Consider the following 288,358-nt stretch of genomic DNA (forward strand, 5'->3'; position numbering starts at 1 on the left):
TGATAAATAGTGACAATTCAAGAGCAATCGCCAACAGCAGATCAACAACAAAACGCTTTGCAAAAGACAGAAATAGAGAGAGAGACAGTACGACCTGAGATCGATAAGCTCGGTCGGCCGAGTTCAGTCGCCTCGTTCAAGGACAAGGCCAACTGAACGCGCTTGATCGAGGCGCACTGGCACGAACGCGAGCTCATTCCACATCGAACCGCGTTGTCCTGTTCTATCCCTGCGTGTTCGCTCTATCGTCTAACCCGCGGGGTTCAAACTTGAGTTCGGTGACAGTTCACCCCTTCGAGAGGGAGGCTAATATCAGAAGTGCATGTTCCAGACAGACTGTGGGACGGCGAGGGGTGCAGCGCACGCGCTCCCACCAATTTTACTTCAAACTGCATTTTCAGTTTCACTTTCATTCATCCCCGCGATCTTCAACCACACGCACACGTGATATGCCACACTGGCACTAGCATACGTTGGTGACTTGATATCTTCGTCGCATCGGACTGTTGTATTTACCTCTGTGACTTTGTGTCGGTGCTCCAGTTTTGAGTTATGTTTATGTCTGGACCTCGTCTCATTTTCACTTTCTGTGAACTGACGGCTGTCAAATAGATTTTTGTGTTTATCCTGTTATAAAATGCAAACTGCTGCTATTGTGTACAAAACTGACATTAAAGAGTTCAGGATTTCGCCGGGTGCTATTGTTTCGTCTACTTCTTCCCCAGGATCTTCTGCGATGAGGCCTCCACCGCCCCCACCTCCCCCAAAAATGAAAATATCTATTGACAACAAACTGGAGGAACCCTCTTCCTCTATTCCTGACCTAGGTAAGTTTCCTTACCACTCAATCAAACGTTCATTCATCAAAACCAATTTTAAAAGAAAAGTCTGTTTCCTACTCTCGTTGATTTTCAACAAAGTTCAAAATTTTGGCGATCACCTTGGAGGCGTTTCAAACCCGTTTTGACTTCCTTATCTGCGCCATTGACATTCTATACGACCTACCCGAAATGACGAATTTTTCTAGTGCAACCGGTTGGCTTGTCTATACCGAACAGAATATAACCCAATTCGGTTTTTTATAGGACCCACAGATTATTTTACCAGACTCGAAACTTCGATAACAAGGTCATTATCATGGAGAGTGCTGGTAGATATGGATACCAACTCGTTCTTTATGGAATATTATTGCTAATCGTTGACCCATTCGGGATTGGTGGATATCAGGGATGGAATATTTGATTCCTTATGACAAAGATCGATTTATCATAATTCGGAAGAGAATTCAACAAATTTATTTGCGATTCATTCCATTCCACTACCGGAAAGTTGATCGTCTCGATACTGCATAATATATTGCAGATTCCAATATTGTTTGGAGGTCAAACAACTAAAGCACGTTCAATTTTTATACCTTGCCCTTTTATCAACGGTTGATTACCGATAAACTATAACTGAACTTGCACCATTGAAATCGACTCCATAAGTAATAAATATGTAATGAACTTCAAGTTCAGGTATGGATATGGATCCCGTTGTATTGTTTCATGTCTGCAGTTGTTTTGATAGTAATCTCAAAGTTAACATTCATTCAAACCACAGTGTTCCAAGCCTCCGAAATATTATAATATAGTTCTATGTTTCATCGAAATATTTATGCTAGGTTTAACCACTTTTCATGATACTGCGAAGAACAGCTAGAGATAAAAAACCCCAAAACTGGAGATGCGAATACCGTTTCAGATTATGATCTGATGATAAATACATCACATATGTAATCGTTATGAAATAAAGAATAAAAGATTCAGAATCGGTAGCATAAAAATAGCGAAAAATTGAGAATTATTTGTGAATGTTGTTTCTCTAGACGTCTGTCGACCTGCAATTCAAAGAGAAACTGGTGTTCGATGTTTTAATACAACAAAATCTGAATGTTTTATTTTCTAATTTGTATCACTTCTATCATGAAGTCTCGCATGAAGTATTATTCATGTTTGTTTTTTTCACATAACCTTCGTTTTTACATTGAGTATTATAGAAAAATCGAAACAGCAATTTCATCACAGAAGGGCTATGGGCCTGTTCCGATATTGCTGGTTTTACTGGCCAGCAATCGAATAACAATAGAACTCGAACGACTGGGCCAATAGGCATCGTCTCTGAAATACTGACAGTACTGTTCAGGAATATCGGAACAGGCGGCTTATCCTGAGATGCATGATAACATTTATTTACAATTTGAGCTCCTAAGAATCTAGACTATAATATACAATATAGTCAACAGACAATGGGGTGAATCTTTCGAAATGAAAAATATTCGATTCATCATTATGAGTTTCACAGAAAACAATGGTATCCTTGTTTTTGTTTTATATACAGGCTGTAAATGAATGGTTGTGGAAAAATTAAGGGGGTGATTCCTTGTCATAAAATGTGGGGCTTTCATATAAGAGCAGCCCCTTCCTAGATAATTTATGCCCATACGACTCACGGTACTTATCTGTTCACGAATTATTTTTTTCTCGAAAACCCTTTCTTTTATCGAGAAATGATTAAAGACGCAATGTGTCCAAAATGAATGAAGCTATGAAAAATTGATTTTTCAACGGTATAATTTGAATAAGAAAAAAAGTTTCTCGCAAAACAAATTTTAGGGGTTGCTTTTTCTATCCCTCGCACCTCCAAATAATTTTTTCTCTTTCGCTCCAAAAGAAAGTTAGCTTAATTTCATCACAGTCAGTTTTCTTGTTTCTAATAAAAAAAAATGAAAATTGTTTTCAGTTGCCATGTTAATGGTGCTTTATCTAAGCTGATGCTGCTTAAAAGCATTATATGAAAATTCCACACTATTTTCTTGACAAAAAATCACCTCTTGAATTTTTCACAACTATTAATTTATTCCTTGTATGTTATTTTGATTGTGTGAAGATGGAATTTTAGATTTCAGACCCCTATCTCACCCAGAATGTTTTTGACACTTCGAAGATGCTCAGCCAGCTTCATTATATTTACTCTCAAGCATTCACGTATTTACTTGGGATCGAAACCTTGCTCGGCGAAACGAGCCTGACTGTTTGATTCCGCATCTTATCTTTAAATTGATAACATGAGGCCGCTGACGGAGTTTATATTCCTGACCCTGACAATTATTTTTATCCAGGCAAGGCCACGACGAAAGCTGGTCAATGTGGGGCCCGCTTGTAACGGAGTCAAATTTGGTACGAGACTAATTGGAGATACTTTAAATAGATGTTTGGTACCCAACGAGGAAGAACTCCCAGTTTTGTCTACGATAGGCTTCTTATACACCTTGAATATAGATTCAGAAAAGAACTAGGTGCTGAAGGATTTCTTTCGAATACGGTACTTGAAGGAACTCATTGATAAAAACGTAAAGTTAGACAGATATTTTGAGGTCAATGACATATTCTCGGACATACTCCTCAGGAGTGTTCGATGTTCTTCCTGTATCCGAAAACATGTATTTTCTGTAGGCTACTAATTAATTAATTACCTGAAACAAATATCACAAAAAAACGTCAACATGTGATTTATATTGTGTGCTTCCATCTTTCATCAATAATAATTTTGATGAAGAGCAGTACTATTTTCAACATCCCCATCAATAACTACATACATATATCATCCCTCGTAGAAGATTCGTGAAAACTCCCCAATTATACATGAAAATTATAGTCTATTAAAATAAAACTGACTTGTCGAGCATTATTCTACAAAATATAAAAATTAAATGGTGTCGGTTACTGTTACTCACACTGTAGGTATAATACACGTAAAAAAATTTACGCACATTATGGAAATCTCAAATTTATTCTACAACTGAAGGTGTTCTCAATGATAATTATTTTTATCAGAATTATGCATGCATATGTTATCCACTTTCAACGGTTTTCTTCAATACAGATGTTTTTTCCCAGCAGGAATAAAAAAAGATGATATTATCAGATTTTGAATGTATTGGCTCCATTCTAAAATCAGTTGTTCTGTATCAATTCTAGTGATCAATAGTTTTTCTTTCATTTGATTTTCTACACTCGATCGCTATGCAACGCGAAACACGCAATTTGACCCAAGAGGAATGTGCCCAAGCGGTAGTTTTGCGAGAAGAAGGGTGGCATACACAAGAATTGCAGAAAGGTTTGGAGTTTCCCATACAAGTGTTTCCAGAATGTTGCAGCGAATCTGGGAGACAGGTATGAATGTCCGAAGACCAGGACAGGGTAGACCACGGGTACCAACTGCCATTCAAGAACGTTACTTGAAAGTTTCTTCGTTGGGACAACGGTTTGCAACCGCTCGCCTCCTTCAAATTCAGCTTGAGCAAACTCATGAGGTGCAAATTAGCACTCAGACAATAAGAAATCGCCTCAGAGAATATGATTTAAGGCCTCGTGTCGCGGCAAGAGGCCCAGCTTTTACCCTAGCCCATCGAAGGGCGCGTTTGGATTTTGCGAGAGAGCATATCCATTAAGAAGAGGCCGATTGGGAAAGAGTTCTCTTCACAGATGAGTCTAGATTCTGCATCTACCATTGTGATCGACGTTCCCTTGTATACAGACGTCCACATGAAAGATATGCACAGTGCAATTTCCTGAATACTACTGGTTTCGGGGGAGGATCGATTATGGTATGGGGTGGAATATCTTTGACTGCTCGCACAGACCTAGTGGTCGTTGATAATGGAGCTATGAATGCTGATAAGTATATAAGGAACATTCTTGAAGAGCATGTAGTGCCATTTGCCCCATACATTGGTGAAAATTTCATTTTTATGGACGATAATGCCAGACCCCATCGTGCGCGCATCGTTCGGGAGTACCTTGAAGAGGTTGAAGTCTCTCGAATGGAATGGCCAGCAAGAAGTCCAGATCTCAATCCGATTGAGCAGGTTTGGGACAACCTCAATAGAAGGCTGAGAAGTTCAGAAAATCATCCAGCTACTCTTAATGACTTAGGAATCCAACTCGGAGAAATCTGGGAAGGATTAGATCAGAGCATTTTAAGAACACTTATTTTGAGTATGAACCGTCGTTGCCGAGCTGTAATTAACGCAAGGGGTGAAAATACAAAGTATTAAATCACTTATCAGCATTTCAGTATTTTGAAAATTGTTAATTTCTCTTCTTTCACATAAGATTCGGTGAAATCTTGAATTTTTCTTCCATTTAATGTGTCTTGTTTCGTTCAGAACCTTCCCGAGAGAACATAAAAAATAAGTTATAAAGTCAATGTAGAGTTAACTTTCATTAAAATTGAGATTTTCAGAATGTGCGTTAATTTTAATGTATTTTGAAACTATGGTTGTCTTGCTGGGACTGAGAAACGAATCCAAAAGAGCAAATATTTCTGAAACAAAATATTTAAAGCCAACCTACGCCCTTATAGTAAAACAAAAAAGAGAAAAAAGGTTGACGAGAGAAGTTCTCCGTGACCTTCGACGTAGTATACAGAGGAGGTGTCCTTAACCTTCATCCCTTCGATTGAAAAAACAATTTATTCACGTCACACCATTATTCATCGAAGGTACCACTATTATCGCCTTTCATTCGGAATACAAAGAGGTGAACATCCATTATATCTTCGAAAGAAGTGTTCCACTCCGGGAATAATAATCGCCGAAAACCGATAGCGTTTCCTGTTCTCTCCAGTTCTTAGCTGGGGAACAGGCCAAAATAAGCGACTTCTCCGTATGTATTTGGATGCGAATCACACACGTACAAGAAATATTTTTCGGTTCAGCGACCGGTTATTGGACGATTCGTAAACGAAATACGTCCACACGGAGGTATAGGATTGCAAAAAAAAACACGAGTTTTTGTACGGACAAATTCTGGGAACCTCTGGATGATTTACGTGCAACGAATGAAGAAATTCGGATGCAATTCATTGGAAAACAAGACCCAAAGATACTAGATGATCGAAATGATTTTACGATTCCCAAACTTTATGAATATGTTTAAATTTTAAATGATGCGTGAGGACATATTTATGTGAATGGAAGATATTGGACAGCATTATCTCTTCTGGTCTTCGTTCTGCTTTATTTTTTCTCATAATAGGAACTAAATTCTGTTTACCCCTAAAATTTACATAGTTCATGTACATTCTGTAGTTTTTTAGTTTATTTTCGCATGGTTCGGTTTCGAGGGCCACTCAGTTTTGAAAATATTCGCTCTTTTAGTTCTGAATTGAGATAATGAGACTTTTTGAGCAAGCTTATACAGGGTGTCCGCGCCAAGGAGCAGCGGTCGATTACTCTAATTCTATTAACTTTACAAAAAAAGTTTGAAATAAAACTTTTCTCTTTTTGAGTGGAGCATCTCCTAAAATTATTCAGAAATATACAAAGTGTTTCGTTTCTTCTGCACAGCTATCAACTTTGTTATTTTAAATGGGACACCCTATATATTTTTACATTTTTGAATTCCATGTTCAATTTGAATATAAGTTTGATAACACAACTACGTCTGAATTCTCAACAGTTTTCGAGAAATTTGAGATTTTATAAATATTTTGACAGTTTGAGGTACTTACATAAAGGACCATAGCTCCGTCCCTATTCTATGTAATTGATTCAAATTTGGACTGTGCCTATTCAATAAATGATATATTTAAAATTTTCTTTGTAAATAACCATATTATATACAGGGTCCACGAAAACGTAGATCCATTATCAAAACAGAAATTCAGCAAAATCTGTTTTTTTTGAATGGCAACCCATATTTTTTTACTGTTTGTTTATTTAAAACAACTAAAAGCTAACAAAAGTGTTTAAATAATGAACAGAAAAAATAATGGGTTGCCATTTAAAAAAATGAAGATTTTGATGAATTTTTGTTTTGATAATGGATCTACGTTTTTGGGGACCCTGTATTTACAATGGTTATTTACAAAGAAAATTTTTAGTGTATCAATTATTGACTAAACACAGTCCAAATTTGAATCAATTACATAGAATAGGGACGGAGCTATAGTCCTTTATGTAAGTACCTGTCAAAATATTTATAAAAACTCAAATTTCTCGAAAACCGTTGAGAATTCAGACATAGTTGTATTATCAAATTTATATTCAAATTCAACAAGGTATTCAAAAACGTAAAAATTTATAGGGTGTTCCATTTAAAATATCGAAGTTGATAGCTGTGCAGAAGAAACGAAACACTTTGTATAGTTCTGAATAATGAGATGCTCTACTCAAAAAGAGGAAAGTTTTGCTTCAAACTCTTTTTTGTAAAGTTCATAGCATTAGAGTAATCGACTGCTGCCCCGTGGCGTGGACACCTTGTATGATTTTCGTTCAGGTCTGATCGTATTATGCACCTGATCTTATGATGAGTTATATTTTTTTTTCTGGAAAACTCACTTATCCTGAACGAAATTATTAAATATACAAAGAATGTGGAATTATGGCGAAATTCATTTCTCTTGGCTTGTTACATTCAGCGCACACATTATAGCAGAAATTAAAAATTGAGAACTAAGACCTAATATTTGGAATTAGTCTCTAGTTAAGAGTTTATAATAAGGAGTGGAGTTATGAGAGCACTTCTTAATGGTAGGTAATAATGGTTAGCGTAACTAAGATCTAAGGCCCAACTAGGAAAAAACCAATTCAATTGGCAGAGGGTTCTCGGTTCTTAGGTCTTAGTTCTCCCTGAATCTTTTAAGGTCACTCCAATGAGAATAATTGATTTCTGATATTATAAAGGAGTTCTTTCCCCTTCGAATTTTTTTCTTTTCAATTTTTTTCGTTGTCACTACTTACAAGACAATTCAACTGCCTTGCCAATAGTTATGCCTTCAGAAAAAATGATTTTGCTTAATACATTAGGGGAAGAAATTTATTTATTATATTGAAATCAAAGAATGTAAAGTATTGTAGGAAATAAATCTTCAAAAAAATTAGCTGAATTCGAACAAAACTTTTAGTGTCGATAAATCGGCCAAAAATTTGGTCGATCCCTCCAAAACTTGTCCGAGAATTCTCGTCGAGCTTCCGGAACCTTGACGATTGCCATTGAACTGGTTTCTAGCCCATAAATTCGCCAAACTATGATACTATAATATTAATAGCTCGATCAATATGCTCAACCTTCGTATCGCGTTCGCGAATATCATCGTTACAGCAGTTTCCGCAACTAAACAGTCGTTCGTAATTTTGTGTAAACAATTCTGAATAGCGTTCACCTTCCCCCAGGGACCCCCGCGTACGGTTTCAATGAAAATCGCTCTTCTGGACCGCCCCGAGGCAAGGTCCCGAATTCTAGATAAGATTCGTCATTTCCTCCTGAATTGAACGCGGACGAAATTTATAACTTTCCGCAGTTTAAAGGCATTTCCTCAGGAACCGCTTGAAAGATAATTCGGAATTTATAATGATGCGATTTCGAGATTGGGGGAAGGCTGTGTAATCAAGTCAAGTAGATGTCTCGAAAAATCTCATCAGTCTAATGGTGTTGAGCTCGATGCATCTGCAAAATGACAGGCCCTGCCCCAATGGTTCGAACTGCATGCAAGTGAGGCAACAGCCTTAATAGCAGGTCATTTCCCTTTCCAGCAACGCCTTCACACGCGACAAGAGAGAAGAGAAGAGAGTCAGGAGTTGAGCTGAATGCTGCTTGTTGTTAGCGCATGAAAATTGGTCGACAATCTCGGAAAGATGTTCTTGTTTGGATTCACGCAAAACTCTTGACGATTCCTTGATCCACCTTCAATTTTCGATCATTTAGTTTATTCTCTCATTGCAATATTGCCTTGTCATGGGAATATTCCTTGAGTTTCAAATTTATACATGGATTTTTAAGCACTGTTTTTATCAGAAGAATTCTGTGAGTTCGCTTTCAAATTCAGACGAGTGATTGTCCAGCAACACTAGAAACACTGTAAAACTCTTGTAAAAGTCAGGTAACAACGATTCAAAACTTAGCTTCAGTTAGATGATGCCCAAAAACGAGGAGTTCCATGGATTAATGTAGTGTGAAAAAAGGAATTCATTAATTTGGTACCATCATGTGGCAGAGAGTTGCAAAGTCTCGATGCTTTAGGTATAAAAGTGCGGTCGTATCGAGCCGTTCTAGATGTCTGAAGTTCGACTGTGAAGGGTGAGATTCCGCTGTTTCGCGAGTTATTTTGACTGGTTTCTGAAGTCGCGGCATAATAGGGGTCATCTCCGAAGAAGTATCTAAATAGTTGAAGATTGTCCGCAGCGAATATATCGACGAACGAATGTTTTTTGTTCATCATAGCAAGAATAAAATGTTTTTTTTTGTGTAGCAGGGGAAAAATCTGCAAGTCAGACGAACCACCCTCTCCTGAGGGGGAACAAGTGTGGGGATTCTCACTCTCCTGAGCTCGAGACCCACTAAAAATCCTTAACTGCTTCTTGAATATTAGTTTCGGGCATTTGCCTATAAAACGTTCATCTCTTAGTCGGTTTTCTTCTCGCACACTATCGTGCTGGGATGTATGTGTTTATCCTCTATTGGATATCACTTTATTGGATATTTAATAAGTTTCTGTTTTTATTTTAATCTCTTTCTAATTGATCTCTTGGTCTCCTTCGGTGAATTCGCATTCGCCTTTTGTCTTCCTCAGGGTCGTAGTCCACTAGTCTCCTGAGTTCTTAATTCGGATGGTTTTTCGCTGTTTCGAATAATTTCTCTGCTTTTCTGTTCATGAATATTGTTATGGTTTCCCATTTTAGGTCCCTATAAATCTGTCTATTCCTGACAAACCAAGGTGCATCTATTGCACATCGTAGCAGCTTGTTTTCAGTGGCCTGAATTCTTTTGATATGGCTCTTTGCCGCGAAACCCCAGGCAACTGATAAGAATAAAACTGTGATCAGTACGGTTATTACAGAGTCATGAAAAGCTTAGTTTTGACCTATTGCAAGGAAAAACTCCTTAAAATCCTCGTATTGCCCCATATGAACGATCAAACCCACACATATCGTTGAAACAGTCTCCAGGGTGGTATGCAGAAATGGTGGTACTATTTTAAAGTTCCGAGTCCCCTCTAACGTAGATTTCTTTACGTAGAGAAGTGTGCTACCCCTACTAGCACGTGTCACCTAGTCAGGGAGCACCTTGGATGGTCGCACCTTGCTCTAAATAGTCTTTAGCTAGGGGTGAGGGTGACTAGCAGCTGTCTTACAGTTGCGCTACTGTTACGAAATATGACGGATGATGTTTACCTGGCCGAAATATTGGGATGATGTAAGAGCTAAACGGGTGGGATAAACAACATGTGTGCAAATGGAAGATTTATACATAATTAGAGGGTGCCGACTGCATATCAGGGAATACTATATGATGCGTGGTACTAACCATCATAGGGAAAGAGATTTCCCCATTAATTCATATTTGAACTCATTGAGTTTTTAATTCTTTATATCGTGCAATGGAGCAAATTCAAGATGCTATATTACAAATGATCACCTCTAATTTAGGGGTAGATATTTCCTGAAGAGTGAAGATATACAAGGCCCGGATATACAGGAGAATTCAAAACGATGAAAATATCAGTACCGTGCGATTTAAGGTAAAAACAGTGCAGAAGAATTGAGACTGTACTGGGAGTGATTGTGTCGACGAAGTTCTATTATTGTTATCGTAGTTTTGCCCAATTTTAAAGTCTGATAAAATTGCTTGGACAACTTGGATCGTGAAGATGACTGTGACGATTGAAATTCTATCTGGGAGGACTCTGCATCTTCTGAAACTCTTTAGGGTTTTCACTCCCAGTCTTTAAAACAAAATTGGCAATTTAATATCAATTGAGAAACTACAATTCAGAATATTTTTTAAGAATCATTTTACCATTTCCATTTTTCGTTCATTGTCAAGCAACAATTTGCTCCTGACAAATTAGTGCAAGAATTTACACAGGAGCAAATCAATTATTACGATTTTTTTATTGATTTTATTTTAGAGACTGGGAGTGAAAACCCTAAAAAGTTACAGAAGAACACTGTAGTAACTTTGAAAGAAATTCGTTTTAGGGTTTTTTTATTCAATCAATGATTTTTCTAATAGTGTCATTTCGACTAGCTCTAAATTCCGGTGCAAAAAAACCCTTTTAAAGAGACTTCGTATGGAAATTGAAAGTGGAGGTGGTTGGGCAAAAATTTGAACCAATAATGAACCCTAAACCCTCTCGTGATAAACAATTCCAAGTCGAAATGTTATGTCAACAATACCCCGAAATCCAGATGATGGGTTTGAGCCCAAAAGAAGATCGAATTAAAGCAATTGAAGGGGGTTATTATTTTTGGAGAAATGCGAAGTAAATCCACAAACGGATTCACCCTACTTTGCTTGTAAATCATGGCAGATTAGAGAAGACATTCGCAAAAGGATAAATAAGGGTTCAACCACCGTGAACAAAGATCAAAACAATAGCCTCACAATATTTGAGACCTGACGGATCGTTATTTTTGGGGGAAGTGTGTTGGAATTAACGACGATATACCCTCTTCCGCGCGGATCTCGGCAATTGTCTCCCATAGCCGACCCAGCGATGGCAATTAAGCCATTTATGAAGGAGCATCAAATTTCATCATGCCCAATACGGACGCGGCCAACAGTTTCGCCATTCGGGAATAATTCGGACGCCCAATTAAAGATAATCCTTCGCCGAAATGTTTTCTCCCTACTGCCGGCCGGGACCGGGGCGAGCAGTGCGCCATCGAGGGGATGATATCACCCTCCGCAACGTGTGCGTTATATTTCATCGGGAAGTTATCTGAGTCACCCCGAGACTTTCATTTCTTCCCTGTGGACCCGCTGGCTGCTGCGCGAGATTGCTTGTATTTATTCTTATATACATACAGGGTGAGTCTTTGACTCGAACTAATATTTTAGCTGTAGATTCTTGAGGTCGAAAGAAACACTTTTTTCCTTTACCATTTTTTCCGATTCGGCGCTGATAAAAAGATATAGCCGTTTTAAGTTTTCATAATGTGCTGTGCCACCCCTTGAAAAACAAAAGATGAAAAGTACCCTCAGAATAACTAGCTAGATCTGTGACCCTACACATCTGTGGATATTTCAAACAGAGTTGTATTCAGCCAAAGGACCAAATTTTTCAAAGGGGAATTCTCCTCAATTTGGGTTATCACAGCATATGCAAGTTTAAACTGAATAATTATGAGTTTCATTCATGAACTTTTCAAATTCACCGCGGAAACTATTCAAAATCATTCTTCAAATATGTGGTTTTAAAATTTAAATCGCTTCGTTTCTAGTTTACGATTTGGCAACAGCGCCTATTAGAAAATATAAAGAACAATGGCTTGTTTATAAAATAACAGCTGTTGATTTACAGCCATCATAAGGCGCGTACTTACTGGCGAGCTTCAACTGCAACCGGCCATAAAAATCCCATAAAATTTTATAGACAGCCATCTTTCTCTATCTCATCAAGATAATGTATTTGTTGTCCTTTATTATAAACGCATATTTCAGTCTATGTTGCCGACGTGTGCAATAGAAACGAAACGCTTTAAATTTCAAATACGCGTTTTTATTTTTAATTTTTAAGTACTTAAAATAATTTGTTTTGGGAAACGTTTCAAATGGTTATTTCAAAATGTGACGTTTCAAAGATATTTCATAAAAAATACACCATTTTCGTCAGAAGGAGTATGACCTATTTCACTCTTTAATTATTGAACATCAAATTACTCGAAAACAGCGCATTATACGAAAAAGTATGAGAAATACTTTTATTTTTCAAAACGTTCAAATATTCATTAGATAGCATACAACTCAGTTTCAAGAGTTGGGTTCTTAGAATTTTAGTTATTTTATGGTACGTAATGGTCATAATGAGAAAACTGGAAGATGTGGGTGATATCTTGTGTTCAAAAAAGATTCATAAAATAAATGAAAAACTATATGTATTTCTAAATCAATTTCATCACATGAAACCGTTTGTGAGATGAAAATAAAAATTACATATTTTTATGGTTTTTAACAGTCTGTATCTTTTGAACCGAAAAGATTCGGAAAAAATGGTAGGTAAAAAAAGTATTTCTGTTAACCTCAAGAATTTACTGTTGAAATATTTGTATGAGTCGAACACTCACTCTGTATAATTGGTATATTTCTTCTTGCAAATACTATGACGTCGAAGAATTTTTCTTTTTCACTTCGTTTTTATTGATTTCTGGGTCTTCTTTTTTCTTTCTCCATCAGTGGCGTAGCTTGCCTTAGAGGGGCCTTGTATCAAAATCTGTTGAGGGGCCCTAAGGAAGGGTGAAGTAAAAATAAAAGAAGCAAAAATGTTCGATTAGTATCGAAATGATTATATGTACTTATAATTAAAAGTTCTAACTTATACTTAGTGCTGGGAGCGGAATAATACACAAACAAATAACATACAAACAATATAAAATAATATACAAACAAATAATATACAAACAACATAAAATGATAAACAAACAAATAATAAACAAAAAATACCAAAAATTAAAGATACGCTTTTCTAGCATTTATTTAAGCAAATCTATTTATCAAATCAGCCATAGCTAATGACGATTTCAGTTTTTTAAGTTGTTCCCCCTCTATTGACAATAACGACATGTCTGACAGCCGTTCCTGTCCCATAGAAGTCCTCAGATAATTTTTTATGAGTTTTAATTTTGAAAAACTCCTTTCAGCGATTGCAGTTGTAACCGGAACGGTCTAAAATAAAAGGCATGCAGTAATATCGTCAGGAAAACTGGATGCAAAGCTATTGAATTTTGTCAGGACTAATTCTAAAAGTTCTTTGATGGCACGAATTTTCTGAATTTCAGATTTTAAGTATACGTATCTATCCTTATTATCGATTCGGTGTAATGAACCGGATTTTGAAATGAATAACTTAGCAGTTATTCTCAAAAATGCTATTGTATGGATAACATTTTTAGGAATTTTTTGTTTACAGACATTCGGGGGCCCCAAAAACCTGGGGGCCCCGTATTACTGATACCGCTGATACCGCGGTAGCTACGCCCCTGTTCTCCATCTGTCTTTTTCATTTTCTCCGAGATTCGGATGTTCGCTGTTTCGAATAGCTTTTCTGCTGTGGTTTCCTACAAATCAAGATGAATATGTATGTTCCTGACAAACTAGGGCGTATATATTTGAATTGATTCAAATTAAAAGAATCATCAGAATCGGTTGAGTCGTGGGTGGGTATTCACACCAGAGAGAGTATCACGTAGTGTTGGGTCATTCAGTATGAAACAGAGAAGATGGTGTTTTATGCCTTCGAATATATTTGATTTCATAACTCATATATGTATTTCATTCACTATAGTTACATGCTTGATGACCAATAGATCGTATCTCATTATCGTTCGAAGGGGCCGATAAGAAATTGAATAAATGGATTTATCTTGGCTGATTTCGGATGATATGGTAATCGCTGATGGCGAAAACTATACAAACATTCAGTCATGAGTCTCCACTATCAGGTGGCGCCTTGTAGACGCAAAAAAACGCACTATCAGACGTACAGAGTGCATTCCTGGATTCCAGGACGAATGAGGGCGTCCAAGCTTTACTGGTTGCGTAATTTGTTTGGTAACGTTCTGGTTTTCAGCACAAAAATGCACGTGCAACAATTTACAGTCTCCTTCTGTCCCTTTGCAATTTACCTTCTAATGGTGGTATTCTGCTTTTCATCTGTAAGCTACGATTCTGTAGCGTACGATCGATCTGTAAGTGGCCGACTTACAGATTCGTAAATATTGCTATTCTGGAATTGTTCCTGTAACTATCTCAGTTACAGTGTTACTTTTGAACTACTTATCGATAAATATAACCTGCAATCGTAAGTTTTGATCATAGAACCCATATGTTTTAAGTCTATGATTTCAATTCGAATATTTGAATGTTATTGTTGAGTACCAGTTGTTTCGTCTCTTTGTTAATCAAAAATAGGTAAGAAAAAATGTCTAGTCCATGGTAAGTTTATTCGTGATTAATCATTATGTGATACTTATTTCTATTTCAACATTTCAGCGTTGATATTTCAATAGGCACTAAAAGAAAACGCACCAAAAACACTAGTCGTGAGCAGATGGAAATTTATCTACAAGCGATGGAGAACGATTATGTTATGCGAAGCAATACAATTAATCCCACCTTGGGACCAACTTATTTGCAGAATAAATGGGATCAGCTGGCTCTAGAGCTGAATTCTGCAGGTGATGGTCCAATTTTGACTGTAGATGAATGGAAAAAGGTAATTTTTTCTTAAATGAAGTGGAGAGAATAACAATTTGGATTATATTTCAGAGATTCACTGATTGGAAATATTCACTGAAAGCAAAAAAAAGAAAAATAGAATCCCACCGGACAAAAACTGGTGGTGGTCCAATGATGAAAACCATATTGTCTGAAATAGAGGAGAGAGCTTTAGATGTTTGGGGTCGGGTAACAGTTGAAGGTGCTGATGTTACGAGGTACGAGGGTATAAATGTAAATAATGATCAAGTGCAGCCAATTTTAATTGAAGTATTAAATGAGGAAACAGTAACATTAGATGAGCAGGAAAAAGAGAAGGTGGAAGAGAGGAAAAAAAATACTGTGATTAAAAAAACCAAAGAGAAACCACTATCGTTATTAGCTGAAAAATTAGTAACCGTGACTGATGAAAACACGAAAAACCAAAAAGATCTAGTCGAAGCTATACAGAACTTTTCTAAAGAATATTGTGATCTGCAGAGAAAAAAACTGGAATTCAAGATAAAATCATTTCAGTATTTACATCCCGATTTTAAAATGTAAAAATTAATTTAAACCTTTTTTTACCTTTATTTATAAATTTTGTGATATCTATTAGATGAATATTTAGAAGAGATTATTATTTTTGTTATAACTTATGACTGAGGTTAAGTGATAAATAAAGTACAAATGATTTATTCAAATTGGTTGTATTTATATTTTACATATTCCTTATGTAATGGTTTCTGGCTTCGATCCCCCTCTGGTGTATGCTAACATCAACATTGCCACCACCAACAAGATCTGAAACTAAAGGACTATTAAAATTAATATCCTCCCCTCAGTTTTTGATGCATACCATCATTCTCATCTCTCATTTCAATATCCTCATCTATCATATTGGCTGCTTTACAAATGTTGTGTAAAACGCAACATGAGTATATAATTTTTGCAGCCTGAGTTGGATGATACATTACAGTTCTTAATCTGGAAATGCATCTAAATCTTCCTTTTAAAATTCCGTTTGTTCTCTCAATAGTGTTCCGTAGGGAACTCAACTTTCTATTGAAAATTTCCTCCTGACTGTTTCTTGGAATAGCAATCGGAGTAAAGAGCCATGGCTCAAGAGGGTAGCCACTATCACCTTAAAAAAATTCAAAAATAGGTATCACCTATTGCTCTACAATATATAATATGATATTGGACCTACCAATTAAAAGCATATTTGTATGACCTGCTTCATGCTGTAGCTGTAAGTGGTTCCTTATTGAGCTCATTTGCCAAACAGCAGAATCATGGACAGAGCCAGGAAAACGGGCATTAACGGCTAATATTCTGCAATCAACATCTGAAATCTGAAAAATCTGTTATGAATACAGTAATTACAGGAATGGTGTAGCATAATTAAAAAATGTTAGAAAAGTTACCAGCATAACATTGATGGAATGTTTTCCTTTCCGGTTAATATAAACGTATGGGGGGTGATTAATGTCATTTTCAGGAGGTGCAAGAATTTCCACATGAGTTCCATCTACTGCTCCTAAAACACCTATGAACCCATATTTTAAGAAGAATCTACAAAGAGACAGATAACATTATTATAATGCTAGTTTGCCAATATAAAATATTTGTGAATTACTATAGAGTGTGAAACTGTTTTCTTACCCCTGTTTGACCAGTCTAATTGACTCCTCGGTAGTAGGAAACTGAACCCAAGAGGGTAATAAATACTCAGCAATTGTAGAACAAATTTCATTTACCGCTCTACTTACTGAAGGTTGACTTGCTGATAACCAGGTATTGGAACCTACAGAATTCTGGAAAGACCCTGTGGCCAAAAAGTTGAGAGTAATCAACACCTAAAATGTATAAACCTCAGATCAATTCCATTCAAACAATTACTTGAAAAGGCTGAAGTACTTTTTTGGGTAATGCAATAGCATTTGCATTTTTTGTGGGTAAAAATTGCTGTAAAGCATTTATTAAGTTTATGGTGCACTGCTTCTTCAGTCTAAACATTTTTATAAACTGAGCATCCGGCATTTCGAAAGGATTCATTTGATCACGCAACCTTCTCCTTTCAATTCTCATAAAGTTCCTATTAAAAACAACAATGATTTTCAGATCATATATATTATTGTCGAATAATACTCACCTGTTATGGTTTTCTTCTAATAACAACCCAATAAACAAAGCGATATTATTATTATCATTCATTATGAATCTATTTCAAAAAGTTGTTCACCAGAAAATAAACAAACCATTCGACATAACCTCACAATATATCATTCGATAGGCTTCCGACCACCTCTCGAGTCCTCGTAAATATTTACGGTTTCTGTAAGCTACAGATCACCGAAAGAAAGTCCAGAATCGCATTCTTCCTGTAAGCTCGTAAAAAGTTACAGATTGGCTTACAGATGAAAGCAGAATACCACCATAAAGTTGATGAAGTTATGGTATTTAGTCGCCTTGGGGGGAGTCTGGGAGACTTGCTCAGGTAGGAGACTTGAACCACCTCAAATATTTCAATTCAAATTTAGCGCTACTGGTATCCTGAATAGCTTGCCACATACTCGTAACAAGGCAGAATTAGTGGCGACACTATTTTGGCTCCCATCAGAACAGTTCGGGAGTGAGAATGTTGAACGTGATTTTGTTGTTAGGAAGTAAGAAATTGAATAATTTTTGTTTGTTACACTGACTGAGAAGTTTGATAGGTGCGTGGTGTTATTCAGTTTTATTGCTTTGATTGACTAATATTGTTTTACAAACGATGAGCCTTTTTAATAATAGTTGTAAAAGTTTCAACAAAACATATGTTGAAAAGACTAAAAGGGAGGCTTGACCCATGCTATGGTCGGGAGACATAATCAATGGTCCAAATTTCCCCCACTGAGCTTAGATAATAGTTTGCTTCAAAAAAAGAAAATTGAATGATAGGAATAAATATAAAAAATTTACAAAGGTTAAAAAGTTAAAAACATCTCGAAAATAAGAGAGAGAAACTCTGAAATAAAAAATATGAACTTCATACGCTGTTCATACGCTGATACATCTGATGATGAAAACCTTGACATAGACAATCGTTGGTCATTGGAAATTGTTTTCTTTCATTGTTTTTCCTGATAAACAAACTTATGGTCAAGTATCTCTCGCCCCCTGTTCAACTCTCCCATGGGTTAGAGAGACATGAGCCAATTTGCGGTTCCTAAAAAAAGGATTGAGGTACTCAAAATGTTCATCTCACCATCACTCTACTATTATCTATCGTTACCTAGTTGGGCATGATATCTTCACGCAAAAAAATGACTTGCTACCATTTACAGATACAACTTAAGTGCCTTCAGAGTGAAGTGGGGTTCTACTCTCCCGGTCTTCCCATACAAAAAAACGCGCGAAAATTGTCGAGAAGTTTGTGAGGTTTCCGAGGATGTTTCAAAATTTTCTTTATTATAGTTTTGACATTCACCCCCATGACCAAATTGTTTTTATTACCTACAGAATCGATCGAAAGAGTTCAAGTTATCAGTTATATTGATGAACTGTTATCCAGTAATAGTCCTCATAGAATCATTGAGAAGAGAATCGATTTCATATTCTTGGGCACTGTTGGACCAAACAGAACAACAGTATTCAGCAGCAGAAGAAGCAGGGTGATGGCATCATCACCCTGCGAAGAACCAGCTAAATTCTGAACTGTATTATTCCTTGATTTCAATTTTAAGAGAGGTCTACACCGTTTTAGTGGTCAGTTCAAAAAGAGACAATGAATATCTTACGTCAGAAACCACTAATATGGGGTTTGCATTTATAATTCAATTCAATCAGTTCCTCATCTCGGAAAGTCAGAAATTTTTTTATTCGTCAAACGGAAAAAAAGTTTTTTTATCGAAGAACAAATATTCCTTCGTGTTATTCACTTTCCGAGGTGCAATTGTCTTTTCTATGAATTTCCACATGAACAAATTTGTCGAAAAGTCTCGCCATTGGCTACAATCCGTATCCTGGTGAAGTTGAAAAAAGAAGTTCGTTAAGTGCAGCCATCTTTTCGACGAAAGTGGAAACTATTGTAATTTTCGTTACTTCTACCTATCGTTCAATTTTTCTGGCAACAACACCCCACATTCTGATAGTCTTTCCCCCTTTACGCCTTATACGGATGGCGCGGTATAAACTCCTTTTAAAAGTAACTCTCAATATTGTTTTTTTGATCTTGATTATTCAAACGAAAACAGGATACTACCCTTCTATTTGGGACTATTTCATTTGGGCCAACATGCTTGTGAAAATTACCGAAACCAGTTCCGAAACAACCCTTATTAATCGAATCGTAGATGACCCTTTCCTTCGAGTCTCGATACCGATATTTCTCGGGACAAATTCCTCTCATTGTCTCCACCGTTCCTAACCTTCGAACGAAGTCTTCGCCTTGAGAGAGTCGCGCCCTTCCCTTCTTCTGGTCCACGGCCCATCATCGCGGTGTCTGCGACGCGGTTATATTTAAACGAGCCATTATAAAAAAAGAATGCCTTCCCAGAAAAAGCCGACCTTGGTTTCACTTTCTGTCTACGCGTGTGTGAATGTGAAACGATCGTTGGCCCTATATAGCAAGCCAGCGCGCTAGACTCGATAAGGAAACCGGACCGGGTTGATATTGGGGTGTTCTTCGGCTTGTTTTTTCAGCCGCGGCTCGCCGTAGACCTACGACTTCCTGGCTTTTAACGACCATGGCTGACCTAGTTCTTCTATCCGGTTGGTGTGGGTCAGGGCGAGCAGAGGGTGTGAGGGCTGCATTGAATTGTAATCTTGTGTACTGTGACACAAAAGAATCTCGTGGTTTCTTGAGGTTTACCACCTATCTACGCGTTTGAGTTAGTCCATATCGTTGTACAGGGTAACCTATTTTGTGAATTTTGCGTGATATCTATAAAGATAAAGGATTGCGGTTTTCTGTCAACTTCACGAGGAAGTTGAAACTAGTTCTGACAGACCTTTTGTAGTATAATCCAGTGACGTAGCCATTTTCTTCCTAACATTTCTTGTACAGGGTGGGCATAATTGGTGACACCTGATCTACAACTTTTTCAACTCAATGAGATAGAGGAAAATGCATGGCACATTATGGCAATCTTTTTTCGAGAAAATAATAATGCCATCAACTGCATTCCTCTATCTTCTTTTGTTTTCGAGTTATAGGTCAAAATTTAAATTTCAACTTTGGTTATTATCTCCGTTTCTGTCCGAGCTAGGATGTTGAAATGAAAACATTATACAGACACTTTTTTGGTAGCAATCCAGAGGTGTACTTTGATTTTTTCCAACAGGTATTTTTGCTGAGCTATAACATAAAGATGTGTTTTTTCTTACGAAAACAGTAGTTTAAAATGACTTAGCAAGACTGAGGGCGATGGATGATATTTTTCTGAAAAGGTGAAAAAAATGGCGAAGTCATTTTAAACTACTGTTTTCATAAGAATGTTATAGCTCAACAAATAAACCTGTAGGAAAAAAACATAGTACGCCAATTGATTGCTATAAAAAAAGTGTCTCTATAATGTTTTCATTTCAACATCCTTGCACAAAGAAAAACGGAGATAATGATCAAAGTCGAAATCGCTCAAATTTAAATATTGGCCTATAACTCAAAAAAAAAGAAGATATAGAGCAATGCACTTGATGGCATTATTAGTTTCTCGATAAAAGACACATTCATTTTCCTCTATCTCGTTGGGTTAAAAAGTTGTAGTATCACCAATTTTGCCCACCCTATACTTATTTAGGCGTGAAGCAAACGCCCTGTTTTTTAATGGAACACGCTGTATGTTGTTTTTTATATTCATAAAAGCATAAGCATGAAGAAGTGAGATTTCCAAAAATATACAGGCTGAGTCTTTGACACGTACAAATATTCTAACAGTAGATTCTTGAGGTCAAAATAAATTTGTTTTCTTTACCATTTTTTCCGAATCGGCTCGGTAAACTGTTGAAAGACCATAAAAAATGTTATGTTATGAATTTTTGAATATAGTTCTTCATTTCTTTCGTGAATCTTTTTCGAACGAAGATTATACGTCTTCCAGTTTTCTTATTATGACCATAACTTACCATAAAAATACCAAAAATTCAAAGAATCCTCTTGAAACTAAGTTGGACGTTATCCAATGAATATTTGAACGTTTTCTAAAATAAAAGTATTGTTCATATTTCCTCAAATTAATAATGCACCATTTTCGAGTAATTTGATGTTTAAAAATTAAAGAGTATCTGTGAAATTTGAAAAATTGGGTATCTTGGCTGAATACGCCTCTGTGTAAAAGATCCACAGATGTGTAGTGTCACAAATTTAGCTAGTTATTCTGAATGTTATTTTTTTTCCAAGGGATGGCACAGCTTATTATGAAAACTTAAAATGGCTCGATCTTTTTATCAGGGCCGAATCGAAAAAAATTAAATGGGAAAAAATCGTTTATTTTGACCGCAAGAATCAAGTGTTGAAATATTTGTACAAGTCAAAGACTCACTCTGTATAAGTGTACTTTTCTATTTTTAAAAACAAACTCAGAATTTAAGATTTTATAAAATTTTCCATGATACCTTTTTAGATATAATTAAGAAGCTTTTTGCGCATTTTTATTTTTATTCTATAACCCCCGGTTTCACAAAACTTTGATTGCGCGATTAACGATTTGACAGTCACTCGATTTCCAAACGGAAATCACTGAAACCTTTTCATTTTTGAATATATTGAAGGAGTAGCAATAGAGAATTATATTGAATGGATGTATATGGATCATAATTTGATGCTAGAATGATATTCTGAATGCTCATTGACTGAATTATCGATTGAAAAAAAATTGACCGTAAATTAAGGGTTGATTCCCCGATCAAGCTTTGTGAAACCTGGGGTAAAACAAACAATTAACACTATTTTACGCTAATATTTGAAAGTCTGCAGATTTACATTGAATGCATTGACCTTGCATCGTCTTATTTGATGTAAACCATGTTGTTACAACCTATGATGAAGATTGAAACCGAATCCCTCAAACCACAATTTATTATATAGGTATTATTTTATAGTTTCACCAAAAGCACCTTATATCAATTCGAAATAAATAAGTATGAAAATATGATCGTAAGCCTAATCAAATTGACAGTATCTTTGTATCGAAATCACTAAAAAAAAACTATCACACTAGTCAAACTCATTTTCAAATTAACTTGCAAGAAAGTTATCTCCACAAAGAGCTTAACCATATCTACTCATTATGCCAATTTCCAAGCTCTAGCTGAAAATCTACTGACCAGAATTGCTATTATTTTGGTGTATGACAAATAATTGTTACTGGAAGGATAAAGGATCGAATCAAATATTGTGTTCGTGATGTGTTTCAAAATTCTCCACCCAGTTTGTTCACATGTTTGAGATTCATTTTGGGACCATTACGTACCCTCATCAAACACAATCATTTCTTAGGCAGCGTCGAAAACTGCGTCATAACGCACGCGAATGCCCCTCCTTAGTTTACCCAGTGCGACCCTACGTAAATCAAGTCCGAACGTCGTTACCGACCTTCATGTGCGACGTGGATAAGGGACAAAGAGGTAAACAAACAACGTCAACGAACTTGTGAGCCTATAATAAACGATAATCATGGAATACGCGACAAGAGTTCATGCCCTCCTCCATTAACAAGATCCCGAACAACGCTCACCTACTATATTTGTACACGAGTACTACAACGCTCTCGTTTTCATTTGGCCCACACCGTTAGCCTCTCTCTGTTAGGCTCCTTCCTTCCTCGCCAGTGTATGCCGTGTGATGGTGGCGTCGTAATTTTGTTTAATTTATGTCGCGACTAACATCTGGGTCGACCGTAAATCGTCAACGGAACAAGCGGACTTTTGTTGGGAGAGGATAAGATTCTTTGCTTCCGAGAGTGTTCGAATGGAACTTTGGATATTCTGCGTGTTGGAGAGGAAGATTGAGTTGATTGAATCACTTATGGGGAACTCTCAACTTGACGAAATTATAAGTCCAAATCAGAGTACTGAAGCTGTACTACGATCCTCTAGCCATTTGTTATTACGGTTCTTATACCACTGGCTTTGTGAAAGAGACAAACCAACAGAAATCACAAAAATTTTGAAAGCTAGCGTGTTCAAGCTTCACATAATGCTTTCAATTCTTACTGTAGAAATGGAAGTTTTATGGGACCATTGCATAAAAGAGTACAATGAATGTTGTTTGGAATTTGACCAAGAAGCTTTTTTCTCAATGCCGCCAAGATAGATAGATAGAGATGAGCCTATGAAAGGGAAAGTAACTAGGAAAGCTATATATTGCTACCCTTCAAAGAAAGCTTGGTGACCAGTGCTCTCTTTGGGAAACTATTTAATGAACATTTAAACAGAAGGGGATTAACTGGTTGCTCCTTTTCCCGTTACTGCAGGATCACAGATGAAACTGCTCAACACATTTCGTTGAGGATGACACACTTAATAACATCAAGATCTTTCGATCAACTTCATGTTGAAGAACAATGATCTCCGCCCAAGAAACATATGAAGGTTGCTTTGGGGTACTTTGACAAGGAGCGAGAATATTGGCCAGGGAATTGTTTAGGATGGATGTCAGGCAAAAGAAAGCCATTCATCGTATGAGAAACATTTTGTGCGTTGCAGAAATCTATAAATTGAGAAGGAAGCTGAACAGATAGAGTCATTCGGGGTAACTGAGCGCAGTGGGTAAGTGTGCGCAGTGCATATATCTCGACTATGCAATGTATGAAAGAGGGGTTCATTTGGGTGAAGCAAGGGCGCAGAATCCCCAAATTAGTTTTTCATAGGAGTGCACCGTGCGACGTTTCGTTAACTTTTTATTTGCAATCAATCAAATTCACTAGTTTTCTTGTTAATTTTCAGCATCTCTGCAAATGCTGCCAGGTCCAAGTTCCGAGTCCGACAGTGTTAAACAATGTTTTATTCGATCATGGGCATATTAACCAAAATATATAATAAAAAATTTTAGGTTCTCTTAGCTGCTCAACTCTATAAGAACGTCAATTCAAATTTTGGCTTACTGGGGAAAGTGTGCGCGGGTAAGTGTGCGCATAGATTCATTATATGGGCATTAGTTCAGTGAAGAATAAATTATGACATTGTTGATTTTCTTGGTTAAGACTCGGCATAAATTGGAGAATTAACTGAATCGATTATGAAAAAAATCAAGGATAGGATATCATGAAGATTGGAAAATGTAATAAAATATAAGTACCTATGTATTACCTATTCAGTGTATCTTTGACTTGTACAAATATTTCAATACCTACAAGTACATTCTTGAGGTCAAAAGAAACATTTTTTTTACCATTTTTTTCAAATCTGCTCAGTTCAAAAGATACAGGCTGTTGGAAAACTATAAAAATTATTGTTATTTTTATTTTTATCTCATAACGCTTTTATCTAATGAAATGAATTTCAGAATATAGTTTTTCATTAATTTGATGAATCTTTTTCGAATGCAAGATATCACGCACGTCTTCCAGTTTTCTCATTATGATCATAACACACCATAAAAATACCAAAAAAAAAACAAAGAACCCATCTCTTGAAAGTAAGTTGAACGCAATATAATAAATATTTGAATGCTCGTTTGAATGTTTTATGAAATAAAAGTATTCTTCATATTTTCTCGTACAATGCGCCGTTTTCGAGTAAAATGATGTTCAAAAATAAAAAATATCTGTAAAATTCGAAAAATTGGGTACATTGACCGAATGCAACTGTTTTCAAAAGATCCACAGATGTGTAGTATCACAGATTCAGCTAGTTATTCTGAAGGTTATTTCGTTTTTCCAGGGATGGCACACTGAAAACTTAAAATGGCTATATCTTTTTATCAGGTCCGAATCGGAAAAAATGGTATAGGAAAAAAATGTTTCGTTTGACCTCAAGAATCTATACTGTTAAAGTATTTATCTGAGTCTAAGACTCACCCCGTATATCAACTGAGAAGGAGCAAAACTAGAAAAATACACGAAATTAAGTACTTTGTGCTATTGAAAAAGGGCTAGTCGGCTATATCCGTAAATTTAAGATAGGGAAGACTGTATTTGTCGGGAATACAGTCAATTAACTGGTGAACTATTTGTGCTTTTCAGCTTAAGCCCTGGAAAAATCCATTTTTTCTTCTATGGGACCAGAGGCTGATGTTTTGTTACGGATTTTCAAGAATAAGAGAGAAAATAGACCAACAACATACTCCAACATTAGCTATCACGATACTATTGGAAGAATCTAGTGAAGATCAAATTGTTGGGGATGTTATATTGGTGTATGCCTCTTTTCTCAGATTTTTGGAAATCTGACCTAAAAATGAGTTAATTCACTGTATTCACAATTTTTCGTACTGTTTGGTATTCAGTTTATAGATTAATTGAATAATCTGATGTTTGTTGATGTGAGATACATCATGGATGACTATATTTTCCAAAATGACGATCGACTGTAGAACAACAGTCGATTGAAAACGTTGATCCTCGCGTCCAGTCGTCAACACCAACGCCCGGTGCATTCGCCATTTTGCAACTACAACCATTCAAATCGTAGTATAATGTAACATCTGATATTATTCGAGAATGAGACGAATGAGTAAGGCACACATCACTATACATTCCAAGCCAATCTCCACTTCGTTTCCCCACTAATTCCTCCGCTTTTTGACAAACGAATCTCCGACAAATTTCGACCGCATCCGAGACCTAGAAAACGCCCCATAGGCACTGGGAACGTTCACCTTGGCCCGAGCCCGTGGCCCGGACTGGATTCCGGAGGACCGGGTTACGGAAATTCAAGGTCCCTTATCGCGAAATCGATGTTACGAAACGACGAATCGTGGTTGTGAACTCGGGAAACTCGCGAAAATGCGAGAGGTTTACCCCAATTCCGTCCCGGATCAACGCAACGCGTGGGTGTTAGAGGCCCATTTAGTCGGTCAGGAAATGGAGTTGGGTTTCAAGATGGATTTAAGGCAAGACATAGGAAGTTTATACGTGCAGGAATGTTTGCAGGACGGTTTTTATTGATGTTGGTTCTTTCCCGAATAAATCTTAGATTCGAGTCTGTTTGGTTATTTGGTTATCTCATTATTCACGTGGAAGGCAATAAAAGTTTTCTCTCTCATGATTTTTTTTCTTTTTTTTTCCTTAGTTATTTTTGTGTGAAGTTTCAGTGCTTATTTTTGGTAGAGACAGTTGTTTTGCTACGTTTGGTTTGTCATTCAATGTTTCCTTCCACTGCATTTGTTCTCCATTGTGTTCTTTTCTTTTTCCCTTGTTTTTGAGCCACATAGGTTATACCTCGGTTCTTGTAAATTATTCAAATAAAAAATAAATGAATAAGAATGTGGTAAAACCATTTCCCATAACTTTGTCTGACTAACTAGTAGCTTCTAGCTCGCTACTATTGTTACTAGTAAGCTCCTGGCTTACTATTGTAGATTGTAAATTTTAAGGGGGGCTATATTGCACTGTGATATTAAGATCTAAATTTTTCGATTTTCATGTTCTGTCGACATCCATTCTAAGAAAAGTTATCGCGCAGTTTGGTTAGACTTTTAGACGTAAACCTCTATGATACCTCTACTAAATTATTGTTACTTGCTATTGTATCGCAATATTTTCTTCGTTCATTAGTCCGGTTGAGTCTAACCAGATAGTAATATACCGGGTGTCCCAGAGCTTTTAGGCCAGCAAATATCTCAGTTACCTGCGGAAAAAAAAAATTGAAAAAAATACTTGTCGTAGGAGACCATACGCTCTTTCATGCAGCATAGCAAAATCCACCCCCTGACAAACAACCCCCGAGAAACCACCCCTAACTTTTGTTTTTCAAATGGCACCCCCATGTTTGTTGTGCTTCAACTTACAGTTTTTTTCATTTCTCATTCAATGATGTATCATGGTAGCTAGAATGGCATGCAGAATTATGGAAAATAAAAATACAAATGAAATACGAATTTATACGCTCAGCTGTATTGTTACTGCAACATTATACTAAAGAAAATGTTCAAAAGAAAGCACAAAAAGTTCTAACATTTTATTGACTCTTTTTTTTCAACATCCACTTTTTCTTGTCTCTACAATGTGGACTAATTCGATCAGTCCAATTAACAGTACCCACTAACTAATTCAATTTTATCGAGTGACTATCTTTACAACTACATATTATGATATATCATTGATTGAGAATTAAAAAGAGCTGTCAGTTGAAGCCAAACAAACATGGGGGTGCCATTTGAAAAACAAAAGTTAGGGGTTGTTTCTCAGGGGTTGTTTGTCAGGGGGTGGATTTTGCTATGCTGCATGAAAGAGCGTATGGTCTCCTACGACAAGTATTTTTTTCAATTTTTTTTTTCCGCAGGTAACTGAGATATCTGCTGGCCTAAAAGCTCTGGGACACCCGGTATATCCTAAATTTTTAGATTTTTTTTATTTATAACATTTTTTATATTTTAGGTATATTTGAATTTACAGCTTTGAGTATTGAACTCATGAGTCTCTGACTCATACAAATATTTAAGCAGGGAATTCTGGAGGTAAAAGAAACGCCATTTTTTATACTATTTCTTCCGATTCGGCCCTGATAAAAAGATATAGCCATTTTAATTTTTCATAATGAGATGTACCATTCCTGGGAAAACAAAATTACCTTCAGAATAACTAAGTCTGTGACGCTACACATCTGTGGATCTTTTGAACAGAGTTGTATTCAGCCAAAGTATCGAATTTCTCAAATTTCATAGATACTTTTTGTACATCAAGTTACTCGAAAACGACGCGTTATATGAAAAAATATGAAGAATACTTTTATTTTACAAAATGTTCGAATAATCATTAGACAGCGTGCAACTTAGTTTCAAGAGTTGGATTCTTAGAATTTTTGGTATTTTTACGGTTCGTTATGATCATAATGAGAAAACTAGAAGACGTAGGTGATATCTTGTGTTCGAAATAGATAAAATGAAATAAATGAAAAACTGTATTTCGAAATTAATTTCAGTCGGTAAAACCGTTTGTGAGATGGAACCAAAAATAATTTTTTTATAATTTTTCAACAGCCTGTATTTTTTTAAACGAGCCGATTTGGAAAATATTTCAAAGAAAAAAGTGTTTCTTTTGAGCTCACGAATCTACTGTTAAAATAAATATACAAGTCAGACTCACCTTGCACACTCAATCAGGATTGAGTAAGAAACAGAAATTCCCATTTCTCCGCCTCGTTATTTTAATTCCGATTTGGTTTGAACTTTATTGGTCTTAGCTGAATTAACAATAACCGCAAAAAATTCACAACTTTACAAATGTGTCGATTTCCTAACTCTACTCTATTCATTGATTCTTTATCTAATTAGTTGCCTCTGCTTAGGTCAACTTAGTATTGTTAACTTTTCAGATTTTTTTGCCTGGAACAAGAATATTTCGGATTCTGCGTAATCGTTCATAAGATTGATCTTTCCTTTGGCATGGTGGCTCTAAATTCAATTGGCGTTTTCGGCAGATTTCACAATATACTGCGGATTATGTCAGATAATAAATAACCTATTTATAACCTACTATGTCAGTTCTCAATCCCACTTGGGTATGTTCATCGGTCAAGATTTCGATCCAATTAAGATTTCTCCATTTTTTCTGGACATAATCTTGATATTCCCACAGTTAGGAACGAACTTAACGTAAAAACACGTCGTTAAGTCATCGTCTACCCTTTCGTACTCCCAAAAAACTCACCCAATCGATCGGAAACCCCCCAAATATCCTGCTTCCATTTTCCCACACGTCAGATAAGACCCTAAAAAACCTCCACCTCCGAGAAATAAGAAATTCCCCGACAGAAAACTCGGGTACCCGTTCACGGCGCTGCTATAACCCTCAACCCGGCCTCAAGTAAAAAAAATGTGACGATAAAAAAAGTGGTCGTTTGTGACGGAGCGAACAAAGGACCATGGTTGGTCCTGGCGTGAGTGTGTGCTCGGCCATCAAGGTCCGTCCTCAGACGGACAAGGTCGGTTCTCCGCGGTCGGTAGATCTCCGGGGATCGTTTTTATCCGGTTTCCAGGGTAGTGGTTGATGATGGACTGTGCGTAGCTTTTAGCTTTCACTTTCGTTTTACGTCGCTCGGCTTTCGTAGCGCTAGATATGGCGTTCATCCATTCGAATTTGATTACTTCGATGCCTGGGGGTACGCAGCTTATTAGATAATCTTGGCTCGTCCTCACTTTTTCACGTCGTGTCTGGCGTTCGCCCTAATTGGGGGCTCGACTAGTTTATTGGGATAGTTTGGATACCGGCAGCTGCGCTAGACGATGTAGGTGTTCGTTTTCGAAGGTTACCTAGTTCCAGTGTGTAGGTCAATAATGTTGTCTAGGATCATTATCGGTTTCACTTTCTTTCACGTTAGATACCTATAAGTCCTCAAGGTATACATTAGGTGGAACACTTCTGTGGTCAAACAATTCCGGAAGTCACTAAATATGTATTATTCAGCGAACTGTAAATTGTATCGCTCTCAAAGTAAACACCTTTCGAAATTATACACTCACGCCAAAGCCAAGAGAAAATGTATACTCCATTCACTTTTATTTTGGCACTCGGTTGGCCATGTAATTTTGACACATTTCACTCTGTATAGTACGAAAATGTGGGGTTATGAAGCTTGTCAAAATATTTTTGGGTTTTAAATCAACGCTATGTTGCCCGTTCTACGTGAAAGTTTCTGTTATTACGTATTTCATCACAATGTCGAATCTCTTCGGAAAATATGTAACGAACATAATTGAAATTTATACAAACTGATTGAAGGCATACCAAATCCAGTTATTTGCATGGAAAATACAAGAGATCAGTATGATATCATAATATGCACTAGCTTGAGGAGAGTTAATGTTCGTTATCTTCTTTGGGTAAAGTTTGAATACGTTGTTGATTTCAAGAATATCAACCCGAAGATGAAATGCATATGTTACAGTGGTTGGGAATGGGTATTTTCCGAAGGAATTAACAAATAATTACAAGAATGTTAAATTCTTCAAAAATCATCTTGGAAGTAAATGGAATTGATGGAAGTTCCAAGTCAAGATGAACTTCACCTTTGAACAAAAATTTCACATGAATAAACAATTAACAGGACAACTGGCTCGTATTTGTGGCTCTTCATCTCAATACTTTGATATAATAATAATAATTAGGTATTTATTGGTACCTTAAGACATTTACAATGTATAGGACAAGTCAAATGAAAAATAGAAAAATCAATTTTCGGGAACTTATTCTACGATGACATTAATCGAAAATCCTGTAGTAAACTTTTCGCATTAATTCACTCAAACATAAAATTCTCAAATGCCACCACTTTTTTGGGTCTCCCAATAGAAGTAAATTCTTCGTCATCCTCTTCATTCACAATCTTCCTGATTGTTGAAACATTCAGCTGAAATATAAGTCGTTTAGATTCAGATGAAACATTATACAAATTCTCTTACATTGAATATGTTCGCTACCGTCTGACGTATTGTGGATTTTAGAATATCAGGTTATAACTATTTGAATGAGCGGACATGAATTCTAAATAGCACTTCCTGAAACCCTGTCTCTTTTTTCACTTTCGGCAATTTCGTAATAAAAATTGATATAAGTTGTGGCAACAGCGTTATGACATTAACGACATTTCATGAGTGCCAACCTTACTCCGTTCTAGTTACGAAAACTTGAGAAAATTATTTCATGGCCAACCGACTGCTAAAATGAATTTGAATGGAGTATAGATATGGTTGTTCTGAACCAGGAACCTGTATCCATAATGATGATAGCTTTTTTTTGTTTGCTAAGATAAGTTTTTCTGATATTTCTCTAACTTTTTCTGAATAACACCACGTTTAATATTTCTCGTTCATTCACTTTCGTTTCTACTACGATATTTATCTTTAGCAGACATTGTATAGCTTCATTTCCTGTTAATTCTACCTCAACATCCATAATCTCTTGGCTGGAACTTATTCCATCTGAATTTTAACAGAATAGTGGTCACTTTGAGTGTTCAAAATTGAGAAATGTACAAAAGAAAAGCATATATAAGAGACGATGCTAGGGATTATGGAATTCAAATATATCTGTTTGTCTCTTGTTTCTTCTTTCAACACTTACTATGTATTTTGAAGTGATGAAATTGAAAACTCTACGAAAAGGAATAAAAATAATTCATTTCAAAAGAACGAACTTTTATTCTATTTTTTGACGTAGCATATACGATCAAAATTTTCAATTCAATTTCTGTACAACCTCTATGAAGAAATCGAATATGCAGTAGCAGTTCCTGCCTTGGATGTGCAGAGGAACTTCCATACTAGCTTTATGGTTGTATACTCTTTCCAGAAGTACTTTGGGCAGGAATTTTGAGTGCTTTTCGACTTATTTTGTCCAAATTTTGTTCTCCTGTTCCTGATATATGAACCAGCATTTTCAATGTCGATTTGAAATATTAATTCAATTTCCTGTTAAGCCTCAGCAAATATTACTACTATCAGTAATTGAAATGAATTTTGCCTGAAAACAGTTTCATAACCAAATATTTCCATGTGGACAGGAAAATTTCATCAATGGTATCTGGATACATCATTTCACTAGTACAGCTCTTAAGTTAGCAAAACTCCTGACATGATGATGCAATCTTCAATAATGTGTGAAAAAAAATATTCAAAATAGGGATACAAACAGAGAAAAATATGAAAGTGTGAAAGTGAAAAGCATAATTTTCTTTCTTTCGTGTAAAGATAGCCGCATTTGTAAATTCTATTAAAAAGATAACACCCAGCTCAGCAAAATGTGAACTCCAAGCTGCACAACGATACATCCAGGCAAAATTTCCCATTAGTTTTCTCCCGCAGTAAGAACGGTAGCAAAACGAAGGTGCTTTCTACGAACAACGTCCCCATCATCCACATCGGCCATCCCCTAATTCCTACAACTTTTATTGCATCTTTTCCGCCCCTAAAATTCCTGAATGCCTCATCCGAAGGTCCCGAAGGCTCCTAGGGGAGAACTATGAGTCAACCGTCAAACTTTGTGGGGGAGTCTCGCTACCGGGAAAAGCATTTTCTCCATACGCAACGTCCTGCTTGATCTGACGGGATAAATATCGCCGCCGCGACGGTTTGATTAAGCCCTACCACCCTCTTGAATAGGGAAAAATTCAAGGTTTCTGCAACATAAGTTTCCGTTCGTCTTCGGGCTCTCCAGGGGGGATGAATCACTATAGGGGCTGACTCAGAGGATTCCGACGAAGTTGGATTCAATCGTTATGAAGGGGTCTTTCGGCGTTTGATTGTCGAATAAACTGCGGTTATTTCAAAACGTTGAATCATCAAACTTTCTGTAATTTCACTGGTAATTAGATGAGTTCTGAGGGGTGGAAGGATTTATGACGAGGATTATGATTCGAAAAGGTCATGTTGTTTCAAGAGGATATTATTGAGAAAATGGGCGATTAAATACAAAATAAAATATCAAAAAATAACATAAGAATCGAATTGTGTATACAATAAACCAAAATAAAATAAAAAAACCCATCGAAAAAGACTGCTTTGACAATGCTTTGAATAAAAAATTCCAATATTCTTACAAATTGATTTCTGTTAGTTCCTAGGGCTAAATATCAAACAGTTTCGTTTTTTCATTGTAATCATGAAAACCGTAGATGTTGTCATAAGTAGCAACATGGCACCTAATTCCACCATCTTTAATGTATCTCAAGGTTGAATAAACTATACCAGATACATACTTAGATGATGCTTGAAACATGATATCTAGTTGGCCTAGACCAGTTCCGTGCACTAAAATAATACATATTGTGTTACCATAGCAATGAACAATAACTCATTAGAAGTGTCAGTGTGAAGTTTGAGGTCAAAAAAGTAAACCAGAGTTACGCTATAAATTAAAAGAAAGAAGATGTCCACTGAAATTGTGAAAATCGAAAAATTGGAGTATCGAGCCATCATCAATCTATGCTTAAAAGCGTTAAGAGGTAAGCAGATTTACGAAGATATGCTTAATACCCTTGGTGATCAATGTCCTTCGTATGCGACCGTGAAAAATTTGACTGCAAGCTTCAAAAGAGGTAAATTTTCCATTGAAGATGATGACCGATCGGGAAGGCCAGTTTCTGTGTCAGTCCTCGAAAACATCGATGCAGTTCATGACATGATTTTATCAGACCGTCGAATTGGACTAAAATGGATATCTGAAGCACTGAATATTTCATACGAACGCGTTCATCATATAGTTCATGTCAATTTGGATTATGAGAAAAATTGCTGCAAAATGGATCCCCAAATGTTTGAATGTTGACCAAAAGCGTGCAAGGGTAGAAGCATCGCGTTCGATCTGTGCTCGATTTGAAAACGATGTAGACTTCTTAAACGGAATTGTTACTATGGATGAGACTTGAGTACATTTCTAAGATCCAGAAACAGAGCAACAATGGCTGGAATGGCGACACTCTGGTTCTCCAAGACTTAAGAAGTTTCGTGTCCAAAAATCTGCTGGAAAAGTTCTTGCTTCAGTTTTTCGGGATTGCTATGGAGTAATCATGATTGATTTTTTGGATAAGGGTAGAACAATAACCGGAGATTACGATGTGACATTACTGAGCACTCTACGAACAAAAATCAAAGAGAAAAAACGCGGAAAGCTATACAAAGGTGTTTTGTTTTTGCAGGACAACGGCTCTGCACACAAATCTCATGTTGCCATGCAAAAAGTTCGTGATTTAGGCTTTGAATTACTAGAACACCAGATTTGGCTCCATCCCACTATCCCACTAACACTTTCCTCAACTGAAAAAAAGTTTAAAAGGTCGTAAATTTTCTTCCAACGAGGAGGTAATAAAAGCTGTGGAGGTCTGGCTTGCAGAGCAAGAGGAAATATTTTTTTTGAAAGGTGTAGAGACGTTGCAGGTTCGCTGTAATAAATGTGTCAAATTAAGGGAAGAATCTGTTGAGTAATAAAATATTTCGACATTGAAATTTTGTTTGGTGCTATAGAAGGCTAAGAATTTTTCAATATATCCTCGTATCTGCTTATACTTTTTCTATCTTCGTGTGTGTGTGAAGATGAAACTAATGGATAGTAACTCTACTCAATTCTCTACTCTCATTCCTCAGAAAGATAAAAGAATGGTTGGAATTTGAATCCAAATTGCTTTGTAGGCCGGAGGTTTAGGTATTGTGTTTCTTTTGCAAACTTCTTGCCTATAATTGTCTCATCTACTTATTTTCCAAGAGCCCATAGCGAACTTATCAGTCAGTAGTTATGTCGGAATTTCCCCTTTTTCCGGCTTTGCTGGACACAATGACATTGGCATGGTGCATCGAAGGTAAAATCCTGTCTGAAGCCACCCCTTCTTGTCCCATCTACGATAGGCTGTCTTCAAGAATCATTATAACGAGAGCAAGTGCGATCGAACAGCAGACAGACAGACGTATGTGGGCTAGGGGGGGCGAAACGAGCCGTCCATTGTTTCACTCACGCGTTTTGTTCATCCGTCCAACAAAAGCGACCGACATTCGGGAGTTCGACATTCACTCACCCCCTTTCAGGGTACGACGGAACGAGAGTGGAATGCTGCAGCAGGATGCGGGGGAAGAAGGGCCCCCGTTCGAGGTCAGGGACCTGCACGGATAATCGCTCGGGCCGGCTCGACGGACACGCGACGTTGCCAAATTTCGCATTTGTTCTGAATCAAGAATTCGTTTTCAATTCGAGTGATATTTCGACTCGGAATGCAACAAAAACGAGACTTTTCAATGAGTTTCCCGGATATTGCCAGCAATTGAAAAAAAAAAACTTTCAGGGGGAACTGCAGGGTGAGTCTTTGACTCGTACAAATATTTTAACTGTACAATCTTGAGGTCGAAAGATACACTTGTTTTCTATACCATTTTTTCCGATTCGGTCCTGATAAAAATATTGCCATTCTAAGCTTTCATAATGAGCTAAACCACCCCTGGAAAAACAAAATTACCTTCAGAATAAGTTGCTAAATCTGTGACACTACACATCAGTATAGATCCTCAAATCTCTTCAAAGTACCCAATTTTTCAAATTTCACAGATAATTTTTCATTTTTGACATCAAATTACTCGAAAACGGGGCATTATACGAGAAAATATGAAGAATACTTTTATTTCACAAAACGGTCAAATGTTCATAAGTGGGAGTTCCCACCAAAGTAGCGTAGCACAGACATGGCACATACATGACAAAGGCGATGCATAATTTACAGATTTGAACTGAGAACAACATACACTGCGCAAAAAAATTAGCGCACATTATGGAAATCTCAAATTTATTCTACAATTGAAGGTGTTCTCAATGATAATTATTTTTATCAGAATTATGCATGCATATGTTATCCACTTTCAACGGTTTTCTTCAATACAGATGTTTTATCCCAGCAGGAATAAAAAAATATGATATTGTCAGATTTTGAATGTATTGGCTCCATTCTAAAATCAGTTGTTCTCGATCAATTCTAGTGATCAATAATTTTTCTTTCGTTTGATTTTCTACACTCGATCGCTATGCAACGCGAAACACGCAATTTGACCCAAGAGGAATGTGCCCAAGCGGCAGTTTTGCGAGAAGAAGGGTGGACATACACAAGAATTGCAGAAAGGTTTGGAGTTTTCATACAAGTGTGTCCAGAATGTTGCAGCGATTCAGGGCGACAGGTATGAATGTCCGAAGACCAGGACAGGGTAGACCACGGGTAACAACTGCCATTCAAGAACGTTACTTGAGAGTTTCTTCGTTGAGAAGCGGTTTGCTCGCCTCCTTCAAATTCAGCTTGAGCAAACTCATGAGGTGCAAATTAGCACTCAGACAATAAGAAATCGCCTCAGAGAATATGATTTAAGGCCTCGTGTCGCGGCAAGAGGCCCAGCTCTTACTCCAGCCCTTCGAAGGGCGCTTTTGGATTTTGCGAGAGAGCATATCCATTGGGAAGAGGCCGATTGGAAAAGAGTTCTTTTCACAGATGAGTCTAGATTCTGCTTGTACCATTGTGATCGACGTTCCCTTGTATACAGACGTCCACATGAAAGATATGCTCAGTGCAATTTCTTGAATACTACTGGTTTCGGGGCAGGATCGATTATGGTATGGGGTGGAATATCTTGGACTGCTCGCACAGAGCTAGTGGTCGTTGATAATGGAGCTATGAATGCTGATAAGTATATAAGGAACATTCTTGAAGAGCATGTAGTGCCATTTGCCCCATACATTGGTGAAAATTTCATTTTTATGGACGATAATGCCAGACCCCATCGTGCGCGCATCGTTCAGGAGTACCTTGAAGAGGATGAAGTCTCTCGAATGGAATGGCCAGCAAGAAGTCCAGATCTCAATCCGATTGAGCAGGTTTGGGACAACCTCAATAGAAGGCTGAGAAGTTCAGAAAATCAGCCAGCTACTCTTAATGACTTAGGAATCCAACTCGGAGAAATCTGGGAAGGATTAGATCAGAACATTTTAAGTTCACTCATTTCGAGTATGAACCGTCGTTGCCGAGCTGTAATTAACGCAAGGGATGGAAATACCAATATCAAATCACTTATCAGCATTTCAGTATTTTGAAAATTGTTCATTTCTCTTATTTCACATAAGATTCGGTGAAATCCTGAAATTTTCTTCCATTCAATGTGTCTTGTTTCGTTCAAAACCTTCCCGAGAGAACATAAAAAATAAGTTATAAAGTCAATGTAGAGTTAACTTTCATTAAAAATGAGATTTTCAGAATGTGCGTTAATTTTTTTGCGCAGTGTATTTCACGCAACTGACACTTCACTCAGATGTGCGATATCTGAAAATTAAGCATCGTCTTTGTCATGTATGTGCCATGACAGTGTTACGCTACTTTGGTGGGCGCTCACACTTAGATAGCGTCCAACTCAGGGTGAGCGCCCACCAAAGTAGCGTAACACTGACATGGCACATACATGACAAATGCGATGCCAAATAATAACTGAAACTTCACTCAAATGTGCGCTATCTCAAAATTATGAATCGCCTTTGTCATGTATGTGTCATGTCAGTGCTTACGCTACTTTGGTGACCTCAAGAATCTACTGTTAAAATATTTGTACGAGCCAAAGACACATCCTGTACATTAGAAACAAGTGACTTACAATGTACAGTTTTTGTGTCTTAGAAAAAAGAACCTGCTCTTTAGCTTCAATGTTGAATAGAAAATATTCAAAGGAAAGTGCTGTTCCAACTTGACTGGCTTAGTAATGACCAAAGACTATCGACGTTTCGTACAAGTTGTCACTCGATGTATAAAAAATGGTGCGGAATTTTCTTCACACCCGACAACGCCGCATCCCACATAGTACTATCAACCATCCCCTACGCCCCCGCCTCAGCCCTAGCGGCTTACGACCGTCTCTCACCGATTAACCCCGATGGCAGTGAACTCTCCTTCTCTGGTCCAAATAAAGTCACCTATTTGAAAACAACATCAATTCACTTTCGGGCTCATTTACCCAGCACCCGTCTGGACTCGTTGGCTTGCAACGTCCCTTTCTCAAATTGTTCTTGAAGTTAGGGGTGGCGACGAAAACGATGTTCTGGGGCGGACATTGAGACGTCGAGTGTTGGTATTATTTTTTAATTCGGCTTCCGCTGGGGGTGATTCTTCTTGTTTATGGAGGGGAAGAGGTTAATTAGGGGGGTTGCCCCTGTTTATCTTCAATGAATCCATTTGAATTTTAATTGAAAATTGTTTCGACTTTCCTAAAGCTATTATAAAAAAGTGAGTGATTGGTTTTACTTTATTTTTGATAAGGGGAGAAATTCTTCAAGAAGGAGCCCTTATATTTGGACATGAAATAAATTATTGGTTATTAGGTGAATGCAACTAAACAAAGTTAATAAAGTTTCGATTGAATATTTCGATGTAGAATATACGATGAGTGTTTGACCAGTATAAATATTGTAATAGTAGATTCGTGAGGTCAAAAGAAACACTTTTTTGCTATACAATTTTTTCCGATTCGGCCCTTATAAAAAGATGTATCATAATGAGCTGTGCCACCCCTTGAAAAACAAAATTACCTTCCGAATAACTATAGCTAAATCTGTGACACTACCCATCTGGTGATCTTTTGCAGAGTTATACAGGGTGTTCCTAAATTGAACGTACAAACGAAAAGGGGAGATTCCTTGAGTGAGTTTAAGAAAAAAAAGTCCCATAAACATGGGGTCGCAAACGTTTCGTTTTCGAGATACAGAGTGTTGGAGTTTGAATTTTTTTCAAGTTTTTTTTCTCATAGTATCTACACTTCACAAAATATTCAACTGAAATTTGTAATGGATATTACATTTTAGAGTTCTCACCACGTGACATGGCAATTTCGATAGAAGATCTACAGGGTGATATTCCTATCATAGTTACGAGAATTTCGAGAGAATCGTTCAAAATTTTTTTTCACGAAATCGTTGGTGGATACGACAAAACTACAAGAGACCGAAAAGTTTAGTATAAGAACAAAGCTTCTTTTTACATTTTTTCAAATTTACAGTTGCTCGCCAAAAAAAAGTTCTGCAGAAGAACAGGTGGCAGTGTTCCAGAAAAAATATCACCCTGTAGATCTTCTATCGAAATTGCCATGTCACGTGGTGAGAACTCGAAAACGTAATATCTATGCCAAATTTCAGTTGAATATCTTGTGAAGTGTAGATACTATGAGAAAAAAAACTTGAAAATAATTCAAACTTCAACACTCTATATCTCGAAAACGAAACGTTTGCGATCCCATGTTTATGGGACTTTTTTTCTTAAACTCACTTAAGGAATCTCCCCTTTTCGTTTATACGTTCAATTTAGGAACACCCTGTATACAGCTATTCAGAAATTTTTCAAATTTCAAACATACTTTTTAATTTTTGAACATAAAATTACTCGAAAATGGCGCATTGTACGTGAAATATGAGCAGTACTTTTATTTCACAAAACGTTCAAACATTCATTAGATAGCGTCAAATTTAGTTTCAAGAGTTGGGTTCTTTCAATTTTTGGTATTTTTATGATATACGTAATGGTCATAATTAGAAAACTGAAAGACATGGGTAATAATAATAATTCTTATAATTCCACTCTCTGACCGGGAGATTCCTTTGGAACAGGTCCGGTCTTCCAAGTGATGATTCAATCGTTCTTCAGGTGTTCGAGGAACGCTACAGGACCCTAATGTTGGGGAATCATCTCCCGTAGATGTACGGTTATTAAACATTGAAAAATAATTAAAAAAATCAGGAGCAAATTAGAAAACTTCTGACAGCTATCTTGACATGGGTGATATCTTGTGTTCGAAAAAGAGTCATCGAATGAATGAAAAACTACATTCCGAAATTTATTTCATTCGATAAATGCGTTTGTGAGATAGAACTGAAAATAACATTTTTTATGGTTTTTAAACAGCCTGTAGCTTCTAATCCAAGCCGATTCGTAAAAAACGGTAATGGAAAAAAGTGTTTCTTTCGACCTCAAGAATATTCTGTTGAAATATTTCTACCAGTCAGACTCACCTTGTATAATGAAATATCGCATATATCTCAATGAGAATATAACACCTGAACTGTGTTTCCAAAATAGATACTCAATATCCATCTTTTCTTCATTGGTAAAACAATGGTTGCATCCGAGATTTCTATAGAAATTGTAGAATTGTTTTCATTCTGATCAGAAGTTCCAAGAGGAACATGTCACATGGAGGTATATAATTATCTGTATATTAATAGCTATCACATTATTTTTTTTCCGAAATTCTTTGAAGAAGTCAAATTTGTTTGCAATAGATTTATTTTCCTCAATTTCAGAACAGGGAATGAGATACTTACATTCCTAGCTTTTTGCACTAATTGCGGTTTCATATCGACACTTTGTTTGAAAATTAAAAAATTATTGATTTTGAATAAAAAATTTTTTCATATCTCATTTATTGGACTCTTATTGATTTTATATTGGCTGAAATGCTATATAATTTTGGAATATCTCCTAGTGTTCCTTCCTCTATCAAACCTAAATTCAGCTCTGAAGAAGCACCCCTTTGGAAATTTTTTTGCTTCAGCACGAACATTTCACGAAATATAAAAATTAGAATAGAATAGAATATCTTTATTCACCAATAATAATTGTTAACAAAACAATGAAGATGGGAAACTTCATACAGGAAAAAAATAAACAAAAACAGAGAAGATCAACATCCAATGTTATACTCTCCAGGAATTCACTAACAGTGTATGGCTCTAGTCGTAACAATAGGCTGTAGACCTCTTTTCGAAAACATTTGTAGTTATCAATTTGACATATTTTGGATGGTAGTTTGTTATATAGTTTTAGGCACATATATGTACAATTTCTTTCTGTCAGGGACAACGTATGTAGAGGGTACAGAAAAAAAAATAAACTAAATTGTTCTGACCCAATATAATTCTCATAAGAAAATGTCAAAATTATTATTGTATTACTTTCAAACGTAATCCACTATCTTCTTTCTTCATTGAATTAGAGGAAACGTAAACTATTTCTAGTCCTCCTGAGGAGTAATGCCTTAACGACCCCAGAGGCAAGTAAGGGTAGAGAATTATTTATAGCATGTTTTGTAATATGCCGGAATCGATCGAAAACTGCATAGGCGGCAAGTGAATCATCCCCCTTGTAACGTTCCTGGCCAACCATTCAGCTTTGGCTATGTTAGAAACACGTTGATTTCAGCCCCTTGTAGTTTGTAGTAGATTGGTAACTCGTGAAAGCAGCCAAAAAGGTTTACTTGCTGTTTTTTCACATGTATCCAATTTTCGTTGGAGAATCACGTATTTGAATCTTTCTCAGAAATATCCTGGAAATGGATATTATTATGAAAATATGTCCCTACTTTGAGCTTACATTGAGTTATGGGAATTTGAATACATTATCGATGGTGAATTTCTGCTTTGAAACTTTTTCTGCCGGGGTAAATTTCCTGATGAAAAGTGTAGTCCACTGAAACGCCTATGTTGATACAAATTCGTGGAAATTTCCTCTCAAAAAAAACACCCAATACCGGTGGAGAATTTGTTGCGTTATCAGGTGCGATAAAGCCGAATAGAGACGGTCTGAATCGGGGAGATTTCCCGACCCCCTTCCCGAATATCTGTTGATTTACACCACCCCCCCCGTTCCACCCCGACGCGTTCCCCTACCCCCGCCGAAATATGCCGGCGCTCATCCCCTTTCGTCCCGTTTTTCCGAATTCGAACAACCCAAACATGAATCGATTGCACGCGACGGCGTTGCATCCTCTCTCCTTTCTTCCCGCCGCGCCCCGACGCGTCGGGCGGGATGCAGGGGAAGCCATCGGTCGTCATGACAACACCCCAACAGGAGCGGCGGCGGCGGCAGCGTCGGAATCCAGACGAAAATGCACCGGCGGCGGCCGACGACCGCTGCCTGCGCGTGGTACCGCGCCCCGACGGGGGGCATCGCCCCAGACGGGTACTGCCGCGCGGGGTTGAACCAACCCCGGTGGCCGAGCGGGGCGAAAACACGACGTGTGTTAGCGACCGTCGCGTCGTATTTATGACACGGCCGACGCGGGTCTGCGAAACGGGAACGGTTAAGGCCAATCCGCACTACTTATTGTTAGAGTCACGATGACATAGCAAGGAGAAAGAGGTCTAAGTTGTAAACCCAATAATGTTGTGACTTTTCTACCACTGACGACGCCAAATTAACGTACTCAAGCTTGTCAGATTTTGATAACGAATAATCCACGTGTCTTTGAAAGGTCCTAAGGTGCCTTTACTCCATTCACATTTATTAAAGTGCATGGCACGGTTGGCCATAGAAATTTGATTCATTCCAGACTGTATAGTACAAAAATGTGGGGTTTTGGCGCTTCTCAAAACATTTTTGAGTTTTAAATCAGCGCTGTGTTGTCCGTTTAACGTAAAGGTCTCAGTAATTACGTATTTTACACACTGTCAAATCGTCAAATCATAATTTAGATTATACGAACTGAAGGCATTCCCAATCTAGTTATTTGCATGGAAAGTACAAGAGATCAGTTTTCAAATATATTTATTTTTGCTTTGGAGGGGAATTGAATTATTAACACATAATATTCAGTTACATGAGGAGAGTTAATGTTGGTGTTCTTCATTGGCTGAAGGTTGAATACGTTAAATCAGTTGTAGAATCAAAAAAAAATCGACCCAAAGATGAAATGCGTCTGAAGCAGTGGTAGGGAATAGGTATCTCTCAAAAGATTTACTGGTTAATTACGAGAATGATGAATTCTTCAACAAAAATAATCTTGCATCAAGTTAGTTAATTCTAAGACAAGAGCAAATTTCACATAAATTAACAATTGGCAGGACAAATGGATTGTATTTATGGCTGTGTTCATGTAATAATAATATATTTATTTATCATCTAAGACATTTATAATGTCAAATGAAAAATAGAAAAATTATATATGTACTTATTCTACGATGGCATTCATCAAATATCCTGTAGAAACGTTTTGCGTTCGCTCACCCTAAAATGAAAGCCTCAAATACCACCACCGCTTTGGACCTCCCAATAGAAGGAAACTGTTTGTTATCCCCTTCATTCATTATATAATTCGTTCAGATTCAGATGAAACATAATGTAAATTTACTTACATCATTGAGTGTTAATACATTTAGTTTAATACTCAATGCTCACATTGAATAATGTACGATACTGTCTGATATATTAGAGATTTTAGAATATCTGGCTTACTATTTGAATGAGCGGAGCTGAACTCTAAATAGCTCCTGATACTCTGTCTAGCCTGTTTTTCAATCACTTTCGTCATTTTTGTGATATTAGTTGTGGCAACGGCGTTATGACATTAACGACATTTCATGAATGCCAACCTTACGGCCGGTTTCATAATCAAACCTAAAGTCGCTTTAATTTTAAAGCTTCTTTTAACTCTACTAAAAATGACAGTAAAGGAAGCTTTTAGACTAAAAGTGACTTTAAATTTGATTATGAAACTGGACGTTACTTCTTTCCAGTTACAAAACTTAAGAAAATTATTTTATGGCCAACCGAGTGCTTTTATGAAAGTGAATGGAGTATACTGTAAGAGTGTCATTCGCGATTGTATATGCGCTTTAGGATACAGATAAAGATGATCGCCTCGCCTTCATTTCCCCCCCTCTCTCTCTCTCTCTTTCTCTCACAAATAGACGAACTTTTATGATAAACAGTTTTCATAATGACTGGAAACATGAAGGAAGATATCTTCAAAAACCTGATTATTGTGGCCTTTTACGACCTTTTTATTGCTTCGGCTTGTGAAGGCAGTCAGATTATATTTTAACGTTATTCTTGAACGATTTAAAATCTCATCAATTTCTTATTCTTCTTCCAAACCCTAGGTGATTATCAGGGTAGATCAAATCAAATACCTGGGTATATTTTTCACCCTCATCTTGATTTAATCGTTGTTTCTCACAGCAAGACCTCGTGTTAATGAGTAAAGGAACTAAAACCTCAACTACAGTCGTTCATCCACAATTTACTGCTTTTACGCTTGCCATGTCAGTAACAGTCTTCTCGTAGATTCTCGTAGTGACTTTCATCCATTCATTGTCATTTTCTCCAATCACTAAATAATTTGGATTATCCAAACAACCCCATATAGTGTATTTCATTTGTTCCTTGCTTTTTTTGACGAAATATCCTCAAAAATGGAGTGCATTTCAGGAAGAAGGTCAAGGAGAAGTTATCTCAATATTTTGACCCCTATGTAGGATCAATATTTTGACCTCCATGTAGGATCACCCTGAAGATATTTCGACAAGCCAATTTGGAAATTTGAGTGCATAACAGAACAGCCTTTTTTCATTCATTTACTACCATTCCTTCTGATTAGTGTATTGTTCAATTGTTACGCAAATTCTGCCTCTTATGAGGAAAAGAACAACTTGTTTAGAAATTTTTTTGCTAGAAATAATTATTCAACTGTTCTAATTATTCCTATTTTTTTTCAGGTAAGCATCAGAGAATAAGTTAAACTTTCAGTTCGAACAACAGGTGAGCTTTATTTTTACGATAAAAACAATCTTCCGTGTAATTCGGATAAAGCAAATTTATACAGGTGGGCCATTCCTCCCAAAATCTATAAATTAATAAAAGGTTGCCAGTTTTTTCAATTCGACTCGAACAAATTACAAAGCATTGTTTGTTTTCTCGAATGGTTCATGCATAATGAAGAATATATTTTTCTATGGCATCGAAAACTATAATCCCCCTTCTTATATGAAAAATGTGTTCTGAAAATCATGTTATTCAGTTTTCAGCTTGACATTGAAGACATTTTAATACATCAGATACATTTTTCGGTGTGTCAACATGGCATTTCGCGTGATCAGATTCGTCGAATTGGCCTGCCATTAAGCTTCACGTGGAATAACGAACGTTTTTCCCCCTGAAGATTCTTCCAATCTTAATCCTTCAGGCCTTCTTACGGTTCTATTTTCGGGGTCTCAAAGTACACAGCCCCCCACGCAATTGTGTCACGAGCGCGGCCGAAGAGAGGGTGGGGGAGATACCCAGGGAGACGTGTGCGATCTCCTGGGCGAGGGAGGGAATAATTTCGATGCTTTCCCTTTGAAATCGCCACCGTTCCTCGAAGGGTATTTTCCACTCGTCGAAGGGGTGTTTTCCACTCGTCTAAGGTGGATATTCAACTGGGGGAAGTGGGCTGCGGTCTTTAAATGATGTTATTAAACTCTGCCACGTCTGGTCCGGATAGGTTTTAGGGGGCATGAAACTTTAGAAGATGTGGCTCTACGTACAGGAACACGATTGGTGGGATTTGACTGCAAGCAAGGGATATGCTGCCTTGAATCTGCTTGAATAAGTTTTCTTATGTAATACACAGGGTGTTCCTAAATTGAACGTACAAACGAAAAGGGGAGATTCCTTAAGTGAGTTTAAAAAAAAAAAAGTCCCATAAACATGGGGTCGCAAACGTTTCGTTTTCGAGATACAGAGTGTTGAAGTTTGAATTTTTTTCAAGTTTTTTTCTCATAGTATCTACACTTCACAAGATATTCAACTGAAATTTGGCATAGATATTACATTTTAGAGTTCTCACCACGTGACATGGCAATTTCGATAGAAGATCTACAGGGTGATATTTTTCCTGGAACACTGACACCTGCAGAACTTTTTTTTTTGGTGAGCAACTGTTAATTTGAAAAAATGTAAAAAGAAGCTTTGTTCTTATACTAAACTTTTCGGTCTCTTGTAGTTTTGTCGTACCTACCAACGAAGAAAAAAAATTCAAACTTCAACACTCTGTATCTCGAAAACGAAACGTTTGCGACCCCATGTTTATGGGACTTTTTTTCTTGAACTCACTTAAGGAATCTCCCCTTTTCGTTTGTAGGTTCAATTTAGGAACACCCTGTATAAGTTCATTTACTCCTGCATATTCGTGATATTGTTTTTATTCTAGTTCATCATCAATGAAGTCAGCTCATTCGTATATGCAAAATTGTATTATAGGATGAAAATAATCTAAAAATTATTGACTGAAAGTTGTTATGCCTCCAATATTTTGATGAAGTTACCATAATATTGCGAAATCATTTTGCAAACACTATGGGATTTCACATGTTATGAAACTCCTGTATACCAATTCATTGATTGAAATTCAGGGTATAAGCCTCCTGGAAAAAATCAAATATAAGGGTGTGCTAATTTTGTCTAGTGCATCTGTGACAAAATTTACTTGCATTCATTTCGAGACACCTGTTTAAACTAAATATATAACTTTATTATTACCGGAAAGAGTTTCATAAATATATACCGGGTCTTTGACTCGTTCAAATATTTCAACAGTAGATTCTTGAGGTCAAAAGAAACACTTTTTTCTGTTACCATTTTTTCCGATTCGGCCCTGATAAAAAGATAAAGCCATTTTAATTTTTGATTGAGCTGTGCCACCCCTGGAAAAATAAAATAACTTTCAGAATAACTACCTCAATCTGTGATACTACACATCTGTGGATCTTTACAACAGTGTTGTATTCAGCCAAAGCGCCCAATTTTTCGAATTTTACAGATACTTTTTAATTTTTGAACATCAACTCACTTGAAAACGGCGCAATATACGAGAAAATATGAGGAATACTTTTATTTTACAAATCGTTCAAATATGCATTGGATAGCGTCCAACTTAGTTTCAAGAGTTGGGTTCTTTGAATTTTTGGTATTTTTATGGTATGTAATGGTCATAATGAGAAAACTGGAAGTCGTGGATGATATCTTGTGTTCGAAAAAGATGCATCAAATAAATAAAAAAATATATTCCGAAATCCATTTCATAAGATGAAACCGTTTGTGAGATAGAACATTTTTTATGGTTTTTCAACAGCCTGTAATTTTTTAACCGAGACTATTCGGAAGAATGGTACAGTAAAAAGTGTTTCTTTTGGCCTCAAGAATCTACTGTTGAAATATTTGTAGGACTCAAAGACTCAAACTTTATATGTATGTCGATAAAATGAAATGATATTCATTATCGCAGTCTACAAGTAGGCAACAATTATTGTAGAAGAATTTGGTAGATTTCAGTTGAATTCTGCAGAATCCTCAGCCGTTAGAAAATGTGTAGTTTTTGACTACTTCATATGACATAATGCATATTATCTATATGTCATATGACCTGTAAAAATAGTAGCACTAATGGCCATATGCACCGTTTCATTAAACGAGATTAATTCCTTAAACATCTTTTTTTTCATAGAGATCCTCTGCTTGAACGTCGTTTAGAGCTTAAACTTCGTTTAATCAAACGGTACATACGGCCATAAACCAGCGATTTTCGACGAAATTCATCCAGAGAAATAAATGATAACATTCATGCAGAATCTCTAGTACCCTCGAAAAAATTACTTTTAATTTCCTAAATACTATTTGCCTTCAGGAATAGGTGGTGATTTTCTTTAATCGAATCAAAAATATTCAATTACTACCCATTTAATCTAAAATTATGTGATATAAATGAAGTATATTCTTTCCCTGAACTGAACGCAAGAAATAGTTACTGCTGATAATGATTTATTCACAATGGGGTCGAATACAATATTGATAATCAATATCCTGATAAATAACATATTTGCGGTTAAAAATTCCTAGAACACGGTGACGCTTACAACAATTTATTGTGGAAGCTTTAATAATAAATTGAACTTGACTCGAGTATTCCCGGCTCCTTCACCAATTTGCAACCAACGCACGTTTGGCGTTGCAAAATGGCGAATGAGCCGGTATACATTGTTTCCCTTTTTATCGCATCTGAGCGACACCCGGTAACCGGATACGGATCGAAACCAATCTATCGTCGATCGTAGTCATCAGGGCCCGGAACATATTTCAAACGTTCCGGAATAGACGCGCGCTAACAGCCACCGGCGGCGACCTATCGCCCTTTCCGAGGGTAACCGAAATGGGAAAGCGGAAAATCGGAGATGAGGTCGCGTCCCTGAACTATATCGGGCCCACGTAGTCGGCTGATTGCTCGCGCCCGAACAGCCAACAACGTTGAGATGAGAAATTCGCCCGGGAAGTCGTCATGACAACACTAGCCACGTGTCAAGCAAATCAAAGGCATGAGGCACGGGGATTTCAGTTGGACCGATGGAAGAAGTGTGTTTCTTGACTGCTTGACTAACGATGGTATGGAGCGATATGCGAAGAACGTCGAGAAATAGGGGAACGAACCTGAAAAATAGAAAAATTGGTATTTTTCAACAGACACGTGTATTTCTTCGTCTATCATCGAAAATCGTCAGAATTTTTAATGATTTGGGCCAGAAACCTCGAGAATCGAAACAGGGTGTTAACCCACTCATAGAAAAATTGAAATTTGCTCTGTCATTGCTACACAATTAAATTTTTTTGTCAACTAGTGAAATTTCGAAAGTATCACCATCAGGGAAACATTATATTGGTAAATCTTTGAGAGTGAAATCATAATACCTACTTTCATATCCGTTCTCCTCAAGATATTGAACCACAAATTCAAGTATGTATTTATTTTTAGATCTCCTCAATTAATGCTTAGAAGATTCTTTTCTTAATCAATTCTCAAAGGTATTTAAATTCTGAAGTTTTCATTATTGTTGGCATAACATATATCTGAATTTCTCATAATTTTTATTCATATTCGTAGATCATTTGGTTTTTATCAATGAAATTGAGATTTATTGATTTCCTCGGATCGCAATGGTCAAATGTTTTTGTGAAAATTCCATGCTCGACCTCGAAGAAAGTTATTTCCTTTCCTACAAAAATGAAATGAGGTGAATGCATTGATAAGTTCCGGATTCAAATCGTAGTACGCTTGCTGTCCGTTAGGTGGAACGTGAACCCTGTAGCATACACCTCCTGGCGGTTGAATGTCGAACTACAGTGCAAGCTCGGGTCGCCTACGTTGCCAAACCCACCGTAAAATTTCGAGATCTAAGGAATTGATGTGTACACAACATACGATCAGATGAAATTTTCTGCTTCTTTCGTTAAAAGAAGTTTGATCTCTCTCCCCAGCACATAATTCTTTAACATCTCGTTTAGTTTGCAGCTGATGCTGTCAAGGACCTACTATTGGTATTATTTAATACGTATCAAACAATCTATACACTAGGTATGTTTGATTTAGTGAAATATGTTCTGTAATTCACAATCTTATTAGGTAGCATGTGTACATATGTACTTTGAATGCGCGGTTTTGACATCAAAACTTTTTTCGGTACTTTGAATGACGTGAACATATCGAAAACAGAAAACAACATTCTATGGATATCATTCCAAAGAGATCAACTAATTATCTAGCAAGTAGTGAATCTCCATCATCAATAATTTAACGCTCACAGCATTCAGTTGCTTCCAAGGCATAGAAATATCCTTAATGATTTTCAAGAGAAGGAAGACGAAAACGAAAGCTATGAGCTTATGAGTGTTCCTTTCATGAAAATGGCAGTTTTGGAGTTGACCATTGCCATTGACCTTAGAAAAGATCAGAAATAAACATATCGAGAATCAATCATACAAACTCTTCACATTCCTCATTTGTGTAACACAAAAAATTAAATTATCTTATTGTGGTTGCCAATCCATAATTAAACTTTTGACTAAATTCCACGATTTTTCACAATAATGAAGGTTAAAGTATCTCCACCCCCCTGAAAATGCTATTGCGATAGCTAAACATGTTTAATATGCATGAAATCTCGTTTTAGTGAAAATGTAATCAGTTTGGTCCTTTGAGAATCTGGAACAAAGAGCTCTTCTACATTTGACGAAAAATAACCAAATAATTTATAAAGGAATGGTTCATTGGGCATTCCGGAGAAGTTTAATTCAAGGCACCTGTTGTTTTTGGTCCAGGACTTTTTCGCGTAGCATCCGGCAACGTCGCATCGCTTCATTTCGGGGGAAGTCCTGGATCGAATCGATGCAACGCGCGCGTTCTTGGCCTTGGTTTCGTTGCTCTTGGCCCGCTTGCCTCGTGTGCGATAACGGTTCCCAAATTATTTTTTTCCTCGGTTCGTTTGTTCTTCCTCCCCCACATTTCACTCGGGAGAAAGAGCGTGGGCTCTTCTTAAACGTGGAGAAATCCATAGATTTAATTCTTCGCTTTTCGGATGGGGGCGAAGGGGTCTATTATATGGGTTCGAGGAGATGCATCACTTTGATGTAAAGGCATGAATTATTGTGTTCAATCTGGGGTTATTCCTTTGATGTTGCTCGATTGAAGATTTTTTTTTTAATTTATGAGGATCGCTTCAACGTTCTTTGTTTTATGTTCTTTTCGTGATAGCTTCTTGTGATACGAAGAGGAAGATTTATTGCTGCGTTTAGTGGGTTTATTTCATTTATCATTGGCACAAACAACAAAAATTTTCATGCTCTATAGGAATTATTTCCATTTCTGAATCCCATTTCAGATGGTTTTCATTATCATTGTTAGAAATTTGGACCTGTAGGTAAACAAAAAACTGAGTAATTTGATATTCACTGAAATTAATTATCATTTAAATAAAGCGATTGAGGAAGTTATGTTAGTCGAAATCATGTTATTCAGTTTCAGTCTGATTACGGATTTTCATCAAATATCAAGTTCAATATTGGAATTACCTGTTATATGAAATTTAATACATTTACGCCTGGCTTCACAAAGGCTGATGGGAGAATTAAGCACTTGATTGACGGATCTATATCCATTTACTGTCAAATGATAATGCAGCTATGACCATTCGAAATATGTATCATTAATTTTTGATGGTTGCAGATCATTTATTGATTCTAAATGTCAATTTTCCGATTAATTTGCGAATATTAGACTGTGTAGGTTCAATAGGATTCGCATGGGTGAATTTTTGTTATTTTTATCAATCAAGCTCTTATTATAGTCTTATTATAGCGATTTCAACCTATTCGAAAAGTTTCGGATAATACTCATTTTTCTAGTAAGCTCATATATCCACTTTTTTGGTAGATATACCTCTTGGGTAGATGCAATCTATCACAAGTGAAGGGTTGTGAGTTCTGTATAATGATCTCCCTAGTTGGGCTAGCTTTTGCATTTTCAAGGGTATTCCTCAAACTTTTCTGACTTTGGCATGCCAGACTATTGGGCCATAAGTGATCGCACAATGATGACGTACATCCATCGCAACATCTAGATATCTTCAAGCCATCAAAGCCTTTATTGCTTTACTAGCAGCTATTCAATATTAACTTTTAAAATCCAAGAACAATGAAACGGGTGTGAAGAAATGGCAACAAGAGACAGATCCTAGAACCTGTTCCTCGTTCCAGATCTCAGTGTAAGCTGAGGAAAAATGTCAATGGAGTACCATACATATTTTCGTATTATACAGGATGGGCTTTTTAAAACGAAACAGACGAGACAACCACCTTAATTGTTGAAGAAAGTAATTACCAATAATAATTATTTCGTTGTCTTATGTTGACAATTAACGGTTACAATCGTAACCACAGAATGAATTAGTCAAATAATTCATGATTTCACATAGCATGGTTAGCTGAATTACTGGTACTGTACGAAATTCAGAATTGAATATCTCGAAAACGAATACAATCAATGAGAAAAAAATCAATACGCTGAATTCGGGATAAAAAGGCCTTTTAAATGAGGTATCACTCACCCTATCTTTCCTATTTAAAATTTAGGGGTTGTTGTTCTAACACTAAGGGTTGAAGCGATATAGTTGTGAATTTGACCTCAAAAGTTGTCCCCCTCGAAACAAAAATCGACGTGTCCGAGCATTTCTTCCAAATAAATTTATTCCGCCCGTTATCTCGTCTATTTCGTTTTAAAAAACCCAGCCTGTACATGAAAACAGAAATAAAAGCCTCAGGAACAACTCTCTGTCTGCACGTATGAGTGTGATGATAATGAATTTTTGTGAAAATAAGCTGTAATTATTATATTGGAGGACATCGATTGAGCGTACACCAAATTTTTGTAGAAAGACCAATTCCAGGGACTTTTTTTGAAGGATCGATAATCAACCTAACCCTCAGGTTGTTGTTACTATCCTATCGATATGAAAGTGATCTGACCCATGGCGAATTTGCTGTGAACCAATGGGAGGTTCATAAAGATTGATCGGGGAATCAACGCTTGATTGACGAATAGACGTCAATTTGTTTTCAATCAATAATTCAGTCATGATCATTCAGAATATCATTCTCGCATCAAATTGGGATGTTCATACGTCCATTCAATCAATCTCAATTGCTTCTTCCCAAATATATTCAGAAATTAAATGGTCTCAGTGATTTCGTTTCAGAAATCGAATGACTGTCAAATCGTTGATCGGGCAATCAAAATTTTATGAAGTCCGCTGTTAGTCTTGTGGCTTTTTATAAAAATCACAGCAACCAATCAGTAACTACCTTAATCACACAAATACTACTGATAGGGGCACCTTTCCTCTGCTTATAAGCCTTTAAAAAAAATAACACCGTATAGACTGTAGATAATTGGAGTAATTGGTGTTGCAACGAGCCAGCGTCGTCGTTGAAAATTGGCTAATTTGGCGAGGAGCGTGGAGAAAACGAAAGCACAAACGCTGTCGCTCTTCGATACGTAAAACTCATATTTATAAATAATGAAACCGCGGCCGGTGTCGACGACCTCGCTGTGTGATCTCGAAAAATTCTCGTTTTCTAGTCCTAATTATACATTTTATTTTTCACTGTCACTTTCGACGTTTCGAACCGAGATAGGAGACGCTCGTGCGTTCTCGTCATCTGGCGTTCGGCAAATTCCGACCGATCAGATCTTTGTTTGCGCCTGAATTCCGGGTCGGAATGTTGCGTCGTGCTAGATTTGACGCGGGGTTCAAGAAACCCGAACCAGGTCTCCGGTGTGAGGTAACGCTCGCGCGCGCCGCGACCGCGTTCTCCCATGGACGCGCGCTCAGCGCCTTCTATGGCATAACCTCGAAGAAATCGAAAACTGAAATCCTTGAGGATACGACATACCCGGAGTTCAGGCTGCATAATGTGGCCTGATGGCTTGTTGGACGGTTTTGAAACCGATCTGAAAAGCGCATAGAGGAACGCCCGTTTCGATGCCCCGTCGTTCTGATGCAACTGACATATTTGTATGAGATAATGCAGTGGTCACAGTATAAGGCTTCATCTCTGAGATTGTGGAGGATTTCGATTCATTATAAGTCATGGCAGGCACCCAAAAACGTTTTTTCTTGAAGGGGGTGCATTGTGCGCGCGCTCATCTGTGACATTTATTATCACAGAACTGTAAAGAGTCGTTATATTGTCAGATTTCTATCATACCCTATTTCATATCACGACAGAGGGATGAATAAGACTCAGTGAACGACATTTTATCAGAAAGTTGATACGGATTCATAAAAATCACTGTAAATCACAAAAACACGAACCTTATCAACACTTGTTTGCCTTGCAGCGGTCCTGTCAAAGTCAGCTGATCCGAAATGTCCTAATCCTAGCAACTAAGGCGTTATTTCTCGCCTAAACGTCTTTAAGTTCTGATTTTTGGGCCGATAAATAGATTGCGTTTGACTCATTGATGAAGGATACGTGGTCAAGATCAATTCTTTCCCTCTTTTCAGTCGTGAACAGCCTAGTCCAACTTTCGAATGAAAATCTGATGGCATTTAATGTTGACTCTCTTGGGGTTGGTTATATTACATGCTAATTGGAGTTTTCAAAGTAGTTTTGGGGTCCAAAACCGTCGATCATTCAAACTGAGAGGGCCATTGAAAACGAAACAGCTGCTGTCAAGTTCGGCAGAACCGAATTATAGAAAAATAACGCTCGGACATGTTGATTTTTGATTCCAAGGGGAGAACTTCTGAGATCAAACCGTATCGCTTCAACCCTTAGGCCCAAATGTAGAGTTAAAGTTTAAGCTGAGTTTAAGTTCAAGCCCAGCTCAACTTTGACAATTCTGTACAATTTTGACAGGTTTAACTAGGCTTAACTAGCTTTAATGTTGCAACCTCAAAACTGGGGTTTGCCATATCTTATTTGGAAGGCATTTCTATTTTGAGTTCAACCCATTCAATTTTTTTACCTTCACTCCATTCGTTTTTGGGATATTCAAATTTAAATTTTGTACAGAATTGTTCATTTCGATAAACTGGCCTTGTGAATCAATTAAACGCTTATTTATTTTATGGTTTCGACTATAATCGATTACTGCCATAGACCAGACATCAAAATATTACTGTTTGTTTTTTTCATGAATAATTTAGGTGATAATAGTTTATAAATTGGCAGAAAGAATTTGAATAATTTCTTTATTTTCAAAAATAACCAGTCCGGGAACCGCACAGCAGATTTATCATAGAAATTGCATCATAAATGAGGGAAAATTCGATTGATTCTTTACACGGCATGGAAAACCGACGTTGCTAAAAATTCAAATGTGGATATTTCGAATACAAATGAATTGAATGAAACAAAATTATGAATACTGAACTCAGAATAATAAGTCCTTTAAAATGAGGTATCACTTACCCCATCTTCCCTATCAGAAATATAGGGGTTGGGGTTGTACAACTAAGGGTTGAAGCGATACGATTTGAATTTGATCTTGGAAGTTGTCTCCCTGGACTCAAAAATTGACGTGTCCGAGCGTTTTCATAAAATTCGGTTCTGCCGACCTATACAGAGCCGATCTTTCGCTTTCAATGGCCGAATCTGTATATTTCATTCAACAGTGAATGAAAATTAAACTCTCGAGATTTGCTCCCTCGTTAAATATTCTCGCGTGATTCAATTGCTATCTGGAATACGTATAAAATGAATAACTTACTATTATTTACATTCTCAAAGAGTTCATTGGTTCAGGAAAACCGAAAGAAACTCATTGAAATTTTATGAAGATTTTGAATCTTTACAAGATGAAGTATCAAGATCATCGTAACTGAGTGCGCGAAACACCAATCGATGGGATGTATTTTTTTCCTATCTTGAAATCATCTAATAATTCCACCCTCTGTTCATGCAGTCAAATGCATAGGTTCAGACCCTTCACGCACTCTCAGATAAGGCCCATCGCCGACGTCCTTGAGTGGCAATTAATAACAGGCGATAAAGGAAAGCGCGATCGTCAAAGAGTTGCCAACTAGATTCGATAGCGAGCGGGTTAATGAACTCAGATATTCAACCTCAAAAATTGAGGTCGTACAATATTTTCGTCATGAAAGGCCAGCAGCACCAGTAGCCGACTTATTGCGGGTTCCACGCGTTCGTATACCTAGTGGCACAAAGAAACTTCCTAGCTAACGATAATACATATAATCATTGAACACTATATCCTTCAAAAATTTCCATAGGTGATGGAGAAAAATGGTTTCTTACAATAATCGGTCAAATTCGAAGGAAATTTTTTTGTCATCTATCAAAAAACAACTGTGCTTGTCCCACTTTTATTAATAATTACCTTCATCTTCATTATGAAAAATGTGGTATGAATTTGAAAGTTTGGGGAATCATTCTGAGTGTTAAACATTTGTTTTTCCAGAAAGAATTGGGTGGATACAAATTAATTGCAACCAACCGTATATAGAAGTCCCTCTAAGAACCAAAGTTTACCTCTTTTTGGCATATTTCCTGATTCTGCATGGGCAGAATTTTCAGATTGACATACTGTTTTACCTTTGGTTTTCATCTAAGATTCTTGATTTCATCATAATGAAATTAGTGATAATATAGCCACAGTTTCGCTAACGAAATCGAATTTCATTCATGCTCTCGAACTGAAATATCGCAATTCTACTATTCATGAGAGTAGGCAAAGCGGGACATACGTTTGTTGGTAGTAATCTATTATGACACTTATCGCGTACAATGACCTCACTACTGTTTCTCTACTGAAATTTGTTCTAGAATATTCCTTCGTACTAGAGAAAGAATACGAAGTCAATATTTTGGTCAAATGCACCTTTCATATATTCATATGGAATCCAAGAGACAAGAATGGAACCTTGAGGATACTCCTCGCTAATTATCAATTCGAGTAATTTGTCCGTGGTAGTTTTCATCTAAAGTAACAAAGGAATCGGTCAAGCATTTTTAATACAAACGAATTAACACAACAATAAACGAAAGTGTTTGCTGCAAAATATTTTGCCAATTAGCCGAGCGGGAAACGATCGGGATGATGAAAGTGGATTATGTAGATCGCAAAATAATAATGGCAATTACATCAGTAACTAATTGGCTACATGCATTAGGTTTTGTGAGAAAACGTTGAGGTTGTTAGAAAATATGTTAATCGTTCTCTTCCTCGAGCTAGATTCGTTGAAACCCCTTTGGTTCAACGAAATGATTTAAAATTTTCATCATTTCATTTTCGAGATAAAGGTTCACACAAAAAATTAGTCACAATTATAATTATCCTTCAAAAAATAAGAAAAATGGAAGCTTAGACATGTATGCTGTATTTACATGAATATATGATTGAAAAAATATAAGTTGAAAAGTGTTGAAGTTTCATATTAAAAAAATAAAAAATAACTTAGCAAAAACAATAATAGAGAAGAATAATAAAAATATATTCAAGAAATTTTAACGAACTGAATTGGGGAACGAAATAGATTCTTTTGAATTCTCACGATTTCTGATTCTCAATCTGTTTGAATCCAGAAAACATTTCATTTGAAGACCACCAGTAAAGCATATACTATAGGTGTTCGAAATTAGTCTTATCCATTCGGAAACCACATAATGATGAACAAAACTGCATTCTGCAATTTTAAATATTCTCAACACCAGAGATATCCGGGAAATTTCATAAACACTCTTTATTTCTTCATTTGAAGTGAGTAAAATGACGACCCCAAATCCAATAATAAATTTACCATCATCATCAATCAAGAGATCATTGCCAAGAGAAGGACTGGGATGTTTGAACTCTTTGTTAACTATGGATACTTTTCAACTTACGCTTCGTTGTAAATTATGATTTTTGAACTTGCATCAATGAATGAATAGGATTTCCTTTGTTTTGATTCGCAGAATCTTACAAATTTATTTCGAAATAAATGGAAAATGGAACCTTATTCGTATGAATGCCGTAGGATTTATTGGTAATTAAGAGTTACCTGAGGAGAACGATAATAAACCATACAGATATATCCTTATATTCGACGTCGAATATGAAGAAAACGCTGTAAAACGAAAGGATTTGGAAAACATAGACCGCCTCCATTGCTCATTGACACACATACATGACTGTAGGGATTTATTGCCCAATTCGAGCGAAACTTTCAAAAGCATTCAATGCACATTACCCATCAACTCAATTAGTTACCCTTTCGTCACAAACAATCCATGCATCTCGTTGATATTTTACGACAGTCGTGGAATTCTTCATTATCTTTCTCAATGTTAAAACGTCGATTGCACAAGCTCGACGCTATCAAAGCTCTCCCGTATTTTATGGGAAAGTATTCCTTACGAAATGTATCAGGAACACGGCATCTATTAATAGGGTCTTGAGTACGTTTTCGGCTTTATGAACCGACACAAACACGTGTCGTAGTATTTCTGAGTCAGTTGGTAATTGACCGAATTAACAATCTGTGGCGTCAAATGGGAAGTTACCAAAGGATCGTTCTGAGAAACCTAATCTATAAAAAAAGGGACATGATGTGAATATTTTAGCCTGATACACCTACACTTTTCTCAAAACGACATATGTAAGATTTTTTATTATCATCATCAATTCTTGGTTGTATTAAGTTGATTCTTTTTTTTGTACCAACGTTTGATCTGGACCATCGATCAGATTTTACAGACTTTTCAAGTTCATTCCTCCCTATACGCGATGTGCCATTATTTCTACCAATGGTTCTCCGACCCATAAATTAGTTGTTTATCTCTTAGTTTCAATCGATGTTGCTCAAGCGATCGTTGTGAAACGCATGGTGCACGTTTTATTCGAATGTAGATGACGTTACGACCTGATTGTAATCCATTATGTTCCCATTGACGATGGTTAACGGTATTCCTTACTTACTTCCTGAAATTTTCACAGGTTGAACCGATTATATTCTAATATCTCTTGCCGCACGTCAATGTCCTAGCTCGTGAATGACAGATGATGATATTATGATGATGTAGACACAAGGGCGGTTCCAGGGATAGGGCCATAAGGATCATGGCTCTCTTCTTTGAGAACTTTTCCCCTCTTCAAATACGAATGAGTTTCAAAGCAGTTTGGTAAACAAACAAAGATTATTTATAGAGTAGAAAGATAGAAAACGCCCACATATCTCTAGTACTAAAAACCGACTACATTTTCGCCAGTGAAAACACGCTTGACAATGAGATGGCGCTGAAAACGTACTGTCAATACAGAAAAACAATTCTCTGTTTTTTAATTGAGGGGCGCGAAATTCGAATTCTATTCCTTGTATTAAATTTCAATATCGACTTTGTATCGATCAGAAAACAAACATCCTGAGCGACAAAACAAAAGTATGGTTTCGTTTTGTGATCAGGACGTTAGTTTTCATCTAAACATTGTTTGTAATTAATTGATATCAATGGAAAACCCTGTTGGATATGTTATATTTTTATTTGCAATCTGTAAAAAATTTACAAAAATTGAAATTATGGTCAATAAATGAAGCTTTGACTAGGATACTGAAGTATATGGTGATCTGCTACACGTCGAAGGTTTTATTTCTGTGCAATAGGTTGTTTTGAATTAATAAACTTAGTTGAATTCGTAGAAAATACATATATCAGAAATTGATATGAACCAGTATTCAATATACCATCATAGCATACACATTCCAGATACTTACATATGTAGGTATTATTTTTATGGAATTTTCACAACCACACTTTAAAAAAAACTTTACAGAGATATACAAGACTTATATGTCAGTATAGTTTCTTGGTGCTTTTTTTTATGATTTCCTTATGATATGGTCTCTTTATGAAAAAATATACAAAGTGATTAATAAAAAACACTCACAGCAGGTTCCATGAAACTTTTGATTTTCCAAACATTAATTTGACAGTCACTCGATTCCCAAATCGAAATCAATAAAACTTTTGCATTTCTGAATATATTGAGAATCATTGAATGGACGTAAACAGGTCATTATTTCCCCTAAATGGGGCCCTTCATGCAAGGGATGCTTCCTGCATACAACAATTTTCTTCTCTTCATAAACTTTTTAGGGTTTTCACTGCCAATCTCTGAAACAAAATCAATTAAAAATGAAATCAACGATTTGCTCCTGCGTAAATTCTTGCACTAATTTATCAGGAGCAAATTAACTAGAAAAAATTGTTGCCTGACAATGAACTCAAAATAAATAACGTTGAAATTATAATTCTTTGTAACGCAGGAGCAAATCGTTGATTTCATTTTTAATTGATTTTGTTTCAGAGATTGGGAGTGAAAACCCTAAAATGTTTATGAAGAGATGCAAAATCCTCCCAAAATAAATTTCAATCGATATCTGAAACAATTTTCTTGAATGAAAACTTTTGACTTGCAGTAAAATGTCACTGCACATGTTGTCTGTTTGCTGAATTCATTGTCTTCAAGCCCTGAGAATTTTATCCAATTCGGAGCCCTGAAAATTAGAATCAATGATTCACATGTTACGAGTTTTTAAACTTGCGCTTCCATTTTCCTTAGTTGAGTGAAAAACTTAATCTCGGAAAATCCATTTTATTATTTGATCCACAGTTCTTCGACATTCAATAATTTTCGTAGAATATTTTGGAAAGAAATAAGACGAAAAAATTCAATGATCAGCAACTAGAACGAGCTAGATAAACAAAAAGCGGTACGAGAATCAAGACATTCAAAACCTCTTTGATCAAAATGGACATCTGAAATCTCACAGCATTTCATTTTTTTCTGCAAATGGCACTCAAATTAATATTTTAACCAGTCCTAGCGTCTTGAAAACACGCTTGACACACAGATGGCGCTCACATCGTTTTAGTCGCCTCATTTCCCATCTTGCTACTCTATAATCTTTCGTAAACAAATTTTCAAAATCGTACCTAGAATTGTTTACGCTTTTACCTTTGGAAAACTTCACGACCGAATTCGGATAAAGCGAACGATACGTTTATTATAGATATACTCATACATATTTGCAGTCCTAGTTTCAGGTTATTCGCATTATAAATTTTTAGCTTGTATACGTTCCACATTCTGGTAAATTTCCATTATCTTTATCACCGCGTTATCGCGACAGGAAACGTCCCAGAAAGGATTTTTCTGGAGAGCACTCGCTGCTTATCCCAGTTTGGGATAGAGAAGATATTCATCACAAAAGGAACGTTTATGATGAATAGCTTTTATGGGATTCCTATCCCAACACAAAGGTTCACTTTTAAAGGACAACTCTTATCCTAGGATGGGAATTGAATCATGAAGTCTAATTCGTCATTTGGAAGAACAAATTCGCAGTATCTCATATGATTCAAGAATTCATGAAGAGTTTCGATTCAAAAGGAAATATTTGGATACCAAATATTCGAGTTCTCGACGTTTTTTTTTCTCTTAACGTGGACTGAATATCATATTCAGTTTCGCTTCTTTGAGATAGTTTCCAAAGTTTGGCAACATTCCTCAGTAGACGGACAAAGAAAATTTCTTAAGTTTCTATCTCTCACGCTTCTCGAACAATTGCGCTTTCATCGACACACTAATTCTGTTTCTCTAGAGGTCAACGCCCCTCGGCCTATAAGTCAATCATTCGGTGAATCTCTTCGGCGGCGTTTCTGTTACCTATGCAGATAGTGAGAGTGTTCTTCGGAGAAAGGGGCACAGCACTTTCCCTTTCTTCACTTTCGATACCCACTCGTAAACCTGCCCGGTCTCATTGTATTCACTTTTACTGGAAACGACTACCATCCATGCATCAACCTCAATTGTTGTTGACTTTCACGTCATCATCGTCTTCATAATTCGATTAGATTGAATGCCAGCGATGCGGCGTTTTGTTAACAGGAGGAAAGTGATAATTCTTCAGATTTGTAATGTAGGTCTAGGTGTCTATTGTGTTTCGATTATATAAAAGCCGGTTCTTGAAAAGGGAACGTTGTCTTGACGTTTTGATGGCAGAATAAAAATAACGAGAGAATGCTTTCATTATTTTACGATGTCTTCATTACGTCAAAGATTTTGTAGATGTAGATTTTGTAGATGTAGATTTTGTAGATGTGTTTCATACGCTGTCTATAAAACATCAGGATTTAAATCATTTGATCTCTTTTTTTATGACATAGCAAAACTCTTTCAGCTTGTTGCTCTCCTCAGTCTGTAAAAAAAATCTCATTCTTTCTCCTTTTGCACTAGGGGATTCTGCCTACAATTTACGATCAACATTGTCATTTCCACTTTTTACTATCACCTGAAGCCCTGAAGCGCAGCATTTTATGTCGAAAGAAGTTACCCATTCATAATTACCGTTACTTGCTTATGATTTATAGGGTTCAGTTTACCATGTTATTCAGGACATTGTTCTTCTTTTTCAACTCTTCCAAAAACAACATTACTGGGGGTCCCATAAAACTTTTCTATTTCGTTGGTTGTTTATGCCTTTTATCGATTTATTGCTCTCTTATCGCTCTGAATGTTTGTTCACGGTGCACATCGTGAACATACATCCTCCAAAATCTTTCGAAAGAAGAACAAACCGGTCTCATTATAATACACGTGGGAGTCTGTCATAATTGCAGTTGGTCACACGTTTTCTAGTGGAGTAACTGTATGAAAATCTAACACGGTACGAGGAACTTTTCTTGCTGTGCCATAAATGTACCAATGTAAATATTTTGTTACATCGATTTCGTAAGTACTTAATTGGCTCCTTTATCAGCGTTCATTTACTTTTGTTGATCAACTCTGTTATATCACAGAGTTTCCAAGCAGAAAATACTAGGATGTGAAATAAGACGGGGGCGTTTTTTAGAATTTTTGTACGGCTCATGAGCTGCTGATGAATGAGGGGAATAATTATTCAATCTTTTTCTCCAATCGATAACATAGGTGACTAGAAAATTTCTTGTTTCAATTTGTAGTTTACAGGATTACGATAAAGTATGGAACAAAGTAAAGATATTTAAAACGTAAAAGATTGCTTTATTCTGGCTGTTTCTGGTACTTCCAGACTAGATAGGTGAAAACCTTGAAAGGAGTCATGGGCTCCATTTTCGTGAAAAGTCCATCGATGGAAACTGTTTCAAGATATCTTCATTTGTCTTGAAGATATAACCAAATTTCCATATTTTGTCGATTTCGAAAATGTGCCATAACTTCTTGATTTTCGAATCTGAAAACGATATTTCTAGAGGCATTTCTTCATTGGGAATACGACACTATATTCATTTTTTTTTATCCCCTGTACTAAGGGTGGAAATAAAATACAATGTATCTTTTTTTGATCCCATGCTATTGAGAAAAATAGCTTTTCAAAAATATATATGTCGATTTATTTTTTCTATACCATACTTTTTATTACTGCTGTAATTTCTGTTGGGCCTGTATCATCGAAATTGCAGAATAAAGGACTGAAAATTCGATTGATTTACACGGCATGCTTGATGGAAAATACAACTTTGTTTGAAATTTAATGTGAATATTTCGAACACGAATGGATAGAAAAAAATATATACTGAACTCAGAAAAAAAAGGAAGGCCTTTCATATGAGATATCACTCATTTCATCTTCGCTATTAAAAATATAGGGGTTAGAATTGTAACACTAAGGCTTGGTCGCTCAGTTCAGGAGTAATCCAAGATTGATGTTGATCCTAGATTAATTTTGACAGTTTCGTTCAGTTCTGTCATGTTGAACTAGGATTAACGCTTAATAATAGACTGAACAACTGGGCCTAAGGGTTGAAGCGGTACGATTTTGAATTTGAACTTAGAAGTTTCCACCATGCAATCATGGGTTTTCATATAATTCGATTCTGCGGACCTACAGAGTCACTGCTTAGTTTTCAAAGGACAACACTGTATTGAAAAGGACGTTGTCTTCCATACAATATGTTATGTGGAAGTGATTTTTCAACGGGAAATTCATTTCAGATTATTGCCTTAAAAATTTCGGCATGGATTTGACAGCGGTCTTCATGAATTCCCCTATTTCAACCTAAAACTTAAACTTTATTCGAAAAATTCGAGATCAAGTTTGCTGAAAACTTTTTGTGCCAGAAATAATCCGAAACTTTCGGTCATTCTGGTAATTTCTAAACTTTTTCAGATGTTCCAAAAAAGGAAAAAGGTTCTTCATATGTTCGTACTTTCTAATGGTTTTATTGGAAGACGCCAAATACCCCTAACCTCAGAATAAGAACCCTTACGCAAGCTGAAATGATCCGAAATCTTTTCGTCTCAACTCTCAACATTACGTGATTTTTTTTTTCACGAAACCTTGAAAGAAATAAGGTCGACTTCTTTCGAGAACCAACAAAGTACGATCCGTTTTAGCATCCCGAGCCTTGCGGGTTCGTTGACACCGCTCTTGTTGAACTGAGTTAGTGGGTCAACACACGGCTCTTTACCAAAGCGAAATCACTCTCGCTGTCCGTTGCCTCAGTTGCAGCAAGTCGACGACGACAATCGCTGAACGCCGTACGTTTACGACTACGCGAATATCGCACGTTTTGCGCACTGTTCACCACCACCCCCCCACCAAACAACCCCCGCGGTTCATCAACCCCGAGAGCCGAGTGAGTTCGGAATTCGACCCTTAAATGTTCAGTTGAGTTTCCGCAATTCGCGAAAATGACGGTCAAAGACTACAAAGAGATCGCATGTATTTCTGGCAAACTGGACGACGAACAGGATTTAGGACTCGTCGATGGGGAACTTCATCTTCAGTCCAAGGGCGACAGCGAAAATCTTCTCGGAAAGGTCCTGGCAGGTAAATTTTCAAGTTTTTCTACCTACGTAGTACGTTGTTACCAAAAATAACAGCGTCTTTGACATTTTGGCTCGGGGAATGGATTGTGTTTCATCCCTGACCTGTCTTAACCTCATTCTGTGGCTATTTTTCTTAAAGATCGACAGGTCTAATTGGAGGTGATCCGTTCCCGATTGCATTAGAAATAGATCCAAAGCCTTGAGTTCACAATAAATTTCGCTGAGTCAATGAACAACTTAATAGATTTGTCATCTCTGATCTTCACTTGAACTTTGGAAGAACAAATCATTATTTCATGATCCCTCCTAAAAATTAAAGACGATTTTAAGATATTCGATAATATTTTTCTTCATTATTTTCCCCATTGCAAGTTTTGAATTCCATTTCCCTTATTGTAAAAGAGCGCTAGCTAGCCTCCGCTCGAGGAGCCGACGCTCGTTTTCACTTTTCGGTCCCCGCTAGCAAAATAAGCAACAATCTAGGCCAATCATGCTGCCGCGCGAGGCTAGTACGTTGCCCCTCGTCCTTCCTTGCAATTTCCATCTCGCTCTCAGCCTCGATCTGTCTCACTCTCGTTCACTCACTTTTAAATTCACAAACAGCGCGAGGTTCGCAGATTCATGTCACTATCGATAGTCTCGCCCCGGGTAGCTGCGAACGAGCAAAGGATCGCCTATAGGTCCGCCTTTTGCCGTTGCGAACCTCGAGGTCGTTGCCGCCCCGTGCCGAGACTAGTTCGTTCACCTTACTTCGCTGTCCGTTCGAATCTGGGGCAAGATGAAATAAGTAGAGGTTGAATGCGAAAACAGCACATGTGCTCGGGCGTTTGGCCAATAGCGGAGCCGCGTTGCCCCACCATTTAACCTCGAACGGTGGAGTTCAACGCACTGACCGCTAAATAGGTTACCTGACAGAATTCGCGAACGATTTGCCACATAACTCGTCGTGGTATGGGCTAATGCCTGGTATACAGGGTGTTTTCAGCAGGTAGTTTGCCTAACGGACGCATACTCTTGGAGCTCGGTTATTTATCGAACCGGAAATGAATAGCTCGGTCGATAGCGTTACTTTTTACTGTAAGAGCTGATTTAGATAGCCTTCTTCGAATTGGCTTAACCAGAAAGGGGAGAAATTTGGGTCCTCAGACCCCTAATACCTCATCACCATTAGTGCCGTCGGGTTTGATCTGTATTGAATATGCTTCATTCTTGTTTTAGGGTGTGCAATTATGTACTTCGTCTGAGATTTGGGGTGTGAAAAATTGGGCGGCTACACCACAAAAATATCAATGGGAGCGCCCACCAAAGTAGCGTAGCAATGACATGGCACATACATGACAAAGGCGATTCGTAATTTTCAGATATCGCACATCTAAGTGAAGTGTCAGTTATTATTATGCATCGCTTTGGTCATGTATGTGCCATGTCAGAGTTTCCCTACTTTGGTGGGCGCTCTCCCTTACGAAAAGCTTTGAAAATACGTCAGTGCTTTCTACTTTTTCGGGCTCGCTACCTTGGAAACGATTAGGCTTAAAGCCTAACTTTTTTGCTCCAACGCTCTCTGGTTTTTGGGAATGTGATATTCAGCTGCAAATTTGCATCTTGCCAGAAGTAAGGGTTGTTTTGAGAAGTAACCAGTAGAAACACTAGTAATTGGAATAGTAGGCCGATGAGCTTAGTATAGAATGAGTATCTGATATTATGAGCATAAGAAAAAGGTAACCAATCTGTGTAGCCAGCTATGATCCAATTGTTTTGGGAAAGTCAATGCCTACTCTTCAATAAAGCTCCAAAGAGGCATAACGCGTGTTCGGAGACATAATCATATGCTAATTTCTCATTTATGTTCGCCTCAGAGCACAAAATCAGCAGGAAATCAATCTATATAAAGCACTTTCTAGCGGCGTTTTCTCCACACAGCTTCTGGACTTGAAATCTCCATTTCCAAATCTTCAATTCCTCATTCATCTGAATATACCATCTAAGATGAACCCATGACCGTCGTTGGGCTATGCAATGTTTCCTACGCTAATGCGCTCACGTCTCAGAAGGTGAAAGTAACGAAATGATAGCAATTTTACTTTTGCAAAACGGGTTTTCACTTTCGCGATATCGTCACATGTATAAATCTCACTCAATTTCGTGATATAATACTTTCCTTTACGGTGTTCGTTATGTTAATATGACGAGATAATAACTGTTTGTTTGCCCAGGCCCGAAGGTACAGTATGCTCTGAAGGATTCCTGACAGGTTAATTACAAGATGCCCTGGCCTTCGAATTTGACCCGTGAAGGGTTATGTTATACAGCCTGTCCTGTCATCCTAATAATTTATTCAAGGGTAGCATTCACTTACCGTCTGTTCCGATATTCCTGAACAGTACTGTCAGTATTTCAGAGACGATGCCTATTGGCCCAGTCGTTCGAGTTCTATTGTTATTCAATTGCTGGCCAGTAAAACCAGCAATATCGGAACAGGCCCTTAAACTCAAATGAACGGTTAAAATTGAGATGGCTTTATAAATTGCTGCCTCAGTTGACAAAATCTCGGTTGAAAGGCTCATTTCGCAGGTTGTCATCTAATACCGCCGTAATCCTCCTAACGAGGAGCCTAAGCACTATACAAATTCGAGATTTAACCTATTCGCGCGTCAAAACCAGGTCATAGAGCTCCCCGAAAGAGGCTAGTGCGTTGATCCTGCATGGGGTCGCCGAAGCTAGCCGCGCTCGGGGTACACGCGAATGCTCGCCACTTCGCTACAGATCGCAATCGAGGCCAACGGCGCCCCGAACGAGGCTAGGGCATTGCCTTCGCTATTTTGAGGTCGCCAATCTCACAATATATATTCGCTAATGTTCATTTCACTTTATCATGGCCATTTCGGCGATTGTAAATGGCTCGTTCGGCTTACCGTAGAATTAGATAATGCAAGTGTTTCTTTGAGTTTTATCGTATGGAATAATTATTATATTTGTTATTCACTTAAGATAGCTATGGGTGATTTTGTTTTTGAGTTATGCATTCGTGATGTAAGATAAGGATATTTTTGGAGCGTGGCTTATGGCTGGATATGAGTCAGGTCTTCGGATTGGATGAGATAGATGTTTCATTATTTCCGATAATTCCTTTGGAATCGAGCAAGCAATAAGAAACAGGGTGTCCAACTAATACACTTATACTTTGTAACCCATCGCACAATGATCAGTACTTCTTTACAAGCGTCAGCTCCTGCAAAGCCTAAAGGCCCTAAAGCGCCCTAAATTTTCCACAAATTTTTTCAGAATTTGAGGGAATTTTTTTTCTGTATGAGCGTGTGTTTGTTGTCAGCGCTCCGCAGGTTGCAAAAATCGTGATGCAGCCACATCCTACGTAAAAAAATTGGACATTTTTCTATACGATTTCTTTATTTCAGAAGATGCTCAAATAAATAGGTGGATTTGTTTTATTCAGATTACTACACGGTTCGCCTGTTAGTTAGTATTTGGTTGTTTGTTCATATCAAGAAACGAAAAAGATTTTTGGTATTAATAAGAGTTTTAATGAACTCATGAAACACCTTACTTCTAGTGCTTGTAAATTCTCTGAATTGAAGTAACTGTATTTAGTCTACCGAATTATTGAAATAATGTATTGGTCAATGATTCATTGAAGAAGAATTTACGCGATTAATTCACCTAATTTAACGAATTTAATTTACAGTCTTTTCTCTGTTGCTTTTCTACCTTTTTCTTTCAATGTTATCCTTCATTGATTACGTATGAAAATTCATGTTTCTTAACTTGAGAATGAATGCTTTCATTTATCCTCTTGTTTAAATGCTCTCTCTATCTCTAAGAAGCCAATTTTCAGGAGTTATTAATTTTCATCATTGTGGCCTTCTTCATAGTAATGAAAGAAATATAACCTGTAGTAACCTAACCTAACCTAACCTAACCTATAGTAGCAATCAGGTCTCATTAAAATTCACACTATAATTAGTCCAGTCATATTCTACGAACTGGTATATTTTTATGAACATATATTGACAGAGCCAAAAATGAAAAACGAGCACTTTCAAGTGTAAGATTTCACTTCTCAATCTTTGCGAACAACTCTGGTGTACGCCTATGAGTATATTTTAAGTCGATAGCGAAAGTGATTTGTTCGTTCACTGAGACTGAGACGGGAAAAATGGCCAATGACCGACTGTACTCAATCGTTCACTTTCTTCTCTACACTCATTCGAGAATAGGTACTTTCACTCTTTCGCAGTCGGTCCACTCGATGACGAGGATTCATTGAACCCGTGGCTATTCTACCTTGAAAAATTTAGGTTAATTTCCTTCAGATGCGTCAAACTATTCCGTAATCGGTTTTGCGATGACGTGTTTTACGGTCCCATCGATTTGAAATACATACTGCAAAACCGGCTTAAAAATGTTCTACAAGCGCCCAGCTATTATTGTGGTACTCTTTCAACTATATAATTATCATCTCTGTCGTTTTGGATCATTAGTTTAGTTTGAGCCAGTTCACAGCGAGAGAAAATGAATAAAACTATGTAACTGGTATAAATCAAGCAAGTTTCACAGTATTTTGGAACTTGGATAAATCAATAGCTACCAAAAATTTTTTTATCTGCTTCGATACAATCGATATCCCGGATTTCTCGAAAGGCGCTTGAACCCTAACTCTGTTTGTTCAGTTGATCAAATTATGTAAAACATGTTCGATTGTACTGGCTTATCTTCAAGATCAAGACCAATCAACAATCAGACTATGAGTCAAGGGTTCCATATTCATTATGAAGTTCAATAACCCATTTTGTCCATACTCATCATTGTTTCACTTTGAACTTAGTGTTGTCGTATGATCGATTTTTGGGCGAATAATAACTGATGTTTTATCTCATTTGGAGTTCACAAACTCATTCACAAAAGGAATAATTTGGCAGATAAGGTGGAGGATGAAATTTATTGCTACTGACTTTTTTCATGATACACAAAAAAATTCTTCCTGCTTCCCAGAGTTAGTTCAATGTATTACAATCACAATCCCTATCGCCCACAAACTCTGTAGTATCTTTGAGTTGATTGCCAAGGATTCATTCATGCAAGTTGATTCATTATTTTCGAACAAAGAGTAGGTATATGACGGCCAAAGTGCTGCCCAATCCAGTATAACCTTCATCCATTGTCGTCGTTTTGACGTGCTCCAGTTATCCTTATAAAAGCCCTTTCAAGTCACTTTTTAGGCTTTGATTTAAATACCTCATTCTCTACCAATATAGTGAGATTCATTTCTAGAGGAACGTGTTTATGTATACTGGATACACTCCGATGTTCTAAACACTGGATCCTACTCTTCTCTTCCTTAGAAAATACATCTTTGATGGAAGATGCAATATGAAATTCTGAGATCAAATCTGCCCAGACGGTACAGAGCAAATCCCACTGTAAATCAACCTCTTTCCTTTCGTGCAGAATGAAATGCATTCCGCATCCGAACCAGGTTAAAGCTCCGCGCTTTGCATTTTACTACATGCATGTAGTTAGGTTAGGTCGCGTACGGTAATGGAGAGTACATCGCCCTTCCGGCGTAGAGGGCGCTGACTGCTGAACGGCCTTTCGAAAGAGCGCCTCGACGCCCGATTGCAAGTTCCACAGTTAATGAGCCGTTCCAATTAGGAAGGATGTGGGGGCCTTCTTCACGAGCACAAGTCATCGCACTCTGGAGTTCATTCGATATGTTAGGCGTCCTTCTGGAACAGTTGTGTGATCCGTTTTATGGGGACTACCTCAAGAGATGAGGCTAGTAAGTAGGGAACGAAAATAGCTTATTTATTGAGCACAACTCAAGAATGTTTTGGGGATCATCGAGAGATATTTCAACGAGCAAATTATTTTCGAAAAACATTCTTCAAATCTTTTCACCAGTAATGCATTCTTCAAGAATATGTTGATGGTCTATCAATATGTTGTTCAAACAAACTTACATCTGCTTATATCATGTGGAGATGTTTATTTCAGGACTTTCAACTCGACTAGTTTTCTATTTCCTCACCTGCTTTAGTTTTTTTCGCTATGGCATGAGAAAATTTACAGCTAGGTTAACTTTTGATGTATGTTTAATGAATGATATTATGTGTTCTCATGTTGGCCAAATTGTTTCATGCGTCAAGCAAATTATAAGAGAATTTCTATCTGTGGGACAGAAAAAAAAACATTACCAGAAGCTCAAGTACACAGCTAGGTGGATTAAGGATTCAGGACAAATCAATCGCAAGCAACTCCAATTGCTGTATGTCATTCCTTTAAGTTTTGGAAGGAAACACAAGCCACTTTCCAAAATTCATAGAACCACTTGCTCAAAGCAGCCATGTGACATGGAATTGCTACAAGATTCCCTTCCATTTCTCAAATGATTCAGAAAGAGAGAGTGTATACAGGGACCTTTCTAAATCACAGAGGACTCCAAAACAAAATACGGTTATATGGTCTAGGCAAGTGTGACTCCAAAGTCCATCAACCTATGTGCCAGGCATTTTCTAGAAAAGGATAGCATTGGAATTAACATTGAATCAAATCGATCGAACAGTCATCTCCTTCATTAGGCAGCAGACTGCAACTCATCTGGATACAAGAACACTCTGGCATCAGAGGCAGCAGATGATCTGGCCAGCAAAGACGCTAGTGTAGCTGATTGGTCCAGAACCAGTCATTGGTATTCCAACTCCAATTACAGATTGATGTAACCCAGAGTCTTTGAGTATTGGGTTGTGCTTCTCCCAAGAACTATTCAGACTGTCCACCAAATACACCAAATTCAGTCTAGATCCTACACAAACTTGGTATTGTCGATCAATTCTGATGAAGACCCCTAGGGGTTGATGACAAGACTACTGATCACATCCTTTGAGATTGCCCCATGGCAGGGTTTAAACTTGGTGAATTTGGTACTTCAGAGGAGCTCAGAAAGTACAGACTGTCACTTGTGGTGTTTGTAATCCATAAGTATCCAACAAATATAACCAGTTCAGATACTGGTATCTTTTCATCCCTTTTGGTTCAAGCAAATTTACGACTATCATTCAGATAGATATGTCGGCTTTGAGACACACATGTTGTGAATAATTCGAGGAAATAGGTCTATCGAAATTTCAACTTACAAGGTCTTTTAAGGAATCAAGTCTTGACTGTTTTAGATGTGAGGTGTTACTTGCTTTTAGCTAGAATATTGTTACCATATTTGTGAACTTCATTGTTTTGTTTGTGATTTACTGATATGTATATGTTTATTTTATGGTTGTAATTATTGTTCGATTTGTTTTTCAAATGGGTTGTACCGTTCAATGTACTGAGCAATGCTCATATTAATAAATAAAAAAATTAATAAATAAATCATCGCCATCTTCGGATCTTCTTGCCTATAACGATGAAAATTAGGTGAGAAAAGCTTTACTTTTTGTTTAGTTTATATGCAAGCCTTCGCTTCGAAGTTCCACAAATTTGACCCTATTCTGTACCGACCCCAAAGATGTCCTGGCGCTAATGTCCCCAATGCCTGACAGCGTTCAAGTCTGAGTGAATTGCTGGCACACTTACTGTAACGACAAAGTTGAGACGTGCCGCAACCTATTTCGCCATCCCCGTCAGAAGATAATTCCGGAGACGCTACAGAAATAGGGAAATAAAGGATGTAGGGGGATGCGCGCCCGCCACCCCGGGGTCATTCACACCGCCCCCGCGAGGTCAGACTATCTGGGTCGTTCCATTTCGGTTACGTCGACCTCTGCCGCCATACTACGGGTGTTATGGAACTTTTCGGATTTTTGTGTCACCGAAACGACGGACATGTTCGGTTATGCAAGACCAGAGACGTGCACATGCATTTCTCGCCGGAGGTTGGCAGGTCTAGAAAGGCGGCTGAATGATTGGAGAACCTGCGTGGGCCCGTGATTGATAAATGCTAATCGATACGGCAGGTATTTTTCCCAATTCAAGGTTTTTGTACTGGTCGTTTGTCTTGTGGTGCAATTGGCTAGACAACGGGGTATAGAAGACAATGGAACGGCTTTTTGGTCAGTGGCATCAATATAGGAACACTACTCTTAGCTATCCGTCAAACCGTCTGACAGTAAAAAGACGAATTTCAACGATTGCTTGATATTTGTATTCACATTGCATTAAAGAGTATTGAACCCCTAGTATTTAATAATGTACTCATACCATAAATGAAATGATGTCGGTGGCGTATTCGCCATTTTGCAATCTTTGGATATTGATTTATGAACTACTGTTTGTGTAAGCCTTATTTCAATATACGCAGGGTGTATTCGAAGGAGAGGCTTTTTTTTCAACAGAAGGTAGAACTGGTCGAAATCAAGCGTTTCACCAAAAATCAACTATACAAAATGACAAAGTCAAAAAAAAAATTGAAAATGATTACTGAAATAGATTCTAATGCGACCCTAGACCGTTTGTTGGCTGAATTATCGCAAAGCAGTGGAAAAAAACTTATCTCCTGATTCAACCATGTGGTTTCGTTTAGGATATTGGCTCGTTCGATATTTATGTGGTAATGAAAATGGAAACTTAGGATTGCCGAATTGTTGCCATTATTTTTTAGTAACTTACACGATTTTATGAAATGGCTCATTTCGATACCAACTGATAGAAGAGCGACTGACACAAGTGTGAAAAAAGAATATTACTTCAAAATCTCAGCAAAAAATTCGTCTAAATTATTCACGAATTTTTTCACAATGGGCATCACAATCTCCTTGTTCCAACATTCCAACAATCGTCGTAAAAATGAGATGAAGTGGGGAAACTTTTCAACATAACTAACATAAGCGCTTTCAAGAAACTGCCTCGATTTTCTACATTTTTTTTCACCCTAAATTGCACGATACAATAATTATGATTCTCTCAAAAGTAACCTGATGCATCTAATCCGATGAACTTGGTACTGAACCATTCATTGTCCAGCCATATGTTTATGTTTGGTTTCGTTATTGCGATGCTGGAGTCACCTTCCACAGTCTCATACTTAAATTCAATGGAATTTTGTCGAACTTCTAGAGGTTGTATCTCAGCTATCCTGTATATTGGATATAGAAAAATTTTGGGTAAACTACTCATTTTGATGAGTTCTACCTTCTGTCGAAAAAAAGCCTCACATTTGAAAACACCCTGTATACAGGGTGAGTCTTTGAGTCGTACGAATATTTTAACAGTAGATTCTTGAGGTCAATAGAAACACTTTTTTCTTTTACCACATTTTCCGAATCGGCTTGGTTCAAAAGATACAGGCTGTTGAAAAACCATAAAAAGATATTATTTTTAGTTCTATCTCAGAAACGGTTCTATCGAATGAAATGAATTTCGGAATATAGTTTTTCATTTATTTGATTAATCTTTATTGAATACAAGTTATCAACCACGTCTTTCAGTTTTCTCATTATGACCATTACTTACCATAAAAATACCAAAAATTCAAAGAACCCAACTCTTGTAACTAAATTATACGCTATCTTATGAATGTTTTAACGTTTTGTAAATAATTTCAAAAATTAAAAAATATCTGTGAAATTTGATAATTTGGGTACTTTGGCTTAATACAATTATGTTTAAAAGATCCATAGATGTGTAGTGTCACATATTTAGCTAGTTATTCTGAAGGTAATTTTGTTGTTCCTGGGGTGGCACAGCTCATTATGAATACTGGAGTGGCTCTGATTTTTTATCAGGGCTGAATCTACTTTTAAAATATTTGTACGAGTCAAGACTCGCCCTGTACTGTGTAATGATTAGAATCCAAAATTGAATGAAGTCGTCCTCGTAAAATTTCACCTTCATAATCTACGGAAATGAGCATAAACTCAAGAAAACCAATAATTATTGGGTGATTTGTTTTCTTATTATAGGGACTCCTATAGAAATGTGCTCATTTGTTTTTTTTTTTTCAGGTAAGCATCTCAATGAAATCAACACTTTCGATTGGAATGTAGGGGTGAGTGTATTTTCTTCATGGTCGAATAGACATATAAAAATTGGTCATATTTTAAGAGTATTTCGATCTCATGATTTCATATTTTGAATTATTCAGAATATCATTGCAGAGGTTAATGGACGTTATCACTTTCGCTGCAACTTCGCGAAACGTGAATCGTTAAAGTTAGAAATCGTCGTTTTGTGTCACTACTACCCATAATATCCGCTTAACGACTTCCTGGGCCCATAACCGATATGTCCTGATCGGAATTCCAACTAGGTCCCCTTTGGGCGACGTTGCCCCACTTTCGTGCACATCGCTAATTTCCCAACGCTCGACGATGGCTCATACAGAGCGCTCGGGCGTACGCGCAAAAAATAATTCCGCAACTTATCGCGAGTGAAAGCGATCACGCGAATTTCGTTGTTACGAGCGACGTGCGTTGGCCAATTTGTTTACGAGATGGCCGAGTAGGGGATCGCAATCGAAAAAAGGCCCGCGACGTCACCGTTTTGTGGGATCTTGCGGAATTTATTTATTTCTAGCAGTCTTGACCGCGATCTGGGTCGTAGACCTGCGGATCTGGGACATACTCTCGATCGGCGGACTCGTTACATCATGCTTCGTGGAAGTACACAAAGAAGTGTTTGTCCAAGAGAGTTACGTGTACGTCTATTGCGGATTTTATGGGTACGGCTACTGCTTTATTCGGATTTGGGAAGCAGGATGCTCTCGAGGATTATTTTCAGGAATTTCGATTATTTGTGGAAATATTGCGATTTGTACTAGGTTGAAACAGGTGTAGCTTGAAGTACTCGAAGACTGTCCTGTGGATAGTTCTACAAAAGAGGCTATTACTTTATAGTTGGGTAACCCAAGAGGGAAATTCGGGATTTACTCGAGCTTGTCAGATTAATATAAGGTACCCTGTAGAGTACCTCTACGAAAAATTAGATTAGATTAGGAATTTTCTAAGACAACCTGTCAGAATAGTAAAAAAAGCGACACGATCACATACTCGATCGTGTCAGATCGATGTATGTGATTAATTACAAGTTGAAAAGTATATATTCTCTTGATTTGACAATTTAGGCTTGACGAAAATGAGTGGGAGGGCATCAAACTTGCAAACAAAAACGTCACGAGTAAATTCTCGCGCGGTGGATTTTTTTCCTATTTTGAAGCTAAAGATTCAGGAAAAATATAATCAAATAGTTTCAGCATGCCGAAACAATAAAAATTGGCCATAAAGATCACAAAAATCATTTTTTTTAAATTATATCCTCTCCTGAGCTTCAAATTGTTTTCCCGTTCATTATGAAAGTTATAGAGTATAACATTTTCTACAAATTTCGTCCGAAGCAATTTTTTCTACGTTCGAACGTTTTTGAGATATATGGCGATGAACGTACATTAGACTGGGTTTCTACATTGACCTTGGCCTTTCGCATGTGAGGCTAAGCTCCTCAGCCTTATCGCCCTATAACTCGAAAACGGTTAAGAGTATGTAAAATTGCTGCAGACAAAAGTTGTACAGAATTTTATCGTCTACAACTATCCTAATGAATACAGAAACGGTTAGAGGTACAGGTAGGGGAAATATTTTAAAAAATTCCTTGTTATCATCTTCAAACTGTCAGGGGGAAACCCCCCTGATTAGTGCAGTCAACACGTCTGCAACTCCGAGATTAACTACCTGTCACGTCCGAATTGTCAGTCTGTTGAAGTTGAAAAGTAGCTTCCTTTGGGTCCAATCAACATAGCCTCTAAAAATCTGACACGTTCGAAAAAACCTTTTTTTTGCATTTTCAACTCGTACTGCCAGCCACACCACGCAAACTGTCAGATTAACATGAATTTGTCAACAGAGACACATAGAGCATATACAGTATCTTAATCTAACACGCTCGAATATGTACACCTGACGATTTTTTTTAATCTTTGAAAACCATCTAATCTTCAAAATCAACTAGATCTTCACGACGCTCGAGTAAATCCCGACTCAGCATCGTGGGCTCCCCAACTAAGTATTAAGAATGTTTATTTCTTAAAAAAAAAATCAACCAGAGCGCAAGTCCAAATCAGATTGGCCTTTTTAATGCCATCACTTAAATACCTAGCGCAGGCAAATTTCAAGAGATGAAAAAATCCTTGCTCTCAAATTACTACAGGAATTGATGATTGATTTGGATTGGTTCAGCAAGCTTTTGTATATGAAATTTTTCGTTTTATTCAGAACAAAAAGCCCGATTTAGCATCGTCTTTTTTTTCCAGAAGTGGGCTTCCAACTTGGATCGCCTCAGGAGGCGAGGCATTTTTTTTTTCAGATGAAATTTCAAAACGACCCGAGAGAAGAAGAATTTTGTTGGCAATTTTTGTTCATTAAAAAATCTGACTAATTTTTCTTCCAATATACTGCACGCCAAATATTCAGAATTGAAAAAAGGACAAATTTGAAAAACTACTAAGTGAAAGGTTGCCTCTGATCTAGCATTCAAATCCATAAAGATCGATTCAGCGTTCGAGAAACTTCCCGATATTCATCCAAGGCATCCCTATTTTTTCGCTCATTAGCCTTTTTCGCAATCGCCTAATCACCTGACCCTTATGGCCGCTAATCTGCCCGAGTTATCTAAATCAGTTCTTGTCGGGCGGTTCGTTGACCGGCAGCGCTCACGAAAGTGGGGCGTCATATCGGAGCCGTGGTCCTTGAGAGACCATATCGGTCAACTGGATTCAATTCGCAAAAATGCTCGAATAAAATTGCCCCAACTCATTATTATCTAAGATTGGTCTCGTTCGTATGCCAGTATCGTGCTGCACTTATCGATTCCGACCTATTTTTCTCAATTAGAGGCACCGCGAAAAATTGGATTGTTCCTACAATCGTTTAAAGTTGATTGATTCGGCCCGAATTAATTTCATTGAGAAATTGGCAAAATAGAGAGGATTCTGGATAATTTGAAGTATAACCTGATGATTTTTCTGAAGTGTAACTTTTTCAGGCTCATTATACCTATTGATATGTAGATAGTAATTCACATGAAAATTATTCAAAATATCACACCGGCGCATACGCCATTTTGCAACCATCGTATAAATGTGCTCATAGTTTTGTAATGGAACGAAATATTGTTTATTTGTTTGCTCAAAAATGAGTTTATTCCAGAACCAAGTGAATGAACAGTCCATTTAAAGAATTCTCCAACGCTGGCTACTACTTTTTCTCACCTGTCAGGCTATTTTCGAATTCTATATGAAAAAAATCCAAGTTGGTTGACTTATTTGGTCGAATAAGAGCTTTCCTCAAGGTTTTGTTGATGAAACTGATAGGGCAAGGGATATTTCATTAAAATTGTCCATAGGTTAAACGTCTCTCATTATTTTAAACAAAAAACTCAATCTTTCTCAACCCTGAGCGTTTTTGGTATGCAATTAGTCGGGATTATACTTCTGAGGTGTCATAACCGACGATTTCAAGTAGCCTTCTCAACGAATTACTTTTCTAATTATGCACTTAATACCTGCAATAACCTTTCTACCTAACGTGGATGTTAATGCGAGAATAATATACAAGCGTATCGATCCATTGTTACACCCACGGAAAAGTAGTGAGATAAAGAGGACATGGCCATTGGTTGCAACTAGTCATCCTATTCTGGTACTCAGATTCTAAGTTGATTTCGTCAGTACCACAAGGATAGGAATACATTCACAAAGGTTTTTCCGAAAACGATACCACAAATTTTTATTCCTGAACATCTATACTGTCTATAAACAAATGCGAAGGACTTGGGGAGATGACTCCTAGATGGAAATAAGCAGGAGTAGTTCCTTTTCGATTTGACCTCCCTTCCAAGATACATCCTTTGGAAGGCGATGACGAGTTGACAGTTTTTGATTTTTTTCACGGGTTCTGAAAAACACTGAGTCATAAAACTATACATTATATGAAGCACTAAGTAGATGTTACTCTTACAATTTTTTTAGATTTCATAACCTTATTATTAGGGGTTGAAAATAACAACCCCTTATGATTTTTCTTCAAATTGTTTTCGTGGGATAGATTTTCGAAAAATAAAATACTCTCATGGTTTCCCATTCAATTCTGGAGAAAAAAGAGACTATGGAACACTTATAGGATGAAACAGTGATCAGAACTGCTTATAAGATTTTATTTATTTCGAGAAAAGTATCGACTGTATCGAAATTTTGCAAGAGACTATTTTTTTCCAGAATTGAATGGGAAACCAAAGTAGAATTTTATTTTTCGAAAATCTATTCCACGAGAACAATTTTCGAAGAAAAATCATAAGGGGTTGTTATTTTCAACCGTAATAATAGTTATGAGATCTAAAAAAATTGTTTGAGTAACATCTACTTAGTGCTTTATAGTATGTATAGTTTTATGACTCAGTGTTTTTTAGAACCCGTAAAAAAAATTAAAAAATGTCAACTGGTCATCGCCTTCCAAAGGCTGTATCTTGTAAGGGAAGTCGATTTCGAAAAAAATTGATAGGAACTACCCCTGGTAATTTTCATCGAGGAATCGTCTCCCTAAGTCCTTAGCATTGTTGTCTGTATGAAATTTCTCAATTATTTTCGATATGAATCACCCCTAGCATCTCATAAGATGCAAATTTTTAGGTCAAAATCTCATTTTCTGAAACCTTTTGGAGTATTTTATAAAAAAGGTTCTCTTGGTCCAATGCTCTAAATCCAATCGCATCTTTAAACATAATTTTTTTGTTTTGGTGCCCAGTTGCAGAAAGTTATTCATGAAGAACGCAATTTGAACTCTCCGAGCATATTTGCCACAAACACATTGAATTTATTCCGATGTAGAGACTTGAACTGTTTATGAGCATCTACTGCACACATTCTAATTAATTGTACCGAATGTAGATCTCAATACTGCGAAACCATTCAATACTCGAATCACAGGATCCAGTATGGGTAAATTTTCGAATGTTTTGATGAATCGCTTCCTCATTTCTTCAGTAGGGTTCATCCGATTCCTAGAAGCCTCCGTCACGAAGCAGTCAATTAATGCCGTAAATAACCCTTCCCAGACACAGCACCGTCATCGTCACAGCTGCGGAACGCTTACATTAGCCCTGTTACACATTGTTCTGTTTCAGACAGTATTTATAATTACTGCCGGATCTATATGCGTCATAACGCCAGACTCGCACATGTTCAAGAAGATGCAAACACACTTATCACATTGTCGAAATACAGTTCGACACACTAGAACTTATGGAACGTTCGTCAATTGACGTCATTGCATCGGGGATCTCACGTTTCAGACACGGGAAACTTCGGGGGTATGGCACATTTATCCGGAGCCTCTATTAGGTAGGAAAAAATTGGCCATGTGCTCGAGGAGGTGCCACCAAAAACAGTCCTGCTACCTACAATAATTGTCCGTTGGTTGTTTTTCGCTCGGCATGCTGAAGATATTGATTTTCTTCTTGTCTTCGAACTTCGAAATTATCGTAGAATATGTTGTATAGCAATGCACGATTAGTTATGATTTTCAATATCATCTTGGTTTATGTTTAAGAAGGGTCTACACCGTTTCAATGGTCAGTTCAAAGAGAGAAAATGAATAACTTACGTCAGAAACCACTAATTTATATGGGGTTTTCATTATAATTCTTTTCAATCAGTTCGTCATCTCGGAAAGTCAGAAATTTTTTTAATCGTCAAACGGAAAAAAAAAATTTTAAATTTTTCATTGAAGAATTAATATTCATTCATTTTTTCAACTTTCCTAGGTGAAATTGTCTCTTCTATGAATTTCCACATGAAGAAATTCCTCGAAAAGTCTCGCCATTGGCTACAATTCGTATCCTGGTGAAACTGAAAAAGTGCTGCCATCTTTTCGACGAACGTGTTCTGGCAACACATCACCTTAGATCCTGTTGCCTTCTTTGGGAATCGATACAGTGTAGAGGTTCAACGATCATGAAAAAGTCGTCAAGATCTAGGATTCTCATCATTGATTACCCAAGTAATGTTCTTGAGGTTCATCTGAATATGTTATAAATCTTCAACATAAAGACTGAAAGGAAAATAGAGTTGTAGCTTGGTGATCACTACATAGCAAAAATTCATGTTTGAGAGTATCTCAAGGAGTCACTAGCACGTTGCATCGACCACTAGCACTTAAGAGTAAACTATATTTCTTAAATCTGGGAGGACTGTATTTATAGTTTATTCTACTGGAACTGTGGATTTTCGGTCTCTAGGAGAGGGTTTGCGTCCCCAACAATGCGCCTATGATACTGTCGCGTCACTGAAACTTCCAGGGAGAATTTGTTGTTACATGGCTTTGTCTGAAAACATTGTAAGGACGATCGATACTTTCAGTGTTTCAATAGTTATGTCGCCGATTGCTATACTCCCACGGAAGTGTTCTGAAAGGTTTACAACAACTCTCATGTTTTTATTTCTGAAGATTTGCAGTTTCGCTTTAATCGTGGCCAGTTTCACTGAAATCCTTTATCTACCTCAAACCTCATAACGAACCGTTATTCTTTAAGGAGCGTTTAGGGAAAAACCTAGTAAATAAAAAGAGCTACCCCCGGTCGGAAGGTGGACAGAGGGAGGGCCGGAAGCCCGAGCCAGTTTGAAGGTCGGATCTGCCCGTAAAGGTGAGAATCTATCTAAAAGGAGCACCAACCGAAGTAGCGTAGCACTGACATTGCACATACATGACAAAGGCCATTCATAATTTTCAGATATCGCACATCTGAGTGAAGTTTCAGATATTATTTTACATCGCCTTTGTCAAGTATGTGCCATGTCAGTGTTACGCTACTTTTTGGCTCTCTCTAAAAGGTGAATCTACCTACAAGGTGGATATACTGGCAATACTAGTCGCTTATTTAGTAAGTAGAAGACATAAGAGGACAAAATTAGCTGATTTAGAGAGATCTACAGAACTGCCCGGGTTTTAAGTTGGAATATCTTCTTCTGTGTAATAAAAACAGCACTACTACATGGCGAATTACCCCAATCGATTGCCAATTCCGAGCATCTCATATGGAAAGAAGCATATCCGAAAAAGCCTAATGAATAAACATTCGAATTGAGTATGCCACGATAAACTAATCGAATACGCCGTGATTTAGATAAGCGGCGCTTTCATGGCACAGTTAAAGTTCAAGTGTAGGTCAATAACCCACCCCAAAATCAGATAATCCCTTCGAAAGTACCATAAATATTCCCGAGCGAGATAAGGTGATAATGCTTTCCGCTATTCGCGTCGCGCTTAAACGAAACGAAAACCCCGCGAGTGCGTCCAGTGTCAATCACCCTTGCCGGGCGTCGGGTTCACCCCCCTGTTCCTTGTGTACTTCCTCGATGTTCCGAGTCACGTGACGCGTTAAAAAGAGCGGATTTGTTTGTCGGATATTTCAACAGGTGCGACGCCTGCGCGTTACAGCGACGCCCACGTTCGCTTTACCCTCCAAAGCTGCCTCCGACCTTCTGGTTTCCAGTGTCGAGGTTGGCTCTTTCGTGGAAAGTTGCGTTTCCCGCCGTACACAGCAGATCAACCCTTCGATTCGAATCTTCTTACTGTTCTTCGTCACTTGCTGGCCATTCGATTTCCCTTATTTCCATCTCTTCCGAACCCGGGGTAGTGCCTGGTCTGACATGAGCATTATCGCATCCCCCTGTTACACATGAAGACCGAAATGACACCCCTTCCGACTGTTATTGTTCGCGTCCACTCGCCCGAAAATGAGGAATTGACACCAGGTAAGCATCGCTAGACATTCGACGATGGCAAAATCACATCAAATCATCCCCATGAAATCTCCATCTTTCGCGAACACGTTGCTTCCCACCGACCCTGACATTGGCTGCGCCCGCGTTCTCAACGCGTGGCGTCATCTTTCGGGCGCCAGTAGTACGAGCTGCTTAGACGCCGGATCCGAAGATGGCGCTGCTTGCCCGACAACGGGTTTAACAACTTCCTCGGCATGAATGAGATATGTTGTACGTTTCCAATTCCTATTCATCGGTTTTATAATGAACGTTTAAAATTTCAACTAGGCGGTTCGCGTATGAATTATTTATCGGGATCATTGACGAGGTCTGCTCATTTGTGATTTAAAACTACGTTCCGAATTTTATGTTCGCTGGCGGTGATAGCGAAAAGCAAAAGTGTTTTGGTTTGTTGTCGTAGTGCACATCTCAGTTGTTTAATGGTAACGAGGTTCATTTTTATGCGACCTATATATTCGCAAGAAAAATTTAAGAATGGAGAAACGACGAATAAGTTGATATGTTTCAGAATTCAGTATTATTTCTCAGGAGAAAATAAAGAAAAAGGATAAATGCCTATCAACAAAAACTTAAACAAAACTAGCTTTTACTTTAAAATAAAATAAGATATATATATATGTATCTTTTTCATTGTACACTACAGAAAGTGCGGAAAAAAGTCCTTATTTCTGAAAACATAGGCTTCCTTCTTACAATGAATATCAGAAATAAATCTTTTGATATTAAATAATATAGAATGAGTTTCAGCAGAGAGCTTATGGTCGCAAGGTACCAAACAATTTAGCGTATGATGAAGGGCATATTTTCCATTGAAATACAATTTCAGTTTCTGTCCCTATATTGAAATTATATTTGAAACAAAAAAGAGGTGAAAATGGGAAAGAAGATATAAATCAATGAAACAGCTTTTATATAAATTTATCTGTAAACTTGATGATAAAAGGAATAGGTAATTCAATACATCTATAACTTGATATATCTTTTGCTAATTTTGGTTAATAATCACATTCCACTTTGGAAATCCCTTCAATATTGAAATTAACAATATTCGAAATCTTGCAAATGAGAAAAAGGTGAAGAAATAAAAAAAAACTTCTGACACTTTATTGACATAATATTGGATGATGTGAAACCTAAAACGCAATATTTGTTAGATAGCTACGAAAAATAATAAAAAGTCACTTAAACTAACGGAATTTTGTGACAGAAATGTATGAAATTTTCATACTGCGTCGGATGTGACATTCAACCTGTAAATTCCTCATGAATAACATCTAGCCCCATATCAGGACTATTACCAGATAATGACCACAACAGGTCCGGCACATATCGCATAAAATGGCACGTAGAAAAAAATTTGCGGTATACCGTTACCCAAGGGGGCATAGGGCATCCGCTCTAAGACGGTTCATAGTTGAACCGATTGTTACGTTCTCCATTTTCTGACCTCATTCGCGTTCACGAACCTCCCGTGACCCCTTTTGCATGAACTTCCACAACAAAACAGTACATGTCATCTTTTCATACCCGTCGACAAGGAGAGGCACAACCGTAGACCGAGACGGCTATAGCTAGAGTTCAATAACTCAGGTTGATACACTCTGTGCGGAGAGTGCAACGGCAAATTGTGTCGTCCTTTGTTTTACATGCCCCCATTTAACTCTTTCTCACTCTCTTCCTCTCTAGCTGCGTCTGTTTGTTTACGCGTTTTTCCGCTGCTCGTCTAGAAGAAATCCTGTAAGTCTGTGTAAAATTTTCTACCCCTTCCTTATCCATAATGAAAAATCCATACTGAAAAATTGACGGTTACTCGATTGATGACCTTTAATTTTCAATATTTTCTTGAGGATTACTGAAGAGGCAAGAAAAGCAAAGAAACACTTTCAATTCGGCTTACATATTTTCTATTTTTTTTATCACAATGCCGATATAAACACATTAAATATGTAGAAACGTCTGCCGAAGTTGAAAATGATCCTCCTAGTTCTCACTATGTATTTTCAAAATATATTTTATGCAACTTCAAATTCGGATTTTTCAAAACCGCGTAAAATTACCTCAAAAATCAACAACTACCTACTTATTAAAACGAATTAATTATTCGTTTTTTGTTTGAATGTTACTTGCATTGTTGAAATCTACATTTTCACTGGCAATATACAGGGTGAGTCTCTGACTCGTACAAATATTTAGCAGTAGATTCTTGAGGTCAAAAGAAACACTTTTTTCCCATACCATTTTTTCCGAATCTGCCCAGATAAAAAGATATAGCCATTTTGAGTTTTCATAATGGGCTGTGCCACCCCTGGAAAAACAAAATTACCTTCCGAATAACTAGCTAAATCTGTTACACTTCCCATCTGTGGATCTTTTAAACAGAGTCGTATTCAGCCAAAATACCCAATTTCAAAAATTCCACAGATATTTTTCATTTTTGAACATTACGTTCAACCTTCAAATATTCACTAGACAGCGTCGAACTCAGTTTCAAGAAGTGGGTATCTTGTGTTCGAATAAGATTAATCAAATAAATGAAAAACTATATTCCGAAATTCATTTCATTCGATAAAACCGTTTTTTATAGTTTTTCAACAGCCTGTATCTTTCAAACCGTTGCGATTTGGAAAAAATGGTAAGTGCTTCTTTTGACCTCAAGAATCTACTGTTAAAATATTTGTACGAGGCAAAGACTCACCCTGTATTCTATAGGTACATTCTAAACCATTCAATAAGGATGTTCATACTGTATTCAGTACATTGATATCAATGCTACAGGACTCTTATATGAGGGAATCATCTCCCATAGATAAAGCAGTTATGATTCATTACAAAATAGAAAAAAAAAACGGGAAAGAAATAAACAACTTCTCACACTTTATTGACTAATGTCAAACCCCTCAATATAGTTGAGTTTTGAATGTAGGCACCAAAGTGAGAAAAATTCATATTTTTTGTAGGTATGTACCTACATTTCCATCAATATATCACTGATTTATTCGTAATGTAGAGACTGTTTCTCCCAAATCCTTGTCATCAACTCTTCTGGTATCAATTTTGATGCAGCATTCTTTGCTAACTTAGGAATTTCGGATGAAAGTACCATTTTCAAGCTATCAATCACATGAACAAAAATTTTAAAATAAACTGTTATATCCATGTCAACAAGACGTGACATCAGATGTCTATTACAGTCCTGCTTAGTTGTATTTGAATATAAGCGACATTATCATAATTTCGAGCATCGGTATTGAAGATGTGATGCAGGCATGATTGAAAATAGCTGATATACACGTGTATAAGTGCCTTTGAAGCACTTGCATCGTGAAGAGCGTTTGAAGGCTCCCATTTCTATGGTTTTTTGGGTAGTCAAGCGGCGATGAGTGAGTTCAGTACCTAGATGGGAGACCTCTCTGGTTATGAATCATGACAGAGGCTGTCCTTTCGTCCAATTAATCATCCTCAGACCGTGTTCATAAAGCACCACGCAATCCTGGTATCCACTCGCAATACGAGTTTCGAAATCTTCCACAGTAATTCATTCTTTTCATCTTCAGGGACCCGGATCAGACGCAGAACGCACCCGCTACGAGCCGTGTGTACAACGAGCCATCTGTAAAGATCAAAAGGATCGTCTTCGTGTTACGTATCCGAGAATTGAATAAACAAACACCGAGAGATTTATCCGGGCGTGAAATGTATGCTCTGCCCCCGATAAAATTTGTTTATTCTCCGTGGCCCCATTTATGTCGTTGACCTCTCGGCAGCGAGCGATTTCGTCAGCTCCTTTATTCCCGATACGAGGGCATTTTTCGAGTAGATCGCCGCGTGCTCAGCATCCCGGTCACGCACCACGCGCGTCCTTAAGTAAGTTTCGAAACTGTCTATTGCTCCTAACGGTTTCACTTTCACCGTCTTCGGAGGAATTTCGTTCGGATGGACCACCAGAAGGGGCCCATCATCATCTATTTTCACGTCGTTATCTTCACGCCCGTGATCGATCGCTGGGTCTGGACGAATCGGGTGGAAAAGGATGATTTTATACGTGGTATCTCATACAGCTCAGCTGAAAATCTGGTTGTACATTCGAAAAATTGGATATTGATTTACATTACAATATTTATAGTCCACCCTCTTTTATAATAAAAGCAGTCGTTTGGTTTTGATAATTCGAAACATTTCACACTGTGTAGTACGAAAATATGAGGTTATAACAATTGTCGAAAATTTTTGGGTTTTGAATCAACGCTGTATGGTCTTTTCTACATAAAAGTCTTAGTAATTGTTTATGTCTAATAATGTAAATTCACTTAGGAAAATAAACGAAATCGAAAATACATACGTGATGAACATAATTAAGGTTTATATAAACTGATTCAAGAGATTCGTTATCCAGTTATTTGCAAGGAAAGTATTCACAAGGGGTTAGTGTTCAAGAGGGGTCTACACCGTTTTAGTGATCAGTTCAAATAGCCAAAGGGTAGATAATTCAAAAACACTTATTTATATGACCTTTATGGCCAAATATTATGGCTTGCTGAAACTGTCAGATTATCATCTGACAGTCATTAGCTTCAAAGTAAAAAAAGCGGCGTTCTAGCATGTACAGAGTGGGCAAAATTAAAATTCTTTGTCAGCTGAGGGGATCTCGAGAACTATTAGAGTTAGAAGAAAACGGATTACTCTTTTTCAGAGAAACACAGAATGATGAAAACCTTAGTCTCCTACGATTATTCGTTTTTGAGTTATTGGGAAAAAATGAGATTTCGACGATTTCGAAAAGTTCTGATAACTCTTTTGTCTTTGAAGTACAGATATGAAACTTTAACCTTCTACAAGCACTTTTTCCCGCAGAATCCACTGACGAGCTCAAAATATTTTTCCATTTCGAATCATTAGGCATTTTTTTTTAATGTAAACTTTCATTGAATTTGTTATTTTTGAATTGAAAAAATCTTGCGTTAGTAGATTCTACGTATAAAAATGCCTCTAGATGTTCAAGTTTCAGATCTGTAACTTCAAAGACAAAAAAGCTATGAGAACTTTTCGAAATCGTCAAAATCCCATTTTTTGCTAATAACTCAAAAACGAAGAATCGTAGGAGGCTATGATTTTCACCATTCTTTGTTTCTCCGAAAAAGAGCACGGAAATGTTTCATCTGTTTTATTCTTGCTTTTATAGTTCTCAAAATACCCTCAGTAAACAACGAATTTTGCATACCCTGTACAAGTGACGTGTTTTTTTTTGGAAGTTTGGTGCCCTCCCAACATTTTAGTCGCGCTTAAATTGTCAGAGTAGGAGAATGTATTCCTTTCAACATGTAATCACCCCCATATAATAAGATATATGTGACACTTTCGAGTATGTGCAATGATCGTTTTTTTTTTACTATTCTGACAGGGTATCTTGGACAACTCCCCAATATACAGGTCAAATAACGGTTCTATTTACTTTGTTTTGTTATTTTGTTTAAAAATTAATCGCAGAAATTAAATAGAAAATACCCATTACAAATGGACACTACTCAATGGTGGAATAGCCTTCGCATCTTTATGCTCTTCTGCATTACACTTTTCTCTGGATTTCTGTTCTTGATAATTAGAAAAAATGTAATAATTTCAACATTCAACAATTGATCAACTGATTAATTGAAATTATATCGAGAGTTACAGTCTCTCAGAGCTCAGAGATAGACAAATTTTATCCTGCTGGATATAGAATGTAAGGCTCATCGAAAGAGACCATATAGTTGGGCCAAACCATTCCTTAGTATTGGCACAACAAATTGAACCCAAGTATCGTCGATTCTATCGACCAATTTCTATTTCATGTTCTACGAGCCCGATCGCGGTTGCAAATTGGCGAATGCGCGAGTGGCGAAAAGTCAACGCCTTCTGCGAATGAACTCGGCAAAGTGCAATAACACCGATCGCACCGAGTCAGTGAAGGCAAGGTCGACAACATTGTTCAATGCGTTCGTCGATCTCGGCGTGCCATTATTACCAAAGGCACCATTCTTTCTCGATCTCGACGATCGACGTTTCTTCTCATTTCTACACTGTGTCAAACCGATTTCGACCCGATGGAAATAGGCAGCTTACGAAATGCTCCACTGCCGCTGTTACCTCTGGAACTTTCTAGACGTAACGGCTTCTTGCGTCCGAAGACGCTTGGAGTGCGTCAAGGATGAAAGGAAAAAGGAGGTTGGAGTGTCGTGGATGCGCGTTGTTTCGTAATCGGATAAGGGGGAAGGTCCTGCGTTGACATCTTCCAGATAAGCGGGCTAAGGTCAGATTTCTCAATTGCGTTATGGCACAGATAGAAAGGATCATGTGCTAGATATAAATTGGGACGTGCAAGATGCTTCTGTTCTGTCGGCGTGGAGCTAGAAGTGTCAGGATCATCTTGCGATGAAGAAAGTAAGCGAGGCTCGGTTATGTCATCGATTCTGAAGCGTTCGTATCATGAAAAACTGGTTTGCCCGCTCTGAAATTCGTCAGAATTCCATAAGCAATCGAAGCCTCAGGCCGGACCAGAAGAACAGACTGACATGATACTGCCCGATGTCTGCTGTTTTTAACTCTCCAACTCCAGCAGTGCTGGAATAGTATTTTAGTTCTCTATTTTTTCCACTCACTATGGACTTGAGACAGTATCATCTCTAACGAGTACTTCCTTGCCATTTGAAAGTTGTATGAGGTCCTGATTGGGCATTGCAATGCTAAATCTTACGAGGATTTATTGATATCTAGTTAGACTAGACCAGTTCCAAGCATAAAAAAATATTGCGTTACCATAGCAACGAACAATAACTCATAAGAAGTGTCAGTGTGAAGTTTGAGATCAAAAAAGTAAACCAGAGTTATGCAATAAATTAAAAGAAAAAAGATGTCCACCAAAATTGTGAAAATCTAAAAATTGGAGTATCGAGCCATCATCAACTATTTAAAAGTGTTAAGAGGTAAGCAGATTCACGAACATATGCTTGAAACCCTTGATGATCAATGTCCTTCGTATGCGACCATGAAAAATTGGACTGCAAGCTTCAAAAGAGGTAAATTTTCCATTGAAGATGATGACCGATCGGGAAGGCCAGTTTCTGTGTCAGTCCCCGAAAATATCGATGCACTTCATGACATGATTTTATCAGACCGTCGAATTGGGCTAAAACGGATATCTGAAGCACTGCAATTTGATGGCTGCAAAAGGGATACCTAAATGTTTGAATGTTGACCAAAAGCCTGCAAGGGTAGAAGCATCGCGTTCGATCTGTGCTCGATTTGAAAACGATGTAGACTTCTCAAAACGAATTGTTACTATGGATGAGACAATCGATGGAATGGCGACACTCTGGTTCTCCAAGACCTAAGAAGTTTCCTGTCCAAAAATCTGCTGCAAAAGTTCTTGCTTCAATTTTTTGGGATTGCCATGGAGTAATCATGATTGATTTTTTGGATAAGGGTAGAACAATAACCGGAGATTACTATTCGACATTACTGGCCACTCTACGGGAAAAAATTAAAGAGAAAAGACGCGGAAAGCTATCCAGAGGTGTTTTGTTTTTGCAGGACAACGCCCCTGCACACAAATCTCATGTTGCCATGCAAAAAATTCGGGATTTAGGGTTTGAATTACTAGAACACCCCCCTTATTCACCAGATTTGGCTCTTCATCTCTTTCTTCAACTGAAAAAAAGTTTAAAAGGTCGTAAATTTTCTTCCAACGAGGAGGTAATAAAAGGTGTGGAGGTCTGGTTTGCAAAGCAAAGAAGAAAATTTTTTTTTGAAAGGTCTAGAGACGTTGCAAGTTCGCTATAATGTATGTATCCAATTAAGAGGAGAATATGTAATGATACAAGAAATTTTGAATGACTTTCTTTCGAGAAAACTTACAAAATCTTTTTTTTGTATCTGAAGATTTCCAATCTACCTTCAAGCTATTCTTCTTCTTTAGCCTCTAGCTGTCCACTTCTGGACATAGGCCTCCCTAAGTTCCCTCTATCTGTCATGGTTCTTCGCTTCTGATTATCAGTTAACTCAAGCCCAAGAAAGAAAAAAATATGGGTGGCCTCTCAATTCTGAAACATTGAGATCTTGTAACGCATTTAGATCTCATTAAATGATGCATATTCTAACAGGATTCTATAGATTACTTCCGTCTTATGACATCGATTATGAGTGAGTTAAGAAGGAATAATCTGCGATATCAGATCTTATCCAACCCACTGAAGGGAAACGATAAGTAAAGATTGACTACCGCTAGAAACTGTGGCACAGAAACACAACCTGGACATCGTTGTTAAGAATAAGCAGTAGAATCTTCAACATGGTGAGGGCTACAGACAGGAAGTTTTGATATACCAACAATTTCACAGATCGTAATGAAATGGACATAGAACTCGAACGGTATAGGGACTGAACGAACGACGAATGGGAGTCCGGTGCAATGACACAACGAAGAGTGGAGTGTCTCTTCCCAATTCCGAACCACGTCAGTTATGTGACAGTTCATGAACACCGCCAACTCATATCTCGGTGCGGAAACCATGGATGTACACACACACAGGGGGACGTGCACAGAATCGGAATTGGCGTAGCAGGTAGTCGTTGAACCAAAAGTTGAGGTACGCCGTCCAGCAGGTCGAAGGAACATTTATAAAAATGCTGCCGATTTCCTTTCGCCGGCCGAATGGGCGAGGCCGTGGGCTAACGACCCCTCGAAGGTTCGCGCAACGGGTAAACTGGGACGGCGGCAGTCACGAATATCACGATTTCGATATGTTTTTCTCCGCGTGTTACCGCGGTGGATTCGGATTATTCAATTTGCAGTCGTATGATGGGTAGGCGTGAACGATTGCCACCCTGTAGTGTGCAATCTGTGGCAGCCGTTAGCTCTCACACGATCTGGATCAGGACCGAAACCTTCATTAAGCAATGTTAACGAATTAGGGGAGAGTTCCTTTGAACTGGACAGCCCATGAACCGGACGCTACAGTTTTCTACTACACTCTATAGCAATTTAGCATCCCTTACGTAAATCCCATTTTCGCAATATCGATCGCGATCTCTTGTAAAATGGCTGACCCCGTGGCTCGCGCCTTGTTGCGAAAATGGGATTTACCAAAAGGATGCCAAATCACCATCGAGTGTTTTAAAAAACTGTAGCGTCCGGTTCATGGGCCGTCCAATTCAAAGGAACTCTCCCCTACGTAATATAAACCTACTGATAGTATTGGATTTTCAATAGGAAGGATGTAATTTTGAAATTTAAAAAAATTTGAAATGAAAGTCAGCGTTCCATGGTTGGTTTGCAAAGGGCAATATTCGCCCAACTTATAAAAGATTTGAAATGGTTTTCGAAATCCTAATTCGGAGATATATGGGGAGTCGGGGAGAGTTGAACCCCTGTTCACTCTGAAGCCACTTGAGTTGTATCTGTAAATAGTAGCAACTCATTTTTTGCGTGAAGAAATCATGCCCAAATAGGTAACGATAGATAATAGTGGAGTGATGGTGAGATGAACATTTTGAGTACAGCAATTCTTTTTTTGGGGACCAAAAATTGGCTCATGTCTCCCTAACCCTTGGGAGAGTTGAACAGGGGGCGAGAGAGACTTGCCCATAAGTTTGTTTATCAGGAAAAACATTGAAAAAGGACAATTTCCAATGACCCAACGATGGTCTATGACAAGATTTTCATCATCAGATGTATCAGCGTATGAGATATATATTTTCTATTTCAGAATCACTCTCCCTTATTTCAGAGATGTTTTTTACTTTTTTGAACCTTTGTATATTTTTTTATTTATTTCTATTATTCAATTTTATTTTTTTGAAAATCCATTATCTAAGCTCAGTGCGGGAAACTTGGACCACTGATTATGTCTCCCGACCATAGCATGGATCAAGTCTCCTGCACTCCCTTTTAGTCTATTCAACAGATGTTGTCTTGAAACTTTTACAACTATTATTAAGAAGTCTCATCGTTTGTAATCAATCAATGAAAGCAATAAAACTAAATAACACCATGCACCTTTTAAACTTTTCAGACAGTGAAACAAACAAAAATTATTCAATTTCTTACTTCCTAACAACAAAATCACGTTCAACCCTCTCACTCCCGAACCGTTCTGATGGCGGCCAAAATGGAGCCGCCACTAGTTGTGCCTTGTTACGAGTATGTCGCAAGCTATTTACGATATCGGTAGCGCGAAATTTGAATTGAAATATTTGAGGTGGTTCAAGTCTCCTACCTGAGCAAGTCTCCCGGACTCCCCCTACCAACGGCAAGTTCTTGAAAACACCCTGTATGTACGGGGTTTTTCACTTCAAACTGACCCCTTCCACCCCATTAACTCTGTTAAAAAAAACATGAAAATATTGCATACGAAAATTGTAGGAAATCAAATAAAGTTGATAAGAAATAAATAAAAATACTGAATCAAAATAATATATAAATCAATCTTCTTAAAAAAAACTATATTTCAATAAAAACTTACCAATAACTGATAAAAATAACGAAAAAATTAGCAAGTATGGTGGTATGAAATAAAAAGTATCGACCAAAAAATTTGCAAGAAATGGTCACTATTATCATTTCATATTTCTTTGTATTAATTCTTTTGAATTGATAATAACTTGAAGTTCCTTCAATTTTAAAGCTTCCTTCCACCCTACTTAAAATGACACTAAAGGAAGCTTTAAGCTTAAAGGACTTCATTATGGTTTTGTATGTTTATTTTTAACAAAGTAGAAGGGGAAAGGGGGGTCAAATTAAAGCGAATGTTGTTGGAAAATTTCTTCTCTTCCAGAAACCCCTTGGTGGCATTGATAAAATATGGCTTGTACTGTCTTGTTGGAAAAATACGTAGTTATTCGTTTCTTACTTCTCATTCTTGGGAACGTCGATAAACCAACGGTACCGCTCAATATTCTGGTTTATTCCTTTTCGGGGAAATCGGAAAACCCCCTAGATCGTCCGGAAAAACCAACGCCGAACTGGGATATTGGCAAATCGGTCGCGAATCCAGCACCAGCCATAACGTTTACCATACGAGCGAGGTAACTGACCCGTAAAGGGGGCACTGGCACTTCTTCGTCAGCCCGAGCGTAGTTACGCAACGTGATCTCGTTGGACAATCTGGGCGTTTCGCTTTGGATCCATAAAATTCCATACACTGCTCGTCGAAAATGTTGCGAGCGGTTTTTGAGGATATACGGACTCAATGGGGTGTAAACAAAAATGAAGGGATTCTCATCAATCATTATCAGATTCTACATCAGATTAATTATGTCATAGTTTTCTTTTTTGGTTGATATTCTTACCCCCTGCCGTATAACGACTGAGTTAAATTCACTGTGAAGCTGCATTATGCTTCAAGCAAACTCACACAAGTTCAAGAATTTTGTCTGAAGTTTTTTTGCTTCAGAAGGCGGCAGTAGTTCCTTTTGTCCAAGTCTGAAAGTGTCAATCACTTGTCCAAAGAGAGTAGACTACCCAAGATACACTTGCGCGCGAAATTTAAATTTCGTTTAGTTTCCTTGTTTTTCCCAGTTTTCCAGTTAATTTTTCCGAAGAATTCTTCTGTAAGAACGTTCTCCGAAGTAAGAGAACATTTCTTAGTAAACAATGAAGAAAATTGGTTCAGGCGTTTTCACGAGAAGCAATGACAATGAAAAACATATAAGAGATAATATTAATGATACTGATAATACTGCAATACTCGATTTTTTCCTCTTTTCACTAGTCTTCAGAAGTGGTTTAGTTGGTTCTTGATGAGTATCATAGAGATTGAGGATATGATAGCACTAAAAATTTCATTGATTTTGCACTATTCATTTGACACCTCTAATGGGATTCCACTAATGGACTCATCAATATGCCAACTGTTTATATTTTTGCGAAATCTGTCGTTCAGAGATCAAATTTTCACAATTCAGTCAAAGGCAACTCAAAAATCTCGTGTGGATTCCCCAAAATATACGGCATGTTGCAGAATCCTCCATCGCGGCGCATTCGCCATTTAGTACCCAGAAAAAATCTCTTCAGTTTCTCTTGGAGTTTTCGAGTTTTATGTCGACCAGTGTAGTTATCCATGCTAATCCGGTCGCCCGGTACAAAAACCACGTATAGAATAATAACCCGCATGTCAATGGTGTTTATTAAACCTCGACTCGCATTCTTCCATTATCAGCGCCGGTACAGGAGCAATGCGCTGGTCGTTGCACCGAGGATCGCCATGACGACGGCAGAAGAAGAAGAAGAAGAAGAAGAGAGCGCCGACCAGAAGAGGACGGCGACACGGCAGCAGAAGTTTCAAGGGCGATCATCTAACCGTATTGGCTAACTTTTGTGGAATAGTGGAATTCGAGATCGAGCTCCTTCGGTTTTTGACCTCGTAACGACGAACCTGGAAGGTTCAGCGATGTTTGCTCGTCCAATTATCGACCCTCTCGTGGACGGCGGCTTAATGTGCCGTATTTGCTGAACGGATCGTCAGAATAATGGTTGACGTTCATCTGTGATCGATTCTTACTTTTGTGGAATGTTAGTCGTTGCCTCGAAGACGTGGCAGATTGTTTTCTTCCTTCAGTTCAATAATTGCTCAGACGAAATAGCATTCATGACTGAATTTCCTCCTGTGTATTTGGCGCTCGGCCATAATCAAACGGCATCATCCAGATCGTCAGATTGATAGATGAAAAAGCAGCAATTTCAATGCATGAAGAAATCTCCAACAACCCTATAAACTCACTCCAGAATTTCGACAAGCTTGTCTCCATTCCTGTGTTGAACATCACCAGACAAGACATGGCGTCAGCATCAGGGGCCTCAGCAGCATAACCGACTGAGGTTACAGGAATATCGTGAACTTGAATTGACCCAAAACGCAGTTTTGCTGTTTAAGGAAAGTCATACCAATCTGTGGCTGATCTTTCACTGTTAATGTAGATACATCCATGATCAATGTTCTTTGAAGCTGACCTCTACATGCCACGTCTTGAAATCACCGGTAGAGTCATTCGGGGCAACTGTGCGCACTTTTGCCTTTCAAGCCATACTCTGTTTCAAATGTTGAAGCTAGGAAAATTAAAACATATTCATAAGATAGAGAATTTTCTAATCTATAAGAAAACATCAAAAAGCCAACAAACAAAAACGTTTTCTTTCCGCAAAAAATAATTTAATGGAGAAAGTCGGAGTGCGTTCACATGCCCCGTATTGCGGGTAAGTGTGCGCACCCTCACGGGGTAAGTGAACGCAGTGCTTTGTGAACCACACAATCAAAACAAATTACAAAATAATGTCATCAAAATGTTACAATATTAGAGAAATGCTGTTTATTGTCAATACAGAAGCGCCTTCTTACAAGCAGTGCATTATTGTTCGTGCCACAATTCTTGGTGAACACAACACTTGATACATTCCCCTGTTGGTGGATAGGACAATATTGATCGAGTCTTTAGCAAGAAAATCAACAATGTCATAATTTATTCCTCACTGAACTAATGCCCATATAATGAATCTATGCGCACACTTACCTGCGCACACTTTCCCCAGTAAGCCAAAATTCGAATTGACGTTCTTATAGAGTTGAGCAGCTGAGAGAACCTAAAATTTTTCATTATATATTTAGATTATATGCCCATGATCGAATAAAATATTGTTTAACACTGAGAGACTCGGAACTTGGACCTGGCAGAATTTGCAGAGATGCTAAAAATTAACAAGAAAACTAGTGAATTTGATTGATTGCGAATAAAAAGTTAAAGAAACGTGGCACGGCGCACTCCTATGAAAAACTAATATGGCGATTCTGCGCCCTTGCTTCACCCAAATGAACCCCTCTTTCATACATTGCATAGTCGAGATATACGCACTGCGCACACTTACCCACTGCGCTCAGTTACCCCGAATGATTCTATACAGTCGGACATCTAGAACGGCTAGAGAGAGGTACTTTTATACCTTGAGCAACCAGACTTTGAAACTGTCTGCAACTTTGACCTGCAGACCTTCAACTGCCGTTTAAACTTTCTAATAGTAGGTACACTCAGTATTTAGGTCTAACCTGCTTGTGAATAAAATAATTACATGCTCAACAAGTCAACAGGATTTGAATCGAGAAAACGACCATCAAACAAAACATAGTAATTCTCGTGGTCACACGACTCATAAGGCAACTCAAAATGCACCCGGAATAACAACTAATCTCGAGACCTATCCCATTACCTAGCAAAGCGCTTCCATACCAACCGTTCCTTTCCAAGTAATAGTGTCAGTCGAAAAATGAATCATCAGCAACGTAAACCTCTGGTTCTTCCGATCGTAGAATACCCAGAAGCGGTCCTGCCTTCCGTGGCCGACTGAACTTACGAATTCACTATTCATACGGATCGTAACTCATCTCTAAACATTACGCTAGACCGATGCAGCCCAACGCAGCTCGACTGAATAAATGTATGAGAATTCGTGTGAACAGTGAAGACGGTTCAATTAATTAATTTACTTTCGATGGAAACCAGCCTTGAACGACAGGTGGAGCTGCCCGAAGGCTTAAAATTGAAAACACTTGGTGTCCCTTGGAAGTAACCGATGGGCGGTGTATATGGTGATGAGCTCAAAGCTGGACCCTGTTATGTTGAGGATATGGACGTATGGAAAGAGTTGGCAAGAGCTTGGAGGAAAAGGGAATGAAAGTATGATGTTGATAGTCGGGTCTTATGCTTCTGCAAACGAGTTTAGTGATGTCTGCCATAATATGGCTTCAGATGCTTCTTGGATGTTCGTCAACTCATCCAGTCTTCGTCTTCTTATCGAGACCCTATGTTGTTTGGAAACTTCTTCCTCTACGAGCCACATATTGAGGAAAGGAGATCTCAGAGTTGGGGACTGAATTGACCCAAACTTGTTCAGTATGCAATATCCTTTTCTTCTAACATTTAAATCCTCCTTCGAAGGCTTGATGAGCCCCATATAAAAGTCAGTTACTGCAACGAATTTCCAGTAAATAACACTGGCAACCAAATAGGTTTTGTAATTCTCTACAAGATGCAGCTCTACCCACTTTATTTTCTCCTGACTGGATTTTTTCGAGGAGTCCTTCGACCCCGCCGCAAATCTATCGAGGGACGGCTCTAGAAAAGCCCGTGTCAACGACTCGAGTATCGCCGAGTGCCGAGTAACGGTGCCGTGAGTTCGACGCACCGCATCGCGTAAGCCGCGAGTCAAGTGCATTTGCCCCCGAACCTTCTTCATTAAGTCCCGAAATGAAGACGTTGCAGGGCATAAAATCGACGCAAGCGGCAGCTGTTGCAGCCACGAAGGTTTGTCGACCCTGCCCAGCAGATTTGCGCGCCTGTATCTTCGGCGGCTTGGTCCGCGCTTGTTGCATAATGACTGCATAGTTTCATGAAAACTCGTCGTCAAGTGAACCTTGGAAAATAACTTCTTCATAGCAGTGATGCTCATCAATAAGATTCACCACTAGTTGGGGAGCCCAAGAGGGAAATTCGGGAATTACCCGATCGTGTCAGATTAATATAAGGGGTTCAAAGGACTGCTGTGGCCTTGCGTTACGTCCGAACTTTCAGTGTCTTGAAAAGTAACTTTTTCTGGGCCCAATCAACATATACCTTATATTTGTGGGATATAGCGTTCCAAAAATTAATTAAGAACAATGTTTTCAGTTCTTAGGAACAGTTTATTTACATCTATTCACTCAGAAACGTTTCGAAAAAGATTTTTCTCAAAACAATGGTATGAACCATATACTATTATAGATCCAAATATACAAATAATTAAGTAACAGAAAATCAAGAACCAGCAAAGTAAGAAAACAAGAAAAATCGCAATTAACTAACAAAAATAGTGGAATCACAAAGGCAAACAACAATGATAAAAACTATTTCAAAGAGAAATTCAACCACTCACCTTATCACTTATTTAATCCATTATTCATAAGGTAATTTGGTGAATTTCTTTTTCGAATAGTTTTCATCATTGTTGTTTGTCTTTGTGATTTCACTGTTTTTGTTAGTTAATTGCGATTTCCGTTGTTTTCTTACTTTGCTGGTTCTTGATTTTTAGTTACTTAATAATAATTGTTTGTATATTTAGATCTATAAAAGTATATTGTTTATAATATTTTTTTTTAATTTCAGCCTGAAGAAGAGAAAAATCATTCTCGAAACGTTGCTGCGTGAATAGATGTAAATAAACTGTTCCTAAAGACCGAGAACTGTGTTCTTAATTTACATATACCCTGAAAATCTGACTTGTTCGAAGATAATTGTTTTTTACCATTTCAATTCTTCCTTACGGCCTGCCCCACCACGTAAACTGTCAGATTATCCTGAATTTATTATCAGAGAAGCGTAGGGCATATACAGGCTGAGCAAAATTCGTTGTTTACTCAGGGGATCTCGAGAACTATAGCAGCTAGGAGAAAACGGTTGACACATTCTCGATCTCTTTTTTCATGACTAATCCAAATCTGAAAACAGAATCAGCCTATCATCAAAAATAATAAATCCGATAAAAGTTTGCATTAAAACAAATGAAAGTTCACCTAATGATTCGAAATGAAAAAATATTTTGAGCTCATCAGTGGATTCTACCTAAAAAAGTGCGTGTAGAAGGTTCAAGTTTTAACCCTCTAATGCCCGAGTTTTTTTTCCTTTTTTATAATTATTTCCGTATAGTTTCAAATTAGCTTAAGTAATCTATATCTTTTTTTCGCAAATAGTTAACTGATTTACATTATCACCTGTTCTCACAAAATGAACCTATACTGAAGGCGGACATGGGCAGAATAATTTTGTATCCACTTATATGCAACCAGTCTCAAGGCGGACTTGGGTATTAGAGGGTTAAATTTGTAACTTCAAAGACAAAAAAGTTATGAGAACTTTACGAAATTGTTAAACTCAAAAACGAAGCATCGTAGGAGGTTGCGGTTTTCACCATTCTTTGTTTCTCCGAAAAAGAGCTACGAAATGTGTCGTCCGTTTTCTTCTGGGTGCTATAGTTCCCGAGATCCTCTCAGTAGATAACGAGTTTTGCTCACCCTGTACAGTATCTTAATCTGACACGCCCGAGTATGTACACCTGACGATTTTTCTAACAGCACGTTTGACGAACGCCCAAAATGTAGAAAATATACGTCAAAATAAGCCACTGCGTAGTTGGCATTTTCTTTTTTTTGTAAAATACAGGTTAACCTATGAACCTTAATAATTCTGCAGCGAACACTTCAATCAGAATCTTCGTACCATTCAAATAATTCAAATGTAAGGTCAAAATCAGATAGGTATACCAAAAAACGTCGAATTTTTCAAATTATAAAAATCCGAAAGTTTGTTCTGTTTCAGGTCGTATGCCTTGGAACAACCTGCCTTCTGTGGGAAAACCTTTTGTCGATTGTTTCGTAGTCGAGACCTTAACGGTAACTCAACATTCCCGTCAAATTCGAGAAAATAACTCATTCCTGATAACGTTCTTCCATAGAGAGGTGCGTTACAAGTGTCGCAGAGCAGCATTTCGTGTTGACCATCAATCCAAATATAACTGTATCGGTCAATTAAGAACTCAAACATAGCGACCAAACGAAACCATATATCTAAAGTTTCGAAACTATTTCCCAATTGCCACCCAAGAGCGCATACAGACTGGCTGTCGCTCTGGAAGCCCATATATTCCACTGAATCACTGTTGGTTCGAAGAAAAGCTCCACTGTGACGTAACCCACGCGTCCAAGGAACCCGTATGGGCTTCCCCATACGGCAATGCTGCCAGGTCAGATTAGAATTCAGCAGAATATTGACTCTCTAACAATCCATCTGGTTCAAATGTTCGTTTAAATTTTTTCTGCCTCTGTGGTCATGCCTTTGTTGAATGGCAGAAACATTATGTCCTGATGCAACAAAAATGGGTTGTTTCAGTGCAAGACCATACCCATGCAATGGGAAGTTGAGAATTCATCTAAAATGGGATTTAATAAATAAAGAAAATTAATATTTTCGCTCTGATAACAAACAGTTCTGAAACCTTTTTTGTATTTAACTGAAAGAAGGATCATGGGGGTAGATGGTATGATCATTTTTTCCTTCAAATAGTCTCACTCTTTCCAATTAAAGAGTGTACCACTAAAATGATCTGTCTCTCGACCCAAATTCCCCTTTGAAATCTCAGGAGAATTTTGTGAAATTCAATTGAGTTGGGGCTGTATAAATCTTCATATCGAATACCATGATTTTCTATTTCCCCACCTGGCAACATTGCTCACGGTTATTTTACTACGCTGATGATGGAGTAAATGGATGACGACATCGACGAGTGCATGCTGCTGCTTTCTTTGGGTTCATCGTTCTCGAGGTCGTTGCATCTGCACTCTGCACAGAACATCAGGCATACGGTCGATTCTTTTTTGAGGCGACATGTTGCTATCGTGCAAACCGATGAGGAAAACGTCCGGAAAATTTTGTATCAGAATTGGGTTTTGTATAGAATCCAAAATTAGGATTTGATCCAAGTTTTTCCAGTTATAATGAGGCATATAAGGTTTCATCCCCCATATTGGTTGATTATGCATGCAGAGAACATCGGAAAGTAAAAAAAAATGCTCGGACTACTAGAGATGCCTTATGGTGGCATCTGATTTTGATGTTTCCAAAGAGTTTAGAAATCAGTCCATAAGACTTGGTTCATATCGCTTTAAATTTCTCACGAAAACCTTGGTTTTCTAGTTGAATATGTTAGATTATGTGTTAACTAAACAGCATTTGCTGGAGGTTTTAGTTTTTTGCATAAGTTGAAAGAGAACAGCTGAAATGCATTGAATACTTGTGGAACTTCATGGTGACAATGCTCCAACTGATAAATCTGGTTTTAAAGATCTGTTCATTCATTTTGTTCTCAAATAAATATACATACTTGTCCATAATAAAAAACGAACAGCATTTTTTCAATTGCAACACTTCTTTTTCATCGATTATGGTATGAATGAAAAGAAAGTAACGAACGAAATCTTAATTATAACTCTAATATTCCCTATCCGAAATTAGACCAATTATAGAATATAAAACCGATTCGTTTTGCAAAAGCACTAATGAAGAAAGGAAACATTGGTTTCCCCAGCTAACTCGGGTTCATTGTGACAATTTCGCCATATCCAGCAATGATAAATTGCGAATTTATTATTGCCATTATGCAATCGTAGTCTTACGAGTAGGAACGACCAAATTAATGACGAATTAATGGGCAAGTTTGGGCAAAAAAACCCATCTTATATTCCACATTGCGCCTTTGAAACCCGGGGGCATATACTACGTCTACCTTATGCATTTATTCATTAGTTAGTAGCGGTTAGAATGGAGTTGAAAATTAGGTTCATTCCTCCAGAGACTTCGACAGTTGTCCGTCGTTGTTATACATAACAACTGTCCCTCTCGTTAAGTGAACAAACGCAGAGATGAGGGTTCAAGAAGATCGGCATAACGATGCTGAGTAAGAATAATTTAAGCAAAGGTAGTCTCATGTTCTTGGAATACCTTACTTTCTGAGTTGATTCCGTAGTCAGACGATGAGTATAACTTCTTTTGTGACCGAGCAATATCCTGGATTATGTCGGCTCATTGAGGCCATTGTGTTTCTTTTGATAACTGAATGTTCAGATGGGCGGAAGAATTTTGAATTCTTATCTTCTGTGTCCCAAAACGACGTGACAGGCTATAAAATGCGAGGTAGCACTTTCTTAAGGAAGTGCATAATCTGGGCATTCTTAACAATATTTACAGACTTTTGTGTGGTCAGTTCAATAGAAGTAATTTTCGATTATTTATGACTTTGAATGTTTCCGAAAGACTTTTATGGGGTGTACTGTGGTTTGATTGTAAGAGTTGTTAACCTTTCGCCGGTATTTACACAGCATGAAGGGTGGTTTTTGTATGAATCGTTTGAGACATTATTCATTGACAAGAAGGATTATCTAAATCACAAGAGTAGATTTTCATGGTAAAATTTGGGTCTCTATGTTACCAGAAATGTTTATAGGTAGACGATAAGGTGAGACGATGTGACAGTTTCAAGGGAATTTTAGGTTTCTTAGATAGTTGCCACTATTCAAGATTTTATCAAATTCCCTTAGTTCTTAGTTTCTCGGTGATATTTTTGTGAAATCCGTTTCAAAATATGAACAATCAGTATAGTAGGTAAATTTGGTGTTCAAATTATTCAGATAGTACAAGTTTTGAGACTTTTACGTATATTCTTAGTTCGGAGATTGAAAATCCAAAATTTTTTTTCAACAGCGAGATAATGAGTCAGTTTTTAATTCTAATCTCATAATTGTCATTGTTCAAGTAGTTAAGGGGTGATCCAACAATAAGCTTCATCTGTATTTTTGATGCAGATTTTATCCCTCTTCCACTATTTCATTTACCTTCATTCAAAAAGATGGTCCAAATTAAAAATGAACTTCGAGAATGAAAGATACCTTTCTATTGGAAATACTCTATTACTTATATGAATTTTTATTAATATAGGTAAGTAGAAACTTCAACGAATTTGAAAGTAAAAGGTTTCATCTCATGCACACTTATTATTAGAATTTTCATTCTAGCCAAGAATTAGGAAGATCTATAATAGTATCTATAATTCTAATATTTGTGTACTGTAATACTCTTAATCCCTTGTTCGAATTCCATTAACATATTTATTTTTTCAGGTAAATATTCCACTTCTAATTTGTCTGCCGCTGGGTGAGTAACTCTTACTTAAGAACTGTGAAATCGCAGGATGATCATCAAATATCATAGCTCTGAAGTTCCCCCAATAGTTCGTCCAAATCGTATAAATAAATCTTCACTCGAGTTGGCCTTGAATAAGAAGAAAGTATCTAATGGAAAGTTCATAAAAAACGAACTGCCTTTTACTTTTATTCGTCCAACTAGCTCTGATCGCTTTGCCCAAATCTTTACAGTGGAATATGACATGAAAGAGAAAGTCATAGGTAATTGTTTGAGGTGAAAACATAATCTTACGAATAAAATCACTGACAACTCTCGGCGTTTGAGAAAGTTCAAGGTAGAATAGGACGTTGAAACCGAAGAATATACAACAGAAAAAGATCGTTGATTATTGTATGTTAATCGAAATTCTTCGCGGCGTGACCAGCATCTCAACTTTGTCCTTTCGAAAAAAATACGTCCATCGCCAGTTCTCATTCATACAATTCGTTTTCTAGTTTCTTGTTAAGACCGATTAAAATCTTCTGATTTTCTTGTTAAATTTATTAATTTCAGTATTACAATAGAAAACAATCTCGCGTGGTTTCACGGAATTTAATCAATTTGATCATTAATTTTCATTAGATTATTGACCTGAAATTTCAAAATATTTTAGTGTGAAATTATACATCATCTTTGATGATTTTAAGGAAAAGGTGTAGGTACGGCTTATGTAAGGAAAAATCTGGTAGTGTAGAAGATTGGAATAGTGTCGAAGTTTCGTAAATATAGAAACAAGATACGAATGCAATATCTACCATTCATTTCTCGAAAACATTCTCATGTCAATTACGAAATCTGGGTTTATTAACCTGCTGCACATTGACCGCTTTTTTCGGTGAACTAATTAATATCCTATTGCAATGTTGTTGATTTCGTACGACCCAATACCGTATGCGTAGTATTGTTTTGTTTATGTAGTAGTAATGCAATCCTCTTTACGGTCATTCATTGGAGAACATTGTGCTGGGTGACCCGTTTTTTATATTGTCAACACTTCCTCGCCTCATATTTCGTTTTGATGTGCACTGTTTATGGTTGAGTTGAATAACGAAATCGTTTAATGCAATGAGTAGCCATTGTTGCTGATTGTTGTTTTTGTACGATGCTCTTCTGCAACAAATGAATGAGTAAGGTCATTATATCCATTTTATAAGTCAAATTTTAATGCTCTGGCTTTCAGTTTAACCGAATATCAATGGCAAACTACAAAATATTTGATTTCGATTTTAGGCTAAGACTAAATATTCCTTGATAGGAAGAAATCTGGTCTTTTTGATGCAGAAATAGGAATAACTTCAATGAATTGCAACAAGTGGGTGTCAATTTTTGTAAATAAAAAGTTAATGCACTTTTGTTTGTTCACATCGAGGAACGGAGAAAATTTTGGTATTCCAATAAAAGTTTTTATAAAAAATATATCTTAATCGGTTGAAAAAATCTTAATCTATCTCGTGACAATGGGGAAAGCTTAGTGAAGTTTTCATAATTTGCATCCTTTGAGCAAATCTTCGATTACGTGTTTCTTGTGAAGATGTCAGTTTTTACTATGTTCCACGATGAAATGAACGTTTAGTCAATGTTTAAGGACATATTTATCTCATCCTTATAGCACGGTACAGTTTTTGTACATTTCAAATTGGTTACGAAGAACAGAAGGTGGATTTACTAACCTGCACATATATCCTCAAAATGAAAGGATTTACACAAAAAACCAATCTGTTTTCCCCAGAGAGGACTTTTTCCACCTAGTAAGTTGATAAATATATGAATTTCGATAACATTCACACAAAATTCATTCAGAAAATGATTTCTGATTTCCAGTTCAAATTGGACAAGTTTTCTCAGCATCAATGTTGTATATTTAGCCATTGTATATAATGCAGAAGGCAAGATATCATAGTTGTGGCTGTCCATATAATCAATTTTCTTCTATTATGATTGTATAAAGAGCCAAGAAGTTCGGAATAAAAAAATATTGCTCCCTTTTATCAGCATAGTCGGAATTTTTTTCATAAATACTAATAATTCTTGACATTTATTGACCTGAAATTGATAATAATTAACACACTTGAATCCTGTTTCGACGAACCATCTTCAAAATTGAGAAAAAACAACTAAAAACTGAGAAAAAAGGATTTATTTTACAAAAATCTCAAAATCCCCTTCAAAAATGACAATGACTGCATTAACATTTTACTTCGAACTGTCATCACCATGTCGCTGCAATTTGTTTAAGCTGTTGAGTTGAGAGAGAACACCAATAATTCATTTCTGAAAAATTGCCCTGAAAATTGTTGAATAATTCGAAGAAAAAACCTCCTTTGCTTATTACATTCCAGTGAACTTGTGAGTAACTTTTCTGTTATTTACTTCGACGAATTTAGAAATTCTTGACATTATTGTATAATCAACGATTTCGAAAAACAACTCGACTTTTTGATGATATGAATAACAATTTTGTATATTGATGTTTCTAAGAAATCAACGTTAAAGGCTTGTTTTTTTATCTATTATAAATTTCATAAAAAAAGAAAAAACTTGATCTTACTCAGAAATCGTTTGTGAATAGTATCAACAATATTGGTTGAATGATATTATAATTTTAGAAATTATTATGGGTTTTTTATATACAGCATCTGAAACAAAAGGAATAAAACATTGTTTGTAGAAAATGCTTTTTGGTGAAAGGTATTGGGTATGTACAGGGTGGGCAAAATTCGTTGTCTACTGAGAGGATCTCGAGAACTATACCAGCTAGAAGAAAACGGATGACACATTTCCGAGGTCATTTACGGAGAAACAAAGAATGGTGAAAACCGCAGCCTCCTACGATACTTCGTTTTTGTGTTTGACAATTTCGTAAAGTTCTCATAACTTTTTTGTCCTTAAAGATACAAATCTGAAACTTGAACCTTCTACAGGCACTTTTTCACGTAGAATCCACTGATGAGCACAAAATATTTCTTCATTTCGAATCATTAGGTGAACTTTCATTTCTTTAAATGCAAACTTTTGTTGAATTTATTATTTTTGAATTGGAAAAATAATTTTTGTCAGTAGATTCTGAGTACCTAAGAAGCTTCAAGTTTCAGATCTGTAACTACAAAGACAAAAAAGTTATGAGAACTTTTCGGAATCGTCAAAATCTCCATTTCTGTTTATGACTCGAAATCTAAAAATGATAGGCCGGTTCTGTTTTCAGATTTGGATTAGTCATGAAAAAAGAGCTCGAGAATGTATCATCCTATTTCTTCTAGCTGCTATAGTTTTCGAGATCCCCTCAGTAGACAACGAATTTTGCCCACTCTCTACATTGTTTGTCAGGAGCTGTTTTTTTAAACATTTCGGCGAGCTCATATCATGCAGACTGCTTCCTGAGACATTAAATCAAATTCATCAGTGAAATTCTGACTGCACTTGAAAAATTGAAAAATACAAGAAAGAAGAAGCATTTTTTCGAGGAATTCATTATATTACACATGTTTTCGAGAAAAATGTTATTGAAAGATTACATTGAGGAATAGTCTGCAAACGTTTTCAGGAACAAAAAAAATGACGCAGTTATTTCAAGTAAGGAATAAATGGCCGTGAAAAATTTATTCACAGATTCTGTTAGAATCATCGATATTTTATCATTTATCGCATTGTTCCAAAATTATTTCAGATTTCTTATTCCTCGGTCCATCTCGTATTCTCGTGCTTTCTGTGGTCTGAGAAGGTGATGAAAAAAATGAAAATATGATCGTCTAAAATTGACTGTTGAACAATTGACTCCATTTTCGTTCTTTTTTCGAAAATATTCTCTAGCAGTAGAGCCGTCGACATGCTTTACGGAAGATCCTCGCTGGTATCACGAAAACAAGTCGGGCACATATTAACTGTTCATTTTCTAGAAACTATATGGTTCTCGGTACCTTCTCCGAGCGTTCCAATGGCCGGCTAAAAACGCGGATTCCACCAAAGTCGTCGTTCTCCTGGTGCCCCGATATACCGATTTTACCCGCGGTTCGGACTTCCCCCGCGCGACCTCGACCGGTCGTAGACTCGCGGGCCGAATTTCTCGCCGTCCGGATGTAAGAAGAACGACGTCGACCGTGAAATTTCGAGAAGCGAAATCGTAAACAACCCATTACTTCATCGAACGTAACGAAGATACGTGTTTGTTATGTCAGATTTGGCGCGTCCACTTTCTTGGCCGTCGGTTTGCGGTCACGAGGCACGCTCTAATTTTCGCTAGGATGGTATCATTAGAATTTCTGATCAGAAAACATCCGAATCAGGACCCAAATTTTTTTTCACGGTAGCAACCAACGAAAGAAGGGTGAGTCGTAGAAATATTTCAACAGTTGATTCTTGAGGTCAAATGAAACACTTTTTTCCTTTTCCATTTTTTCCGAATCGGCTCGGTTTAAAAGATACAGGGTGTTGAAAAACCAGAATAATTTTTATTTTTAGTTCTATCTCACAAACGGTTTTATCGAATGAAATGAATTTTGGAATATAGTTTTTCATTTATTTGATGAACCTTTTTCGAATACAAAATATAACCCATGTCTTCCAGTTTTCTCATTATGACCATCACGTACCATAAAAATACAAAAAATTCAAAAAAACCAACTCTAGAAACTGCGAGTTGGAAGCGATCTAATGAATATTTAAACGTTTTGTAAAATGAAAGTATTATTCATATTTTCACGTATAATGAGCCGTTTTCGAGTAATTTGATGTCCAAAAATTAAAAAGTATATGTGAAATTTGAAAAATTTGGTGCTTTGGCTGAATTCAACTCTGTTCAGAAGGTCCGTAGTGTCACAGATTAAGCTAGTTATTCTGAAGATAATTTTTTTTTCCTGGGGTGGCACAGCTCATTGTGAAAACTTAAAATAGCTATATCTTTTTATCAGGGCCGAATCGGAAAAAATGGTATAGGAAAGTAGTGTTTCTCTTGACCTCAAGAATTTACTGTTGAAATATTTGTACGAGTCAAAGACTCGTATATCGGGAAGCCCATATTGAACAGTTCAGCCGAATATGTCCATGAATACACCGCCCTCAGTTAAGTTTTCTGTGGCTGTGACCATAAAATTGGATAGACTAATGAATAATCACTCACAAATAACCAGTGATTTAGGAATGAGGACAATGCTTAAAGAAACGGATAGATTTATGATCACTCAATGCAACGGGCGTAGATGAAACTCTTTAAAAGTGATGGTGCAATGCAATAAATGACCAGAATGAACCAAACCTGACTATGGTGATATTGAAATTGTTCATCAATTGCTTCTAGGAATTGGATAATTAAATTTCTTTCAAATGTTTTCATCGACAGAAACCTCAATGTTTGAATAGTCTGTGACGGAAACAACAGATGGGAACTAAAATTAGATGTTAATAAATAATTTTCAGATTTCTTGAATGGTTTATGGATTCTCAAATAAAATCGCAATGAACAATTTATTAGGCACAATTCATGAAATGTCAACATTATTAGTCGAATAATCGAATTTTAGTTTCTTTTTGTTGTTTCTGTAAGTCACAGATTAATCAACAGTTATAAATTGTTCTCCCTTACTTCGATTTTTTTTTTATAACTCTGAAAATTTTTATTCTTGCTGTTAGATTTTTCTGAAGAAATCCCTTTTTTTCTTACATAGAATCGACTGAAATAATAAAAAATGATCTTGTCGTAAACACCCTGTACATACATACATACAGCAAACAGTGATATAATACTACACAATGGCAGAATTGAAAACAGTAAAGATTTTTTCGAAATTAACGGTATAAATAGTCAAAACACTGTGACCTCCCATTTTCACCATTTTTTTCATAAGAATCCCAATAACTCATAAACCGTTGGATTTTTACCCAAGGTATGACACACCGTTGAAAGTGCCATTAACCCTTTCCAGCCCAATGATGCCATATGGCATCATTGGGTTAACAGTGTCCATTTCATTAAAACAGAAAGCTATTTCACAATGAGCTCTGTAGGATTTGGATCTATCGTTCATTGGTAGATGACATTACCAAAATTTGGGTCAGTTACAGAAGTTTGATAAGAAGGAATTTCATTTATGTTCAGTCGGCAATACGGTTCGCCAAAAGCCACGTGCATAAGTGATTATTATTAATTTTTTTACTGTTATTATCACCCAAAATTCGACCATATCTGTGTAAACGGTAAAGTTGCCCTATGTCTAACAAAAGATAAAAGTTGTTTCACCTCATTTCATGTAAATAAATAATATAACTCTTTGATTCTTCTAATTTCATTTATTATTCATTCCAAAGTGCCTAATACATATGCCCACTGACTCCATGTCATCAAGTCAATATTTTACTAAAGACTTGAAAAAAAATTTTTTTCCTCACCAATGTGTTCAGTATACTTCTTATACATAATTATTGTTAAGAAATATTTTTTTCCTTTCAAAATTCCAATAGATATATTCTTCTTATTTAAGTCACCACCTCCTAACAGAATTAACACAGATGAAGTGAAGAATTATTTGCAGGTCCATATTGCCTTTGATACCCCGAAAATTCTTATCAGATTCAAATTGTTGCAAGTGACATGGGTTGTATTGTCCCGTTCTTTCGAAGAAACGCACCATTATCGAAGACCTTACAGATGACACAAAAAACAAGTATAACCTTGCAATATTTCCGATGAACGTCTCTATCGTCTCGCCCTTGAAACCAATGTGCAAAAACTCGACACAATTCTCTCTACAGGTTACCACCACCGTCTCGGCCATGACGAATCCCAAGGAGATTCCATTCTCAACGTTCGGGGGATGTAAGCACCCCCCGCGCCCATTTTACGACTGCGAAGCCCTCAAAACAAGTTGAGAAGTTGACCGTCTGTTGACAGCTGAAAAAAGATCAGCAATCATTGCGTTTGACCTTCTCGCATTAGTGCCCAAATGACTTTACGACCGCTTATGATGCTGGTGGGTATTTATTTTGGGTTTTGGGAATCCACCACAAATCACAGGGGCGTCGTAAATCGGTTATCAGTTCCGGAGGAGCGGATTATGGTGGCTTTTTGGTTTGGTGCATTCTTGAACGATGAATTCGGTTGTCCGTCGAGATTTATGCTTCGCGTTGTAGGAAATGCAACTTGAAAATTACATAGTTAACCATGTCGAAAGATGAAGTCTCTGGGATTGTAAAGAGTCGAGGAAGAATTAATGGTCAACGCTGTTCTTTTACATGGTTAGTTCATTACGGATTAGTGGGGTCCCTGGATATTGTTTCACGTTTTGTACAGTGAACACCTAACCTACTGAATGACATTTTCTGTAGGGCTTTAACACAAAACGATTGTTGGTCAACTACTGGCGATTTGAGGATGGAGTATATTCCGGATAGATTATACTAATAATGAATTGCTTAACATGATCACGGAATGAAACTCATTTTACATGGGTAAGACGCTGAATGCTGCAAATCATATACTTATATTCCATTCACTTTTATTTTAGCACTCGGTTGGCCATGGAAATTTGACACATTTCACTCAGTATAGTACGAAAATGTGGGGTTATGAAGCTTGTCAAAACATTTTTGGGCTTAAAATCAACGCTATGTTTCCTGTTCTACGTAAAAGTTTCTGTTATTACGTATTTTATCACAATGTCGAATCTCTTCGGAAAATATGCGACGAACATAATTGAAGTTTATACAAACTGATTGAATGCATACCAAATCCAGTTATTTGCATGGAAAATACAAGAGATCAGTATAATATCATAATATGCACTAGCTTGAGGAGAGTTAATGTTCGTTATCTTCTTTGGCTGAAGTTTGAATACGTTACATCAGTTGTAGATTTCAAAAATATTAACCCGAAAATGAAATGCATATGATGCAGTGGTTGGGAATGGGTATCTCCCGAAGGAATTAACAGATCATTACAAGAATGTTAAACTCTTCAACAAAAATAATCTTGCATCAATATAAGCAAAAGGAATTAAAGAAAGTTTCAAGTCAAGATGAACTTCACCTTTAAACAAAAATTTCACATGAATCAACAATTAACAGGACAACTGGCTCGTATTTGTGACTGTTCATCTTAATGCATCGATATAATAATAATAATTAGGTATTTATTGGTACCTTAAGACATTAACAATGTATAGGACAAGTCAAATGAAAAATAGAAAAATCAATTTTCGGGAACTTATTATACGACGACATTCAACGAAAATCCTGTAGTGAACTTTTCGCATTAATTCACTCAAACATAAAATTCTCAAATGCCACTACTTTTTTGGGTCTCCCAATAGAAGGAAATTCTTTGTCCTTCTCTTCATTCACAATCTTTCTGATCGTGGAAATATGCAGCTGAAATATAAGTCGTTTAGATTCAGATGAAACATTATATACATTAGGTAATGAGTTGATAATTGTAAATTGTGGCAATGTCGTTTCATATGTGCAGAGCTTGCTGGATTCTAGAAAAAGAAGACCTAAGAAAATTATTCCATGTTCAACTGACTGCATTTATAAAAGTGAATGGACTATAGTGGAAAATCTCAAAAATCAACTCGACTTGAAATTATGTCAATGGGGAAAAGGAAATGACTCATATGAAGATCGTACAACTGCTGGTCTGATTGCGTCTTATGCCACTCAAAATTCCAATTATTCCTTCTTCCTACCTCCAGATCGACGATTACACCGTATCGTTCGCTGAAATTTCATCGATCAGTTATCGATGTTCGAACATAAAAGGTATTTCTGGGAATATTATCGTCAGGTTCAATGCACTCCACGCTGAACATTTCTTATGTGGGCAAGGTAAGTGACCACCAGTAATGGATTTTTGCCATCGTTCTCTAACATATTGTTTGTCGATGACTCATCGGAATATCAATATATTCAGACCGAAGATATCGTTGAAAATGTTGTCTTGAACGAGGAGTCTCTGGGTTGAGTTGGTGGATTATATTATTAGGTATCCTCGTTTATTTATCATTATCTTCGCCAAACAATAGTCGAGGAATGTTCTTCAAATGGAACATTACTCATTCTTACCCTTGTTAATAAATTGATCTATAAATTTCTTTATAATGCAAAGTATTCAAATTCTGACCGTAGAATGATTATTGTTTTCAACTTTCAGTGTCTCTCAAAACACTTTCAAACGACCGTTTTGTTTCATACATAACTGAAGAAGCGTGTCTTCACCTTATTCAAAGGAGAGACAATCACTATCATTACTCAAAATTAAAACGGCTTCCTGCTTGAAGCTCCTATTAACTAGCTACCCTTTAATTTGAACAAGCGGCGGCTTGTTCTTGGCCCTTAAATACACTCAATAAATAACATCTTTAAGTCTTTAAGGCCATTGTTTCTTGTCGAAAGCATTACTTCCAGTTCGAAGCTCGACAAGTACTTTTTTTCAGTTATTGCATCGAGTTCAATGCTCTAACCCTGAATTTTCTGAATTGGCTGAAATTCAAATGACTTAAAGGAGCCAAGCCATCTGTCGTCGCTGTATTCGACATAAATTTTCGGCATTATATGTGCACCTCGAGGCCGTGGATGTTGAAAAGGGGTAATAAAATGATCATGAAATGCTCCACCGTAATTTGATCGTAATGACGCGGTTACGGCTATTCTGCTAAAACCTTTAGGCGTTTCAGAATGACTGCAACAATGTATGACGTCGATTATCGTTATAAAAAAATATATTTGGTTTCAATCGGAAACCTGCATAATGATGATGATGAATAGTAATCATCAAGCTAATTTCCATGAACAAAAGTCGTTTCAGATCAAACTAAACGAAAAGATTATGACTCAGAGACAACCCTCATTCGAGACAAACAAACTAAAACTGAAGAAAAGATGGTTATATATCAGAATTTATCAGAATACTTTGAGTACTTGTAAAAACTATAACATCAACTGCTTTTTTTGTTCTTCTACTCTCTTGTTGAGATGAACTTTCAAAGTAGAAAAGGTGGAATGTTTTGTTTTCAAAATAATTCTCTTTAATATTAATAATTTAGCCTACATTTTCCAAACTAATCAATTTCACTGCAAAAATTCGAGAGAATTCAGCTGAGGTTTTTATCCCTTGTTTCATATACCTCAGGTTGGGATACGTGTGGTTCTGATTTTGCCTTCTAATATTGAGATTTGAACCATGGATCACTTTTTTTATACTATCCTTTCCTTATTAGTTACTTCACAATCACGAAATGGTTCGATATTGAAAACAATACTTCGTGGATCTCTTTCAACTACTAACAGAACCTTCCGTTCGGTCATTATAAACATCGAATGAGTATTCTCTGTGAAATAACTGCGATAAGTCTTCGATTTCCTTTTGCAATCACGCACTTCTCTACTCCCGCAGCAGGGGTTATTGACTGATGATGTGCAACATGTCCATAAAGCGACCTAACGGACTTGACACGTTATATTTGACATTAACGATATGAACGCAGTTAATGTAACGTCAAAGACACTCGTAAATTTTCCGATATACTGCCCGCCCGCTAGAACAAACGTTTGAAGGTGCCTGTAACTATGTTCAACTCGGACACTGCAAATTCCGTAACTCGCAGTCTGTCAACTCAGAACAGGACCCTTTCAGCGATCTACTGTAAGACGTGATGTTGTTTAAAGTGTTCGAGAAGTTCAAATTTCTCAGATTAAAAACGAAACCCCTAGAAAAAATATAAACGACATATTATGAACTGTCAGATATCTACAGCACAATCTTCGCCCATAAAATGATACATACTTCAAAGAGCATAATCAACATAATCAAAGACCTTCGGAATTTTACTTTTCATAAAGGATGAAATGAAATTATGGCATTGATTTTCGAGTTTGCAGCTTGAGTTGGGACACTCTGTATATATAGGTTTTCCCCTGCAATCTCAGTTCTGGGTCGCTTCTAAAGATTCTAACCATTCCACAGAACACGTGTCATGTTCATGGTCGTCCTGTCCAATTTTGGCCCTCAGTCCTCAGTCAATTATATCTTCTGGTGTCAACACCAAGATGCGCAAACTGATAATTTCCGCGACCGTTTCAGCAATTCTAGACAGGCGTTGTATGACGTTCAATACGGCATGTAAATGTCCTCATAAAACTACAGTTATCACGGTCTAATAGGACTATTCCTCTCTTCTCTGCCACGGCGACTTCCTATATCCTTTCTTTTCTGAAAAAGACGTGTTTTTCTTGGTAAAATTACCGATTATTCACGTTGAATATGTTCTGGTTAAGAACGGGTTGCGTTTCTAATAATGACAGCTTTCATATTCCCAGCAACGAGTCAAGAATTATAATGGTACTTCAATCATCTAATTGCCGAAAAAAACTCCAATTGGCAGTATCGAGAAGATTATTCAGTTAGGGGTTAAGTCAGCTTGAGCTAGCTAGGAGCAACTTGTATGTGTCAATGTGAAAAAAAATTTTCAACAGAAAAATATTCCCATTCTAAGGTATTTCAATAACTATTGAGAGGTCCTTTTTGGTCTGGGTTGAAGAGACTCAATTCAACAAAATGCCGACGTCTTGTTTTATTTAAAATCGTCTTCAGGGCTCTACAATAGACGGTACAACATTAAAAATTAACAAAAAAATATCACACTAATCTGTAAGAAAAAACATATAAACATTTTTTGTATATGGACAATCTACCAAAGTAATAAACATGAATGAAGGCAAAGTAAACAAAAATTGAACAAATCAACGACTTGGTTACATATATATACATATAAAAAACAGTACCTTTACAATATTAAATACTCTAAATTACATCAAAATTCTAAGGTATATTTTATTATACAGGATGTGAATGAATAGTTGCGGAGCAATATAAGATGTGATTCCTTGTGAAACAATAGTGTACATATTTTTTGAGAAGTTTGGTTAGATACAAACGATTCAATTCACTGATATTCAAATCGATAAACCAGAATTTCGTGGAAACCATCGTTGATCTGCTAATTTTTTGTCCAACTCTTCTATCAGTTGGGTCTATATGTGCTTCAAATGTATTAGCGGTATTGATAGGAAATTTCTATTTCGGGAAATGTGGATAAATTGGTGGGTTCACCCATTCTTGCCCCTTTGGAAAAGCTCGATATAATTGCGTGTTTTTCCTTTTTTCCTTCCAATCTGCGACATCTGTTCATTGTGTCATGAGTTTCCAAAATGTCCGACGAAACACCAGGTAAAATGTCCATTTATTTCTATTGAATGCAAATTCATCATATCTCCTCCTATCTGAAATCTTTTTTATGTCAATAACATCCAAAGATTTTTCGATATTTTTCCATGCAGCCGATAAGAATGAAAACTCACGGTTCCACGGTTGTTGAAATTTGCTATAGGTAACGTTCCGAGAATTCTGTTGGTAACTGTACGCTTTTTTGACCGTATTTTTGCCGGTGATCTATTGACGAAATATTTTACTGCACCGCGGGCTGTACCTGCGAGTTGCATCATTGTACGTATTTTTACCACGGGTCGTAAAAAGTACTGATGGAAGGACGTTTAAACTAGAGCAGACGTCAATTCAGTTTTCCAAAGAACCATAAAAGAGTCAAAATAATATCGATATTTATGGTCGGAGTTTTACCTTTCGGAAACCTCTGACTAAAAACATCTTGTTCGGAAATGACTCCAATTAGGCATATAACATATATTTCCTTGAAATCAATGAGCACATTGTATAATTTTTGATTTATTGTCAGATGACTTTGGCTGATATAATAATTATTGATATTGTTTCGATAAACGTTAACACTGTTTGAAAAACTACTTCGAACAAATAGTAAATAGCTTGTGATTTCGAGAGACAACTCAAAAAAATGCATTCTCCTAGAACTCAAATTAACCTTTGTTCAATATTTTAACTAATAAATATCAAAAATAGTTACTTGAAAAAGTTCTTGGGAAGCTATTTATGTACGAAGAAAATTTTTCAACTTTCTTTGTAGTTTATTTTGTTTGCCAATATAAAAAGTGACGAAAAAAACTGCTGCTTCGGAAGATTGAGAAGCGGGGCTAAATCCCTATAATGTCAGCATGATATTCGCCAACTAGGTAAATTTAAGCCTATAAATTATTTTTTTCCAAAAACTGCTACTTTGTACAAAAAGTCCAAGCTATCAAAAATGTTTTTAATGGTATAATAGGAATAAGGAAAATATTTTCTTGCGGAATAATTTTCAGAGGTGGCCCTTATAATTTTATGGAAACACCACCAAATTTTTTTGGAGTTTTTGCTTTTTTTGCTGCTGCAGTTTTTGCTGCTGGTGTTTTTGCTGCTCATTTTTGTCAGTTACCTGGGTTTTTATGAAAAAATCGAGAATTGCTCTTCTGCTGCTAACTTTAGAAAGCTGAACAAATAAAATTATATGAAATGATTTTTTTCCTAACTATTCATCTCACCCTGTAAAAACAATCAACTTCATGAGCGTAACTTGATAAGTTGAAGTGATGGAAGATTGAAAAGGCATATAACTAGGGTATTTCTATATAATGTCGGCCCATAATTGGAAGGTTCGAAAGCCTGGCCATAATTTTTTATTTTTTTGGAATAATAGTGGATGGTGGGTAAGAATATGTATTTGGACTAATCTTTGTGAATTTTTTTATGATATCCTGTTACACAAGACCTTATTTTATCAAGGAAAAGAACACAAATTTTCAGCTAAACATTCTGCTCAGTTATTGGCAAATAAAACTCCTCAAAAACCTTCAGACCCGAAGCAGAATGATCTTGAATTTTTTTTTACCATCCCACATGTTGGAATTGCACGAATTCTTGGTGGTCGCTTCCAAAGGAACTCTTTTTATCGCATTATACTTTTGGGGGGCCGTCCTCGCAGATGCTTCGGCAGATGAGCGACGGCACACTATGATCTTGACAAAAATATTATATAATATTCATAACGGTATATGCCGGTAGGAAGACAGTGGAAAGGGTGTTGTCCCCACGTATAACTTGCCACGTGTCCCGAAGAACGTATACTTTCCCTTCAACCAGGAAGCGGAGGTTTCGCCCGAAATAACGGACGCGTGTAGGGTCGCGTGTATTACACGCATTTTTTGTTCCTTACCCACCGCCACCATCGCACCGGGTCCTGCGGTGGATCGGGGCGGAAGTACCATATATGATGTCTCTTTATTATGACGTAATATTTGCGATCGAAGATTCTGAAAGGAAATTATGGTCTTTATCTACCTACTGCGACCGGGGAAAAAACGAAAGCTCTTAAATTACAATCTTGCTGGGATACCACAGGTGTTACCAGAACTTGTGGGCTTTGGTATTCTCAGGTAGCACAAGTCACATTCGCATTAATGTCTTGGAGACTGGGCAGAATCCTGCTCTGATGATGATACTTGTTTAAATTTCGATTATGAATCCTCGAAATCGGGGACAAGAAGTATAAAAACAAATCCGAAAACTCGCTCGTAGAATGGGTCTCAAAGTTGTTACCACCAGATTGGTGTCCTTACAGGGTGGGCAAATTCGTTGTCTACTGAGAGGATCTCGACAACTATAGTAGCTAGAAGAAAACTCATTTTCGGAGGAACAAAGAATGGTGAAAACTGCAGCCTTCTACGATACTTGGTTTTGGAGTTTGACAATTTCGTAAAGTTCTCATAAATTTTTTATCTTTGAAGTTACAAATCTGAAACTTGAACCTTGTACGGGCACTTTTTTTCGTAGAGTCCACTGATGACCTCGAAATATTCTTTCATTTCGAATCATTAGGTGAACTTTAATTTTTTTAAATGCAAATCTTTTGTCTGTAGATTCTACCTGCCTAAGAAGGTTCAAGTTTCAGATCTGTAAATTCAAAGACAAAAAGTTATGAGAACTTTCCGAATCGTACAAATCTCAATTTTTGTTTAAAACTCGAAATCTAAAAATGATAGGCCGATTCTGTATTCAGATTTAGATTAGTCATGAAAAAAGAGCTCGAGAATGTGCCATCCGTTTTCTTCTAGCTGCTATAGTTCTCGAGATCCCCTCAGTAGACAACGAATTTTGCCCACCCTGTACATTCTTACCCGCGTAAAATTGGGTTAGGAATAATAAAACTAGACAACGAACAATTTCAAACGCATTTTCAGTCCACTGTTTTCACTTTGTCTCCAGTTGACTATTTTATACAAGCTGAGTCTGAGTCCTTGATTGGTACAAATATTTTAATAGTAGTTTCTTGAGATCAAAAGAAACACCTTTTTTCTATACCCTTTTTTCTGATGGCCCTGATAAAAAGATATAGCCATTTTAAGTTTTCATAATGATCTGTGCCACCCCTGGAAAACAAAATAACCTTCAGAATAACTAGCCTAATCTGTGACACTATACATCTGTGGATCTTTTTAACAGAGTTGTATTCAGCCAAAGTACCCAATTTCGTAGAGACTTTTTAACTTTTGAACATCAAATTACTCGAAAACGGCGCATTATACGAGAATACTTTTATTTTACAAAACGTTCAAATATTCATTAGATAATGCCAACTTAGTTTCAAGTGTTGGGTTCTTTGAATTATTGGTATTTTTTTGGTACGTAATGGTCATAATGAGAAAACTGGAAAATGTGGTTTATATCTTGTGTCTGAAAAAGATTCATCAAATAAATGTAAAACTATATTACGAAATTCATTTCATTCGATAAAACCGTTTGTGAGATAAAACTAAAAATAAAATTTTTTTATGGTTTTTCAACAGCCTGTATCTTTTAAACCGAGCCGATTCGGAGAAAATGGTAGGAGAAAAAAATGTTTATTTTGACCTCAAGAATCTACTATTGAAATATTTGTACGAGTTGAAGACCCTTTACTTATAAGCTTTTGATTTACCTCAAACAATTATTTATTTTGACACATTTTTTCTTTAGTGTAGTTAAGCGTTAGTTTGCTATTTATTTTTTCAATTCATAGATACAATGTGATAATTTTGGCCATTTCTGATAACAGTTGTAACATTATTTTTTGTAATTTTTTGTATGGCCTATGAAAACAATTTTCGACATTGTAAAAACGGCGATAAACTCTCTTTCTCTCTCCTTTTACTTGGACATGAGGAATGCTCGATACGATTGTTTCGCCTCTTTAGTGATAGATTCCAGTAATATCCAGAATTACATCGAAATGATTAAAGAAGCATTTTTTCACGCTCTCATTGCTCCATTCACTTACGGTCATTTATCATCTAATAATCCGGACGGTTTCCTGTGTTTAAAAAAAACACGATTACGAGCTAGATCCGCCTCGACGATATCGAAACCGTCAATAAAAGTAACAACGATGAGGAACGTCGGCTAGAAAAATTGGGAAGAGACGCGTTCAACTTGATTCTTCCGTCTCGGTTCAGGACCGAAATACCTAGTCGGCTTGTTTCGAAGACCGCACTAGCCAATTTCGGTTGTGTCTGTACCACACGGATTCGGGCACAACGGAAAGTGTTTTCTAGATTCGGCCAGGAAATCACGCGGTCAGCAAGTGAGTAGGATAATTGGGCTACGCTTGTCGTTTGTTCGATTTGCAGCTTCGTCGGAGGAATCAACGAAAGTACTTAGTGTATCGCGGTCGTTCTTTGTAGTATTTTGTGTATGACCATGTAGATCGTTCAGGTTAGGCAAAATTCGTTGTCTACTGAGGGGATCTCGAAAACTATAAGAGATAGAAGAAGAAGGACCACTCATGTCCGAGCTCTTTTTATATTTCTTTTCTCGCATGGATCTTTCAGTTTTGCGAGTACAGGGTAGGCAAATTCGATGGGATTGAATGGCATCTCTGTAACTGTGAGCAAAATTCATTTTTCACTTAGGAGATCTCGGGAAATAAAATGCTGGAAGAAAACAGATGACACATTTCCGAGATCTTTTTCAGAGAAGCAAAGAATGGTGAAAACCGTAGCCTCCTACGATTTTTCGTTTTTGAGTTATTAGCAAAAAATGAAATTTTGACGATTTCGAAAAGTTCTCATAACTTTTTTGTCTTTGAAGTTACAGATCTGAAACCATAACCTTCTACGGGCACTTTTTTACGTAGAATCCACTAACGAGCTCAAAATATTTTTTTTATTTCGAATCTAGAATTGCAAAAAAATCTTTTGCCAGTAGATTCTACGTATAAAATTGCCTAAGAAGGTTCAAGATTCAGATCTGTAACTTCAAAGACAAAAAAGTTATGAGAACTTTTCGAAATCGTCAAAATCTCATTTTTTGCTAATAACTCATACGAAGAATTGTAGGAGGCTACGGTTTCCACCATTCTTTAATTCTCTGAAAAAGAGCTAAAAAATGTGTCATCCGTTTTCTTCTAGCTCTTATAGTTCTCGAGAACCTTCAGTAGACAAAGAATTTTGCCCATCCTGTAAATTGCATGGCTCTTTGGGTTCGCTTAGAGAGTTCACTTGATCACGACCATCAACTAAACTGTTGTTGGTTTGGCATCGATGTTGTTTGTTTTTTGCGTCAAGTATTTAGAAACGTCAGAATTTTCCTAATTTTAACATGTTTTATTCAATCCCAGGTTACTTGTATCTGCATTGCATCTGTTTCGAAATGGACCTATTTTTGAAGGCAGCACTTTTCATCCGCATACACTTTTCGTCCGCATTACACTTTCCGACCGCAAATTTTTTTCGTCCGACTATTCGTCTTCATACTAGATAGAGGGGCGATTGAATCAATTTCGTGAATACAGAATTCGATATGAACATAAGTGCCCATGACAATAACTATAATTTGCTATTGTCGAATTAATTCTTCACCAAATCGACTAAATTTTACGAGTGATTTAGCTTAGGTTAGGTTAGGTGATACCTGAACTACAACTTCTCAACCCAAAGAGATAGAGGAAAAGGAATGCCAAATTACAGTTCCTTTTTTTCGGGAAAATGACAATGCCATCAACTTAATTTCTTTATCTTCTCTTGTTTTCGAGTTATGGGCCAAAATTTAAATTTGGGCGATTTCAACATTGATCATCTTCGTTGCCGTTTGTGCTAGGATGATGAAATGAAAACACTCTTTAGATAGGAATCCAGTGGCGTACTCCGATTTTTTCCAAGGGGTTTTCTTACTGGGTTGTGTTTTTTCTTGTGGAAACAATAATTTCAGAAATATATAATACATCATTCATCGCCCAGATGCGTTCACATATCAAAGAAAAAAAGTCAGAGTACGCCAATGGATTGCTTTCAAAAAATGTTTGTAGAATGTTTTTATTTCAACATCCTAGCACAAACAGAAATGGAGACGATGACCAATGTTGAGATCACCCAAATTTCAGCCTATAACTCGAAAACAAAAGAAGATAGAAGAATGCAGTTGATGGGCGATGGCATTCTAAATTTCTTCTTCTTCTCTTTGGGTTGAAAAGTTGAAGTTCAGGTATCACCGATTTTGTCCACCCTGTACGTGGTTTGAATGTTAGTGTTCATCAAGAATGGATACTGATAGCGATATGGATATCAGTAACACTACTCAAGAGTTGAGGGAATTCGCAAATACAGCAACCATCAAACGAGGTCGAAGAAAAAATTTTTAAATGCACCTCGGCAAAAAGTGTCTATACTGTATCGCCAGTTTGCTAGCCTCGACTGTGCCTCGGCAATCAATTCACAGACTCGACTAAAATGGACATTGTTTCGTCCTTGGTACATAAATGACTTCCTTGAACTTGTTTTAATGATAAAGAGCGTTATGATTTTGCCCAAATATTTGTAATTTTCGAATTTAACCCGAAAAGAGGGTTTGACGATTAATGAATAGTGTTTTAATGTTAACTCTATCGAAATGGCTTTTAAAATGAATCAAGGGAAACAGATTTCTTAGGCTCTGAAGTTTGTTTTTGTTCGAAACTTTTGATTTTAACTCTGAAATTGTTTGGAAACCGAGATTTAATGAGGTTTTTCTTTGTTGCACTAATCTATCCAACAATTTTTGATCATGGACGAACAACAGGATGAAAAAGCGAGATTTATTCTAAATAACGGACCACTATCAAAAACTTGCCGAAACTTAGTGGATTATAATCAATATACTGATGGAAATAGCCCAATGAATCCTAGAACAAATCTCTACATAAACAGGTAGATGAGACGTGCATTCCTATCGCGCCGAGAGGCCCAACCGCTGTTAGATGGAAGACGGAAGGTGTCCGATCGGCATGTGGACGCCGATTCATAGCGGAAACCGGGCTCTTTTATCGCGAACGCCTCTTCTGGAGCAATTTCGTGAGCGTTGACTCCTTTGCGGGGTGGGCGCAACGTTCGCGTAACCGAGAGTTCAATGTCAGTCAGTGGCGCTTTGCCGATCTCGGGCCTGCCGCGCTTTTCCTGGGTCGCCGACTGACCGTGGCCCGCCGAGATGAAGAAGAGAGAAGAGAGAATCGGCGAACGGGCGGACAGCATCGGCATCGTCGGCTTTCTGGGCCACGTCCCGCATAAACGGGCGATAATCGAAGCGCTAGATCGAACGATGCGAATTCTAGATGAGGAAGAGAAGCGAAACTCATCATTATCGCGGTTGTTGTTGTTGTTGTTGTTGCAGATGGAGTTGGTGTTCGTCGGGTTCTGTTCCGACCTTGATCTCTAGAAATTCGTTAACTCGGATTTCAGAGGCGTCTATGATGATGATCTATTCGGTCATCGCTATGTCGATTATGGCGCGATTTGGGTTGAAGGATTGGGTCACGTTGCGGAGGACGCTTATAATCTGAAGAGAAGCGAAAAAAAAGTAATTCGCCTTGAAAATATCTCGACGAAATTATCAGTTATGCGATGAAACTATGTACTCTGATTCCTTATACTTGTCTTCTTTTTCAAGCATGAATATTTCAATCCGGAGTACAGGGTGGGCAAAATTCGATGGGATTGAATGGCAGCTCTGTGTAACGTTGTTCACTGAGGGGATTTCGGGAACTATAAGAGCTAGAAGAATTCGAATGACACATTTCCTAGCTCTTTTTCAGGGAACCAAAGAATGAGATTTTGACGATTTCGAAAAGTTCTCATAACTTTGTATTTGAAGTTACAGATCTGAAATTTGAACCTTCTACAGGCACTTTTTTACGTAGAATCCACTGACGAGCTCAAAATATCTTTTCATTTCGAATCGTCAGGCGAACTCTTTTAAAATGCAAACTTTTATTGAATTTGTTATTTTTGAATTGGAAAAAATCTTTTGTCAGTAGATTCTACGTATAAAAGTGCCTAAGAATGTTCAAGTTTCAGATCTGTAACTTCAAAGACAAAAAGTTTTTTGAAATCGTCAAGATCTCATTTTCTGCCAATAACTCAAAAACGAAGAATCATAGGAGGCTACGGTTTTCACCATTCTTTGTTTCTCTGAAAGAGAGTTCGGAAATGTGTCATCCGTTTTTTTCTAGCTTTCATAGTTCTCGAGATTCCCTCAGTGGACAACGAATTTCACTCCCCGTACAGGGTGGGCAAAATTCGTTGTCTACTGAGGGGATCTCAAAAACTATAGCAGCTAGAAGAAAACGGATGACACATTCTAGCTCTTTTTTCATGACTAATCCAAATCTGAAAACAGAATAGGCCTTTCATTTTTAAATGAAAGAGTTATAAATAAAAATTGAGATTTTGACGATTCCGAAAAGTTCTCATAACTTTTTTGTCTTTGAGGTTACAGATCTGAAACTACAACCTTCTTAGACAATTTCATACGTAGAATCTATGGACAAAAGATTTTTTCAAATTCAAAAATAGCAAATTCAATAAAAGTTGCATTAAAAAAAAAATGAAAGTTCACCTAATGATTCGAAATGAAAAAATATTTTGAGCTCATCAGTGGATTCTACATAAAAAATTGCCTGTAGAAGGTTCAAGTTTCAGATTTGTAACTTCAAAGACAAAAAAGTTATGAGAACTTTACGATATTGTCAAACTCCAAAACCAAGTATCGTAGAAGGCTGCAGTTTTCACCATTCTTTGTTTCTCCGAAAAAGAGCTAGGAAATGTGTCATCCGTTTTCTTCCAGCTGCTATAGTTCTCGAGATCCTCTCAGTAGACAATGAATTTTGCCCACCCTGTACACTAAATGAGCTACTTCAATTTCGTTGGCGATAAATATGAAAACCAGTACATATACAGGGTGACTCTTTGTCTCGTACTAATATTTTAACATTAGATTCTCGAGGTCAAAAGGAACACCATTTTCCTATACCATTTTTTCTGATTCGGCCCTGATAAAAAGATATAACCATTTAAATTTTCATAATGAGCTGTGCCACCCCTGGAAAAACAAAAGTACCTTCAGAATAACTAGCTGAATCTGTGACACTACACATCTATGGATCTATTAAACAGGGTTGTATTCAGCCAAAGTACCCAAACATCAAATTACCCGAAAACGGCGCATTATACGAGAAAATACGAAGAACATTTTCATTTAACAAAACGTTCAAATATTCATTAGATAGTGTCCAACTAAGTTTCAAGAGTTAGTTTCTTTCTATTTTTGGTATTATTATGGTGCGCAATGGTCATAATGAGAAACTGGAAAAATTCGATGATTTCTTGTATTCAAAAAAGAGTCTATATTTCGAAATTCATTTCATTCGATAAAACCATTTGTGAGAGAACTAAAAATGAAATTTTCTTCTGGTTGTTCAACAGCCTGTATCTTTTAAAGCAAGTCGATTCGGAGAAAATGGTAAGGAAAAAAATGTTTCTTTTGACCTCAGGAATATACTGTCAAAGTGTTTGTCAAAGAGTCAACCTGTATACTCAATTTTCAGTATAAAGATTTGTAGTGTGTGGAAAGTAATCTGTTCTAGCTCACTAGCTCTCCAGAAAAGATCTGAATATTTCTAGGGAACCAACCATTATTCATGAGTAAAAACTTAAGGCTTTAATCAACGCGTCTAAGTAATCGAATAGAGATGGTTCACTATGTGAACTCATCATCCTGAAGAAGCATTCCATATGAGGATTGAAAAACATTAATTCGTCATGGCGGGTCCCCAATATAAGACACCATCCTCCGGTTGATGTGTGTTACACTCCACTGTACTTATGAGGGACAATAATCCCGAAAACGTTCTACAGTTTGTGTTCAGTTGTTTCGGCCTCTCTGAGAATTCCTGATTCATGACTATAAGACCATTCTTCGAATTGTCGTCACCATTGTAGATATGTATTAATAATCCTAGTACCTGAATACTGTCGAGGTGGCTTTTCAATCGTTTCAATTCATTTTTGAATCTACTCTCTGATCTTAACCTTCCAAGAAATTTCTGGTGGACCTACACGAGGTGGGCGTTGATGAGTCGATTAATCTCCACGTGTCCAATCTCTTAACACCGCCGCACCGCGATGTACAAAGACAACAATGGCATGGTGGTTGATCGACATACATCCTAAACGACCGATCGTTTCCTCCTCTCGTCTTGACGGGCTCGCTGAGAGTTCGCCACGGGCCAGTGACCCATCGTTGTGGCGTTGGAGATCATCCTCAGCGGAGCGCGCGATTCTCTTTTCGCGAACGGCCGCAGCCATCTCCGTCGTCGGTCGCGGGCAACAGCCGTGATTCCGAGGTCACTCAGCTCTCGGAGTCATCGTACCCTAGTGGTACAGAAAACTCATATTATATAGGAAGGAGATTCCTGCGGCGTTGCCGTCGATGGGCCGTTTTCGCGAGGAATTTCGCGGCGGCCCTCTCTGGTCAGCAACCTCTCTCTCTCTCCCCCCCGATGCTCCTTTTCAATGTCAACGGCGTTTTCTGTTCGGAAAAATCGGCATCGATGAGGTGTTCGGCTTCGTCACGGGGCTCTTCGCGAGGTGCCATCGACTCCGTCATCGGTGTCGATGGCCTGCGAATTTCGCAGAGCGGAAGAGCGCTCGATGGCCATGAGGGAAGGAAGGCGGCTACGCCCGTTGTATACAGGGTGAATCTTTGGATTGTGCCTAGCTTAAACTCGAAGCTTCGTTATCGCGCTTTTTCATAGTAAAACGCTTGTTGAAAAATTCTTTAAAGATCAAGAAAGAAAATGAGCAGAAAATCAACAAACCTCACTATACAGGGTGGGTATTTGACTCGTACTAATATTTTAAGAGTAGATTCTTGAGGTTTCTATACCATTTTTTCTGATTCGGCCCTGATAATATTGCAGATTTCAACTATAGATGGTTTTAAACTCAGGGTTTTTTGTGTTTTTTTTTTTTGTTTTTTTTGGCACACAGGGTTCAAAAAAGGGAAAAAAATTATGAAAATTGATATTGCTTATGTCCACGTACAAGTGTAAATTTTGTGGAGATATAAATGTTTATTTCTTCTGCTATTGAGATGTATACTCCAAATTATTGTGAGAATTGAAATTATTATTATATCATAAAATGATGTAGCCGTTTTAAGTTTTAATAATGAGCTGTGCCACCCTTATACAAAAACAAAATTACCTTCACAATAACTAGCTAAATCTAAATCACTACACGTCTGTGGATGTTTTGAACAGAGTTGTATTCATCCAAAGTACCCAATATTTCAAATTTCACATATACTTTTCAATTTTTGAACATCGATTTACTCGAAAACGGCGTATTATACGAGGAGCTATGAGAAGTACTTTTATTTTACAAAACGTTCAAATATTCATTAGATAGCGTCCAATTTAATTTCAAGAGGTTCTTCGAATTCTTGGTATTTTTATGGTAAGTAATGGTCATAATGAGAAAACTGGAAGACGTGGGTGATATCTTGTGTTAGAAAAAGATTCATCAAATAAATGAAAAACTAGATTCCGAAGTTCATTTCATTCGATAAAACCGTGAGATAATACTAAAAATAACATTATTTCATGGTTTTTCAAGAGCTTGTATCTTTTAAACCAAGACGATTCGAAAAAAGTTGTGAGGAAAAAAAGTGTTTCTTTTGACCCCAATAATCTACTGTTAAAATATTTGTACGAGTCAATATCTCGTCGGCTTCATTCACGCTTTATTTGTTCGACAGACTTTCGAACGAAAAGGTTTGCCTGAACACCTTTATAGGTATCATGGAAAAAGGTGATTTTTCAGTTTGAACTCGGCAGAAGACGATATTTTTCGTCGATTCTTCATTGTATAGTAATGAATTTCACACGAAAACCTACTCTAATGAATGGGGAATTCTCCTCAATTTGGTTATCCCAGCATATGCATGTTTAAGCTGAATAATTATGAGTTTCATTCATAAATTTTCAAATGCACCGCGGAAACTATTCAAAATCATTCTTCAAATATGAGGTTTTAAAATTTAAATCGCTTCGTTTCTAGTTTACGATTTGACAACAACGCCTGCTAGAAAATAAAAAGAACAATGGCTTGTTTATAAAATAACAGCTATTGATTTACAGCCATCATAAGGCGAGCCTCAACAGCAACCAGCCAAAAAAATCCCATAAAATTTTACGACCTTCCTCGTTCGTCGCAGACTTCATAGACAGCCATCTTTGTCTCTCAATGTATCTCATCTGGATAGTGTATTTGTTGTCCTTTATTATCAACGCATATTTCAGTCGATGTTGCCAACTTGTGCAATAGAAACGAAACACTTTAAATTTTAAATACCCATTTTTATTTTTCGTTTTTAGGTACTCAAAATAATTTTTTTTCATTGTTAAAAATTTTTTTTGGGAAACGGTTAAAATGGTTTTTTCAAAATGTTACGTTTCACAGATATGGATTTCATAAAAAATACATCATTTTCCTCAGAAGGAATATTCCCTATTCTCTAAGCAGTCCAACAAGACAGCTTCATTCTGTTTCAAAAGGAAAAAAGTTTCTAGCGAAAGGTTGGCTTTTTTAACCCTCTGCAATGCAGTAGTTGTGAAAACCGCTCTGATGGGGGACAAAATAGATCTTGTTGTCCCAGTGAAGCGTAACCCCCTTAGCAAACTATAAACAATAAACCCTTTACAATTATCGGAGAACACCACCAAAAATTTTTCATATCTAATTAAACGATTGTTTGGAATGTGGACAATTTTATTCACTGTCATTTACAAAAACTTGCCATGTTTTCAGCAGGTCTATATTGTATCTTCTTTTTCAAGGCAATTAATTTTATTTGATTTTGCGGAATATTGCCTTGAAAAAGAATAAATAGTCTTCGCAACGTTATCCCTATCACCTTTTTTTCTAGTCTTCTGCCGAGTTCAAACTGAAAAATCACCTTTTTCCATGATACCTATAAAGGTGTTCAGGCAAACCTTTTCGTTCGAAAGTCTGTCGAACAAATGTTTTCGAATCCGCCGACAGCCAAGGGGTTAAAATATTCCAACAATCAGCTCGAAATACGACCACAATCAGGTTGACCTTGTTCTGACGAAACCCTTCTCCAAAAATCGTCCAAGACCGTATCAACCCTTTCTAGCGACCATTGTCGATATGCTAATAAAGTTCGGAGGAACGTCAACGCCATGGTCCTGTCTGTTCCACTTTCACTGCTGTAAACGTTTATTGATATTACACCTCATTGCTTTACGAGGTCTCCTTTGGTACGGGGATCGGTTTCGAAAATGCAGCGCAATAAAAACTAGGAACGTGGCTTTGAGACCCACTACGATGCCGACTCTGCGCCATAATCTCACATTATTGGGGCATTCGGAAAAAGGTAAACAGTGCCATTGTACCCCGATCGTAAAACAGGGATTTCTGCGTTTTAAGGTCAGTCGGCTTCGATTCAGTGAAGTATTTTTGCCTGCGGCTATGTAAGTGATCTTTGAATCGGTAAAAATGGGGTCCATTTTATGTCTTTTATGCCCCTTGACGAACGTTAAAAAGTCAAGTGCGAGTCGAACTATCATGAAGGAAGTTTTGCTTGTTACGATAAATATCATTTTATGAACTTAAATAAGGTCATAGTAAAAATTCTGCTTCATCACTGAAAGTTTATGTGACTCTTGTGTGAGGTAAGAAGGATGGGTTGAAAATTCTGTCGAAATTTTTTTCTCTGAATGTATATTTACGAATATTCATATCAAAATCCTGTACAGAATGAATGAACAGGTGTAATTGATACATATACATATAAATACGTTCTTCCATCATCTTTCTTTAATTACACTTTTCAAGTGTAATGTAAGGGTAGAAATGCTAATTCAATAAAACTATTTCATGCCTATTCTACAAAAATGAAAAAAGGTTTATAAGAAACCTCAACGAATGATCAAACCATACTCCAGCAACAAGAGATCCATCCATTTCTGGTAAAAAAATAGTTTCTAATTCTGTAACAAAATATGTTTTTTTAGTTTCTCATCGAAAAATTGCATATTTAATGAAACAACACATCAGGATTCTTTTGAACCAATTCTCTCGTCATTTTGAAATCTAACTCTTAATAATTCAGTCTATTCTAATTATTTCAACTATACATAAATGAGGATGCTACGAAATAGGTCGACTTTCTTCGTATTCTTTCAAGGAATGTTTCAATTTGAATATTGATCACCTGGATACGTCAGAAATTCGAATCTATTTCGAGTTTGAATGCAACAAGCTTCTATTCAACGCATCTGTCTGAAATGAGTACACACACGTGTGCGCGTGTAGCACACAGCATGGCATTTCCTCTTACATAATAGACAAATCAAATCGTTCTAGTTACCGAAAATTGGTAATACAAACGTTGCGCGTGTAGGTATTCCGCCTAGCTATATTTCAATATTTTCTGGATTTTTCACGTTTCCACAAAATTGTATAACTTTATAGGTATAGTATATAGTATAAAAACTGTTGGGACGAAACTGCAAAATTTCTCCGATTATGCATACGTACCTATGCGGCCTTAAGTCATTCAAAACACAGTTATACGACATTCTGCTGGTATCTGAGCAAAAATACGAAATCTGTGTTACAACTTGTATAATAGAATACTCGAATACTGGTCAACAAACCATCAAATAATTTTATTTCTTGCAATAAAAGATTGAAAGCACCTTCGAATTGATGTAACTCTCGACCCAATTTTCCTATTCAGAAATTTGAGGCTGTATTTTGGACGGAGGAATCCTCATCGTTACTATTAAGGTACTTTAATTCTCCCTTTGCAGCACAATGTTATTCACGTTTAATGAAAACAGGCATATTGTTAGTATAACCGTACTTTTGTGGTCTTTGTGGATTAGTTACAGATTTTGTGTTGTTATTCGTAATTTTTCCCATTAAACTTAAGTTTAAAAACTTTTTTGTACATGTTTAAAAATAGTTTTCTCGTGGAGATATCTAATCGAGTAATTCCGATGATGGACATTCTAAACTCGATAGGGCAGCGAACTATGCCAAAAGCCCGACAACTGGGACCGGTTGATATGTTTATCCTTGAAATTTGGCGAACTACAAACTAGTCGTTGCCCCCTGGTCGGGCTCAAGGTCCCACCAGTTCGATACGAACTATGAAGACCTTGATTTTTTATGTCCATTAAGCCATCATCGTCCATTACGACAACGCTCATGTAATATTCATCATCTGATATAACATTCGTTGTGACAATGACCGGCAACGATTTTAGCGGCAATTGTCTCCCAAAAATTCGACGCGAATTTTATTCGCGATGCACGTTTGTTTTTTGCCGGGACGCATGATTATTAAATCTTTCGTGCGGGACTGTGCATGTCAATTTGTTGAGGATATTATCACATGTTTTTTTTTAATATCAGAAGAGAGAAATTCATGAAAGTACACGCAAGGAACAGAAAAAAATAATTGAGAAACGACTAACCAAATTTTATTGTTCAGTACTTAGGAGACAATGAGGAATTCTCCTCTATTTAGGTTATCACAGCATATGCAAGTTTAAACTGAATAATTATGAGTTTCATTCATGAATTTTTCAAATGCACAGCGGAAACTATTCGAAGTCATTCTTCAAATATGAGGTTTCAAAATTCAAATCGCTTCGTTTCTGGTTTACGATTTGGCAACAGCGCCTACTAGAAAATAAAAAGAACAATGACTTGTTTATAAAAAAATAGCTGTTGATTCAGCCATCATAAGGCGCGTACTCACAGGCGAACCTCAACAGCAACCGGCCATAAAAATCCCATAAAATTTACGACCTTCCTCGTTCGTCGCAGACTTCATATAGACAGCCATCTTTGTCTATCTCATCAAGATTATGTATTTGTTGTCCTTTATCACCAACGCATATTTCAGTCAATGTTGCCAACTTGTGCAATAGAAACGAAACGCTCTAAATGTTAAATACCCATTTTTATTTTTCGTTTTTAGATACTTAAAATTTTTTTTTGGAAAACGGTTGAAATGGTTATTTCAAAGTGACGTTTCGAAGATATTTCATAAAAAATACATCATTTTCGTCAGAAGAAGTATTCTCTATTGAGAATATCGCGTACAAGATGAAATGTTTGTATTGAAATATTTTGAAATGTTAATTTTTCACAAGGTGTGCAAAATTCGTTTTCTACTGGGGGAATCTCTAATACTATAAGAGCTAGAAGAAATTGAAGTAGATGAATTACATATACAAATATACAGAGTGGGTCATTGCAAACAAAGCAACTGTTCTGTAGAACCAAATGATATAAAAACGATCGGACATTTCGATTTTTTTATTCCAAGGAGACAACTCCTGAGATTAAATTCAAAACCTTGTCATTTCAACCCTTATGGCCGTTTGCACCGTTTGTCTAAACAACGATTATATTCTTAAACAACGTTTAATTCCTTAACCGGGTTGCACCGTTACTAAACGTTGATTATAAGGCCCTTAAACGTTGTTTAAACTAAACGCAGAAATTTGCTCGATTAAAACGTTGATTGAAGTAATACTTCAAATTCGATTGACAACTGTGTTTCCTATTTGTGTTGATATAAAATTCAAATTAATATAATGGATGATTTGGAAGATGAGATATTACTTGATGATGATCTTGATGCACTTAGCAATATCGAATTTAGATTTCCTAGATGTTTTCCCCGTAGAAGAAATTATTTCGAAAGAATGGACCTCACTTTTTTCAGAAGATTTCGTTTAACGAAAGAAACCGTCTTATTTTTTTTTGCCATATATGGAGAATGATTTGGAATTTCCCAGATGTTTTCCCCGTAGAAGAAATTATTTCGAAAGAATGAACCTCACTTTTTTCAGAAGATTTCGTTCAATGAAAGAAACCGTGTTATTTTTTTTTGCCATATATGGAGAATGATTTGGAATTTCCCAGATGTTGCCCCTGTAGAAGAAATTATTTCGAAAGAATGGATCTCACTTTTTCAGAAGATTTCGTTTAACGAAAGAAACCGTGTTATTTTATTTTGCCATATATGGAGAATTATTTGGAATTTCCTAGATGTTTTCCCTGTAGAAGAAATTATTTCGAAAGAATGGACCTCACTTTTTTCAGGAGAATGATTTGGAATTCAATAATTAGTTATATTATACAAATATAGATATTTCAGGAATAATAGTGTTGACCCAATAAATCAATTGCTAGCTACATTGAGGTTTTATGCTAGTGCTGGTCAGTTGGCTTCTGTTGATTTCATAAATGTAGATGTATCGAAAGAATCAAGAATTATTCCCGCAGTTTCATTAGCAATTGGTAAATTATATTCCGAATTCCTTAAAATGACCAAAGATGAGGATATAGTGCCAATTCAACAGTCCTTCCACAAGAAGGCTTCTTTTCCTAGAGTAATAGGATGTGTTGATGTTATCCATGTTCGCACTTCAAATTCAAAACACAACACCGAATCTCAAAAAAATAATGTTCAAATTTCCCACCTTGACAACAGAAGTTTAGTCAGAAAACCTTGACTTCTTTTTCTTTTTAATTTATCTTCTATGATGTGCTTGGCTGAAATTTTGAATTTTTTATGCTGTGAGTGGTGTTGCCAAATCTATCTATGATTAAATTGAACAACGATTATGATTCCACGGTGCAAACCGTCAAATGCTAAGCAACGTTTAAATATTAAACATCGATTAGTTTAACCATGGTTACCAGCGAAACGGTGCAAACGGGCATTAGTGTCACAACCCCTGGTGAGTGATGACTCATTTGACAGGCGTTTGTAATTGTAGTTGTATTTAATTTTTTTTTTCATTCAATCCATTTGTTCTCGAAATTTTCATGTTTGAAAATTGGTTATCCTTCAAGAATGCTGTGTGAATAGGTCGAGTTTTCACTCATTTTTCAGGTGAGTGAAGTTAACCTCACCTGAAGATGCTATCGTTATACCGAAACACGTGTAATGGTCGAATAACCCATCCTAACGAAAGACCTATATGAAATCTTATAACCGACAAAAAAATGGTTCTTCAATTTGAAGATTCCTTTTCGTCACGAGTGCATGCACGTATTCAACGACGTTTCACAACATGGATCGCACATGCCCTTCCCTCATAAATAAACACAGATAAAAGACTCTCATCTCGAGAATTTACGAAGTGACGTGTTTGTGATACTCATTATCGGCGCCTATATCAAAGAGGCGTTACGTAACTCGTTACGTACTCTTCTTCGTCGTCGTTTGTTTCGTAAACAAATGGGTCTCGGATCCGGTTGCACACGAATTCCGTCGTGCGTGCAACGATCGGTAACGCAGTCAAGTTCGCCGTCGATCAAAAATCAGTGAAAGGACCGGCCACACGTGCTAGATCGCACCGAAAGGCAAGAAAGTACTTACGCGAAGACGCGGCGCGGTTGCCAGACGAAAAATAATGACCATAATTACGTCTTAATTGTCACGTGTCGGCGTTTATCTCATTCGATGCTCATAACCTAAATTCGACTAGAACATAGAATTTACACACTTTTTTGATGCTTATTTTGTTAATGAGTACTGACTTCTTGAATCGAACCAAAAATAGTATAATTCCACTTTTTTGGTCCTAATTCTCGTCAAATTTTTTTATTTGCTTGTAACGCACGACGCACAAGTAAGGATTACGACTTGTTCATCCTTCAATATACATAACCATGAAATGACAATCATAATTGGCAATTGGCAAACCTCAATTATTTCTGCCTGGATGATTTCAGTTTCGAATTTATGCTTCCTGTTTTTTCATTGGATATGAAATTTGTACGAATTTTCAGTTTCGTCTTTAAATTTTATTCTTTCATCGAAATTTGGATTGACGAGAATCGACGTAGATAGCGTAGTTTTCGCACATGTGGCAACGCCGGTAATTAGAGTGACGGAGAGAGTGAGCGAACGCGAAGAAGTGAACGCAGAACTTCGCGGCCTTGGCCGTATGTTCGCCGTTCCTTGTCGTTTGTCTGGGTAATTCAGTCAAGGTCTCGGTTATTGAACTTCCTTCCTTTATCGCCCCACCACGCCGGCCCGACTCCACCTCTGACTTCGGTACGGCCAATCGGGTACCGCCGCGGACGATTCTCTACTCCTACCATTGGTCGACGTTCGCATTGTTGTCAGTGACCTCCAACATTGAAAATACGATGAACTCAGGCAGAAATTGCGGCATGCGAAGACCAAGAAAGACGTTCCTCTCCCTACCATACTGGCTTTTGGTGATCTCGCCGCCCTTCGTTTCAGGCAGGTAGTACTGCCGATATTTACTATACAGAACTCAACCGGCTGTGCCCAGTTGATATCGCGACTTTCACTCTCGCTAGTCAGTCCTTCAGTTGCTCTTAGCAAAGCCGGGTGGTTTTGGCAGCTCTTGACTGAGTACCTACAGATATTGTGTTTAGTGTTTCGTCGATCTCGTTAAGGAAGCATGATTGTGATCAGTTCGATTGTTTACATTTAGTGTTCGTATATCGTTAGACCAGTGTTTCACCCCTTGGATTTTTCTCGCCGACATGATAATTTTACCCGATAGCAGTATGCACTCTTCGCCGGTGGCACAGGTGCCAGAATCTACCACTGGACACTTTTCGGATCTCACCAATCACCAGCACAAGGAACCGGCGCTCAATTTAGGTAAGCATCGGTCGGGAGACTTGGCACAACTTGAACTTGGCCCTGGATGAAGGTCAATGTCACCAAATACTCGGGCACATCGAGGCCCCTGTGATTCATAGAGGCTGGTTTATGACTCGATCGACTTATCGATGAACATAGGCGAAAATTTAGAACTCTCGGGGTCTATAGAGGATTTGGGGACGAATTTGAATTGTACGGTATAAAGTGGTGAAAATAGGATTAGAAAAATATGAATTCAGTTCTGCCCAGAGGTCAGTGAATCTCAAGTTCAAGGACCCTGGTAGCCTTTCACTCAACCACCGCGAAATCCCCAATGATTCGCAATAATTAGAGCCTTATCGCGAGTGCGATAACGTTGTATTAGCGTGAAGCGGCCTTTTGGGTTCAGCGCGAGCTGCGCGCGCGTTTTCGCCTCAATCGTTGCATTGCAGCATTCATTGCATCGCCTCGAGTTGAGTGCACTCGCGTCACTTTCACCGCCGTTACACAATCGAACCGTTGCATCTAACGAGAGAGAAAGTGACCGATCATCGTTCTGCTTTCTTTTCCTAGGCGAATGTCAACGCTCTCGGCGCTCTTAAATCCCGAGTGAAAACCGCCCCCGAAAGTGATCGGCGAACCGATTTCTCCGAGCCATTGTTTGCCTCGTTGCTCGGTTAATTAGAGAGTTTTTATCATGGGAGATTGTCAGTACTTTCGTTAAGTCGTTTTTGCGCGGATTTTCCCTACTTTACTTTTCGCTTATGTTTACCTCTTGTTTCAGAATTCGATGGGACTACCGTTTTATGCAGAGTATGCGGCGACAAGGCTTCAGGTTTTCACTACGGCGTACATTCTTGTGAAGGTTGTAAGGTGAGTAAAAAGGATAATTAGAAATAGTCGTTCGACACAGCCACGCATCATCATGATCCGAAACTCAACTCGAAAATCCTGTTCACACACTGTATATATACTTGCTCCAATTGCTCGGGCGAATCTGATATGGTTATAAATTCTGCGACGCACCGTTCCAAGAAACGACAATGGAACCACTTGGTTATATGTGGTCCGAAGATCCTTGGATGAGGTTGTTATACTCTCCTTTGTGCGATTAGTTTACCTTGAAATTTGCCAACGCTCTATCTCGACCACGGGAAGAACGAGGCATTTTTCAGCATTGAACTCTTGACGGTCCTGACGTACTTGGAATACCACGGCCTGACTTCGAGATTCCTGTACAAGAAAACAATCGATTTTTTGCTCTACGTTCGCTACTGGAAACGAAAGCTTTGTTAATCCGGACAAATATCTGATATTTTCGGAGTTTGACTCGATTGAGTTAGATTAAAATGTGGAGATTAACGTCTAGAAGGCATATAGACACTCTTACCACCGAAGAAAATGAACCCCTGCTCCTGCGGAGCTTTAAGAAGCTTGTTATACGCACCCTTAGGTTTTGAAAAGTTGTTTTTTTGGATGAAACTATCAGGAAATCCGTTTCGGAGGACGTAGATTCAGAATCCATAAAAAATTTCGGACTGCGTGTGTGTAAAACGCTTTTTTATTGACACGTTTTATGGGTTATTCGGATTTTTTGAAAAATTATTGTGGGCACGCCACAGTTCGCAATTTTGAATCTATCGATCTGAAATTTTGCACGTTGATGCTCATCTGAATCCTGACGAAACCAATTGATTTTGGTCGAAATTAATTCAGCCGTTTTCGAATTCTTTTCACCGGAATTTCGGACCACTTTTCAGAAATTTTTTGCCTGTAAATTCGGTGATATTCTTAACGAATTCCATTTGTGGTTATAAGAGGGGTTGTGTGATTGTCGCAAAAAAATTGCGATGCCACATCCTATACAGGGTGAGTCTTTGACTCGTGCAAATATTTGAACAGTAGATTCTTGAGGTTGAAAGAAACACTTTTTTCCTGTACCATTTTTTCCAAATCGGCTCGGTTTGAAGGATACAGCCTTTGAAAAACCATAAAAAAATTTATTTTCAGTTCACAAACCGTTTTGTCGAATGAAATGAACATCGGAATATCGTTTTTCATTTATTTGTTGAATCTTTTTCGAACACAAGATATCATCCACGTCTTCCAGTTTTTTCATTATGAACATTACGTACCACAAAAATACCAAAAATTCAAAGAATACAACTCTTGAAACTAACTTTGACGCTATCTAGTGAATATTTGAACTTTCTGTAAAATAAAAGTATTCTTCATATTTTCTCGTAAAATGCGCCGTTTTCGAGTAATTTGATGTTCAAAAATTAAAAAGTACACATCTGTGAAATTTGAAAAATTGGGTATTTTGGCTAGATACAACTTTGTTCAAAAGGCCCCAGATGTGTAGTATCACAAATTGATCTAGTTATTCTGAAGGTCATTTTGTTTTTCCAGGGGTGGCACAGCCCATTATGAAAATTTAAAATGGATATACATCTTTTTATCAGGACCGAATCTGAAAAAATGGTATAGGAAGAAAGTGATTCTTCCAACCTCAAGAATCTACTGTGAAAATATTTGTACGAGTCAAAGACTCACCCTGTATATAACAGAGGTTATTTGGTAATTCGTCGACGAAAATCTTCACATTTCTTTTGTGTATCTCTTCATTTAAAATGATGCATTTTAGCAGAAATATTGATAGGAACATCCTCTCACCTACATATTCCCTTCCGAAAGTGAAACGAGTCGAATATACAGCCAAAAAAAAATCAGGACGCTTGTTAGACATTCGATGCCCCGGAAACGCTCTCACTCCCAGAAATCCGAGATTTCTAGGGTGAGAACCGCAGCGATGAGGTGGTTTTTTCATCCCGCGTTATGTTGGCCAAAACGGGCATTTATTTGGTAAACCGTGAAGAAAGGTCCCTTTTCTTTCAGATTCCTAAATCTCGCTTCTACCTGGGGCACAACCGTCAGCGCAAAAACAAGTTCGAAGGTCGCGACGGGTGTAGGTGGCCGATCTGCCGAAAATAAGGGGTGTAAGGTATAAATTTAAATCTGCATCTGTCGCGATGCGGACGAAGATAAGAAAGTCGCCAACGGATGAGCCTTGAACGATACGATACGATCGAAATGGTTCTTTCCATTTGGTTTCCGTAAACCAACGTTATATGAAGTCGTAAATTCTGGATTGATAATTCGAAAAACGATCTGGTCATGAATTCCAAACAATAGACGTTAGATGTCATATATATGAATCGGTGCACACAGACGTAAAACTTAATTTCTCGTATCTTAACCTTCGAATTTCTCGGACTGAGAGTGGGTTATCTTATTACGACTCTGGGTGCTCCCACATGTCACCCAATAAGGAGGATGGTGTAATCCCATCGCCTAAATGTCATGCTAAACTACTCAATTTTTTCGAGTTTTCAGAATATGCCCCCGGCTAAACGTACAGGACCTTCAGTCAGGTCAAATGCGCGAATGAAAAAAGTTCAAGTTCATCGACGCACCGACTCCTTCTCAGAACCTTCGGGTAATTGCAACAACGTCTTCTCTTAAGGTCGTCATCTTGGTCGGGTGGAAAAACTGCTCGGTCCGAACCAAGGCCGACGGTTCATTGACTAGAGCAGACGCGTTTAGTGGCCAAACGAGCATCGCCACTAATTTATTTGTCTATTTTATTTTCTAGCCGGTCGGCATGATAGTCCTGCATAAATTTCCTTGTTGTTTGCCGACAATTTTCGGCCTTGAATGAGGTCGTCATACCGCCGAGCTATAGGGGAACAGACACGTATGTCGGACATGCTTATCGCGTGAAATTATGAAAATGGCCCACGTGGTGTATAGTAATTTAGCACTTCCGAGACCTTGGTACAGGTGGAAGGGCTATTTGAATCGAAAATTCGTAAGAGTTCGTTAATGGGCGGAAGAAGATGGATTGATGTTTTTCGCCACCATTTATCATTTCTTGAATTCTTGATTATTTTTTATGGCGGCATGTGGTGGCTATTGTGCTAGGTAAAGATCCATCAGAGATACAAAAGAAAGGTATTTATAGGCTGCCGGTGCGTGAACATCCGAGCGATCTTGAAAAGTAAGAGTGGTCTGGGATTCCAACAACCCGCCCCACACGTATCATCTGTTCAGTTGCGTTCTCGCCTCTTTCTCTTACCTGATGCAGAATCATCGGAGAATTTGGACCACGGACGTTGCCACATTTCGACCTATGTTACGCATTAACGTTTTCTCATGGTCCATGTTTTGCGAATAACTCGTAACGTGTTCATGATGTACCTATTCGTCGAGATTGATGTCAAGACCTCAACAGAACGCCTTCAACTTTCCGCGTCCCCGTGCAGAGATCGGCATCAACTTTGGCAACAGCGAACGACGAAGATTCGCCATACGGTTTGATGAACCCGCGCAACTCGGTGGCGGTTCAAGGTCGATCTACCTGACGTACCGTCGTCTGCCGCTCGGCACCTGCACCCTGCCCAACTAACCCTTCACGTCATCCCTTTCCGTAGGGGTTGCGCCGGCAAAAAATAGCGAGAGGGTCGAGCGCGTATATGGCGAAATAACCCGTCGAAAAAATCCGATATCCTTCTTCCCTTAAATCATCGGCCGAGATTGGATATTACCGGCAGCTGTTGCTCGCAGATGACGCCACTTTCGATTTATTTGTTCGGAATTTCTGTTGTTGTTGTTGCGTGGGTCGATAAATGGGCCGATCTACCTGAGCTCCGATTCGATTCAACCCTTCGATTTCCCAATTTAGGTAAAAGCGAGATTTCTTTTGTGTATCTTTGATATAGGGATAAGGGGTTGCGATCTGTCTTTGTCCGAAAGGATTGCGAATGTTGTTTTTGCTTTTATATCGAACGTTTACCTGCAAGGGGTAGATTTCCGGCCCGATTTCGATCAAATCCGCGCAATTCGAGAAGACGTGAGAATCCAGCGATTCGTAGGCGTTGTGACGAAATGATCTAGTTCACAAATAAAGCAACGCGGTTTCGCCATTGGTAATTAACCTGTTTTTTCTCGATCATCTAAAATCCCATTTGGGTCGTGCAACAGGAAACTGTTGCAGCGATATTCTAATAACGAGCTTACTGATAATAATAGAGTAGATGTAGAAATACGCGCGAGGCCGGGCCAGAGTGCATCGCGCTCTCGCGATCCCGTTAAAGAAGCTTCGAAGGCGCTCCGCTTGGGGGCTACAACGTTGCGGTCGCCGAGGAGCGCGGTCATTCACCGCGCGCTGCAACTGTATCACACACGATTCGGTTTTTCCCGTCCTTATCTTTCCAATTTCGGTTCATACGGATAGCCTGTCCTGCGATAAGATTGGAAATAGAGCAATTGGATATATGAGTCACCTCGATTCACTCCAATTCACCCAGTTGAAGCATTCTCAGAACCATTTAAAAGCGACGATAAATCACCAGTTCAATTTGCGAGAACTTAAGCAGATGGAAAAAATCGTAAATCCAGAATACCCCAATGGAATGAAAAAAATTCGATAATCGCGCTGGCAGAATTAAAAAAAAAAGGGTTCCTCATCAACACGCGAACCTTCGGAAGTGACGAGAAGGGCGTTGAACTCCGCGGCTCAGTCGATCAAGGCGCATGCTTTAAATGTTACACTACACCGTTATCGCACAGAGCAATGATGCAATTCGTTTTCCTCCTTCCCCCTGGCGTTCCCCCCTCTATCTGCTCTTACGCTCGGTCGCGAGTACGACAACCTACATCCAGCAGGCCGTTGAACTGAGCCTTGGAGACGTTCGCCTGTAAAAATCAAAAGCGATCCGAAGATGGAGAAGGAAATCCCGCATTGTCTTTCGCCGATATGGATCGCGATCGGATTTCGGGGTGTCGATGAGTTACCGTGCCCGCGAACACGGATATTCGTCATCGATCTACAATTCTCCATCAATTTTATACTTATTCATTAATATTTCCTACAATTTGTAAGGCAACAATTCATCAATCGCTAAAAAACGCCTAACTCAACTTCCCTTGTTCTATTAGGTTGGCAACATTTCTTTGAAATACTCTGTGGTCCATATTTCCGCCATTTCCTTCTAACTGTCAAAACTGATATTGTGCATGTGTTGTTCTGTTCATCGCGAGTTATTAATGATTTTAAATATGATCCTGTTCAATTTTAGATAAAATTGTGATGAGAAATGAATATATTGACCGAACATTTGTATATTTTTCACGAATATCTTGTGTAGTCTCCCGAATTTGAATAAATCTTCTTCCTGTTGTTGTTTGGATGTTGCGGAGGAAATTCCGAGGGTCAGTGTTGTTCGCAAAAGGTCTACGTACCGGCGTTCCAATTTCTTCACCACAATTCGGATTCTCGGTAATTCGCGGCAGGCCAAAGAGTTCGTTGCACTGGCTCGACCTCCTCCTAGTCTTCGGACGTTCGCGTAGGCGTACTCGCAAACTTAACCGCTGCGTAAATTTGAATTATTTCGTAGAGACAGAGAGAACTGACCACCGCATAGGATACTCAAGTAGGCATCGCTAATAAATGTGGGTTGAACGGTGTCGTTGACACCACGCGTTGATGACTGTACGAAATCATCTATACGAGGAGGACATAATTCCATTTACGGTGTTTATATTTTCATTTCGAAATGAGATCAGATCATTGTACTGGAGTTTTCAATAATACCGATCGATATATCTTGACCCGAAAAGAGTTCAGTACTCTTCGATATTGCCTTTATTTGGAGCACGCTGTTTGTCCTACATTTTGATTCTAGAAAAAAGTGGCACCCTACCAATTCGAGAGCCTTGACTTGCTTATACGTTTTTCAACGTTCAAGTGTTGTGTCAGTGTAAATATTGACGATATAGGTATGGTGTAATATGGTTATTTTCGAATAGAACACATAAATATACTGGATGCATCTTCCCTCATGAAGTTTTGTTTACTCTTCACGGAATTTATTAATATCCTCTCAACGGTGGTCGACGTTTTCTGGAATTTGTCAACTGGATGTGTTGTGCCACGATTCGGATGTTTCGGTATTATCAGATTCACTTGTCTTATCGGTTATTTTCTTTCCTTTCGTTTTTCATCGGATGATATGTGGAACTCTATACTCTGCGAGATGTAGCAATTGCAGAATCGGATCGGTTGTTGCGTATCAACCAACCAAGGTTAAATTTCGACAGTACCTGGTCCATATTTCGCCTATTCGCCGTATTTCGGACAGATTTCTTCACCGAACAACAGCGGCCGATAGTATCTAGGCCGAGTTTACGGGCCGCTTTGTTTTGATGACCTGAAACTAGGCTATCTTTGTGTAAGTCATCATTTTTGCATTAGCGAACGAGACCTGGTCGGGGCATCGATCAATGAACTGTGGCGAGAGTACAGCGAACCGCACAGCGCGGAATGTGGCAATAATTGGCGTACGCCGATCCGAAGGCGCCCAGGTTGAAAAACGGCCACCGGGCGACCTGATATCGGCTTCTAGAATATTCCGCCCGAAGTCGATGACGTAAAGGTGTCGTCATCGATAGATGTATGTGCCAGAAGTACCGACAGCGGTGCTCGTCACGAGAAGGCGCTATTGAAACGTTGGAGTCAATGACCGCGGCTACGCCAAGACGGACTCAGCGGTAGCCGAGTTGTTATTGCGACAAATCAGTTTTTTTTTAATATTTATTATCTCACAGTTTACGAACTATTAAAAAGACAAAGTTTGAAGAAGTTGGAATGCGATAAAAATGAATAATATTACTTTTTCACCAAAATTCACTATTCTGTGATCCGACCTCATAAAATGATGGAGTGATTTCAGATTTACTGATTCGCCGAATAATAAGGGCCAAAATACTGCGAGAATTCGTACTCGGTGACGAAACGGCTTCGTTATCCTTGTCCGACGAACGAGGTTCGCGTATCGCCGAAGAGAGAGGGTAAACTCTCACTTTCACGTAGTGAACTGGCCTCGCGCGGGCTTACTTTGGCGGGTGAACAACCCAAATCTGGGTCAGCTGGTTAACTGTAGCGAACTCGGGGAACGTCACTTCAGTTTACTGGTAAATTTCGTACAGAGTGGACGACGCAATCGACATCATTCCGCACGCATCTATGATGCCATTGGTGTTGTTCTGTTATTAGTTATCGAACAGTTGTCGCAGTGCTCGACCGATCACGTTGAATTCGCGTTTCGATATCGATCCGTTGTTGAATTCGCCAGAGGAAATGATGGCTGTGTTGAACGACGCGCAACAGAAGCACGTCCAAGAGGCTGGCCTCAACTCGGAGGGCAACAGCTCTGGCTGCGAAAGCGACGATTCCACCAATACTGAGTGTTGTTCTTGTCCTCAGGGTTTCTTCAGGAGGAGCATACAGCAGAAAATCCAATACAGGCCCTGCACCAAGAACCAGCAATGCGCGATCCTCAGGATCAACAGGAACCGATGTCAGTATTGCAGATTGAAGAAGTGCATCGCGGTTGGAATGAGCAGAGATGGTGAGTAATGTTCGAATCATTAATTTTTCCTCCTGAATTCAAGCGATCACCATGAAAATATCACGTTTATGACCGATCCGAAAAGATTTCGAAAACGCGAATTTCGAAATTTGCTGTTCGAGTCATTTTCCTCGTTTTTTTGTCGCGGCAGAATATAGGTCACCCAGGTCCCCGAGTTCGATGACCTCGGACTGCAAGTGCTGAAATCGTAACCAACCAGCAGCGAGCGGTATAGCGTTCGGGAAAGGAAGCTGAGGTCATTGAACGCGCGTTTGCGGGCATTACCAGATCGATATTCGGAAGACCTACATATTTTTCGAAATGCAGTAACCATGCACCGTTTCCTCGTTACGTAATTAACCGTTTGTTGAGTAACTGATTTATTGTAGCATCTCGTCTTTGCGGAATCATTATTTGAAATTCGGAAATCTTTCTAGAAATTAACTTGTTTAGATTCCATCGGAAACAGGGGAAAATAAATTGATCGATAAGTGAAAACAGATGCACCTGATCGATTTCTCCTCGTTCGGATTGCATTCTTGGGTGATAGTTGTTACGAAACCTCGAGGAACTTTCTACGGGCGCCCAGGAAGTTAAGACACAGCCGCGTCATCAGCACGCGACAACTTTCCAGAGGCACGTATCTCCGAGAAAAAAATACGCGCGGTCGATGATCGCTCGATCGAGAGATGGAAGGGAACTTTCTCCGTCTACGGCGACGAAGAAGATCGCGGGAGAAATTCTCAGATCGATGTGGTAATGGCAATAACGTCGACAACGTTAAAATCGGACGGCGAATTTCTATCGTCGCGTTGCGTAAATGGAATATTTTACGGGTTCATCGACTCCTTGGAATAGTAAAAGGCGCTTAGCGGATCTGGGACAAATATCTCGGGTCAACGCCATCGCGTGGCGCTCGCTCCCACCGTTGCTGCAACTCCTCACTGTCGACATCGTAGGAGAATTATGGACAAGTCGCGGGCCACATCAATAATTCCACTCGCTTTCTCCGTCCGATTGTTTTCGATTTTCCCGCCGCCATTTGGGTTTCCCTCCCTACCCGTGGGGACCTCTAGCGGGCGACGGCGGCATCTGCGACGACGCGCAAGCCTCGTGAACCCGCAGTTTTCCGGCGTCGCCGTGTACCGGGTCAAAGGTTACAGAACATCGATATTCCGTGGAAAATTCCTGCCGGAAGCACGTTGGCCCGGCGGAAAATACGCCCCACCACGCAATTCGTCGACCTGACCTGCTCTCTGGCTTGGGGGAGGGCCTGAATTGCCCTCCGAGGGCGTAGGGTGACTCGTGAACGCGCCGATTGATAAAACTGGCTGTTCGGGCGTAAATCAACAAGCAGAAATTCGAGTCGATCTATAAATAGCCGATCGACGTATTCTTGGCAAACACTAACAGGTACAGGGAGTGACGCGAACGTAAAACGAAATAGTTTCATATATTTCATTAGGGATGATTTATGGGTTTGGTACGTAAGAAATCCATATTTGGGAGAAAAACTAGGAAAAATACTCGCGTATTCTCTTGAAGAAAATAGTACAAGAGGTCGTCTCATCTACTGATTATCGAATTTCCAATTTAGAGTCAAACTTTTCCGTCCGAAATTCGAAATAAATAACGAACGCGCCCGATCCGGACCTGTACGCTCTAACGTCGTTGACAGTGGGGAGGAACCATCGAACGACCTTCAGAAACCGATCTGTGTGCCGCCGAGAGCGATCCGCTATCTAGGAGGTGGGCGCTGAGCGAACCTCAGTCAGCGCTGCTGACTGAGCTACGTAGCATAGAAAACGCGGCCACACAAACACGCGGCGCACGAGAGAGCTCAAGTTCAAGGGTGATGGAGGGGAAAGCACCGCGCTCTACGACCTCGCTACGCGATGGTGGGGCGCAGAGAGGGGCATAGCCGTGGCCGTGGGCGCCTGACGTCTACGCTGGGACCGTGGTTCGCGCCACACAACAGTCACGCTGAACTTTACGCCGCAAGAGCACGTACTAGGTCGATCGGGAATGCCAACACGCGAACTTCGCAGCCCGACGACAACGGAAATTTCTCAAACGACAGTGATACGCGCCCATGTGATGATTGGTGAAAGTGTTAACGTAAATGCGACCGCGATCGGTCAGCGACAGTGCAAAATGGTCGAGGAATTACCCATCCTCAAAGGAATACTGAAGGGTGTCGTCAATTACCATAACGCACGTATGTGTCATTTATTTATTTTTTTTTTCAATTTATTATTCGTCCAAATTTTTTAACTCGGAACTTGCAACAAATTTTTTCGAGAAAAACGTCGAAAATTTAATCTCGAACTTGTCCCTTTAAACCGGAGATAGACGTGGAGGAGGATAATATAAATAAAAGAAAGCGCCTCATTCGTCGTTCAACTTTCAATTGACGAATTCGTGAGCGATATATCGATGCATCTCCGAACAATGGTGTGGGCTCGTACGCAGAGGTAACTAGACCTCGCTCACTTTCTTCTCGTGACACGCTGTGACCTAAAACACTTTCTTCGCGTAGAGCGTGAAAGCAAATTTCTCTGTCTCATTGTACGTCCTATACTCGATCTTATTTTTCGTCGAATACCGATGCTTATCATCTCTCACTTTCTCTCCAGTCCAAAATATTTCACCATTCTCGCGCCCCGAACAGATGCCAGGCAGATGGCACGAGTCACCTGGTAGATAATCATTTTTCAGTTTTTTTTTTCACGGGGGAGTCGAATACGTTACGTAACCGTTAAGTGATATTTTGATGGTGATTCCCTATTATCGACGATCAGAGATACGCCGTAACTTATCGAATTTTTTTTCTCTTTTCCAGCCGTCAGATTCGGCAGGGTGCCCAAGAGAGAGAAGGCACGCATCCTGGCTGCGATGCAGCAAAGTTCAAATTCCAGATCTCTTGAGAAGCAGGTTAATGCAGAGCTAGAAGACGAACAAAGATTAATAGGCACAGTGATAAGGGCACACATAGATACATGCGATTTTACGAGGGAAAAGATCGAACCCGTACTGGTGAGAGCGCGGGAACAGCCATCCTACACAGCCTGCTCTTCGATCTTGGTGAGTATTTTAATTAATTCAAACAAAGGACTCATGAAAATCCGCCTGTACATCCGTTGAACCTCGATGCAGTCGTTCAAAAAAAAAAAAGCCCCAATTATTCACTCATGTGAAATTCCTGCAGTCGTTCAACGCAGACTGTCTGGTTGCGCGTATAGAAACCCGTAACAAAAAACCACTTGGGGTTCAACGACGAACGGGTGGATGTTCGTTCGAGCGCCGTACGAAACCCTACAAAGCATAGCCAGACTGGGCGACCTTCCTTGCTCTCGTTGGGACAAGCGGAAACATTCAAGGCTCTGCAGGGTATCTTGTCCTTCTCTTTCCCCCTCGTTCACTCTACCTCCGTCTCGCTCTGGTTGCCGGAGTAACGACACACTTCGGGTGGATTGCCCTTTTTAATTGAATTCGAATCCATACTGCACATTTCTTTGAATGAAGCCCGCTCAGTCCCAATTGAATGATATTAGCGCGTCGTTATGGCATAAGCAAACCACTAATGAGCTCTTTTCATTGTTACAGGCATGTCCTCTCAACCCGAATCCGTACCCGCCCGCTGGTCAGCAAGAAGTAATCCACGACTTCTCAAAGAGGTTCTCGCCGGTCATACGCGGAGTCGTGGAGTTTGCGAAACGCATTCCTGGTTTTTGTTTATTGGGACAGGACGATCAGGTGACCCTACTCAAAGCGGGCGTTTTCGAAGTGCTTCTAGTGCGACTGGCGTGTATGTTTGACGCGCAGACCGCCACGATGGTCTGCCTGAACGGACAGATGTTGAAAAAAGACTCTATACATAGTAGTTCTAACGCGCGATTCCTGATGGACTCGATGTTCGAATTCGCCGACCGCGTGAACTGCCTCCGTTTGTCGGACGCCGAGATCAGTTTGTTCACTTCCGTGGTCGTGATCGCGGCCGACAGGCCGGGTTTGAGGAACGTCGAGCTGGTCGAGAAGATGCAGAACAAATTGAAATGCGCCCTGCAGACGGTGCTCAATCAGAACCGACCGGGGCAGCCCCACATCGTCGACGACCTGATGAAGAAAATCCCAGATCTCAGAACCTTGAACACGCTCCATTCTGAAAAGTTGCTCGCTTTCAAGATGACCGAGCAGCAGATGATGCAACAGCAACAACAGCAGACCCAGCATTTCTGGGGGTCTCCTCACGAAGAAGATGCGAGTAGCAAGAGTCCCGCGGCCTCCTCATGGTCGTCCTCTTCTGATGTCACGATGGACGAAGCTAAGAGTCCGTTGGGTTCGGTTTCAAGCACGGAATCCATGGGTTCTTCCGACATCAACTCCCTGAACGATTATCACCATTCGAATGGAAATAACCATATCAGTCAACACGTGGCCAACGCCCCATTATTAGCAGCGACACTGGCGGGAGGATACTGTCCTCACAGACACAGGGCGAATTCAGGTTCAACATCTTCCGGGGACGATGAGTTCGTGCAAACTTCCCACCTAATCCACAATGGTTTGACAATAACCCCAGTCACGAGACCAGTGCAACAGATCAATCCAAGGTTCAGAAAGCTCGATTCACCCAGCGATTCCGGCATCGAATCTGGCACGGAAAGAGTTGATAAACCCAGCGCCCCTCCGTCTCTCTGCTCAAGTCCGAGGTCGTCAGTAGAAGATCACCATATCGTTGAAGACATGCCGGTCTTGAAGCGTGTATTGCAAGCGCCCCCATTGTACGATACTAATTCCTTGATGGACGAAGCCTACAAGCCACACAAGAAATTCAGGGCGCTGAGAAATAACAAAGATTCAGAAGCCGAACCAGCTGTTATGATGTCCCCTCACCAACAGCAACATTCTCATCTTTTGGCCCAGTTGTCGGCGCCACCACAATCTTCACTGTCCAGCACGCATTCGACTCTGGCTAAGACGTTAAGAGAGGCGCCCAAGATGACGGTGGAGCAGATGAAGAGGACAGATTTGATCCACAGTTACATCATGAGGTCGGAACAGGCTTCGCCGCTAGTGACAGCGTCCCCAACCGCGTGTCCGTACAAATCAACGACCACCAGTAGTGTCGTTGTGAACAACAACTTGTTGACGCCCGCCTGGGCCACGTCGGTCATCACAACTGCAAGACAGCCGCAACATCGACCATCTTCAACGTCCCCGCACCTACAACATATGAGTCCACCACATCAGGGTCCGGAGTATTTGAGACTGTACAATTCGCAGTCTCCTCACTCAACCTCCCCAACGCCCTCGACAAGATCGACGTCCAGTCCCCATTCGACGATCAGGAGGTCGACGCCCACCCCCAACATGGTGGAACTCCAAGTTGACATAGCGGATTCGCAACAACCCTTGAATCTGTCGAAAAGGTCGCCGTCCCCATCGCCGAGGCCCATGAAAATAATCAAGTTGGAGGTCAATTAAACCTCTTAACTGTCGAGGAAGGGTCGTCCCGGCCCAACCCTCTGAGCTTAGTACAAAGTGGAGTGTGTGCCGTATCCTAATCTAAAGACATTCGATGCGAGTTTAGGCGATTTCCGCAATCAACGGTGGCACTTACAGCGTATTACCAAACCAAATTTTAAAACTGACCCCAACGTTTTATCTATTGAACATCCCCTTCCATTCCTATCCCGTCTTACATAAGTATATAGTATCTTTGAATGTGTGTGTGCCCCTTATCAGTTAAACTGTAGATTCGGTAGGTTTGTCCTCCGAGGACAGATTCTCTTAAAATGTGTATATTTTCTTCGCCATCTACTGAGGAGCCCGGTTAAATTAATATATTATTGTACATAGCGGACCAAAAATTTTATGTTTACGTCGGGCTCCCCAGTAATTCGTCTTTGAGTAAGTTTAAATCAATCACTAATTTGAAGGCCACTTATTATTTGTTGAAAATTATTAATTTATCTTTATGTATATTGAATCCGAACGAAAAAATCCTACTGTAGAGAACTATATTATTATATTGTTTAATATATGTGATAAATTTGTTTGTAGAACATATTTGTGTATAATTTTGTGTTGTATCTCAGTTTGTATAGTGACTATTTGTTCATAATCATTTATGCATCTCACATCATTGGTTTACATCATTCTGTACATTAATCATCAACCATTCATCGTGATTCAGAGCAAGTCTAGGAGTGAGTTAAGACTGAAGGGTTGAAACGTTAACTTATCGTACTAAGGCTTAAGTTGCCATCTTACCCACGTTTCGCCTCCTATATGACTCCTTCAGACCTGTTCTCTATTGAAGACATGTAAGCTTACTCAACTACAACTACTCCTCAACTGATATCATGTTTAAACCGGTTATTTGTATAGCATTACAACCCACTTTCCGAACATTTTTAATATCGTTGCAATTATGATGTCATCTGAATCAGAACAATGTGAAGTATTCCAATGTCACCAAGGCCTTTATGACTGAGATGGCCTTTGGCGCATCGGATTCAACTTCAATTTTATGTGATTGTCATTTTGTAAAATGGGAGCTTGTTGAGGCCGTCAGAATAAAACATGTCTGATGATCTTATTAAATTGTGTTTTCTTAATCAACCTCTTTGATCATTCTTCCAATGAAAAGAAAGTGAAGGCTGGAATTTGGTGAAATCGTATGCTTGAAGAACTCATTCAGATATTGATGAACAATTAAGTACCCGAAATATGAAGGTAAGTATAATGGGGGATCAGAAAGATCACGTGGTATGTGGGAATTCTTTTGAGGGACGAATCTGCAAATTAAAGTCCTGGGGTCCTTTTATCATTTTGGAAATAAATCTAATGAAAACACTCCAAAATCGAAAAGATGCCGAATTCACATTCAGAACACGAAAAAATAAACAATAAAAGACAAAAAGATTTTCAATAAAAAACCAAGAATATCCATCGGATAATGCAGTAAATTCAAAGTAGATCAATGCATATTTTAAACTGATTGGATCTTCTCGTGAATGGATCAATGGGAACTGAATTTTTTTGACCGGTTAATGGTTTGATGTTCCACCAGAACTTGAAATATTCTCGATGGTCAACACATTCATATATTTTTATTTTTCGTACAGAAAAGCATTGAATGCTTCACTAGAGAATGAAGAATTGAGCTATGATCAATTTTCTCTGCTCTACTGGATTTCTGGACAAGTTTCAGTGAAAAAAATTTTCTTCTGGTAATTCTGGTATATTGGTACGACATTGTTAAATGTGTCTGAACGAAGTTATATTATGTTGGTAGCTCAACCGAAAGGCTGTTTTGGTTGGTATCGCCACGCCAGGTGTGGGGAGAACAAAAACAACATAATTAACGTTACATAAAGAAGAGAGTGCTGCAATGAAAGCGGCACAAGTAGCCCTATTTAGGGCAAGGCCATGAGCCTAATTAATGTTGAAACGGGATATTCTGTTCCATTGGCTCGTGTCTCTAATAAACATTATAGGCGCCTGTAATATTCTGAAGACGGTACAGAAATGTTTCGAGCACATAATATGATTCAATGATTTATAATTAGTGAATAAATTATTTTCGGTCATGAACCAATCTACAAATTTTCATTTCCGCACTACAGGGTGTATTTCTGTGTTTGAAGGTGATGCTTTTTTTTAACAGAACTGGTAGAACTGGTCAATGTAAAGCGTTCCACCAAGAATCACCTATACAAAACTTTCGAAAAAGACGAATTTGAAGACAAATTTCAAAATAAAATAACAATAACAAACAATGTTTATATTGGATTGATTCTCCAATAGGGATTTGCTTACTTCTTTGAAGTTCATCTACTTTTTTTCTGGATACTGATAGTGATTCGATTTGCTTGGAAATGAAATGAAATTCTTTCGAATGTAAGCAATACATTTTTGGTTATCAAATATTATAGCATATGTATGAGTTTCAGCAAAGGTTAGTGTAACGGGATACCATACAATTTGGCGTATGATACAAGAGCTTAGGGAAAAACCTCAGTAAAAAAACCCTGTCTCCCCGTGAGTAGTGTAGTGATGACAAATTTGTTTACAGAATATGCTTTTAATACAAAAGGATTTCTTTATCTTCTTTCCATTTCGAAATAATATCTGAAACGAAGAAACAAAAGAAAACGAGGAAAAAAATTGAATAATAAAGCTTTCATCCAAACCTATTCGAAGACTTGATGATGAATGAAGAAAAAAATAAATAATTATAGGTACATAACTTGTTCTTCAATTGCACTGGGAGGAATATCATCTCTGCGTCAGAAACCTTCTGCTGATCTTGGTCGAGGATCATGCTCGTCGTTAGAAATGCCTTCAGCAATAAATTAATAATAGCCAAATCTTGCTTTTGACTGGGAGGGTCTTTCGACCAGGTCCAGTCTTCCAAGTGATGATTTTTCTGATCTTCAGTTGTTAGAGGAACTCTACTTATGTTGAGGAATCATCTCTCATAGATATACCAGTGGTTATTCAGTGGAAAATTGAAAAAACGAGAAAGAAATTCAAAATTCTGACACTTTATTGCTCCTATATAGTCCTTCGCATAGCAGTTCCACTAGTTATAGCTCAGGCATTGGCGTAGCAAGATTTTTTTATGAGGGAGAGGTTAGGAAGCTCAATTTAGTGTTATACTTGATTGCTTAATGTTGATTTTAGTATCTGGGTTGGAGGGGAATCACCCTGCCCTCCCTGGCCCCTACCTGTCTACGCCCATGCGCTCAAGGAATTGAAAAGAGCACAATGGGATGATAGAATAGGAATTCATTTTGATATTGATACGGATATAATTCTACGCATACAAAGAATGATCATACAAACGCATCACTTCGAACAAAACAGTGGACCCTATATCGCGTCCTTGCAATTAACATTGAATTTTATTGTTCAATAAAGATAGTAATCATCTATTGGGATGGATCCAACACCAACTGTTCGCCCTTGTTGCGTAATATACATATAATTATAAAATAAACTTTAATAATGTCATGACATTGAAACTTATTAAAGCATGCTAACAAGATACGTGTTTATTGTGACACACTGTCAACTCTGTAATGAGGAAGTTATTGAGAAGCATGAATCACATTAAGCGAATATCAAATCGGAGACCTTTTTAATATAAACTATGCTGGATTGGACTTAGTCAACAACATCAACAAATGACGGAGAATGGAAGTTTTTCATATTTTGCAATTTCGCTTATGGGTCTAAATATCTGAATTTCCTCTTGAAAAAAGGCGGTTGTCTGATGAGTATTTAAATTATTGCATTGCATTATTTGCATTTTCAATCCAAGAGGACCATTCTTTTAACAAATTTCTCAGTGAGAATTTTTTAATTATTTGGTGTAGAGATCAGGCTTTAACTTTGGATTGCTATTGTCTTTAACTAGCAGATCGTGGTAGTAGATCCAGTACTAAATTGTGAGTTGCAAGCTTGAAAAAATTGCAGAATTAATACAACAAAATCTTTTTCTCGAAATTCTTATCCACAAAGTCACGGTCAAATTCATTGCCAGTGCCAAATTCCAGATCAGAGCCTGTTCCACATAAATCTTTGCCGATTTATGTCCTGAAGTGGGTGGGTGACGATTTTTTATATTTTTATACCTATTTTTCCAGACGGGATTCGAGAGGAAATATCACCTCGACATTTTTATTCGGGACATCGCTGAAAGGTTTATTTTTTGCGAGAGACCAAAGGGAGACATGTTAATTATCGAGCATTAAGATTTTTGTCTGCGAAATGTTTGCGGAGTGAACACTGTCAGACGGAAGCACAAATAGTTGCTTGTTTATCTGGGGAGTTCCAATAATGTTATTTTTGGGTAGTCCTCAACTTCTCCATATGACAGAAAAGAATCTTAGGTTGAATCACTTAGTTTGAAAAGTCAATGTGGATTGAAAAATTAGGTAGAATTATGATGACATTATTGGATGCATTCTGAATGACTCAGCAACTCAACTCACGTGTTCTGGTTTTGTTAGAAACGACACATCTGGAATAAGTCAGTACCGATAAGATGTTTTCGGAAACAATTCAGAAAATTTCTTTCGTGATCTTCCTTTGGCAATGAAATAAGTTCCTATTATTGATTCAAATCAAATTTGGTTGTAGTTAGTACAGTGTTAAGTGATTCTTGTGACACAGAAAGAAGTATAGTAGTACCAGTAAGTTATTGATTTTATTGGCAAGTCATAAAAATGATTTAGGTGATTCCCAGTTCACCTGCAATTTTTCATTTATTCTCGAAAAGTGTATGAGAAATACTTCGACAAATTTTGAATGAAAATGACAATTTCCTATTCTTACCTAACATTTCACAAAACAAAAATAAAATGCTTTAACATACTTACTTGTTTATCCCCAGAATCTTACAATTCATGTGGGACAATGTTTCCGCATTCATTAAAAAATAAAACTTTTCTCACTGAAAAGTACCCACTTTTTTAACTCAGTTGGATTATAGGGAACTTTAGTCCCAAAAGGCATTCATTGGAAAAATTTTATAGGTATTACATTTCTGGGAAAACTGTGGTACCAACATTTTTCACAGAAAGGAACAAAACAGCAAACAAAAAATAAATATAGAATTATTCGAAACTTTACTTTCAGTGTACAGGGTGGGCAAAATTCGTTGTCTACTGGGAGGATCTCGAGAACTATAGCAGCTAGAAGAAAACGTATGACACATATCCGAGCTCATTTTCGGAGAAACAAAGAATGGTGAAAACCGCAGCCTTCTACGATACTTCGTTTTTGAATTTAACAATTTCGTAAGGTTCTCATAATTTTTTTTATCTTTGAAGTGACAAATCTGAAACTTGAACCTTCTACAGGCACTTTTTTACGTAGAATCCACTGACGAGCTCAAAAAATTTTTACATTTCGAATCATTAGGTGAACTTTAATTTTTTTAAATGCAAACTTTTATTGAATTTGTTATTTTTGAATTGGAAAAAAAAACTTTTGTTAGTAGATTCTACGTATGAAAGTGCTTAGAAGGTTCAAGTTTCTGATCTGTAACTTCAAAAACCAAAAAGTTATGAGAACTTTTCGAAATCGTCAAAATCTCAATTTTTGTTTATAACTCGAAATCTAAAAATGATAAGCAGATTCTGTTTTCAGATTTGGATTGGTCATGAAAAAATACCTCGTGAATATGTCATCCGTTTTCTTCTAGCTGCTATGGTTCTCGAGATCTCCTCAGTAGACAACGAATTTTGCCCACCCATGTACATAGGGTGCTTCACGAATGATTGTACAGGTTTTCAGTGCAGGAAATTTTGGGAAAGCTGAATCAGTGTTTGTTAAATGTTTTATGAATTTTATCGAAAACTTTAAATCAGCATAACTCTTGAACGCCTCATAGATTTTTATGAAAATCACAAGAAATGAGTATAGGAAAATAATGAAAGTATAGGACCACCAAATTGTATCGAAATTTCATAAATGAATACAATGAAAAGGTGAAAACACTGTTTGAATTTACTCCTTACTTGATATTTTTTCTGGTGGTTTTGATTATTTTTATTATTGCTGCTCTTCTGTTTTTGAACATGGTGACATTGGGAACATTACAGCATGCGTAGATTGAAAATACAATATAAATATAGAAGTGATATTAAGCTGTATATTTTCGATATAAATGATATTTTCAAGAAAAAATGCAATCATATTCCTGTTAATTGCTAATTCCGAAGTTAAAACAATGTATGAAATCTAAAAATAAGGAAAAATAATAGGGAAGCTAAGAATTATTTTCAAGCACTTTTCCACACTACCAACTTTGAATGCACATATATAGCCTTATACTTTACGATTTTTACGCTCTTTTCTTTTTTTCCTCACTAACATTTTTCGCCAATTAGATGAGGTCGATATTGAAGTCCGAAGTTTGGAATTATTCATTGAAATCCACACAAATGACGTCCAGCGATAAATCGAGAATTTCATATCAGAGTGACCTTACTAAGTACGTTTAAAATCGTTTGTTTAGAATTTCGAGTCGATCGATGTAATGGTACCAATAAATAGCCGTGAAGTCGTACTTTACCGAATGAATTGCATGGCAGACCTTGGCCTTGTGATAATGATTCAAAGGTATTCATGAACTTGTTGCATGCTTTTTCTGCGCCACATTTTGTTACCGAGGAGATACGAATAATGGATAAATTCGGAAATCAACTCGACTTCGTGGAATTTTGGTTTGTCATTTTCAAAGCTGACTTCGCAAAGATTGGGCAGAAGATTTTGAAAAAAAAATTGCAATGAATTTTACACAATATTCCAGAGCCGAATATTATTATTTGTTAAATTATTTATTATTATCCTACTTTTCTGTGCGCTCAACACATCTTATGTCAGTAAGATTCTTCGAGCAGTTTCCTCCAATGAAGGTACACAAAGAGAAAAGCAATTTCAATAAGCCAATGACATGCCTATTCTTCAACATTACAAGAGTATCATCTTGAAAATATCGGAACAGATCTGTAATGTTTTACATACAATGAGATGTATGACTCGATCACATCCGAATCGAAGACCTTGTTCCATAAATCTAATTGCGGTGAATTTCTTTCGACTTTCTCACTCCCACATATGAATTCATGTTCGAATATGAGCATGTAGGACAGTTTTTGAAGAAACAGATGCAGTTTCTCCAGTCGGTCTCATCCTGTTCCTATTATTTCGCATGAATGTTTTCATAACTATCAGGGAATTATTGAATTTGAATAAACTGCTCCACAAGAGTTAGGGATATCGTATTTAATCGTTTTTAAAAGTATGTAATCTTCGAGAAAATCGCTGTAAAATCATTTACTCAATAACAACTTGAATCGATCCAATAAAAATCAGTATGAGACATTTCGTCAATCTGGTCGCCTTTTTTCTGGTGTTTGGTTCTTTGCATATGCTTCATGAATGTTCTTATTTTGAAATGAAGTCAGTTTATCAACGGCATCGATTTGACACGAGAAAATGCCAAGACGTAAATTAACAAACGCTGAGGCTAATAGGGCTATCGGAATGCTACAGGATGGCCTAACTTAGATTGTTGTAGCGGAAAGACTCCAAGTCAGCCAAAGTGTGATATCTCGACTTTGGAATAGGTTCAGAGAGACAGGTTCCGTGTTGGAAAGACCAAGGCTTGGTGGGCGACGAAAAAAAACACCTGCTCAGGATCGTTTCATCACCGTTTCGGCGAGAAGAACCCCTACATCTACGTGTAGAATGCTACGGAATACTCTTCAAAATGCAGATGAGGTCCAAGTTTTCATCGAAACCATCAGACGACGTTTGAGAGTGGTGAATCTAGGTTCTAGACGTCCATTAAGGGGAGTTCCATTAACACGTGATCATAAGCGTCAATGACTGGAATGGGCAAGGCAACATATCAATTGGAACGAACAATGGCGTAGTGTCCTTTTCACTCATGAATCCAGATATGGACGGTGTTCAGATTCTCGAGGAATAAGGGTATGGACAATCCTACGCATACCCTGTAATCGTCGCTATGTCCAAGAAGTCCATCCATTCCGAGGGGGTAGTGTTATGGTATGGGCCGGGATATGTTTCAACGAGCGCACAGATCTACACATTTGTCCTGGGAATATGACCGCCTTACACTATAGGGAGCATGTCATTTAGAATGTTGTGCCAAATTTTCACGCTGCTATTGGTGGGTGAAACTTTTCAATTTCTAGACGATAACGCTAGACCGCATCGTGCAGCCATAGTTGAGAATACGCGGGAGGAGCTTGGTATTCCACATTTACCAATACTTCCGCAATCACCAGATTTGAATTGAATAGAACATGCATGGGATATGCTCCAAAGAAGATTAGATAATCATCAACCTACCCCAGAATCCGTAAATGATCTGAGAGAGCTTCTGCCCCGTTTATGGAACCAAATTCCTCAAGAAATGTTCAACAACCTCGTGTGTAGTATGCAAAGAAGATGTCAAGCTGTTATTGATGCCCGTGGAGACCATACATTGTATTGGTAGTCTTAAAATGCTTGAATTCTCTGAGAATAAAATTTCGTTATTTTACTCGATTTTTCTCAACCACCCTGTATACGCAGCAGACCTACAGGCTAAAATTAATTTGCAACTTGAAATCATATTAATACGAATTTTCAGCACAAAAATCTTATTTTAACTATATATGTTTTTGCAATTCAAGTCAATATCCCTAACTCATTTGGAGCAGTTTATTTGGAGATATGATCATACTATAACCTTTAGATTATTTCTTCAGTAGCCTTTTTATCAACTAAGATTCATCTTTTTGGTCGATTTGAAATTTATGGGCAATTTATGCATTTTAGTAAAGATTTTTTGGCAGAAACTGTTTTTTAGTGATTGAGTTCTTTCTATTCTGAAAGGTTAGATATTTTGGTCTCAGTTCAAGGTGCTGAACGATTTGAAATGATGTAAGTCACTTTTTACCGTTTGAATGAAATGTTGCCGACGAATTTGATAACTTACAATTTTTTGAGGACAAGTGGGGCTCCAATATCGTAAGTATTAATTAGCGACACCACTAAAGAACATGCATGTGAGATAATTACAATTCGAATATTGAATAAATCTATTTCCCAATCGGATTTAATGACAGAAATTCGTCAAGCCTAACCTAATAACGTCCGCCATATGAACATTCAACAACCAATAGCGCATGGTGGAAATTTTACGCTCCCATTCCGACCTGTGTACCCACAATTTCTGCACGTCCATGATTTAGTCACAATCTTGGGAACGATTCGTCACCGACATTAAAACTGTGTAGAAATCGGCCTGCAACAACTGTCGATTTTTGTCGGAAAGTGAGCACCTTGCCGGACACCTTTGACCCATTTCATTTTACGAACTTCAAATGAAACGACAGAAGATGAAGAAATATTTTAATGACGGATGCAATGATATAGAAGGCTTGCGTATTATTATGAAATGAGTAAAAGTGGCCTAGTTTGAAAATTAGCATTACTGAGGCAAGATAAGTCTGAGAATTTACACCCATCAATCAAAAAGTTGAAAAAAAAAACAAGTGAGAACAGTAACATCCCATCGATCGAAGTTATTTGCACTGTGGTAGCCATATCGATATAAAAAACACAATTAAAATAATGACTTTCCGTTTCATTCTCATTATTCATTCTGAAGGAAGGAAATCTACGAACTCGAAGTATGTATTTAAGTTCTTCTTATTTTAGAGCAGACCTCTCTACGACCGCATTAACACTACCTTTTAATTACGAACGCTCTAAAATGCCTGCTCATATGTCGAAATTTCATATCCTCATTTCCGACAAGGTTGCACTTCGGATATATTTATAACCTAAAATTCCTAGTTATTGTATACTTGTCCTAATTCTAAGGACCTTCGAACTACGAGGAGAATATACATAATAAAAACTACAGCCGATTTCTCTCTTGTTTCTCTGGCCTAGATTATTCTGTAAACTCCTTCAATGCTAGGATGGCGACATGGACAAGTATTGATGAATAGTCCCTTTGTGTGCGATCTTCTGAAAGTATCATCTGGCTTTTTGTCGATATGATTGAATATCCCAGTCACTCATCTTTGAGATTCTCATAAGCATTATGATTTATGTGGGATGGTTCTATGATGGGATTTTGGCAAATGAAAGCGAAAGCAAAAGGCGTTTTTCTGTGAATAAAACAACTACCACCTAAGTAGGAATCTCTTATATACACTGCGCAAAAATTAACGCACATTCTGAAAATCTCAATTTTAATGAAAGTTAACTCTACATTGACTTTATAACTTATTTTTTATGTTCTCTCGGGAAGGTTTTGAACGAAACAAGACACATTAAATGAAAGAAAAATTTAGGATTCCACCGAATCTTATGTGAAAGAAGAGAAATGAACAATTTCCAAAATACTGAAATGCTGATAAGTGATTTAATACTTCGTATTTTCACCGCTTGCGTTAATTACAGCTCGGCAACGACGGTTCATACTCAAAATAAGTGATCTTAAAATGTTCTGATCTAATCCTTCCCAGATTTCTCCGAGTTGGATTCCTAAGTCATTAAGAGTAGCTGGATGATTTTCTGAACTTCTCAGCCTTCTATTGAGGTTGTACCAAACCTGCTCAATCGGATTGAGATCTGGACTTCTTGCTGGCCATTCCATTCGAGAAACTTCAACCTCTTCAAGGTAATCCTGAACGATGCGCGCACGATGGGGTCTGGCATTATCGTGCATAAAAATGAAATTTTCACCAATGTATAGGGCAAATGGCACTACATGCTCTTCAAGAATGTTCCTTATATACTTATCAGCATTCATAGCTCCATTATCAACGACCACTAGGTCTGTGCGAGCAGTCAAAGATATTCCACCCCATACCATAATATATCCTCCCCCGAAACCAGTAGTATTCAGGAAATTGCACTGAGCATATCTTTCATGTGGACGTCTGTATACAAGGGAACGTCGATCACAATAGTAGAGGCAGAATCTAGACTCATCTGTGAAGAGAACTCTTTCCCAATCGGCCTCTTCCCAATGGATATGCTCTCTCGCAAAATCCAAACACGCCCTTCGATGGGCTGGGGTAAGAGCAGGACCTCTTGCCGCGACACGAGGCCTTAAATCATATTCTCTGAGGCGATTTCTTATTGTCTGAGTGCTAATTTGCACCTCATGAGTTTGCTCAAGCTGTGTATTTCAAAAATCGTTAAATTATTTCATCTCAAATTTCTATTGATTATCATCTACATATTATGTTTTTTCATTGAATAAGAAACAGGAAAAGTCCTCAAATTTGACATTTAAAACAGAGATTCCTATATAATTGACGTAGTAGTATGATTATTAAATATCATTCTCTCTTGAAGGGTTGTCCATATGACGTGGATGGATAACCCTATACGTTAGTGGAGATCTTGTACAGAAATGGAAATTCATTTGAGTCATATCTATCAGATTCAATACGAATGTGATCTCTATCATGAAATTAAAATTTTTTATCATTTACGCAAACCATTTTCCACCACCTTGAAAGTAGAAATACTATCAAGTAAAGATCGAAAAAATCAGAAGTGATATATTATATTTATTATTCACTTGCGATATATGTTGCCTGGGTAGATTCGTCAATGATTACAACTCTTATCACCTCTTGATGAAGGGGCATCCTTCTTATCAGCGCATATCTGGGTATTTTGGTAAACATTGAGGGCAGTAAGTGAAATCGAACCCACCTGGTACAGGTGCAACCAAAAATGCATTCTGCACTCGGATGTTGCATCTGTCTGCTTTCTGTTCCATTACTTGCGTTTTGGCAATTTAAATGTTAGTAGGTTGCGAAGGATCATAAACAATCGAGGAGCAGGTGAGGACGAAATGATAAAATGGACCCGAAATGAGATGAAAAATGTCGTGTCAAGGTATTATTAATTGACGTTCACTTAATGACCTCTTAAGAACGAACGTATCGATGTTGTCAAATTTCGAAATCAGCTACTTTCAAAAAGTCATCGGAGCAGATAGAAGGGTGAATTTTATTATACTTGCTCCAAGGAATAGTAACAAATTACAGTGGTTGCCAATAAATCTGAATAAGCAGCAGGCGCTAAACTTATTGAATTGGAATGTTTCCTTTTTCTTATGTATCTATGGCAAAGGTACATTATAGGAGTGATTGATTATTTTGTTTCATTAAAAACAAGGCTTTTTCGTTGGTAAGTAATTGATGAATTATCTAAAATGAAAATCACAATTACAAAATTAATGAACTTGTAAGTTATTTTTACGTTGTGTGATAGCGAAACACGTGTCGTGGTTAAACAACTCGTGTTAGTGAAAAAAATAATAATTCATTTTTTAGTTCAAATGCACTCCTGGACGAAAAATGGAAAAATAAAATGTTTACGGAATTCATTTTGAAATAAAATTTCAAGGTGTGCATCTATTTTGATCATTTTATTGTCTATTTGTAGCCTATTTCATCTACGAGTATATATTGAAAAATTCTTAGCCTACTATAGAACCAAACAAAATTTAATTGTCAAAATATTTTATGACTCAACATATTCTCCTCTTTATTGGATACATCTATTACAGCAAACCTGCAACGTCTCTAGACCTTTAAAAAAAACGTTTCTTCTTGCTCTGCAAAACAGACCTCCACAGCTTTTATTATCTCATCGTTGGAAGAAAATTCACGACCTTTAAAACATTTTTTCAGTTGAGGAAAGAGATGATAATCGGATGGAGCCAAATCTGGTGTTCTAGTAATTCAAACCCTAAATCGCGAATTTTTCGCATGGCAACATTAGACTTGTGTGCAGGGAAGTTGTCCTGCAAAAACAAAACACCTTTGGATAGCTTTCCGCGTCTTTTCTCCTTAATTTTTTCCCGTAGAGTGGTCAGTTATGTCGAATAGTAATCTCCGGTTATTGTTCTTCCCTTATCCAAAAAATCAATCATGATTACTCCATGGCAATCCCAAAAAACTGAAGCAAGAACATTTCCAGCAGATTTTTGGACAAGAAATTTCTTAGGTCTTGGAGAACCAGAGTGTCGCCATTCCATCAATTGTTGCTTTGTTTCTGGATCGTAGAAATGTACCCAAGTCTCATCCATAGTAACAATTCGGTTTAAGAAGTCTACATCGTGTTCAAATTGAGAACAGATCGAACGCGATGCTTCAACAGAATAACCGTATTCCCTGATCAAAAAGTACGTAATGTTATAATTTGCATATTTCTATTTGAAAAATCGGTTTTCCTTTCAGGAAAGAGATATTGACGTGAATTAAACAAGGGAATGTTAAGAGAAGATCAGACTTCAAAAACTCATTTGAAGATGAAGACCTATCATTGCATATCTAATTACCTCCACAGGGTGTTCAGAAATTTTTTGGAATTTGGAACTTTCAGTTCTACCCCGTATATCATCAAATTCAATTGAAATTCCTGCAAACTGAACATCAGGTGATAAACTAGATAAAATGGGATACTAATAAACAACAAAATGATCAAAATCGATGCACACCTCAAAAAGTTATTTCGAAATGAATTTGGTGAAATTTTTTTTCCGAAAGCTCTAATTTCGAGATAGCTTCTCATGTGAAATACGAAAATGATCGAGAAAATATTTCCATTTCGAGCTGCCCACTTCATTCCTTTGTCATCGAGAATTGATTCATCATAACCTCATGCGAAATAACAGCTTCATCTAGAATTAAGACAAAAACACTCATTACTCTTTCGTTTAAGGCACTCAGAAAACTTGATAAATTTCTCAGCGCCCGAAAAACAAATAGGTTACCATTTCTGAAAATTTTAAACTGTCATTTCGGAGACAGATCGCAGCTAAATGGACTCCACCGGCCGCAAACATCAAAAACAAGCCGACTCGTAATTGATTCCGAGGCAACCTTATCCGAAAATTCGCTCGTCTTCACCCTAAATCTTTTGTTGGGCACAGTGAAAGTGTTATACTTCTTTTTAATGAGTGTAATATTTGTCACATCAAGAAGCCAGATAGCGTGGGTGGATGGCGTTTCTTATTTACAAATTATCATTCTCGACAAAGCTAAGAATACGCTTTCTTCCAATTCGGCCAAGTTTAATGACCCGAGCTGATCCAGGCGAGATAAAATTTTTTATTTATATTTCGATTTATATTCGTCCAGGTTATAATTCCGAACACTATACGTTTTCAAGATCACGCGGCATTAAATTTATTATATAATTTTTTCAGAACGTGGGCTTGGACTTGGAACAGGGTTCACTGACTGATTTCACGGACTCGATCTATTTGGATCAAGATCCCGATTTCGAGTTCAATTCTGGATGTGATAACATGATTTGCTTTTCCGAACGGTCTACTTTTAGTCTGCTGACGTAGGAACCAGAAATTCTCTTCTCGATACGGAAAGATTTGTAGGAAAGAGTCTATCTAGTATAGCATATGGGGGCAGAAATTGGGAGGGGAAAAAATATTTTATAATTTGTGGGTTATTCGCATTTTAAAAGTAGATTCCACAAAAAATAAAAACAGTGAGACTTCATCATAAGCAATAAAATTAATGGAAAATGTGGATAAAAACCAAAGTGAATTGTGGTAATGAATTCATTAATACGAGGATACATTGAAAAATTCTTAGCCTACTACCAAACCTACAACCAAACAAAATTTCAATGTCAGAATATTTTTTTACTCAGCATATTCTCCTCTTAGTTGGATACATTTATTACAGCGAACCTGCAACGTCTCTAGACCTTTCAAAAAAAATGTTTCTTCTTGCTCTGCAAACCAGACCTCCACAGCTTTTATTACCTCCTCGTTGGAAGAAAATTTACGACGTTTTAAACTTTTTTTCAGTTGAGGAAAGAAATGATAGTCGTATGGAGCCAAATCTGGTGAATAAGGAAGGTGTTCTAGTAATTCAAACCCTAAATCACGAATTTTTTGCATGGCAACATGAGACTTGTGTGCAGGGGCGTTGTCCTGCAAAAACGAAACACCTTTGGATAGGTTTCCGCGTATTTTCTCCTTAATTTTTTTCGTAGAGTGGTCAGTAATGTCGAATAGTAATCTCCGGTTATTGCTCTACCTTTATTCCAAAAATCAATCATGATTACTCTATGGCAATTCCAAAAAACTGAAGCAAGAACTTTTCCAGCAGAATTTTGGACACGAAACTTCTAATGTCTTGGAGAACCGGAGTGTCGCCATTCCATCGATTGCTGCTTTGTTTCTGGATCGTAGAAATGTACCCAAGTCTCATCCATAGTAACAATTCGGTTTAAGAAGTCTACATCGTTTTCAAATCGAGCACAGATCGAACGCGATGCTTCTACCCTTGCACGCTTTTGGCCAACAAAATCCATTTTGCAGCAATTTTTTTCGTCCAAATTGAATATCTGATGAACCCGTTCGTATGAAATATTCAGTGCTTCAGATATCCGTTTTACCCCAATTCAACGGTCTGATAGAATCATGTCATGAACTGCATCGATATTTTCGGGGACTTACACAGAAACTGTCCTTCCCGATCGTTCTTCATCTTCAATGGAAAATTTACCTCTTTTGAAGCTTGCAGTCCAATTTTTCACGGTTGCATACGAAGGACATTGATCACCAAGGGTATAAGCATATCTTTGTAAATCTGCTTACCTCTTAAACCTTTTAACTACAGGTACTTTATGATGGCTCGATACTCCAATTTTTCGATTTTCACAATTTCGGTGGACATCTTCTTTCTTTTAATTTATTGCGTAACTCTGGTTTATTTTTTTGACTTCATACTGACACTTCTAATGAGTTATTGTTTGTTGCTATGGTAACGCAATATTTTTTTCATGCATGGTACTGGTCTAGGCTAACTAGTGATCAATACATCCTCGTATGGGTGTCTAATGACAATTTAGAAAAAAATCTAGAAATGAAGCATTCAGGTTTGAAATTGAAAAAATATGGATCCTACTATTGATTAACTTATTCGGAAACAGAAAGAACTATTATTGGTTTTCAGTAATGAATCGTTCTCCTGATATAGTATTATAACAACAGAACATTTTTACATAATTACTCTGATAAAGTTGACCTTGTTCGTTTGTGGTTATCGGTCATTTCTTGGACCTTGAATGCCACGAGTAACACCAGAGTGCACACACAAGTCTTCTTGCACTTGGATCCCTATATCCATCTCTCTTTCCATAGTTCGGTTATTTGACTGTAGCTAAGGAGGAAGTGATGGTGAACGTCATCAGGTTTTCCATTTCCTTTGAATTGTTTAGGCATGTGAATCACTAGTTACTTATTTTTAGATCGTTTTCCTTCAGATATTGAACTCATTCTTCTTGTCGAAAAGTTTTTTGTTTCCTCTCAACGGAATCACTTCATTCAAAACATGTTATGGTAACAATCAACAATGCCAAACCATCGTTTATTTCATGCTAAATCAATTCGATTACAATACCGGTAGATTCGGGTGACTTGGGACAGTCCTGTAACTTGGGGCAATTACCCCTTGCAGATTTCTTTGTTTCTTACCATTGTTGAGTGAAGGGACAAACTTATAAGAATGTATTGCGTCTTTTCGGTTAGTTTAACAATTAATTCCTGTTGAGTTTGCCGTGACCAGAGCGTTTGAATTGACAGGAAAAATTAACGAATTCAGGAGGGTAAAAGCGAGTTTTTTTATGGCCCTTATACTTTCTAGTGTCCTGTGCATGTGTTTCACTTTGTGTCCATGTGTAATTTTTTTTCTGGATACGTGGGATATTAGATAATATGTTATGAAACAAGGTTGTTTACAAGTTAAACGGCAACAAGGATCTCATTCATTTATTTTGTTGTTTCATAGGGTGACTTGGGACAATGCCAAATACAAGATACAGGTGGCGCATTGGCAGCAGGAAATATCCCGATTTTTCGCAGGATATTATTTCTTACGTTATTTCCACAAAGAAAACACCAAAGAATGAAAGAAATCCAAGTTCCCTTGTTTTGTTTAGTTTTTTTACATTTGAGTTGCAATATATTTACTTTCGCTGTAATAGGGGTTGATCATTGAATTTCCTTAACGAATTTCAACTATCACAAATTCTAATTTTTCAAAACTATACACCGTCCCAAGTCACCCATTTCATTTGTAGTTGAGAAATCAATGGATTTTAATTTGTGTTCCAAGCCTCCCAACTCGGTGGGTGACTTGGGACAAGTATATTTCATTTTTTAAATTTATATCCGAATTCTGAAGCATGGTACATATCCTAATCAATAGCCTGAGTCATTAAGCATATTCGAACCCATATTCCTTCAGTAAGTTTTTCTTAATATAATTACCTTCAATGAACGACAGTTTTCGAGTGAGCACTCTGTAAATTTATACAGTTTTTCTGTTCGGGTGCCATTTAGGACCCTAGTTCAGGCCGTGCTTATTAGTTTCTTCTTCCTTTCTTTGTTTTCCTTCTCCTTCTGTCGAAGAGACTCACATGGAAATTTGAAAATTACCAAACCTCTTATCTATCCAAAAATCCGTGACTTGATAAAACCACTAGTCTATTTCTAACGTTCTTGCGGTTTTCTGATAGTGAACCACTAAAAAAATGGTGTATTGATGTCACAACCGAGCGGAAAACCAGGAGGGATAACAATATTTGAGTGATATGAGGTTGAAGGACGCTCTGGAAACTACGTACTTCTATTAAAATTTTGCAATACCGCAATAGTATTGCATGGAAAATACACACGTGTCAAAAAATATAATTGTTATTCATGTGAAGGGAAAAATTCAATTCCATATTATGCACTTGAGGAATTAAACTAGAAGGTTATAATAGAGTTCAAGGATTTTCTAATAGTTTTATAATGCTCCGTAGTGGAATTCTGTGGGGAATATCTTAGCATACATAATTTCTTGTTACTCGAAGAAGAAAGTAATATACCAGTTGTTGAAGTGAAATATATAATGGATGATGGAAAATTGCAAAAGGATTTGTGCTATTTTCATCATTTTGACTCATTTATTTCCGTAACTGAAAAAAAAGTCTTCTTCCGTTATTAACAAGATTAGAAGTAACTTTTATTAAAACAGTAAAGATCTCCTCGGTTTCTCGGTGTAAACAAACAATTACTTCTAGAACTAAATCTCGTTATGATAATTAACACTAGTTGGAGCACCGTAGAGCAATATAATTCAAAGAGATCTACTTATTTGAGCGTCTTCTAGAATGAAATAAAGACTAAATAAATGAACTTCGAAATTACTACTTCTATACAGGGTGTTTTCAAAGGTGAGGTTTTTTTTTGCCAGAAAAAGAGAACTCATCAAAATAAGTCGTTTAAACAAAAATTGTCTCTATAAAATACCCAAGATGGCGGAGATACAACCTCTTGAAGTTGGACAAAATTTCATTTAATTTCAAGTAGGGGACTGTGGAAGGTGACTCCTGCATCGCAAAAACGAAACAAAATATAAACATAAATGGCTGGACAATGAATGGTTCAGTACTAAGTTCATCGGGTTAGATGCATCAGGTCACTTTTGAGGTAATCATAAGTGTTGTATCGTGCAATTTGGGGTGAAAAAACGTAGAAAATCGAGGCAGTTTCTTGAAAGTGCTTATGTTAGTTATGTTGAAAAAGTGCTTTGATGTTTCCCCATTTCATCCCTTTTCTACGATGATTGCTGGAATGTTCGAATAAGAAGATTTTGATGCCCATTGTGAAAAAATTCGTGATTAATTTAGACGAATTTTATTGGTGAGATTTTGAAGTATTATTCTATTTTTTACACTTGTGTCCTAAGTCTCATCTGTGAGTTGGTATCGAAATGAGCCATTTCATGAAATCGTGTAAGTTACTAAAAAATAATGAGAACAATTCGGCAATTCTAAGTTTCCATTTTCATTACCACGTAAATATCGAACAAGCCAATATCCTGAACGAAACCACATGGTCGAATCAGGAGATAAATTTTTTCCCATTGCTTTGCGATAATTCAGCTAACAAACTAGGGTCGTATTAGGATCTATTTCGGTACCTAATAATTTAAAATTTTTTTTTCATCTTAGTCATACCCTAATTTGAAATTGGTTCGAAAAATTTCTTCACATGATGAGCAAAACATTCATAAACACCGTCAAATTGTTAAATAGTAGGACATAAGATTGGTCAAAACTACATTTTTGTCCAAGAAGGACAAAATTCAACTGAATCATGGTTGTTATGCAATCAGCAATGAACAGAAACAATAGGTTTTCCGGGTTCTCCCATTAAGCTGTTTATTTATCAAGAATAAATATATGACCTCAACTATGAAACAAAAATCATCATTATCATTGATAATTCCGCAGGAATAAATACAACATGAGATAATTATCTTTCTGAGACAACAATCTTCAATTCGAATATTACGCAGAAAAATGAAATAAAAATTTCTTCGATCAGAAAAACCAATATTTACTTCTTTTCCTATTCTATTTAATCCATAGCTATGAGATGCAAATTTTTTTTCCCAGTTTCAATTATTTCATTTACAGTCTACTCTGATCAACTCTACTCTTCTTTACTCCATTCTAATCTACTACTACTACTAAATCTTATATAGGGTGAGTCTTTGACTTATACAAATATTTTAACAGTAGATTCTTGAGGTCAAAAGAAACACTTTTTTCCTATACCATTTTTCTCCGATCCGGCCCTGATAAAAGAATATAGCCATTTTGAGTTTTCATAATGAGGTGTGCCACCCCTGGAAAAACAAAATTACCTTCAAAATAATTACCTAAGTCTGTGACACTAGGCATCTGAAGATCTTTTAAAAAAAGTTGCATTCGGTCAAAGTACCCAATTTTCCAATTTCACAGATATTTTTTACTTTAAAACATCAAATTACTCGAAAACGGCGCATTATACGAGAAAATATGAAGAATACTTTTATTTTACAAAACGTTTAAATATTGATCAGATGGAGTCCATGAGTCCAACAAAGAGTTGGGTTCTTTGAATTTTTGGTATTTTTATGGTACGTAATGGTCATACTGAGAAAACTGGAAGATGTGGGGGATATCTTCTATTTAAAACAGATTCATTAAATAAGTGAAAAACTATATTCCGAAATTCATTTGATTCGATGTAAACGTTTGTGAGATAAAACTAAAAATAACATTTTTATAGTTTTTCAACAGCCTGTATAAACCGAGCCGATTCGAAAAAAATGGTGAAGGAAAAAAGTGTTTCTTTTGACCTCAAGAATCTATTGTTAAAATATTTGTACGGGTCAAACACTCACCCTGTATAGTTTTCCATTTCAAGTAACTCGAATCTTAAGTATTTTCTGCAGTTCTTCTGAATTCTTGATGCTGATGTTTCCAACATTTTGAGCATAATTAAATAATGATCATACATTGCGGATTTATTTTTTGCATGCAGTAGGTACTATCCTGAACACCCTGCTATTTTTTCTAATTTTTCTGTCAGAAAAACAATTCACAGAGATATTTGAGTCACTTGAAATCAGAGCTCAAATTTTTCTCTTAAACTTAACTGATATGTGCGTTATTTTTTTCGGTAAAACATTCGCTTCTATAGACTTTCAATAGTAAATTAGTTGGAAGTTTTGACACAAATCTTTGAATAAACTAGTCAAGCGCAATTGACTCTCATTGACTGGTCGCTCGAGTGGCCTTTTCGACTAACCCTCATACATATCTGAAAATTACAGAAGCGAAAATATGTCAGTTTCACTTCGGTGAATTTCTTTGTAACGTATACACCGTCTATTGTCGAGTCCTTGCTTCTAAAAACAGTGTATTTTTAAATATTTACTCGAAGTGACCCTGGACCTTGACTAGCTTCAGCTAGCAAAACAGTTTACACTTCTGAGCGCTTACGGTTCGTTTCTATTAATTGAAATTTTCGTCGTATGTGGGAGTTGACATTGCGTCATCTAACATCAGCAGAGATTAGACGTGAAGGTCGAACACATATTCAAATACCTTTAGGAGATCACTTCCTGTAACCGAATAGTCAGACTCAGACTACATACGTTTCAATGTATGTCGAAGGAAGCTTAAGAATTTGAATGAGTTTTAAAAAGCTATTTTTAACACTTTTCGGAGAAATAAACCTTAATATTTAGGCACTGGAATTGTTGACTAATTTTAATTTACTGGACTCAGGAGCAGGAGAGGGAATATTCAGTATGATTTTACGTAGTTCTACTTTATTATATTTATTATTATACAGAGTTGGCCATTGAAAACGAAACAGCGGCTCTGTAGTTCAAACCGAATTATAAAAACTCTGAGACACATCGATTTTTAATCCCAACTTTGAGCTTAGTTCAAGTCAAAACCATATCGCTTCATCACTTTGTGTCACAACCCCAACCCCTATATTTCATATAGTCATTTGAAAGGTCTTTCTTCTCTGAGTTCGGCTTATTTAAATTCTTTTCATTCATTTTTGAGATGTATCCCGTTACCGAGAATAAATCTACAAAAAGTCTCAAAAACAAAACTATCGGTGCTATCAAACTTATAATTTCTTAGGGCTACTTGCGACTGTGTGCCATCGTGTGACTGAAGAGACCCAACCGTGACCTACAGATCCTTCCACACTCTGGATATGGATAGTCACCAACCAGATCTGGCCGCCGCTGTATTCTTCTCGAGACCTCTACTGTGATCTGTCTAACGCTAGTTGTTCCCAGTTATGATTGGCATTAACTGATTTTAGGGATTGATGCAGTATAACCTCAAACTGCTTATACTGGCCTCCTGGTTTCCGGGCTCTCTCTGTGAATTCGCCATACAGAGCTATTTTGGGCCTGTCTTGTGTCTTGCATCCTCAGATTGTGGCCGCTCCATCTGAGTCGAGCCTTCGTAACTTGAGTCACAATACAACTCGCGCGCTGCAAGACTTCGGCATTTGAAACTTTGCGGGGAATCATCTGATGTGCATTACTTGTCTTATATGACATTGTTGCGTTTGTACAAGCTGTTTAAAATGTCGCCTGTAGGGTGTCTAGCTTTCGCTTCCGTAAAAAAACTTTGGGAGGACCACTGCTTTGTAAACAGCTGTCTTGGTCTTCAGATTGAGGTCGTGATTTTGAAACACTCTGTTTTTTAGCTTCCAGAATGCCCTTGATGCGGTTGCGTATTTCCGTGGTTAGCCCTAGTATTTATGAAGCTTCCCAAGTATTTGAACTGCTCGACCTGTTGTAGAGTTTCATTCTCCAGGCTGATATCTGTTTGAAGGCTTTCTGGGGGACTTACCAGGATTTTGGTTTTGTCAATATTGAATGTAGATGTCCAATATTATCTGTATACCCTCTGAGCTGCTAGCAATAAGTGCGCAGTCGTCTGCATATTGAAGTTATGTGATTAACTTTGTACGGGTTTTTGCTCTGAGGCGCTTCGGGTTGAACATGCCTCCATCATATCTGAATCATAACCCAACACCTCCTACAGGCAACACACTTATACTTGAAATACATTCAATTCTTTAATTATTCTCATTTGATTGTTCGCATTTTATTCGTTATTAATTCGTGTTCACTTTTTTCAATATTTTTGTTTATTTTTTTATATTTATTCATTATTCGTTATCTAATAACTTAGGTTAAGTTTTTAGTAGTTGAAGTAGTTTATTCGATACTGTTGTTTTTGTTGATTAATTTATTTTTTCAAAGAGTTTGTTCCTCTTTTTTCTGAGGGCTGCTGAAATAATCAGCTTCGCACCTTCAAAGATTTATGTATATCGAAAATTTCGTTTTAATTTTCTATTTTTCTTTGCCTTTTCGTTTTTTGTGTTAGAAAGGTCTTATTTGATCAACAATATTGACAAAACAATATGATATTGAAAATTAGATTGATATTGTTATTGTGAAGTAGAAAAAAGTGACGTGATATTTATGAAAGGCAGATTTTTTGATGTTAGGACATAAATATTAAAAATTGAAGAGAATATTGTCGATATTATCGATCAGCACTAATAGTGATAGTGTGCATTTGAAACTTCAGGCCCGTATCCATGATTTGTTTCATTCTGATGGATTTATCCGGAATTGGATTCGTTGAACCTTCGTTCGGTTTCAAATGGAATCTGTCCATTCAATCATGCCGAAATAGAGAGCATTCTGAGGCTCCTTTATTTTCGGCCCAATCAACGTGCGATACAAACGAATGTTTTTCCGATCATTAAAAGCGGAATGATGATGATATGAAAATAGAATCTATTCCAACGTGGAACAGCCGGCAAGGTTACTGATACGTTCGGCAAATATTGTCTTAATTAGTGTTCTGGCGTCCTTCGTAGTCACTTTAAATATGATTAATAGGATAATTGGAATTTTCATTTATCGCCAGGGCTAATCTATTTGTTGCTAGCAATGAAATTCGGTATGCCAAGTACGCGCCTTGGATATTTCCTTGTGTGAAAAGTTTTAGATTGATATTCAGAAGGATGAAACCTTTGGATCGAGCAAGGAAAAACAAAACTGTACACACTATCATCGAATGTTGAATAAAATGTCAACGTTGACTCACAATCTGAAGGATGGACTTGAATTGTAGAATTATCTGCCCAATTTAGATTTATAATCACACATTGATCACTAACCACATGTACAGGGTGTTAGTGCATAAGTGAGTCAAATTTCATGTGGTGATTTTGCATAAGAAAAGACAGTTTGCTTATAACGTTTGTTCGAAAATGCTTCGGGTTGTTGAAGATTTTCTTAAATCTTTATGGCTCTGAGAAAAGCCCAGATATGCAAATGAAATTAAGTAGTCTTTAAGAGGTACTCAGTGCTTGCGAACTTTTTGATATGTAATTTGAAATTTTATGTTCTCATAAACGTTGTGCTGTCAAAGTTTCATCAAAGAAAATAGGTCCCACAATTCCATTCTGACTGCTGGCAATCCAAAGTCCAAACTCCATTTTTTGTAGTGTTGTCTCAAAGAGAAATTTTCTGGATTTTGGTTGCTCTAAATTCTTATATTTTAAGGGTTGACATATCAGGAAGGACAAAGCCAGGGAAAAAAATCAGGTTATCAAAAAATAAGATGAGGAACCACTGGCAGCAAGCCATCTTACGAAGGTAATCAACTTCTTCAGTTTTTCAACACGTTAATCTACATGAGAACAAATTTCCAGAATCGTATGACAGACATGTGATAATGGAGACATCAGCCACTTGTGATAAAACCCAATCAAAGGTTCGTGGAGCTTCTCTAATGACATTTTCGACATTGTTTACTACCTCTGCACTTCTCCTATTTTTTTCGTTGAAGACTATTATATATTTCATGGAAAATGATAACAGTGTTAACACATCGCGAAAAAATACTTTGAAAAAATTGTTTGATTATGATTATAATCTGCAGGTTGTCAGCAACAGGACACTCAATCCTGATGTCGCTGAAACATTTATCAATGGAATATTTCCACTCGCCTTCTATTTTGTCTACATTCATGAAGTAGAATTTGAAAATACCTAAGTACATGCTTTTTGCATGTCGGTAAAAACAATGATTACTTACAACTTGTGAATAATTTTAATTCAACAACAATCCAGCAAGCTAACTTAACAGTTTATCTGGAAAATTGTAACGCAAAAGCTAAGGACTAAGTTTTTTTTTTCAACACACGTTATATTTGAAGAAAATTCAATGTACTTTTTCTATACCTACCTCGAAAAGCGTGGCGAAGGCAATGTTTTTTTAGTTCGTGTGGAAATTTTGTTTATCGACCTGAGTTGGCAGTGCTATTCTGACGAAATAGCAATTTCTAGGATATAACCGTCCAAACAATTCACTCTCAAGGTTAAAAATACATTATCTCTATATTTAATCCTAACCCAATATTGTTTCCCAACCACCACTATCTGTGCATTGCCAGCCATTATCAGTTGATTACATTATCAAAAATTATTTTTTTCTCTTTATTGATCCATTAATCAAGGTCACCCTAGAGGTAACCTAATCGAGGTCGGACAAATTATTGCTCATATCGGCGGACGATTAAAATTCAGGCCATGCTCAATTTTTTGCACTCAAATTTCCTGACGATAACAGAAATGAACTTCAAATGGAGCGAAGGTACGTGAGACGATTAACCCAGTATTGGTGAAAACTGGGTTTAGTTACCTAACGATGTTTTATGAGATAAGGCTGCAACGGGGTCAATTTTGATGAAGTACCAAGCTACCATTCGGCTTTACAGCTGAAAAACGATTTCTCCACATCTCTGATGAATGAGATCAGGGATTCAGCAGGAATTGAAGCTATCGTTGTTTTGGAATTTGAACTTCTTACGAAGGAATACAAATCCAGAAAATCACTCAGAGTCTCAGACTCTGTTTGCCATATAGAAAAAGTGTAGATATGGAAAGCAAGGTGCGTCAAAATCGTCATAAAGGGCTATATGATATCTCCTCATTTAAAACCTTCAATGATATATCTATAAAACTGGGTTTCCATTCCCAACCTAAAACTTATCTAGGCTGTTTTTTGGTTTTGTCAACTTAGCGACGCCAATGAGCCTCTTAGGAGACTATAAGAAGTACCATGAGACCAAAATAAGAGACCATTGGCTCGAAAAATCAGATATCCCTCACATTCACAAGAATAACAGCTTCATTGGATTCCTGGCAAGGTAATTGATCTTTCTAGTACAGCTTCCATCAAATCTACTCACGTTGTTACGCCAACCACTGCTACTCTCCTAGTTCCAGTGTTTTAGAGAACTCCAGTAAATGAGATGGCTTTAGGGAGGGTCTTTTTTGTTTTTCCGTTCCTGGAGATGGAAATCTATGTCACCTAGCTGACACCACGAGCTGGAGATTTAAACATAAGCTGGAAACGCGTTCAAAAATTTTCTATATCGATTTCCTGTTGCTGAGTAGAGCATTGACCATGAGACAATGTATCTATTGAACATATACAAGTCTGGAACAGGCTGTTAAAGTTGAGCAGTGAATCAATTGTATTGAATGTTTGGGAGGTAAGCTCTATTATACATGGGGGCAGTATTCAAGCCTTGGTCTTATCTGGACCTATCTTGCGAGTAATTTTTCCTAACTTCGAACAGATACCTAGCTTGACTTAGACATCTCTATATTGCTTACATGATTCACCAACAGACCGAAGGATTGACAGTCACGTCAAGGAGATGCATGGGCTCTCTTTTTCTATTATTAAAAATTAAAGCATTGAGAAGAACTGTAACATGATGCTTTATGAAAGGGAGGAATAGGAAAAGGAATAGGTACACTACCCAGAATTTCAAAGTGAATACCATTAAATGGTATACTGGGGCTGGCGCAGGAATATACGGGCCAAGCACCAAATGTAGGTACACTATCGTTAGTCTCTTGCTCGAGTGTTTTTCAGGCAGAAATATTTGCAAGATGCGTGGACATAAACCTGGAAAGAAACTATCAAGGATGTGACATAGCGATCCATTCTGATAGTCAAGCCGCTATCAAAGCAGTCATCGACTCAAAGCTGACATGGGAAATGCCGAAGGAAACTCAATGGAATAGGCAAGAACAACAAGGTCTCCTTAGTCTGGGTTCCAGATGACTCTGGAATCAAAGGAAACGAGAGGGCCAACACACTCGCCTAGAAAGGGAGCACAAACATCACTTACTAACCCAGAGCCTCTTTGTGGTATAGGCAAATGTACCAAGAAAAAGGAAACAGTTTCTGGAAAAGAAATGGATCATTCCAAAAAATTGCTCTGAAATTTTAAGACTGCAAGATCCAAGAAGTATTTGGATATGAGCAGCTCACCAGCTTCCTCATATCCTTGTCGCCTTAGAAAGCAAATGATGCAAATGGGGTTATCATAAACGGACGAGTGTATATTCTGTGGGGAAGAGGAGAAAAATCCTCTTTACCTGCTTACAGAATTCCTCGCCATTGCACGCCAACGTAAGGAATATCTTCCACTAGAAAATTATAGGAGTAATGAGGACTTAGCCTCATTGAAGCCCTCTCAGAGTTCATTGGAAGTCTAGAGCAGGAAGGCGAGCTGTAGATGGCGTAGTTGTGATAAAAGCTCTGATGGAGGCACAATAGACCTTAAGGTCACGTGACTTGTAACCCTCTTATCAAACTATAGACTATATGGGCTCTCTTGGCTTCAGCATCTGGTACTCATCAAGGTAAATTCACGTTTTTCGACTGAAAGCTGTTTGCACCATTTGGCTCTATTTGATTATATCCTTCTCAAATCTTTGTTTTAGGAATTGATTTACTGGCATCTATGGAGGTGGGATTTAATGGCACTTAAAGGTATATCACTATAGAATGGAGCTTTCAAAGTGATGTCAACCGCGAAGCTGGTTCTCGGTTGAACTAAGAAGATCCATCAGGGTCAGGAAGAGTGTTGGTGACTGAACTGAACCTGCATTCACATCGAATCTTACCCAAGTGACACAATCCACGACCATGTGAATACTTCTGATACTTCAGAGGTCTGAAATATATATCCTTCATCCTGGTTGAACAGTGGAAGTATTGGAGGTTCCTAGGCACATGTATCCAAAGTCGACGCTCCTAGAAGTTTCCCGTACAGAGCATTTTTCATGAGGCATTCTTTAAGCAGATGATCTGAAGGTTCCTCTCCTCCTTCCTACTGAATTTGCATTCGTCAGTTTCTGCTAGACCTATTATTCTCGTTAGTTACTTCTTGAGACTAAAGTTTCTTAGTACATGACTGCTAGTAGCGAAGCGTGGATTGGTTCTAGCATTTTTTTCAAAATACGAAGTACGTATACCTATAAGTTATTTCTTCCCTGATTCGAAGATGACCACTTTATGACAATGTCATGTGAATTCCAGGACGAACGCGAGGAATTCTTGAATGTGCTTCAAAGAGATGGAATTTGGTAGTTACATTCCTGTCAATTTTGGCTGAGAAAATTGAAAAACCCCGTTCCATTCGCGATCGAAGTGTGATTCACCAGACGGCACACAAGCTGAGAACCCCGAACCATCATGAACTCATGTTGCCTTCGAAATCTCGTTCCAAGCATCTTGCTCCTGCCAGATCCGAAGAACCGTGTTCCCAGATGCCCTTACGAATATTTCGTTTTTTCACAGACGGGTCCGGCCAGCTAATTGGGGCGCTTCGCTCTCTACCTGCGAATTTTTTCCCCATTGTGCATAGAATTTATGCGGAGGAAAATGTGACATGACGGGGATGCCAGACGCTCAAGTCTGAATTCCTAAAGTTGAAGGTTGACCGTTTGCGAACCTCCCATAATATTATATTGGCCGGTAAGAAAGAAGTGCGTGTGGTATAGTTGGTCGGTTGTTGCCCCCTGGTTTCGCCTTGCTCCCTTTATGATGTGAGGATGCTCCTGCACTGTTCGCGGGTCCACTGGAACCAGTGGCGTGGGAATCGGAACTTCACTCCCACTATAATCGACGTCAAAACCCTACAAGTGTGGCTCAACATTATGGAGTGACTATTATTCAACCAAAAACGATCGATACCAGACCATAACGAATTCATGAAGAAGGGTCCAAAAATCTACTATACCCAGCATTAGACAAGGAAACAATTTTTCAAGCTTGAATGAGAGAATGGTAGCACAAGATCTTATGAAGTAGTTTGCACCTGTTGTCCTTTTTCACTGAATTTGCGGACGTTTGTTTTGATATTCTGATCAGAGACCATTGAACTTCATAAGTACTCGAATCAGTTTTTCTGTTGTTTTCACAAGCATCAACTCAAACTTTAATAGATTCACAATTTTGTAATCTGCAGACACTGTGGACTGTGGACTCTATAGAATTGCATTTGGGTGAATAATTTGAAAATATTGAAATAAATGTTCTGTTATGGTACTCATTAAATAATAACAGAACGCAGCAATTTTCATCAGCAAAAAACCATCATAGTCCAGAAAAATTGGATTTATGCCAATAGCTAAGTGAAGTTGTGAGACTAGGTACTCAATCTCAACTCTATTGACATATGTCTCAGAGTTCATGATTCTTGGAATTACTGATAAATTGAATTCTGCTACCGAAACAAATTCCAGTCCAAACTATTATTGTGTCTCTCCGATAAGAATGGACTTCTTGGGCGATATGAAGAGTAACGTGTTCACACTTGTACGACAATCAGAAAAACGGCAGGATTCGTCAGTAAAGGGTACATAATGACATTCATATCACCAGTATACCTTCTGGATTGGCCACTGTAATCTTTGAAACTTATATGTTAGCGAGTGAGTGGAATATTTCTCAAGAAGAGTTACACTATTAGAGTGACCGGCCACCGAATGCGAAGCTGAGCGTTTTCAATGCTAATATAATTGACAAGCTACGAATCGAGTGACGCAGCTCGTCATTTAGCATTGAAAACGCTCAGCTTCGCACAACTTCGCACAACTTCGCATTCGGTGGCCGGTCACCCTTAGATGGATTTCATGACTATGCTTAGGGCAATTGAGGTACCTATAGCATCTCGAAGACATTGCCTTACCATTCTGGAGGTGGTAAAAGGACGTTTTCTCACCGAAAGAGTTAAAAAGGTCTTCTACTGGCGTTATAACAGTTTCATTGCCAAAGTAACGTGATATCACACATAAGCTAGTGACTTGCACTTGTGTTTGAGCAACCTGAAATATCCCAAAGGCTCTGTGGGCATCGACATCGGATAAAACTTGTCTTGGCATAATGAAAACAGAGTAAAGGATGAAAAGAAAATTATTAAAATGTGCGTCTCTCACAAACATACACAAAACATTGATAAAAATTTACTCACGATGAACCAGAAGACGTTCCTGTAATAGTTCTTAATTTATACAGGGTGTATTTGAAGCTGAGGCTTTTTTTTCGACAAAAGGTAGAACTGGTCAAAATGAAGCGTTTCACAAAAAATCACCTATAAGAAAACATTGAAAATAATTAGTGAAATACATAGATCCTGATAAGACCCTAGACCGTTTGTCAGCTGAATTATCGCAAAGCAGTGGGAAAAAACTTATCCCCTGATTCGACCATGTGGTTTCGTTTGGGATATTGGCTCGTTCGATATTTACATGGCAATGAAAATAGAAACTTAGGATTGTTGAATTGTTCTCATTATTTTTTAGTAACTTACACGATTTAATGAAATGGCTCATTTCGATAACAACTGACAAAAGAGACACAAATGTAAAAAATAGAATAATTCTTAAAAATCTCACCAATAAAATTCGTCTGAATTATTCACGAATTTTTTCATAATGGGCATCACAATCTTCTTGTTGGAACATTCCAACAATCGTCGTAAAAATGGAATGAAATGGGAAACATAATAGCACTTTTTCAACATAACTTTCAAGAAACTGCCTCGATTTTCTAAATTTTTTTATCCCAAATTGCACTATACAACAATTATGTTTCTCTCAAAAGTGACCTGATGCATCTAATCCGATGAACTTGGTACTGAACCATTCACTGTCCAGCCATATGTTTATGTTTTATTTCGTTTTTGCGAAACCGGAGTCACCTTCCACAGTCCCGTCTTGAAATTCAATTAAATTTTATAGACAATTTTTGTTAAATGGACTTATTCTTATGAGTTCTACCTTCTGTCAAGAAAGGCCTCACCTTTGAAAACACCCTGTATATTTGAAAAAAATTTAAGGTCGTCCTGAATTAACACATTTGGTCCTTGATCTGGGAGAAAATCCTACATCTTCTGGTAATTATTATATTATTACATACATTCAAAATGTACCCAGAAACAGAAAAAATTTCTCTTCGTGCAAAATCAGATGTTTCTTTGTGTTCCTCATCGAATCTCGATTGAAAACAAACAAAAATGTTTATCATGAGATGGCCTCTATATTGAAAACCTTCAATATTCCCTTCGAAGGCGAATGACTAAACATCTATAAAACAAACAAGATTATCAGCAAAGCTGATCGACATCAATACCGATCAATAAAGGAAAGAATTTCGCAAATTCCCCAAACTTTTTGCCCTCCCAAATCTATATCTCAATGGATTTTTTGATTGCTATTTTCGATCCTTTTATCGAACACTTCAGTTTCGAATTGTCACATTCATTCAAGTTTTTTTGACCTATACAGCGATCAAGATTGTTTGATAAATGAGAATCCTTCAGTTTTGAGATAAACGATGTATGAAATTTTCGAATACAGAATTGCAGCGCCTGATGATTTGAAATCAATATCGTCCCTCTCGTCGTCCCTAATATAAACACTGGTGAGCTATGTCATTGACTTAATAAGTTTAATCGTTTAACTCCTGAAAAGAGGGTTGTTAAAAGAAACCCTATCAGTAACAAAAGTAGACCATTTCAAGCACACAAAGTTAGCGTTGCCAATTGAAAAAACTCAACTATCCTCCACAGTGTGACAAACTCCTTAGTTGCACTTGAATTGTAGAAGAATTTAAAATGAAAATTGACCTTTTCTGGCTTCTTGAAATTTTAGTGTTCGAAGGTGCTGTTTAAAACCTTTAATGTATAAAATCTGCCTGATAGATATAGAGGTAGGTGAGACTTTTTCCTAATATTAGAAAAAAAAACAAATCATTGGATATGAAACTCTGTTGGAAGAGATTTATGCAAAATTCACTGACGATTTCTCAGTATCAATTTTGTATGTTGGTTTCTTTAAAAAGTTCACCTTTTTGTGGATTCAATATTCAAAATCATCAGATCCATAATCTTACTTTCTGACCTGAAGGATCCTTTCGAGTAAGTCCTGTATTCCAAGTGATGATCTTTTTGTGCCTGATCTAACGTCTTCGAGAAACGCTGCAGGACCCTCATGAGTCATGAGAATCATTTCCATTATACAGATTTGGGGGCATAAGTCTGGAATGAAAAATATTTATTCAATCAATACCTTAAAATGGAAAGCTGTAACCCTTCAATTGAGTTTTAATCACCTTTATTTCTTTCATCAAAATTGAGTGTTATTCTTCAACCCCTCAGTCTCAACCCCTAAGCCGCAACCACATCTCCAACCAAAATCTCTGGAAAAAAATTAAAATTAATAGTTTCTCCACCAACAACTGAAACTCGTTGATTGAGTTTCGATTGTATTTATTTTTTGGCAATAAAATTGAATATTTTTCTCTAACCAGCAGAAAAATAGGTATTTCGAAAAAATTAAATTGAAATATGTACTTTTTAACCCAATAATAAATAAAAAAAAAAATTAAATATGTGAATTTCGTTTGAATTGTAGGTACTAATGTTTGGGCATCAAAATTGAATATTCTTTCAATTTTTTTCCCACGTAAGATTCGCTTTTCCTGAAGCTTTTGGGAAGGGTTGCGGCTGAGGGGTTGGGGAAGAATATTCCATTTTATTGTCGAAATACAAGTATTTTCGGAACTCAATTAATCTGATCCAGTCTTGATTGTTATTGGTTGAGACTCTTTTATCGATCCCACACATGGTATAGTTAAATTCCCATTTGAAAAACGGAATTTGGATGGGGTTGTGGCTAGAGTATTGAAGAAAACACTCGATTTCATTGCCAGAAAATGAGGGTTATGAAAATCTATTGAAGGGGTGTTTTCATTCCGAGTTATTGGTTGAAGGAATATTATTTTTATTCCAGACTTATAGTTCATTAAAACTACGTGAGGTAAATCGAGAAACTTCGGACCATAAGTCAATAAATTTTGGGATTGATGAATAAAACCCATTTTCACTATCGCAACTCAAATATTTCCCATCGTATTCCATCAACTAAATCCAATCTCCCCCCAATCGATACCGAACAAACAACCTAACGACTTTTCCTTCGGAAAACTGTCGCCCACGTACGTCACTGTCTAGCGGCCTTGGTTCACTTCAAGGGCAGAGTGCCGACCCCGCGTTGCCTCTAAGCGACGGCTCTTTGTAATCTCAGCTCCAACGGATGCCCTTTGCGACCGATACACACAGCGTTCTTCGACCTTAACAATCCGGCCTTCCAACCAGACGTTATTCTTTTAGCTCTTCTCCAATTCCCCCCCCGGATCCAGAGGGGTGGAGGGTGCATGTGTGCATGTACGGGGCTCGAGAGTGAAATTAAACGTCGCGTTTGCATATGGACGTCTTGAAGATGCACCGAGGATCTGATATATCGAATTTATGTTGTGGTCGGATGGTGACAGAGGCCTTCAAATGAAGTCTTTATGGGATGATTGCTGTCTCTCACCAAGGATGCAGGACAAAGACTTCGCTATCCTTGCGGTGTCCAGTACGAAAAAAAATTATCTTGTGTTCGATATGAAATGTTCAGGGCCCAGATTCAGCCCAGATCACTATGTGGAGAATCGTAAGTTTTCATAAACACACACAAAATATGGTCCTCATGACACTTGGCTTAATTAAAAAATTACAAGAAACTCATTTCGTGTAGGTGTACGATGTACGATATTGATTTTTGTGGTTTGTATGTGCGACAACAGGCTTTTGCCTATCTGCTGCTTGCTGATCTCTTATTGTTCAGAATCAATTGTGGATTTATTGTGTATTGCCACCAGTGTGACATGCGTTTAGAAGCCGTCCAATTTGACGATTAGTGAATTGGTTGAACCATCTCTGCTGGATGCCAACCATCTCCAAGTTTCACAAAGTGTAATTATATAGTATAGCGCGGAATTTCGGTCGTGCTAGTGGAAGTGCTTTATATACTTAATGAAGTGAAAGGGCAAGAGATCACTGCTTTACAAGATCGGCTTATAGGTCAACTGCACTACTAGTGTTCTAGTTCTAGTAATTCAAACGAATTTTTGCATGGCAACATGAGATTTCTGTGCAGGGTCGTTGTCCTGCAAAAACAAAACACCTTTGGATAGCTTTCCGCGTCTTTTCTCTTTAATTTTTTCCCGAAGAGTGGTCAGTAATGTCGAATAGTAATCTCCGGTTTTTGTTTTACCCTTATCCAAAAAGTCAGACATGATTACTCCATGGCAATCCCAAAAAACTGAAGCAAGAACTTTTCCAGCAGATTTTTGGACACGAAACTTCTTCGGTCTTGGAGACCAGAGTGCCGCCATTCCATCGATTGTTGCTTTGTTTCTGGATCGTAGAAATGTACCCAAGTCTCATCCATAGTAACAATTCGGTTTAAGAAGTCTACATCGTTTTCAAATCGAGCGATGCTTCTACCCTTGCACGCTTTTGGTCAACATTCAAACATTTGGGGATCCATTTTGCAGCAATTTTTCTCATGTCCAAATTGACGTGAACTATATGATGAACGCGTTTGTATGAAATATTCAGTGCTTCAGATATCCGTTGAAGCTCAATTCATGAACTGCATCGATATTTTCGGGAACTGACACAGAAACTGGCCTTCCTGATCGGTCATCATCTTCAATGGAAAATTGACCTCTTTTGAGTCCAATTTTTCACGGCCGCATTCGAAGGACATTGATCACCAAGGGTATTAAGCATATCTTCGTAAATCTGCTTACCTCTTAAACCTTTTAAATACATTTACTTCACGATGGCTCGATACTTGGATTTTCACAATTTTCGGTGGACATCTTCTTTATTTTAATTTATTTCTTAACTCTGGTTTACTTTTTCGACCTCAAACTTCACACTGACACTTCTAATGAGTTATTGTTTGTTGCTATGGTAAGGCAATATTTTTTTCATGCATGGAACTGGTCTTGGCTAAATAGATATCAATACATCCTCGTATTTCATTTGATATCCTTTAAAAAAATGAACACGTTTTAGCGAATTCATTGTTAGACAATATTTCAAGATTTCTTTTTTTCCTGACAAGAAATTCTTGGTATTGACATGAAATTTCTTCTCTTGTCTTGAAATTTTGAAAATAATTCTTGACTTGATCTTGTCTTGAAATCGAGACAAGATATTTAAATTTTCAAGAACTTGGCGACCCTTATTTCCAACCAGCATCATCATCATCATCATTGCTGTATCCCGTTACCGGGAATAAATCTACAAAAAGAAGAAAACAAAAAAAAAGAAAAAAATTGCGAACAGAGTTGTAATTTCTTAGTGCTAGTTGCGACTGTGTGCTCTCCTGTGACTAAAGAGACCCAACCGTGACCTGCAGATCCTTCCACACTCAGGGCATGGATAGTCAACAACCAGATCTGGCCGCCGCTGTATCCTTCTCGATTCTCCACTATAACTGTGTACCAAAGACCTCCACTGTGACCTATTTTGGGGAGTCTTGTGTCTTGCATCCTCAGAATGTGGCCGCTCCATCTGAGTGGGGCCCTCGTTACTTGAGTCTCAATTATTGTACAACTCGCGCGTTGCAAGACTTCTGCATTTGAAACTTTGTGGAACCATCTGATGTGCATTATATGTCTTAGATGACGTTGTTGCGTTTGTTCAAGCAAAGATTTGTATGTCGTTCAAACTGAAAGGATCGTTTCATCGATGTACCTCCAGTAATTTCAGATGAAAGAGACTACGGATGTATTTATCATTTCGTTTATTACGGGATGAAATGAACCAAAATCATCAAGATCCACGAGAACATTAGTCTAGTCTGATTTGCCAGAGGATGAAAGCGGATGACGCACACCCAATTCAATCCCGAATATCTCATCACCTTTCAAAAAATCACGATCCTCTCTCTCGCCATACCGAAACAGTTTATTCCGTTGACATGTTTCGTGGAAAAGTTCCTGTGCCCACATCCCGTGTGCAATGACCCCCAAAAAAATCAGTCTGGATAAAAATCGTAAATGTTGGAATTTTTCATGCGTGGCTTAAATAGGATCCAAAGAAAACAAGTCGTCGCTCAGCGGGTTAGATCGAGAAAAAGCAGTAAAAAAGACAACTTATTTCGGCGAACTCATTTGCGTCCGCCGCTGCATAAGATACGATTATCAAAATTTGTGTTATTATTGTTTGAAGCCCCCCCTGTGACGTCGTCAGGATATTTGGCCAGGACCAGGGTCGCATCTCACGGGCTTGTTTGGTTTCTGTGCGATTTATTGCGACAGGATTATTTTTGTGGGTCATTATCACCTTACTCTGCACGTAGAGAGGACTTGTTCAAAACAATTTTCAATAAGCAGAAAATCGCGAAATTCTGTATGAATTTCTGGAAAAAAAAAATTTCCGCAGTTTTTAGATATAATAACATAAAACAACACATCGAAATCCATTTTCTGAAAAGCAATAAAGATCTTACTAATTAATCACATGAATGTGGAGTTAAAAAATAGTAATGGTTATTCCATGTCAAAAAATAGGAGGAACATCATATGAACCCATTACCTGAAAGATTATGTTGGATAAATTCTCTGAAAACGGCCATCTTCAACTTTTCCTGCAATGGGTGGAGGAAGATGGGGGATTTTTTATTTATTATTTCAATACAGTTCGTTTGGATTTGAAAAATTTTATTTTTGAATGGTTCGTTTTTCGTTTGTTTTAATTTCCTACCAGAATGAAAGTTCATTCGTAGAATAAAGTTTTATCGGAAAACTTTTGTTCTTCTGAGGAAAACTTGAACGAAAGTTTTGAAATTTTACATGTTGGAGCTGACAATCAGGAATTGTATATTTTCGGAAATCACTTGATTTAAGGCATTGCCAGATTTACTCGACGATCAGGTTGATCTCAACAACTGCCCCTATTGATTTCATTACGAGAATTAGAGTACATATTTGTTTTAGACCAATTAAATTTTTGTTTCATTGCCTCGCAACAACAAAAAAACATACATATGATAAAATGGACAGAAGGTAACGCACAAAATTCGAATCTTCGGTATTTACCTTTACTTTTTTGTAGAGGAATGCTACTTTTTATGTAAATCTGATTAGTTCTTCATACTGTGGGTGGAGGGTAAATGAGATTTTCAAATGGTAACCGGAATTTTTTTTTGATAGAAATATACAGGGTGTTTTCAAAGCTGAGGCTTTTTCTGACAGAACTGAAGAACAGGTAGAACTGATCAAAATGAGTCGTTCAACTAAAAATTTTCTATATAAAATATTCAAGATGGCTGAGATACAACCCCTAGAAGTTCTACAAAATTTCATTGAATTTAAAGTTCGGGACTATGGAAGGTGACTCCGGCATCGCAAAAACGAAACAAAACATAAACATATGGCTGGACAATGAATGGTTCAGTACCAAGTTCATCGGATTAGATGCATCAGGTCACTTTTGAGAGAATCATAATTGTTTAATCGTGCAATTTAGGGGGAAAAAATGTAGAAAATGGAGGTAGTTTCTTGAAAGTGCTTATGTTAGTTATGTTGAATAAGTGCTAGGATGTTTTCCCATTTCATCCCATATTTACGACGATTGTTGGAATGTTCGAACAAAAAGATTGTGATGCCCATTGTGAAAAAATTCGTGAATAATTTAGACGAATTTTATTGGCGAGATTTTGAATTATTATTATATTTTTTACATTTGTGTCCTCAGTTTCTTTTATCAGGTGGTATCGAAATGAGCTATTTCATAAAATAGTGTAAGTTACTAAAAATAATGAGAACAATTCGGCAAACCTAATTTTCCATTTTCATTACCACGTAAATATCGAACGAGCCAATATCCTAAACGAAACCACATGGTCGAATCAGGAGATAGTTAATTCAGCTAAAAAACGGTCTAGTGTCGTACTAGGATCTATTTCAGTAATCATTTTCAATTTTTTTTTCAACTTTGTCGTTTTGAAAGTTTTGTATAGGTGATTTTGGTAAAACGCTTCATTTTGACCAGTTCTACCCTCTGTTGAAAAAAGCCTCACCTTCAAATACACCCTGTATCTGTATAGTCCTGCTGATTCTCACGATAATTTTATCATTGATGGGTTTCTTGTTATCAACTCTTCCCTTATTATATGGATGAAATGGTTAAACTCTTCAATCAAAGCAGTATTATTCTTTTAAATTCAAATAAGAAAATAACAAGTGCCATGGAGATTCAATAAATGGAAAAATAATAATAATTAATATAGCATTAATATGGGCGAAAAATGCTGTCCTCAATCACAAATTGGTCCTGTGATTGAAAAAATAGTTGGAAAATCGGCAATTTCAGGTATTTTCATAAAATTTTGATTATTTCCGAAACGGTACAATTTCGTTGAACTGATGTTGATGTCCTACGATAGTATTTGGCCTACTCTACGGTGGTGTGACGTTCGATCAACTAGTTTTGGGGAAGCCTGTATAATTCAGTTCTTAGTTGCAACTTTCGTGAAAGTGCTTGGTTCGAAATACGGTCCTGTTTCTTTTTAGATCTTCCAATTTCGCCAGCAAAATGCTGTTTTGTTTGCGGCGAGACTACCAAAAACAAGACCGTTAAAAGGATCGTCGAGTCCTTATATATTTATACCGTCTTCGAAACTTCAAACCTTCGTCATAAGATTAAATCCGTGTGATAATTTTGAGACTTACTTTCCTTTCTGAATTATGATGAGGCACTTGAGTAAATTCGGCGAATGATTTGCATGGTCCAAACACAACATCATCGTGGAATAAGATAAGATGAATGACCGAAGGAAATAAACCGGGGGTATTTTGAGGTGCTGAAACTCGTAACTTTACTGTGAACTCCTGTGTCTTTTGAATTTGAAGGTTTTTGGAACTTTCGAGATCAGGCGACGATGATTAGGAAATATTGTGAAATGTTGTGCTTATATAGGTATATCAAATGCTGCTCGTCCATGTTTGCTTCTTATACAGGATGTGCCATGTTTAGCCTTCACTTATTATAACCATACCTCATTCAAGGGGTATCTTGGGTGGCTGAGGAAACTCGAATTTAAGTTAGTAATTGCTCATAAAGTAAGATTTTGACTTAGTTCCTAACGACTAAGACATAAGAAAGTAACAATCTCATTGGTAGATATATTTAATTCATTTGACCTTCCAATTATATTTGTTTTTTCTTAGGTCTGCCTAAACCTACCATAACCCATAGACCAACTACATAAATGAGTCTTTGTTTAATGGAAAATAATTCAATCCATTTTGAATGCTGATTATTTTACTCTGAATTTGAGTATTTCTCCAGGCATATATGTATATTTTTGAAAAGCTAATTTTTTTATATTATAGGAGATCTAAAGTGAATTCATTCGTATTCAAAATAACGAAGTTTTCGAAAATGAAAAATTTTTGGCACATTTTCGAAATCGTCAAAATATCAAAATTTTGTTATATCTCCGAGACAAATTAAGATATCGTGAATCACGAAAATTCAGCCTAGGACTCCTTTAAACGTCTTACCTTATACAGGGTGAGCCTGGGACTCGTACAAATATTTTAACAGTATGTTAGGTTAGGTGAGGTCAAAAGAAACATTTTTTCCTTTATCATGTTTTTCAAATCGACTCGATTCAAAAGATACAGGCTGTTAAAAAACCATAAAAAATGTTAGTTCTTCATTTATTTGATGAATCTTTTTCGAACACAAGATATCACCCACTTCTTTTAGTTTTATAATTATGACTATTACGTACCATAAAAATACCAAAATTTCAAAGAACCAAACTCTTGAAAATAAGTTGAAGGCTATCTAATGAATATTTGAATGTTTTGTAAAATATTTATATTTATATTTTCTCATATAATGAGCCCTTTTTGAGTAATTCGATGTTCAAAAATCAAAAAGTATCTGTGAAATTTGAAAACTTGGGTACTTTGGCTGAATGTAACTCTTTTTAAAAGATCCATAGATGTGTAGTGTCACAGATTTAGCTAGTTATTCTGAAGGGAATTTGTTTTTTCCAGGGGTGGCACAGCTCATTATGAAAACATAAGAACTATATTTTTTATCAGGCCCGAATCGAAAAAAATGGTATAGGAAAAAAGTGTTTCTTTTTACCTCAAGAATTTACTGTTGAAATATTTGTATTAGTCAACGATTCACTCTGTCTGTTCATTCCATTGAATATTTCATTATAGTTTGGTTCCATATATGTATTCTGAATTTTTGTGGAACTACCTTGTACTTGGGTATATCATAATATTTTCACACAATAAATAACAAAGCTCTATTAGTTCGGAATTTGTTGATGTTTAACATATTCTGTATGATGTAGAGAAAAATTTAGGAGAATAATGTGTGAAAGCAGTAATGTTTTGTCCTATTAGGTACAGATAATTCTTCAAAAACACTGAAATTAATTATGAAAAATCCTTTATGAAAAGTTCAATGCCCAGTATCACAAAGCTTGATCAGAGGCTCAAGCACTTGATCAGAGAATCAAGCACTTGATCGGCAATGCATATGCCGATTTGTGTTCATTCGAAAAAGCCCTTAAAGTTGAAAATTTCGATGTGTCATGAACTTTCTATTCATGAATTATCGATAGATATATTTCGATTCGAATTCATATTCCACTGAAGAAGATTCAAGTGATTTCATTCTGGAAATTGAACAACTGTCGAACGGTTGACTGACTGAAACCCACAGTGGCTAAACATGTTTTCAGCTCCGGACAAAACCCTTTTTCTATTACATTCAGGAAGTAATTCTAACTGGACTGATCGCGGATATCTTTCTCCGTACTTCAAGCGAGAAAATTTATATTTTTCATCTATAACGCTTACGAAATTCCGTCTCAACGTAATCCTCTAAGGATGAAGGTTGCCTTATTCGAGATCGGCTCATGGTCGAATGGCGTAAAGTATGGATTTTTATTAGGCCGCAGACGTGGCACCGAGATATAGGCCAGGAGATGGGTCAAGGTTTTCGCACTCTCATACCATCTGAATGGCGAAAGGAAGTAGGAAAAGTTTAGATTATCGAAAATACAAACAGTATCGAAGGCGAAACTGCCGCTTGAAGGTATAGGAGAGCTGGAGATGATTTTATACAGTGCGAGTCTTGAAAAAAATTAATAAATCTAAGACAGTTTGTTGTTGTAAGTATGCTAGAACAGGTCGATTAGATTTTATGGCCTTTCTTGAAGTGTTTATCCAGTTACACATTCTTATCAAATATATAATTTTCAAACGAAAAACAAAAAATCTCAACTAATTCTAAAATGAAGGATTCTGATTCAACTCAATGAATAATTGAGGCAGTTTGAAAAGGAAATGTCAGGAGGTATTTGCTTATAATTTCTGTCAAATGAAAAAGGTAAGTACAGGGTATTCAACATTGTTTGATTTTGGCTGTTTCTGGTACTTCTAGACTAGATAGTTAAAAACGTTGAAAAGAGTCATGGGCTAGTTTTTCGTGAAAAGTTCATAAGTAGAAACTATTTCACGATATCTTCATTTGTCTTGAAGATATAACCAAATTTGGATGTTTTGTCGATTACGAAAATGTGCCATATCTTCTTCATTCTCGAAAATATCTAAAAACGATAAAACTTTCTACAGCCACATTTCCACTGGGAATACTACATTATATTCATTTTTTTCAATCTTCTGTACTGAGGGTGGAAAAAAACGACAAACAAACGTTTGGATTTTTCCGTATGGGGATGAGTTAAAAATAAAATTTTCAGTCATAAATAGGGTTGATTTAGAATAGACTCTCTATTCTGCGTTAAGCTGTTGAATACAGTGAATGATGTTAAAAAAATGTCGCATTTGTTTACTGAGTGATGGTACCCGATTCGATTTTTTTTATCATAGAGATGGAGATTTATTGGGAGTGGATATTTTTATAGTCAGCGGTTTCAGAGAATTATGTTGAAAATGGGAATTTCACTAAAATGGCGATTTTACCTTGTGTAAAGTAGTAATATATTGACATATATACAGGGTCCTGCAATAGTGCGTTAGGCTTCCATAGCTGCCAAACCAGAAGTTTTAGAAATTTAGTTGAAAAGCATTCCCTTTGTACTTTCAATTCTGCATCTCAGGAATAAAATACAGGGTGTTACATTTGAAAAAAAAACGAGAAAAAACACTTTGAAATTCTTCATATTTTTACATTGATAACGGACACCCTGTTTGTTTAGGAACGATGACTAGGCAAATTCTTTAATTAAAAGAAATCTTGATCAAATTCATATTTCTATCGCTTCTGGAAATCGGTTAAGGGCTTTTACCGAACTAATGTTTCGTTCAAATTTTGCAGTTTTTTTATAAGATCCGTACCGTTGGAAAAATATCCCTAATATTTTGCTCTTGGTAGAGGTTTTGAAGAGCATTGAAAATATGCAAAAATATAAGGGGTGTTCCATTTAAAAAATCACTCATTTGTTGAATAATTTTACATCCTGTATATTAGATAATAATTTCCTGAGATGCAGAATTGAAAGTACAAAGGGAATGCTTTTCAACTAAATTTCAAAAACGTCTGGTTTGGCAACTATGGAAGCCTAACGCACAAAAAAGAATATCATAGGTACGTATTCAATATAAAGAAGTTTTTTTTCCACCCTTAGTACAAGTAAAAAAGTCGAAAAATCTTGAATCTTGAAATTCCTAATTTCAAAATATATTCTTGAATAATGAAGTTATCGCACAGTTTTGGAAATCAACAAAATATCAAAATTTATTTATAACTTCAAGACAAAGAAAGATATTGTGAAATGGTTTCCACTGATGGACTTTTCACGAAAATCGAGCCCTGAACTCCTCTCAATGTTTTCACTTATCTAGTCTGAAAGTGCTGGAAACAGCCAAAATCAAGCAATTTGAGATATCCTGTACAGCATTTTGTAGATTTTCCAACGAACGATATATCTCACAAAACGAAAAACTAATGAAAAATATCCTTGCCAATCAACACTTTAAAAATGGTCATTAAAATTATGATTGCCACTCAAAATAACTTTCGATGACATAATCTCTCAAATTTTTGGACACGCCGTATATCATTTTCTTACATCAAAAATAGCGTAATTTAAAAAAGACAATTACCCTTTGAGCATTCCACAATGAAAAACTGGCTTTGATTTACTGGTATCATTATAAGATAAAGCCATTTAATTATTCAAAAATATACCCCCAAACATGTATTGCCCCTCTAAACTGCCTTCCACCGGTCTTTAATTCATATCGTGACTTAAAACAACCTGTGCACTCATTGCTTGCAACCTCCCAAAAGCTACAACAAGTTTGTTGAACTCCGAAACAATGCAGATGGTTCGCCGAAGAGAACAGTTTCGCACAATAAGAGAGAGTAACGCAACCTTGAGGTATCCATTATCGTAAATTTTGCGTATTCACGTCTCAATTTGCGACAACCCTTTGGTCGGCAAAGATCGTTGATAGCCCCAATAACCATAACCCTAACTGGACCGAATTAGCTTCGCCCCAATTGCAATATTTGAATTTTGTGCTTATCTACACCCCCCTACAGTCATTTACTATGAAAGGGTATACACAGAGTTCCAATAAATCAACTAGTCACAAAATTGATTTCTCCAAAATCTTTGAATCCACTAGTATTCAAGCAAAAAGACTAAACTACATGATTTTCTGTATAAGCATCGATATCCTGAACTATTAATATTGTAAAAAGTTCTCGTAATTGTTCAAAACATTACAACAGTAATTCATGACCTGCCAGATTCCCAGATTTGTATAGTACAGGTTTATACTGCAGAGTACTGAAAAAACGGATCATAGACGCATTTGAAATGGTCAGAAATATTCCAGGAGGGTTCGTTTATCTATGAGGAGAAGAAAAGAAGCTTTTGTACTATGATTAGAGGAGGAAATTCAGATCATTTGACTCGATTCAGTTGTAATTTAAACTTTTTTTTACAATAAGCTAGAGCATCATACTAGATTTTTCTCAAAATTTCGATTTTCCTGAGAATTCTTCAAAATTTTTTATGATGTGCAACAAAATAACTTCTTCTGTTAAAAACAAGAAAATCTCTGAAGACTGCCTGACGGAACTTGCCCAAACGTTGGAGTTGATAACAGAATGATTTATATTCCACAATAAATTTACCATCATCAATTTCATGTCAACTTAGGAACGTAAATTTTATAAATCTCAATTTCAAGAAAACTCACCTATGTTTTGATGAATTTGCAATTAAAAATTTGTTCTCAGAATCTCCAAGTTCTCTTCAGTTCATGAATTAAATTTCTTTCAGTCTTCAAAATAATCATTACCACCAAGTCTGTATTAAAAAAAAGATATAGAGGCTGGGCTTTTGGAAAAGAAACAAATGCCATTACAGGTGGAATGAACTTATTTCGAAAAAATGCTTGAACTCGTCGATTTTTGATTCGAGAGGGATAACTTCTGAGATGAATTTCACAACTTTATCTTTTCAACCCTTAGTGTTAAAGCCCCAACCCCTAAATTTTGAATAGGAAGAAGGGGTTGATGATGTCTCATTTGAAAGGGCTTCGTTTTCTCAGCATATTTAATTGTTTTAATTTTTTTGTTATTGAATCCATTAGTTTTCGAAATATTCACATGTATATTTCAAACAACATTGTGTGTCCCTCATGCTGGTATTTTTGATCATTTTTTCTGTTATATTGATGATCAATCTGCTTACGGTTCCCGCACACGTTTTTCTTGAAAAATGAAGAAATTATTTCAATTCCTTCTGCCAGTGAATAAACTATTTTTACCTTATTAATTGTTGATGAAAGAATCAAACAGTAATATTTTGATGACGTGTGTGGCGTGTATGTTGGCTATTATCATAGAAGCCACAGAATAAATTAGTGACAATTTGATTGATTCATACAACCTGTTAAGCGAATTGACCAGTCCTGTACAAAATTCAAATTTTAATATCTCGAAAACGAATAGATCGAATTAAAAAAATTAAATATGCTGAATTCAGAATGAGAAGACAAAATGATGTATCAGTTTCCTCATCTACCTTCATTGGTATTAGGGTTGTAACATTAAGGGTTGAAGCTCAAATGCACCGTAAAAAACACAGAATAATATGTACACTTCAATTTTTCGTGTTTAAACCATTTGGTGAAAAAATTCCATGGCTTGAATCCCTGGCCATTCTATTTGCATATAAAAGGGTGGCGACCTTGAAGGTCCCATTAATGTCGCAAAATTTTGCGAGCTTTCGTCTCAATTTGCGACAACCCTTTGGTCCGGAGAGATCACTGACAGCCGCAATAACCATAACTCTTTCCCAAAACTGGTCCAAACGTGGCTTGCCCTAATTGCAACATTCGTTCGAATTCTTGGAAAACAGGCGGTTGAAACTTATGTAAATGGGCGTATATTTCTGCGACAAACGGCTGCAATAAACCGACCAACCCTTTCGGTTTTTACGACCTGCTCGAGTGGAAAATTCAAGGATACAGAAAATTGTCGATATTACGGACGTACTCGGAGGAACGTAGGAAAACAATGGCCAATAAAATTGATTTGACCAGTTTCATTCCGAATTGTAGTGGCACTAACTATTCTCAGGGTCGCCAGAGTTTTATTGAATAATTCATATGTACGACAACTTATAGCCACCTTGAGACCGAGTAACATCTTTCAGCGATTTGATATAATGCCTTCTCTGTGTCGTTTAGCGTTTTGACTAATGAATGAGATTTATTGGAAATATCGAAGGTCGGTTGGCGGGCGACTTCCTGTGCCTTCGAATGTGACAGGTTCAATTCGAATTGCGTGCGTATATGGAGAGTACATAGTACAAGATTTCACACATACAACGCCAACAATTCTGAAGAATTTCTGTCATGAGAATGAGATAAACGGAAGTCAAATGCAATAAGCCCTCATCTTTAAAAACAATATACATAATTCAACAGACACACAATAGTTTCGCGCTTATTAGCTATCCTCCGTGCAGTAGTACATATATGTAAATAGGAGAGAATTGTGAACTTTTGTAGAATACCTAGTACAGGGTGAGTTTTTGACTCGTACAAATATTTTGACAGTAGATTCTTGAGGTCAAAAGAAACACTTTGTTCCTTTACCATTTTTTTCGAAACGGCTCGGTTTAAGAGATACAGACTGTTGAAAAACGGCTTTATGAATGAAATGAACTTCGGATTATACATATAGATAAAGATATCATCTTCCAGTTTTCTCATTATGACCATTAAGTACCATAAATAACAAAAATTCAAAGAACCTACCTCTTGAAACTAAGTTGGACGCTATCTAATGAATATTTTAGCATTTTGTAAAATATAAGTACACCTCATATTTCCTCGTATAATGCGCCGTTTTCGAGTAATTTGATGTTCCAAAATTAGAAAGTATCTGTGAAATTTGAAAAATGGGGTACTTTGACCGAATACCTGTTTGAAAGATCCATAGAAGTATAGTGTCACACATTTAGCTAGTTATTCTGAAAATAATTTTATTTTTCCAGGGTTGGTACTGCTTATGATGAAATCTTAAAATGGCTATATCTTTTTATCAGTGCCGACTCCGAAAAAATGGTATAGAAAAAAGTGTTTCTCTTGATCTCAAGAATCTACTGTATTTGTACGATTCACCCTGTAAATTCTTTTGATAAAAGGCATTTTAAACATCAAACAATAATTATAACATGTGTATGATATACAGTTTTAGAGCAGTTTAGCGTAACGGGGTACCATACAATTTTGGGTATGATGAAAAAGCTTAGGCAAAAACCCTAGCAAAAAAACTGAAATATTGATATTGTTTATTGCACTAGAATGAAGGATTTCTGCTCTCGATCATTGTGATAAAATTTTCGATGGAAACAACTTAGTTTTTCGTGCTTTCAAAATCTTGTATGGAAAAAAATATGATTCCTAAGAGACGAGACTCTCGTGGGCATCAGTAAGAGAAGAAACAGTGTTTCTTTTCTTTTTATATAAAACCTCCTCGGACTGCTCTATATAGTTTTGGAAGAATTCCTTAGAGAGCAAAGTGTTATGTTCGTAATTGGTTTGTAGTGCATAACCATACTCATATTGAAACGAAATGTTATTCTACCCAAAGTCTTAATTCAAAAACTTGAAGGGTCTTGGATGATAGAAAATTGAAGTCGGAGAATTTGAAGATTTTTCGAAAATCTATTTTATGACCAGTTAAGAAGAATGTAGCATTTTATTGGTGCTAACCTTTATACTTCTCCTTACAATTGCATATACAGGGTGTGTGTAAACAAATGCGAAGGACTTGGGAGATGATTCCTCGATGAAAATAAGCAGGGATAGTTCCTACAGCCTTTGGAAGGCGATGACGAGTTGACAGTTTAAAATTTTTTTTACGGGTTCTAAAAAACATTGAATCATAAATACATAATATGAAGCCCTAAGTAGATGTTACTTACACACTTTTTTAAGATCTCATAACTTTATTATTAGAGGTTGAAAATAATGTATTTTAGCGGGATGGAGTCATTATATGGAACACTTATACGATAAAATGGAATGAATAGTGATCAGAACTGATTGTAAATTTTTATTTATTCCGTGAAAAGTATCGACTGTATCGAAATTTTGCAAGAGACTTTATTTCTCCAGAATTGAATGGGAAACCATAAGAGATTTTTATTTTTCCTGAATCTATCCCACGAAAACAATTTTTGAAGGAAAATCATAAGGGGTTGTTATTTTCAACCCCTAATAATAAAGTTATGAGATCTAAAAAAGTTGTGTGAGTAACATATACTTAGTGCTTCATATAATGTATAGTTTTATGACTCAGCGTTTTTTTGAACCCGTAAAAATTTTTTTCTGTCAACTCGCATCACCTTCCAAAGGCTGTATCTTGGAAGGGGGGTCGATTTCGAGAAAAACTTATAGGAACTACTCCTGCTTATTTCCATCGAAAAATCATCTCCCTAAGTCCTTCGCATTTGTTTACAGACACCCTGTATATTTCTAAGTTGAGTTTTGCAATTCCCTTCGAAAAAAAGAGTTTCAGGCTGAAACTTATCATCAGATCTCACAGAAAAACTTGAACAATCAATCGATCGGCAATATCCCCCCAATTATTATCGATGAATGTGGACGACTGGCAAGGTCACCCCCTACGAGCGCAGCGTCCCGACGCCTCGCGTCACGTTGACGTCACAGGGTGGAGACTAGCGTTACCGAGGCGACGTTCGCTGACGTGCGGCATCACGCGTCGCGCAATTTTTTTTGTCTCTAAACTTGAACTTCGGGCAGATATCCACTTTCGCGCTGCGGATTTTTGAGATAACGCTTTCGATTTTGATGAAATAGGATGTAGGGACTGAGTACTCTCTGATTTCTGAAAATTATTTCCGGATATCTGAACGTGCAGGCGATAAGAGATCAATTCGAGAGAAATGGTCTCCTAGATTATCTGTCGGAAACGATAAGATATAGTAAACCGGAATTTGGGGTACTTCAAGGATCCGCTCACGGTCATTCAGAGTTTTATTTACGGTTTGAAACCTTCTTGATTAGTTTTCACGTCTCCGAAATAGAATGGAGAATTGGTTAAATGTTAGACGAAGAAAATCGATGGTTTTGGAGTCATCGGTATCTAAAACTCTTCTTTCAATATTCCAAAAACCAGTTCAACTGAGTTTTTACTCAGTAGCTATTTGTAAAGTATCAATAGTAGCACAATTTCATGGGAATCAAATCAGTTAAAAATTTCAAAAACCAATTCTGTGAAAAATTCGAAATTTGTATGGTATATGAGCACCAAATGGCTTCAACTCTTTCTTTATCACAGTAGGTAAGCCTGATAAATGCATATTTTAGGCTCGCTTGGGTCAGAGAAATCATTTCATTTCAGTTATTGTTAAAAAGGTGTAAGTTGGATTGTCGAATTATTATTAAACGACTTAAAAGGGGTCTATACCATTTTAGTGGTCAGTTCAAAAAGAAAAATGAATATCTTACTTCAGAAATCACAAATTTATATGGGGTTTCCATTATAATCAGTTCGTCATCTCAGAAAGTCAGAAATTAAAAAAATTTCTCATTGAAGAACAAATATTCCTTCATGTTATTAACTTTCCGAGGTGAAATCATCTCTTCTATGAATTTCCAAATGAAAAAATTTCTCGAAATGTCTCGCCATTGGTTACAATTCGGATCTTGGTGAAATTGAAAAAAGACGTTCGTTAAGTGCTGCCATCTTTTCGAGGAAAATGGAAACTATTGTAATATTCGTAACTTCTATTTATCTTTCAAGTGTTCTGGCAACACCCCATTCTGGTAGTCTTTCCCCCTTTACACCTTATACGGATGGCGAGAAGGTCCCGTAGTATAAACTCCTGTTAAAAGTTCGAATATCTCGAAGATTTTGCGTAAAATCTGTTTTTATTTCTAGTATGAAAAATATGGTGAAAATATTTGTGACCAAAAACATACTTGCTCCAATATTCGATTCCGGTAAAAATAAATAACTGTTGGTGCAATTTTTAATAAAAGATTATATTATTTAGTATAGGTACTAAATAATATTTTTCTGCATCGTCGGCCAAAACCTGATAAAAATCTTAATCTCTAAATCTTATCTAAAGATAATCACCAATTGCTTGAAAGAAAGGGTTTTTTCACAACTGATCAGCTAAAATATTTTTATATCTCTGCTATAATTTGTTCTACGCCCACGTGCAGAAGTGCTCCATTAAAATTTTAATCCTCCATTATTCTCTTCACAAATAACGGATTCCTAGATCTGGGCTCACTGAGTTTTACTGCCAGTTTCATAATCAAATTCCAATCCCCCTTTGTTTTTAAACCTTCTTCAATTCTATAAAAGATTAAACTACCTATATTCAATAATTTTCACAAATACTCTATGAAAATATGGCTAATATATGAAAAATATCTTGATATAATTGATCTTATTCATTTTAACCACCTTGTAATTCAAGTGTTATCCACACTCATGAACATCAAAAAAAAGGTGCAACTACACTACTACAGTGAGTACAGTGCGTTTCCTACCTCTGGATTCAGCATAACGTCATCCATCTACTGTTGGTTTGTGTGGTTATTGAACTGCAAAACTCGTATAATAAAAATTTGCTGCAGAAAACCTATAGTTCTCCGAAACCTTGAAGAGTTTACCAATACCAGAAGAAAAAGGGTTCACTTGGGACCTGATGCATCAAGCTACTCTGCAGTTTTCAATTCTCAAATGAAGTACATTGCACCAAAAATTGTCAGAATTGAAAAAAGAAAATGAAAACGCAAAAGTAATCTTTTGAACCGAATAAACTTTTCAAATTAAATTTCAGATCAATTCAAATTTGACAAAAGGCAGAGTAGGAAGTCGCATAGTAGTTTGGTGCAATAAGCCCCTGGGGAATTCTCCTCAATTTGGGTTATCACTGCATATGCAAGTTTGAACTGAATAATTATGAGTTTCATTCATGATTTCTTCAAATGCACAGCGGAAACTATTCAAAATCATTCTTCAAATATGGGGTTTCAAAATTTAAAACTCTGGGTTTCAAGTTTACAATTTGGCAACAGCGCCTACTAGACAATAAAAAGAACAATGTCCGATCAGCTTGTTTATAAAATAACAGCTGTTGATTTACAGGCGCGTACTTACTGGCGTGCCTCAACGGCAAACGGCCATAAAAATCCCATAAAATTTTACGACCTTCGTCGAGACTTCATAGACAGCCATCTTTGTCTATCCCATCAAGATAATGTATTTGTTTTCCTTTATTATCAAGGCATATTTCAGTCGATGTTGCCTACTCGTGCAATCGAAATGAAACGCTTTAAATTTTAAATACCCATTTTTATTTTTCATTTTTGAGTGCTTAAAATATTTTTTTTTGGGAAACGGTTGAAATGGTCATTTCAAAATTGACGTTCCAAAGATATTTCATAAAAAATACATCATTTTCGTCAGAAGGAGTATTCCCTATTCTCTGAATGTGAATGTGTGAACAAACTGCTTTCAAAAAAAGATGCCGAAAAGATGAAAAACACTGATGCATTTTTCAATTCATTTATTTATTTATTTTATTTATCTTATGGCGTATACAAACATCCACAGAAGTTAAATGCACAAACACAAGAAAATATAAAAACATTGTAAGAAAAAAAATACAGTGTACAGACAAAATTATGTGTAGCATCACAGCTCGATATCTACTTTTTTAAGCCATTGGATGGACCGCGCTGTTGCATGCAAAAAGTTAGAAGTTGTGCCAAAAAATCTCCTAGTCGGACATTCATAGGCAATGTGATGCACTGTTTGAGAAGCAGTACCGCAATCGCATTCCGGACTCATTCTCATCCCCCATTTGAACAAGGCCGATCCACTTCTTCCATGGCCAGTCCGGATCCTGTTTAATCAAACCCAAATTTTACGGGGCAGATTGAAACCCTGTGGTGGATTTTTTGGATCTAGTAAGGGGTGCCAGGCTGGATCAACCCTGCTCTGCCAGCTTGCTATCCACTCTTCATATCCGTTAATTCATTCAGACACTAGAAAGGAGACTTTATTTTTCTAAACAGAAAATCGAACATATCTCTTGCTCTTTTAATTTTCTCAAGAGCAACCTCATATCTCAAAAGGGCTGCATATTGAACACACTTATTCTTCCCGAAATATTAATGTTTCGTTTCGGGCAAGGCATAACTTCCCGCATTTCTTCTGTATCTTTAGTACCTACATTCCCTGTAGAGATAGCAATAGCTTTCATTCGAAGTGTGTACTTTGCCTTTGCTGCTTTCCAGTCATGATTAAGGTTAACCCCATTATTTTGAATGTAAACATCAAACAATAAATGTCCGAAACGTCGACAAAATTCAAATGGGTCTCATTCACTTCTCTCATAATTTAAATCCAGTATAGCCACGATTTTACCTCTTATTCTCAGAAATATACATGAACAATCCTAACAATCTTGTGAACTCCATAGGAAGGTGAGGATAGATACAGTTAGTTGAATTTTGAACGAATTCAGAACTCCATATGGATGACAGGAAGTTACACTTGTCAATTGGCGGAACTCCACCTGTAAATTCTTCCCAGAATCCCCTTGTCATCTCTGCAATAAACAACACCATGACTCAATCAAATTGTGACCAGCATAAGTTATCTAAGGTGTAGCTTGTTCTGCTATCGCAACACCCATACACGGAAAATCGATCGTGATGATCGTCCGAAATTTCCCGCGTTGATTCATCCGAGTATTTCCCGGTTTCCCGCAATGGCCGCCGAATGACCCCTTTCCGCAAATTTGAAGTACAGGTCCCCGGAATTTTCAGGATCAATCCTGCTGGCGCTAGTTCTAGGTCGCGCCCGGTTTATTTCAGCTCATTCATGGCCAACTTCGGAAACGTTCATTCTGAGCCTGCCGAGGGGTGAGTAGAGCAGGTCAAGGTTTCGGAGCAGGCGTTCCTCCGATGGAGAGTGTTGAAGGGCGCGAAGGACGCCCGCAGAGGGCGATGAAACGAACATACTGCGTCGTTTCGTTACGAACCACCACCGGGGGAAAACCAGATAGAACTCGTATTGTTGGGGAAAGATTATTCGATCGATTGTTGAACAATCGAATGCTTGTTTTTCTCGTTTGTTCGACTTACTCATCAAAATAGATTTGTTTGTACATTGCGGTTGTGAAACACGAAGGATATTTTTGGTTCGAAGAATTTCGAAAGATGTGTTTTTGAAAAGTCACCGCATGCCTGTTTAATTGGTGAAATTGACTATTGGTACACATACAGAGTGGGCCATTGAAAACGAAACAATGGCTCTGTAGGTCATCAGAACCGAATCATACAGGGTGTCCCGGATAAGATAGGAAACATTTCAATGGGTGACAGAAAACACCTAGAGGATCACGACAAACGACTAACTCCCATGTGTGGTATCTAGATTCTAATTTATAGGGTGGTTTTTCAAATTTGACCGGAAATTAAAACCACACTCTATCTCCTGAATGGAATCACCGATTTATCCGAAATTTTTAATTCAGATAGCTTCCATGAGTTGCCCGAAAACTGCAATAAAATATTATTTGATTTGCAGGACCGTATATAACATAAATTTGGTAAAAGTTCAAGAAATTACCCTCTACCAAGCTCTTTTTCAGAGAAACAAAGAATTGTGAAAACCGTAGCCTCCTACTATTTTTTGTTTTTGAGTAATTGGCAAAAAATGAAATTTTGACGATTTCGAAAAGTCTTCATAACTTTTTTGTCTTTGAAGTTACTGATCTGCAAATTGAACCTTCTTAGGCACTTTCATACGTAGAATCTACTGGTTAAAGGTTTCTCTCCAATTCAAAAGTAACAAATTCGATAAAATTGTGAATTTAAAATAACGAAAGTTCGCCTAATGATTCGAAATGAAAACATATCTTGAGCTCGTCAGTGGATTCTACGTATAAAAGTGCCTGTAGAAAGTTATAAAGTTTCAGATTTGTATCTTCAAAGACAAAAAAGTTATGAGAACGTTTCGAAGTCGTCAAAATCTTATTTTTTGCTAATAACTAAAAAACCAAAAATCGTAGGATGCTATGGTTTTCACCATTCTTTTTTTCTCTGGAATAGAGCTCGGAAACGTGTCATCCGTTTTCTCGGTAGACAACGAATTTTGCCCACCCTGAACAATGAATTCCATGATTTTTTATATCTGTGTAAACTGTAAGATTCATATATTCAATTCACCGAATAATATTGCAAGGCAACATCCAGGTTGCTGAGGACTGATTTGTTTTTCTTGATTAACGAAATGACCAATACTGTAAAAAATCAAAAACGAATGGATTGAAGGAAATTAAATATGCTGAACCCCCAGTAGAAAAGGCCGATAAAATGAGGTATCACTTACCCCCATCTTTCCTATTCAAAATATAGGGGTTGGAGTTGTAATACTAAGGGTTGAAACGACACCGTTTTGAATTTGATCTAAGAAGTTCTCCCTCTGAAATAAAGAATCGACATGTCCGAGCCTTTCTGTATAATTTGGTTATTTCGACTTATTACTTAATAATAAGTTGGACGCTATCTAATGAATATTTGAAGGTTTTGTAAAATAAAAATATTCTTCATATTTTCTTGCATAATGCGCCTTTTTCGAGTAGGTAATTCAAAAATAAAAAATATCTCTGATATTTCGAATATTGAGTACTTTGGCTGAATACAACTATGTTTAAAAGATCCACAGATATATATTGTATAGTGTCATAGATTCAGCTAGTTATTCTGCAAGTAATTTTGTTTTTCCAGGGGTGGCACAGCTCATTATGAGTAGATGAAATCTTTTCATCAGGGCCGAATTGGAAAAAACGGTATTTTAAACGAAGTTTCTTTTGACCTCAAAAATCTACTCTCAAAATATTTGTAAGAGTCAAAGACTCCCCCTGCATATAATATGCATGTTGATTTTTTACTATGATATCTAGCCTTCCTTTACTTTTCCAAAGAATGCGTAGGTAATATGAAATATTATATCTATTCACATATTTTCCGAAATAACGTGGAGCCAAGCAGAGTTGGGCTAGTTCAGTACCTGGGTGAATGAACTCCCTGCTAATTCAATTTTTGGTCGAGCAGAAGGTCCTTATTTCCCTTCAGTGCTTCTCTCATTTTTCTCTTTAATTGTTGTATGAAATATGAACTATTTATGCCATAAATTTGAATTGCACCACATTGTGCAATGATCATATGCCTCACAAGATTTCTTACCATTACTGAGGATGCTGAAAGATCATCTCATCACTATGCTGACCATAGTTTCGACCTTATTCGATCTCGTCAGAGCAACACAACTCTCACCCTGATGAGAACAGTCACGGAATCTCCTGACTATATCAAATGCTGGCATGTTCTTCTACTCAGTATCAACATATTCGAGCGCCTCCCAGCAACCTCAGTAATGTTGGAGAGCTAGTTGGATTCAGATCGTAAAATTTGCTGATTTGTATATCGGCAGGTGTTGTGCTTCTGAATATCATTACCTTGGTTGAATTCCGCTTTAATGATGAATAATTATTGAGGATTATTTACGTATTCCTCATATTGTTTCACTTTCTCATTAGATATAGCTTCGCCAAGTTTACGTCTGACGAAATCGATCGAAAGATTGAACAAATTCCATGACATATAATTTCTTTCAAGTTTTGTACATCAATTTCATGATGTAGATCCCTTGATCTTGTAGGTATATCTGATTTGCTTCCTTAGAACCATTTTAATTTCTTCGATTCAGTCTGAGACGCCCAATGAGAGCCGAGGCAGGAATTCTTCGAGATTGGGTTAGCATATTCCAGCGTCTACCCAATGGACCGACCCAATTATCTAATCAGATCTTCGCTTGGAGCTTGAAGAGATTCCACCGCCCCAACATGGAAACTCAGATGGGAATTTTCCAGGTCTGACGAGAACCTTTGACGTCTGAGGATTTGAATTTTACGTTAATCATCGGGAAATCGATAAAGCGAATAGTTGGCCTTGCGTCGAGCGACTTCCACGTGTCACAAGGTCAAAACCAATGATCGCGATAAAAATAATATCCAATTGATATTTGAAAATTGGTCTCTGGCTGGTCCCCCCGGACCAACCTTGGATGGGTCCGTATTTTACGGCATATTGGCGATTTGCTAATCTTATAAAACTTTAGTGCGCACTCAAATTCCCCTTTGTTGCCCGTTTTACGACGCGTTCGGATGCTGAAGGTCGGTTTCGGTTTTGAATTCGTCCTAGAAATTCCAGTTTCTTAGTGATAAAATTCTGTTTGCGTGGAAAATCGGAAAACTGGAGCGTGCTTTGATGTAAATGACGTTTTTTTTCGGAATGGATCCATTTTATTCTTCGAAATTTAATTTGCTAGAAGATTCTACTTGAATAACTGAATTTCTGTGGTTCTAATATGAAGAAAACAAGAATTTAAATCACATTTGGTTTAATTGAATTATGACATTTCCTTAGAAATTTTTTGACTCAGTTCCAATCGCATGAATTGTCTAGCATCTTTCGAGATTTGAATAGGCTTCAATGTTTGAGTATATAACACAATTGCTTTAATCTCTTCCTTGGCGACCAATCGAAAAATGCGGTTTAGTGAGTAGCAGGAAGTGTCGACGTACGGTCGAGAAAGACCCATTCAACTTTCGATAAAGCTTATTAATAGTGCTACACAACCTTGGGCAGTTTGTGGTCGTTATCACCTCTGAGTAAAATATAATATTATTTCTAGTCTGAAAAACACACGTACAATACGGTGAATAACGCGTCTAAAGATTGTACCGAGCTATCGTCGTAGGAAGGTTTTGTTCCATTGTCTAAGATGACCTAATTTTAGCGACGGTAAATGTGAAATAAGAAATAACGACCGATTAAGAAATTCTAATGGGAATTTTATGAACACGCTTTCGGCCGCCGGCAGAACTCGACGAAGAAATCGAAATCTGCTGTGAAGATGAATGTACCTAGTAGGTCGCGTTGGTGAATTGCGTGCTCAGAATCGATATTTCGCTCTAAGTTGCGATAGATCTCTCGAAAAACGCAACCTCATATTGCAGAAATGAGAGCTTATATCTACTTGGTCAGGAGTGACTCAATAAAAATGGGAGTTACGAATTATCACTACGAATAAAGTAAAATACCTCACAACTTTATATTGTCATTCATCTTCTATGTGAAATATGGATAAAACTGATACAGACTAGGCCATATGCTATTTTGATTCAAATCATTTTGCTCTTATGAATCTGACTAGAAAAATCTAAATTCTTCAACTCTAAAATTTTAATACTATTTGAAATTAGTTACATGAATAATTATATACTGGGTGTTTCCTAATTAAATGTCAATACTTGTGGGGATGATTTTTGGGCCCATTTTAAGAAAAAAACTTTATATGTACATATGTCCTGAACGTCTTACCTTTTGAGATACAGGGTGCTAAAGTTTTGAAAAATTAATCATTTATTATCAATATCAACAATACCACTTCAAAAATTTTAATGAAATTTGTCATATATGTATACTATGAATCAAGAGACATTTTTTAATATATCATTTGTTTCTAAATTTCCAACAGTGGCATTCGTACGTAATTTGACCTACCTATTTTGGCAGACATTTATGGTACGCCACAGATTTTTCCTGAAATAAGAAATCATTTTTAAAATTCCCAATTATTTCTTACCGAAGTTGATCACCTAAGTTTTTTCGATCCGATTCACGGTTTCCGGTTAAAAAAATAAAAACCGTTTCTCTGCATGATCATAACAATATCCTTAATACATACATATGACAATATCACCATGCAGAGACATACGTAGATTTTATTTTTTTAGATAAAACCCGTGCGTCAGACTAAAAAATTCAAGAGATCAAATTTGCTCATAGCTGAATACAGTCAGTTGCGTGCCTCTGACTGTCTAAATAATACCACCCTGTATCTCGAAAGGTAAGACGTTAGGACATATGTTCATATGAAGTATTTTTCTTAAAGTGGGCCCAGAAATCACCCCCATAAATATTGACATTCAATTAGGAAACACCCTGTAGTTAAATCATTTATTGGGTCTACTCGTCCTGTACAACAGTGTTTTTACAGACACATATAGACCATCTAAAAATTTACGGATATCCTTATTTTTAACAAAACTTTCAAAATGACAAAATTGAAAAAAAAAAAATTGAAAATGATTACTGAAATAGATCCTAATAGGGATCTAGACCGTTTTTCAGCTGAACTATCTCAATGCAATGGAAAAAACTTATCTATTCGACCATGTGTTTCGTTTAGGATATTGGCACGTTCGATATTTACGTTGTAATGAAAATGGAAACTTAGGATTGCCCAGTTTTATGACTATTACGTACCACAAAAATACCAAAAATTCAAAGAAACCAACTCTTGAAACTGAGTTGGACGCTATCTAATGAACGTTTTGTGAAATAAAAGTATTCATTATATTTTCTCGTATAATGCACCGTTTTCCAGTAATTCGATGTTCCAAAATTATAAAGTAACTGTGAAATTTGAAAAATTGGATAATTTGGCTGAATACACTTTTTTTTTAAAGATCCACAGATTTGTAGTATCACAGATTTAGCTAGTTATTCTGTAGGTAATTTTATTTTCCAGGGGTGGCGCAGCTCAAAATGAAAACTTAAAATAGCTATATATTTTTATCAGGGTCGAAACGGAAAAAAATTGTTCAAAACAAGGTGCTCCTTTTCACCTCACGAATCTACTGTTACAATATTTGTACGAATCAAAGACCCACCCTGTAGATTCAAAATTCGATGGCTAGAATGACGAACTCGAATGTTTAAAAAAAAAACAAAAATTAATAAAAAAAAGAACACCCGTCAGAATCAATTGTCAATTGCTACAAAACGATGGTCTCCCAGAAATGATGAGGGTCTATTTTCATGAGGGAATTGCAAGATTGGCAGCAGTTTTTCAGAAATTTATCCGATGTGGAGGGTGACCATATGCTGGAAAATATGAACCTCAACACGCTCTTGCTCGAGGATCTCAGACCTCCATAGTTGATCCATAGTTGGCGATTGAGAAATCCAAATCAACCGCAAAATGATATGTGATTAAATAGATTAAAGTAGCCATTGGATTAGGTTTTAGTATTTTTCTTTAGTCCTTAGACATAGTATGGCGATACTTATAAAGAAATTTTCTAGCTTGCTAGAGGGTAATTGTAACTTAAGGAAACAGATGCACACCAAGGACATATCTAGAGAAAAACCATTGTGCAGGTTGTATTATGAAAAAAACAGCAACTCATAGGAGATAAAATAGCCCCAAAATCGCATATAATAATATATAAAGGAAAATAAAATAACGATTTTGTATAATATGTACTGATAAGTTAGGTGTCTACAAGCGATTAACCTGCCTGAAATTGCAACAGTAAGCAGGACTGCTCTAGAGCGACAACAAAGTATGGAAATTAACAAAATGAAGATTCACCTGGCGAAGCCTGCAGGCTTGAAAAAAATTCCTTTAGTTACACCTCAAAATCAAAGTTCAATATAGAGTAGGGGAGAGTAGGGCTCTATTCATCATTGTGTCAAGGAGTTTATCAATGTAAAGTAAAGGAACGCTTTGCTCCGTCAAAGCATTGGCGGGCTATTGTAATGTCTGTAGTGGGTCGAGTAAGCTGTGCTATTGCTGTGACACTGCAGCACAATTTTGGCCTGGAGAGGCAGCAGGTCAATTCACCTGGTTGATTCCATACATTCCTATGTGGTCGTTGTTCGTGTTCTTACGTGATTGAACGCAATTTACACATTATGAGCAACTTAATACGCAGAAAGATACGCAATATGCGCATAGGCCTGTCCAGTCCCAAAACTTAACCTAAACTACTCTGCCCTGCTGAGACAGGAAGTCGTATCTGCAAAAAAAAGATTTGCAGGTTTAAATGGATTTTGGTATTTCAAAGCATGCTCCAACAAATAGGCACTTCGTTTATGTACATACGACTTCCTGTTTTAGCAGGGCAGTACTGTCAAAACGAATAGCAAAAGGAACGATACTATTTGTATGTTTTGTTTTATTCATTGATTTTAGGTTTAGTGACTTATAACAGAAGTTCATATAGGAAATACAAGTGGAGGATCCTTTTGCCCCCAAATTGCAGACCTAATAGAAGTGAGTTATTACAGGCTAAAGTGTGGCAATCTCACTCTCCTACCGACTCTGATATTCTACAATTGACTTTTGCTTTAGTGAATTTTCCTTTCTTATATTGGATAGCATCAGTTTTCCCATTTGTTAATGGTATGCTGATACGGACCTGGTATGAACCCGAATCCCCCAGGACTTCAACCTTGCAGTTGCTCATCAATCCCGGTGGCCTTGACCGCGCACGAGCTAGCAGCTTGAGAGTTTCCGGGAGAGGGAAATTGCGGGAAATGGAAAATGCGGAGGTGTATACGTAGGCGGAGCGACCCGAGAGAGGATTTCGTCCATAAAACGTGACACGATGATTTTGTGCGTGGGTTAAGGGCACCAATTAAATGTTATATCACGAAATACGGGGTAGGATTCTAGGAAGAGACACTTTTGTGATTTCTTTTCGTGGAATTATCCTTTGAGACGGATGTCGTGGGGTTTCTATCCCTCCTTTTATTTCGGAGAAGTTTTGATTGATGATGGGGAATAGAAAGGGTTTTCAGATTATATCTGCTGGCTTTTGGAGGGTTTAGGAGTGGAGCTGGAACGTGGGCTGTTTATTGTTTCGGCTTTTTTTCTCCATTCACTTGCTTTGCCAAACACACAAAGCCTCGGAATGCTATTTCACATAATAGGTCGCCAATTCACCATTTTAAGCTCAGTTGTATCACCATATATGAACCACCTTTTCTTTTAATGGTGCTGAGCTGCAATAAAACGATAACTTCATCAAAAATTGGAAAGTTAGGTCTTTATCTGAACCCAAACTAATTATAATTTCTTTCCCATCTCAAGCGCGAATGTCCATGTTTGATACATTATGAAACAGCTCGAATTATAGATGCTTAGAACACACTACGCTCTTCTAGAATCTACCACATAGAGTGGAAAGGTGTTACCATTGGAGTCCTTCCTTTGAAATTTTGATCTATCGCAACCATTCTTGAAATCAATATTTCTGATGTGTCCGTTCCAAAATTTTCACCGCTTTGTGTTGCAAATTTTTCTGCTCTGAGTATAGCTTTACTATCTTGAGGTTAGTGAAAAGAGTGCTGTTTAATTTGGGCTAGACCTTAACAGATTCGGGGGATAAATATACCTGTGTTCTGGTCATGTAAAATCTGTAGTAACAATAAAATGGTGTCTCTACAGGCTAGCTATTCATCTATTGAAGATTTGAAGAAACTCTACTGATTACTGATTACTGATTGCTGGGTGTGTTGGACGGATAAACTGAACCTGCCACTGGGACCAAGCGGTCTATTGTAGCACACAGGCAAGCTCGTAGAGCTAGATCTCTCCCTCCACTCCCATCCTGCCCAAAAAGGAGATGATGTCGGAGGGGGAGTAATTCTTGAGTTCCTCTAGGACCATCTTCGGATAACCAAATACTCAATGTCTGACCCTGTCTGCCGCCGGGCAGTCACAGAGGATATGCTCAATTGTTTCGTCCTCCTCTAAGCAGAGTCTGCAGAGCGGGTCATTGACGATGCTAAGCTTTTTGAGATGGCTCTGAGTCTGCAATGTCCTGTGAAAGCCGCCATTATAGATCTCAGATTTGTTCTAGAAAATTCTAGCCAACGACTGGTGTACGGGCTGGGAGGCACTGAAATAGCCCTATGCGAGTGACGCATTCCAGGACGGTTGCGCCATTACTCCAGGACGTTTTGCCTTATCCAGCTGTTGTTCCGGTCCCTGATCAAGGAATTGGAAATTCCTATACTAGGTTCCGGGCCAATAAGCGTTGATGTTGCGCCTTCTCTGGCTAGAGCATCCGATACGTCGTTGCCTCTGAAGCCAGAGTGTCCAGGTACCCAAATCAGTTGCAGTCTGTTTAAACTTCCCAATTTGGATAGTTAAGATCTGCATTCAAATACCTGTGCCGAGTTGCATTTGTCTGCTGCGAGAGATTTAATCGCAGCTTGACTTGATTTTTATTGACCTACCCGCCCAACCAATGTTAAGCAAATAGCTGGCGCATAGATCAATGGCGAAGATTTCTGCCTGAAATGCTGTCGTCGACTTTCCCAGACTGGCACTGAGTTCGGTCAGCGGTCTAGGACTGTAGACTCCGGCTCCAGATCCCTGACTGGTTCTGGAGCCATCAGTAAACCAGCAAGGTCCTTGTGACGGAGCCATTCGTCTCTGCTTGAAATCAGAGAACTGAAGGTTCCATCCGTACTGGTTCTTGTGATTATCTGATCAGTTCTCATGCCCATCACCTCGTCTGTCTCCAGTTGGACTGAAAGACGATTGGGCACGAAAATGAGTTTGTTAGGCTCATTGACGATAAGGTGGTGGAGAAGAAACTCTAACTTCGTCTCTTTAAAACTATCTTCTCTTCGATTTTGACTGAAAGTCGACACTCCAGGTTCAAAGAATCAAAATACACCTAGTAAGCAAGCTATAGTAATTTATACTCTAATAAAGAAATCCTATTCAATCTTTCTTAGAACCCTTTTGAGCGATTGCTCCATCATCATTGTCAAACCATTACGCACTCAGTTACTCTCAAACTAAAACACTCCTCGAACACATTGAGATATCCACAAAGATTACGCATAATTTAATGGAGTCTCAGCATAATTCACATCTGTAAATATGATTGAAATAGCAGTCTAGATGGAAGATTTCCTAACTTACTTCATGGTTCACCCGGTTCACCGTTCGTAGATACACAAATATAACGGAAATTCCTTGAACCGCCGATAAGAAGTGTATGATGGCGCTCTATCTGAGATCGAGTGGCGTTGTGGCGCCCAACTTTTTTTATTGCCCATACACTTGCCTCAAGTTCAGCGACATTGAAAATGATCCGAGTCCACGTTCTAGGAAAACGACTAGTCGGAAAGATGCAAACCGAGATAAATCTCTAGGAAATATACCAGTGACTGAACTTAATTGAAAACAATGTGTCAATATTTATCGTACGATGTTGATATGTGCGAGATTTTCCTTCTTTCTTGCCTTATTTAACTTAGTTTGTCCGTCAAGTTGGCTTTGACTAAATATCTTGGCATTCCGAGCAAAAAGTATCTCACAAGTATAAAACATAATATTGTTTCATATAGACTTTTCTAGAGAGTGAATGCTCATAACAAGCTGGGGCTACGATTCTAGACACGCTCCACCAAAGTGGTGCGTGGAGTTTCAAGGGTAGCTTCCAGAGGGTGGAATACCTTTCATGATAAAATTTACATAACTTTCTTCAGAAGATATGTATTGAAATAATATTCTCTCATTAAGTACTCAAAGCTATAAGTCTAGTTGTGAAATTATTCACAAACTTGAATCCTCTTATGAGGACGCAACTCTTTTTAAATCATGCTTCTCACTCCTCCACAAACAATACCGCCACATACGTATCGAGATCATGAATAAAATTGGCCACAATGTATAGAAACTCGATGTGGTATTCGATATACGGTTTTTTATGTTGAATATTTGATTCTACCCACGTCATAGCCTGAAGTATAGATTGTCGTCATGATTTTATCAATGAACTTGAACTCTGACTTGTTTTGATTGTTCTCGTTTGTTTTTCCGACGGAATATTTTTTCTATCGAGATGGCTGGTAGTCGTATGCAGTAGAAAATACTCGAGTGTGGTGTATATTTTCTCGAGTCGAATTTGAAGAGGATGCAGGTCTTGGTACTTCATCATTAGACTACTGCACATCTTGAAAATATATTGAGAATACCTTCTTTGGAACAGATTTTTAATGAAACCAATCAACGAAATAAACTTATGATTTAATTATATACGTGGTGGACCAAACAAATCTTAACACCTCGATTTTCCGAATTTAAAATGAAAATGTGGAAAATTACTCGGTCATGTCAATTTCTGTATTTCTGATTCGAGGAGGAACAGCTTTCCGCTTTTTGCATGCTCTTAACTGCAACCCCCTTTGAATGGGGATGAGGAGCGATATCTTAGGTTGAAGATCTCATCGATAACTATCTGATGAATTTCCATCGATAACGAAATGACAGGCAAAATAGTACTTCACTGAGGGAGAATATCTAGGAAAAGTACAGGTTCTGAGAGAATTGAAAGTCTTCTCTGAACAAGTACACCTCATCAACGAACCTACCTAGTGATTTCAAGATTGAAAATTTAAGCATTGAAAAGGACTTTAACGAGATGTTAAAAGGGAGGAATGGGAAAGGAATGCAAAACCCAAAATTTCAAAGTTTGAGTGAGAATATGTTACGAATATCGATACAGTTCATGGCATGATTTTATTAGACCGTCGAATTGGGCTAAAACGGATATCTGAAGCACTGAATGTCTCATACGAACGCGTTCATCATATAGTTCTCGTCACTTTGGACATGAGAGAAATTGTGGCGAAATGAATCCCCAAATGTTTGAATGTTGACCAAAAGCGTGCAACGGTAGAAGCATCGCGTTCGATCTGTGCTCGATTTGAAAACGATGTAGACTTCTTAAACCGAATTGTTAGGATGGATGAGACTTGTGTACATTTCTACGATCCAGAAACAAAGCAACAATCGATGGAATGGCGACACTTTGGTTCTCCAAGACCTAAGAAATTTCGAATCCAAAAATCTGCTGGAAAAGTCCTTGCTTCAGTTTTTTGGGATTACCCTAGAGTAATCATGACTGATTTTTTGGATAAGGATAGAACAATAACCGGAGATTACTATTCGACATTATGACCACTGCACGAAAAAAAATTAAAGAGAGAAGCTATCTAAAGGTCTTTTGTTTTAGCAGGACAACGCCCCTGCACACAAATCTCATGTTGCCATGCAAAAAATTCGTGATTTAGGGTTTGAATGACTAGAACACCCCCCTTATTCACCAGATTTGGCTCCATCCGACTATCATCTCTTTTCTCATCTGAAAAAAAGTTTAAAAGGTCGTAAATTTTCTTCCAACGAGGAGGTAATAAAAGCTGTGGAGGTCTAGTTTGCAGAGCAAGAAGAAACATTTTTTTTTGAAAGGCCTAAAGACGTTGCAGGTTCGCTGTAGTAAGTGTATGCAATTAAGAGGAGAATATGTTGAGTAATAAAATATTTTGCCATTGAAATTTTGTTTGGTTCTATAATAGGCTAAGAACTTTTCAATATATCCTCGTATGTTCAGGACGTTCCTTGGTCTGTTCATTATTGGAATTTCAACTGGAAATTTTCTCGGCAGATATCGGAGATTGGAATTTTCTGTTACGCCATAATTATCTATCTTTCAGTTGATGACGATCTGTTTCCAAGTAAGTCTTCCTGCAACAACACACTCAATTATCCATTTACTCTTGTTTTTACTCGCGTTGCAACGCCAATTTGGCCCACCTCTATGTGCGCCGTGCGGCAATTGCAATTTGCAGCGTCTTATTTTAAATCAACCTGCCCGACCTTCAGGCCGGCTCGGGAATATTAATAAAATTTTATCACTACGTTATTTATAAATAATTTCGGAGTTTGTCCGTCGCAATTTCTAAACCTGACCCTGAAACTAATCGCTTTGGACTTGATAACAGACCGCGTCGAGATCGGTTTGCGAATTCCGATTCTGCTCCTTGTGCCCCTGTTGTGGACTTTTTGAAGGGCATCTTATCGCTGTTGGCGGTCGACGGAAAACACGGAAATTCGCCAGTGTTGTCCGATTTTACTTTTGATTGGCGGAGAGCACGGGGTCTTCTGAGATAGTTCACAAGAAATGTTGAAGGATAGGTTTTTACTACATGCCAGAGCTGGAAACCTGTAATAATACTTAACGGTATGTGGTTTAAGAAATGACGATATCCAGATTGATAAAATTCATTCTTTCATTTATTTCCAACCCTTTAAATTTCAGTAGGGAAGTGGATAGTGCGATATATCCTTATTATATTTTATACGCCATTCACTTTTACTTAAGCACTCGGTTGGCCATGGGAATTTGACACATTTCACTCTGTATAGTACGAAAATGTGGGGTTATGAAGCCTGTCAAAACATTTTTGGGTTTTAAATCAACGCTATGTTGCCCGTTCTACGTAAAAGTTTCTGTTATTACGTATTTTATCACAATGTCGAATCTCTTCGGAAAATATGTGACGAACATATTTGAAGTTTATACAAACTGATTGAAGGCATACCAAATCCAGTTATTTGCATGGAAAATACAAGAAATCAGTATAATATAATAATATGCACTATTTTGAGGAGAGTTAATGTTCGTTATCTTCTTTGGCTGAAGTTTGAATACGTTACATCAGTTGTAGATTTCAAAAATATTAACCCGAAGATGAAATGCATATGATGCAGTGTTTGGGAGTGGGTATCTCCCGAAGGAATTAACAGATAATTACAAGACTGTTAAATTATCAAACAAAAATCATCTTGCATCAATCAATGTAAGTAAAAGGAATTAAAAGAAGTTTCAAGTCAAGATGAACTTCACCTTTGAACAAAAATTTCACATGAATAAACAATTAACAGGACAACTGGCGCGTATTTGTGGCTGTTCATCTTAATACATTGATATAATAATAATAGGTATTTATTGGTACCTTAAGACATTTACAATGTATAGGACAAGTCGAATGAAAAATATAAAAATCAATTTTCGGGAACTTATTCTAGGATGACATTCATCGAAAATCCTGTAGAAAACTTTTCTCATTAATTCACTCAAACTCAAACATTTGTATTCTTTTAATACACTGGCACTGGCTAGGGAAAAAGTTTTAGGTTATAGGGGGAGTCCAAGACACTTACTCAGGTAGGAGACTTGAACCACCTCGAAAATATCAATTCAGATTTCGCTCTACCTTTATCGTAAATAGCTTGCGACATACTCGTAACAAGGCACAACTATTGGCGACTCTATTTTGGCCGGCATCAGAACAGTTCGTGTGAGAGGGTTGAACGTGATTTTGTTGTTAAGAAGTAAAAAGTTGAATAATTTTTGTTTGTTACACTGTCTGAAAAGTTTAATAGATGTGTGTTGTTATTTAGTTTCATTGCTTTCATTGATTAATATTGTTTTACTAACGATGAGCCTTTTTAATAATGAAAAAGTTTCAAGAAAACATCTGTTGAATAAACTAAAAGGGAGTGCGGGAGATTTGACCCATGCTATGGTCGGGAGACATAATCAGTGGTCCAAGTTTCCCGCACTAAGCTTAGATAATAGTTTGCTTCAAGAAAAGAAAATTGAATAATAGAAATAAATATAAAAATATACAAAGGATAAAAAAGTAAAAAACAACTCGGAAATAAGTGAGAGTGACTGTAAAATAGAAAGTATGTATATCATACGCCGTATATCTGATGATAAAAACCTTGACATAGACAATCGCTGATCATTGGAAATTGTTTTCTTTTAATGTTTTTCCTGATAAACAAACTTATGGTCAAGTCTCTCTCACCCTCTGTTCAACTCTCCCATGGGTTAGGGAGACATGAGCCAATTTTCGGTTCTTAAAAAAAATATTGCTGTACTCAAAATGTTTATCTCACCAACACTCTATTGTTATCTATCGTATGGCTTCAGTGTGGTTTTTCAGTTTACTGAAAAAGAAGTAAGGAATATAGGAGAATCGAGGAAAAACATTAAAACAATATGTACTTATATCTTATATAGAAATATATAAATATTGTTTATCCTAAATGATAATTCATTATTTTTTCCATATTCCCTTTTCGTTACAGATTGAGTGGACCCTAAATTTTCATAAAGAAGTACTGCACACTATGGTAATATAATTGTTGAATTAGATTCAATGTTGTCTCTTCTCAGGCATATCGGTATACTAGAATTTGCACACATATTCTTGTTAAAATATTTTTATATTCTTTATTATCGGGCACAATTTGGTTTTTTCAAGGTAAGAATATAAAATACAATAGGACAACAACAAATCATCCATAATAACGAATATTTTACTTCGTAATATATTAAAATTCAATCAAGATCTGATTTCTTCTCATATAAAATCTTTCGCTTTAAAACACTCTTGAAACTTTTACTTCCACCTTGAAGCTATGCGGCATTAACTTTCCATAAACATGGAGAAATGAACTTAATATTCCCTCTCGATCTGTGCATGAAATACGGCCAGAAAAAGTGACAGGGAGAAACTGAACATTAGGCCAGCTAGTTGTCTTTTTCTAGAATTTTGAACGATGAAACTGTTAGAATTCTCTCCACAAATTTCTGGGCATGTCAGGATTTTTTGTTGTTGAGATATGATGTGAAGTCAGGAGGATATAAAGGAACCACGCTTATTATTCTAATTACAGTGGGGTCACCTCCAAAAATTATGTGAACTAAGCAACATTTCTCTTTCTGGCAACAAATTTTCAATAACGCAACTGTTAGTTATCAGATTGACCCTGAAGAATTCTAAGTGATATATATTCAGTATATTATCTACAATTCAGAAGCAAAACAAAATGAACCTGTCAGAAAAATGTGAACAGGATAAGAAGCAAATTGCAAAATTCTGATGTGTTGTTGAATGCAAATTTATGACTACATATATAACTATTTGATGAGTGCTCTGTCTTAGAAGATCGAATAAAATTTTCGCAGTTAGTTCGAAAGAAATCCAGAATATAATATGAGGGGTTCAGAGCTGAAGTGAACCAAGTCCATTCATCCTAATTTTGAGATGAATGGCTTAGAAGTTGTTTATCACCAATTAATTCAAAAGAGACGTTATTTATTATTATCCTTATGTAAGCATATGCTTACATTCTAACCATTAAAAATCTAAAGAAGTCACATTTGAATTAATGGGTGATAAACAACTTCTAAGCCATTCGTTTCAAAATTTGGCAGAATGGACTTGGTTCACTTCAGTTCTGAACCCCTCATATTATATTCTGGATTTCTTTGGAACTAACTGCTCATATGGAACCAAACTATAATGAAATATTGAATCACTTAATATAATTCAGGAAATCTGACAAAATGAAATAAAATTTTCTATATAACAAGACAAGAAAAGTAGCAAATGCCTAATTTTATAACAGCAATTTCATACAGGCCTAGAAAGAGCACTGATATCTAAAAAATTATTTGTCATTGAATTCCGAGATTGCAGTGGAAATTTATATTACCTACTTCAATAATCACGAAACTTTTTTGAAGAATGTTTTGTGAAAAGCCAGTTTCATGATCACTTTAAGGTGAAGCTTCTTTTACATTTTCTTTTAACGGCCAGTTTCATATTCAATATTTAATTTCAAGGTCCTTTAAATTTCAAATCTTCCTTTAGTCCTACCAAAAACGAAACTAAAGGAAGCTGAAAAAACTGAAGAGACTTGAGTGCTTGCGATACTGGAGCACTTTTTGTAAAAGAGCTAAGTGCCCGAAGCACTTTTTCATTGCTTGAAATAGAACTGAAAGAAGTTCAGATAATTTCCTCATCATATTAATATGTTCGGTATTTTTCTATTTTTGGAATGTTATTCACCGCGTTGAATTATTCAAATTCCCGATGCAGATAATCTACTTCCCCATAAAAGTCGCACCAAATATAAACCAAGGCTAAACCAATTGAGACTGTCGAGCATCGAGCGCTAGTCATTCTTCTGGCTAACCAGATAAAGTCATCAATCAAGACTGAATTCGCACTTATCTCGTACATAGATGAATCATTAGTCGAGGAACAATTGCGTATGGCGCCACTGGTTGTTGCTGTTTTTCTTTTCCTACAACTGCCAGCAGTCGTCGAAGATCAGGTATCAACGTGCGACCTCGGTCGTTCTTAGATCCGTTAGTTTGACCAAGGTCATGATTTCTTGACTTGCAATCGCCATTAGTATAATAGATCGAATTTAATAGGTACAAATTGATTGTCACTCTTCCTACTGGTGCCGAGGTGGATGGAAGTCATTGAGAAAAACAGGAATCGTGTTGGTGGACTTATTACGAGAGATCTGATTTGATGGCTAGGTAACTGATTATGTATTATGGATCCTGACACCAAGTTTATCATCAGGAATCACAAACATGAGAATCGTGTGAAGCTTTTTGACAACTTTCTGTCGGTGACTTTAGTCGAAGAGTTTCATCAGTCTTATGCTGTGGTCTCCACCGTCATTTGTAATACTAATATCTGAATCAGCTAAAGCAAAGAGGTTCCTAAAACTGTGCATCAAGCGTACAAAAACTCAGCAGGAACTGCTGTGACCAGAGAACTTCTTCACTAAGTCAGGAAGTTGCAGATTTTATCTTCTATAGATAGAGATAGAGAAGGTTCGATTACCTATGTTTTGAGGAAAACGTCTTCTATATGCACGCAAATTTTATTTACTGCTTTGTAGATTACAACGCAAAAAAGATATACAAGTAAAATGCTGAAAGATACCAAAAGTCATGGAAATATACCAATTTCAATTTACCGAATATGAAGATGAAGCACTAAAGTGTTTCAAAGACAGATAATGCACATCACATGGTTCCACAAAGTTTCGAATGCAGAAGTCTTGCAACGCGCGAGTTGTACAACAATTGAGACTCAAATAACGAGGGCCCCACTCAGATGGAGCGGCCACATTCTGAGGATGCAAGACGCAAGACTCCCCAAAATAGCTCTGTATGGCGAATTCACTGAGGGAGCCCGGAAATCAGGAGGTCAGTATAAGTGGTTTAAGGATACACTACATCAATCCCTAAAATCAGTTAATGCCAATCATAACTGGGAACAACTATCGTTAGACAGGTCACAGTGGAGGTCTTTGGTACACAGTTATAATGGAGACTCGAGAAGGATACAGCGGCGGCCAGATCTGGTTGGTGACTATCCATGCCCGGAGTGTGGTAGGATCTGTAGGTCAAGGCTGGGTTTCTACAGTCACAGGAGAGTACACAGTCGCAATTAGCCCTGTAAAATTATAAGTCCGCTCGCACTTTTTTTATCTTTTTCGTTTTTTTTCTTTTTCTTTCCTTTTTATTTTTTTTCCTTTTTTTGTATTTTTGTAAATTCATTCCCGGCAACGGAATACAGCAATGAATGAAAGTGTTTCAGGAGCTTCTGCTCGTTTGGTCAACTTCCTAACCAGAGGAGATCCAAGTGCAGAAGTCACCAATCTCTCAGAAAGTATCGCTGTATTACATTTCTGATAATTTCTTCCTGGGTTTATTTTGACTCATGTTTCGATTGAGTATATTTCTGTCTGAAAGACGTTTGGAATACCTACTTCAGCACCAACTCCTGTCATGGTTTTAGAACCATCTGTGTACCATTTAATGGTATTTCTTTCGAGAGTTTTGGAGATTGGGTTTTCTTGTCCAATCTTCTTTTCTACTTAGCATCTATCTGGGCGTTTATTCTCCTAAGCAACTTGTTCTTCCACCCTGTCTTCGCCATAATTCTCAAACATGCTCAATGCTCGAAAGAGTGGCAGATCGTGGTGACACAGAAACCATTGCTTCATCTTCTGGAACTCGAATAGTGTGTCTTCCAATTATTGAATAAATGGAGTAATTTGAGATTTGATCAGCTAAAATGTAGAGGTGTAGTTTAGGCAAGGGCTTAGGTAGGTAGGGGCCAGGGCGGGCACGGTCATCCCCAGAATTCTGTGCTCCCCCATCCCAAGTACCTAAGCATGAAACTACATCGAGCTTCACAACCCCTCCCAGAAACAAATCCTCGCTACGCCCATGGTTTAGGGTTTGAGTGAAACTTAATTCAGGAGTTGTTCCGAAAGAATCAGGAAAGCTCCACTTTGCACCAGCAAAATTAATAAGGTGAGTTTGCGTCGAACCATATTAGGAAGCGTTAGAACAGACCTTGAGCCCGAACAAGTTCAGACGAAATAAAAAATTCCCAACTCGTAATCCACCCAAACCGCTTATAAATTGTCGGGAATTTTTATGGCTCACTGTTTACTCGGTTCTCCTAGAAATTCTCGTCTCATTACCGAAAATAAACTGTACAAACTCCGACAATCGGCATGATTTACACATAGATTTACATAATCGTATAGAGTTTACTTCACGGCGAGAGACCAATGCCAAGGTCGTCGCTATATTTGTAATGTGCGAATTCACGAAATCAGAATATTCGCCAATCACAAAAGAATTATTGTACATTGATATTTTCGTTTTTTTCGACTCGATGGAAGTTGAACGTCGAACTTGAATTATAATTCAAGGATTCTCATGGGTCGATTGTGTTGGACACCGTGAAAACATATTTGTTTGGTGCTTGTTTACCAAGAACGGTCCGATCTTTTGTAATTTTATACGGTTCAATCAATTTCCTGATCAGTGGCGTCGCTTAGAGCTCTCCTAATCTCCCGGGTCGAAGGTCGGGATTTAGCACATAGACTGCGATACATACCCCCAGGGATATGAGAGCTACTTTACGAACCTGACGAGACCAAATTGACGAAAATTTATATATTCCAAATCAAAACATGCTACAAAAATAACACTACCAATATGTTTGAATACTGGAACGAACAAGTTCATAAACTTACAGTGGAGATAGAAGAGCTCTAACTGAATGAGAATTGGGGGTTTAAATCATTACGAGGAACAGAAATATCTTTCCTAGGAAGAGATTAATCTACTAGAAACTATAAGAACTCTCTAAGAAACCTGAATTCTATTGAGACAACTTGGAACGTTTGAATGAAAACTTTCGTCTAATCTTCTGCTTTCAAAAACCATCAGCTTGAAGTTGCAACTTTACCAATGAAAACTGCTTGTAGGTTTGTAGATATCTAATACTAACGCTCACTTATCCTCCAAGAAATACTGTGTTATTAGGAATACAAAAACCCTGTAGATATGTATAAAATATACAGGTTGAGTCTTTGACTCGTACAAATATTTTACTAGTAGATTGTTGAGGTCAAAAGAAACACTTTTTTCTCATATCATTTTTTCCTGATAGGTTCTGTTTAAAAGATATAGGCTGTTGAAAAACCATAAAAATGTTATCTCACAAACGGTTTTATCGAATGAAATGAATTTCGGAATGTAGTTTTTCATTTATTTTATGAATTTATAACATAAGATATCACCCACCTCTTCCACTTTTCTTATAATGACGTACCATAAAAATACAAAAAATTCAAAGAGCCCAAACTAAGTTGGACTAGCGTCCAACTTAGTTTGGGTTAGTTAATGAATATTTGAACGTTTTGTAAAATAAAAGTATTCTTCATATTTACTCGTATACGAGGATGTATTGATATCTAGTTAGCCTAGACCAGTTCCATGCATGAAAAAAATATTGCCTTACAAAAGCAACCAACAATAACTCATTAGAAGTGTCAATGCGAAGTTTCAGGTCAAAAAAGCAAATCAGAGTTATGAATAAATTAAAAGTATCAGAGTATCAAGCCATCATCGAATACCTGTATTTTAAAGGGTTAAGAGGTAAGCAGATTCACGAAGATATTCTTAATACCCTTGGTGATCAATGTCTTTCGTATGTGACCGAGAAAAAATGGGACTGCAAGCTTCGAAAGATTTAAATTTTCCATTGAAGATGATGACCGATCAGGATGGCCAGTTTCGGTGTCAGTCACCGAAAATATCGATGCAGTTCATGACATGATTTTATCAGACCGTCGAATTGGCCTAAACTAAAACGGATATCTGAAGCACTGAATATTTCATACGAACGCGTTCATCATATAGTTCACGTCAATTTGGACAAGAGAAAAATTGCTGCAAAATGGATCCCCAAATGTTTGAATGTTGACCAAGAGCGTGCAAGGGTAGAAGCATCGCGTTCGATTTGAAAACAATGTAGACTTCTTAAACCGAATTGTTACAATGGATGAGACTTGGGTACATTTCTACGAACCAGAAACAAAGCAACAATCGATAGAATGCCGACACTCTGGTTCTCGAAGACCTAAGAAGTTTTGTGTCCAAAAATCTGCTGGAAAAGTCCTTGCTTCAGCTTTTTGGGATTGCCATGGAGTAATCATGATTGATTTTTTGAATAAGGGTAGAACAATAACCGGAGCTTACTATTCGACATTACTGACCGCGGACTCGGAAAGCTATCCAAAGGTGTTTTGTTTTTGCAGGACAACGCCCCTGCAATCAAATTTCATGTTACCAAGCAAAAAATTCGTGATTTAGGGTTTGAATTACTAGAACGCCCCCCTCATTCACCAGATTTGGCTCCATCCGACTATAATATCTTTCCTCAACTGAAAAAAAGTCGTAAAATTTTCTTTCAAGGACGAGGTAATAAAAGCTGTGGAGGTCTGGTTTGCAGAGCATGAAGAAACATTTTTTTGAAAGACGTTGCAGGTTCGTTGAAGTAATTAAAAGGAGAATATATTAAGTGATAAAATATTTTTTGACATTGAAATTTTGTTTGGTTCTATAGTAGGCTTAGAATTTTTCAATATATCCTCGTGATGCGCCGTTTTCGAATGATTTGATGTTCAAAAATCAAAAAGTATCTGTGAAATTGGATACTTTAGCTGAATACAACTGTGACTAAAAGATCCACAGATGTGTAGTGTCACAGATTTATCTAGTTATCCTGGAGATAATTTTGTTTTTCCAGGGGTGGCACAGCTCATGATGGAAACTTAAAATGGATATATCGTTTTATCAGGGCTGAATCGGAAAAAAAGTGTTTCTTTTGACCTCAGGAATCTACTGTTAAAATATTTGTACGAGTCAAAGACCCCGTTTACAAATATTTGTCGTTAAAATACTAAAATATTCGAAAGAAAGTCCTTCAGTTCAATACAAAGTTTTGCTACATGAAACTAATTTCTTGTAGGTAGGTATATGATATTCCAGTTTTGTGATAGACTACAGAAATTATTGGTACCAGATAGCTGCGTCTGAACTTTCCAGGCTTACTGGGATACTTGAACGGACTGTCTGTTAATCAACTAGATTTTGTTGGATGATTCTCAGTTGTCATTCAGCCGAAACTGGAGATTTTCCATTCCTTCTGAGGGATAACTCTTATCTTCACTTTCACTCCATCGCCATGTCGATTAGAAAACGAAACTCTTCATCTTCGTGTCAATTAAAGCAGTGAAAACTGCGTGGCCCATTAACCACGATATATTTCGACCGTCGAAATTCTGTGTTCGCCGCATTGTTGGTGCTTTCACACTCGGCAACCAGGTTACATTGAATAATAATAACGAGTAAAAAATTGTACGCTTAATCAAAACACGAGTTTCCTTTTCTCATGCGAATGCACATACTTAATCGGAGAGGAGAAAACATTTCACTTTTGTTTTCGAGGCGACCGGTCACATTTCGCCTATTCAGTTCGATTTAATCGTTGCGTTTTCCCTAATTTGTTTTTTGAAGGTCTCGGATGTATTGTGGTACTATTAGGAGTGGTATTTGGCCTGGATATTGTTGTTTGTTACAGGATGTGATTGACACAGTAAATCGTGAAGTGATGATCCAAATTGAATATATGAGCAATTTCTACTTCTTAAATACGGATTTGATCTATATACAGGTTGTTTACAAGATGCCGGAGAAGATTCCTTGTCGAAAACATTCCGCGAAGAAACATCGATACAGGGTGACAGTTTAAAAACTTGCCAGGCCAATTATGTCGCTACAAGGATGTTTTCAGAGGGGGACATATACTCCATTCACATTTATTTTAGCAGTCGGTTGGCCATAAAAATTTGACACATTTCACTCTGTATAGTACGAAAATGTGGGGTTGTCGAATCTCTTCGGAAAATATGTGACGAACATAACTGAAGTTTATACAAACTGATTGAAGTCATACCAAATCCAGTTATTTGCATGGAAAATACAAGAGATCAGTATAATATCATAATATGCACTAGCTTGAGGAGAGTTAATGTTCGTTATCTTCTTTGGCTAAAGTTTGAATACGTTACATCAGTTGTAGATTTCAAAAATATTAACCCGAAGATGAAATGCATATGATGCAGTGGTTGGGAATGGGGATCTCCCAAAGGAATTGACAGATAATTACAAGAATGTTAAATTCTTAGACAAAAATCATCTTGCATCAATCAATGTAAGTAAAAGGAATTAAAGGAAGTTCCAAGTCAAGATGAACTTCACCTTTGAACGAAAATTCCACATGAATAAACAATTAACAGTACAACTGGCGCGTATTTGTGGCTGTTCATCTTAATACATTGATATAATAATATTAATGTATTTATATGTACCTTAAAACATTTACAATGTATAGTACAAGTCAAATGAAAAATAGAAAAATTAATTTTCGGGAACTTATTCTACGATGACATTCATCGAAAATTCTGTTGTAAACTTTTCGCATTAATTCACTCAAACATATAATTCTCAAATGCCACCACTTTTTTGGGTGTCCCTATAGAAGGAAATTCATTGTCATCCTCTTCATTCACATTCTTTTTGATTGTTATATTATTATTATTAGTCGTTTAAATTCAGATGAAACATTATATAAATTCTCTTACATTGAATATGTTCGCTACCGTCTGAAGTATTGTGGATTTTAGAATATCAGGGTATAACTAATTGAATGAGCGGACCTGAATTCTAAATAGCACTTCCTGAAACCCGGTCTCTTTTTTCAATCACATTTTCGTAATAAAAATTGATATTAGTTGTGGCAACGGCGTTATGACATTAACGACATTTCATGAGTGCCAACCTTACTCCGTTCTAGTTACGAAAACTGAAAATTATTTCATGGCCAACCGACTGCTAAAATTAATGTGAATGGAGTATAGGTGTAGAGGCTATCACCCCTAAATTCTTGATAGGGATTGAATTGAATCGATTGAAAAGATCGATTGAAAGATCACTTTTCCTTCTACATGAATACTATGGTTTGCAAATTTTTATTGGTTCCTTGAAGTAGTTACAGGAGGTGACAATTTGAAAACTTGCTAGGCCAATTTTGTCTCGACAAGGATGTTTTCAAAGAAAATGCCGGAACAGTTCAATTTTTAATGGGAAGGGGGGACATACTTTGAGCAAAATTGTAAGCCGAAATCTCCTCAAATCTATTCCCTATTGAGAACTTAGGGCTGACAACCCCTACACCTAAGATTGAGTAGATTTTGGCTTACAATTCTGCTAGAAACATGTCCCCCTCCAAATAAAAATTGACCTGTTACGGCATTTTCTCTGAAAACATCCTTGTCGAGACATAATTGGCCTGGCAAGTTTTCAAATTGTCAGCCCCTGTAACTACTTCAAGGACTCAAAAAAAAAATTTGCAAACATAGTATTCATGTAGAGTCAAGTGATCTTTCAATTGAGGTATAGCTCACCTTCTATTCCCTATTGAGAATTTAGGGGTGATAGCCCCTACACCAAGGGTTGAGGAGATGTCGGCTTAAAATTCGTTGTTGTGTCAGAAATAAAAACTTTTCACCCTTCGTTTTCGTTGATAAAATTGAAAATACAAATGATTCTCGTAGAAATTTTCGATATATGATAGTCTTCCATTATTCTAAACAAAAAAATTAGGTCATTCGTCTAGCGTTCATAGAATTGTAGCGTTTTCCTTGAAAACGTATCTTTTTCATGACAAGCACCCCAAGGTTTCAGAAAATGTGGTTTTCTTCTGTAAATTTGCATGTTGCGGGAAGTTCCACTTGTTAGCCCTAGAAACACCACTAAAACGAAAGATACTTCCGGTAGTTGTGATAAGGTTGGTACTTCAAGATACTAATCCTATGGGAGATACCGTATATTACTCACTTAACGATTTCTCATTGGAATGAAAGATAATAAACCTCTGTGAAGTATAAAATTTGACTTGATGTTCAGCTAGGGTACAACATTGACCCAAATTTTTGAGATGGTCATGGCCAGACTTTGGCGGTAAATAAAGACAGATGGATTCTGGCACTCCCAAGGATAATGATATTTTAAATATTGCGTATTTAACACAGTACTCTCAATATCACATAGGTATTTGATATTTCTTCAACACCTCTATTGAGTCGAAACTTCAGTCACTATTCAAATATTAGGTATATATACCTGCTGGGAGTGCTGGGTAGCGAGAATTTTTGAAGGTTTATTATCATAAATTCAATTATGACAAATGTTTATCATCTGGAATTGTTCTTATATTTTTTCATTATCTTTGGTTCGATTGGTTATTAGAAACAGAAGTTGAAGAGCTATCTAAAGGACCAGTTTGTTAGTCTTTTCTCGGGAATAACGATGTAAATCATAACATAGATTCAGCATTCAAGCGACTTTAGCTTCTGTTATATTCTAACTGCTTGAGAATAATGTTTAGAACTTTGTTTGATGTTATGAGTAGGTATATCTATGTATATTTTTACACAATTGGTGAAAGAGAAGATTTCATATTACACCAATTCCAGGTGTAATTCAGAAATGGTCAATGTATATTCGGAACTCATTATCTATGCCAATTTATAATAGTTAAGTTTAATTCAGAAAACATTGAATATAATTCAAATAAGTCGTTTCAAGTTAAGAAATGGCCACTTCAAATTCAGTTCAGAAAGCATCATATTTATAACAGAAAATATCAATTGCAATTCAGAAGAAACCTTTGAATAATGATTGATCATATTAGGATCAATTTGATTTTGATTTTGATCACCTGAAATAAATGGAATTACACTTGACGGTTTCTGGTATAAATGTGAATTTCAAATGATCATTTCCTAAATTCAATTAACTGAATTTCAATTGATCGTTTCTGAATTACACTTGGAAGATACAGACAAAATGTACGAGTTTGAATGGTTTCAATTTCTCGTGATACATAGTGACCCATTTCCAAGTGAAATTCATAAATGGTCAATTGAAATTCAGATTATTCCATTTAATTTGAGAAATGGTCATTTTATACTCATTCTAGCCACATTTATTTCAGAAAGCGTCAAGTTTTACACAGATTCGTCACATTTGTTTCAGGAACCATCATTTGTAAATGAGCTTAATTTAATATATTTGTAATTCAGAGGGTATAAATATTATTCAAAGGTTCTTTCTGAAATGCAATTGATATTTACTGAAATGAAAGTGACTCGATTGAATTTCAAATGGCCATTTCTGAATTGAATTTCATTTCATGGATTCTAGATTAAACTTGACTAATCAATAATACAAGCGTTTATTTCTGATTATACTTAGATGATTATTTCTTTATTACACAAGGCAATAGTATAGATCTTTGATTCTTATGTTACAAAGATCACGTTCTCTTAATAGTTCAGAGTATAATCTCCATAAATTGAAATTTCTCCGAATAAATACACGAAAGATGTAGATGTCAAAATTAATGAGGGATTCACAAGCCTTTCCCTCTATTGATTCTAATGATATGTCGGTCGATTTCGACTTGTAGATTTAATAAAATAAATGAAATCCACTAAACTACTGAAAGGCAACAGAAACAGGATTGAAATCATGGAGGAAAAGGTCTCTGTCCCACATTAAATTCAACGTTTACCGATCAGCTGTTTTTTTAGAGTGCCCTAGAGTAAGAAAAAACCTTTAGCCCCATTACTGCTAGCCTGTGACGCGTACAGTAACATCGAGAACAATAAGTTCAATAATTGGCACACTCTCTCCAATCACAATCGTCCATCTCCCACGAATTTCGAGAAGTGACACCGCTCGTACCAACAGATCAGATCCGATGATGTTTTCCATGATAGTTACTAGAAAGCAAAATGCCGAACAATGGCTTTCACTTTTACCAATATCAACTCGGTGGGTAAAGTGTGTTTTCAGGTTAGACTTTCTCTTTCGTAGCGAGGTGTTTATGGCTATGATAACGAGCCGACGTTATATTATTATATGACTGCTTTATGGGGCGCTTCATCTCGTCCATCCTGCCTCCCACCCAGTGCCGACAAAAATCAGGTCGGCCGTATTCCGGAGGGTGCCTTAATTCCGTCAATGCCACCTTTTTATCGCTGGCTTACGACCCGTCCCTTGGTTCTATTGAATTTCGGGGACAATTCGTTGTTGCCTTGACCTGACGTTCGTGACCCAGTTTCGGGGTTACCTACTTTGGATGCCGCACCATTTCATTAAAGCTGGTTCTGAACAGATCGTACATTAACACTCTTCTTCCGATCCCTTTGTTCCTTATTTTCCTATAAAATGCCCTAGAAAACCCTTGATTTTTATCGAAAAATGTTTACCTGATTGCTAAAGAATAGTTTAGCATTGTGAAGGTTTGGCTTGAACATTAAATTGGCAATAATAAATGTGCAATAAAATACTTAAAACTAGGTATTTATTAATGTAACACTTTACAAGAGTTATGCACAAAACACAAACAAAACCAGTTTCTGTTTGGGGGTAGCCTATAATTTTTGATTATTTTTTCATTGTCATCACTTGAAATGATACTAGATATACAGGGTGTTCCTTAATTGAACGTACAAACGAAAAGGGGAGATTCCTCAAGTGAGTTTAAGAAAAAAAAGTCCCATAAACATGGGGTCGCAAACGTTTCGTTTTCGAGATACAGAGTGTTGAAGTTTGAATTTTTTTCAAGTTTTTTTCTCATAGTATCTACACTTCACAAGATATTCAACTGAAATTTGGCATAGATATTACATTTTAGAGTTCTCACCACGTGACATGGCAATTTCGATAGAAGATATACAGGGTGATATTTTTTCTGGAACACTGCCACCTATTCTTCTGCAGAACTTATTTTTGGTGAGCAACTGTTAATTTGAAAAAATGTAAAAAGAAGCTTTGTTCTTATACTAAACTTTTCGGTCTCTTGTAGTTTTGTCGTATCTACCAACGATTTCGAGAAAAAAAGATACTATGAGAAAAAAACTTGAAAAAAATTCAAACTTCAACACTCTGTATCTCGAAAACGAAACGTTTGCGACCCCATGTTTATGGGACTTTTTTTTCCTAAACTCACTTAAGGAATCTCTCCTTTTCGTTTGTACGTTCAATTTAGGAACACCCTGTATTTTATCTGCATGTGAATACTTCTGAAGCCTGGAGAAGGGAGTGTTCTTTATAAGTTTCTTTCACTATTAATTTCTAACGAATTTCATGTTGTTTAGTGCCAAATGCTCACTGTATTTTCATACATCAAAGGTGAATAAATCTTTTTTTTGTCACTCATCAGAAGAATCGGATTCATTTGTTTTGCGAATTCATTTGTCAGAGGCGCCAAACTTGCACAAAACAAAGGTGCATTATCTAGCGCGGTGGCTTTTTTTCTTATTTTGAAGCTAATGATTCAAGAATAACAGAAAAAATATAATCTTTTCAGTTTCAGTAATCGACTATGAAGGTCATAACAATAATTTTTTTTAAATTAATTCCCCTTCTGGGCTTCAAATCGTTTTCGCATTCATTATAAAAGTTGCAGCAAAAGTTGCTACAAATTTCGACCGAAGCTATTTTTTCTACGTTCAAACGTTTTCAAGATATATAAGACGATGAATGGACATCAGACTGGTATTCTAGATTGGCCTTGCCCTTTGGCATGTATGACTAAACTCCTCGCCCTCATCATCCTCTAACTCGAAAACGGTTAGGAGTATGTAAAATTAATTCACACAAAAATTGTATAGAATTTTATTATCTAAAACATTCATAATGAATACAAAATCAATTAGAGGTGCAGGAAGGGAGGGAGACATTTCAAAAAACTGCATTGTTTCAAATTGTCAGATTAATGCTAAATTAGCTGAAAAATATCTATCTATCGTTTTGCAAAATTCTGATCAATGATGACTAGGTGTTGTTTTTCGTTTTTCTTAATATTTGCTACACCACTTTCTTAAAATTTTAATCTTGCTCCAGTATACAGGGTGATTCATAACTATTGGGACATAGGCTAAGGACAGATTGTTTGGACCAAAATATGGCGATAGGACCAAATATACCTCAATAAAATATTGCTGTGGAAGATAGAGGGCGTTAAAGTTGAAGTTTTTATAAGGGGACAGAATAATATTTTCTTCGAAGTTCGAAAGTCCTTTTTTAAAAGAATTAGAAAAGGCATAGAAGTCGGAGGAGGCCACGTAGAACATTTAATTTAAGTTTATTCTTTTTATGTTACATTGTTTTTAATTATGCTTTATCGTCGAAATAAATAAATAAATCGTTACTTCAAATCTCCTTCCGATGCTCTGAACTGTTCAACTGTGTTTTTCTTGAAAACGGATGAAAAAATATACAGTGAAATTATTAGCAAAAAACAAAAAAAAAATTCAACTTTAACGCCCTCTATCTTTTTCCACGGCAATATTTTATTGAGGTATATTTGGTCCTATCGCCATATTTTGGTCCAAACAATCTGCCTATGTCGCAATAGTAATGATTCACCCTATACATAGCTTGTTTGGTGGATCAGTTTCTCATTCATAACACATTTCTGATAGGATGTGACAGATCAAGAATGTGAAATGTGTAATGGAATGAGAAGAATCTCAACCTTCCTCATTTTCTTTGTTTTATTATTACATTCATCATGAGCTCGTAAAAATTTCTTTTTTCAGTCATAACCAAATGAATTTCGAAGGATTAATACAAAATTCAAAAAAATTATATTTCAAGTGGTTTTTTCTTTGTGAATAACTATCGAAAGAGCTATGCGGAACGCCTAAGAGTGCCACTTAAGGTCAGGGCATGCCATTTGAAAAAATGGACTTATTGATAGTTTTTAAAGGTCATTATGTCTTTTTCGAAAAATCGCCAGAGTCTCTCGGACAACCTGTGAAGTGAACCAAAAAACAGAAGAAGACTCTTTGGGAATTAAATCATACATTTATCTCGAACAGTTTTCAAGATGATCTTGACAGTTAAAACTATTTTTACCATGAAATTTTACAGGAAAAAGGGACCTACGTCAAAAGATGCACAGACAAATTATGACAAGTGAGGTATTTCGAAATCAGAATTCCATATAGATTCCGAATATGATATGAAAATTGAAAAAGCGGGGTACTATAGTGTTTCACCAATTTTGGAACTCCTTGTTCAAATTTTCTGAGAGTTATCGACAGATCGAGCATTGTTGGCTCGCCCTGTATATGTTGTACCCCGTATAGCGTGGGACCAAGATTGTCAAGAAAACTGTAGAATTCAACATATTTCTTTCCAATGAGAAAAATTTTGGGCTTCAATTTCTCACGCATCGTGATTATTTTATTATCAATCTAGACAAGCGGTATCGGATCTCTATGCACAAAAACTGGTTCAATCGGGTCAATCTCTTCTGTACGAATCTCTTAATGGGTCCACACGACGTTGGATCATTCGTTAATTGTCAAAGCGCCGGAATTCAAGGGTGCTGTGTCCCAATTTCCGAGAATTATGGGTCATGTAAATGTTTAATTTCTTGAGGTTGAGGCCGCGTACTCTCTATGGAGAAGCGAAAATAATACATTTCAATGTTGAACGACGAAATTGAGGATGTAAGGTTTTGTTGTCGAGACTTTGAGAATAATCATTTGGGCAATGATATTGAGGGAATGAATTAATATCGTTCATTGAAAGAAATTAATTTCAGTGATAACTAGTCTTATCGAGACGGCATTGAATGATGTCGTAGAAACGGTTTAATTGATAGGAAGGATGTGTCATCTCGTTATTGGTTCCTGTTTGATTTATTCCAATTGTTTCACGCCTAATATGCGAAACAATTTGATATAAAAATTAAGAAAAATATTTCCTATCTCTGAAGATAGGAAGTTGCTCCGTCAAAAAATTATACAGTGTGTTGACTGAAGGGGGTGATATCTTGTCGCAAAAACATTAATATTTCTTCAGAATATTTGTGTCAATGCTTTTTTGTTATTTATGAAGACTGAAAAGGTCACATATTACGAACTCACAACTTGAGAACTCTTGGAATTAACAATTTCTCGATTTTTGTTCATAACTCAAAATATACAGGGTGTCTATAAACAAATGCGAAGGACTTAGAGAGATGATTCCTGGATGAAATTGAGAAGGGGTAGTTCCTATGCCTATTTTTCGAAATCGACCTCCATTTCAAGATACATCCTTTCGAATGTGATGACGAGTTGACAGTTTTTAATTTTTTTACGGCTTCTTAAAAACACTTAGTCTTAAAACTAAACATAATATGAAGCACTAAGTAGATATTACTCATACAATTTTTTTAGATTCATAACTTTATTATTAGGGGTTGAAAATAACAACTCCTTATGATTTTCCTTCAAAAATTGTTTTCGTGGGATAGATTTTCAAAAAATAAGATTCTCCTCCGGTTTCCCATTCGATTGTTGAGAAAAGAAGTCACTTGCAAAATTTCAGGCCCGGATCTAGGGGGGGGCAAGCGGGGCGCTTGCCCCGGGCGTCAGCTTAATCAACCAGAGGTTGAAATTTTTTTTTTAGTTTCTCGGAAAAAATTAATTTTCTCGTGCTAAAATCGAAACATGATAAACCATCATTATGCCAAAAATGTTCAAAATCAATGAGGGATCAATTGACTGTATATGTGTCTACAATGTGTCGCAAGCATAGAGCCAGTAATTTCTTTGCCTGGGGAATTACCGATTCATCCCCATTTCATCTGGAACTAAGGGCCAAAATTTCCGATTTTTTATGGACCATAACTTAAAAACTAATCCTTTCAGCAAACTTCTGTTCGCATATTCGTAATCTACGCGCCTGATTAAGTAAATACACCAATATTGGTGGAAATCGCAGAGATCGAAAATTTTTCAAATTTTCCATACTGTATGGATTTTCTGAAAAATATTTTTGGTCTCCGATCAAAACCAAATTCGTACTGTACACTAATACGAGGGCGTAGAACACGAATATGCAAATAGATATTTTTTTAAAATTAAGTTTTCAAGTTATGGTCGATGGAAAATCGGAAATTTTGTACCTTCGCGGAATAAATTATGAAATCTAAACTGTTGGCGGTAGATGAATGAAGTGTGGTTTTTTCTATTCGCAAAGAACCAATCTATCACGAAAGAATCAGCATATGACTAGTGCTTTTTTTCTGGCTGCTACACCTCCTCAAAGTTGATCAATTTCTTCGAAATTCTTCGATTTATTTCTCAAAATACTGATCCTACAAAAAATCAAATTGCATATTCGTGATCTACGACCTCGAATTAATAAGTAAAATGACCCGGGTCGATATATGTCGCTGAAAAAATTAATTAACGTTCGGAATAATTTCGTTGGTAAAGCGCGGGTAAAAACGATTGGTGAGCGAGGGTTACAAACGACATTCTAGTAAAAACAAACTTTTTTATTTTTCGAACGATTTCAACCCGAGTCATTTTTTCCTCTGATTCGTGGTCGAAGATTACGAGTAAGCAATTAGATTTTTCCTAAGATGAGTACTTTGGGAAAAAAATTACTTTTAATGGAACAATGGGAAAAAATGAGAGTGATTTTTTTCCTAAAGTACTCATTTTAGGAAAAATCTAATTGCATATTCGTAATCAACGACCTCGAATTAGTGAAAAAAATAACTCGGGTTGAAATCGCGATAACGAATATGCAATTATATGTTTCCTAAGAACCTTAGTGGGGGGGGGGGCGCCATCATGAATTTTTGCCCCGGTCAGAAAAAATCGTAGATCAAAAATTTCGATACAGTTGATACTTTTCTCGGAATAAATAAAATCTCACAAGCAGTTCTGATCACTGTTCATTCCATTTCATCGTATGAGTGTTCCATAGAATGACTGCATCCCTCTAAAATACATACATCAACTCTCCCTCATAGACCTTCCTATACTGCTTGTAAGTTTTTATTTATTCCGAGAAAAGTATCGACTTTATCGAAATTTTGCAAGGGACTTTTGTTCTCCAGAATTGAATGAGATACGTAAGAGAAATCGATTCGAAAATCAATCCCACGAAAACAATTTTTAAAGCAATATCATAAGGGACTGTGATTTTCAACCCCTAATAATAAAGTTTTGAAATCTAAAAAAATTGTGTGAGTAAAATCTACTTAATGCTTCATATTATGTATAGTTTTATGACTCAGTGTTTCTTAGAACCCGTAAAAAAAAATTAAAAACTGTCAACTCGTCATCGCTTTCCGAAGGCTGTATCTTGGAATGGAGGTTGATTTCGAAAAAAAATTATAGGAACTACCCCTTCTTATTTTCATCGAGTAATCATCTCCCTAAGTCCTTCGCATTTGTTTTCAGAAACGCTGTAATGATAGGCCTGCTTCTGTTTCCAGATTTGGATTGCTCAAGGAAAAAAGAACTAGATAATGTGTTACCAATTTTCTTCTAGTTTTAGTTCTCGAATAAAGTATAACTTTCAAAAGTTGGTATAGGTTGTTTCCATATTTATTTAAGTGGGACAAAAACCTCTATTGGTTAGCCTGTAGTCTCTGATCTCCAGGTGATCTCACACCAATCATTCGCTACATCGGCCGATCTCATTATAAAGACATAAAGTGTTGAACGGTACAACTTCTGGAAGCGTGCAATTAAGTTCTCTTCAGGCTGCAGTTCCGAAGGCGGAAAAATGGCTAGTTTTGACACTCACGACGTGAACTCATTAGGTAACGGTTACATTTGTAAACAAGCAGTAGTTGTCGAGAGAAGAAATGCGAGGTATATATCACGCCCGGTTGAAGCTTCCAGTAGTCAATTTTCTATTAGCGTAAAGAAGATTCGTGAAACGGTTGTTGATTGATGTTTGGTCCAAAGGACAAGGATCGATGGATCTGCTTGAATCTCATTTGTTATAGGTAGTGTTTAAAGATGGCGCGTAATGAAGATCCATCAACTAAACTCATGGAGAAAAAAAGAGAAATGTTGTTTCAGTTCTTAATTAGCTTTGTTTTTGGAAATATGAAAGATTTATGATGTGATGTAAGCTAGGCAACTACATTTTCTGAAAATTGCACCATTCACATTGAGGGGACAAATTGGAATTGCAAAAAATATTCAATCCTGCGAAAATTGAAATAATCAATACCCTGAGACTTGAGATACATATCCTTCTCAATTGGCATTAAAATTTTGTTGATTACATACCTTCGAAGCCGACACAAAATCCTTTCGAAAATAAAAAAAAAATCAATGACTCAAAAATGTGATCAACGAGAAGCCCGAAATGAAGTGCAGAAGAAAAAAGAAGAATTAATGTTATTAATGACTCATAGTGGCATCTAATTTTTTGGTTTGAGAGAGGTGGGACATTGGTCCATTATATTCTGATCATACCAATTTGAATTTGATATAAAAACCTTATTTCTTTTAGGAAGCGAAAGCTGGACGCCCTACTGGAGACATATTAAACAGCTTGAACAAACGCAACAACGTCATCTAAGACAAATAATGCACATCAGATGGTTCCACATAATTTCGAATGCAGAAGTCTTGCAACGCGCGAGTTGTACAACAATTGAGACTCAAGCAACAAGGGCCCGCCCGATTCAGTTGGAGCGGCCACATTCTGAGTATGTATGCAAGACACAAGACTCCCCAAAATAGCTCTGTATGGCGAATTCACAGAGGGAGCCCGAAAACCAGGAGGCTAGTATAAACGGTTTAAGGATATACTACATCAACCCCTAAAATCAATCAATGCCAATCATAACTGGGAACAACTAGCGTTGGACAGGTCACAGTGGAGGTCTTTGGTACACAGTTATAATGGAGACTCGGGAAGGATTCAGCGGTTGGTGACTGTCCATGCCCTGAGTGTGGGAGGATCTGCAGGTCACGGTTGGGTCTCTTCAGTTACAGGAGGGCACACAGTCGCAACTAGCCCTAAGAAATTACAAGTCTGTTCGCACCTTTACATTTTTTTTGTCTTTTTGTAGATTTATTCCCGGTAACGAGAAACAGCAATGAATTAAAAAGATTATGTGTTAAGTAAACAGCATTTGTGGGAGGTTTTAGTTTTTTGGCAATTGCGATACCAGAAGTGATTATGAGGAGGGGGCATTATATTTAAAATTCCGGAAAAAAAAAACTATTTATTTGAGAGAAAACTACTATGAAACTTATTCTTATTTGAAGGGGAAAATGAAATCATTTTCTGATATTGGAATGAATATTTCTCTCAAGTTCTCAAGAGCAATTCTTCTAGTAATAAATCTCGAAATTTCTTCGACCTTGGTGCATGAAAAATCAAAACAATGAAATTAGAGTAGGAGCCATACTGAAAAAAATAGTGTACCTAATCACAAAATCAGGATGTGAATTCATAATTTATTACTTCGACTGAAGTCCCTGAAGATATAAAAATGGAAATAACGATATTCAGGTACCACGTAGCGTTAATATCTCATACACAATTCCCGATAACCTTAACATTATGAATCCCAACATTCCCCATCAAATCATTATATCGTTTGCTATATCCGTGCAGTTCTGCAGAAGCATTTAAGTTTTGGAGTGATATAGATAGTTTGCCTGTAATATGATTGAATGCATCCCACATAAACGTGACCTGGCATTGACTTATAAACAATAAGTATGGGTGCAATCTGGTCGACAATCATTTGGAGGTGTGATTATTGTTTTCATGTTCTTTAATCACCTTCAGTATTGACAGAATCATATTTTCATCAGAACACTATATATCCATCTCTAGGTTTCTTTTATTATTTATTATTATTTCCGACTTTCATACTTCTCCCCAAAGGAACATTCATTTATCCCAGGTATCTCAGATATCAAAAGAATTAGGCACTGTTGGAGCCCTTTATGGTTTACAGGTGCATTCTCGTAACACTCCTTACTCTGTAAGTTGAACAGAATGTTTCATTTGTGCTCCTGCACCTACGGCCAGAGGACAGTCAGTCTTAACTTATTATTATTTTTATCGTTACTAAGCGAGTGACCAGTTAAAGTACCGGTCACCAAAATGATTGTTTCCTCTCAAGGGCCAATGCTCGATTCAGAGGGAAATATCATATCGAGTCATCTCACATAAAAGCTCCCCGCAGCTGGGAAACCCCGGTTGAGGACCAAAAGAAGCTGAGCAAGCCCCCCACCAATCTTCCTAACTACCCTTTGCTACTTTTCTTCGGCGTGAAGATAAAAGCAGCATACAGACCTGTCTGCCTGGAAATCACAGAGCCATCGGTAACCTAGGGAGTACCTCCATGGATAAAAACCCAATTGACACCAGGAAACCCTATGAGGTTCATCACAACTGAATATGGCGACCGCTCGATACCTTTTGAGCATTAGTCCTAAATAGTCTACTTTCATAACATTGTGCTGCTCTTCACATACTCTCAGCTCAGCGTTGATGTATCTCCAGCTACCTAACAGCTAGTTGTACATAAGAACCTCCATTCCTGCCGAGGTAGTTAGCTCTTTTTCCTAATTGATCCACCAGTTTGCAGAGACCATGAATAATATATAGTACGATAACTACAACTTGTTTGTTAATTTATTTGTTAGTCACCACCCACTGCAGCAATGAATGAAATGGAATATGGAAGGTCATCCACCTCTTTACTCAGTCCATCCCATGTTGATTTTAGTTCATCCTTGGAAGTCGTGTGTCATCAACGAAATGAGTTTCAACTATCAACCAACGTTACTCAGCTGTTTCAATCAATTATGATAAAATTAAAACAACAACGATATTGAATTGGCCTTGGACTTGGGCTACCCTCATTGTTTCATGTGAACAATCATTTATTAAAATGCAGTCGTTCAATCAAGGTCACTACAACGTCATATTAGATATTTTTCTAAAAGTTTCAATGGCATTTCCTCATGGGCGTTGCTGTCGAGTAGGCCATGCATTTCTTCATTTCGTAAGTCGTCAAGGCATAGTTGACCAATAGGACGTAATAGCTATTGTGATCTTTTCTTGCTTGTTATTCTGATTTTTATAAAAAACGTATGTTGCTCATTGCTACAATCGAACAGTGACAAGGACGCAACGTTATGCTTCAATAAAAAATCAAACTTAATCATATGTTTATGCTGTTTGTTTTAAGGACATTTGAATAGGAACTTTTTCCGGGTTTCATTGAACAGACGTGAACCGATAAAATCTTGAAGTCTTTCATTTTTATGTATGTGCTTAGAACAATCACTGGGAAGTCTCCTAGTATAGGAGATAAATAAGGTAATCGTTAATTCATTCTCAGATTCCTCATCTTTTCAACATCAATTTTTTTCCATATTGCCATATTGTCTACCTCTGGAAGTCTGGGATCTTGAATCTATGAACCTGCCTGATGTCTTCATGATGAGGTTTGCTCAATTCCTCAAAAACAAAGTGAACTAACTCTTTTAATCAACATCCCACAATTTTCAACCAATGTCAGTAGGAATAAGAGTCATCTAGATCCAGCGTCTTGTCTGTATAGCGTTTATATTCATGAACGGAGCATAATCTCTAGATGTAGATGTCTCATCAATGAAATTATATCGCATTTAAGATCGTTATAGGATAATTGGTCATAAGTATAAGTGTCATTGGCCAAAACTTCCGGTAACAGTTCACTTCAATGAAAGAAACTGGATTTGGCAGTTCAAGTTACTAGGTCATTTAGGAAAAAAATCCGTTTTATCCATATTCATTGATACCTGCAACCTTCTCCAAAGACAGGAATATTGTTCCTAAGTGAGAAAAACCTCAACATGAATATTAAGTTTCAAGACCTTGTTCAAGTAGCTCACCATTATACTCTCACTTATCTATAATGTAATTTAACACTGAATATTTGTAGGAAACGAGATACGAGTGTCAAGGTGTTATGTAATAGAGTAGTCAAGGAAAATTTGTCGATTAGCAAAATAGGAATTTATTTCAAGAATGTCTTTGTTCCACAAGTCAGACATTTCCGATGTTATTTTCGATCGAACGTCGTTAAATAGACGAGGCAAAACCTTGAGTTGTGGTCATCAATGCATTTTGTATTCAGCGTTAATGTCTCGAAAAAAAAAAACACTTCAAGAGGATCATTTCACCAGATTATCCTAATAAAGTCCTTCTTGGATGAACTTTTTTGTAGTTTCAAAAAGTTGCATTGCGTAATCTGAAATGAAAATTGACATTTTTGAGCATTTTGTACAAAATATAGAACCAAAAAATTTCAATGTCAAAATATTTTATTACTCAACATATTCTTCTATTAATTGGATACATTTATCACAGCGAACCTGCAACGTCTCTAGACCTTCCAAAAAAAATGTTTCTTCTTGCTCTGCAAACACGACCTCCACAGCTTTTATTACCTCCTCCTTGGAAATAAATTTACGACCTTTTAAACTTTTTTCAGTTGAGAAAAAAGATGATAGTCGGATGGAGACAAATCTGGTGAATAAAGAGGGTATTCTAGTAATTCGAACCCTAAATCACGAATTTTTTTGCTTGGCAACATGAGATTTGTGTGCAGGGGCGTTGTCCTGCAAAAAAAAACACCTTTGGATAGCTTTTCACGTCTTCTATCTTAAATTTTTTCCCGAAGAGTGGTCAATAATGTCGAATAGTAATCTCCGGTTATAGTTCTATCCTTATCTAAAAAATCAATCATGATAATTCCATGGCAATCCCAGAAAACTGAAGCAAGAACTTTTCCAGCAGATTTTTGGACGCGAAACTTCTTAGGTCTTGGAGAACCAGAGTGTCGCCATTCCAACGATTGTTGCTTTGTTTCTGGATCGTAGAAATGTACCCAAGTCTTATCCATAGTAACAATTCGGTTTAAGAAGTCTACATCGCTTTCAAATCAAGCACAGATCGAACGCGATGCTTCTACCCTTGCACGCTTTTGGTCAACATTCAAACATTTGGGGATCCATTTTGCAGCAATTTTTCTCATATCCAAATTGACGTGAACTATATGATGAACGCGTTCGTATGGAATATTCACGGCTTTAGATGTCCGTTTTGGCCCAACTCGACGGTTTGATAAAATCATGTCATGAACTGCATCGATATTATCGGGGACTGACACAGAAACTGGCCTTTCCTATCGGTCATCATCTTCAATGGAAAATTCACCTCTTTTGAATCTTGCAGTCCAATTTTTCACGGTGGCATACGAAGGACATAGATCACCAAGGGTATTAAGCATATCTTCGTAAATCTGCTTACCTCTTAACTCTTTTAAATACGGGTACTTGATGATGGCTCGATACTCCAATTTTTCGATTTTCACAATTTCGGTGGACATCTTCTTTCTTTTAATTTATTGCGTAACTTTATTTTCTTGACCTCAAACTTCACACTGACACTTTTAATGAGTTATTGTTGAACACCTATATTTTGCATCAAAACTGATGTGTTAATTTTTCATTCGAAAAATTTTTCGTGAAGTACAAATTCAGCATACAAAATTTTATATCTTATATGTGTGCTCATGAATGATAAATGTCAATTTCTTTATCTGTAGTATTTGCCATAATATCTTTGGTCAACGTGTGGTGTGATGAACGTAATTCAATAATAAAATTAGTAGGAACTTGATATAAGAAAACAATTTATTCTGAACTGAACTTCTGAGTTAATAATTCTGCGAATTAGAAAACAAAGTCAAAATTGAAAAGAAAATGCTCTGTAATTATTCTGACGAAATTTCCGAATGAGACCATCAAAACAGGGTTAATATCTCTCGATATCTCCATTCGACTATGTTAATGATTTTGAAGAAACAGCGTTTCAACATAGAGAGGCTCGAGAAAATGGAAGTACGAGTGACCTAGACAAGGTGATCGAATTAAACAATACTCCGAGCCTGATATATCATACGCATTAGCCGGTAATATGAAGAAGTGAAAGCCAATTGTTATTGGAGATTTATAAATAGAAATATTCAATGATTTGTAGGGGCAATAATGCTGCTTTACCACTATGTTGACATTGAAATCTGGTTAATATCTTCATGATGGTACTGGATTGCAATCAATTTCACAACTGATTTTCTGTAGTATCCCTTTGTTGTTGATGATGATTTCATCATAATTTTTTTATCAACCCTTTCATTAAGAAAGGGTAATATGATGAAATAGCCAGTTATACATGAAAAGCTGCAAATTGTGTAATTTAAAATGAAAATTCACCTATACAAGTATTCTTCTAAAAAATAGTATGGGGAGTCTGGGAGAGTTGAACCCCTTTTTACTCTGAAGCAGTTGTATCTGTAAATGGTAGCAACTCATTTTTTTGCGTGAAGATATCATGCCTAAATAAGTAACGATAGAAAATAGTAGAGTGATGGTAAGATGAACATTTTGAGTACAGCAATTCTTTTTTTAGGAACCGAAAATTGGCTCATGTCTCTCTAACCCATGGGAGAGTTGAACAGGGGGCGAGAGAGACTTGATCATAAGTTTGTTTATCAGGAAAAACATTGAAAAAAAAACAATTTCCAATGATAAACGATGGTCTATGTCAAGGTTTTCATCATCAGATGTATCAGCGCTATTTCAGAGTAACTCTCACTTATTTCCGAGATGTTTTTAAATTTTTGAACCTTTGTATATTTTTATATATTAATTTCTATTATTCAATTTTTTTTTGAAGCGAACTATTATCTAAGCTCAGTGCGGAAAACTTGGACGACTGATTATTTCTCCCGACCATAGCATGGGTCAAGCCTCTCGCACTCCCTTTCAGTCATACAACTGTAGTAACCTATACTCCATTTTAGCACTCGGTTGGCCATGGAAATTTGACACATTTCACTCTGTATAGTACGAAAATGTAGGATTATGAAGCTTGTCAAAACATTTTTGGGTTTTAAATCAACGCTCTGTTGCCCGTTCTACGTAAATGTTTCTGTTGTTACGTTTTTTATCACAATGTCGAATCTCTTCGGAAAATATGAAGTCGAAAATATGTGACGAACATAATTCAAGTTTATACAAACTGATTGAAGGCATACTAAATCCAGTTATTTGCATGGAAAATACAAAAGATCAGTATAATATCATATTATGCACTAGGTTGAGGAGAGTAAATGTTCGTTATCTTCTTTGGCTAAAGTTTGAATACGTTACATCAGTTGTGAATTTCAAAAATATTAACCCGAAAATGAAATGCATTTGATGCAGTGGTTGGGAATGGGTATCTTCCGAAGGAATTAACAGATAATTACAAGAATGTTAAATTCTTCAACAAAAATCATCTTGCATCAATATAAGTATGTAAAAGGAATGAAAGGTAGTTTCAAGTCAAGATGAACTTCACCTTTGAACAAAAATTTCACATGAATAAACAATTAACAGGACAACTGGCGCGTATTTGTGGCTGTTCATCTTAATACATTGATATAATAATAGTAATTAAGTATTTATTGGTACCTTAAGACATTTACAATGTATAGGACAAGTCAAATGAAAAATAGAAAAATCAAATTTCGGGAACTTATTCTATGATTCATCGAAAATCCTGTAGTATCTATACTTATCGCATTAATTCACTAGAACATAAAATTCTCAAATGCCACCAATCTTTTGGGTCTCCCAATATAAGGAAATTCTTTGTCATCCTCTTCATTCACAATCTTTCTGACTGTGGAAATATTCAGCTGAAATATAAGTCGTTTAGATTCAGATGAAACATATTATATAAATTCTCTTACATTGAATGTGTTCGCCACCGTCTGACATATTGTGGATTTTAGAATATCAGGGTATAACTATTTGAATGAGCGGGCCTGAATTCTAAATAGCACTTCCTGAAACCCTGTCTCTTTTTTCAATCATTTTCGGCATTTTCGTAATAAAAATTGATATTATAGTTGTGGCAACAGCGTAATAACATTAACGACATTTCATGAGTGCCAACCTTACTCCGTTCTAGTTACAAAAACTTGAGAAAATTATTTCATGGTCAACCGACTGCTAAAATAAATGTGAATGGAGTATATAATATAACGATCACTTTTCCCATAAGAATTCGAATACTGCGTTTTTTAACTGAAAGATAATTAAATTTTCAGCACCATGGTCTGTCAAGTTATTGTGTATTATGCCAGTGCTATAAAGCACTGTAATATTGTTTGGATCGTATGCATACAACTGTAGTACCTATTAATAGTTTTAGTACACAGAGTACACTCGTAAGCCATTCACTAACTATCGAAAAATGTGTTACAATCTATTTCGCCAATCGTCGAACCATATTGGATGATTTCTCCCCATTTCTGAAAACAATGGTCATTATTCGAGCAATGTTCTTTCTTGAGATGAGATAACCCACGAGTTCCAGTTATATTTCGTCCACAATAGCCTTCAAGTGCACCCGATATCGGACGATTACGTCAACTCATTCAATAAGGATGGTGAAACACCGGCTGCTTTACATAACAAATATGCATGTTTCAGCATACAATATCCAGGAAATAATAGATATACCAGCGAAAAACAAGTGATCTTGACATTTCTAAATGCCACCTACAACCCTCATTTTTATTCTGCGATGTCACGACAACGCAGTGAAGTTATTTTTATGCCACCATCTGATCTTGAACTTATGACAGCCTTGAACTAATAGATAGTAGAAAGGTATTCAAATGATGATATTTTCATTTCTGGTTGGTTGGGCTAGGTAGTATTGGATCCTTCTGGAGGATGGAGAGAGGTGAGTATCTACGTCAGGAAACATAAACGTTTTTGAAAGTTACAATGTCCTCTAAAGGTTTTAATTGCGCAGAAATAATAGAAGGGAGATACACAGGGCAGGGGTGGACCAGATATCATTTTGGAATGTCAGTTTCATATATGCTTAAAAATTGAATCCCAATAAATTTCAAATAGCTATCCAATGTTTGTTCGAAAAACCGTAGATGGAAATGTGATACATATTCTGAAAGAACAATTCTTCTAGTTGAAAATCTGAAAATTTTATCGAGCTCGATGCAGCCGTTGGGTCTTGACAATTATTTCATTGATTCCATTTTTTTGGGAATTTTTTGATAGTCAACTTCGGAGTAGTTTTTTCCTCAATAAAAGTAATCGTAGATGGAAATGTGATACATATTCTGAAAGAGCAACTCTTCTAGTTAAAAATCTGCAAATTTCATCTAGCTCGATGCAGCCGTTCGGTTTTGACGATTATTTCATTGATTCCATCTTTTTGGGAATTTTTCGTGTTGCTCTGACGAAGTCGAATGAGGCCGAAACGCCCGAAACCATGGTCAGCATTTGCTCTTCCTCGGAGGAACGTTCTCCATTTAGTTGTCTTGACGATGGCAAATTGGCTAGTTGTTCAGGGCTGCTATTCTCGAGCATTCGCAATATATGCGATCGTACGCATCGAAAAACGTTGCGATGTTTATAACAGCAAATAGCAGAGTTGCCCAGAGTTTCACCAAAGCATTGTGTTTAGCCCATATGAAAGCAAACGATGTTTTGGTGAAATGATCCCATATATTGCGAATGCTCGAGAATAGCAGCCCAGATCGAAACACTTGTTGATATTCATATCGGAGGGTGGTATTAATCTGAATTATTATTATTATCATATATGGGAAGTGTGCCCATGTTAGCACCCTCAACGAATTATCAAAATATCTTAGTGAAAAATTTTTCTTTGGAAAATCGACTTTACATATTTGGTGTTACTCACAAGTAGTGTAGGAATATTCGCATATTTTCAACAATAATCTGAAAAGAAATTAATGAAAACATTTTCAAAAATTTGTTCTTGGATGCCATCATAAGCGCATATGTGTCCTTATGATGGTATATAACCGAAAATAAAATAAAATAGATTATAACCGTGAAAGTAGGCCTTCGTCCACCTAGACCGTCTTTTGCAGGTCCTTTATTTAGCGCAAACCTTCTTCTCAAAGTTGTCGATGGCACGCTAAAAGTTTTAACTGCGAGCTTTCAACCCATCACATTTGTCTCACAGCATTTAGCATTGCCTCCATATCTTCCTCTTCCCAAAAATGGTCTCACTTCTTGTTGCCATAGCTGTTAATTCAAAAACAAAGAATATGATGGCACCCTATGCAATCTTAGGAACACTTTGACTATCCATCATCGGCATAAATGTCATATATCTTTCAGCAAACCCAATGAGGTACTTGCAGTACGACATGACCACAAAGTTTTAAACGTACAGCATTGTTAGGGGGTTTTTAAAGGGAAGTATAAATATTTTCACACAAAGTTTGGAAGTATCTGAATAATTCGAAAATAAATGAAACAACATTCATACATCAACATTTAACTGAAAGAATAAACTTGCATAAAAGGCACGTATTCATGTGTAACTACGTTCATTCATTCATTCATTCATTCATTGCTGAATCTCGTTACCGAGAAGAAATCTATGAAAAGATTATCAGTGTGATCAAACTTATAATTTGTTGGGGCTACTTGCGACTGTGTGCCCTCCTGTGACTGAAGAGACCCAACCGTGACCTACAGATCCTTCCACACTCTGGGCGTGGATTGTCACCAACCAGATCTGGCCCCCGCTGTATTCTTCTCGAGTCTCCATTATAGCTGTGAACCAAAGACCTCCACTGAGATCTGTCTAATTACGTATACCTTCCAATAATGCCATTTGTCGAACAACCTTAGCGAACATAAGATAATAACAGACTTTGCCATAGTGTGCCATCATAGACAGGATGCCATCATAGGCACACTTCCCCTACAGATTCTTTACAATCAATGCACCTCCTGCATTTTTGCAGCATCTTCAGCAAACAACCTGTGTATGTAGTTTCTTTTCTTCTACATCATACAAATGAGAGAAAACGCAGTGAACCTAAAAGGTTTGAATTCGAGATAGAGATCCTCACGAATTAGATCGCTTTCGCACACGATCCGTTCTTTACCTAGAGCCGTGAGGTAGAAGTCAAGAACGTTTCATGAGAACAGAATTAATTTAATATGGAAAGCCGAGTCACCTTGCTATCAACCTTCCATCACCTTCGACCTCCAGAGCTGCATTATTCGCTTTTACTTTTCATTTCCTGATCCGTCCGTGATATACCACGCAGTGAAAATTTACGAGTGATTTGCCGCAATATGGCGAGAAAAGACGGCTAATTGTCGCTGCTGGTGGGGCATTAGGCTTTAGTACAGCTCCGTGATTAATCGAGTGCTGTAGTGTTATTGAATTGTCTTGGTTACCGGGGGGCATAGCTTTTTTGTTATGGTAGGCGTATTAGCCTTCGATTCTTACTGCATGAGCATTCAGGATGTGGCACTTTCATCATTTTTAGATGTCCATAACTATGAACGACTTGATTTTTATCGATGTGAATTCTGCAGTTCGTGAAAGACTTCAGAATTCGGAATCACCGAGATATTGGGTACCAATATTTTTATTTCTGGTCAGAGCTTGGCAATACCCGTCACAAATAACCGAATTCTGTATTGTACCATTTCTGGAATGCTGTTCTCAATACAGGGTACATTTTCAATATAGTACGTACAGGGTGGGCAAAATTAGTGATACCTCAACTACAACCTTTCAACCCAACGAGATAGAGGGGAATGAATGTACCATTCATGTCGTCTTTTCAAGAGAAACTGATAATGCCATCAACTGCATTCCTCTATCTTCTTTTGTTTTTGAGTTAAAGGCCAAAATTTAAATTCGGGCGATTTCAACTTAGGTCATTATCCCCGTTTTTGTTTGTGCTAGGATGTTGAAATGAAGACATTATACAGACACTTTTTTTATAGCTATCCAGTGGCGAACTATGATTTTTTCCTACAGGTTCATTTGCTGAGCTATAACATAAAGTTGTGTTTTTTCTTACGAAAACAGTAGTTTAAAATGAATCGCCATTTTTTACCATTTCAGAAATATATCATACATCGCCCTCAGTCTTTCCAAGTCATTTTAAATTACTGTTTCCATAAGAAAAAATACATCTTTATGTTATAGCTCAGCAACTATACCTGTTGGAAAAAATCATAGTACGTCACTAGATTGCTATCAAAAAAGTGTCTTAATAATGTTTTCATTTCAACATCCTAGCTTAAACAGAAACGGAGATAATGACCAAAGTTTAAATTCAAATTTTGATCTATAACTCGAAAACAAAAGAAGATTGAGTAATGAAGTTGATGGCATTATTAGTTTCTCGAAAAAAGACGACATGAATGGTACATTCATTTTCCTCTATCTCGATGGGTTGAAAAAGTTGTCATTTAGGTATTACCAATTATGCCCACCCCGTACATATTCGGTAAAGTTGTCCGATAACTGCATCTTTTGGGCGAATACTTACATTCGCTGCTCAAAAATTCGAGTGCATGGATATTCAAGAAAAAACTTTATTTTTGCACTTGAATTAAATTTTCAGTATTGCCATTGAGTATTAACCTCCTCAAAGATATGTAAAAACCTCGTGGGGAGGCGTATTACACACGCACACAAAATATGGTCCTCATGACACTCAAGTAAAGTGTAGTTCGTAGAGCGTGCAAGCGCTATCGTCTATCGTGCTAGTTAGTGGCAGTACTGCACATATACAAGGTGAATCTCTGACTCGTACAAATATTTTAACAGTAGATTCTTGCGGTCAAAAGAAACACTTTTTTCCGATTCGGTCCTGATAAAAAGATATAGCCATTTTGAGTATTCATGATGACCTATACCTCCACAATATATAGCTAAATCTGTGACACTACACATCTGTGGATCATTTAAACAGAGTTGTATTCAGCAAAAGTACCCAATTTTTCAAATTTCGCAGATACTTTTAAATTTTTGAATATCAAATTACTCGAAAATGGCGCATTATTCGAGGAAATATGAAGAATACTTATATTTTACAAAATGTTCAACTATTTATTACATAGTGTCCAACATAGGTTCAAGAGTTAGGTTCTTTGAAATTCTGGTATTTTATGGTACGTAATAGTCATAATGAGAAAATTGGAAGACGTGGGTGATATCTTGTAATCGAAAAAGATACATCAAATAAATGAAAAACTATATTCAGAAATTTATTTCATTCGATAAAACCGTTTGTGAGATGGAACTAAAAATAACATTTTTCATTGTTTTTCAACAGCCTGTAAACCAAGCCGTTTCGAAAAATATTAAATGTTTCTTTCCGACCTCATGAATCTACTGTTAAAATATTTGTACGAGTCAAAGACTCACCCTTTATAGAGAATGAAGTTGCTGTCTGTGTACGTGAATGTTTAAGAATAGAAAATAATAATTTTTTGATCCTAATTCCTTCCAATTTTTCCCTTTATCTTTGGAATAAGAAAAATATCATTTCCTTCATCCTATAACTACTTTCCAAAATCTATTCCAAAATTAATTTAGGCCAATCATGTTCCATTATTTCATCTATTCCAGTCACGTTGCTTATAGGTAATAATTTACTCAATATCTAATCATATTAATAACGGTAAGAAGTAATAAGTTATACCTACATATTCTCGAAATTGAAAAAAGTCTCCCACCAGCACTAGAAATACTAATAATGAGAAACTGATGTAACATAATCAACATTGTAACATGAGTTTAGATTATAAAAATATATTGTTCAAATATCATTGAAGTCATTCTGATTAATTTATTGGTATTATAAAACGAGCCAATACATATTTATTTCTTCGGTGTAATGTGTGAAATTATTCGTAATGTGTTATTCACCATAAGAAAGTATCATTCCTCCACATATCCTGGTTCGAAGGGCACATGTATGGAGGATATCACCGTGAGAGTAGTTACGTAAAATCGCTTATTATTACGGTAATATGCGATTGTCGATGAAAAACTTCGAGAACGCATTTTTCTGACTCAAGGTTATGCAACGACATACATCTTATGAAGGGAGAATTCATTTATCCATGAAAATAAATTGGACATTCATAGAAAACTCAATATTTCAGGAGAAATATCCACTTTTTTATATATCTATAAACTTTAACAAATTGGTTATCTTTTGAATGTAACTTTATTGGACTATGCGTCAAAATAAGATTAAGTTTAAGAAATATACTATATCAAGGAAATTTTGAAAACTAAAATCACAAGCAACTGTGAGAAAAACCTGAAGAACAATAATTATTAATGCATTCAATACCTCGCAGACAGATGCTGAAAAATCTAAACATACCAAAAACAAGCTAGAAAAACTGACAAATCCAAGTTTCTACTTCCCATTGATAGGACAACAAGAATATACGAAAAATTTATAATAATATTTTGTAAGGTTATAATCTCAAAAATATTTTCTGAGAAATACAAAGCCTCAAAAGATTCAAGAGTTGGTTTTCTTCTATGAAAATCAAGAATGAGATTTAAAAAAAAACTCCAATATAACTCGAAAAGCTTTAAGTACTACCCATATACATGATTATCTTCGAGTAGAACATTATTGTCGCATCGTCCTCACATTCAATTCAAGATTTCCAATTTAATTTATTTGCCAATAAAAATCGAAATGAAGTTTATTGAATATCGATTCTTTTCCGGAGTCAATGAATACAGAATACGTTACTCTCACGAGTCAAGGTTTTCGTTATTTCATAAACTGATCTTGAGCACAAACATTTCACGAACATTTATCAAGTCGGCTGAATTTGTTATTTACTTCCTGGTGTGGCGCAGATACAGTTACGTCTGTAAAATCACCGAGAATACATCTCTTATTCAAGGTTTTCCTAGATATAAATGAATGGAAATAACGATTCCAACATAACATATTGTAGGCTTCGAAATGATTCAGCTAACATACAATGAATTTGATTGAACTCAAAATAAATTATATGATTTTCACAAAAATGAATTTTCAAACCACGACACTGTTTCGCTATTACAATAGCATCTTCAGGTGGGTGAAACTATTAAACACGTGTCGTGGTTTAGAAATTAATATTCGTGAAAATCATACCTAAAGAGTTCAATTATGGATTTTCAGTAAGTGTGATTTGTAATTTAATATTGGGGAACAGAAATGTTGGTTTTTGAGATCTGACTAAAACTCCACTGAAATTTTGAAATAATACTTGAAGTGAACAAATTTACATGACCTTCATTAACCAAACACTACATAATAGGAGATCTACCTATGAGGCCACTGATCATAAAGTATTCTAGGAAGGAATAGTGACAAAAACGCCATTTTGCTGAAGTAATGAGAAATCCTGATTACCAATTACCAATTTAACGATTATCTCGATACACGGAAAGGTTGAAAGCTCTGCTTTTTATAGTTCATACGAGGATATATTGAAAAATTCTTAGCCTACTATAGAACCAAACAAAATTTCAATGTCAAAATATTTCATTACTCAACATATTCTCCTCTAAATTGGATACATTTATTTCAGCGAACCTGCAACGTCCCTAGACCTTTAAAAACAAATGTCTCTTCTTGCTCTTCAAACCAGAACTCCACAGCTTTTAAAACCTCCTCGTTGGAAGAAAATTTATGAGCTTTTAAACTATTTTTCAGTTGAGGAAAGAGATCATAGTCGGATGGAGCCAAATCTGAATTAAAAAGGGGGGTGTTCTGGTAATTCAAACTCTAAAACTAGAAATTTATTGCATGGCAACATGAGATTTGTGTGCAGAGGCGTTGTCCTGCAAAAACAAAACAACTTTGGAAGGCTTTCCTTTCACTTAAATTTTTTCTCGTCAGTAATGTCGAATAGTAATCTCCGGTTAATGTTCTACCATTATCCATTCAATCATGATTACTCCATAGCAATCCCAAAAAACGGGAGCAAGAACTTCTCCAGCAGATTTTTGGACACGAAAATTCTTAGGTCTTGGAGAACCAGAGTTTCGCTATTCCATCGATTGTTGCTTTGTTTCTGGATCGTAGAAATTCACCCAAGTCTTATCCATAGTAACAATTCGGTTTAAGAAGTCTACATCGTTTTCAAATCGAGCACAGATCGAACGCGATGCTTCTACCCTTGCAAGCTTCTGGTCAACATTCATGTGGGGATCCATTTTGCAGCAATTTTTCTCATGTTCAAATTGACGTGAACTATGTGATGAACGCGTTGTATGAAATATTCAGTGCTTCAGATATCCGTTTTAGCCCAATTCGACGGTCATGGTCATGAACTGCATCGATATTTCAGGGGACTGACACAGAAACTGGCCTTCCCGATCGGTCATCATCTTCAATGGAAAATTTACCTATTTTGAATCTTGCAGTCCAATTTTTCACGGTCGCATACGAAGGACATTGATCACCAAGGGTATTAAGTATATCTTCGTAAATCTGCTTACGTCTTAACCCTTCAAATACAGGTACTTGATGATGGCGCGATAGTCCAATTTTTCGATTTTCACAATTTCGTTGGACATCTTCTTTCTTTTAATTTATTGCGTAACTCAAACTTCACACTGACACTTCTAATGAGTTATTGTTCGTTGCTATGGTAATGCAATATTTTTTTTATGCATGGAACTGGTCTAGGCTAACTAGATCCTCGTATATGATCCAAATAACTTATTCACAGTCCTTGAATTGCCATCGGCGCATTCGCCATTTCGTTAATCAATTTATTGTAAGTTTTTTCGGAAGTGACCTTTGAAATTTCCATTCATTCTTGAATGTTGGTGTCTCATTAATTCGAAGCTTCATTCTTCTCGGTCAAATCAAAAAATTCTGTGACACTTGTTGCATAAATCATTCCACCTTCAGGACTAGGACTACATAAAAAAAAACATCATACAGTTGAAAGACATATATAGAATCATTTTCAAAACACAGAGGAGAGCCAGCCACCATCTCAACATTCTAATTACATGAAAATGTGGCATCAGCTTCTGGTAGTCCCTCAATTCTATTTTAGCACAACCAAGGGTGAAATTATTACGACCAAAGTGGAACGAATGGGGTCAGCTCCTATTGGATAATCGATACAGCTTGCTGCACCAGGGCGTGCAAGGTCAAGGTCGCCTCCTGGGGGCATGAACGCTGCTATCGTCATGAACAACAGGATCCAGATAGGAGCAAAAGGTACAGGTAGGTGTGCCTGCTGAACATACGAAGTTTCAAGGAAACGCATTAATGAAATTTCAATTTTATCTCCAACTGCTCGACTTTGAAATTTCTTATAATTTTTGAGTGAGTTATGTAATTGAAATTTCAATAAAAGAAATAGACTTCTCAATCATTTTTGTGCCAGCGTTATGGAGCATCATTCTCGAGAAAAAAGTGATTTTGTGATGATATGCAGCTTAACTCGAAAAACATAAACATAAACAGCAATAACGTCATATTGACTTCCGACATACTAAAAACAATAGTGTTCAAAAATAATTTTATCTAAAATACACGCCTATTATGTTCTAGCTAAGCTGTCTATGGCTCAGATAGATTGCATATAATAACAAAATCAATGTTTTTTTCTCGAAAATGGTGCTCTGTAACGCTGTCAACGAACATTTTTCTTGAAAAATGTTCAAGAAGTCTATTTCTTTCATGAAAATTTCAAAAAGATCGCTTACTCAACTTTTGGAAGTCTCTTCATGAAAGCCCTGCTCCATTATATCCGTCACTGGTGAGAATGATTCAATTTTTTCACATGACCATTCAGTTCATTCAAAATCCTCCATGTACTGAATATCATTCAAATCCGCTAAATTTTGATAAGGGTATAGCAAATTGATTGGGATTTGGAGGTCATGTTGAAAGGCTCTAGCGCCTTCGAGATGCATTTGAGGACCTAAAAAAAAGTTTCTTCATATTTTAACATCTAGACTCACCACCTGAAATATATGAACGTTAAATCCGGACACCCTGTATGTTTGTCCGGGCCTGTAAGTCTATTGATTAGCTTTCACATTTCGAATTCGAAAACAAAATTGAACATCCTTCTGTAATACAAAAAGAATATGTTATTTAATAATTAATTAATTTATTTAATAATGAATGTTATTTGAATACATCGCAAATATAGGCACGACACATTTATCTTGACCTAAATTCGAATAAGTTCAAAGGGTGCGGCTCGAGAGAAGACTACGTGAATTGAAGCACATAAGAAAAGTTACGCGGTTCAAAAAAACAGCTTCATCCTAACGCTGTTGAGTATTTTTGGCGGGACATGATACAATTTTCGTTTCATGAAATTTTTAATTTTTGAGAAATATCTGAAAATGGGAACGAACTTCAACCATTTGTGACTAACAAGTAGAATTCCATACGAATCTCGAAATACGTTCAATCAAACTTTTGATTTCTGTAAAAAACCTTGCGTTTCACGTAGAAATTGCAGAAGACAAAACATTTCTTTCAATTGATTGGGTGTCCTAACGGTTCAATAATTTTCGAGTAATTCAAATACGTGGATAATGTTTAGTGTTTCCAGATACGTTTTGGCTCAGTAAAAAGTGTACATTACCAAAATAGGTAGTACTACGAGATTTCACATATTCTGTGTATCAAATCCAATAGTTTTTCTCCGATTCTGCGATAAAATAAAAAGACTTTTCCTAGGGGTGGTTTTCAAAAAGCTGTAAGTTCAAAAGAAAGGATCTCTTGACTGTTATTTTGTCTCTAAAATCTGTGACCAAACATTGTGACATTAGTTTCGGGACATCCTGTATAACGTTCAGAAATTCATCTGGGTACTGCTTTTTAAACGACGAACAATCATTTGGATCTTTCATCTCGTAAAATGTTTCTAATACTTCTTCATTTTCCTTCTCGATCCAGAGATCTGATATTTCATATCAAAAAATGTGTTTCATGAACTGAGGGCAACCGGTATAAGTGCAATATCTGACCTCATTTCTCAGCATTGACCCTTTCAAGGTTTAAAAATAGTTTCATTATAAAACGAAAACCTTTTACGCACGCAATCCCTCTCAAAATAACCACCCTGTTGAGATTTACACAAGGTCGTGTATGGAAGCAAAATTTAATCGTGTTGCTGTAGTCAAAATGAGTACTAGGTACATTTTTTATATGGTTAAAAATAGCCTCTGTCTTGAAATATTATGTCGTTTATATGATAAATTAACGTTATCAGGCATTTCCGGATATTTTCTTATTCCATTCGAATAAATTTCTCACTAAAAAATAGCTTTGATTCGGTTTTACATTAGGAGAACCTGAAAAATATCCCAGGCCCTTTCGAAAGAGCAATTTTTTCTTGGTAACATATAATTTCCTCAAAAAAGGTATCTTTTAATTCTTTTCTTTCTGATGTTGCCACAAAATCATGTTGAATAATTTCTACTGTGTTTGGCACTCTAAATATCACTGAGTAATGAGGAAGGATGAAAATCAGACAACTTTGATAATAGTCGTAAATTTCAGAATATTTAGGACTGCACATTACTGATTTAGAACAGTGAATCAACTTCAGTTATACACGACGTGAATTAAATTATTTACTCCCTACCAACAGATGTTTACACATTGTTCGAATGTGTCATCCAGGTTATTGGCAATGACATTCATCTAACCTTCTTCAGGGTTATATCCATTTCAATGCCTTGGTCGAAGTCTGGATAACAACACGCAATAACCGTTTTTCTACGGAAGTTCGCGGTCGGTTCCGAAAATTAAAACTGTGGAATGAGGATAATAAAGATGTAAATGAAGCCAAGTATCATTCTTTGAAACTGATATTCGAATATCATCGCTGTATTTTGTGCGGTTTCTGAGTAGGATCCGAAAATCTGTTTTCAGCCAAGGTCAGCTTGCATCGATCTAAATCAGAGTTTTTAATACGTTTTTGTTTTCGCTGCATCTTGTTGGCAGATTAATATGTTTTCGGGTGCTTCATATCTAAGTGATTTTCGACAACAGGTTTTATTTTGTTACTATGTAGACTTTTATTATATTTTCGAGGAATGAGGATCATAATTTTGGACAAATAAATGAATTCAAGATAAAGATGATATCATAAAGTGTATTATCTCAGGCTAAAAGTTGCATCGCAAAGTTCTGCCAAAGTATTCTCTTTCCAATAATATTTGAGACTTGCTGAATGGATTGAAAACATGAAAATCAAGGTCAAAGAAACAAATTACCCCTGGCGTTGTTCAATGTACTACAAGGTACCGAACTGTCTCGCGATCTTGTTGGATGGGTCCTTCAAGGATAAAAGTTGAAGGCCATGATGATCTTTTTTTATGTGATTCTGCAGTGACACTACAATTTTTCAGCAATTACACGGACAAGTGGGTATTGTATAAAAATTTTAAACAGCCGAATAACAAGAAACCAGCGATATGGCCCAAGAAATAATAGGTTATGCATACAACTTAGGGATAATAGTTGAACACATTCAATCTAATCAAAGCATTGCTTCTGTTCGCTCTTACTGCAGTGCCTTCATTTAATTCCCATTTAACTTGTTTGTATTACAGAGGGAAGATACTTCTACCATACTTCCCAGTATCCCGAACACATATTTCTCATTGTTAAGCAGCAGCATCAGCAGATAATTCATTTTCGTTTTGTCTCAACGGACAAAAAAGCCAAGAAATATTACTTCAGAAGAGAACACTGCTTTCCACAATCTCCACAATCAAACTGGAGGTTGGTGGAGAGAAAGGAGTGGCAATATTTGGGTAGCTATCACTGTTGATAAGGAACTGACTCCGAAAAGCCATATCCCATATCAAGCAAGATGTCGACAAAACCAAAGCAGCGATGAAGAGATTAAAAATAATCAGAGCCCTTGCTGGGCCTCATCTGACCTATGGATCAGTTGCGTGGGGACTCGTATGATGGCAAAGAGCCATATCAAAAGGCAACAGAAAACAAGCTGTTAGTATTTAAATGTACAGGGTGGGGAAAATTCGATGTGATTGGATAGCAGCTCTGTGATCCTAAGAGCTCGGTAAAAAGGGGAGGCACATTTCTGACCTTGATTTTCAAAAGATGGGTAATGACCAAAACCGTATCCCTATATCTTTTTTTGTTTTTAAATTATAAGTGAAAACTAATTTTTCTGCTCTTCATTTCGTGAAGTTTCAGAGATATCGAAAAAAATGTAACATTCTACAGACACTTTTTTACCCTAGGATGCAGTGCCGCATTCAAAGATTTTTTCAGTCCGCCACTTCAGTGTTTTTTTACATATTATTCAAGTCCCATATTTTTCCCGTCGGGTCTAATTGTTCTTCCAATTAAATAAAAAAAAACTCAAAAACCAGTTCGGTCAAGTTGGCAGGTCATTTTTATTGATAATATGATAATGCGTCTAGAACTTTATGCTTCTATGTTGTATCAGGTTATGAGATACTTTGAGGATCAACCTTGTTTTGTCAGGAAAAGATAGATTTATCATGATTTGAATTAGGAAACCATCACCGAATTCATGAAGTGAAAAGCAGGGAAGCTATTCGAAACAGCAAAAGAGCATCCGAATCAAGAACTCTGGAGACTACTGGACATTACCCAGAGAAAGGCAAAGAAAGAATGAGAATTCTCAAAAGGGGAGCGAGAGATCAGTCGAGGAGAGATAGAAATGAGTACAGAAATCGAAAGAATTCATATCCATACAGGATGAATTCAAAAACTTCAGACAGTGTGTAGAAATGAATAATCCGATCAAGCAACTAACGATTTACAGGCAAACTCCAGGAACCAAAGAAGAAGCAGGTTACAGGACTCGATACAGTGAAGGTGAAGATCCTTATACTGTTGCTCAAAATAGATTTGTCTTTTTGAAGATTCCCCCTGCGGCCCCTGCTATTCAGGGTGTCTGTAAACAAATACGAAGGACTTCGAAAAAAATTTATAGGAACTACCCCTGCTTATTTTCATCGAGGAATCATCTCCCTAAGTCCTTCGAATTTTTTCCAGACACCCTGTAAAAGAAAGCGTTTTCATATTGGCTTCGGCAGATGTGAATGCATGAGATTGAAAGAACCTCACCTCACACACAAAAGTGCGTATTGCTCAGCACTCAGCACTCTCAGCTTAAAATAAGATTTCCACAGAAATCTCTGAGCCCAGTAGAGTTTCCTCCATCCACCATAAATCCTCCTATAAGCTACGACGACATATCCGCCCCATCCCAAAGGGGCACAGAAATCCCAATTTCGAATTTGTCACGCAGGTTCAAGGACTGGCATTATTCTGAACTGTGAACGTCCATATCGATCCAGAGCCAACTCCGTCCAATGGAATTGTCGGGACGTGCCAAGTTATCCGAATATCATAGTCGGTCATGGTTAAGGTCGTTCGAAAATGAGGCCCCTAAGGATGGATAGATCGAACGGTTTTTGTTTACAGAAACGAAACACCTCAATTAGTACGCAAATGCGCCACTACCAAGGTCGTCCGGTCTGTGAAATTGATGTAATGTATGTTTTGTCGACTGAAATGATCCAACTTACGAACTGCTTCCTGTCCACCTACATCAGGTGCTCCTGCGAATCTGAGAGATCGTTAAAATAATTCTTTCTGCGATGCAGATTTTCGTTACTCCCATAATAACTTTCGTTCAGACTGAGGAAACTAAACAAGAATGCTTTTTAAAATGGAAACCTTAAAATGTAACTCAAAATAACTGGCCATACAAATGATAATGATATGAAATATATTCACCAGAAAAAATTAATTTTTTGAATCCATGAGGAGACTCTAAGAAAGTGATCAATAACTTCAATACTGAATGTTCAATATAATTTCAAATCCTGCGAGCACAAAAGGACACTTTCTGCAGATTCGAGGGAGTTATAAGTATATCAGGCTTCTTTTGTAATACTTTATTTGGAATGAAATGAATTGAATCATTGAATGTCTAGAAAACTACAACCAAACTTACATATAAAAAATACCGAAATGCTTACGCTTTTGAGGAAGGGCAACGGAATATAGTTTAATATGTAACATGTTTTGAAATCTTCAATATTTTATGTAGACTGCAAAACAGAACGAAGCCATAGTTGAAGATATTGTGTGAGTAAGAATTAACGCATGAAATTCACATATTCGAAGTAACGTCCAACTTACAATAAAAAAATGGAATAAAAAAAATCAAAATTGGGATTTGAATTGATGGTAATAAATTCTAGTCCAAATCCCTTAAAAATGCCAGGAACGACAATTGCAAGCAAAAACTGCTTCCAAATCTTTCTTTCGTTTATCGAAACTATTTTGTTCCACAACTAATTTTACGCAAAATTTTCGACCACATCTTAGAATTTTTTGTTGATACCGATAATCCTGCTATCATAAAACATAATTTCTGATTTCGAGACTGAAATTGATCAGGTATCCTCAGGTCCCATAGTGTGCAAGCTCAGAGTAAGTGCTTGGGGTTGCAGAATGGCGAATGCGCCTCTAAATTGATCTGCAATGTCCGAAGCAATCGTAGCCAAAATTGATTTATCCACTAATAATATCTCCGTTTCGATCATATGACATTGTCATCGGCTATCCATTACGGAATCATACTTTATCAACGAGCATCAAGGTCAATTTTGGAATTCGATGATCAATGCCATCCTAAATTGTAGCCGACCATAGTTGGATAGGAAAAAGCGAACAGGAATTTAAATTGGAGAGGACAGACGGACAGGTGCTGATTCAACGTTTTTTTTTTCGTCTATAATTAGACATATCCTCACCGTGATGATACTAATTGGTGCCTAATATGTTCCCTATTGTTCAGAAGACAGTTATCAGTGGCGTGGTAGGATATATTTCACAGTATGATGATTTTAATCCAACACTCGTCAGGAAAGCTCGAAAATTTTTTAATTATTGACTTCCCCTTAGTTCTTCCCTCAGAATTAAATATACCACGCCCGATTTTCAACGGAAATAAGTTATATATTCATATTTCTTGCCGGTCAAATTCTATCAGAATAGGGCAGGTGGGGTAGTCGAAATTTTGACCCTTGAAACTTTTTCAATTTCATTAATTCCAATAGCGATAATTTGGAACCGATTATCTAATTATATCTAATTATAACCTCAGCAGAAATAACTGAAATTCATATCTTGAGGTATTATTCCTTCAAGAAATGAATAGAACTACACACTACCATTCTTCTGAATGGTACATGGTTTCAGAGTACATTGACTAGCAGAAATATCAAGTTTCTCGAATGATTGGAGATAGTTCGAACTGATATGATATTTTGCAATTGAAATATACACAATATTAGCTCCACATAATCGTGTAATCGATTTTTGTTAAAGATTCAATAGAGAACATATTTCAATTATTTCTTTCCGTAGTAGCTGTTTTGCATGAAGTCTGTCCTATTTACCTAATGTTGTAGTAAATTGTCGTTTTACTTATTGGTGACTTTATTTCACGAAAAACTCGTTTTAATCGAGTATTAATCGAAAACCTCCAATAGTTGATATTTTATGTGATAACAATTGTTTGCTTGTTACATTATTACATACATTTAACAGAACATTGTATCGTAACAAAATAACTGTTGCATACTATCCACAGTTTTTTTGCGACGGTGCTGTTTACTTGTCTGTACCCAGCTTCAGGATTTGTTTTATCCACGATGCTTTGAACTTCGTCATTTTGGAAATTTTTTATGGGTGATTTTTAATGAATGAATTAAAAGAAAGAAGATATCCACCGAAATTGTGAAAATCTAAAAATTGGAGTATCGGGCTATCATCAAGTACCTGTATTTAAAAGGGTTAAGAGGTAAGCAGATTTACCAAGATATGCTTAATACCCTTGGTGATCAATGTTCTTCGTATGCGACCGTTAAAAATTGGAATGCAAGCTTTAAAAGAGGTAAATTTTCCATTGAAGATGATGACCGATCGGGAAGGCAAGTTTCTGTGTCAGCCCCCGAAAATATCGATGCAGTTCATGACATAATTTTATCAGATCGTCGAATTGGGTTAAAACGGATATCTGAAGCACTAAATATTTCATACGAACGCGTTCATCATATAGTTCACGTCAATTTGGACATGAGAAAAATTGCTGCAAAATGAATCCCCAAATGTTTGAATGTTGACCAAAAGCGTGCAAGGGTAGAAGCATCGCGTTCAATCTGTGCTCGAAAAAAAATCTCCAAAAATCTGCCAGAAGAAACATTTTTTTTAAAGGTCTAGAGACGTTCCAGGTTCGCTGTAATAAATGTATCCAATTGAGAGGAGAATATGTTGAGAATTAAAATATTTTGAGAATGAAATTTTGGTTGGTTCTATAGTAGGCTAAGAATTTTTCAATATATCCTCGTATCAACCAATTTGCCCTCCATTTGAAGAAAACTTTCAAAACAATCTATATTGATAACTGAACTGGATTATATGCATATAAATATTCATACTGAATTTAGTCTTCCTGAGGAAAGTAACAAACATTACCGAAAGCTTGACGAATTTCAAAGATTATCCAAAGCAAATCCCTCGCCTAACTGAATCATCACAGGCTATCAAACTATCCTTATGAATTCGCTCAAAATAACTTCTGACGTGGCTTTCTTTATTTTCAGATACTTTCACAAGAACGAATCCAGTGCATACTTGAGATATAATGTCTCATTGAACATTCGACATTCGATCGGTCAGTTCAAGGTTCCCAAGAAAGCATCCAGCGAACCGGAAAAAAGATAAATGCTAATGCCAAGGCCGTGACGACATAATAGGTGGACCTCGAAATAGTGATGAGATACGGTCAGTCTGGCAATTGCTCGATTCGATCAAAGAGTGGTCAGAGGTTATCGTCAAGAACCGGTTCATACATTCAGTAGTTTTTTTCGACAACTTTTCACTAGGAAATCGGCAGTTAAGACTGCTTTGGTTCGTTCGACGACCGAAATTTATATGTTCACCTTCGTTTGATTGAAAATTCATATGATAATTCATTCGGGATAATGAATAATAATAGAATACTTGAATTTCTATCGTCATGAAATGAAGAGGAGTTTCAACACCGAAGACGTGAATAAATACAATTATCCCCAAATTTTGCATGAGAGAAATTGAGAAATGCATCTACTATGTATTAAACCATCAGCTTTCCTGAGTGCCCGTCTCTTTTGGCAAAAGGAGAAGTTTGGACCAAAGGAGTCATGCTAGGTGCTGAACTCCATATATGTACATCGATTCATCGCATACTAGCAAAAACGGCGTTGTCATTTTAATTGAGAGATAAACGACTCGAAAGCTGATCTTCGAAGAATAATGAAAAAGCTGGGTTCAGTTAAAAAATCGTCAAGACCGAACGGTTGCACCTAGATGGATGAAATTTTCAGATTTATCACTGAAGATGTTGCTTTTTCAGCATATGTATAACATTTCCATCTACGGTTACTTTTATTGAGAGATAAACGATTCGAAAGCTGACCTTTGAAAAATCCTGAAAAAATGAGTTCATTTAAAAATTCGTCAAGACCAAACGGCTGCGTCGAGATTAATGAAATTCTCAGATTTATGAGTAAAATAGTTGTTCTTCCAGAATATGTATCACATTTCCACCTAAGGTTACTTTTATTGAGAGAAAAACGACTCGAAAGCTGACCTTTGAATAATCCTGAAAAAGATGGGTTCAGTTAAAAATTCCTCAAGACCGAACGGTTGCACCTACATGAATGAAATTTCCAGATTCATTACCAGAAAAGTTGTTTTTTCAGAATATGTATCACATTTCCATCTATGATTACTTTTATCTAGAGATAAACGACTCGAAAGCTGACCTTCGAAAAATCCTGAAAAAGATGGGTTCAGTTAAAAATTCCTCAAGACCGGACGGTTGCACCTACATGAATGAAATTTCCAGATTCATTACCAGAAGAGTTGTTTTTTCAGAATATGTATCACATTTCCATCTATGGTAACTTTTATCTAGAGATAAACGACTCGAAAGCTGGTCTTCGAAAAATCCTGAAAAAGATGGGTTCAGTTAAAAATTCGTCAAGACCGAACTGTTGCATCTAGATGAATGAAAGTTTCAGATTTATTACCAGAAGAGTTTTTTTTTCAGAATACTCGTATGTATCACATTTCCATCTATGGGTACTTTTATTGAGAGATAAACGACTCGAAAGCTGACCTTCGAAAAATCCTGAAAAAGATGGGTTCAGTTAAAAATTCGTCAAGACCGAATAGTTGCACCTAGATGAATGAAATCTTCAGATTTATTACCAGAAGAGTTGCTCCGTCAGAATATGTATCACATTTCCATCTATGGTTACTTTTGTCTACAGACAAACGTCTCGTAAACTGACCTTCGATAAATCCTGAAAAAGATGGGTTCAGTTAAAAATTCGTCAAGACCGAACTGTTGCACTTATATGGCTAAAATTTTCAAATTTATTCCAAGAAAAGTTGCTCTTTCAGAATATGTATCACATTTGCATCTACGGTTACTTCTATTGAGAGATAAACGACTCGAAAGCTGACCTTCGAAAAATCCTGAAAAAGATGGGTTCAGTTAAAAATTCGTCAAGAACGAACAGTTCCACGTAGATTGATGAAAGTCTCAAATTTATTACTAGAATAGTCGCTCCTTCAGAATATGTATCACATTTCCACCTACGGTTACTTTTATTACATACTTTTCAAATACATTTCAAATCAAGTAAAGGAAATTCCTGCCTTAACTAACAACATTTTCCCTGATCAATGTTCTGTTGATCTTTTAGCATTTTCTTCTATCAGGCTTTCTCGTCATCCATTAATTCGGTCTATTTGACTATATAGAATGAATTTCCTTTCGATCTACGCCAAATGTCGAAAACGATTAGTCGAACGTGAAATGTTGGGAGTAATCCGATATCAGCTTTCAGTGGAGGCGTTTAGACGGACACAATCGATTCACTAATGCATAATTAGTAAATCTGAGCCGCTACTGAAATAGACTTAAATAAAAACAAGGTCAAGTTTAGCAAGGTCGGACGGACAGCCGCGTCGAGGTTGAAGGTGGGTGTCGTTATAGCTGTAAGCTCCCAAGAATTTTATTTACTTGGCGGATATCTTACCTGAATATCAAGATTCAATGAAATACAGGCCGTTTACTAAAAATGCTGGAGGTGATTTATGAGCTCACTCCTTTTTCTGTTACCATTTTTTCCATTTCGGCCTAGATAAAAAGATAGCAAAGCTTTCCTAATGAGCTATGCCCTGGAAACCTGACACTTAAGTTTCTCCAAGCATTGAATATACCAATATTAGAAAAGCAAGCATACACTTACCGCAATTTCGTTGGCGATGAATATTGAATATTCTTCTGATGAATTCAAACTCACAACCTTCCATACTAGCTCTGATATCCATCTCCAATATGTAATCATTTACAGTCGTTGTTTATTTCATTTTTTTCAAGGGTTACTAGATTCGAACACAACCCATGTTTTCCCTGAACATTCAAACGTTCTTCTTCATTGTCAAATCGACAAACAGAGAACAGTATAATGGCAACAAAATTTCCTTCATAAAAACAAGCTCAATCTATGATAGTACAGGGTAGGCAAAATTTGTTGTCTACTGAGAGGATCTCGAGAACTATAGCAGCTAGAAGGAAACGGATGACACATTTCCGAGGTCTTTTTCGGAGAAACAAAAATGGTGAAAACCGCAGCCTCCTATGATATTTTGTTTTTGAGTTTCACAATTTCCTAAAGTTTTCATAACTTTTTTGTCTGAAACTTGAACTTCCTACAGGCATTTTCTTACGTAGAATCCACTGATGACCTCAAAATATTTTATTCATTTCGAATCATTAGGTAAACTTTCATTTTTTTAAATGCAAACATTTATTGAATTTGTTATTTTTGAATTGAGAAAAAATCTTTTGTCAGCAGATTCTACGAATGAAAGTGCCTAAGCAGGTTCAAGTTTCAGATCTGTAACTTCAAAGACAAAAACGTTATGAGAACTTTTCGGAATCGTCAAAATCTCAATTTTTGTTTATAACTTGAAATCTAAAAATGATAGGCCGATTCCGTTTTCAGATTTGGATTAGTCATGAAAAAAGAGCTAGAGAATGTGCCATCCATTTTCTTCTAGCTGCTATATTTCCCGAGATCCCCTCAGTAGACAACGAATTTTGCCCACTCTGTACATATCTAAAATTCTCTCGAAGATTATGGCTAATCGTCTGGTTCCACTCTTAGAGAGGCTTTTACCTGAATCCCAGTGCGGCTTTCGACCAAATCGAGGTACGGTGGACCTAATTTTTACACTTCGACAGCTACAAGAAAAGGCCCGTGAACAACAATCAAGGATTTATACAGCCTTCATCGATTTAAGCAAGGCATTCGACTCGGTGAATCGGAGAGCGCTCTGGAAAATCATGGCACGTCTAGGAGTACCCGAAAAATTCCTAGCAGTGTGTAAAAGCCTTCATACCAACAACACCGCTAGAATACAGCATAATGGCTCTACAACCGACCATTTCTCAACCAACACTGGAATAAAACAAGGCTGCGTATTAGCGCCTTTACTGTTCAATATTTTCGCCATAGCTGTATCGATAATTGCTGACATGAGCATGCCCGTAAGAGGTGTTGGGATAAGATTCAGATTTGATGGAGGCCTGTTTAACCTGAAGCGCCTCAGAGCAAAAACCCGTACCAAGTTTATCACGGAACTTCAATATGCAGACGACTGTTCACTCATCGCTAGCAGCTCAGAGGATCTACAGATAATATACGAAGCTTTAGGCCTTAGACTCAATATTGACAAGACCAAAATCCTGGTAAGTCCGCCAGAAAGCCTTCAAACAGATATCAGCCTGGACAATGAAACTCTAGAACAGGTTGAGCAGTTCAAATACTTGGGAAGCTTCATAAATACTAGGGCTAACCTTGACACGGAAATACACAACCGTATCAATTCGGCATCACGGGCATTCTGGAAGCTGAAGTACAGAGTGTTCCAAAATCACGACCTCAATCTGAAGACCAAGACAGCTGTTTACAGAGCAGTGGTCCTCCCAACGCTTCTTTACGGAAGCGAAAGCTGGACTCCCTACAGGCGACATATTAAACAGCTTGAACAGACGCAGCAACGTCATCTAAGACAGATAATGCACATCAGATGGTTCCACAAAGTTTCGAATGCAGAAGTCTTGCAGCGCGCGAATTGTACAACAATTGAGACTCAAGTAACGAGGGCCCGACTCAGATGGAGCGGCCACATTCTGAGGATGCAAGACACAAGACTCCCCAAAATAGCTCTATACGGCGAACTCACTGAGGGAGCCCGGAAACCAGGAGGCCAGTATAAGCGGTTTAAGGATACACTACATCAATCCCTAAAATCAGTTAATGCTAATCATAACTGGGAACAACTAGCGTTAGACAGGTCACAGTGGAGGTCTTTGGTCCACAGTTATAGTGGAGAATCGAGAAGGATACAGCGGCGGCCAGATCTGGTTGGAGACTATCCATGCCCTGAGTGTGGAAGGATCTGCAGGTCGCGGTTGGGTCTCTTTAGTCACAGGAGGGCACACAGTCGCAACTAGCACTAAGAAGTTACAAGTCTGTTCGAATTTTTTTTTTTTTTTTTTTTTTTCTTCTTCTTTTTGTAGATTCATTCCCGGTAACGGGATACAGCAATGAATGAATGACATATCTATCAGAGTTATATTCAGCTAAAAAGATCAATTTTTCGAATTTCACAGATATTTGTCATGGTTAAATATCAAATTACTCGAAAATGGCGCATTATCTAGAAAATATGAAGAATACATTTTTCAAAAGGATCAAATATTCATCAGTGAGCGTTCAAGTTACTTATTTGGGTTCTTGAATTTCTGGTGTTTTTATTTATGTAACGGCCTTATGAAGAAACTGGAAGATGTGGGTGGAATTTTGTGTTCGAAAAAAAATTTATCACATCAATAATATGTGATGATAAAATCGTTTTTGAGTTATAACTGAAACTCACATTTTTCTATGGATTTTCAACAGCCTGTATCTTTACAACTGAGCCGATTCGGAAAAAATGGAATGGGATAAAGTGTTTTTGTGACTTAGGGAATCTTCTGTTGAAATATATGTACATATATAATAAGTCAAGTCACAAACCCATCCTGTATAGAGGAAAACTACGAACGAAATTTTCGTACGATGACGATGTATACGGTATGACTCATTCATATGGCATTGAAATTTCGATTTGTTCCCCATCATAATTCCTCTTAGAAGTTCGACATGCGTTATTACCATCGAAATATCTAGGAACTATCCTGGATCGTCTAAAAATAGTCCGGGTTCTCCAAATAAAATTAACGCTTTACGATGAATCAATGCGTTACCAGGAAATAGTGGAACATTTGTTGCAAACAGAACAATTGTCTTCTTTCTAGTCGAAAGATTTAACTTATACCAATTTTCTGATCTGCCAAGTTCTCAGTAAAATAGTTTTACATCATGTCGTTGGTTTTGAAAAATATATTTCTTGTAATAACAGGGTGTTTATCGATTGATTCGTAATATTTCAGGAGGTGGTTCTTCTACGAAAACTATAGGGGGATCTTCTATATTTTCTTGTTCTTAGCCCTATTTCCATTCACCGTATCAAAATATTTCCAAAATTCTTACCGAACAGACAGGCAAATAATCGTGGCAATAGAAAACATGGCAATACCAGTGAATTATTTACTTATTCAAAATTTTTACTCTTACACAATATGCCACTATTAAATCAAAAATTCCTGTACCTACTCCGAAAACCCAAAAATCCCACAGTTTTATCTGTCGAATTCGTCGTATCATTAAAGCTTATCGAGGTTTCATTTAAATTCCGTCTGCATTAATGAAACGGGAAGATACAAGAAAGACAGAAGTTCAAGGTGGTAATAAAGACCTCACACGACAGATAGCAGGCTAGTCGAACGACGACATCGCCAGTTTTTCATGGCCAAATTGATAAAAGTAATTAGTTAATGTTACCTCATTTAATTCAATAACTTATTGTTACATAAAAGATTTTGATATACGTAAGCAGGTCCGTACTTCAGTTCAGATCGAAAAATCTTTCAGCAACTATATAACAACTAATCTGAGAATTAATTTTTCAAAACACATCGGGCTTTGTTTGGAAATGAGAACCTGATTTGATGGAGATTTCACTTCTCCATTTTCAACCCCTACTGTAGAAATAAATCTTTCCCTATATGTACAATGATAAAAAGTTGATATTTTAGAGAAAACTTTTTGCACTTTAATCAAATTTTCAATATTGCTGAACATACACCTTGTGGAGAGGCGCATGTTTGCGTAGTACATACACGCAAAATGTGGTACGTAATGGCTTAATTTGAAAAAAATACAAGAAAGCCATTATTGTCGGGCCCTGGTGTTGTGTGGTAACAATTGTGAAATAATTATCACGAGTTTAACATGCATTTAAAAGCCTTCCAACTCGAACATTTAGAGTTTTAGTTAAATGAAGGGTTAACTCAACAAGATGTTGGTAACCTTCTCCAGGTTTTGCAAAGTGTGAGTTGTTAGTAGAGCGGGAATCGCTACTTCATCGCCCACGGTGCAAGCGTTCGTTCTTGACGAATTTTTATAACTGACCCAATTTTTTTGGGAATTTTTCGAAGGTCTGATACAAATAAATAAATACCCAAATATAATGATTTCCTGTATAGCCTAATCATCAGTCCTCGGCCTCGCCTAATACCGTCCTGCACTCAAACTTTGCATATGAAATGACCACCAGTGATGGGTATATTAATTTTTTATAGCGGGAAGTACTTGCTTGGTGCAAGGTGATGGTCGTACGGAGAATAACATACAACTAAGAATACAATACGATTATCCCATTTAGCGACCATTAAGTTAAATATTGAATCTTTTATTTAATGATTTGTCATTATTCGTCCTTCAATGGATTTACTACGTACTCCTGTATTGTTTTATGCTTTTATATCGACGGAAAACATGTGCGTCATCAGATCGAATTAATGAAAAATATTTATTTTTTAAAACCATTCGAAAATCATCAAGGTCGAGGAGCATTCAAAACCGCAGTCAAGGCGAACACGTGCATGATGCCTCTGGAAAATACCTCCAATTTAAATTTACTTTTTGAATTAAAAGAGGAGTTCTAGATTTAGAATGCCGAATGAATTCAGAGAAAAGCGATTTTTGAACATGCGTATTCAAATAACTATATTCTTTTCAAATCAATTCTACTCTGTTATCTGTGATGTAATTTATTTTTTGTAGGCACGCTACATTCGTAATTCTGAACCAACGTGAAATTTTGCTCGTTGGTATTCATCTGAAGCGTGACAAAACCTATTGAACTCAGAATCAATCCAGCTGTTTTCGAATTTGTTGAGGAAATATATTTTTCGCAAAAAATTGCGATGCAGACACATCCGTTTACCATCGGAATGTACGGACAACGGTTATTTGAGAGTTTATCCTCGACGAAAAACTTGCCATTTTAATTCTTATAACTAGAATTAGTGCTGACAGTTCAGCACCAAAAATTAATCTCTTTGTCAGTACAAAGAGATTAATTTTTGGTACTGATCTGTTTGTTGACATTGAGAAAATGAGCAGATTTTTGGTTTTAACAGTAGAGTTTTCATGAACTGATGAAGCGCTGTGCTTCTGGCGCTTATAAATCCCTTGGGTCGAAGCCATTGTATTGAATCTTCTGCCCCACTTTGAAGGTAGATATACATTTGATATTGTTAAAAAAATTTTATCATATATTGGTGCAATTCTCAACTCAGTGACATCAGCGGTGAATTTTCTATATGTTGCAAATATTTTCATAATGATATGTACAAAAATAAAGCTGACTGCCATGAATTTCTGCAAATGTTCAATAGTCTATTGAATCATTTCATCATAATTAATCTATTCCATGAAGGTATATTTCCAGAGCTTTCGCTCAATGTATCAGCTTGGAAATCAGTTTATTTCTTCAATGCTTTTGCTTCTCACATAGATTAAGACTGAGCAATACCAATTTTAGAAATATTTTTATTTTTACAAGTAACAAAAATCATGTTTAACTCTATGTACAGGTCTCTGATTTTGTTAATTAAGAACTTCTCTCTTTCTTCTTAGTTTTTTTCGGCTTGGCACCTCCTTTTCCCTTTTTCGATCGGCCCATGGTCTTAAGTTTATTCTTTTGGGCCCTCAAATCTTTCTTCATTCTCGCATCAACCACCTTGTAATGCCCTTTGACACCTACAGGTCTTCTCATTCTCTTCGCAGCCATGTGTTTTTTGGCAACGACATAGGTCACTTCCTTCTTAGGTGATTGTTTTGCTTTTTTCATCAGTCTGTGGGAAAAAAGTTAGTCATAAATAAGTTAGCCGGTAGGTCTACCATATTGATGTTACTCACTGATTAACTTGTTTAGCCTTCTCACGATCGGTGATATCAACACTATCGATCAGAGCTTCAGCCTTTTTCTTCGCCTTCTCCAATTTTCTAAGAGCCCTCTTCTTCTTTCTAGCTTTAGCTTCAATAACCTTCTTGATGGGCCTCACGTTAATTTCTTCCAATCTCTTCTTATAATCATCAACCATTTCCTGAAAATTAGTGGTTAAATAAAAACTGTAAAAATATTATTTTATGTACTAGCCAACCTTAGGTACTGGTACAGCCGTTTTCATATATTTTTCTTCGTCTTTGACAAACCAATCTGGTAAATTCTCATCATTGAAAGCGTACCTATTCCAGGCAGCATCTATCAAGTCTCTCTTTGTCTTCCTACTGTTGATCATCATAGTCCCTAGAGCCATCTCTTCTTCGTTCAACTTGTATTTCTTTTTTTTGCCGAGAGGTGCACCTGAGAAAAGAATCAAATCAAATAACACGAACTTCATCTAAATTCTATTTAAGAAAATTCTGAATGTCAAGTTATACCTCCTCCACTGACAATTTCAAAACCATCTTTTTTCGAATTATTCACTGGTTTATGTGCTGTCTCAATGTCATAATCTGAGTCACTATCAGTAGAATCATCATCATCTGATTCATCGGAAAAATTTTCTAATCCATTCTTCTGTTGTGTTTCTTCTAGCTTACGTTTCCTGCTATTTCCTTTGTCCTTTTCTTTATCATCATCGTTTTCTTCCCCAATCACTTTAATACCCTTTCTTTTATACTCTGATATTGTCCTTTCAATGTCTTCATCTTCATCAACTTCGTCAATGAGATTTTTGAAAACATCCCTTTCAAACCACATTTGTGCTTTCTGGGTTTTCTTCTGTTCTTTATCACGATAGTCTAAATCTGTTATCAGAGGGTGTTCTTTTTCCTCTAAAAACATAACCTTTTTCTTTGTTTTGGAGGAATGTTCAGAATCTGACTGTTCGGAGTCGCTGAAACCTGTGAACAAACCGATTGAATGCCGAAAGACTCATATAGATTTTTAAATTAAAAAAAAAATAAGAGAGAAATGACATCCTCAAACCGTTTCACATAATCATCAAAATATAAATTTTGTTCAACTTACCTAAGCCATCCTCAACTTTATCTTCATCATCTTCACTATCCTCCATTTCTAATTCGGAATCTGAATCTTTATAATAGGTTCCTGAGCTTGAAATGTGACTGTCATCTTTTGAATATCTAACATACTTTGACTTTTGTGCTTCGTTTTCACTGTCCGCATCTGATTCTGCTAAAACATCAGGAGTCTGATCCATAACTTTCTTCATCTTCATCAAACTACTGATTTGTTTCAAATCAAATAATCCTTCTTCTTCTTCTTTTGGACCACTATCTCCTTTGATAACCATTTTCAAGTTCAGACGATCATTCAATTTTTTTCGCTCTTTAAGTGCTTTCTTTCTTTTCCTTCTCAATTCTCTGTGATCTTCTTCCTATCAAATTGTAATGAGAAAACATGGAAGAATCAGTATTTATATTGACTGCAATTAATATTTGATTAATTACCTTCAGCTCTAGAATTTGTTGATCAATTTTCTCTAATTCATCTTCACTACCGCTCTTAACATCTTCTATCTCCTTCGACTGGTCCTCGGGTTCATCTTCATCTTCATTCTCACCCTTCAATTTCTGAATATATTCGGTATGTAATCTTTTCCACCAAGACATGAGCACCTTGAATTCTTTCCTACCCAAAACTTTGAGATCCTTGCAGCATTCTTTGATTTCATTAGTTGTTTCTTTATGATTCAATACTTCAGGATCATCAATAACAATCTATATGAATAAATATATTGAAATTATTTATCGAAATAATATAAGAGATCAGAGAAGTTCAAATTTATACTTGCCTCAGAAGCAGATTGCAATAAATCTATACCATTTTCATGTTTAATAAAATCTGCTACACGTAATCTATGATATAGCGTGTAATCGTTTTCAGGATATCCTTCAGGTTTACTTTTTTTTGTTTTAGCAGGATGAAAAATACTGAGTTCATTTTTAGGTTCAATATCTAGTTCTTCAAACACATACTTGGGATCCATAAACCTAGCATCAATTTTATCAGGAGCAAGATAAAATTGACAGACAACAAAAATCTCGGCAGACTCATTACGAGATGCTTGTGGTTTAGTAGCATGTAATTTCTTGAAAAACTGTTTCAAAACCCAAATTAGAGGGTTATAATCCTTAGATCTGAATACTTTTGTAATGAACCATCCTCCTTTTCTCAAGAACTGGGTTGACAATTTCAATGCTGATAATGTTAAACAAGCCTGTTGGAATGCATCATGGAGCCAATTTTTACCCACATTGGGGGCACCATCGTGTAAAACAACATCAGCTTTCCAGGTTTGTAATTCCTTTGTTAACGCAGATTTACATTTTTCAGTGGTAATATCTTCGACAAGACTTATACATCCTGGTATACTCTTAATTGGATACAAATCAATACCTATAACGATGCTCGATAAGGGCATATTTTGCTTTGCTACTTGCATCCATCCTCCAGGAGCAGCACACAAATCTATGCATACCCTCGACTTCTGCAGAAATTCGAATTTTCGATTCAATTGTATCAATTTGAAAGCCGCTCTCGATCTGTATCCTGTTGGACAAAATTATTTAATAAAATTGAAGAGTATTTCAAAAATACATACATACCGGTTTCTTTAGCCAACTGATAATATTTATCTTTACGAGCTTTTCCAATTTTAGCTTTTTTACCCATTTTTCTCCACTTTATTGGACACAATTAAAATATAAAATATTATTAATTTCACAACATTGATAAATGTGCAGTTCCTGTAAAATTTTATTCTTATGCAGTTCAAATTAAACACATGTAAAATAAATATTAGGTTAGGTTTTAGTTTAGGTTAGTACCAGAATCACAGATTATTCTTAGCACATCAACCATAGACCAAATAAAACTTTAGACCTTCATAGACCTCCGCACATAAATTTTTAATTTTTCGCCAACTATAATTAATCTTGAAAGTTCATTTTGCCAGAAACTAGTTTTCATTATCGGAATATGATGAAATATTTTCATTTGCTTCAATTCTTAAGTAGATAAAAAGTGCGTAGTTCAGTAGATGAAAACCTCTCTTATAAAAAATTGTCGCCATCAGATGTTTAGATTCTGTCAAAACACACAAAGACCTGCATTCTTGATTGGACTTGTCACCTGTAGGTTCAGGCAAATACGATTCAATCTAAAAGTGAATATTTTTTCATTTTCTCTGAATATTCTACTATTTCAAATAGTTCCATTGGTTTTCTATAAGGAAGAAAATTCCGTGCAAGTTACTGAATGAATATTATGGAAAAGTTGAGATACAATAAAGATGCAAAAAAAATTTAGAGATATCATCAAACAGCACTTCCCCATATTAGTTGATGAAATAGAACCAGAAGCTTTCGCCCATTATTTGTTGAGAAAAAAAGTGCTAAAAAAAGGAGAGGTTAACAGAATTTTAGCTGTAAGTTGATTTCTCATAATATTAAGCAGGACTTTTGAAAATTTGTTTTTTGCAGGATAGAGGAAATTACAAACACAATAATAGACTTCTCCTGTTTCAAATACTCAAGAAAAGTGATGCTCATTATCATGACTTTGTAGAAGGCTTGGAGCTATTCCAGTTGAAACATCTTTTTGTTGGGAATCCACGTAAGAAAGTTTTCTCAAAATATTCTTCCTATAAATTTGAGCTCCCTAAACAAAACCCTCACTGTTCATTAATTGAAAGACTGTATTATATATGTTTGAAGAAGTTGGATCACAGTGGAAAAACTTTAGTTATTAATTCATTTCAGGGAGCCATATCAAAGTTTTCTATCAAGGCAACCAAAATACACCAGATGAGGAACTCGTTGATTTTTCGAACTTGACCTTGCACAGTCCTGTTGACCGCAACAATAGAACCAGTACAAGCGCAATCACTAACTATAATGAAAAACCTCTAGATGTTAAAGTAAAATTAGCTACAAATTTTCAACAAACAGATTCAGATAATGTGTATGATGCAAAATCATCTAATAGAGGCCAAGTCTTAATTATCAATAATATAGTTTTTGACAGTCATTCAAGAAGAGAAGGTTCTGAACATGATGTGAAATGCCTGGAGAGTTTGTTCAAACAAATGTTCTTCAAAGTTGAAATTGAATCAGAATTGAGTGTGACTGTAAGTATGAGATTATTGGTAAAAATCAATGTAATTTTATAGTAGGTACTGACAATTTTTTTCATAGGAAATGGAGAAAGTTATCCGGAGGTTTGCAGCGTTTAATTCAAATAAAATATCTGATATATGTATTGTGGTTATTATGAGTCATGGAGAAGAAAGGAATAAGGATCTTGTTGTTATTGATAAGACTAACAATGGCCTCAGTACCTCATGGATTGAAGAACAATTCACTAATGTGAATTGTGGTCTGTTCTCTGGAAAACCCAAAATACTCTTATATCAAATGTGCAGGTACCACCCTATTTATTTCTTCACAGGACGAATTTTTTTTACGTTATTTACTTTTCCAAAATGCTTACAGAAAGTGATACTTTCTTCACTTGTTGGGAAAATAAGTATTTATACTTCAATGAATATGGTGATGCCTTACCTAAACTTTATCTATAGACACTTTTTGGCCAATATTTTTCTTCCGAGATGTAATATTAATTATTTTTTTCAGGGGCATTCAAGATGATTATGCAATTACTAGTTCACCAAGAATCAATAGAGATCCTAGTTCGGTTCAATATGATAGTGAGGATTCTGTTCAGACAGATTCTGGAAATATGCTCCTTCCTGTTGAACGTCGAGTAGAAGATATGCTTATTGGGTATGCAACCCAGAAAGGCAAGTCACTTCATTGATGTATATTGTTATTGTGAGTGTGATTAAATTTCACTGGTGTCATTTCAATTTCTTAATTTTTTTCAGGACACAGAGCTCATAGAGATCCTAACGTGGGATCATGGTACATTCAGTTAATCTGCAAAGTTTTTATGGAGAAAGCTCATAATACAGACATTGTGAGTATGTTGAATGAAGTGGACAGAAAATTGAGAAGCAGAGCTAGTCCCCAGTACACAATGCAGACTGCAAGTTACACATCGAATGGCTTTAATAAATTATTGTATTTCAATCCTGGCATCTATTTGGATAATGTTGGGAATACGCAAAGATTTGTTGAGTCAGTTTCCTAGGTTAAGTAGAAAAATATTTTTTTATTATTGCAATAATATTATTTACTGGAATAAATTATTTTATACATATAATTTCCTTTTATTGTGACCTTAAGGTCACCTTAATGGAGTGAGTGGATCTTCCACCCAAGAAGGCCAGGTCAAGCTTTATTTTATGATAGCTATGCCAATGCTAGCTAGAGTGACGTAGCCCGTGATCACACAAGTGATCCCTAGTACTTTCCTATTGCGTGGATTCGTCTTGTTGCCACCTGCTAAATGACGCATCTCAATGTTATATCATCAGGAAAGTTGATGGTTCTAATAGCTGAGAAATTTCCAATGAAAAGCTCTTGATTAAAAGAAATATGAATTGGGTAAAAGTTTTATTTCGAATTTATCCGAGCTAGAAATAAATAACATTCTTCCATCTACATCAACAAATTTTTGATAATAATAAAATTCAAATAAATATCCTTTCAACAATAATTCAATAAGACATCACACATGGTAAGAATACAACATAAAAATAAATAACATTCGTACCTACACAAGGTTATCCTTTTGTACTCAATAAAAAAATCATATAGGAACTGAACAGAAACAACAAAAAATTTTATAAAAAATACCTCTAGTTATTTGCCTTAATTCTAAGCATGGTACAATGTAGCTGCTACCATTTTAAATAAATTTTTTATTGTTTTTGGTTGGTGCATGAAACTATTCAAATACTGACTAAAAGAATTATCACATTGAAGAATGTTAATGAAAGAGATTCAAATACTTCCTAATCATTTGTACCCTTATTGCCAATTTCATTCGGAAGTACATAGCTATATTGTGCAATCCTCTCTATAGATTAAATTTTTTTACTTTTGGTTCAACAAGAATGATTTATTTTCATGTTTTATTTACATTTTCGACAACCATCAAGCAGAGTTGCAGGCAAAACTTGGTAGAAAATTCTTTCAAAAATCTAGCAGAATTTTTCTGTTCTACTCCCGATGAAATTTGATCACCGGAATCACTTGAGAAATTCTTACAGAAAAGTATTATGGAAAGAGGATAGAAATATTTCTCAATGTTTTTCAGCAAGACCTTCTCGAGTAATTGGACTGGCAGCAAACTAGATAACCAGAAATCAATAACTAACATTAGAATATTCTGCATCAGAATAGGATTATCTGTACTAGAAATTCTTTCCAAGTAGAACTCAATAATTTGGCAAGCCATTTGAACAATATTTTTAATATTAATATTATCGATTTCAAACTCTTCTTTATCGTTTTCACTTTCACACATCATTTTCGAAACACTAGAAATCGGTTGATTAATATGATTATTTCTCAATGATTGCACAAGTTGAGACAAAGTATATCGATAATCTGCTTCTCCTGTTTCACAGGGACTTTCACAGCCTCCTTGATGTTCCTGTTCTTCCCAAAGTCTAATACTATCTAAGGAAGAACTTGAACTGAGTTGAATTGGTGTATCAGAGTTTGGCTCAAAAGAATTGGATTGACTGATATCACTTTTTTCATTAATCATATTTATATTCTTCAAAGCTTCTATATAATTTTTTTGGTGTTCATTCTGACTTGACATCTCATACTCCTTGGCGAAAGCTTCCAATTCGGTTTTATATGCACCCATGTGAATTTTAAAGGCTTTCAACTGAAAACTCAAACTATCACAGTAATGTCCACCAATGAATGCTATCCTACTTGCGGCTACATAATTTTCTTCTTGTAAGCAAACCTGGAGAATATTGTCATAATCGTATAGGCCATAGTATGTCTCTAAAACATATTGTAATGTCTTTTGACCCAAGATGTATTTTGGAGCAAATCGTATATCCTTGAATGGAAAATCATTTTCTGCAACTTTTTGAATACTCGCATCCCTATTTTCTATTTTAATTATCGAGTAAGGTATGAACTTTTTCGATAATATGGTGTTATGGTCAGTAGGATTGAATGTTATTGTCACACTTGGTATTCTTGGCACTTCGATTGGTAATAGGTCCGAGCTCCCTTGAATATTACTCGGAACTTTGAAAATCCTTCTGCCACCATTAGCACTGAGGAAACAGTCATTTGATTTCATCTCATTGGAATCATTCATAGACCTTCCCAGAAGTGTCTGCAAGTAAATTATTTTGATTTCAGTAATTTTTGTGGAATGAATAAAAGAGAGGTGAAGAGATTTAAACTAAATTTGTCTCCTAATCAATAATCATATTTCTCAAAGATGCAATGAAATTAAGTGGATAATTTGCGTAGTTTTGTATAAATCTACACGCTTATATGAGTGTTCAATGAACCTTCTTACCTGAGCCATGGAAATGCTGCCCCAGGCTAAGAGTCTTCCCATATGATCAACAGCCATGGTATAATCCAACCCACAAGAAACATGCAAAAATCTATAATTCTGCATATTCAATAAAATGTCCTGTTCTTGTAGGTGAGGTGGACTGAGTTCGTCATCTTTATTTTTTCCCCAGAGAATCCTTCCTTGGTGCAAAATGGCTGTGTGTCTATAACCCACGGAAATTTGTTCGATGGGCCCTCTATCAGATCCGGAATAAATGTTAACAGCAGATCTCCAGTTTTCAGACACTTTCGCACAGATGCCATTCCCCTTTTTCAGGTGTTTAGACTGCACCAGGCGCACCTCTTGAGGACTGGCGCCCCACGTGTAGACTTCTTGATCTTGTAAAACGGCAACCTATAAAAAAATGTTTTTCCAATGCATTCAAAAAAAATAATAGACTTCCATGGATAAAATGGCTTCGAATTTATTCGAACTTCTAGTTTCGAAGAAATAACTTCTCACTTACATTATGGAAATAGGCAGATGTGACCTTTTCAACTGGAGTTAATAAATCAGATCTAATGTGGATTCTTACAGGTTTGGTGTGTTTATTCGAATTTTTATCTGAAATTTCAAGTTGACCAAACGCATTAGACCCAAATCCGTAAAGTTCCCCTTCTTCCGTTAAAATTAGACTGTGCGCGTGACCAGCCGCCACCTGCTTGATTCTTTTACCGAAATTCAATTTTCTTGGATAAACTTCACTGTTGCAACTATCATGTCCTAATTGGCCGTGTATACCCCATCCCCAAGTGTAAACATATCCATCAGCAGATAAGGCGATTGAGTGGTATTGACCACAAACGACTTGCATGATTTTGACATCTGACAAGTCTGTGATCATTTGCGGGTAAGGACTTTCTTGGATATTAGGTCCAAGTCCAAGCTGAGAATAGTTGTTTGACCCACAAGCATATACCTGAAGCAAAAAAAAATTTCGAACACAAGATGTGAAAATGGGTTCAGTTTAATTTCCGAACTTACCCCATAGTCAGTTAAAAACAAAGTGTGCTTTCTTCCACAACTGACACTAATTACTTTAACCCTAAGATTAGCCAATGTATTGACCAGTCTAGGGGGACTACTTTGGGAAAGAACCGGCCCAACACCCAAACTACCCAAGTTCGAAACCCCCATGGTGAAAGCCATGTCGTTCCTGACTATGGCAGCATGGTCGTAACCGCAACTTAAAGTTTGAAAATCAGGAAACTGATCCAAAAGTTTGTCTTGATGAGTTTCATCTGGCCCCTTGACCCTTTTTAAATAAGACAAATTATACCTGAAAAAAATCATCATTTTACCAAAACTATTCATTCTAGTCAAGTTCCAACTTACGTGAACTGATCACTCTTAGATATAAGGTGAACCAAAACAATAATAAACGTTTCAATCAGATTACGAACGATGGAAATGTCCCCATTGTAACTTTCCGATTCACTTGAATCGGAAATAGAGTCTGAATAAGAAGGCAATTTTTGGTGACGGGATAATTTGCTCACTAATGGAATGGCACTGGGTTGACTAGGATCAAGCTGCAAGAGGAATCGTCTTAAAATATCCTCAGGGAATATTTTCACATGAGTCTTGATGTATCGAAATATAACTTCTGCAGATTTCGGTGCTAAGAGTAAACTCTGAGTGAGACTTGGCTCCGATATACAATATATGAAGTCTTCGTCGGTAGGTCTTGGAGCCCTGGCACTTTGAAGTATTTGACCGAAAGCAGCAACTGCTTCTGGTAAAAGTCCTCTGGTTTTCGCTAACACATTCACAATCTTCCATTGGGCGGCTTGACATGCCACGTTCACAGCTAATATCTGATCGTAAAGCTCCTCGTATCTCAAAAAATGCCTAAGAAATAACAAAAAAAAATTCATGCATAAACACAATGAGGAAAAATTATAATACTCACATAAAATCTTTGATGTTAGATACTCTAGAAGAATTTCCATATCTCAATATCAATTCAGTGTATGCCATGAGGGCTAAATTTCCTGTGTGTATTTTGGTGGCGACAGACATGTCTACTTTACCAGCATTCAAACATAGATTGATGAATTTCAGTAGAGTTTTACAATCAGCAGAAAGAGCCAACTTCAAAACCCTCTTCAATAAATGGGTTCTTGCTTGTTTGTACAAAATAATGCCGGAATGGTATGAAGCACGAGAAATGAATAGATCCCCACAATTTTCTAGCAACTGATGAGTATTTAGTCCAAAAATGTGAGCTATTTTTTCTGCTCTTTCATAGTCACTCTCGTCAATGATGTAGTGGATGAATCTCTTGACTGGAGCAACCCTGAAATCAAACCTTTTTGATTCACATTAATAAGCTTTCGTAACTTAAAGAAAAAAATCAAAAGTAGATCTACCTTCGAAGTGGATCAGAAGATCAGTCTTTGACCCAGAGGATTTACAAGCGCCAGAAGCATGGCGCTTCATAATTCATAAAAACTCTTATTGAAACACCAAAAATCTTCTCCCTTTCTCAAAGAAAAAGTAAACAAAGAACTAAGTCTAACCCAAGCTACAAAAATTGACACTAAACAGTAATAATTCAATTAAAAGAACAGGACGTGTAAGAAATGAAGAAAGAGAAGTCGAGTTTTTTCCCCAAATCACCGCTTATAGACACGACTAGCAAAAAATTTCTAAAATGGGAGCCGAAATTCTGGTCAATTAAAAAAAAACACGAAAACAGGAGGATTCATTCTGAACAAAACGAATAGGTCAGAGAATAAATTACGGAATAACAAACACTTTCAAAAGTAAATAAATGTAGAAAGGTATAAATAACAGAAGAAATACCTAATGTGAACCTTGTAAACAGCAGTCATAGTTACTATAAGACATGTGTCCACCCTTGTTCTTTTGAGGTGAAGATCGTCAATGGATTTTGGCATCTCAAATAGCTTATCTTCATTACATTTTTTCACTTTAGTTGCAGCAAAGTCTGTCAATCTGAATATTTTTAAAATTTTTTCATTTTCAAATGAGAATTGGGCTATCAGGGAATCTGGATTGAACTCCTGAAAAATGAATTGTGCATAAAAATTTTTAAGTCCAATGAGTGAATTCTGTGTATGAAATTTCCGTCGGGTATCTCTTTTATTCTGCACATATAAGAACATTAATTCAAAAATTTGTTTGTTGCTGATAATTTCAAATCCTAAAAAATTATAAGCAACGTCAAACAGAAAAACTTTCTGGTCAGGCATATCGTCATCATTTTTTAGCTTATGAGAACATCAAACTCAAAACTTCACTCTGAATTTAAAGATACATTGCAGCTGAATTTTACATCTTATGGCAGGGCAACTTCTATCAGGCCTTAAGGCCTGTCATATAATATATAAATAGGCTATTTCAAATACCACTGTAAAAACCACGGATAATACTTACATCATCATCTTTTTTGCTGTCCGATAGATGACTACTCACTATCTGTATCAAATTCCGCTCATTATTTACCGTGAAAATCAGTTTACCATTCAGAAGGGGTTCTGTTATATTGGGGGGCAATTTGTATTTACACAACGGTTCTGATTCGGAATTGACAATGTGTACCTAAAAACAATAAATTGGTATGACATTGTGAAATGTAGTCAATTGAAGAGAATGTGAAAATTCATTCAAGTCTTATGAGTCATCAATAGTATATTACTATTGAACAATAGCATTAGTGAAATTAACAAAACTATCACCAGTCTATCTGAAGAGGAAGTCAAGTACTTACCGTTAGCACACTGGCAGGTTTATAAAATGCTGAAAATAAATGTCTGTCCCCTACATATTGTGTCGAAAAAAAAGTGTTAGAAAACTGAGGTAATAACTCGGGTCCAGAATGAGAACTATCTGAGAGTATTGATGCTTCACTGGTTGTATCACTCGCACTATCTCTTTTGGAGTTCTTCTTTTCTACTAATCGTTGCATCAGTGAGATCAAAATATCAACTCCCATTTGCCTCCAACTATGAGACCTAGTTTGAACTGTCTCATCTGACTGATTCACTAGCTCAGGGGGCCACACATAACCAATGGGATATTGCTCAAGCACAAGTTTCCATTGATGTCCACTAATGCCATTTATCTAATTCAAAGAAATGTAATTTTTTCTTATAAGACTGAACAACTAGGAAATTCATAGTAAGTAGTACAAATATTAATTACAATAAAATATAAATAATTTTATTTTGAAAGAGTGATTTTATGACTCGGACTTACCAAAAGAAAACATGCGTCTAGGTTATTATCATGTCTTAGATTCAGTTCAGTTATAGTCTCATTCACAGTACAGGTAGATATAAGTCTACCGTCAGTCAAACTTATCAAAACAATTACACCATTTTCATAGCCAACAAGGGCATTTTGATTTGAGTCCAACGTTTGCCACCACACCAAAGAAGTGGGTTTACAATCTGGACTCTGAGGGGGTTTGAAAAAATGGGTCAGGTCAGAAATTGACCACTTACAATCGACCTTCTGCTTTCTATCGACTAAACTTAAAAATGGTACTATGTGTAAAGAACTATCAGAACCTAGAAATATTCATTGTGACATTTGTAATATGATTTGAATTGAAGTGAACTTACATATAATCAGCAGCCAAGTAGCAGTTGGGTCAAAACATAAAGCCTGTATATTTTTATTATTAGTTACAAACCATTGGATTCTTTTAAGCACTATAGGAAACTCCCCATACGAATAATGCAATATGACATCTCGATTTCTACATTGAAAAAAATGGTTTGAAAATGAATTGAGGAAAAAACTAGATAACTCACCTCGTAACTAAAGCCAGAAGTTGTTTTTCATCACTTTCAATTCTAGCGCATAACTTGATATCGATATTTCGAATTAAACATTTTAGTTCGAAAATATCCTGCATTCCCAAAGCCATCTTAAATTATTAGCTTTCAACACTTAAACATTATAACTTTACAATTCAGAAAACTAGCGAACTAACAACTAACATGAAAATATTTTATGATTGTGAATTCTTTTAAATTTTTAACTTTTCATGCCTTGTTGACATTTTTATCCAAACATAACCTTCAAAATTAGTTATTGACATTCATCAACATGCGAAAAGTAGATCAAATGCACCCTGCCAACAAGAAGAAATCTTTTTGCCAAATGTCTAAATCAAACATTGAACTAAAGAAAGAAAGTTCAATGAAATCAAAACAAGTCTTAACCTCAATTTTCCCATTTTCCTAAATATTTTGATAATTTTTTCGAAGTTTTGTACGAGAATTTTTTATATTTAGATTATCTATTTATTCACTGAACCGAAGAATTTAGTTGATACAGACTACTACCTCAGACTACCATTAGGAGATGAAGATTTGAATGAAATCTATACAAATAAACTATTTTCATAAGTACCTTCTCAAGTATTATTCAAATTTTGAATATTTCCCAACATATCAAATGATTGATAATCCACGTCTGCAGGTGGCAACATGATTGGAAAGGTAGCATTATTTTCGATTTTAGCAATTCTAATTGCAATTTATTTTTCTGGAGATGCTTTAAATTCATTGTATGATGATGAAGAGGAGTCAGGAAAACCTCTAATGTTCACCACTGAAAGCTTATCTGAATTCAATGGAAAGATTTCTCCAAAGTTATACCTAAGCATAATGGGGTTAGTATTCGATGTATCTAAAGGAATGAAACATTATGGTCCTGGTGCATCTTATAACTTTTTCATAGGTAGGTTCTTGCTTCAAATTATTATAACTTGTAACATTCCTTGTTTGTCTGTTGCTTATTAGGAAAGGATACCACCAGAAACTTTGTTGATGGAAATTTCGAATGCAAACAAAATTGTGATGATGTCACTGGCCTAAGTTCACAAGAACTCAGGTCCTTAATGGATTGGGTAAAATTCTATAAGAATAATTATGATGAAGTAGGTAATTTTGTCTGTGTTTTTATAGAATTATCAAAAATCTCAAATTGTGAATTATTTAAGGCAAACTGATTGGAAAGTATTATGATATAGAAGGTAATCCAACTCCTTATGCAAAGAACATACACAAATTGATTGAAAGGGCTTTGAAAGAAGAGACTGAAGAAGATCGTTTAAAATTAAAATATCCAGGATGTAATATGGAGTGGAACTATGAGCAGGGGACTCATGTTTGGTGCACAGACCAAAGGTTTATATATTTCATTTGTAGTCCAGCTCCTAATATTTCAGTTTATACTTTTACTTTTCATTTTATCCATTCCCTCCATTTTTTCCTGTTATTTTCTACAATAGTTACAGTGAAAGAAACTTAATATGATGTTGTGTATTTCAGTGGAGGTATTAAAAGAAACTGGATTGGTGTTCCCAGAAAATTTTTTTCACCAGGTGCTAAAGATCACAGATGTGCTTGTGTTAGAGAACAAGACATCAATTCGTCAAATATGAAGGAATATGAGGGTTGTGATTCTAAGAGTACTGAATGCTTTTTCAAGCAGTAGTATTAACATTTTTTTATATATTTTGTTATGTATATTCTTCTTTTTTGGAATAAACATGTTTGAATAAAAATTGGAAATATTTTTTGCATATATTTGAACAAATTTTGCACATACTGTCACCAAAAACAAGAATTTGAACCGCCTAGGGCTCCCCAGATTTATTGCTATGGAGAAAAATAAAGGAACATTTCGTAAATTACACATTTCTGAGTATGAGATGTGCTTCGGTGATGAACATTTGTTTCATTCGAAATGAAGGAATTTCATCAGATATTAAGTTAATCAGTTTATACCCATTTCCACTCTTTGCATAAAAAAGCCACTAGCAAAGATTTCTCTACTATTTTTCCTAAAAATTTTTATCACCTTGACCCAATGATTAGCAATAAAAACTGATATCAAAAATATACAAAAAAATTTTATTGCAAAAATTATTTACATATGTATGGAAAAATAAATTTTTACTTAGTAACAATAACATTTTCTCAGATTAATTCCCGAAAGAAAAACATACAAATCGCGCTTCATATCGAAAGTTACAATGAGTGAATATGAACACGTATGTTTTCTAAAGTTTATTTATCCAAAATTCAGAATAAATTCAGCACTTTCTTCTTCTTCTTATCCTTGGATGAGAGTGTCGACTCATCAATATCTTTATCAACATCCCCTTTGCTTTTTTTGGACTTCTTATTTTTGTCGCCCTTTTGTTTGTCCCTTTTGTTAGATTTTTTTGATGAAGAATGTCCACTTTCCCTTTTCATGGAATAAAGAGACATATGACTTCTTATGCTCATGTCTTCCTCCTTTTCACGTCTTCTGTCATATTCCAGACGATCGACTATTTCATTTCTCCGCTCCACAATTTCTAGCATTCTGAAACATTTTTTATAGTTATTACAGAAAATTAATAAACCACTTTTTAACGTGAAACTGGAAACGGACATGCAACAAAACATCGAAACATAACACACCCTATCTTCTTGCGCGACACGATGTTACGATACGATATTCTGTTGCATGTCTATACCCAGCTTTAGAGTTATATTGTCGTGTACCACGAAAAAATGAAAAAATTACTTGTTCAATAGTTCCTCTTCTTTCGCCTTGTCGCTATCAGTTTTATGAGCATCCGGTTGCAACATCAAGCACCTCAACTGATTTTCAATTTCTGCTTGTTCTTTTTCCAAACGGTTCTGCCTACGTCTGAAAAAAAATCGATCTGCATAAAACGAATGTGCGATATAAATATTTATCAGTACTCACAAATAATTCAGCTCCGTTTGTTTTCTAAATAGCTCGCATTTTTCATTGACGAGTTCGAACAGCTCTAAAATCATATCCTCAACTTCTGGAGCAAGGGTGTCGTCTGAAATGAAATTGAAATGATTAAGAACAAACTAGCGAATTTATCATTATTTTGTTCAATATTAATAACAATTTGAAAAAAAATTGAGTAATTAAATGAGATTAGCTTCCTAATGATGAAAAATAAGGTTTAAGTGAAAGAATTAATCGATAGCTTAATAATTCGGTAGTCGTAGTCATAAACATTTTAGACTAGATAGGGAACGCCATCAGTATCAGTAAACACTCTATATGATGAATGTTTTCCATGAAAATGTGACTTAGGTAGGATTATGATTTTAAGTGAGTTAATTTTGAATGGTGTGATTTTCATAGGTTTGAGGACGAGTAGAATGCTGAAAAATCTGTTTTTGAGATAAGATGCATAATTTACTTATCTCAAAAATAGATGCATAATATACTTGAGGAGCATTTAATCCGCTCCTTTTTTCGTGCAGTATTTATTTTAGAAAAACTAACTATAGTTTATATACTTTCGTTACCTGGATTTGCCCCTGGTATTTCACTCTTTTCCCTTATGATTTTTTCCAATATGACACCATTTTTCTCTAATCCTCGCATCTGCACCTCTACGAGCTCCAAATCATGTTCGATCTCCTTCAAGGTCAGTTTTTTGGTGGAATTAGAAGGACCTTGAAAATTACAATATTTTTCATTACATAATAATAATTTGGAGGAAAAAATTTTATACTTTTTTCATAGGATAGGTTTAAAGTTGAAGCTTAAATACAGAAGTGAAAGAAATTTTGTTATCGCAATGCCTCTCCTACTTTTTTCGTTTTTTTTAGATCACACTGTTATGCAAAGTTCATTCACCTGCAGCATGTTGCCTTATTCTGTTCGTCTCGTCTTTGGCAGCCTTCATTTTCTCTTCTCCACCAGTTTCGTACTGTGAGGGTTTAATATCTTCTCTTATGGGGGAAATTGCAGGAAATCGAGAAAATTCTGAAGATCTGGAGGGGGTGGAAGTTGGTGGTGGAGGTGCTCTCCTAGTTTTTCGGGATCTCGGAGGTTCTTTCGACAAACGGCTCTAGTATTAAAAAACAGTTAGAATTAGTATGATTCAGAGATACTGAATAATTTCATTTTGAAAAATTATATTGATTGAATGAGAAAATTCTTAAGTCGAGAGCAAAAACGATAAATATAATATAATAGCGTTGTGAAGCCCAATATATAAAAAAAATATTGTAATATCTTTTATGATTTTCGGAAAATTTCATCTACATCTTCGAATTGAGTCCTTTAATTGTGAATTTATTCCATGAAAAATGTTGACAAATGGTCTCAAAATCTCAAAGAAGTTGGGTTTATCCATATTTTATACCTTATCAGTTTGGCAACTTTAAAATGATTCCCACCAATCCCAGCTGTCATATTATTTATTATTATTATTTTTCACTAACGCTTCTGTTTTGGTCTCGATTTGAGATGAAGAATTGATTCAAATAATAAAGAATACACAAATAAATTGTTTGAAATACGTGGCCTTCTTTGCATAACACAGAAAACGAAAATCAAACTAAAAAATGTGATTAGGTAGATACTCACCACCTTATGGCTTGGACTCGAATTGGAAGAGTTACATGGGGAAGCATCTAGTTCTTTAGGAATCAATGGACAAGGCGGTTTAGGGGCTGGTTTCTTTTTTCTCCCAGAACCGTGTAAAGAGGATTTTTCCGCACGAGACGTGGAAGAACTGAAAAAAATCGGAATTCAATGAAGAATTACCGTCTATCTCTCTCAGAATAATCGGCTCATCAAAAATCCATTGTCAAAAGATTTACCGATAATAATAGGTCGTTGGGAAAGTTATCAAACTATAAGAGTATAACCGTTCAGTCAAGAACTGACAATAATTGTTCGTAGTACCAATGAGTTGAATACTCAATGGTAGTACTCAGTATTTTGGCTTTCTACTTGACGGTATTTCACTAGTGATCCAGCCAGAAAAACTACCAGAATTTAGTGGTTAGCAGGAATTTCCACAGTACGTGAAAATATGTAGGTTTAAAATCTACAATGAAAAATTTCAAAAATTTAGTTATAAGTTAACTATAGAAACAACAAATCGTTGAATTATATAGTTGTAATTTCTAAAAAATAAATAAAAAAACAGTGAAACAAGATATAGCCATAGCCTTTTTGGTCGATCCTGCTTTTGCAAGTATAGATGCAGTCTATAATCTCGTAATAATACTAATTTCATAAGCTACTAAATGAATATAAGAAATTTCTGGGCCATGTAAAAGAAACATTCACGCGAGGCTCAAAAAACGATGAGACTATAATGTGAAAGCTACGTAAAGTGGAGGGGATGGATCAATGAACGTCGTATTACCCTGGTTAGTGTTTTAATGTATGGTGACAATCATTTTCAATCCTCCAATACGATATAAAGCTACATTTAAACTTGCATCTTAATTATTCCAAGAGAAAATTCTAAATCACAGAAGGAAAATATATTTTTCTTACGTAGTTTCTCTCTAACCGTTTAACCGGATAGATGATTAACGAATAAAAAAAATAAATTTATAGACAAAGAACATACGATATTTAAAAGAAATACTTAGGAAACATTGAAAATTGAAATTTTTTCAACCGATAACTCCCCTAAAAAACAATCCTTACAGTAAACAACTAGGGACGGCTGCTCCTTCCTGATTTCCTGACGAACCCAAGACGATTTGAAAAAAATCACATCGGAAACTTTCCAAGCGGTGCGACGCACCCACACAGGTATTGTCAATCCGCACAAAGAATCCCAACTACCAGCTAACTGGTCGGCGTAATTGAATGACAATTAATAGAAAATGACTCATGACGAATTCCAATAGGTATTCAAACCCATGAAGATGGATAATGAGAAAAGATACGTGCGACGTATTTTTTTTCCTTAAACCGATGAAAACTCGTACGCTTCCTAAGGTGTTTTAGACTTGGTGCAGTTCGAATGGAAAATGTATAACTAAAACTGACTAAAACATGACAATTAGGTACGTCATTGAACTCTTTCAAAAATTTTCCGTTAAATACATGACCCAGTTTTGGTGACAGAGTTTGAGTTAAATCCAATAATTTGCTTCCAATAAAGCAATTCATGTATATACTCTACTTTTATTTACCAATATTTAAACTGAAGGTCTTTTATGACATATAGAAAAGTTAGTTATTAATAGTTTCTTCATCTCAGATCGATATGAGCATTCCATTTCATATAAATTATACGTAATTTGGAATTTTTGATTCTTAATATATTAGGTATATGAGAATTAGGTATTCCACTCAGGTGCGTCATATGGGATGAAACATAGTATAAGATGACATTTGTATAGTGAGTCGAAATAGCTTTTGTTTTTAATACTTTCTTGAGGCGTAGGGACAGATTTTTTGGAAATATCTGGCGAAATAGAGTGTTCATATACTTGACGTTTTGGAAGGATAAAAGAGCCAAATGGTGATTGAAAAAAGAGAGAAAATATAGATAATATGGGATTTGACGCAACTTTGGTGAGGAATTTATTTGCTTACCTGATTGCTTCAGATGTTTGGCAAGCACTTTCATCATCCCAGAATGGGGTAAGGCTAATTTTAGGAGCCTTAATCTTCCTGAGAGTGGGCCTTGGAGACATGGATTGGTCTTCATTTTTCTCTTCATTTTCTTGGCTGTAAATGTTCGATTAATGATGTTTTTCAATAAGATCACAACACAGGGAAAGATGAATGTGAATCTTACGAATTCTTACCCTTTAGGGCTGTCCTCTTCCTCCCAATATGGCGTCAAGCTGATTTTAGGAGCTTTCAATTTCCTTAGCTTAGGTTGGGGTGGCAAAGGTGCAAGATTCTCTTCCTCGTCATCGCTTCCAAATGGATTCAAACTTTTAGAATTCTCAACAAGCTCTTCTTCTGCTTCTTCGTCTGAGTCGCCGAAGGGATTAAGCGACGCAGGTTTGACCGTTTCCGGAACATGTTCAGAAGGGGTTGAAAAAGGATCATCATCATCCTCTTCTTCTTCCTCTCCAAAAGGGTTGAGATCTTCTGGATATTCGATCACTGGAGTGGGTT

The 288,358-nt window shown here is 36.8% G+C and overlaps 6 protein-coding genes and 1 long non-coding RNA gene across 15 annotated transcripts in view; 4 read left to right on the plus strand and 3 right to left on the minus strand.

Annotated features, from left to right (window-relative positions):
• The first annotated feature begins 206 nt into the window (after positions 1-206).
• On the plus strand, positions 207-149,386 carry LOC123314574 (ecdysone-inducible protein E75). Of its 7 annotated transcripts, none has more exons than XM_044899927.1 (5): positions 207-827; positions 135,091-135,179; positions 142,633-142,777; positions 145,620-145,861; positions 146,384-149,386. In XM_044899927.1, the coding sequence occupies exons 1-5, from the start codon at positions 638-640 to the stop codon at positions 148,262-148,264; spliced, it is 2,547 nt and encodes an 848-aa protein (XP_044755862.1). In that variant the 5' UTR covers positions 207-637; the 3' UTR covers positions 148,265-149,386. The 7 variants fall into 7 exon arrangements, with proteins under 7 accessions (XP_044755862.1, XP_044755863.1, XP_044755866.1 ...); XM_044899928.1 differs by lacking the exon at positions 207-827 and adding an exon at positions 63,641-63,829; XM_044899931.1 differs by lacking the exon at positions 207-827 and adding an exon at positions 81,496-81,574.
• Positions 149,387-172,340: 22,954 nt separating this feature from the next.
• LOC123313638 lies at positions 172,341-260,391 on the plus strand. Its single transcript, XR_006537761.1, has 4 exons — positions 172,341-172,419; positions 172,476-172,537; positions 251,403-251,575; positions 260,005-260,391. It is a non-coding gene; the product is annotated as an uncharacterized LOC123313638 (long non-coding RNA).
• An 8,059-nt stretch (positions 260,392-268,450) lies between these two features.
• On the minus strand, positions 268,451-271,774 carry LOC123313331 (pre-rRNA 2'-O-ribose RNA methyltransferase FTSJ3). The gene is made up of 8 exons (XM_044898178.1): positions 271,552-271,774; positions 270,738-271,495; positions 270,394-270,663; positions 269,951-270,320; positions 269,359-269,823; positions 269,079-269,281; positions 268,834-269,021; positions 268,451-268,769 (listed from the first exon to the last, which is right to left on the minus strand). The coding sequence occupies exons 1-8, from the start codon at positions 271,616-271,618 to the stop codon at positions 268,526-268,528; spliced, it is 2,565 nt and encodes an 854-aa protein (XP_044754113.1). The 5' UTR covers positions 271,619-271,774; the 3' UTR covers positions 268,451-268,525.
• A 228-nt stretch (positions 271,775-272,002) lies between these two features.
• On the plus strand, positions 272,003-274,165 carry LOC123313332 (caspase-3-like). The gene is made up of 6 exons (XM_044898179.1): positions 272,003-272,372; positions 272,428-272,560; positions 272,707-273,074; positions 273,142-273,368; positions 273,580-273,746; positions 273,831-274,165. The coding sequence occupies exons 1-6, from the start codon at positions 272,238-272,240 to the stop codon at positions 274,094-274,096; spliced, it is 1,296 nt and encodes a 431-aa protein (XP_044754114.1). The 5' UTR covers positions 272,003-272,237; the 3' UTR covers positions 274,097-274,165.
• Positions 274,166-274,448: 283 nt separating this feature from the next.
• LOC123312995 lies at positions 274,449-281,517 on the minus strand. Its single transcript, XM_044897648.1, has 12 exons — positions 281,233-281,517; positions 281,041-281,177; positions 280,673-280,986; positions 280,185-280,538; positions 279,851-280,015; positions 279,257-279,477; positions 278,361-278,747; positions 277,784-278,299; positions 277,433-277,727; positions 276,915-277,367; positions 276,407-276,802; positions 274,449-276,217 (listed from the first exon to the last, which is right to left on the minus strand). Exons 1-12 carry the CDS (start codon positions 281,346-281,348, stop codon positions 274,976-274,978), a joined length of 4,596 nt encoding a protein of 1,531 aa, XP_044753583.1. The 5' UTR covers positions 281,349-281,517; the 3' UTR covers positions 274,449-274,975.
• A 115-nt stretch (positions 281,518-281,632) lies between these two features.
• Positions 281,633-283,006, plus strand: LOC123312996 (neuferricin homolog). The gene is made up of 5 exons (XM_044897650.1): positions 281,633-281,844; positions 281,906-282,166; positions 282,229-282,369; positions 282,429-282,615; positions 282,760-283,006. The coding sequence occupies exons 2-5, from the start codon at positions 281,914-281,916 to the stop codon at positions 282,923-282,925; spliced, it is 747 nt and encodes a 248-aa protein (XP_044753585.1). The 5' UTR covers positions 281,633-281,844; positions 281,906-281,913; the 3' UTR covers positions 282,926-283,006.
• Positions 283,007-283,323: 317 nt separating this feature from the next.
• The window catches only part of LOC123313335 (MICAL-like protein 1), a 48,167-nt gene continuing 43,132 nt past the window's right edge, over positions 283,324-288,358 (minus strand). For all 3 annotated transcript variants that reach the window (XM_044898181.1, XM_044898182.1, XM_044898183.1), the window contains 8 exons: positions 288,040-288,358; positions 287,825-287,959; positions 285,845-285,992; positions 285,110-285,323; positions 284,776-284,925; positions 284,192-284,294; positions 284,006-284,131; positions 283,324-283,801 (listed from right to left, as the gene is read on the minus strand). The exon at positions 288,040-288,358 is cut by the window's right edge and continues 1,036 nt beyond it. In XM_044898181.1, the coding sequence (XP_044754116.1) occupies positions 283,516-283,801; positions 284,006-284,131; positions 284,192-284,294; positions 284,776-284,925; positions 285,110-285,323; positions 285,845-285,992; positions 287,825-287,959; positions 288,040-288,358 (1,481 nt within the window). In that variant the 3' untranslated portion in view covers positions 283,324-283,515. The remainder of the gene's footprint in view (positions 283,802-284,005; positions 284,132-284,191; positions 284,295-284,775; positions 284,926-285,109; positions 285,324-285,844; positions 285,993-287,824; positions 287,960-288,039) is intronic.

This window comes from Coccinella septempunctata, chromosome 5 (genome assembly GCF_907165205.1).
Source record: "Coccinella septempunctata chromosome 5, icCocSept1.1, whole genome shotgun sequence".
NCBI classification, from domain to species: Eukaryota; Metazoa; Arthropoda; class Insecta; order Coleoptera; family Coccinellidae; genus Coccinella; species Coccinella septempunctata.

Coding starts and splice junctions, on each gene's coding strand:
- LOC123312995 (XM_044897648.1), bottom strand. CDS start 281,348: ATGGCTTTGGGAATGCAGGATATTTTCGAACTAAAATGTTTAATTCGA. Junction 278,300..278,360: donor TCTAACATCAAAGATTTTAT/GTGAGTATTATA, acceptor GTTATTTCTTAG/GCATTTTTTGAGATACGAGG. Junction 277,368..277,432: donor TGTTTTTAACTGACTATGGG/GTAAGTTCGGAA, acceptor TTTTTGCTTCAG/GTATATGCTTGTGGGTCAAA.
- LOC123313331 (XM_044898178.1), bottom strand. CDS start 271,618: ATGGGTAAAAAAGCTAAAATTGGAAAAGCTCGTAAAGATAAATATTAT. Junction 270,664..270,737: donor TATTGCAATCTGCTTCTGAG/GCAAGTATAAAT, acceptor TTATTCATATAG/ATTGTTATTGATGATCCTGA. Junction 269,824..269,950: donor TAAAGTTGAGGATGGCTTAG/GTAAGTTGAACA, acceptor GTTTGTTCACAG/GTTTCAGCGACTCCGAACAG.
- LOC123312996 (XM_044897650.1), top strand. CDS start 281,914: ATGATTGGAAAGGTAGCATTATTTTCGATTTTAGCAATTCTAATTGCA. Junction 282,167..282,228: donor ATCTTATAACTTTTTCATAG/GTAGGTTCTTGC, acceptor GTTGCTTATTAG/GAAAGGATACCACCAGAAAC. Junction 282,370..282,428: donor GAATAATTATGATGAAGTAG/GTAATTTTGTCT, acceptor GAATTATTTAAG/GCAAACTGATTGGAAAGTAT.
- LOC123313332 (XM_044898179.1), top strand. CDS start 272,238: ATGCAAAAAAAATTTAGAGATATCATCAAACAGCACTTCCCCATATTA. Junction 272,561..272,706: donor TCTTTTTGTTGGGAATCCAC/GTAAGAAAGTTT, acceptor AATTCATTTCAG/GGAGCCATATCAAAGTTTTC. Junction 273,369..273,579: donor CTCTTATATCAAATGTGCAG/GTACCACCCTAT, acceptor TATTTTTTTCAG/GGGCATTCAAGATGATTATG.
- LOC123314574 (XM_044899927.1), top strand. CDS start 638: ATGCAAACTGCTGCTATTGTGTACAAAACTGACATTAAAGAGTTCAGG. Junction 828..135,090: donor TTCCTCTATTCCTGACCTAG/GTAAGTTTCCTT, acceptor CTCTTGTTTCAG/AATTCGATGGGACTACCGTT. Junction 142,778..145,619: donor GGTTGGAATGAGCAGAGATG/GTGAGTAATGTT, acceptor TCTCTTTTCCAG/CCGTCAGATTCGGCAGGGTG.